This window comes from Pinus tabuliformis, chromosome Q (assembly GCF_031772625.1).
Source record: "Pinus tabuliformis cultivar Carrire ecotype Pingquan chromosome Q, CPIR1, whole genome shotgun sequence".
Lineage (NCBI taxonomy): Eukaryota > Viridiplantae > Streptophyta > Pinopsida > Pinales > Pinaceae > Pinus > Pinus tabuliformis.
The window spans coordinates 999927855-1000216212 of NC_142296.1; the positions used below are offsets into that span (position 1 = coordinate 999927855).

Genomic DNA, 288358 nt, shown 5'->3' on the forward strand with positions numbered 1-288358 from the left:
CCCGTGCTCAACCTCCCCCAGAGGAGTCTCGTCAGCACCTTCTGCAACAGGCAATTGGCCCATCCCCTCTTCAGCAGGGTAATCCTTTGCCTGCAAGGAATGGGAACCCCTTTACAACCCTAAAGAATCTAGAAGTCAAGGAACCAAAAGAAGAACAACCCAATCAATTGACTATCCAAGCAATGCATGTTGATAAACAATTCCATCCTCGACAAGACAAAGTGGCCCCCAAAAGGAAATCCCCAAAAGATCTTGAGGAGGATAGAAGAATAAAGGAGATTTGGATTAACACAAGAAATCTCTTGGAAGTGGAGGAGAAAAATAATCGTCTAGGATCCGATGAACGCAAAATGCTTGATTTCTTAAGGGTATGGATCAAAGAAGACATTAAATACATTCCTTCTAACCAACTCATCCACTTCAAAAACTTGTTTGGTCAGTGGAGTGCTCGAATGGCGAAACCAAACTGAGAGGCAAAAGCCCAAAACACCAGCAAGGAGGGAGGAGTTTTGACACTACGTTCCCAAATCAGGGAGCATTGGAGAAAGGTAAGAAGGGGCGAAAGATGACAAAGGAAGTAATTTGTGAAGTGGGTAAATGTTTGCTTAATTCCGGTCAGGTGGGGTCCCTGATGGACTATTTTCCCCATATTATATCCCATTCCCAATGAAAATAGTCTCATGGAACATGCAAGGCTTAAATAGTAAAGGTAAGCTCTGTTCACTGAAAAATCAAATTAACAAGGTGAAACCAGACATCGTCTTAGTGCAAGAAACAAATATGAATGCATGAAAACTTCAAGATGTAAGCCAGATTTGCTAGAGGGGAAGTGAATTCATGACGATATATGGAGATGGTGCATTGGGAGGAATCATTGTACTTTAGAATCCTAACCAAGTAGTCTCCCAGGATTGGGTCGGATCACGACACAATCTTACTGGAATATTCCAAGACATAGGCTTAAACAATTGGATTGCAATCACAATAATATATGGCTTGTTGACTCCTTATGAAAAATAACGATTCCTCCAAGAAATGGTAAGTCTTCGATCTAACCTCCCATACCCTACATGGATTGTTGGTGATGACTTCAATATTATTTGCAATCTTGATGAGAAATTGTTTGGGGGGGGGGGGTGGGGGGTTGCAGACTAGATTCCATATCAATGCCTTTCAACAAAAAATTGTTGAGCTCAAGTTCTTAGATCTAGAAACCAAAAATGTTTTGCATACTTTGAACAACAGAAGGGGTGGGCGCTTTCAGGTGCCTAGTCGTCTAGATAAATTCCTTGTATCAGAGGATCTTCTCCTTGGATATCCGTTCCTTGATGTTTCTATTGTGCCCTCCTTAGGATCAAATCACTAGCCGATCTATCTAGACTTGGCTCTTCTCTCCCCTCCTAAAAACCGATCGTTCTCGTTTGTATCTTTCTAGCTGCGTCACCTGAGGTTTGTGGAGAAATTAAAAGAGTGGTGGGAATATTTGGAGGTGCCAGATGACTCTAAAATGCAATATTTCCAATAAATATCAAGGCCCTTAAAATTAAAATCAAGATCTGGAAAAGGGAAGAATTTGGGTATATTTTTAAAGCAAAGTGTCAACTAGAGGAAGCAATGGAGCCAATCCAGCTCTGGATTATTCAAGAAGGTCGATCTAAAACACTGGTGAAGGAATAATGGTATTTAATTAATCAACTAGAAGAGTGACGATAGGAGGAGGAAAATCTGTGGCGTTAGAAATTTCACATTCAATGGCTGAGAGAGGGTGAATGAAATTAAAAGTTCTTCCATCGATCTACGGTCAATCATCATCAACACAATTGTATTACTTCTCTATCTTCCAGGAGTGGGGATCGTCTTGAAAGACACCAAGACATAGAGTAGGAATTGATCTCTTATTTCTCAAACTTACTCTTAAAATATGTTTTTGACCACTCTAAAGATATTGAAAGGGTCACCTAGTGTATTCCTCGGCTCATGACTGCATACCAGAATGAGGCTCTAATGCGCCCAATTTCAGATGATGAGGTGGAAGTAGTCGTCAAAGAGATGGTAGTTAATAATGCTCCAAGCCCAAGTGGATTTACTTCAAAATTATTCAAGGCGTGTTGGTCCTTTTTAGGCCCCGAAATCGTTAACTTGGTGGAGGAAGCCTGTCAACATCGCCAGGTATGGTCTAGATTGAATGCAACTTTTAGTACTCAAATTCCTAAGACCAATGTTTCTAATTATCCCAATGGTTTCTACCCCATCTCCCTTTGAAATTTTATTTACAATATCATTTCTTTTGTTCTAGTTCACTGCCTTAAGCCCATTCTACACCATATTATTATCCCTGAGCAATCTGGTTTTCTGGAGGGGAGACATATCTCAGATGGGATCGTATTCGCTCATGAAGTTATCCATTCCCTCGGGAGTAGTAAAATCCCTTGCATGTTGATGAAACTGGACCTCTCTAAAGATTATCACTGCCTTAATTGGCATTTCTTGCTTTCTATCTTAAGGGCATTTGGGTTTGCAGAGGAGTGGATTAGATGGATTCACTCCTTGATATCAACCCCTTTCATTTCTATTCTTCTTAATGGCACTCTTATGGTTACTTTCAGATCCTCTCATGGGCTTCATGAGGGTGAACCTATTTCCACCTTCATGTTGATTATTGTCGCAGAAGGATCGAGTCGTTTAATTAGACAAGCTAAGCGAGATAATGAGATAATTGGCCTCCATATCCCCGGAATTAATATCTCTATATCCCATCAATAGTTTGTAGGTGATAATTTTTTTTATGATGAACCTTCTATCCAATAATTAGTGGCCTTTGATGGGATCCTGACGGAATTTCAAGCAACTTGAAGTATGCTCCCCAATAAGGAAAAGGCTCACCTTTATTTTTTTAACACTCTGAAACCAGTGTAACATCACTTGGCTCGCATTCTAGGATTCTCTCTTGAATAAATCCCTTCCAAATACCTGGGGTTCCCTCTTGTTGAAAATACTCTCCACATTGCTTGCTGGAAGGGATTTTGTAAGAAATTTTTTAAGCGTTTGGCTAAGTGGACCTTTTGTGTCTTAAACATTTCTAGACGAGCCACTCTTCTGAAATAGGTATTGCAAGCCATTCTTATTTATCAACTCTCAATCCTCCCTTCTCCCAAAATAAAATATAAAGAGTTTGTTTTAATATGCCGCAAATTCTTATGGCAAGGCAATAAATTGGAAAAAACAAAAAAAATCCCTCGTGGTCTGGAATAAGCTCTACCTCCCAAAATCTCATGGTGGATTGGGGTTGAGGGACCCTGACCATTTGAACGTGGTCATGGGCATGAAGCTATGGTAGAGAGGGTCCAAGGTGGTAATTATCAATGCAAGAACATATGGAACAAAAAATACAGGCAATGTAGATCTCAAGCTTCCCTCCTACGTGACCCTTGTGCACCTATCGGTTCGGCCATCTAGAACTTAGCTTGTCATAATAGCTTTCTAATTCGAGACCACTTATTATGGGACATCAAGAATGGTTCCACTGCTCTCTTTTGGGAAGAATCCTGGCAGTAGTAGCCACATCTAGACTTAAATGTCTCTCTACAAAGTTTGAAAGAAAGCTTGATCCAACTGAAGAACATGACAGTTACAAAATTTTGGTCGAAGACTTCTTCTCAAACTGATTGGCATAATTGGAATTCAACTTGGGACTGGCAGATAGCTGATCCCCCGAATAGTTCGACGATCCTCACTAAGGCTTTGAGGGAGCGTTGTATTCCCATCTCTGTAGCTTCGGACAAGCTTCGATGGGGGTATAAACTGTGGGGCTCATTCTCTATCAAAGAGGCTTATCTTCTCAAGATCAATGCTCAAGAAATTTGAAGAGGGGGTATGTGGGAGAAAGTCTAGGGGTGGAAATTGTTGGGATGGGGTCCCTAGGGTCAATTTTGTTGAAGTTTTGTGTCGTTTTTGTAATATCTTTTTGTATCGAAGGTAAAGTCTTCGCGAAATGTTGAAAGCAGAGTGCGAAGCTAAGTAGAGTCAAATGGGCTTTAGTCCCTTAGTTGGGTAGGTGATAGAGTTGTTTTGAGACCCACCCATGGTCCGCAGACCGTGGTATTGTAAAGAAAATGCTATAAATAGATGATTCATAGCGAGTCTTAGGGATAAATTGAAGTGAAGAATAATTGTAAGGACAAGGTGGTAAGGTAGGAAAAGTCTCTTTCATGTACTTAGGCGAAAGGGGAAGGCTCCTGTAGCTGAGTGCGTGGAGACCTTGGTAAGTCCACAAGCTCAGTGCGTAGGCCCCTACAACTAAGTGCACAGGGAGGAGAAGTCTATAATTGAACACTTATTCATAACAAAGGTTGTTTGGGAAGCAATTTTGATGCATTTGTGCCTTGTTATTTACTTATGTTTAAGTTTAGGTATCTTCACTCTGTGATCTGTTTTATGTGAATTAATGCTTATTTATTGCACCGAACTGGTAGATATTTAATCTTTATGCATGATATGTATAATTAACCACCTTTGCGAAGATCTGAAATTCATTTAGATAAAGTTGCAGTAGTTGTCTATTAAAAGGGTTAGATCTGCGTGAAGGCATATCTAAGCCGCAAGGGTATCAAGAAACCATCACACAAGATTCTAGATGCAGAAACTTGGCTCTATTATCCCCAAATACTGCTTCAGGTGAGACTGCAGCCGGCGCTACACAGGTTGTTGCCGAAAGGGCCAGAAATTAGGGTTTTTTTGGTTGGCACAATTAAAGTTGAACCTGGGTCAAGCCCCATCAAGCCAACAAATGGTTCTATTGCTGGGACCAGGATCTATCTGAGGAATGTGTGATGTCTAATAAGTGGTTCCCTACTAAGAAAGAAATTGAGAAGTGGATCGATCGGAAGGAACACGAGTTTGCAGCTCAGGAGAACAAAAATTCATGATTATCCAAGGAATAATGGTTGAATATATACCTATACTTAAACGAAACTGAAGCCTTTTTATGTTTCTTCCCCTACGAATTGCATGAGTGGTTGTCTAAATTAGTGAACAGTCAGGGTACATGGAGACTTGACGGTCCTATTGTGTGGACACCAAAGCTGGTGAGGCGCCTGGAAGCTTCAGAAACTAACATCACACGGGTTATTGATCACTAGATTGATCGTATCATAAGAGGATTCGTCACTGAGCTTGCAGTTGATATGACCATTAGCTATAGCGAAGCAGAGCGCAGGCTCTTCAAGGGACTGCGAGGTAAGTATTTAAAATCTCTAAAAACTTGGATTAAGATGTTATTGTGCGAAAAACAAGTTATGCCATTACCTTGATGTTTGGGACTACGCGAAGTGGAAAACCCTTCAGAAGGAGTGGAGAATCGGGCTTTGAATATAGTCTGTTATTCGGATCCTCTTCAAGCAACGACGAAGGCACTATTCTGAGTACACTGTGAAGTGCGCTGCAGTTAGTATGTCAGGGTATCCAGTGGATACCTCATCCATCCACTCTGCCTCCACCTCCATCTCCACCATTCAACATGGAAAATGTGATGAATATGTCGATCTTTAAAGGGGTAGGGAGCGAAGACCCTGAGAAATTCGGGTTCGTTTCAAATGTTGTGTGGATAGCGCAACAAATCACTGATGATAATCTAAAGAAAGCACAGTTGGTCACAGCGCTGCAGGATAGGGCGCTGACTTGGTATATCAAGTATTGTCAAGACAAACCTAGTGCGACATTGGCAGAGACAAAGCAAGCGTTGAACAATGAGTTTAAGAAGCCTAAGTCTCAAGCACAAACTGTCACAGAGTTGAAGGAGATATAGAAAAGGGTAAATGAATCCTCGTGGGATTTCGATAAAAGACTAAAATCCCTGATCCAGCAGGCTAATATGAACATCACGGATGAACAACACAAATATTGATACATTGCTTTATTGTTGCCTCACCTAAGATTACCATTATCACAGTACAAGATAGCAACACAAGCAGAAGCTGTGGAGATCGCGATGAGGTTGGAAGCCTCACCAGTACAAGATACAAACATTGGGGAACAACAGAATCTCTTGTAGCTGGAAAGTCTGCTCCTGGAGTTGTAGAGCCTGAAGAAGGGAAAGGAAGCCTAGCCTAAAGTTCGTGCAGAACTTTGGTGCTTGAAATGCAAGGGTCACGGTCATGATAAGGACCATTTTCCGGTTTATCATAATTATCTTATTGGGGGGGCCTGTCCCCCTGAAGATAGAAAATACCGCGGGGCTGAGCACAGGAGCAGCAGTCGTAGTGCATTATTTGTCAGGTTATAAGACAACATGCGACAAACAATTGTCATCTACCACAGAAGTTTGTACAGACACTCTGCAGTTGTTTTGCAATTTCTGCAAATTTGTAGGTAATGATGAGCGTCATTGTTGAAGTTATGAATTAATGATGGATAGGACCCCTACCTATCGAATGTAGGCGGAAAATCAGCCTCCGGATCACGGCGCGGGTGCAACGCGAGGAGGATTCCAAGGTTGTGGATGAGGAAGAGGAGGAGGGGTTGGCAAAGTTCATGGACAAGTTATTTGTTATAACTGTGGTGAAGATGGACATTTTGCGCGCAACTGTCTGAGTCCAATGCATCCATCTTGTCAATATTGCAGACGGTTCGATCATGTGATAGAAGATTTCCCGATACTTATAGCAAAGATGTAATAAAAGAAGATGTAGACCCAACAACCTACAAAAGATACCCATATAATGAGGGCAAAGCCTCGCGAAGAAGATCATAGTGTTAATATCGTAACACGTTGTGGTATAGCCATAAAGGAAGATAAGGGAAACCAACAAAAAACCGAGGGATGGGTGCGCAACACTGCTAAAAAGGAAGTTGGGTTTGACCTCAACCGGGCTATAGAAAATTTCATGGAACCTAAGTAGAATTTCACTGAGGCTTCTATGTCCAAGAGTTAGGAGAAATCAATTGGGAATAGTGAAGTGAAAGAGGTGGATCCTTCGTTGTTAGCTACTTTTCTTAAAACCTTTATGAAGTTGTTGAGAGATCAGAAGCTAGTAGAAGGGCTCCAGGAGTTGATTGACAATTGCATAGGAAAAAATAAGATTCCTATAGAACAACGTGTTGTGAGGAAACTAGGTAAACATAAGAAGAGGATTGGGCGTAAAACCCTAGCCCTCATTTCATAACTATCTAGCCTAAAACCCTACATCAAGTAACCATCTTTATGATTATATGGGTTAGGATCCTTGTTTTCCAGAGTTATTTATTTTATGTATTTAAAGTGAATTCATGATTAAAACTAGGAAATTAACATGGTTTCATTTATTTATATGTATATGTATATATGTTATGAGTTTTGTGACATGTGTAGATCATTTGGAAGCTTCCAAGGCACCCTTATGTGGCCTCCCAAGATCAAATTCGAATTTCAACTCAAGAGGTGGACCATATTCCAAGGAGAGATATCATGGAGATCTTTATGAGTCATGGGATTTGTATCTAGTATTTAGGGATAAGTTGAGACAAGTATGGATCTAGTATATATTTAAGGGATCTACAAATTTTATTGAGTAGATATCCCTAATTCATGTATAAATAGGAGGAGCATCCTTCAAAGGAAGCTAATAGTTGTCATTTTATTCATTAGCATTAGATTTACGATTGTTCATTTAGCATGAATAATATCATTTTCTCCAAATCATGAGTTACGAGTGTTGTTTGATTCTTAAGATGTGATAGTTGTTCTTGTGTGCTCATTGAGGAATGGAAGGATCCCCATCAACCACAATCTGCGATCAAGTGTGCTTTACTTTCTATAAGTGTGATTTGCTTTCTGCAAGTTTGATTTACTTTCTTACATTTGATTTGATTGTCATTAAAATTGCTTTCTTACTAGCTATCTTAGTTTGCTTGCTTGACAACTAAATCACTAGTTGTTATTTACTACTTTCTGGATTAATTTACTTCTTTCTAGATTATCATAGTTTGCTTCTTATAGTTGTTCATAGATTTGTTTTCTTTTGAATAGTTTAGAAAGGCCATAGCGTTAATTCATTCATTCCAGCTTTAGAATTTAATTTAGTTTTCTTGCATGATATTTCTTTTGCAGTTTTCTTTAGTTGTATTTGTAATATGTATTTCCTTTATCTCTTTCCATCCAATACAAACTTTCTACAACAGTTTCATCTGAGGTCCCATATATTTTGGTTTGCTTCTCATTTTACGAAACCCTCGGGTTGATATATTAAAATGACAAGGGATTTAGCATATCATTAAATCGCCCTACATTTTTGGCGTCGTTGCCGGGGAAGCATACTTAGATGTAACTAGTTAGGAAGATTGTTTAGAAAACATTTTCATTAGGGTTATTTGCATTTATACATAAATTAGAAAAGATAAAACATTCATAAACCAAAACCCCCATTCACTAAAAAAAAAAAAAAACTATCCATATCATGATATCCTAGTTTTGCAGGTAGAAGAAATGGATGGATGGAGATGGTGAAAATGAGGAAGATCCTTTTGGATTTCCCATTCAAGAAACTGATATCAATGTTCATATGAAGAACATCTCTCCATTTGTACTTCCTATTTTCAATGGTATGAGATCAGAAGACCCAAAAACTTTTCTATTTGAATTTGAAATAATTTGTAGATCTTATGGCTACTTATTACACATTCAAAAGTTGAATTTGTTTCCGGCAACGTTGAAGGATAGAGCTCTTAAATGGTTCATGACTTTAAGAACAAATGCTATAAGGACACGGGATGATATGAAAAGAGTATTTTTGGAAAAATACAAAGATTATTGTATAAACCATGACCTTAGAAATCAGGTCTTTAAGATGAACTGAAAAGAGGATGAAAGCTTAGAAGATTTAGTGGAGAGATTTACATATCATGTCAAAAGAGATAAAATGCATAATTTAGTATCAGACATATTAAAAACTCTCCTACTAAATGCTATAAAGGATGAATGGATTGATCTTCTTAACCTGGTGGGAAAAGGAGATGTTTATCAATTGTCATTTCAAGAGATTTGTGAATTGTGTAAGAACATATCAAGAGGAAAAGCAAAGTATGCAAGATCCCCTCAGGATCCTGTTATGGAAAGAGTAGGTAAGTCGACATCAGTATTGGTAAGTCAAATTGAACTTAACAATTTGCTAGACATTTTTGGTAATTTAAAAGAACAAATTGATATGCTAAGAATGGAAAACAAGCAAATAGTTGAGAATGTTGCTTCATTTATGTTTTGCCCTAAATGAAAAAAGAAACATGCTTTGCATGAATGTCCACTTGATAACATTAAAATGTATGAAATTTGTGTAGGATCACATACTACTAAAGATTGTCCATCATTACCGCAGCTAAAGGCAGTTTATCAAGGAGAAAATCAAACGTTGCGACAATCTTGTTATGGGGCTCCAAAAAGATCATGGCAACCTCATCAACCTGGTATGATGCAAAATCTTACTTCTCAATTTCAAGGTTATGCACAACAATCTCAAAGTAATTGGAAAACACCCTTTCCTTGGCAACCTTGGCCATTTCAATCCCAACCTCAAAACCAATCTTGGAAACAAGGTTGGCAAGGGCATAACAAAAGAAATTCTCCATATCCTCAATCTTTTCCTCACTATCATCAATGCCAAGCTCAATTCTATTCATACTATTCACCTCCGCCACAACATCCATTTCATGCTCAATTGACCTCAATTCAACCATTACCATCTGCACAAGTACCCCAAAGATCCATTTCCACTCCACTACCTGCACAACCATCTGGAATCCCCAATAATAAAACACCTCAATCCACTCATAATGTTGAGGTACTGCAAAATAAAGCACCAATTTCCATTGAAGAACAACTATCAGAAGAGGAAAAATATTCAGGTAAATTCCAAGAATCATGGATGCATGTTAAAGAAGAGAAGTTGTTGAAACCTGAGTGTCATGCAGCTCTATCACCTGATTCTATGAATGAAGATCACATCTTTGAAGACTTGCATGGCATGATATCAGAAAACCAAGGAAGACAAGATTACATTGAATCTTGGTTTAAGACAGTTATCGGATCTCACGATTCCATTCTTCGGTATCTTCTAACATTATTCAAATCAAGGCAGGGGGTCTCTCATATACCGGTACTTATCAAAGAGTATACTTTAAACATGAATATGAGTTTACTCATGATCTTGTTACGTAAATGGATGCATTGGAAATTCTCTTATACTTAAGAGAACGTTTCATTTCTTTAGTAGAATAGGACTAACAAATAAAAACAAGTTTTTGTGATTTTTAGGATAAAATTGCAATTTTGTGGTGTAGTAAGAGCCACCAATTTATTAACCCTTGGCCGTAAAATTGTAATAAAACAAACGATTGTGAATAAGGAGCACAAGTGAAGACCAAGAGCGATAATTTCAGGTATGGGATCAATTCTTTTCATTTTATGTTTTGCATCCAAATTTTTAAAAGAGAGGAATCAACTAATAAAAACTTGAGTATGCTCTCCCCCTGCGCTTTGTGTGACCTGGAGGATCAAAAAAAAGAATTTTTATGTTAGTATATCTTTTGTTAAAAAAAATGGTTCTTCTCTTTCATTATTTGTTTCTTTTAAAATTAATATATATATATATATATATATATTAAATTTTAAAATGGAACATAAAAAATAAAAATAAAAATAAAAATGTTTCTTTTATATATATATATATTAAAAGTGAATAGAACACATGTAAAAAATAAAAATAAAAATAAAAAATAGATTTGTTTATTTAAACAAATTTAAAATTTAAAATTTAATTTAAAATACAGATCATAAAACAAAACATTTAAAACACACACACACAAATGAAAATAAAACAAATTTAAGCCAATAAAATGATTAACAAAACCCAATTAAAAAAAAAAAAAAATCAAGCGGTTCTTGAATTTGGAATTTTTTTCATTTCTCAGGCTTCGCCTCCCTTAAACCTGCAAATAAACCATTTATTCTAAATCTCGTCGACCTTTGAGCTCTGGCTGGATGGAAAAATAATGTTGCATTCATGTTTGCATGAAGAAATGACTTTGAAGCAGAGCCCTTCCTCCATATCCTGCAGATTAAATAGTTCCTACACAATACCCATCAACCTTGACACAATCCCCACTTATTTTAATTTCCCTCCTTTAAATTGTCCCCATATTATTTACCTCTTGCTCATAGCTTGCACATCATTAATCTTTAATAGCAAACGAACTTCAAGTTCGAGACGTTGGGCTTCTGAGGTTCGAATCTCTTCCGGTAGAGACTTCACATATGCAAACCAGAAGTGTTTGCAAAATTCCAAAACATGTTGAGTTCATGTTTTCTCCTTCTATTCGATAATTAAACCTCTATAATGGCACAGGGATCCTTCTTTGAAGAGATTAGAAATGAACTCTTTCAGTCCAGGTATGATTTTGCCCATTCTTCTTCCAAAACTTGAGCAATACTTTACATACGGTTGAAAATGAGCAAATTTAAGAACGCAAATGATGAACAATCTGGCTGGGAAGAGACAAGTGGTTACCAAAACCGCTCAGGGATAAGAAGGACCGTTAGATCCAACCCGTGTGAGATCAACATAACTCTGCATTCTCCTGATTTTGAAAAAAAAAAAACGAATTTCACTCAGCAGTTTCCTGAGCAGAGGCCAAATACGCAGAGGTTAAAAACGTCATTTTTAAAATGCATCTTATGACCAAATGAAAATGAATCTAAAAAATATAAAACATGGGTTTTTCTCAAAACGGCGTGAATTATGTTTATCGTGTGAGATTTCCTCAAAATTCGTAACCAATTGATGATTTTCAGGGTTCTTTGGAGCCTTATTTTCTAGATTTCGTGGAAAAAATGGGTTTTCAGATTTAATTAGAGTACGCTCTTTTGAAGTTTTGGTAGTTATGTGCGTGACTGAAATACCTTTAAAGCAGTGAGTTAGAGATTTGTTGCTATTTTGACTCTGCAATTGGGATCTGCTCTGGATGATGGAGAACGTGATTGTTATTATTATCTTATTTATGGGATTGAAACATGTTTCCAAAAACTGAATGTTAGAGGAAGAGAGTTCTAGCTATGTTAAGTGTAATTTGGGCAATCGCATTCTTTAAACTGTGCTCAGATAGTGAAGTGTGTAATTGGAATAATAAGTGGTAGTTGGATTGTGATCCCGTGATCGTGATATTTCGCAATAAGTAGGTGTCTTAATCTTTGAGAGATAAAAATTCATACTCAGGTCAATGCAAAGATGATAATGGGATGTTCACGAGGCAGTAGCCCGTGTGATTGACAGCTTGGGTCAATCTTCACACAACAAAACAATCTTCAATCTTCACTACAATTTGTTTGTCTATTTGTTTTAAAAAAAAACTTCTCATAATTGTACAAGCAATTCTTTCTATACATAATATCTCTTTGAGTCTTGCAGACAAAGTAACAAACAAGACTATGACATCAACATCTACAGGATTTTTAGCTACAGAAACTACGAAATTCTGCAGTTGAACGACAATCATGCAGCTGAGAAACCTCATGACAATCTTCATTGTTTCACCCAAATTTCAATTCAGCCTAACTTTCTCATACGACATCTGATTTCGACGATTCAAGCATCATTGGAAATATCCCGACGAGGTCTACATAATGAGAAATATATCATCAGAATTTGAAACAGAAAAAGAATCAATAATTTTCTAACAAGACACAACAGGTAACCTGAGGCACTAGTTTCGATATAGGTAAAAATTTATTTGGTTTTCTTTCGTGAATTTGTTTTATTAGTACTGATTCTCAGTTTTTTGTGTAAATTTCATTAATAAAGAGATTGATCACCTCGCTCTTTTGATAATATTACATTTCATTGCAGAAAAAGTACTAAGTTTTTGCAGGTTTCAGGAAGACAAACAAATGGACACAAACAAACAGTGTCTCTTAAGGACCACGTTTCTTTCAAGAGAAAATTATCAAAGCAGCAACAAATATGAAACATCAATGCATGAGCACATGATGTCAGATCAGATTCACCACTTGAAAGCTTTCATATGCCAATCTCACCATTGCATTCTTCCTTTTTCAGTAAATAAAACCTTCCTTTCATTCCCACTTCTTCAGTCAATAAAATTTTCATTCCATTTTCCTTTTCATGTTTTCAAATAAAACCATGATCCACTATTCATTTTCCTTCACATTGATTATACTTTCCTGCCTCTCTTTCACTAACCTATAACCCAACAAGAAAACATTCAACTCCTCTACAAAGCTGATTCATTACATTTGCTTTCCATTTTTCAAATAAACCTTGATCCACTGGAAAACTTTTTCATTGATAGTCCTTCAAAATCATTGTTTCATGCTCGCATTAGATCATGGAGGATTCCTTAAGGCCTCCCTTCTAACAAGTCTTGGCCTATCGACATCAGTATATTATCTAGGTTCAAGACTAGAGTCCTTAGTAGTACCTTGAGACTTGTATGCCTTGATGACAGACTCTCCTCGCCAGCAATAATGGGAATACACTAATGTTCCTTGATCGTTGGATCTTGAAAGTGGTTCGACATCAGCTCATCTATTCGCCCTTCGCAAGATGGAATGAGGGTAAGTGAAGGTATGTGGTTTTCTAATTTTTAGTCATGCAATTCCTTAAAATGGTAAAATTGTAATTTTGGAAAATTCCTCATTTACACTCCCTTTCTCATATTGTCATAAACTGAAAAACACCTTTAGTTGGGGGGAAGGGACATCAATTCATATTCACATTTCATACACCATCACACATTTTCATTTCATTCCAACTCGCATATTCTTTCCAATCAACTATTGTTGCAGTATGATTCCAAAAGATTATATGCTTTGCAAATTATCAATTCATTGATAGTTATTATAGGACTTGAAAAGAAAATTCTCAATGTTTTCATGAACTTTGATGCAGCAAAAAAATAAAAAGCATTGTTACACAAGAACCAATGCTCAAAATTTCGGTTGTCACACAAGAACCAACCATCAAAAATATATGTTGCAATCAAATGTATTACACTTTGCAAAATAAAAATAAAAAATGATGACGCAAAGTTTGCAGAGAATCCATACAAGAAAAAGCTCATAAAGAAGCAAAGCATTTCAAAAAAAAAAAAAACAACAACAACTTTTGGATAAATGAATCAATGCAATAGTTGCATGAGGACATGCAACAACTTCAGTTGGGGGGTATGTTGAGTCTCAAAATTGTCTTCCATATTCATCCATATTTCCATCCTTTCATAAACCATTTAGCCCTCATTTCATAACTATCTAGCCTAAAACCCTACATCAAGTAACCATCTTTATGATTATATGGGTTAGGATCCTTGTTTTCCAAAGTTATTTATTTTATGTATTTAAAGTGAATTCATGATTAAAAACTAGGAAATTAACATGGTTTCATTTGTGTGTGTGTGAGAGAGAGAGAGAGAGTTTTTTGACATGTGTAGATCATTTGGAAGCTTCCAAGGCACCCTTATGTGGCCTCCCAAGATCAAATTTGAATTTCAACTCAAGAGGTGGACCATATTCCAAGGAGAAATATCATGGAGATCTTTATGAGTCATGGGATTTTGTATCTAGTATTTAGGGATAAGTTGAGACAAGTATGGATCTAGTAGATATTTAAGGGATCTACATGTATTAAGTAGATTTGCCTAATTCATGTATAAATAGGAGGAGCATCCTTCAAAGGAAGCTAATAGTTGTCATTTTATTCATTAGCATCAGATTTATGATTGTTCATTCAGCATGAATAATATCATTTTCTCCAAATCATGAGTTATGAGTGTTGTTTGATTCTTAATATGTGATGGAAGGATCCCCATCAACCACAGTCTGCATACAATTGTAACATAGTTTGATTTATGTTATTTTCTTTCATGCAAATGTGCTTTACTTTCTATAAGTGTGATTTGCTTTCTGCAAGTTTGATTTACTTTCTTACATTTGATTTGTTTGTCATTAAAATTGCTTGCTTACTAGTTATCTTAGTTTGCTTTCTTGACAACTATATCACTAGTTGCTATTTACTGCTTTATGGATTAATTTATTGCTTTCTAGATTATCATAGTTTGCGTCTTATAGTTGTTCATAGATTTGTTTCCTTTTGAATAGTTTAGAAAGGCCATGGCATTAATCCATTCATTCCAGCTTTAGAATTTAATTTAGTTTTCTTACATGAGTTTTCTTTTGCAGTTTTATTTAGTTATATTTGTAATATGTATTTCCTTTCTCTCTCTCCATCCTAAACAAACTTTCTACAACATTTTGATCTGAGGTCCCATATATTTTGGTTTGCTTCTAAGTTTATGAAACCCACGGGTTGACATATTAAAATGACAAGGGATTTAGCATACCATTAAATCGCCCTACAATTAAAAAATTGGTTAAATCCTCTTAACATTAGCCTATTTCTAATGAACTAATTGTGTCAATTGGTGGAACCATTGGTTTCCATCTCAATCACTGAAAACATATAATTGCAATGAAACATAACTACCATTATAATTTTCGATTTTGATTTGGAAATTTTACAATACACAAAGCAAGTAAATAAGGGCCTATCCATTGCATTATTGCTAGAATATATATGAATATCCACTAAAAAATGATGTTTGGATTATGCATGAATTATAATATGTATGTCTAAAGAAATTTCTTACTAACATCATCTTTTTATGTTTATAGTTTTAATGAGCCTAACAAGTATATTCCCTTACCTTTTCTGGTAGTGGGTATGTTGCAATGGAGGAATTTGACCCCACTCAAGGCATTCATCATGTGCTAAGGTCATTGGAATGGCGTGTTTAATAAAGGAGGAAAAGGGACAACATTAAATTATATACTAGTCTAGATCCATCTTAACTTCGGATCTACCAAGCGTTGACAAGAATCAAATCTCTTTTCACTCTAAAAGAGGTTTGCATCTCAAGAGATTTGATCCCTCTCGATGCTTGGTAGATCCAAAGTAAAGATGGATCTAGGGTGGTTAATTAAAACCTAGCTATTATTTCAATTTTTTAAATATATTGTTATATATCTGCATGATGCAACAACAAAAAAATTGCGTCGAGAGGCGTTATACATTCCAGTATGGGAGAGATGTTGTCACATAACGTTACATTTAAAAATAGTAAAATAATACTTTAAATTAATGAATTAAAATAACAATAACAAAAGAAATTAATGTGAGCCATAATTAAAATACTTCAATTTTGCACCTCAGTTTTGCTTAACTTTATATAGAGATATAAAGTAATTGAAAGTGTGTGTGTGTGTGTGCGTGTACACATTTTAGTATGCTTCACTACTTAATACGAAGATGACAGGAAATAGTATTATTGATAATTACATGATGTCTAATTCATTTTATGTTTAGTTTACATGTGACATTTAAAACAAAAATTTATTACTGACACATAATATATATATATATATATATATATATATATACACTTTTTAGTATGCTTCACTACTTAATACGAAGATGACAAGAAATAGTATTATTGATATTACATGATGTGTAATTCATTTTATGTTTAGTTTACATGTGATATTTAAAACAAAAATATATTAATAACACAAAATATTTTATTGTCAACCATAAGCAAAATATTTCAATGTCCATATTAAATAACATAATTTTATATGTATTTATTTTTTAAATGAGGCAGATATTTTTATATTCAATACCTGGATTGCATGGCGAGAACCATTTTACATCAAAAAATCAAAATTGGTTTCAGCCTTTTCAGTGGCTTCCATATTCCAATACATCCAAAAATAAATTTTCTTCCCCCTGCGAGCCCTATGAACTATCACATTACGTTGATATCTCCCATAAAGTCGACAAAAATGACCTAAAATGAAAATATAACTACAATACATAACAAAGCGTTAACCAATATTTGGCAACCCGGTGTCCTTGTTGTTATATTGTTCCCTTTGCTCATTCCCACTCCATCATCACAAGCTCCCACATCTCCTTGCAACTGAGCAACGACTGAATTAGGAAGCCGAAGAATGATTTCCTTTACCTCAACGAACAAGCTATTATTGATCATGCATGAATTGGAGGAAAGCAGATTTGTTTCCATCTTGATCATCTTCCACTCCTGGGATGCCTCTACACTCTCAAACTTGGCATTGATATGATCTGCGTTTGAGGCACAATCTTTCTCCAGCAATTCCACCGTGCACATGAGGAGGTCGAGCCTGTCCATGAACAATTTGAACAGGAATTTGATGACCCTTTTCCACTGAGCCAAGTCATCATCCATAAGTTTCCATCCTTGCAATTCCATTCTCAGATCACTAAGAACGACCCAATTACTCAACGTATTCTTCGTGCTTGAGCTAAAGAATTTACCCAAACGAAGACAAAGTTTTCTTATCTAAGAATTCATCCTGATCTTCTCAGTTGCCTTCATCTCTCGCCATTAATGCATACAAGTTCTCAATATCCATGCCCATTAAGTATAGGTCCTACCCGAGAGACCTATTAAACCAACCATGCAGCCAATTTTTTGTGGCTTGAGGAAAGTTCTTGCACCATCTATTCGCCAATAAAGCTCTTGTGTGAATTGTAGACCTCCTAAACAAAAAAATTAACCACCTGTCTACAGAGCACCAATAATGACATTTGTATCTCGTTAAGGATCGTAATTCCTTACCTTGGGATTCCAAAGGATCACCAAGTCGTAATTTCTCTTGATCCTTCGCCCACTTATCTCGCATGCATTCCATTACACCGTTGATCATGCTTCTGATAGCATCATCATTGATGGCCATGCTCTCTGCCCACACCAACATTCCTTTATGGTATGGGGGATTGGCACATATTCCGACCATTTATTTCACATGTTCCCACTCCCAATAATGCTCCACGGTTTTCCATCTCATCTGCTTCTCAGTTAAGCTGGTAGAGAACGCGGAAGAGCGAGAGCTCATAAAACTTATTTATATAATAATTGATCCTTTTAACTATGGAGGAGCTTGTGAGATCAGGGTTTTTGCTTTGGGTTGAAAATTTTGAATGACCATAGAGAGTCCCCTACTACCCTTAATTTCTTGATTATGAGGCTTAGAGAAAGATCTAGGCCTTTCAATAGTGCAAGGAGCTCAACCTTATTATTAGTTGCTACTCCTATTCCCCGCAGAAATTTGTTTCTGAATGTTCACCGAGGCAAGAAATCACCCCTCCCACTCATGTCGTCCCTGATTTTATATCTACTTTATATAGAGAAAAATAATGTGATTTAAATTAAAATATATATATATATATATATATATATATTATATTTCCATTTTCCATTTCTAGGGAGATGTGTAATTTATTTTATTTTTAATATGGAGTTGATATATTAGATTTTAAAAATATCAATAATAATTTCAATGTCCATATTAAATAACATATATATATATATATATATATATATATATATATATCTACTTTATATAGAGAAAAATAATTGAATTTAAATTAAAAATATCTTATATTTCCACTTTCCATAACTAGGGGGTGTGTAATTTATTTCATTTTTAATATGGAGTTGATTTATTATATTTTTAAAATATCAATAACAAAGAAAAATTCAATGCGAGTTGTAAACAAATATTTCAATACGCATGTTGAGTACAAGATTTTTAGATGAAACATATATAGAGAGAGAAAAATTGAGAGAATTCTTATAAACTGCTTTGCAACTAGGTTTTTTTGAAGCGTCGAGTGTTTTGCTGGGTGTCCTTGGGTCGTCCCCGACCTCCAGGCCATTTTGCCGAAATCTCGTCCACAAAATAGTCATTGTGTTTCACAAGCAATGTTTAGTGGTGGCCTCTGAGTGGCCCCTCATAAGGGGGGGGGCCTCCCCATTCAGAAACGCGGTCAATTGGATCAGTGCAAGCTCCTCATAACCGGGATGTCTGAGTCATGGGATTCCTTCTTCTTCGCCCAACAATTCCCCTATGATGGGTTCTCAATGGCAAGTTGGGGGAAAGAATCGTTTCCTTCCTAAGCCAACTAAGAACCCGAAGTTTTCCATTCTGAATAATCGACTAGAAAAGTCTCGTCGATATATGAAAGATAACGCAATGATCTACAAATTTATGGGGATATAGCCAAAAGAAGAATAGATTATCCAATGGATCCAGTCAAAATGGAATCCCAGAGAGAATATCAAGCTTAGGTATAGAGGAAAAGGGTCTTTTATAGTTGTATTTGCATATATGGAGGATCAAAAGCGTATCTTCGAAAATGGTTCGTATTTTATGAACAACGCTAGACTATTCATTAAGTTCTGGGAGGAATGCTATAATCCTGAAAAGGAGCAATTCAAGCCAGCACCAGTTTGAGTCCACCTCTTCTCCCTTCCGGAAGATTTCTGGGAGCCAGACATCCTTGAAGGCATTGGCAATGCAATTGGATAATTTGTCAAAGTCTCAGAAATAAAAAAGCGAAGACGTCATGCCTCATATGCTCGAATCTCTGTCTACATGAATATTTCTGAGTTGCTTCCAGAATCTATAGATATGGAATAGCATGACATTATTTGGACTCAGTCGATCGATCATGAGCACGTTCCCTTCAAATGTAGCAGATGTCATGAGTATGGGCATCTCTTTGGGGATTTCCCTCTCATTATAGCGGAAGAAGCTCAAGTTTCCTCCAGATCTAAGGATGAAGATGGTTTCCAAGCAATGAGTGGTCAATGTTCCCATCAATCCCGTGCTCAACCTCCCCCAGAGGAGTCTCGTCAGCACCTTTTGCAACAGGCAATTGGCCCATCCCCTCTTCAGCAGGGTAATCCTTTGCCTGCAAGGAATGGGAACCCCTTTACAACCCTAAAGAATCTAGAAGTCAAGGAACCAAAAGAAGAACAACCCAATCAATTGACTATCCAAGCAATGCATGTTGATAAACAATTCCATCCTCGACAAGACAAAGTGGCCCCCAAAAGGAAATCCCCAAAAGATCTTGAGGAGGATAGAAGAATAAAGGAGATTTGGATTAACACAAGAAATCTCTTGGAAGTGGAGGAGAAAAATAATCGTCTAGGATCCGATGAACGCAAAATGCTTGATTTCTTAAGGGTATGGATCAAAGAAGACATTAAATACATTCCTTCTAACCAACTCATCCACTTCAAAAACTTGTTTGGTCAGTGGAGTGCTCGAATGGCGAAACCAAACTGAGAGGCAAAAGCCCAAAACACCAGCAAGGAGGGAGGAGTTTTGACACTACGTTCCCAAATCAGGGAGCATTGGAGAAAGGTAAGAAGGGGCGAAAGATGACAAAGGAAGTAATTTGTGAAGTGGGTAAATGTTTGCTTAATTCCGGTCAGGTGGGGTCCCTGATGGACTATTTTCCCCATATTATATCCCATTCCCAATGAAAATAGTCTCATGGAACATGCAAGGCTTAAATAGTAAAGGTAAGCTCTGTTCACTGAAAAATCAAATTAACAAGGTGAAACCAGACATCGTCTTAGTGCAAGAAACAAATATGAATGCATGAAAACTTCAAGATGTAAGCCAGATTTGCTAGAGGGGAAGTGAATTCATGACGATATATGGAGATGGTGCATTGGGAGGAATCATTGTACTTTAGAATCCTAACCAAGTAGTCTCCCAGGATTGGGTCGGATCACGACACAATCTTACTGGAATATTCCAAGACATAGGCTTAAACAATTGGATTGCAATCACAATAATATATGGCTTGTTGACTCCTTATGAAAAATAACGATTCCTCCAAGAAATGGTAAGTCTTCGATCTAACCTCCCATACCCTACATGGATTGTTGGTGATGACTTCAATATTATTTGCAATCTTGATGAGAAATTGTTTGGGGGGGGGGGTGGGGGGTTGCAGACTAGATTCCATATCAATGCCTTTCAACAAAAAATTGTTGAGCTCAAGTTCTTAGATCTAGAAACCAAAAATGTTTTGCATACTTCGAACAACAGAAGGGGTGGGCGCTTTCAGGTGCCTAGTCGTCTAGATAAATTCCTTGTATCAGAGGATCTTCTCCTTGGATATCCGTTCCTTGATGTTTCTATTGTGCCCTCCTTAGGATCAAATCACTAGCCGATCTATCTAGACTTGGCTCTTCTCTCCCCTCCTAAAAACCGATCGTTCTCGTTTGTATCTTTCTAGCTGCGTCACCTGAGGTTTGTGGAGAAATTAAAAGAGTGGTGGGAATATTTGGAGGTGCCAGATGACTCTAAAATGCAATATTTCCAATGGAATATCAAGGCCCTTAAAATTAAAATCAAGATCTGGAAAAGGGAAGAATTTGGGTATATTTTTAAAGCAAAGTGTCAACTAGAGGAAGCAATGGAGCCAATCCAGCTCTGGATTATTCAAGAAGGTCGATCTAAAACACTGGTGAAGGAATAATGGTATTTAATTAATCAACTAGAAGAGTGACGATAGGAGGAGGAAAATCTGTGGCGTTAGAAATTTCACATTCAATGGCTGAGAGAGGGTGAATGAAATTAAAAGTTCTTCCATCGATCTACGGTCAATCATCATCAACACAATTGTATTACTTCTCTATCTTCCAGGAGTGGGGATCGTCTTGAAAGACACCAAGACATAGAGTAGGAATTGATCTCTTATTTCTCAAACTTACTCTTAAAATATGTTTTTGACCACTCTAAAGATATTGAAAGGGTCACCTAGTGTATTCCTCGGCTCATGACTGCATACTAGAATGAGGCTCTAATGCGCCCAATTTCAGATGATGAGGTGGAAGTAGTCGTCAAAGAGATGGTAGTTAATAATGCTCCAAGCCCAAGTGGATTTACTTCAAAATTATTCAAGGCGTGTTGGTCCTTTTTAGGCCCCGAAATCGTTAACTTGGTGGAGGAAGCCTGTCAACATCGCCAGGTATGGTCTAGATTGAATGCAACTTTTATTACTCGAATTCCTAAGACCAATGTTTCTAATTATCCCAATGGTTTCTACCCCATCTCCCTTTGAAATTTTATTTACAATATCATTTCTTTTGTTCTAGTTCACTGCCTTAAGCCCATTCTACACCATATTATTATCCCTGAGCAATCTGGTTTTCTGGAGGGGAGACATATCTCAGATGGGATCGTATTCGCTCATGAAGTTATCCATTCCCTCGGGAGTAGTAAAATCCCTTGCATGTTGATGAAACTGGACCTCTCTAAAGATTATCACTGCCTTAATTGGCATTTCTTGCTTTCTATCTTAAGGGCATTTGGGTTTGCAGAGGAGTGGATTAGATGGATTCACTCCTTGATATCAACCCCTTTCATTTCTATTCTTCTTAATGGCACTCTTATGGTTACTTTCAGATCCTCTCATGGGCTTCATGAGGGTGAACCTATTTCCACCTTCATGTTGATTATTGTCGCAGAAGGATCGAGTCGTTTAATTAGACAAGCTAAGCGAGATAATGAGATAATTGGCCTCCATATCCCCGGAATTAATATCTCTATATCCCATCAATAGTTTGTAGGTGATAATTTTTTGTATGATGAACCTTCTATCCAATAATTAGTGGCCTTTGATGGGATCCTGACGGAATTTCAAGCAACTTGAAGTATGCTCCCCAATAAGGAAAAGGCTCACCTTTATTTTTTTAACACTCTGAAACCAGTGTAACATCACTTGGCTCGCATTCTAGGATTCTCTCTTGAATAAATCCCTTCCAAATACCTGGGGTTCCCTCTTGTTGAAAATACTCTCCACATTGCCTGTTGGAAGGGATTTTGTAAGAAATTTTTTAAGCGTTTGGCTAAGTGGACCTTTTGTGTCTTAAACATTTCTAGACGAGGCACTCTTCTGAAATAGGTATTGCAAGCCATTCCTATTTATCAGCTCTCAATCCTCCCTTCTCCCAAAATAAAATATAAAGAGTTTGTTTTAATATGCCGCAAATTCTTATGGCAAGGCAATAAATTGGAAAAAACAAAAAAAATCCCTCGTGGTCTGGAATAAGCTCTACCTCCCAAAATCTCATGGTGGATTGGGGTTGAGGGACCCTGACCATTTGAACGTGGTCATGGGCATGAAGCTATGGTAGAGAGGGTCCAAGGTGGTAATTATCAATGCAAGAACATATGGAACAAAAAATACAGGCAATGTAGATCTCAAGCTTCCCTCCTACGTGACCCTTGTGCACCTATCGGTTCGGCCATCTAGAACTTAGCTTGTCATAATAGCTTTCTAATTCGAGACCACTTATTATGGGACATCAAGAATGGTTCCACTACTCTCTTTTGGGAAGAATCCTGGCAGTAGTAGCCACATCTAGACTTAAATGTCTCTCTACAAAGTTTGAAAGAAAGCTTGATCCAACTGAAGAACATGACAGTTACAAAATTTTGGTCGAAGACTTCTTCTCAAACTGATTGGCATAATTGGAATTCAACTTGGGACTGGCAGATAGCTGATCCCCCGAATAGTTCGACGATCCTCACTAAGGCTTTGAGGGAGCGTTGTATTCCCATCTCTATAGCTTCGGACAAGCTTCGATGGGGGTATAAACTGTGGGGCTCATTCTCTATCAAAGAGGCTTATCTTCTCAAGATCAATGCTCAAGAAATTTGAAGAGGGGGTATGTGGGAGAAAGTCTAGGGGTGGAAATTGTTGGGATGGGGTCCCTAGGGTCAATTTTGTTGAAGTTTTGTGTCGTTTTTGTAATATCTTTTTGTATCGAAGGTAAAGTCTTCGCGAAATGTTGAAAGCAGAGTGCGAAGCTAAGTAGAGTCAAATGGGCTTTAGTCCCTTAGTTGGGTAGGTGATAGAGTTGTTTTGAGACCCACCCATGGTCCGCAGACCGTGGTATTGTAAAGAAAATGCTATAAATAGATGATTCATAGCGAGTCTTAGGGATAAATTGAAGTGAAGAATAATTGTAAGGACAAGGTGGTAAGGTAGGAAAAGTCTCTTTCATGTACTTAGGCGAAAGGGGAAGGCTCCTGTAGCTGAGTGCGTGGAGACCTTGGTAAGTCCACAAGCTGAGTGCGTAGGCCCCTACAGCTAAGTGCACAGGGAGGAGAAGTCTCTAATTGAACACTTATTCATAATAAAGGTTGTTTGGGAAGCAATTTTGATGCATTTGTGCCTTGTTATTTACTTCTGTTTAAGTTTATGTATCTTCACTCTGTGATCTGTTTTATGTGAATTAATGCTTATTTATTGCACCGAACTGGTAGATATTTAATCTTTATGCATGATAAGTATAATTAACCACCTTTGCGAAGATCTGAAATTCATTTAGATAAAGTTGCAGTAGTTGTCTATTAAAAGGGTTAGATCTGCGTGAAGGCATATCTAAGCCGCAAGGGTATCAAGAAACCATCACACAAGATTCTAGATGCAGAAACTTGGCTCTATTATCCCCAAATACTGCTTCAGGTGAGACTGCAGCCGGCGCTACACAGGTTGTTGCCGAAAGGGCCAGAAATTAGGGTTTTTTTGGTTGGCACAATTAAAGTTGAACCTGGGTCAAGCCCCATCAAGCCAACAAATGGTTCTATTGCTGGGACCAGGATCTATCTGAGGAATGTGTGATGTCGAATAAGTGGTTCCCTACTAAGAAAGAAATTGAGAAGTGGATCGATCGGAAGGAACACGCGTTTGCAGCTCAGGAGAACAAAAATTCATGATTATCCAAGGAATAATGGTTGAATATATACCTATACTTAAACGAAACTGAAGCCTTTTTATGTTTCTTCCCCTATGAATTGCATGAGTGGTTGTCTAAATTAGTGAACAGTCAGGGTACATGGAGACTTGACGATCCTATTGTGTGGACACCAAAGCTGGTGAGGCGCCTGGAAGCTTCAGAAACTAACATCACACGGGTTATTGATCACTAGATTGATCGTATCATAAGAGATTCGTCACTGAGCTTGCAGTTGATATGACCATTAGCTATAGCGAAGCAGAGCGCAGGCTCTTCAAGGGACTGCGAGGTAAGTATTTAAAATCTCTAAAAACTTGGATTAAGATGTTATTGTGCGAAAAACAAGTTATGCCATTACCTTGATGTTTGGGACTACGCGAAGTGGAAAACCCTTCAGAAGGAGTGGAGAATCGGGCTTTGAATATAGTCTGTTATTCGGATCCTCTTCAAGCAACGACGAAGACACTATTCTGAGTACACTGTGAAGTGCGCTGCAGTTAGTATGTCAGGGTATCCAGTGGATACCTCATCCATCCACTCTGCCTCCACCTCCATCTCCACCATTCAACATGGAAAATGTGATGAATATGTCGATCTTTAAAGGGGTAGGGAGCGAAGACCCTGAGAAATTCGGGTTCGTTTCAAATGTTGTGTGGATAGCGCAACAAATCACTGATGATAATCTAAGGAAAGCACAGTTGGTCACAGCGCTGCAGGATAGGGCGCTGGCTTGGTATATCAAGTATTGTCAAGACAAACCTAGTGCGACATTGGCAGAGACAAAGCAAGCGTTGAACAATGAGTTTAAGAAGCCTAAGTCTCAAGCACAAACTGTCACAGAGTTGAAGGAGATATAGAAAAGGGTAAATGAATCCTCGTGGGATTTCGATAAAAGACTAAAATCCCTGATCCAGCAAGCTAATATGAACATCACGGATGAACAACACAAATATTGATACATTGCTTTATTGTTGCCTCACCTAAGATTACCATTATCACAGTACAAGATAGCAACACAAGCAGAAGCTGTGGAGATCGCGATGAGGTTGGAAGCCTCACCAGTACAAGATACAAACATTGGGGAACAACAGAATCTCTTGTAGCTGGAAAGTCTGCTCCTGGAGTTGTAGAGCCTGAAGAAGGGAAAGGAAGCCTAGCCTAAAGTTCGTGCAGAACTTTGGTGCTTGAAATGCAAGGGTCACGGTCATGATAAGGACCATTTTCCGGTTTATCATAATTATCTTATTGGGGGGGCCTGTCCCCCTGAAGATAGAAAATACCGCGGGGCCGAGCACAGGAGCAGCAGTCGTAGTGCATTATTTGTCAGGTTATAAGACAACATGCGACAAACAATTGTCATCTACCACAGAAGTTTGTACAGACACTCTGCAGTTGTTTTGCAATTTCTGCAAATTTGTAGGTAATGATGAGCGTCATTGTTGAAGTTATGAATTAATGATGGATAGGACCCCTACCTATCGAATGTAGGCGGAAAATCAGCCTCCGGATCACGGCGCGGGTGCAACGCGAGGAGGATTCCAAGGTTGTGGATGAGGAAGAGGAGGAGGGGTTGGCAAAGTTCATGGACAAGTTATTTGTTATAACTGTGGTGAAGATGGACATTTTGCGCGCAACTGTCTGAGTCCAATGCATCCATCTTGTCAATATTGCAGACGGTTCGATCATGTGATAGAAGATTTCCCGATACTTATAGCAAAGATGTAATAAAAGAAGATGTAGACCCAACAACCTACAAAAGATACCCATATAATGAGGGCAAAGCCTCGCGAAGAAGATCATAGTGTTAATATCGTAACACGCTGTGGTATAGCCATAAAGGAAGATAAGGGAAACCAACCAAAAACCGAGGGATGGGTGCGCAACACTGCTAAAAAGGAAGTTGGGTTTGACCTCAACCGGGCTATAGAAAATTTCATGGAACCTAAGTAGAATTTCACTGAGGCTTCTATGTCCAAGAGTTAGGAGAAATCAATTGGGAATAGTGAAGTGAAAGAGGTGGATCCTTCGTTGTTAGCTACTTTTCTTAAAACCTTTATGAAGTTGTTGAGAGATCAGAAGCTAGTAGAAGGGCTCCAGGAGTTGATTGACAATTGCATAGGAAAAAATAAGATTCCTATAGAACAACGTGTTGTGAGGAAACTAGGTAAACATAAGAAGAGGATTGGGCGTAAGATGAGGTTAAGCACGCAGATTAGATAGTATGAAATGGACCAAGTCATCCTAGATTTAGGTTTTGATGCGAATGTACTACCTAATAAGACATGGGAGAGGATGGGGAGACCTGCGCTACAATGGTCTCCTATACAGCAACACATGGCCAATCAGTAGAAGATCATTCCTATGGGGCGCCTGTATGGGGTAACAGTGGACATTGAAGGAGTGAGTGCGTTGGTTGATTTTGAACTAATTGAAATAGTGGGTGACAACAATCCTTACCCTACATTACTAGGAATTCATTGGGCCTTCGACATGGACACAATGATTAATATAAAGAAGCGAAGGATGACATTTGAGAAGAAGGCACTTAGGGTTATTTTGCCATTGAACCCTACTGAAGGAGCGCGCTACATTGAACCAGTCCGCGACTATGAGGAGGATGATGATTTGGATAAAATCTACAAGATTATGGTGCACGATGAAGATAGGATCAATCCCACAACAGATGGAGAGATCATGTGCGATAGAGACAACTCTTGTACCTCAGACTCAGATGAAGAGCTCGAACACTGGAAAAACCAGTTGCATGAGGTCTCTACGCTATGTTGCAATATGATGACCAAATCACTGCATTGCGTATCTACAGAGGTAATAAAACTTTCACATTAATGGTTTTAATGATGTTAATCTCTTTTTGGATGAGTTTGAAAGGGAGGTGCCCGAGGAACATCGATTTCAGGCACTTGAATTAGAACTGTGCGTTACGTTTGCCCATTGGTGGGGTACGCATAAGGAAATCTTCGTTGACTGGAAGGAATACAAGAAAATCATGAAGCTCAAGTTTGGATATGCTAATACCAGGATGATTGAGAAATACAGCGAAAAGGATGATCTGTGCGAACACTTGACACGGTGGACCCAAGCAGGGGGTGACAAGCCACAACAGGAATGGGTGCACATCTTTTGTCACACCTTAGATACTATTCCAATGAATTGGTACTTGGAAACAAAGCTACACCATGGGACAGTCGAATGAGGCATTTTAAGGGAGAGATTCTTATTAACCTTCAATTTTGAGGATGGGTTTGAGTGCATTGATGAAGCGCTCCAGGAGATTAAGGGTGCTATATTTCAAACACCTGAAGAATTGGTAGAATGGGTTCTGTTAGAGTCGGTCTTGTTGCCCTCCATCAGCGATCAAAGCTCTTTGCATTTGCATTAGTAGGTGTCTCATCAGTGTCAATTTTTGCATCCCATTAGACATGCCATAACCCTGATGGAGGAGCTGGTGTCTTTGTCCCCCTCTTGGCATTGTTGGATCAGGTCATTTCAGTTCTTAGTCACTTTCAAGCTTGTCTTGTCTTGTCTTGAGGTCAAATTCCTAGGTCTAGGGTTTTGGTCAAAATGGTTTACAAGGTCATGTCTCTGAAGGTCAATAAGTGCTCAGCAAGCCAAAGGGATGATTTCAAAGGTGTTCCTTCGCAAATTTCAATCTTGTACAGTTAATGTTCACCTTAGATTTAAAAACTCTGTTTTTAAAGCCAAGGTCATTTTTCAAATTTTTGTAAAAAGTGATGAAATTTCAAAAAAGCTTCCAAGGACAGTATGAAACCCTGGCTCCCTTGCCAAGATCCCTCAGATGATGTCCCTACAAAAAATATCAAGCAAAAGCATTAAATGAGTCAATTTCAGGATAAAGGAAACCAAGAAAAGTCAATTTTATAAAATGTCAAAGAGAAACATTATAAAGTGGGTTTGGGCATGAAATTATTTCAAATCAAAGCTATAAAGGCCCAATCTCCCTCCATCGACCCTCATTGTGCATCCAAGTTGTTTGCAAGAGCGATTGAGTAAAAGATTGAGTGAATTTGGGAGCTTGACAAGCGCGCGACCCGTCAGCAGCGTTCCGGCAGTGCATTTTTTCAACGGGCGCGACCCGTTGGGTGAGGTGCGCGACCCGTCAGCGCCCTCCTTTCCAAACCGGCTGCAAATTCATCCAAGGAGCCAATAAATCGCTAAATTGCCTGAGGTAGGCCCTCCAAACTTATAAATTGCTGCTTGTTATGATTAAAGACATCATGAATTCATTTTTAAAGACCTCCATTGCAAGAGAAAAGCTCCTTGTTGCTGTAATTTGAAACTTGTAAAAATGCCCAGGGTTTTATGTTGTTTTAAGAGTATTCCCTTGTAATCATTTTTTCCCCATTCCCATTTCTTTCTCCTTGATATTCCATGTAAATTTCCCTTGCTAAATTGTAAAGAAAAGCCAAACCCTTCCCTTCTTCCCTAAAAAATGAAAAATTAAGCCCTACCCTACCTCTCATTACCCATGTAAACAATATATATAATGATGCATATGCAATGGTGTTTGCAATGTTTTTTCCCTTGGATCCCTGTTTTATATATTTATTCCCATTTTCCCTTTAAAAGTGTCCTTCCCCTAACATTCCCTTCATGCTCCTTATCCCCCTTGAAACAGCATTTTACAAAGCAGAAACAACAGTACATTTTGGCCACTCTGCTCCTTAAACAATGTCAGAAACCGAAACCTATGAGCAGAGTGATGACCAGGCATCAGCTTCAGAGATTGAGATACAGAGGAGGCCTCATAAGGGTGGTAAGGGTGGTCATCATAGGCGAGAGGAGCCCACCTCTTTGACAGATTTACAAGCTTGTCCTATGGCAGTCTCATGTTTCCAGTACATGTCTTGCTATGAGTTTTGTGAGAGGATCTCTCAGATTCAGCACCACAGAGAGTTGGCTCGCCTGTTTGTTTTACACCTGCATGATGGACATGTCAACCTTGCCGGGGTGGACTTCACATTGACTCCTGAGGTGATTGCACAGGCCACAGGGATACCTAATGTCGGGGAGGTATGGAATAAACGCAAGGTGTTGGACAATGTTCATTTTGAGCCTTTCGTTAGACCAGCACTCATGAGACACTTGACAGGAGTGTTTCCCTTCAGATTTCTCAGGAGCGAGTATGCTCCCATGATGAGGCTCATCATGCACTATTTTACCTGTGAGGGCAGATTTTCACAGGTATATTCTACCATATTCGCCTCTTGATGCACTTCACCCGAGTGCGGATGATGAACATCCCGGTTTTCTTCTATCAGAACATTGAGAAGATGGTGTCCATGATGGAGAGGAAGAGCCCGGCACAGCAGTACAGGAGCCTTTACCATTATGGTTTGATTCAGCTAGTGGTATTACATCAGTTGGCTCAACAGGGCATCTCATGGGAGGAGTTCATCTCTCGTGAGTTTTCCACAGCACCATCACCGCCACATCCTGAGGTTATTCATGAGGAGGGAGGACCATCACAGCAGCGTGACATCCCCGTCACTAGACATGTCAGCTCCTCACCTTTGGTTACTTATCAGAGAGGCCAGAGGGCCTTATTTGCAGCAGACAGGCGAGTATTATCTCCACAGCATGTGGAAGGGGTCTCGCCTTCTTCATCGGCTCAGCGAGTGTTATCTCCACATCAGGTGGAAGGGGCCTCACTTTCTTCAGCAGCACAGGTACCAGGGAGGGGCAAACATCCCAAGATTGGTGAGGGACCATCAGGTGTTCCGGATATAGAGCTTATTGATCCTGATGTCAGTTCTCCTAGCCGAGAGGCAAAGGAGATCATTCAGCACCTCAAAGCTAAAAATGATGCCTTGCAGAGGAGATTAGAGGGGGCACAATGGACCATCACATACCTCAAGCAGCGCAACAAACAGTTGGAGGATGAGCAAGCACTTGATGAGCTGTGGAGGATTCGTAGTGACCGCATTTTGAACCAGAGAAGACCCGGTGATCCATTGCCCGCTGACCGAGAGTCCATGCTCATCCGGGTAAATGCACACTTGGAGAGGCTGTTGGCTAAGGCCAACCAAGAGAAGAAATTGCTGAGGAACATGAAGAACCATTACTGGGCAAGAATGCATGTGTGCGAGGCAAAGATGAAAATGTTCCAAAGGCGGTTGGCCAAGGCACAAAAAAGGAGAAAGAGGCCCGATCCCCTCCATATCTTGGCTGAGGCCTCACTGAAGGACCAAGGCACTAAATAGCCCAGCCACAGCACAAATCCCAAGAAATTTTGAAAATTTTGGGTCAATTTTGATTTTTCAGGCAATTTACAGGTTTTTGCTCATTAACGGGTCTCACCCCCCGCGCGACCCTACATCATGGCAACTCCATTTTGAAAAAACTCAACATTTCCAGAATTGTCATGAGTAGTTACATATGCTCATCAATGGACTTGAGATTTTATGAAGTTTTGGGCCTCCAGAAAGTCAAAAAACAAGCAAAAATTGACTTTCTGCCACATTTTTGAGTTGCAGAAAGCAGTCTTGGGAGATTGCAATTTTGGAGAGGCAAATGACCACCAAATTCAGAAATTCCAGTTGGGTTGGAAAGTAGACTCACAGACCTTTCCAACAAGCCTACTCTTGCTCAGTTTGGACACCTGGAAGTGCCCCAAATGTGGTCCCAAAAGCGCGCGACCCGTTAGGCAGAGGCGCGCGACCCGTCAGGGAAACTTCTCCAGATTTCAGTGTATAGCCCAGAAAAACGCAGTTTGACCCTGTTTGACTTTTTGGGATGGATTATTAGGCTCTTTGATGTAATTATTGTACTTTTATGACACTTTTACTCTTATGTACCTCTTCTAGAAGATTCATTCATGAAAAGGGTGAAAATTAAATGAATGAATTGGTTTCCTAACTTATAGAGGCAAGTTGTTTTGACTGCCTAGTTTGTAGTGCTTAGTTTAGAAGTGGTTGAAACAGCTCCTAGGATAGTGAGCTCGACCCATGGAGGCAGGGAAAGAGGTTAGATGATCTATATTATGTACTTTCTTGCTCATTTTCATGGTTGGACTCTTGAGGGATAAACTATCATTGTATTATTCACTGTATCTCTACAATTTTTGGCTAAGGAAGACCAGGGTTTTGCAGTCTTTTTTGGGATTCTTGTGGTTACATGTATTGATGGTGTGTTTCTCTATGTACCTGTAAGTGTGTTATGTGAATCATTTCCTTTCTTTTCCTTCTGCACATTAAGCAAACGAAGTGTTAAAGTAAGAATTCATGACTGTCATGCTCTGCTTTTAAGTTTGTTTAATTTCAATGTTTTCTACTGTTTAAGGAGAATTCAAAGTTATTGTTTGCTCTCCTTAGCTCCTCACCTGTCATTCTTGACCATCCACCTCAATCAAAGGCATCAATACTGTCTCCTACCTCGCCCCAAAGAACCCCCTGCAAAAACTGTGTCCAATCCCCGCACCCAAAATTGCCATCCCCTCAATTTGCCACCAAAAACCCTAAAAACCCAAAATCAACCTTTTTGATCAGTTTACTAGCCTAAAATCAGTGTTACCCTATTGGTCATCTCATCCATTGAAGATTTCACCGAGATAGACCGGAGAGAGCCCTCTCCAGCCCCGTAGGGCTAGCTACGAGGCTAAGTGGTTTGATGTTGCCTTGAGGTTTACCTTTCTCAGCCTGAGGTGAAATTTCAAGCGCTAACATACTGGCGACCATACTGGGGAGAACAAATTAATCGTTTGCTCATTGTCGTGTTATTTCATAAGTCTTAGACGGAGCCTGAAGTTACGCCAGGTAGCCTTCGAAAACGCTCTTGTTTTACATCAGCATTAGTAGATAAACGCTGCTTCAGTCAATCTCCGTGAGCTTGTGAACGTAGCGCTTCATTGACACTTTCCCAGTATAATTGTTAACTCTGAGCCGTGGATGATAGGTTGAGAGTTTTCACAAGCTGAATGGTTTTTCTTTCCTAGTCTTTTTGAGAAAAACAAGCTGGCTACAGATCCTATTTTCAAATCTCATTCATGCCCAGCTATTTTTTATTATCTCGAAGATATTGATTTTGACGAAAGCTTTGAGTTGTCTCTGTTTAAAGCCAAGTCTGAAAGTGCGCTCGATTCTCTAGTCCTTGACCCTGATTTTGCAGCTACTATTGAATTTGAGAAACATAACAAATTGGTCGAAAATTTCATCTTGAGACATCTCCAGACACATATTCAAGCTACTACCCTTGCTGACTTTGTTGAGAATATCTCTGATCATATTGGATCCACTATCACGGCTCACGAAGAATCTTATCCTCCTTATGTTTCAGTTTCGCCTATAATCACCTATCCCGAATCCACAGTCGGTTATCCCTCCTACTTCTCCTACCCCTCCTACTTCTCCTACCCCTCCGACTCCCCCAACTCCACAAGCTACAGCTCCTCTTATTATAGTCCCTGCTATCACAGCTCCTCCTCCTCATACTCATCCTACTCCTCCTCCTAAACCAATGGCTGCCTGGTTTGCCCCACTGGCTCTGCCCGCGAATCTTCATGATATGCCAGTCGATTATCAAAGTAAAATCCCTATGTTTGATGGCACTCCACAAAGCATTTCTGCTCAGCAACATATTGATAAAATGACCACTTTCTTTGATCTATATGAGATAGATGAAGAAGATGTTACCATGCGGTTGTTCGTGCAAACATTTGGAGGAGAAGTTAGAAAGTGGTTTAGAGGGTTGACAGCTAACAGCATTGCCACCTTGGAAGCACTTCAGAATCAGTTTTTAGATCGATGGGAAATCAGAAAGGATCCGCTTCAGATTAATGCCGAATACAACAAACTCAAGCGTAATCCGGGTGAGTCCGTTCAAGATTACATAATCAGATTCAATCCAGTTTATAATGCTATTCCTGATGATTTGAGGCCATCTAGAAAATCAGCACTTCTTAAGTTCCCGGATGGTTTTGATCTGGAGATGGCCTACTCATTGAGAGACAGAGATCCACCTACCTTGGAGGATATGCAGAAAATTGCTGTTAGTGTTGAAGCGAATTTGAATGACAAAAGAGCAAGGATGAAGGCAGAAAAGCGAGTCACAATCAAAGAGGAAGCATCCACCTCAAATCAGCTACTTCGTGATGTTGAACAGATAAAGAGGGCACTTGAAAATGTTCGTCTTGACAAGCCGGAACCGCAGATCCGTAATCCTAATTTCAGAGGTGCACAACAGCCACAATATAGAATCAAGCAGCGGGAAACAAAGGCACAAGAGGTAGCAGTTCAGCAGCAAATGAAACCTCCTTTTCAGCAGAATTTTGTTAGCCAAGAATCAGAGGATGAAGGTGATAATGTTGGAGAGGAAAATCACTTCTTCACTCCTGATGATATGCCCACTTATATTACAGAAGAAGATGAGTTGGTGAGTAATTCCATCATTCCCCAAGATGAGCATTATATTTTGTCAAATGATGCAGCACTTCAAGAAGAATCCGAAGAGTATCAAAGAGGGTATTTGCATGCTTTATCAGCGCAGCAAGGTCAGCAAAGGCAATTGAGAAACCGAGCTGTTCCCATAAATCCCATCCAGAAGAGAACAGAAGCTTCGGCAAAGAATGGTTCTGCTGTCCCGCAGAAAAAAGGGAAAGAAATAATCGATCCTCCAGCAGGCCAATCATTATCAGCAAGCAAAATAGACCAGCCATCAAATGCACCAAGAGATAGAGGTGAAAAACGAGATAATCCGGCCAAAGAAGGTGAGAAGGTTTCAGCTTTCAGTTTGGAGAATGAGATTGCAAAGTTAAAGTTGTCTATTCCCTTGATGGAAGTCATGAAGAACAGCACTTACCGAGGTCAGATTTCCAAGATGTTGAATTTCGATCCAATGCTAGACACGGTGAATGTAGAAGATGATCGACCTGAGTTGATTTTTGGGCCTGCTTTAGATGGTGAGTCTCCCGAGAGTGATGTTCCTCCGTTCTATATCAGTTTGCGACTACATGAGTACGTGCTACACAATGCCATATTTGATTCGGGAGCTTCACATAATTTGATGCCCAAAGCGATTATGGAGAAGCTGGGACTTGACATCACAAGCAAGTATCATGATTTGTATTCGTTTGATTCCAGCCGGGTGAAATGTATTGGTTTGATCAAAGACTTGGTGGTGAGTCTAGATCAAATTCCAGCAAAGAATGTTTTGATGGACGTGGTAGTGGCGGATATTCCTCTGCGATTTGGCATGTTGCTTTCGAGGTCATGGGGAGCCAAGCTCAAAGGTACACTTCAGCTCGATTTTTCCTATGCTACAATTCCAGTTTTTGGTCAGATGAGGAAGTTATATCGGGAGCAAAAGATGAAATACATGATCACTAGTAAGGAAAAGCTCGTCAATCATCCTGTAAATTATGTACAAACAGATTTAGAATCTTTTGTTTTGTTTGCGGATAATTTTAATGAGATAGATAGTCAGCTTGATAGATAGTCAGCTAGTTCAAGCAGAAGATATACCAAACATTTCAGAAATTTCAAAGAAGTTTTGAGAAAGGAAAGTGAAGAAAGGTCTGTTGTCATAAAGCCAACAGCTGAAATAAATGGGCAGCAAACAGAGAATGCATCGACATCACATTTTCAGCACTTAGAAGATGATGAAGATGTTTGAGAAAGGAAAGTGAAGAAAGGTCTGTTGTCATAAAGCCAACAGCTGAAATAAATGGGCAGCAAACAGAGAATGCATCGACATCACATTTTCAGCACTTAGAAGATGATGAAGATGGTCTTTGGACCATGGATTTTGATGGTGCGGTGGGCAGCGATGGTGCTGGTATAGGTGTGTGGATTCGAAGCCCATTTTCAGTTCAAAACCAAGTTCCAAGCAAGGTATGGGTATGTTCATATAAATTGGCATTTGATTGTTCAAATAATGAGGCGGAATATGAGGCTCTTATTGCTGGTCTGAAAATCCTTCGGAAGTTGAAGGCAAAGAAGATAGCGGTGTATGGCGACTCCGAGTTGGTTATCAAGCAAGTGAAAGGTAAATTTCAGGCCAAACATCCTCGTATGCGAGCATATCGGAATGCTGTCCTAGATATCTTAAAACTGTTTTCAGAACATACTTTGACATGTGTACCCCGGATTCAAAATGGTGTTGCGGATGCATTGGCTAAGGCAGCAAGTAATCTGAAAATACCCATGAATTCCAGCAATAAATTTGAGATATATGTGAAGCATCGTCCTACAGTTCCAGATAATCAAAGGTGTTGGCAAGTTTTCCAAGATGACGAAGAAATCAAAGATTTCCTGCAAATTAAAGGTAAATTCGAAGACATCTCAATAGACACGGAAGTTGAAGGAGTAAATCAGATGGATGTGTTGCAGCTCAAGGACAATTACATTCCTAAAGGATTAATTCCTTTAGAAGAATTGTTCGATCAAGATGATGTGGCCCGCAAACCAACTTTGAGGCGAACGGAAGAAGGTGTTGAAGATGTGAATCTCGGGACAGCCGAAAATCCAAAGATGGTGAAGCTCTCGAAAGCATTGTCGCCCAAGGTAAAGAATGAATATATCAGATTGTTGTCTTTGTTTTCTAATGTTTTTGCATGGGACTATTCAGATTTGAAAACGTATGACACAAGTATCATTCAGCATACCATTCCCATAAAGCCAAATCAAAAGCCTTTCCGACAAAAGTTGAGAAGAATTAATCCTAAATTGCTGCCATTGATCGAGAAGGAAGTCAAAAGGTTATATAAGTCTGGAATCATAGTGCCAATCCAATTTTCTGATTGGATTTCCAACTTGGTGCCCGTGAGAAAGAAGACCGGTGAGATTCGCCTGTGTATAGACTTCAGAAATCTGAACAAGGTGTCATTAAAAGACAATTATCCGCTGCCCAAAATGGATCATATATTGCAGCAGGTAGTTGGGGCATCAAGGATGTCATTGCTTGATGGTTATTCCAGGTATAATCAGATTTTGGTACATGAAGATGACCGTGACAAGACAGCATTTACTACTCCATGGGGGACATTTCATTATGCCAAGATGTCGTTTGGATTGAAGAACGCAGGTGCCACATTTCAGCGGGCAATGGACATGGCCTTTGCTAATGAGAAAGATGTTTTTTTGGTTGTTTATCTTGATGATCTGACCGTGTTTTCTAAATCTGATGAAGAGCATTTGTTTCATTTGACTAAGGTGTTTCAAAAGTGCAGAAAGTATGGCATCTCATTGAATCCGAAGAAGATCCTTTTTGCTATGAGCGAAGGCAAGCTGCTGGGTCATATTATTTCTAAAGATGGCATTCGTATAGATCCTGCACGGGTGGAAGCAATTCAGCAATTAGAGCAGCCCCGAAGCAAGAAAGAGATTCAGTCTTTCAATGGCAAATTGAATTTTCTGCGTCGCTTCATTCCCAATCTTGCCGAACATCTTAGAGAGATAACCAACATGCTAAAAAAGGACAGCGAGCTCAAATGGACCGAAGAGGCGGTAAAGTCTTTCAACTTGATAAAGGTAATCTTATCTTCAGCCCCAACTTTGATCAGCCCAGATTATACACAGGATTTTATTTTATTTTCATTTGCTTCTGAGCATACGTTGGCAGCCGCGTTGATGCAAAAGAGAGATGGAGTTGAGAAGCCCATAGCCTTTTTCAGCCGTATCATAAGGGACAGAGCGCTGAATTATAATATCATTGAGAAGCAAGCATTGGCGCTGATAAAAGCTTTGAAAGATTTCCGCGTATACATATTGAATTCTCATATTTTGGCATATGTTCCTAACGCAGCTGTTAAGGATGTTTTAGTACAAACGGAACCGGAAGGAAGAAGGGGTAAGTGGATTGCTGCACTATTAGAATATGATGTGGAAATTAAGCCTACCAAGTTGATCAAGGGTCAAGGTCTTGCTAAGTTGATGGCTGAAACGAATCTCCATGTCCTAGACATCAACTTGATTGCTGCCTTATCCGATGAAGATGAAGAAAATTCAGCTCTACAGGTATCGGATATCTTTGTTTCTTCTCCTTGGTATGATGATATAGTATATGTGCTTCAAAATTTGTCTTCACCTCCTGGGATGCCTAGAAACAAAGCTAGAACATTGAAGCTAAAGGCTGCCAAATTTTGCATTATCAAATCTGCACTTTATTGGAAAGACCCCGGTGGCATATTGCTGAACTGTTTGGTCGAAGAAGAAGCTAAGACAGCAGTAGAGGATTTTCATAAAGGTGACTGTGGGGGTCACTTGTTTTGGAAGACCACGGCTAATAAGATCTTGAGAGCTGGTTTCTATTGGCCTTCTTTATTTTCTGATGTATATAAAGCAGTTAAGAGTTGTCATGAATGTCAAATTTTTCAAGGAAAGCAGAAATTACAGTCGTTACCTCTCAAGCCCATTGAAATCAACGCACCATTTCAGCAGTGGGGCTTGGATTTTATTGGCGAAATCCACCCAGCATCTTCCGGGCAGCATCGATGGATCTTGACCGCCACAGATTACTTCACGAAGTGGATTGAAGCCATTCCCACCCGGCAGGCCACGGACTCGGTAATTATTTCTTTTCTTGAGAATAACATATTGTCACGTTTTGGCTGTCCACATAAGTTGATTACAGATAATGCAGCAGCCTTTAAGTCGAATAAAATGGTTGATTTTTGCTACAAATATAACATCAGCTTGGGGCATTCGACCGCCTACCATCCGCAAGGTAATGGGCTGGCTGAATCTTCGAACAAATCTCTAGTGAACATCATAAAGAAATTGCTGGAAATAAATAAGAAGAGCTGGCACAAAAAGTTAGTAAATGCATTATGGGCTGATCGGGTAAGTCAAAAGAAGTCAATTGGTATGTCACCCTTTGAACTGGTTTATGGGGTAGATGCAGTGTTTCCCACTTCACTTAGTATTTCGGCAGCAAAGTTGCTGCAAGAAGCTGGTGGCGAGGAGGATCCTATGCAACGGCGAATCAGTCAAATGATTCATTTACAGCAGACACGAGAGGAGGTTCATCAAAATTCCCTTAAGTTGCAGGAGCGCATAAAGAAAATCTATGACAAAAAGGCCAAATCAGATGATTTTCAGATAGATGATGTTGTTTTGAGATGGGATGCCCGAAATGAAGACAAAGGGAAACATGGAAAATTCGAAAACTTGTGGAAAGGTCCCTACAAAATTGCAGCATACCGTGGTCCAAATGCCTTTCTTCTCAAAGAAATGAACGGTGATGAATGTCTCGGTGGGTCGGTGAATGGCCAGCTGCTCAAAAGGTATCATGCTTGAGCATTTTCTGCTCTAATCACTCTCATTGTAATTACCATTTTACTTTCATTCTGCAGCAAGTGTGAACTGATCTCCCATCTTCAGTCTGGGGCCCGCGGTGAAGGCTATAATTCTGAAAATGGTGATTGGTTGGTGTGAGTTTTTCAAGTTGTTTTAGTCAGTCTTTTTTCTGCATAAAGTGAGTCGGTTTGTGTCAAAGTTAATTTAAATTTCAGTCAATTGTCCAAGTTAATAAAGTTGTCCAAATTTGGTTCACATGTGTAAAAGTTGACTCCATTGCCCAATGATGATAAAGCACTGGTCTGCTCTCCCAGAGGTCTAAGGTTCTTGGTACCTCCAAGGAGCTACCATCCCCATTGGAGCCAATGTTAGAGTCGGTCTTGTTGCCCTCCATCAGCGATCAAAGCTCTTTGCATTTGCATTAGTAGGTGTCTCATCAGTGTCAATTTTTGCATCCCATTAGGCATGCCATAACCCTGATGGAGGAGCTGGTGTCTTTGTCCCCCTCTTGGCATTGCTGGATCAGGTCATTTCAGTTCTTAGTCACTTTCAAGCTTGTCTTGTCTTGTCTTGAGGTCAAATTCCTAGGTCTAGGGTTTTGGTCAAAATGGTTTACAAGGTCATGTCTCTGAAGGTCAATAAGTGCTCAGCAAGCCAAAGGGATGATTTCAAAGGTGTTTCTTCGCAAATTTCAATCTTGTACAGTTAATGTTCACCTTAGATTTAAAAACTTTGTTTTTAAAGCCAAGGTCATTTTTCATTTTTTAGTAAAAAGTGATGAAATTTCAAAAAAGCTTCCAAGGACAGTATGAAACCCTGGCTCCCTTGCCAAGATCCCTCAGATGATGTCCCTGCAAAAAATATCAAGCAAAAGCATTAAATGAGTCAATTTCAGGATAAAGGAAACCAAGAAAAGTCAATTTTATAAAGTGTCAAAGAGAAACATTATAAAGTGGGTTTGGGCATGAAATTATTTCAAATCAAAGCTATAAAGGCCCAATCTCCCTCCATCGACCCTCATTGTGCATCCAAGTTGTTTGCAAGAGCGATTGAGTAAAAGATTGAGTGAATTTGGGAGCTGGACAGGCGCGCGACCCGTCAGACCAGGTGTGCGACCCGTCACAGGCGCGCGACCCGTCAGCAGCGTTCCGGCAGTGCATTTTTTCAACGAGCGCGACCCGTTAGTGGCGCGCGACCCGTTGGGTGAGGTGCGCGACCCGTCAGCGCCCTCCTTTCCAAATCGACTGCAAATTGATCCAAGGAGCCAATAAATCACTAAATTGCCTGAGGTAGGCCCTCCAAACTTATAAATTGCTGCTTGTTATGATTAAAGACATCATGAATTCATTTTTAAAGACCTCCATTGCAAGAGAAAAGCTCCTTGTTGCTGTAATTTGAAACTTGTAAAAATGCCTAGGGTTTTATGTTGTTTTAAGAGTATTCCCTTGTAATCATTTTTTCCCCATTCCCATTTCTTTTTCCTTGATATTCCATGTAAATTTCCCTTGCTAAATTGTAAAGAAAAGCCAAACCCTTCCCTTCTTCCCTAAAAAATGAAAAATTAAGCCCTACCCTACCTCTCATTACCCATGTAAACAATATATATAATGATGCATATGCAATGATGTTTGCAATGTTTTTTCCCTTGGATCCCTGTTTTATATATTTATTCCCATTTTCCCTTTAAAAGTGTCCTTCCCCTAACATTCCCTTCATGCTCCTTTTCCCCCTTGAAACAGCATATAAATCAGCATTTTACAAAGCAGAAACAACAGTACATTTTGGCCACTCTGCTCCTTAAACAATGTCAGAAACCGAAACCTATGAGCAGAGTGATGACCAGGCATCAGCTTCAGAGATTGAGATACAGAGGAGGCCTCATAAGGGTGGTAAGGGTGGTCATCATAGGCGAGAGGAGCCCACCTCTTTGACAGATTTACAAGCTTGTCCTATGGCAGTCTCATGTTTCCAGTACATGTCTTGCTATGAGTTTTGTGAGAGTATCTCTCGGATTCAGCACCACAGAGAGTTGGCTCGCCTGTTTGTTTTACACCTGCATGATGGACATGTCAACCTTGCCGGGGTGGACTTCACATTGACACCTGAGGTGATTGCACAGGCCACAGGGATACCTAATGTCGGGGAGGTATGGAATAAACGCAAGGTGCTGGACAGTGTTCATTTTGAGCCTTTCGTTAGACCAGCACTCATGAGACACTTGACAGGAGTGTTTCCCTTCAGATTTCTCGGGAGCGAGTATGCCCCCATGATGAGGCTCATCATGCACTATTTTACCTGTGAGGGCAGATTTTCACAGGTATATTCATACCATATTCGCCTCTTGATGCACTTCACCCGAGTGCGGATGATGAACATCCCGGTTTTCTTCTATCAGAACATTGAGAAGATGGTGTCCATGATGCAGAGGGAGAGCCCGGCACAGCAGTACAGGAGCCTTTACCATTATGGTTTGATTCAGCTAGTGGTATTACATCAGTTGGCTCAGCAGGGCATCTCATGGGAGGAGTTCATCTCTCGTGAGTTTTTCACAGCACCATCACCGCCACATCCTGAGGTTATTCATGAGGAGGGAGGACCATCACAGCAGCATGACATCCCCGTCACTAGACATGTCATCTCCTCACCTTTGGTTACCTATCAGAGAGGCCAGAGGGCCTTATTTGCAGCAGACAGGCGAGTATTATCTCCACAGCATGTGGAAGGGGTCTCGCCTTCTTCATCGGCTCAGCGAGTGTTATCTCCACATCAGGTGGAAGGGGCCTCGCTTTCTTCAACAGCACAGGTACCAGGGAGGGGCAAACAGCCCAAGATTGATGAGGGACCATCAGGTGTTCCAGATATAGAGCTTATTGATCTTGATGTCAGTTCTCCTAGCCGAGAGACAAAGGAGATCATTCAGCACCTCAAAGCTGAAAATGATGCCTTGCAGAGGAGATTAGAGGGGGCACAATGGACCATCACATACCTCAAGCAGCGCAACAAACAGTTGGAGGATGAGCAAGCACTTGATGAGCTCTGGAGGATTCGTAGTGACCACATTTTGAACCGGAGAAGACCCGGTGATCCATTGCCCGCTGACCGAGAGTCCATGCTCATCCGGGTAAATGCACACTGGGAGAGGCTGTTGGCTAAGGCCAACCAAGAGAAGAAATTGCTGAGGAACATGAAGAACCATTACTGGGCAAGAATGCATGTGTGCGAGGCAAAGATGAAAATGTTCCTAAGGCGGTTGGCCAAGGCACAAAAAAGGAGAAAGAGGCCCGATCCCCTCCATATCTTGGCTGAGGCCTCACTAAAGGACCAAGGCACTAAATAGCCCAACCACAGCACAAATCCCAAGAAATTTTGAAAATTTTGGGTCAATTTTGATTTTTCAGGCAATTTACAGGTTTTTGCTCATTAACGGGTCTCACCCCCCGCGCGACCCTACATCATGGCAACTCCATTTTGCAAAAACTCAACATTTCTAGACTTGTCATGAGTAGTTACATATGCTCATCAATGGACTTGAGATTTTATGAAGTTTTGGGCCTCCAGAAAGTCAAAAAACAAGCAAAAATTAACTTTCTGCCACATTTTTGAGTTGTAGAAAGCAGTCTTGGGAGATTGCAATTTTGGAGAGGCAAATGACCACCAAATTCAGAAATTCTAGTTGGGTTGGAAAGTAGACTCATAGACCTTTCCAACAAGACTACTCTTGCTCAGTTTGGACACCTGGAAGTGCCCCAAATGTGGTCCCAAAGGCGCACGACCCGTCAGGCAAACTTCTCCAGATTTCAGTGTACAGCCCAGAAAAACGCAGTTTGACCCTGTTTGACTTTTTGGGATTGATTATTAGGCTCTTTGATGTAATTATTGTACTTTTATGACACTTTTACTCTTATGTACCTCTTCTAGAAGATTCATTCATGAAAAGGGTGAAAATTAAATGAATGAATTGGTTTCCTAACTTATAGAGGCAAGTTGTTTTGACTGCCTAGTTTGTAGTGCTTAGTTTAGAAGTGGTTGAAACAGCTCCTAGGATAGTGAGCTCGACCCATGGAGGCAGGGAAAGAGGTTAGATGATCTATATTATGTACTTTCTTGCTCATTTTCATGGTTGCACTCTTGAGGGATAAGCTATCATTGTATTATTCACTGTATCTCTGCAATTTTTGGCTAAGGAAGACCAGGGTTGTGCAGTCTTTTTTGGGATTCTTGTGGTTACATGTATTGATGGTGTGTTTCTCTATGTACCTGTAAGTGTGTTATGTGAATCATTTCCTTTCTTTTCCTTCTGCACATTAAGCAAACGAAGTGCTAAAGTAAGAATTCATGACTGTCATGCTCTGCTTTTAAGTTTGTTTAATTTCAATGTTGTCTATTGTTTAAGGAGAATTCAAAGTTATTGTTTGCTCTCCTTAGCTCCTCACCTGTCATTCCTGACCATCCACCTCAATCAAAGGCATCAATACTGTCTCCTACCTCGCCCCAAAGAACCCCCTGCAGAAACTGTGTCCAATCCCCGCACCCAAAATTTCCATCCCCTCAATTTGCCACCAAAAACCCTAAAAACCCAAAATCAACCTTTTTGATCAGTTTACTAGCCTAAAATCAGTGTTACCCTATTGGTCATCTCATCCATTGAAGATTTCACCGAGATATACCGGAGAGAGCCCTCTCCAGCCCCGTAGGGCTAGCTACGAGGTTAAGTGGTTTGATGTTGCCTTGAGGTTTACCTTTCTCAGCCTGAGGTGAAATTTCAAGCGCTAACAAGTTCAACTTGATTGGAGTACACAATTGCACCACGCACTAAAATGCTACAATGTGACTACAACAGAAGAAGAAGATGATCCACGAAAGATAAATATTATAGAAACTGAAGGACAACATGAGGTTGAAGGACCTAAAGCGGAGAACCCTGATATATTAGAACCTTTGAAGACTAGGCAAGTAAATATTGTGTTTGAGGCGCAGCCTAAGCTTGCAAAGATAGGCGATTACTGGGATGAAGATACAATTGATAAGGTTGTGGAGCTACTACGCGAGTACCAGGACTTGTTTCCTACTAAGTTTTCGAACCTGAAAGGAATAGTAGGGGATCTGGGTGTCATGAAGATCACATTAATGCCTAATGTGAAGCCTGTAAAATAGAGACCCTACTGACTAAATCTGAAGTATAAGGAAAAGGTGCGCAAAGAGATGCACAAAATGTTGGAAGCTAAAATCATTGAACCAGTAGAAGAATCTGATTGGGTGAGCCCTATGGTGTTTCAGGAAAAGAAGCAGCATGGTGAAATCAGAATATGCATAGATCTGAGAAAGTTGAACGATGCATGTGTGCATGATCCATTTCCAACACCATTTACAGATGAAGTTTTAGAGAATGTTGGAGGACAAGAGGCTTATTCATTCACTGATGGGTTCTCAGGGTACCATCAGATTAAGATCACGCCGGAGGATCATAGCAAGATGACCTTCGCAACAGAGTGGGGATGTTTCCAATACACAGTGATGTCATCCGGGTTGAAGAATGCACCAATGATTGTTTCAAGGGTCATAATTTCTGTGTTTAAAGAATTTATCCATAAATTTCTCGAAGTATATTTTGATGACTGGAATGTGTTCGAATTGGTAAAGTGTCATGATGCAAGTCTGCGCCTGAGACTGGATACTTGTTGCAGATATCAAATTGTGCTAAATTGAAGAAATGCATATTTTGTGTGGCATATGCAACTTTGTTGGGTCATGTGGTCTGCAAGCAGGGATTAATGGTAGTTCCTACAAAGATATCAATGATTGTCAATTTAGAAGCTCTGAATAATGTAAAGCAGCTATGCGCAATGTTGGGGCACACTAGTTACTATCGAAAGTTCATCAAAGCTTATGCACAGATAACTGCGCTAATGGAGAAATTACTGAAGAAGGACACGCAGTCTGGATGTGTTAAAGGAAAAGATGGTGATTACGCCTATCTTGGTGTTTCCCGACTGGAAGAAAGAATTTCATGTGCATGTGGATGCTTCTTGTATCGTTTTAAGTGTGATATTGACCCAATCGGGTGAAGGTGAGATAGATCACCCTATAGCCTTCATGAGTAGAAAATTGTCGAAGGCTGAGAAGAATTATTCAACTACAGAGCGCGAAGGATTGGCAATGGTCTACGTGATGTAGAAATTTCGACATTACTTATTGGGTGCACATTTCAAAATGTATACAATTCACTCCGCTCTCAAATACCTGGTCAATAAGCATGTGTTGGGGGGGAATCTGTAGGTGGTTACTATTGTTTCAAGAATATGATTTTGAAGTGATTGTGAAGCCTGAATGGTTGAATGTGGGACCAGATCATCTATCCAGGATTGAGACAGGTGAAGAGCCAACTAATTTAGATGAAGGATTACCAGATGAGCAACTATTTTCCGTACGAGTAACAGATGATCATTTTGTAGATATAATTCAGTTTCTAACTAAGGGAACAGCTCTGGAAGGGTATTCTACTCAGCAGAAGAAGAAACTGGCGGTTCGCGTTGCTGAATTTTCTGTGATAGCGGGACACTTGTATAAGATGGGTACTGATGAAATACTACGCAGATACATTCCGTAGTTTGAGCGTTGTAGTATCCTCGCCAAAGCACATGGAGGAGTGGTGGGAGGACACTGTGCAGGTAGAGAAACCGCGTAGAAGATTCTGCGCGCAGGGTTATGGTGGTCAACACTACATAAGGATTCTAAGGCATATTGCAAGGCATGTGATGCATGTCACAGGACAAGAAAGCCATCGTGAAGGGATGAATTGTCTTTGAATCCTCAGATTTCATTACAGGTGTTTGAAAAATGGGCTATTGACTTTGTGGGTCCGATACAGCCCCCAGGGAAGAAGACAGGTGCATGGTACATTATTATTGCAACGGACTATTTGAAAAGATGGGCATAAGCACAACCGGTGAAGGACTGTACCATTGCTACAACAGTGAATTTCCTGTTTGAGTATGTGTTGACAAGGTTTGGGTGTCTGAATATACTGATGAGCGATAAGGGTATGCACTTCCTCAATGAAACTATTGTCGTGATGCTCGAAGAATTTCAGGTGTACCATTAGAAGAGTACACCCTATCACCCTCAGGAAAACAAAACAATTCAAGCATTTAATAAGATCCTGAAGAACGCGTTGACTAAGGTCTACAACACATAGAGGAAATATTGGGATGTGCACATACCAATGGTCCTATGGGCATATAGGACAACATGTAAGAAGCCAACAGGAGAAACCCCATTAAGGCTGGTCTATGGGATAGAAGTAGCCATGTCGATGGAGTATATTGTTCCAAGTCTGCAGATTACAACATTGACTGAGATGGTTGATTGCAAGACTATGGACAAGCGCCTCGCGCAGTTAATAGATATTGAAGAAGACTGATTTCTAGCCGGATTTCACCAACAGGTGCAGAAGGAACGTGAGAAGGCCTGGCATGATAGGCATATTAAGTTGTGCACCTTCAAGGTGAATGATCCTGTGCTGCTATATGATAGCAAGTTCACAATTTTTTTCGGAAATTTTCAAATGCACTAGTTAGGGCCATATGTTGTTAAGGAAATCATGGATGATGGCACAGTTCAGCTCACGAAGCTGAATGGGGAAATATTTCCGGGAAGAGTCAATGGGAGTAGATTAAAGTTATATCAAGGGGATCCTGCCCCTGCACAATGACTATATGATGGTAGGACAATCTTAGTACTCCTGGTAGCTACGAGGGAGTATGGGACTATAAACTACATTGTCCGAAGACTAAGAAAATGAAGTAAGGGGGCTATGCGAGGAAAGCAAGCAGTGCGCTAGGAGGCTTGCGCCATAGAGGATGGTGTCACACAATTGGGTCCATAAATAGCCGTTAAGTGCATTGTAGCTGACTGGATGGTGAAAATACCGTTAGGAGGAGCGGTAGGCAACATTTATGAAGAAAAATCTTTTGAAATCTTCCACCAAAGATACATTTATGATTAGATATTGCAGGGAATAGTCGGATTTGAATTCAAAATTGCCTATAAATTTGGCATGTTGGGCTATAATCGAACACTTTGCCTTCCAATTTTTTTTTGTAAGCTCTATTGTCTTAAATTTATGAAACGAGGAGATTGGGAGGAACTTCTTTCATGACTTGAGTTAGTTGAGTTGCCTGAGTTGAGTCGAAAAGCCTTCTTAGACAGTATGTCTGGAACCAATCCCATAGACGCTGCCAGTTCTGAAGTCGTTGTATCTGACGTCACATCCCCTGAAATTGCGTCGATGGAAGCTACACCATTTGTACCTACTGCGCTGAGGCCGCCTAGGCCGAAGCCATTGCCGCTATGGAGAAACAAAAGAAACCCCAAGTTGTTTCATTGAGGCAGTCACCAAGAAAGAACCCTATGGAGGTTCGGCAGAAAGGGAATATGGATAAGGCTAAACAACCATTCGAACCCCTGGATCTGGATGAAGAGGAGCTTCACGACGGGTTGAAGAGTTGGATTTTGAGGAGGGCGAGCCTGTCACTAGGCTATCGGAGTATATCGCTCCACGAAAGGATAAAACAAAGGTACCCAAGGATCCAGATTCTGGAAAATTTATGGTTTCTACCCTGCTATTATTGGAGAAAGTTCCATTTGAAGGCGCATAGTTAGGATGTATCCCTGCATTGAAAATGGAGGATTGGGATCTCGCTAATCACGAGAAATTCCCGCATTTGGCCACAAACAAATACATGTCAAGAATCTACTATGAGGAGACTGGGCTCACGAGACTAGAGACAATGAAGTGGGTCGTGGCGGTTGAACAAGTTAGGTTGTTGAATATGTTATGGGTACCACACTTTAGCTACACCACTATCAACATGGTGTGTGTATCTTAACTTCTTGCGCTGGTGCGTGATGGGTGTCTCTGGCTGGGAGAGCCCATCCCATCACAGATATGTTTATCCACCGTATCACGAGGTTTCCATACGAAGGGATGGATCTCGCGAAGGAATTTGGAGGCAATAGTCAAAACAAACAAATCGGGGATAAAATGAAGCACGAGTATGGCTTAGTCAAGAAGTCGTGTCGATACTCTATCCGCTCCATCACTGACATGGCGATGCATTTTGCTGGCCAGATCTTGGCTTGCAAAATTATGAGAAGGTGTCATGCGGATGAGGTTTCGGCGCCAGTCATTTCATTGGCTTCACAGTGTGCGAAGGGGGTGCAGTATAATTGGGTGTAGTACCTGTGCAAAGAATTCCTATTGAATTGCCATGAAACACAGGACGATGGCAAGGCTTTTCACTATGCCTGGATTTTGCTATTGATTGTTCTCGTTGCATGGATACTTCTAGAGGATAGCCAGTTACCTCTGCAGGATGAAGATTTACCAGAAGCTGTGAAGTTCGCTTCGCTATGGGCAACGAAGGACCAAGAAAGGGTCTTGGAAACGAAGGTATTCTGGGTGCTGATGGAGATGGACCTTCGCACCTTGATTAATCAGAGGCCAAGGTTGTCACCAACATTGTTTGGAAAATTGGAGGCCTACGCAAAATTTAAAGCCAATTTTCATAACGTATCCATCTGCATGAGATGAGACCCTAAGAAAATATGGTACAAATTACCATACCTAGTAATGGATTCAGATGTGTAGGAAGTCATAGGAAAATGGCTAACTGAGTGGAGGCAGCCATCAAATCTCGACGCAGGAACAAGCACGGTTGGGGAAAGTTCCAGCACGCAGGCCACAACAGCATAAATGAAAAAAGAAGCCGCGTAGGCTGCTGCTCGCGAGAAGACAGAGCATAAAAAGAAAGAGGCTAAGCAGGCAGTAGCCTAAGAAAAAGCAGAACGAGAAAAGAAGGAAGCTGCTACTAAGGCAGCTGATGACAAGGAGTGTGCCGCAAAGGAGGCCACATAGGAAGTTGAGGAGTTTGCTTCTTAACCTATTGCGAACAGGGAGGGGTCTAAGGCAGAAGGAGGCAGTGGTGGGGAGAAAAGCACTCCCTTAAATTGCAGAAGCAGACCAAGGAGATGACTTCAGGACCTAGGAAGAAGCAAAAATCAGACAAGAAGGCACATGTGGATCCAATGGTCCTCACTAAGGGGGACTTGGATGAGATCAGGGATAAGGTCCGTGACACAACAACAAAACTATGGAAACAGTTCGAGCAACAGTACATGCAGACGTTGGGGAGCGTCCATAAGGATCTACGCGAGTTGCAGATTCAAACAGGTAGAATTCAGGCATGCGTGCGATAAGTGAGCGGGATTCAAGCGAGCCAGCAGTAAGCCATCACATCAGTACTAGACGCAGAAAGCACTCTGGACCTCAGAGTGATTCCATTACTAGAGGGATCACTGCACACAAACGCAGATGAAGCAAATGCCCATCTCGAACAAATCAAGGACATGGGTATCAACTTAGTTGTGCTACCCATTCAAACCCTCCATGAACTTCATAAGGGGGTATCAGATGAGCTCATGATCAGAGAGCAGTGCGCATTGTCAGTCATAAGTGAGGTCAAGATGAACAATGAACAAATCTTCCCAAAAAAGGCTCAAGTGCTAAAGAAAAAGGAAGCACTAGCCACACGAAGCTAGAGCTTGGAGGCAACAATTGCACAAGCATGCAAGACGCTGCCAGAACTTCACATTCCAGAGGATGCAGAAGCAACAATGAAGAATCAGAAGTTGGCTGCCACATTTATAGAATCGAAGGATGAGATCGATCGAGTAACCTTCGATTTTCAAATGAAGATCTCTGAGCTATAGTTGAAATTGCAGCCAACCACTCTGCCAGAGGTCTCGGAGCAACGCAAAGCATCCATTAGGGAAAGCATGGGAAATTTGGATGTAGCAATCACAAGTTGCACGTTGATATTCGAACAAGACATGGAGTTATGGACAACTCTGCAGGATGACCCAAACCTGTAGAAACTTAGCACAAACATCTGGGAGACACAACGATAGTTTGATGAAGTCAGGGTGAATGTGCATACGTTGGCGCCAATCCAACGCCTCGCTCTATTGAAGCAAGGAAAACAACTGCAATCCCACATTGAAGAGCTAAAGAGGAAACTGGTCGTTTTAAAAGCCAGAATTCAACCATGGACAGAGGAAGCATGTCAGCTTACTTTGTCAATCCAGGAATAGTTAAAGACACTTCAACAGACACAAAGAATAATGCACCTGGCAGTGGAAGGCCCGATGACAGAAATGTTAGCAGAGGAAGTGCAGCATGCCGCAGTAAAGGGTTCTGCTGACATAGTAGCATTGTCGGTCGAGTTCAGTGAACTCCGCAACAAGATCGAGGTGCCAGCTGAGTGACTCGAGGGCGAGTCACCATATTTGTGTTGGGGGCCTGTTGGGATGGGGTCCCTGTGGTCAATTTTGTTGAAGTTTTGAGTCATTTTTGTAATATCTTTTTGTAGCGAAGGTAAAGTCTTCGTGAAATGTGGAAAGTGAAGCGCGAAGCTAAGTAGAGTCAAAAGGGCTTTAGTCCCTTAGTTGGGTGGGTAATAGAGTTATTTTGAGACCCGCCCATGGTCCACGGACCATGGTATTGTAAATAAAATGTTATAAATAGATGAGTCATAGCGTGTCTTACGGATAACTTGAAGTGAAGAAACATTGTAAGGGCAAGGTGCTAAGGCAGGAAAAGCTTGTTTCCTGTACTTAGGCGAAAGGGGAAGGCTCTAGCAGTTGAGTGCGCGGGTCCCTACAACTGAGTGCATAGGGAGGAGAAGTCTGTAATTGAATGCTTATTCATAATAAAGATTGTTTGGGAAGCAATTCTGATGCATATGTGCCTTGTTATTTACTTCTGTTTAAGTTTATGTATCTTCGCTCTGTGATCTGTTTTATGTGAATTAATGCTTATTTACTGCGCGGAACTGGTAGATATGTAATCTTTATGCATGATAAGTATAATTAACCACCTTCGCGAAGATCTGAAAGTCATTTAGATAAAGTTGCAGTAGTTGTCTATTAGAAGGGTTAGATTTGCGCGAAGGTAGTTCCAATCCGCAAGGGTATCAGGAAACCAACACAAAGGCCTTTGGATGCAGAAACCTGGTTCTAGCATCCCCCAATACTGCTTCGGGTGAGACTGTAGCTTGCGCTACGCAGGTTGTTGCTGAAAGGGCCAACAATTAGGGTTTTGTTGGTTGGCGCAGTTAAAGTTGAACCTAGGTCAAGCCCCATCAAGCCAACATAAACTTTAGCCCAAAGTTTCTCACTTCCTATGGTTGTTGGGATATATGAAAATATTGACTTCAGACCAGTTTCTCAAGAAAGGCTTTATTGGTCCATCTCAATTTGCATTGTGTAAATAACACAAGGAGAACATGAACTATATATTAAACACATGCCAAATAGCCAATGAATTATGGATAGAGGTGTGTAACTTGTTTGTTCCATTGGATCAGAACTTTGAAGATTTGCTTTTAACAATCAATAACTGGAAGAGGGTGCACTTTAAAAACCTGATAGTAAACAGAGCCTGGATCCTAGTCTTAGCCTTTCTACTCTAGAATACTTAGAAAGAGTGGAACCATGCTATATTTCATATTCAAACCTCGTCAAGCTCTTCCATATGGTAGACCACTAGAGACAATATCAAGGAATCTATTTTGGCAGAAAAATGGGTTGACAAGGACTGGAAAGCGGACCCATTTGAAAATAGGATTCTTTCTTTGCTCAAATTGGATCCTGAATCGACCTTTGCGTTGTCTCATCCTCAGAGTTCCTTTGATTCCATCACCTTCAAAATTCACTCAGCCCCCTTTAGGTTTTGTTAAAATCAGTTTCAATGGCACCTTTGAAGGAAACCCAGGTCCGATAGGATTTGGGCCCGGGGTATTTCGTGATTCCAATGGCTCTACTCTAGGCATCTTTGTTGGCTACTGCGGAGTATCTACAAACAATGTAGCTGAGATAACATGCTGGAAAAAGGTATTCATCTAGTACTTAACCTTGGTTGCTCAAAGATTCAAATCTTAGGCGACTTGAAAATGGTTATTCGTATAGCTCAAAAATTCATGGATGGATCCCCTCCCTCAAAGCTAGTGCACAATTGACGTTTGGAATATCAAGTTGTTTTGACTCCAAGCCCTATTAAACAAATTTCTTATGTCACAACAAGTCACATATTAATATCTAGTAACAAAGTAATTGACTGGATCACAAATTGGGGAACAATGGAAGGTCATGGCGATTTCGGAGTTGAGTGGCATTTAGCTCTTAGTTCAGTTGACCTGGATCCAGGAGAAAGGATGACCTCTCAAAACTACTAAAAGCAGACAAGTCCTACCCCAATTGGGGTGTATTATCAACTAGCAAACTCTCCTCAGAGTGCATCTCACGAGGCATGCGATAGGTGTAATCATGTTGAAACATAAATTTCTTAACAGGTCGACGGTCGATCGAACCCTCCAAACCCGCGTTTTGTTGTTATATTCAGTGGTGGTGATAACATAACGATTTTTGTTTCTTGGGCGATGAACTTTGCGTGTAGGGTGGTGAACGAGAGTGTTAAAGGCTGAGAGTGCTTTCCAAGGCCATGGGGTAGCTAGACCTCTGCGAAGTTTTTGGACTTTGGCCCTGTGGCTTCTCCTTCAGACTTGTGTGTGTTCGCATGGGACCTTGGTTCGTTTGGTGGTTTTCTTCTCCTCTGGTGCGTTAAGGTCAGGTATGAAGGGTGGAACCCTGGGTGTCGATGCAGAAGGTTGTTTTTGCCTGGTAGGTACTCAACTGTCTCCAGTTCCTAGTTTTCATTCAGTTAAGGTCTTTCCCTCTAGTGCAGTTGTTGGTGGTGGCTTGGAATTTGGCATTGCCTATTGACTTGAGGAAGGAATGGATTTGTTGGTGGCCACGTTTTATTTCTGAAGATATCCTTCATACCGTCGATTAGGGTCTGTGGTCGCACTCTTTATGCCAAGGCTCTCTAGAAAATTCAACAAAGGAGGGTGTGTTTCTAGTCGCAGGACAATGTATAATTCCATAGTTACTTATTTCCTGGTTGTGTGTTCTGAAGAATTGAGTGAGTCACTGGTTGAGTGGGCGAATGGTTTTGGGCAAAGAATTGTGGTCAGTCCTCCCCTATTTCACATGTGGACTGATAGTAGCGTAGTGTTGTTCAGGAGATCTAGTGGAGGGGCTCTTATCCAACTACATTTGAAGGCTAAGTTTGGTTAATGTTGTAAGACTACAACAGGTTGTGTGTGGTATTGTCTGGGGGAGCTAGGGCGCATGTAATTGGTCCTATCCTCTTGGATGGTTGTTTCCTCTTTGATCATTCTGTTGGCGAATTTTGAGTGCGGCCAGTCATGCGTCAGCAGCCCCTTCGTGGAGGTGGGCATCAGGGACAGGATATACGACAACACAGTGATTTGAGCTCAGCTACAAAGGACACGGTCAGTGATGAACAAGAGGATGTGGTTGCTCCACCTTGAGAGCATTCGCCAGGTAGAGTGGAGGCGCCAACCTCATTGGAAACCATTGCAGATCAGCTAAGAGGCATCCAAGACAACCTGGTAATCATGAGAGATCATCGGTATGAAGACCACAACGGATTGGTGGCCTATTTTAATGACATCCAATTCTGCCTCAATGAGACTCTAGAGCTGCTTGAGAGAATTCGTCACAATCATAGGCGCCTTGATGATTGCTTAAGTGATTTGGAGGCCCGAGTGGAGCACAATGATTTCCATATGCATGAGCGGGTTGGCTTCCATGCAAGCCCTCCTAGACTTCTGCCTCACACCCTTCGTGACATGTTTATCTCAAATTCTAGGCCTTTTTTGTCATCTTTTTGTAGTGTAAGGCTAGTAAGCCTATTAGAAATAATGGTTATCTGGTTGCATCTTTTGTTTTTTCTAGCTCTCCCCTCTGTTTGTAGTGAGGCTAAGGTGGCCATGTAACCTATTTTTGTACCCTGGATTGCACTGATGATAATATAACGAAGCTCTTTTGACTGACAAAAAAATAAAAGTTAGTTGCTTTCTAATTCAATGTATGTGGGAGAATTGTAATTCTTTCAATGCTTAATATAGATTTGATATGTAATCTTTTAGAAAATATTAATAATAAAAATAATTATATATATGCATATGGGAAAAAAAATATTAGGGGACATCTTTTAACATTTTAATGTGGATAACATGAATTATAAATAAAATGTTTTCAATGTCAACTACATATATATTATACCATCCTAGATCCATCTTAACTCTGGATCTACCAAGCGCAAAGATGGATCAAATCTCTTTTCACTTTAAAAGAGGAGATTTGATCCCTCTCAGTGTTTGGTAGATTTGGAGTTAAAATGGATCTTTTTAAATATAGTTTGAACGTGGTTTAACTTGCAAGTTTTCAAATAATTTATAAATTATAGGTCACCAACAAACTAACATATTCAAAAATATACTATGCATGCACACAATGTTAAGCTTTTGTTAACAATTTATGTTGTTTGACTTTACATTAATTAAAAAGTTATTTTTTAATAGAAAAATATTTTTAGAATTAAATAAAACATATGTGGAAGTTAATTAAATATGTTGATGGTGATGGTTAAAATTATATGTAAATTTTATAAGTTAAAATTAAAAATACAAAAATATTTAAATTTTAAAATTATATTCTATAAAATTTATATACTTATTAAATTTAAATTATATTTAAATAAATGAAAATTGTATTCATTATTAAAGAAAGCAATTAAAATTTTTGTAAAACTAATTAGGAAAGGTGAACTTTTTTTTTGCTAATGCAAGAGACGTTCCTTCCCAATCAATTAATTGAAAAATAAATTACAAGACAAACATGAGTCCACGGGACAAAGAGTGGCTCACCACCAGAGTTAAGGCCCCCAACCAAAACCTAAGAACCACTAAACCAACTGAGAAACCTTACAGACCAGTCACTACTGGTCCCTTACATGGAAGAGAAAAGTAAACCTCGAAACCCCGGCCCCACATAACTGCGAGGACAACCCAGAAAGTCAAATTCAACGGTTACATCCGACGGTCATAAACGTGTCGAGAGACTCCGAAATCCTAAAAACTAGCCGACTAAACTTAGCATTAAAATTCCGCTCCCTTAAAAAGGTGAACTTTGACTATAACATACTAAAAATGATAACCTACTTTTAAGGGATAAAAGGATAAGCAACTAGAATCTATATTCTTTTGATTAAAAAAATTGAGTGTGATTTTTTTAATAATATATTTTTAATGAGGAAAAAATTAAATTAATAATAATATTATAATGAAGGAACCTTCCCATTTTTTATCAAGCTTTATTGAGTGTGGATTTGTTGTAAAAGGTATGGAGATTAAAAAAGGAAACAGAAAACTATATAGGCTGAAGACTATTTTCTCTCTAACACTTAAAGAGAAGAATACAAAGATAAAGAATTAAAATACTCAAAGAGGATAATATATAATTAAAAAAAAAAAAAAAAAACTTCAAATTTAAGATTAAAAGAAGCATAGGACAAAAACTTAATAATATTATTATTGAGATGAGATTAAGTTATTAAATTTACATTATTTATTATTAATATTATTATTTAAAGGGAAGTTTTGGGTTATTAAATGTTATTATTTAAAAGAGATAAAGGGCGATTGGGTTATTAAATATAATGTTAAATAATTAAAAAAATAAAACATAATTATTAGTTATAAAAGTTATAATATTTTTTTAAGATAAAATAGAAAGAATAATTTTAATGGTTTGTAGATTTCTGGGTGTGGTTTTTGAGAAACTGAATTCGGATATTCCACAGTGTTCATTTTTTATTCATTGAAGGAAAATAATTATATTATATTATTAAAAGTAAAAGGAAAATAATAATATTATTAAAAGATTAATTATATTAATAGAGAAAAAAAAATTAAAAGAAAATTAAAAGATAAAATTAAACAATTTGATTAAAATAGAGCCTACATTTAAAAAATATTGACATACAATCTTACGTTACGCCTACGCATCTCCCCCATACTCGGCTATAGAGCGCCTCTTGGCACAATAATGTTTTGTTTTCATCATATACATTTTTGTTGTTTATCGTATGTAACTACTAGATGGCTTAAGCCTTTTTACATAAAGTGATGTGATATGGTGGCTTTGTTGTTGAGTTTTGTAAATTAATAATCTAAATTTAAAAATATATATGGCAATAAGATATATTCTAAATATGCCTTTGGAGATAATTAGATAATGATTGTATAGTTTGTTGTTATTTTTTCCAAGGGAAAACCTGCAAGAAAATCCAATGGATGCTTTCCCACCTTCGTGGATGGCATCCCTCATAAATGTATTAATGTATACTAGTGCACCTAACCCAAGGTGATTCGAACTAGACATTGGTTGGCACACAACTAGTGAAATGCCCCCAATAACATTATTGATAATCGATTGAGTTAATCCCTCGGGCTTAAAAAATGTGTAGAGCATCTCATCCCACTCTTAATTACTGAGTGGAATTATTGGTACTTTGCCAACTCCAATTAGCCCATAAAGAGCAAACATAACATAAATATGATTTGCAGCTCAGTGGAAGCAAAATTACTTCACTTTTTTTCTTAACCAAAACTAGGAAAATTTATATTATAACAGTTATAGCAAAGTTGGACAACTAATACATAACATTATTGCCATGAGTTTCTAAACAAAATGGGCAACTCCTATATGTCAATAACAAATCTTGTGAAGGCTTACGGGGGGTAGCTCAATTAACGATCATTGTGTTATGAGTATTGTGTAAACCATGTGATTTAAGGTTAAAATTGCCCATGGGTCAAGCCAACAAAAAAAATAACAAATCCGGCAAATGTCCATAGTTAATACATCCCAAAATTGCTTATAGATATATAAGCTTAATAAAACACCTAGTACTGTAATTACTCTATTGAAAATAAAATTAATGAAAAACATGATCATTGTTGACTTCTTCCAACCTAATATTAGAAAGAAGAGAGTCATGATTTGTAAGATCCATATGTTCTATCATTTGGTGAATTGTGTCTTCATCCTTGAATTTCACCTTAATTGAATTTATTGACATCCTGTGATTGGAAGAAGTAAATTGAGATCCTTTAGTTAGATATATGATTGTATTTCTAACCACGCTGCATTCTACCTCCATAGTATTTATTTGTTATTTTTGTTGGACTATAATGTTCATAATTATGGTATTTGGAGAGGTCCATGAATGCTTATTTTCATGCACTTTTGTAGTTACACAAGAAAGAGAAGTTATGTTACATTGAATGACTTCTTCATGCATTTAAAGGACTCTTCGAACTTCCTTGGCTTCATTAAAGTCCATGGATACACCGTGTAAAGAGAAACAAAGTTGCTAGATCTTAACAAGAGTCTTAAGGGGCCCAAACTTCCACCCATAATGACCCTAAATCTAAGATACAATAAAAACCCCACTACAACATAGACCAAAAAGAATGGCCAGATTGTTAAGGATCCACATGTTTCGAAGCCAAATAAACTAGAATGACATGTGCCAAAAAAAATTAAAAGAAAACATTTTCCCATAAGAAAGTGCCCAGAAAACCAAAATACGATAACTCATTAAAAATATAACCCAGGTCCTGGGAGGACAAATGCTAGACATAAACCAAAGATGGAATCATACCAAAAAACCATAGATTTGATAGGTGGAATAGAGGAATTTCCATGCATAAAGCATGCTTTGAGACTATAACCATCAAAAATAAATTTTGAAATACCATCAAAAGTCTAAGGGAATTTCTTACTAAGCAATTTTTTAGCTAATTGGCTTTGCTCCAGATGGCGACACTCGCCTCTCTCTTGTATATTTCTATTATTCCACCATGCGAATGATAAAAGTCACTAGGTGGTTCAAGTGATAAACCGTTATTTATTTCAATTATGTGAGGAAGGGGTGGGCAAGTCCTTTTGTATCTAGGTGTCTCATTTGAAATCATGTGGAAATGGTATTGGCACTTGTGGTGATTTATTATGATGTTGTGTATCTTCACATGTAAGACCTATGAGAGTTTAGGTGTGATTTGATAGTAACAACCCATTTTTCCTTAGTACCCTCATTTTGAGACTGTTAGCGTCTTTGGTAGGAGAACTGACTTGATAGTCACACTCTCTTCAAATTTGAATAAATTAACACTTTTTCTAGATTGCAGACCTACTTTTGAGTATGGACTAATATATGCAAGTCTATTATTAGATGGGGTTGATTTTAAGAGCATCAATTTGATGATTGCATTTGAGAAAAAATAGCATACTCTTTAACTTGATTATTTGTAGACTTTCATAAACCCCAAATGTAAGTTGTTTTGGGTTTTCCACCGTGCCATTGATAAAACTCACTAGGTGGTTAAAGTGATAAACCATTCTTTATGTCAATTATGCGAGGAAGGGGTGGGCAAGTCCTTTTGTATCTAGGTGTCTTGTTTAAAATCGAGTGGAAATGGCACTGAGACTTGTGGTGATTTATTATGGTGTTATGTGTCTTCACATGTAAGACCTATGAGAGTTGAGGTGTGATTTGATAGTGTTAACCATTTTTTCCTTGGCACCCTCACTTTAAGAGTGTTAGCCTCTTTGGTAGGAGAACTGACTTGATAGTCGCACTCTCTTAAAATTTGAATAGATTAACACTTTTTCTAGATTGCAGACCTACTTTTGAGTATGGGCTAGGATATATGCAAGCTTGTTATTAGATGGGGTTGGTTTTAAGAGCATCAATTTCATGATTTCATTTGAGAAAAAATAGCATAATCTTCAACTTGATTATTTGTAGACTTTCATAAACCCCAAATGTAAGTTGTTTTGGGTTTTCTATTGAAATTCAAGATGATCCCCCTGCATCTACCATCCTTAACAATGATTTCTCTTCTTAACTACCCAAGTGTGAACAAATAGATAAATTAATCCAAGGAAAAGCTCACATGATCCCCACTCTTCCTCAAAATATCATAAAAAGGGTAGCTCTTTATCCACAATAGTGGCTAGTAACTCTAGATACTCGACCAAATTTGAATTTGTGACTTATGCCCTCTCATTAACAATATGCCTTGGACGGATGGTTGAACTAATTGTGATAGCCCTTGGAGCTTAGTTCATTGTCGTTTTATATCACTCGCTACAAAATTATTTAACATTTTGTTAATTAGTGAAATATCCAACTAAGGTAGATGTGTTACATCAATGACATTGATAAATCAAATTGAAAACATTGAATTTCATCAAAATGGAAAATAGAAAAATAGCTAACCACAAGATACTAGAGTAATTATAAAAGAAAGGTGACGGGACATTCTATATTTCGACCTTTCTTGGTATGCCATCATCGAAATCCAATTAGGAAATCTTTGTCAAAGCACAAATTTCAATTGAGAACTCACTATTTTTAATGAAAAAATGGTCTCAATACCCTAAAACATCCCTATTGCAACTAGATTGTGTAATTTTAACATTTGATGTTTATAATTCGATTAATCCAAAATGGTTCTTATAAGATTTCATGCCAAAAATGTCGGTTACCTTACCCATCATTTAATGTTGCCCGAAAAGAATTAATTCATAGCATGTTTAAATTGTGCCATCATAAAAATATACAATGAAATAAATAAGTGTGGATCCATCTTAACCCCATTTTTTTAACACATGTCCATTTATTTTGATCCCTCTTTGTGCTTACAAGTTCTAAGGTTTTTTTTTGTAAGTTGATATTCTATTCATTAATAAAAAAGAGAGTACATAGATACCAAAAAATGGATTGTCTCACCCCGACTAGATTTGTTGACCAATGCTAGCGGGGAATTACATACAAGCAAAAAAAGACTAAGGGAAGCAGTCTAGAGCCTGGAAGGCCAAAATATATGAAAAATATACAAAACACCTGTCACCATGCTAAATCATCTGAAGTAACAGAAGCTGGATTATCTGGCCCAATCCTTGGAGGGGGAGGAGGGTGATATGAACATCTAAGATGCTGCTCAAAATGAGCTAGCCAGGTTTCCAAATTGTCTACCTTTCAAACGAGAAGGTTCTGCCCCCGCCAAATAACCACCATTATTTCTCGGAGATGACATTGAAAGTATTGCAGCTGATTAAGAATCTCCATCACAACTTCATGCTCTTCCTTGCGAGTTCTATATTGTGCCTCTAGAAGATCATGTAGAGATTTTTCCAAATTCCACTGAGCATTGGAATGAATAGAAGGGCCACCTTGCCCACCCCCAATCGTGCCTCCACTACCACGCCCTGGTGTTGCCACCTCGTGAGGAACTTCCACCACCATGTCCACCAATCCCCAATACCTGCCCACTCTAGTCCCTCCCTCACTTAGGCGACGATGCCGGAAGGGGCACTTCAGCCATCGTGCATCTTGGAGCTAGCCTCAGTACACACCCACTAAGTGAAGCTATTAACCTCCAAACCAACCCACGGAACACGACTGTCTTATGGTGGCACCCCCTGCCCACACTAAAAAACAACAAAAAACCAACCTCGTGACAGCCACCGTACAAAATAAGCCAAAATCTATCAATTTGGCAGTTGAGCTAGCCTCAAACAAAATGGGCTTCTCCAGGGAAAAATCCTAGCACTAATACCCTTGACCTAGCAGAGAACTAAGCATTGTCCACCCCCACAAAACATTAACACCCAAATTCTAAACGTGCACATGCAAGCACAACCGCCTCAACTCGAACCTCCACTGAACCCCAACCAAGGATAGAAGAACCCTCGAAACACCAAGACTACCCAGCTCCCAAAAGAAAACCTCTCCATACTCAGCCAGAGATAGGACAAAATGCAGTAACAATCTTCATTATTCAAACCCAGCTAATAAGAACCAAAATGCAAATAAGAATGCACCCTCGAAAAACAAGAGTTGACCCAGGCAGAGACAAACCCAAAACACCAAGGCGGTACACAGAGCAGACACCACGTAAATTATCGCCCGCTCTAAAGAGGTTGCAAACCACTGTCCCTCGAGCAATAAGGGTAGGGCTATAGCCTACCCGCGCGACAAACAACCCAAAGCCAACGAAAAAGGATAAATAGCACGATCCAAACCAACTTACCTCCCCCAGACGACAAACTATTTTCCCAAAAATGCCATGCCACTCGGAATTTCCAGCGCCTTATCCTATGCCACCTCTTTGCCTCCTTCAAGATCCTGGCGCCCACCCATGAGAAAACAACACTCACCACTAAACATTCTATCGTCGCTCCTGCATTCTCACAATAACTTGGGCCTCTCACCACCTTCTACACTAAGTTTCCAATTTTCCACAGCCTTCCCCACATTTCCATATTGCACGCGAACACAATTAACATAATTGAATACACAACGTAGGAGGGAAGATCCTCTGCCTTCCCATCCTTTTGTTGTATGCCTATTGTCATAACCCACTTGTCAACGCTTGTACCTATGTTTCATCGGGATCTGGCACCCCCATCGAGGAGCTTACAAGATTTAAGGTTAAAATAAGTATATGTAACATTTTAATTTAAAATTTGATTTTCATTATTCATAAATAATAATAATAATATAATTTGAAGGTCACAACCAAGCCTAACACTAAATTGGTGTATGTAGTCCCCTTCTTTGTGAGACAAGGAACCCTTCTTCATGCATCAATTTAACTGCATAGTTGTTGGGATAATGATTTGTTATCCCCTCCACTCGATTTCAATTCTCATGAGGGACATGTTGCCCCATTGTGACGAGGCTTGAAGAGTAGGTGACTTCTGGGATAGATCTCCCTTGTGGGGTTTGGGACTTTTCGACTCTTGCTAAGTCATAATTTATTGGCTTGCAAGTTGTTGGATATAATCTCGGTGTTATAGTGACAACCAATAGGTCTGATCTTCGGCCTTGCCTACATTGCCCCAATGAATTACATACATACATACATACATACATACATACATATATATATATATATATATAGATATAGATATATATATATATGTATATTAAAAAAAAACAAAACAAAACTTGCTAGTCCCATTGGTAAGAGAATTAACTTGATGGTCATGCTCTCTTAAAATTTGAAAAAAATAACACTTTTTCTATATTCCTAGCCTCCTTTTGAGTAAGGATAGATGCGATAATTCTATTAGATGGGATTGATTTTGAGAGCATCAATTTGATGATTGTGTTTGAGAAGAAATAGCATAATCTTCAACTTTATTATTTTTAGACTTTAGTAAATCCTAAATGTAAGTTGTTTTGAGTTTTCCTTCGAAATTCAAGATGATCCCCCCTTGCACCTACCATCCTTTATATTTATTTCTCTTCTTAACTACCCAAGCGAGACCTAATTAATAATACATTCCAAGGAAAACCTCACATAATCCCCACTCTTCCTCAAAATATCTTAATTGAGGGTAGCTCATTAGCCACAATAGTGGCTAGTAACTCCAAAGACTCAACCAAATTTGAACTTATGACTTATGCCCTCTCATTGACAATATGCCTTGGATGGATGGTTGAATTAATTGTGATAACCCTTGGAACTTAGTTTGTTGTTATGTTATATTGCTCGCTTCAAAATTAATTAACATTTTGTTGATCGATGTAATATACAACTAAAGTGGATGTGTACATCTATAACATTGATAAATCAAACTGAAATATTGAATTTTATCAAAATGAAAAATGGAAAAATAGCTAACCACAATATACCATAATAATTATAAATGAAAGGTGATGGAACATTCTATATTTTCTACCTATTTGGTATGCCATCATTGAAATCCAACTAGGTAATATTTTTCATAGCACAATTTTGGATTGAGAACTCAATATTTAATGAAAAAATGGACCCAATATCCCGCAATATCCCTATTGCAACTAGATTGTGTAATGTTAACATTTGATATTTGTAATTCCATTAATCCAAAATGGTTCTTACAAGATTTCATGCCAAAAATGTGAGTTACCTTACCCATCATTTAAAATTGTCTAGAAAGAATTAATTCACAACATGTTTAAACAATGCAAATAAATCAATATAGATCCATCTTAACCTCGTTTTTCAAATACATATCCATTTATTTTGATCCCTCTTGATGTTTATTAGATCTAAAGTTAAAATAAATATATACTACATCTTAATTTAAAATTTCAATTTCATTACTCACAATAATAATAATAATAATAATCTAATTTGAAGGTCGCGACCAAGCCTGACACCAAATTGGTGTATGAGATCCCCTTGTTCGTGGGACAAGGAACCCTTCTTCGTGCATTGATTTAACTGCAAAGTGGTTGGGATCATGATTTTTTATCCCCTCCACCAGCTTTTAATTCTTGTGACACGCAGGTTTGATTTGGATTTGATCATTATATTGTTTTCCATCAATGTCAAAGCTATCAAAGTGGAAAAAGTGGAGGAATTAGCTCACAAGACCCCTTTTACTAATAAGACCAAGTTTGGAAAATTATGGTTTGAAACCTTTCAGAACTATTTTGAGGCATCAAATGATTTTTTTGGGGGTAAAATTTTGAAGCTTTACCATATCATCTTTTTTTCCTATATTACATAGAGAGACTTTTCCAATTGCGTAAGAATCATGTCAATCAGAGTCTGTATACGAAAATTATGCCACTCAGAAGTTGACCTTCCTGTTTTCACCACCGTAATTCGAGAATATGCCACGTCAGCCCCTGTAATTCATGGAAAAGGGGCTAGCAATGTGACTATAATGAAGAAGACCCTAGAAGAGTCTATATTTTAACTTTGGTTAAGAGTTGAGATAGCCAAACCTAACCACTAGTAGGCTATTGGGTTGTGTTGTAACTAAGCAACTAGGAGGAAAAGGGGTTACATTTGTTCGATGGCATTTGTTCCATAGCTGAGCAAAAATTAGCTGAAAAGGATAAGAGATAGAGCAGACAAAGGTGATTTGTTCATTGTAGTAACCCATAGGCCATAGGCCATACTTCTTTTTACTCACAACCATCATATATTTAGAGAAAGAGAGTAGGGAAGCCTCACCTTCTAGTTGGGTTTTTCTTTCGAAAAGGTTTCTTGGGTCATATCTTGTGTCAAATTTATTTGCAAGATTTTATTTCGTTGTTCTCTGATTTTTCCATAATTTTAATTTGCATGCATACACTATTAACAGTAATATACAGATCTAGAAATCTAAAAAGAAATAAAACTGTAATGTAGAATTTCATATTTTAAATATAATTTTATCATGTCTCTTGTGACGAACTATCTAGTGGAATATCCATGGTAGTTTACAGATCAATGTTGGTCCGTTGTGATAAGGCTCAAAGAGTAGGCAACATTTGAACATAGCTTCCTTGTGGGATTTGGGACGTCTCAGCTCTTGCTAAGTCCTAAGTTATCAGTATGTTTGGCTTGCAAGTTGTTGGATATACTCTTGGTGTTATAGAAGTGACCAATGGGTTTGATCTCGAGCCTGACCTACAGTAATCCAATGAGTTGTTGGAAAATGCAACTAGTTTCAATCTTCATAGTTGTCATTGTACTCATATTAATATGTATATCTTATGTTACAAAAAAAAAAGAATAACGAAAAATATTATTTTTAAGCATGGGTTTCATGCTCCATTTTGATGGTCATCTAGGTCAAGCACGTTCTTCATGCTTCTAGGGTTTTTCATGTCAAAATAATATTTTTCTTGAGTCAAGAAAGTCCTTGTAAATTGTATAAGACCCTATTGGGCAAGTTGTAACATATAAAAGATATTAATTATGAGTCTAGAAAGTCCTTTAAGCCTATAAGAACAAGTCAACCCTTCCAGTGATAAGTCGACCTAGAAGAGGTTATTCAACCTCATGGAAAGGCTATAAATACAAGCAAATTCGACCTCATTTGGCACTAATTTGATTATCTCAAGAAATAAGTTCGATCTGAAGATAGAAACATAAAAGAAGCTAGATTGAAGGTCAAGGAAGCAAGAAGAGGTCAAGAAGATCTATTTTTGGCTCTTATTCTCTCACACGTGTGAAGGTTAGGGTTTATGTTGCTGCTACAAAGGCCAAGATTTCAAATCTAATTGTAGGTCTGAAACTTCTTGAAAGGAGGTCAAGATTTGAAGCTACAAATTCTAGAAGCAAAGGAGGAAACCCTAGTGAAGGAAAGAGACTAAAATTTGGAATTTTATGCTCACACGTGTGAAGTGAACTAGGGTTTATGTGCTACTGCAAGGCCGAAGAGTTGCAGGTCAAGTTGCAAATCTGTGTTGCAGTTTTGAGGGATGGATTAGGCTTAGCTTGAAGGACATTGACTCTTGTTGTCTTTGGAAGACTTTGAATAATTGAAAGGGCTTTGTTGGATGAGTTACTTGGTGCTTGGAGGAGGACTTGATCTAGGGTTCTGGGTCTTGTTTTTCTCATTTGAAGCAGATTTTATAAGAAGAGAAGAGATTATTTATGGGTTTTCCCATTGGAGGGGTTTTGCCTTGACCTGGAGCCTACTTCTTGTGTCCATTGTCTTTATTGTTTTTTCTCTTGATAATTGTTTGATGAAAAGGTATAATAAAGAAACATAAGAAGATAAATAAAGTTCACAAGAAATTATTAAGGTCAAGGAGAAATTGAATTAATAGCCGCCTTGCTACATTGTCCAACATGGTATCAGAGATAAGGTGAACAAAAAGAAGGTTGCTGGAAGATCATCTTGGTGACATAAGAAGGGATTGCTTGTCAAAGGGAATCAATTAAAAAAGGAAACCAAGATGAAGAAAGACCTATTGACCTAGAAGGAAGGTCACTACATTAAGGATTTCATCATCTCAAGAAGGATCAAGCTCTCATTAAAGGAAGGAAGGTTATGCTATTATCGAAGGCTCTCTAATCTTGAAGAAATGTAAGAATTAAGGAATCTCACAATCATCATCCACTCTTTGAAGTTGATTGAAGACACTATTGTTGAAGGCATCCTAGAAGTCATCATTTTAGGGCACCGTTGAAATCTCCTTGAAGGTCTTGAAAGCATCAAGATAGTTGGAATTTCATCAAGAAAAATGACTTTTGGTTAACAAGTAAGTATCATATTGTTTTCTATGTCTCAATTTGTAGATCATATGGATACATTTTGCAAGGAAAGTAACAAGCTTGTTGGATCAACAAACTTCCTTGCATGGAAGAAGAGGATTGACTTAGCACTCACAAAAATGAAGTCATGGAATATGTCCTTGGTAAAGTAGTTATAACAAACAAAGAGAAGACTCAAGAGTTAGCAAAATACAATAAGGGAGAAGTAAGGGCACAAAGAATCATTATTGAATCTATACAATATCATCTTGTTCCCTTTGTTGATGATTTGAAGACATCAAGGCTATGTATGATAAGTTGGTAAAGAAAATTTTCCTTAAGGAATCAACTATATAGAATAAGGAAGTCAAAGGATGAAGACATGGGCACTTATCTCATGAATATCTCACAAATAAGGGATTAGTTGCAAGGGCTTGGGGTAGTTGTTTCCGATTTTGAAATTACTACGTGTGTATTAAATGCTCTACCGTCTTATTGGAGCAATTTTTCAACTAATATCTACTCTAAGAAGGATACCACACCTTTTGATGAGTTACAGGCTCGCTGTATCTAGGAAGAATCCAAGATCAGGGGAAAGGATGACATCAAATCAAATGAAAATTCTCAAGCCTTTATTGCAAGGTCCAAGAAGTTGAAGAAAGGGAAGTTTGGAAAGTCCAAAAGAAAGACATATATGTCCAAGATTCAATGATTTGGATGTAATGGGTATGGACACTTTTAGAGTGATTTTCCAAAAAAGAAAGATAACAAAATAGAGGAAAGAAGTGAAGCCCATATAGTCGAAGGAAAGGGAGAACCTGAAAAGAAGATGTCAGGAGAAGATCCCAAAGATCTTTACTATTGAAGGAAGCTCCATCTACATCAGGTTCTTTATAAAATTTATCTTTCTTTTATTAAGTAGAAAGTAGAGTAGCATGCATTGTTGCATTCTCTAGAAGAAGTCTTGATTTTTGTAAGAGAATGGAATCATAGATAGAAACATATGATAGTAGAGAAATTAGAATTTACTTGACTAATTGCTTTGGGATAGATCATATAGTTTAAAAAGAATGAAAATATTGGAAGCATATTTCATATTATTGTTCATCCAAGCATTTTCTAACATCATGTTAAAGGTAGTCATTTTGCAAAGAGGGATCATCAAGATCCTATAAGAACCATCATTTTGGAATGTTATTGGAAAGAGAATTATGACATGACTAGTATATATATTCTATCTAGTATGGAAACAATACTTCTGAAGGATGAAGGAATACAAGTGGTCAAATTGCAGTGTGAATGGCATAATGAAAGTCTTTCTACTCCCAGGAAAATAAACCTATTTCACAGGTATAAGAAGCAAGCTTGTTAAAGAAAGGATGGCTAAATGATTGTATGGAAGCAAAGGCATGCATATTCTAAGTAACTCTTCTCTAGGGTAAGGTTCATATCTACAAAAATATTGCAGAAAAAAGTTGGATATAAAAGTGTGCTTGGTAAATCTTCCATATCACTGCACGATGCTCAAAAGAAGAAATTTGGTATGGTTAGAAATGGATGGAGATCAAGACTCTCTCACAAAGACTACATTGCATCAATATAACAACGTTGATGAACATCAAGTATAGTCTCTGGAAGGAAGAGAGAGAGTTAACAATAACAACTCCAAGGAATTTTTGTAGCTTACAAAACAGTTTGATCTATGGGCACCTTGATTAAAAATGGATGCATGGAAAAGGATTCTTGTACAATGTGGAGATGGATCATACAAAAGGATGTTAATCTCGAAGGGTACTAATAAGCAAATACTTTGATGAAAGGGCCATCAAGATAAGGTAATTATGATATTTAATATTTTGGTTATCTAATTGACATATTTTTTTGCTACTTGTTGTTGTAGAAATACATAATGATAGTTGAGGCAAGTTAAATTGTTGGTGTTAAAACTTGATTCAAAGAACATATGGATTGAGTGTCTGTTTTCGATAATCCTTAAAATATTGTGAACTAAAGATTTTTATACCATCATCTTGGAATTGGAAGGTATGACTAGCTTGAAGTTTGATAAGGCTCAGTATAATGCCTTCATTAATGATGACTAGAGGAAAGTGATATGCAAGATCGATGCCCTGAATCCTGTCACAAGATTGAAAGGAGAAGATGGCTCTACAACATCCAGGAAGAAAGAAATCTCAATATGACGAGGTACAAAGGAAAGAAGGAGCCATGCAACTATCCCCATGAAGAACTAATAGCCGATACACTTATGGAAACAAGCTAGAGAGATTATGGTTATGACTTCCCAATTGAAAGGAAGTGAAAGAATCTCCTCTATACTTTATAGGGAGTATGAAGTCTCCTTAATATTTGTGAAGGAGCAAGGATATATTCCTTAAATCAAGTGGGAATAGGGATCTCCTCTCTGGTTGAGAGGGAGTGATGATAAACATCACATTTGTATTCTCTTCTTCATGTGTAATGCACTAGGCCAAGACTAACAACGTACGTCTAAGTGAAGGCCATGGAGAAAGAATGGTGGATGGAGGATTGGATAAGCACCTGTGATTTCCTTGAGGATAGAAAATCCAAGATAAGAAGTGGACTGACACTCTTTGAGGATTGGACAGGTATGCAAGACAAGGGTTGTCGAAGAGGACCAATATTCTTTTAGGATTTGGAATCCAAGATAAGAATAGTCCTAAAAGGACATACCTAATGAAAATTCAGATGGGGTATGTACCTTGAAGAGGTAGTGCAGTATCTCACGTAAAGCCTCCCATCATTATGCTCTTATATACGAAAGAGTTTTCAAGTAAGGTCTTACTATGTTGAAAATGTTGGTCATGATGTTGATACTCAAAGATGGCTTACTAATTTGACTCTTCTTATGAGAACTCTTCAGTTTGAGAATATCCTTGTACTGGGTGTACAATTATGAATACCTCCCTAGTTAAGAGGGAGCATTGGAAGATATAACTAGTTTCAGTCTTCATAATTGTCATTGTACTCGTATCAATATGTATATATTGTGTTACAAGAAAAAGAAGAAATACAAATATTATTTTTAAGCATGGATTTCATGCTCCATTTTGATGGTCATCTAGGTTAAGCATGTTCTTCATGCTTCTAGGGTTTTTCATGTCAATTTTTTTTTTCTTGAGTCAAGAAAGTCGTTGTCAATTATATAAGACTGTATTGGGCAAGTTGTAACTTGTAAGAGATATAAATTATGAGTCTAGAAAGCCCTTTAAGTCTCCAAGCACAAGTCATCCCTGTGAGTGACAGGTTGGCCTAGAAGAGGATATTCAACCTCATGGAAAGACTATAAATACAAGCAAATTCGACCTCATTTGGCACCAATTCGATTATCTCAAGAAAGAAGTTTGATCAGAAGGTAGAAACATAAAAGAAGCTAGAGTGAAGGTTAATGAAGCAAGAAGAAGCCAAGAAGATTTGTTTTTGGGTCTTATTCTCTCACACATGAGAAGGTTAGGGTTTATTTTTTTGCTTCAAACGCCGAAATTTTAGATCCAGTTGCAAGTTCGAAACTTTGTGCAAGAAGCTCAATATTTGAAGCCAAAAAGACTAGAAGCAGAGGAGGAAACCTTAGTGAAGGAAAGAGACTCAAATTTGGACTTTTTTGCTCACACGTGCGAAGTGAACTAGGTTTTTTTGCTATTGTAGGGCCGAAGAGTTGCAATTCAAGTTGTAGATCTGAGTCTCAGGGCCGAGAGATGGATTAAGATTAGTTTGAAGGATGTTGACTCTTGTTGTCTTTGGAAGACTTTGACTAATTGTAAGGGCTTTGTTGGAGGGTTGACTTGGTGCTTGGAGGAGGACTTGTTCTAGGGTTTTGGATCTTGGTTTTCTCATTTGAAGTAGCATCTATAAGAAGATAAGAGATTCTTCCTGTGTTTTCCCCTTGGAGGGGTTTTGCCCTAGATTGGAGCCTATTTCTTGTGTCCATTGCCTTTATTGTTTTTTTCTCTTGATAATTGTTTGATGAAAAGATCTAATAAAGAAACATAAGAAGACAACTAAAGTTCACAAGCAATTATCAAGGTTAAGGATAAATTGAATTAATAGTTGCCCTACTGCATTCTCCAACATGAGTCACTGATTAACCATGGTTAAAAAATAGAAAATGCTAGCCCCACTAGCAAGAGAATTGATTTGATAGTGGTGTTGTCTTAAATTGAAAAAATTAACACTTTTTCTATATTGCATGCCTTTTTTTTAGTATGAAATAGGAAAGATGCAAGACTGCTAGATGGGTTTGATTTTGAAAACATCAATTTGATGATTACATTTGAGAAAAAAATGCACAATCTTCAACTTGATTATTTGTAAACTTTCATAAACCCAAAATGTAAGTTGTTTTTGGGTTTTCATTTGAAATTCAAGATGATCTCCCCTGCACCTACCATCCTTGATAATGACTTCTCTTCTTAACTACCCAAGTGAGACCTAATTAAAAATTTATTCCAAGGAAAACCTCACATGATCCCCCACTCTTCCTAAAATAATCTATATAGAGGGTAACTCACTAGCCACAAGAGTGGCTACTAACACAAGAGACTCAACCAAATTTGAATTTGTGATTTATGCCCTCATTGACAATATGCCTAGGATGGATGGTAGAACTAATCATGATAAGCCTTGGTCATTGTTGTTTTATATCATTTGCTACAAAATTAATTAACATTTTGTTGATTGATATAATATACAACTAAGGTAGATGTGTCACATCCATAACATTAATAAATCAAATTAAAAATATTCAATTTCATCGGAATGAACAATGGAAAAATAACTAACCACAATATACCATAGTAATTATGAAAGAAAGGTGATTGAACATTTTATATTTTTGACCTTTTCTGGTAGGCCATCATCGAAATCCAGTGAGGAAATCCTTGTTAAAGCACAATTTTGGATTGAGAACTTTCTATTTTTAATGAAAAAATGGACTCTATACTGTGAAATATCCCTATTGTAACTATATTGTGTAATGATAACATTTGAGATTTGTAATTCCATTAAATCAAAATGGTTTTTACAAGATTTCATGCCAAAAATGTCACTTACCTTACCCATCATTTAAAATTTCCTAGCAAGAATTAATTCATAACATGTTTAAATTTTGCAATAATAAAAAGGAGTTGTCTTTAAGCGCGACATTTTGGAGTTTATGGTTGGAGAGAAAAATTGTGATGAAATCTTGATTTGTGTTGTTTAAACTGTTTTTTTGACTGCTTATATGGATTCAACACTATGAAAAACTCATAGGGCACTTCGATTGTGCAGAGTTCACCCATCAAACTTGTGATTTCAATGAATCCCTACCAGATTCTAGACAAATTAGATTGGATTATAAACCTAAAAACTTTTCAAAAAGTCACACATAAAGACAACTCGATAATAAAAATCCATAGTAAAATAAACAAGCGTAGATCCATCTTAACCTGATTTTTAAATACATATCCATTTATTTTGATCCCTCTTGATGCTTACTAGATCTAAGGTTTGAATAAATATATGCTACATCTTAGTTTAAAAATTATATTTCATTTTTCACAATAATAATAATAATATAATTTGAAGGTCATGACAAAGCCTAATACCAAATTGCTGTATGAGATCCCCTTGTTTGTGAGACAAGGAACCCTTCTTGGTTCATTAATTTAATTGTAGAGTGGTTGGGATAATGATTTGTTATCCCCTTTACCTGGTTTCAACTCTCATGAGGGACATGTTGGCTTGTTGTGATGAGACTTGACGAGTAGGTGACCTCTGGGATAGATCTCCCTTATGGGGTTTGGGACATCTCGACTCTTGTTAAGTCATAAGTTATTGGTATATTTGGCTTGCGAGTTGTTGGATATACTCTTTCTATTGTGGTGACATCCAATAGATTTGATCTGAGGCTTTGCCTCATTACTCTAATGAGTTACTGATTAACCATGGTAATAAAGGAAAATGCTAGCCCCACTAGCAAGAGAATTGACTTGAAAGTCACACTATCTTAAAATTTGAAAAAATCAACACCTTTTCTAGATTTTGGGCCTCCTTTTGAGTATGAACTAGGATAAATGCAAGATTGATAATAGATGGGGATGATTTTTGGAGCTTCAATTTGATGATTGCACTTGAGAAAAAAGAGCATAATCTTTAACTTAATTACTTGTAGACTTTTCTAAACATCAAATGTCAGTTGTTTGGGTTTTCATTTGAAATTCAAGATGATCGCCCCTGCACCTACCATTCTTGATAATGACTTATCTTCTTAACTACCTAAGTGGGACCTAATTAACAATTTATTCCAATGAAAACCTCACATGATCCCCCCCTCTTCCTCGAAATATCTATATAGAGGGTAGCTTGCTAGCCACAATAGTGGCTATAAATCCAAAGACTTGACCAAATTTGGACTTGTGACTTATGCCCTCTCATTGACAATATGCCTTGAATGGATGGTTGAACTAATCACAATAACCCTTGGAACATAATTCATTGCTATTTTATATCACTCACTACAAAATTAATTAATATTTTGTTAATCGATATAATATACAACTAAGGTAGGTGTGTCACATCTATACCATTAATAAATTAAATTTAAAATATTGAATTTCATCAAAATGAAAAATGGAAAAATAACTAACCACAAGATACCATAGTAACCATAGAAAAAAGGTGATGGAACATTCTAAATTTTCAACCTTTTTTGGTATGCTATCTTGGAAATCCAACTAGGCAATCTTTGTCAAATCAGAATTTTGGATTGAGAATTCACTATTTTTGAGGAAAAAATAGACTCAATACCCTAAAATATCCCGATTGCAACTAGATTGTGTAATGTTAACATTTGATATTTGTAATTTCATTTTAATCCAAAATCATTCTTATAAGATTTCATGCCAAAAATGTGAGCTACCTTACTCATCATTTAAAGTCACCTAAACAATTTTTTCCCTAGCATTTTTAAAGTGAGCCATCATAAGAATCTATAATAAAATAATTAAGTATAGATCCATCTTAACCCCATTTTTTAAACATATATTCATTATTTTGATTCCTCTTGATGCTTATTAGATCTAAAGTTAAAATAGATATATGCTACATTTAATTTAAAATTTCAATTTTTGAGCCGAGAGCTTCATTCTACAGCCGAGTATGATGTGTAACCCATTCCATCTGTCATTAAAGTTGAAATTTTGCTCATGTCGCCCAAAATAATTTAAAAAAAAATCTAAAAGTAAAAAAATTAAATAACTATACAAAACATTTAAATAATGTCAGCTCATAAAAAAAAATTACACGTGAAGAAATTGGATCCTTCTCGGCTCATGTTAGATCCGTTTTTAAGATGGATCTATGCTGATATTATTCACAATAATAACAATAATCTAATTTAAAGACAACGATCAATTTAAGACCAAATTGGTGTATGAATTCCCCTTGTCTGTGAGACAAGGAACCCTTATGCATCAATTTAACTTCATAGTGGTAGGGATAATGATTTGTTATCCCCCTGATTTCAATTCTTGTGAGGGACATGTTGGGTTGTTGTGACAAGGCTTAAAGAGAAGGTTAGCTCTGGGATATAGCACTTTGTGAGATTTGGGACGTCTTAACTCTGGATGAGTTATAAATTATTGTTATATTTAACTGAAGATGGTTAGATATAATTACATTACTCCAACAAATTACTAATTAACCATGATTATTTTTATTTTTTTGACAAAAGCTCTACCCATTCAGCGGCGGAGGCGGCTCGCTCCTCCTCGTGTGCATCTGTGAAGCCTAACGGTTACGAAAACGTCAGTCAACGAACTATATCTCAAAACATTAAACGTAACATATTTCACCGAGCGGGATGTCATGTGAACACAAGGTCCATTTCCCGGGACCATCCTTCCGGTGCTCCTGGTGACCGAAAACCGGCCACATCGCCGTACGTTTGCGAACTTCTGACACTCTGGTAAGGAGAAGTTCGTATTTGTAACACTCGAAAACCTCTCTTTCTTACCTACTTGCACCCCCGTAAATTCCTAACAGAAAATACAATGCTAGTAAATTCCCTGTCGATCAAGTCCGTCTCCCTGTAAAAGAATTTTGAGGACAACCTTTAGGGTTTGTACAGAGAATACAATTACACCAGTGGGTACTAACCCTTAGAGCCGTGCTGCAAGGGCCATTTTTACCGCCTATCGCACGATTTGTTTTCTTTCAACGGTACACCTTTACCGTTCTCAGAAATCTGGTGTCCAAGATTCTATTTCTTTATCGCTGTTTTTCTCTCGACGGGATCCTCACGAACCACTAAATTGTGAAGCAGTTGTACGGCTATTTTCTGTCAATATTTGGTCCAAAAGGCACGGCGGAGCAAATTGCGGCATTAATTAGGTAAGGCTTTCATGATTTCGTTACATGATTAAGCATTTTGTGGCTTTACTCTTGTTTTTTCAGCTTGCATGTGTTTAAGGTGAAATATCTGTTGTTGATTTATTTGTTTATGCCTGGAATTATGCTGTTCACTATTTTTTTTTTCTTTTGTTCTTCGGGGCAGGCAGATAATTATTTATAGTATTCAATGGTGTATAATTGGTAAACTGTTATCTTTTTTTTTAATCATGTCTTTTGTAAATGATAAATTGGTAACAACTAATATCGAATTTTTATTTTGTGGAGGGTTATGCATTTATTCATTTCGAAAAAATGATATTATTTAATAGTACTTGATGAAGATATTGAACAATTATCTGTAGATGTTCGTATCGATTATTGCAGTTTCAGCTGTAATTTTTGCTGGAAATAATGACAAATTCTCCGCTTTATATTTTGCAGATTTTGTCGGATGCTCTTTTTAAGTGAAATTCATGGTGGGGCTGACTAAAGTTAATTGTTTGGCTTCTGAGGATTTGCAATTTAGTTGTTCATTGTGACGTATCAATAAATACCTTAGCGTGTTTGTGCGATCTTTGTCAGATGCTTTGGACACTGTACAGCTTGGAAAGAGTGGAAATTTTTCTTTCATAAATGCGAGGCTTGAGAAATCATGTGCTCAGGTATTGATAACTGTATTGCCATGCTAATGCAATTTCCTTGCTTTTTTAGGTTGAGCTTAAGGTAAAAACTAAAACGAATGGTGTAGAGAATGTATGTGTTGTATGCTTATTTAAATTATAAATATTTCCTCGTGTCCTAATCCAAGGTGCATGTAAATATTTGTGTCATTTTGTGCAGGATTTACTGGGTGATTTTTAAGGACTGATTAAGGCAGGAAACGTGCTGGAGAGCATTTGATGTTCAATATTGAATAGCTTAGCCTTCTGAATTTCAAGTTGTTTAATTAGAAGGTACTCCAAATAGGTTACTATCTGAGTGTAGATTGTTGCCACTTGTACTAGATATTGCTTTGAGTATAATCTGAAGATAGAAAATGCGGACCCACTGGATTGTGTCAAGATGTAAATACATGACTCGCTATCTTTTAAAACTTAAACAGAAGCTGCAGGTGCAGTTAAGGATTGGATACAGTTGTTTCTGCTTGGCAAGTGGGGCATTTGAATCTTGTTGTACAATACTTAGATCTGTCCCGTAAATTTGCAAAACAATTTCTGTTAAACATTGTTTTTGCTATCAAGTTTGATGAGGTGATTTCACACTGGAAAGAATTTGGTGGCAATGCCTCAGCAATTGAGTTGGAACCATAAGCATGCTTTGGAAGAGTTTTTAATTTGCTTAGGGATTGAAAAGGGTATTAGTAAACATAATCATTAAAAAAAAAACTTCGAGACTTTTGTTTACATCCCTGTTGCCTGAGGTTGAAACCAGAAGCATTACAGGATAAGAAGCCAAACGTTGGAATGGTGGTGTAGAAAATCCTCCATTCCTTCTGAAATACAAATTTGAATTTTTTTATCAACTTTTCTGCCCACTATCTGCAACTGTTTACAGGATTTTCAAGAAGAACGGGCTATTTTTTGGACCCTTTGAAGGGAATTTGCCAAGACAGAGAAGCCTAGAAAGAGGTTACTTTATTCTTCAAAGAAGTTAGAAATGTTAGTGAACGCCATTGGAATTTATTCTGTGTACATTTTTATTGCTCCAATATTGAGATGCTTGTTATATAATATTTTTTTGTGTTATTTGTTCACTTCGAAAGAAATTATTACTTTTAAGTTTTTAATAATTATTTTTTTCGTATTGCTGGGAATTTAGAAATGATAATGAATTTGATCGATTTTCTGTTTGTGAGATATTAAGTTCCTCACAGGTTATGATATATTGTATTTTCTGTTATTCATTCAACATGCAGCGAAAGAAGCTTTTATCTTGTTGCTAGCATGGTTTCATAAAATTTTGTATGTATTAATTATTATCATGTTAACAACTACAAGTTAGGTGTTCATCTGTCCAGTCACCAGTGACTTGTAGTGATATGTACTTTGTTGCTTGGTTAGATGCTTGGATGATTTATTTCTGTAAATTACTTGGTGATTGTTGTGTGTGGTACTTGTTTTCATAAAGTTTTGCATGTACAAATGATCATCATGTTAAGAACTACAAGTTAAGAGTTCATCTGTCAACTCGTATTGGTATGTAATTTGTTGCTTGGGTATATGCTTGGATGGTTTATTTTTGTAAATTACTTGGTGATCCTTGTGTATTAGTTTTCCTCTGGACAGGGTGTTCTTCAGTAGATATTTTGTTTTATTTTCCATTTCTGATGCAGGTGTTCTTTAGTAGATATTTTATTACCATTTCTGATTGGTGATGTATTTGACCATAACCATGCAAATTGGAATTTATTTGCAGTTATGGGGCATGTGAGAGGTCATCAGTTGCCCATACAAAATGGCACCCATAATTTGAGGTTCTCATCCAGCTATGAAAATGTTCCTGCTTGGCCAGGGAATGAAGGTATTTTTCATAATAATGTTCACAACCTCACACGGAAATTTCAAGAAAGCTTCCATGCTACAGGGGGCTACACCAATGGGCCAGCTTCGAAGAGAAGAAGAGAAACTAACTTTAACAATGCATTTAACTTCAACAATGGGATTCCTTTTGCAAGAAGATTGGAAGATAGTGCTTGTAGTTCATGGGGCATTAACAACAACATAGCTTTCACTGGCAGAAGAGAAGAAAACTCTTGTAATATAGCAGGCTTTACCAGCAGTTCTGCTTTAGCAAGGAAAGCAGAAGACGACATTTGTAACTCATCTGGATTTGGCGATGAACCTGTCTTAAGAAGAGTAGAGGGATCTAATAGTGCAGTTGGCAGCAGCTCTGAAGGCTCAGATCATTATTTGTCAAGGGAAGAGATCGAGAGATGCTCTCCTTCAAGAAAAGATGGAATTGACTTGCAAAAAGAAACTTATTTTAGATATTCTTATTGCGCTTTTCTTCAAACACTGGGCATGCGACTGCAATTGTAAGTATGAATTACCATAGACCATCCATCTTTTCTGTATAACCAACAAATTTTGGTTTGAGTTCATGGACATTAGAAAATACTTTTATGAGGTTTCTCTAAATTTGTTGCTCTGTATACACTTATCTTGTTGGCATTCATTTTCTCGGACATTTATCCTGTAACAAATAGCCTACGATATGAGATTAAAATGTGATACAATCTTGCCAAGTATAGTGGATGAAAGACATTCTATTCTATAATTGAAGTTCATTGGAAAGAAAGACTGTATGTTGATGCCCATTAGTTGCTAAAGTATATCAAGTAACAACAGCAATGAGGGACTGCCTGGATCATGCCTAAAACAAGAAAAAAGAAAGATCAAAATGAAAAACCTAATAATGGTGGATCCAAAAGGGTAAACCCTAAACAATGTAGTAATACAAAAGCTCTAAAAAATAAACATTGTTGTAGTAGGGGAGGTCGACGGAGTCATGTGTAGTGAGAACCTAGCCAACATTCTAGGTAGAGGAGGTGCTAACAACTTGGTCAATCACTGAGAAATATCTAAGAGGGCTCGATTGTGCTACATTGGGGGCTATCTAGAACTCGTCCTTATGCGTCCAAGGTCTATGCGTCTCTTGAGAAATAAATAAATTCTTTTATGTTTAGTTGTCCATGGAGCCTGAGTTGGTTACATGGAATGGTAGATGTCCCTCTACCATTGTCTAGCTATTGTGATGTTTCTCTAGTTGTTGTTGTGATGATTCTCTATCTGTTCTTGATACATCCACTGTTGTTGCCAAATCCTCTCTAGCCACTGCTTGTTATCCATGACTGCTTAGCCTATCCATGATTGCATAGCCTATCCATGATTGCATAGCCTAGGTCCTCCCAATGTGACATGTTTCTAGTATATAACCCCTACCCAACGCCATGCCCTTCTATCTTGTGTTTATGCATTTCATAGTGTCTCTACATTCCTTGGTCCTACCTTGCATTCCTCGACACTCACTTATCAGTCTAATCCACTGACCTTGCTCTTCGCCCTGTTTTCTTCACCTTTCCCATTCACCTTCATCCCATGACTCCTTGTTTCTCCTTGCCTTCCCCACCACCCCTCATGCTCCACATTTTCATTTCACCCTTCCCTCACCCTTCCCTCCCCTATTGTTGGGTTCCTTCAATCTTGCACCTCTTTTCCCTTCTCCATCATTACGCCCTCTTAGACTTTGCTTGACCTTTGTAGGTTCTCTCAAACGCACACTTATTTGTGGGTTCTTCCAACCCTACAACATTTGATATGTAATGTGGATTGGACAACATAAAACTAACAATACATGGTCACGAGTTTGATGGTAGACCCTAATCAAAATTTAATATTGCAACACAGTGGAGACACATCTCGTGGATAGTCTCAAAATTGGTTGCAACAACCTGATAATTCTCTCTACAAAGTTGGTTTTGTTGGTAGCTTGATTTCGAAATATTGCTAAATTATTGGACAATTATAGGTAGATGTGTGCATTTTTCCAAATAGAGGTCTTGGAGGGTAGAATTTGAGAATCTAATTCTTTGACAATTATGGCCAAAAATAAGGTATGAAGCATTTTATCCACTAGGTGATGCTTTGCATGTGAAAATTTTAGACCTCAAGAAGAAGTAGGAGACATTCAACTTTTGTTAATTTTAGGAGCATGAGTTTTTCCTTCCACCCAAGTTCGATTCTCGTAGGGAGACATGTTGGCCTGTTGTGATAAGGCTTGAAGAGTATGCGCCGCCATTCTTCGGCGATGTCTCAGCTCTTGCTAAGTCATAAGTTATTGGTATATCTTGCTTGTGGGTGATTGGATATACTCTTGGTGTCATCGTGGTAGTCGAAAGATTTGATTTTGGGGTGTTAAAATTGGAAACTAGGTCCAAATTTCACCTTAGGACAACTCATATGATGGAGATGATTATTGCATTGGATTTCTCTTTTCGAGAGGTCCAATTTTGATATAAAGATCATCTCATTCTGATAAGAAAATGTGGAATTTTGAATTTATTCTCTCTCATGCACAAATTGTCAAGGTCGGCCTCAGTCAAATAAAGCCCAAGAGATGTGTCTCCACACCCTCAACGAATTGTATAAATAGGACTGATCTCTCTCCTCATTTGGACATCACTCATCTCAACACACATCTCTCTCTCCTCTCTTGATTGGTTCGTACAACTTAAGGACAACCTCTCTCTTCTTCGCACATGTGGCAGGAGGCCAAATTTTTGGGATTGTTTGTTGGCTGAAAATTTCAGGGTTACAAGGTAGTGTTGACCAACGTTGACCCTTGCTGTTTGACCAAATTTTGATTGTGCTTTGAAGGCATAATTTTGATCTTTGGAGGCCGCATTTATTGGCATAGAAATCGAGGAGTTTGGGACAGTTTGACCAGGGTTGACTTTAGATTTGACTGCAAAAATTATAGCAGTGTTTCTCTCTCCTTTGACTGGGTTTGACCAAACTATTTTGGGCTGACTTTGACTCTCCTGGAAGGCCGAAAGGCCGAATTGAATTGCAGTTGATCGAGCTGCTTGGAGGACATTTTGACGCTGCTTTGACCATTGTTGACTTTGTGGTTAGGGTTGCAGTTGACTGCTGATTTTGACAGGACTGTTTTGGGCAATTAAATTTGATATTTGTACTCTCTCTCTCTCTGCTAAACTATTGAATAATAATAAGAATATTTGATCAAAGGGTTTTCCCCACATTGGGATTTTTCCTTGGCATCCGCTAAATCTTATGTCCTCTTGTCTTGGCTTGTCTTCTGCACATGTTTTTATGTTCTATTTGCATTTACTATCAACGTGTTTAAGTTAATGTGATTGCTATTGGAAATTGTCATTGGACTGATAATGAACATTGAAGTAAATTATGCTAAAGCATAGAACATACATTGTTATCTAAAATTATCATGGTATCAAAGCTCAGGTGAAGACAAAACCCAAGCAAGAGTGAGGAAAAACAATCACGAAGTGAAGCTGTTGGACAAGAACTTGGAACTAATCCCAATGACGACTACATCTCACTTCAAATCCGAGGACAAGCTTAAGGACAAATCTGACTATCATGCATGGAAGATGACTTTGGATTTGACATTAGAAGAAAATGATGCCATGGACCATGTCAAAGGAAGAGTAGTGGAGCCTCCTTCAAATGCATTCGCAGCTGCACAAACAAAGTACAAGAAAGGTGACGTTAAAGCTAAGAAAATGACTGTTGATTCTATTCACAAGCCTCTAGTTGCCTATATTTTTGATTTGGAAACATCTAAGGAGATGTATGGCAAGCTGGTTGGGATGTTCAAAGTAAATAATACAAATCAAGTTCTCTTTCTGAAGAACAAGCTGAAAGACATCAAGATGGATAGAGGAGAATCCATCCAATCCTACTTCATGAGGATTACCGAGATCAAGAATGATTTCCTATCTATTGGAGAAGTCATTGGTGACAGGGTGCTCACTCTTATTGCACTTGGAGGCCTTACAAGAGAATGGGGTATGTTCAACACTACCATCCTCAACAATGTTAGGATTCCGGGGTTTGATGAATTATTGGCTAGATGCACTCAAGAAGAAATAAGGATGATGGATAGAGACAAGCCCTCCAATGGAAACAATCCTATCTCCTTCTCCACTCATGCTAAGAGGAAGAACAATGTTGGTCCAAGAAGACAAGGTCAAGTCGAGATTCAAAGAAGGAAGAAAAGGAAGATGCTTCAATTGTAACAGGTTTGGCCACTTCGCTAGAGAGTGTCCTCACAAGAAGGATACTCCAAGAGATGATGACAACCATAACAACAACTTCAAGGGAAATGGCAATCAAAGGAACAACAGGTTCAACAACAAAGGAAAGAGGAATGCTCCTGCTGCTCAAAATGGAAATGGTTGTCCTCCCAAGAAGTTGAGAAACTCCAGGTATGAAGAAGTTAATGTAGGTGAAAAGCAAAAGGAATTTTATCTTATTTCTGCCCTCACCACTGCCTCTCCTCCAGATACATTAGATCATTGGTTGATTGATAGTGGTGCCTCAAGGCACTTCACTGGGTACAAAGAGGCTCTCTCAAACTTGATTGAAAAGAAAACAAATATGGAGATTATACTTGGGGATAATGCCACTTATCCCATGAAAGGAATTGGGACTGTTACTCTTCACTTAAATCAAGGTCAAACCCTTCATTTACAAGAAGTACTGTATGTACCTGATCTGAAAAGGAATCTGGTCCCTATTTCTGTGATAAAAGATAGAGGTTTCAAGGTGACATTCATTGATGGGAAGGTTCGTGTTTGGCAAAGGAACCAAGAGATGCATTCACTCTTGGATTCAGGGTTGAAGGTCTCTATCAGGTTGGAGGATGTCCCTTGGGAGCAATGACTTGTGATACTTCTCTTCAATCTGAATTATGTCCTCGAAGATTTGTTCACCTTCATTTCAAAGGCTTACTTGATGTAAGGAAGATGGTCACAGGTATCCCTGAATTTAACTTAGATCATGAAGGTGTTTGTCAGGGTTGTGAAGCTGGAAAACATACAAGGGGACCATTCCCCTCAAGTGAAACTCAAACTTTCGATATTCTTCAATTGGTTCATTCTAATCTATTAGGTATGTTGCTCGTGAAATCTTTGGGTGGATATTTGTACTATGCTATTTTTGTGGATGGCTTCTCTCGCAAAACATGGATCTATTTCTTAAAGAAGGACAACGTGTTTAAATGGTTCCGCTCTTTCAAAGCTTTGGTTGAGAATCAAACTGGGAAGAAGATCAAAATATTGAGGACCAATAATGGGACAAATGACTATTGTAGAGAAGCTGGCATTAAGAGGGAGACCACCACTGCATATACTCCTAAACAAAATGATGTTTCCAAAAGGAAGAATTAGACTATCATAGAAGCCACCCATGCCACGCTTCATGACCAAGGTCTATCGAAGTTCTTATGGGGAGAAGCTGCCAACACCGCTGTGTATGTTCAAAATAGATGCCCACATCAAGCATTGGACTTCAAGACACCCGAAGAAGTTTTCATCGGTAAGAAACCTGATGTTTCTCATTTTATAATTTTTGGTTGTCTTGTATATTTTCATGTGCCGAAAGAGAAAAGAAACATTAGATGCATTTGGGAAGAAAGGAATGTTTGTGGGCTACAGTGAAACGTCGAAGGCATATAGAATCTATGTGCCCGGTAAAAGGGAACCGGAGATAAGTCACAATGTCACTTTTGATGAAGATTTTGCCCTTAGGAAAGTTTGAGATCTTCCTATCCCTAGGAAGGACAATAATGATGATGATGCAGGAAAGTAGGATGAGCCTCTGACTGATGATCCGATGCCCGATGTTGAAGGTCCGATGGATCCCATTGATCCACCTCCTAGTGAGCCCACTACTTCAAGAAAAAGACCTTTGTGGCTCAAAGATACTCTTGAAGATGCTGAGAAACATATTGCACCGAGGGGGACATTTTGTGAAAGCAAGAAGCCGAACAGGTACCAGGGGTACTTTGTTGCGATGAGTACCATTGTACAATTTGAGCCTTGTACATTCGAAGAAGCCATGAAACACCAAGTTTGCAAGGATGCGATGAGCGAGGTGTATGAGTCGATCACGAAGAATGATGTGTGGGATGTGGTTCCTAGACCCAAGGACAAGTCAGTGGTCACTTCAAAATGACTTTACAAGATCAAACATGGAGCTGATGGGAGCGCTGCAAAGTTCAAGGCCAGATTTGTTGCTTGAGGCTTCTCTAAAAAAGGAGTAGACTGTGATGAGATATTTGCACCAGTTGTCCGATATACCACCATCCGTTCGATCATAGCCCTTGTTGCCTCACAAGAATGGAGCCTTCACCAAATTGATGTCAACACTGCCTTCTTGCATGGCTCGATTAAGGAGGAAGTCTATGTAGAACAACCCGAGGGGTTTGAAGTCCATGATCGAAAGACACATGTATCTAGGTTGAGGAAAGCCCTTTATGGGTTGAAGCAAGCCCCTAGGGCTTGGTATGAGAGGATTGATAGCTATCTTATGAAGCTAGGATTTACTAGGAGCGATGCTGTCTTGAACCTATATTTCAAGATTGAAAAGGACAAGCCTCTCATTCTGGTCCTTTATGTGGATGTTCTCTTTTTGACAAGTGATGGCCCTCTCATTCATCGATGCAAAAGGGAGTTGGCTTCCAAATTCGAGATGAAGGACCTAGGACTGATGCACTACTTCCTAGGGTTAGAGGTCTGGCAAAAGCCAAGTGAGATTTTCCTTTCTCAAGGAAGATACACTGTGAAGCTACTTGAGAGATGTGGGATGGTGGACTGCAAGTTTGTATATACTCTGATGGAACTCAACTTCAAGAAGCTATGTGGAAGTGCTGCTGGGCCCGAATTAGCGAACCCTTCCGAGTATCGTCAACTTGTGGGGGCATTAATGTTCTTGGTCAACTCCTGTCCTAACATATGCTTTGCTGTGAACACGTTGAGTCAATTTATGGTCGAGCCTCATCACATTCATTGGATTGCTGCTAAGAATCTCTTGAGACAACGCTCTGGGGCACAATCCAATATGGATTGAAATACACTGCCGGGAACTTGAGGCTACATGGATATTCAGATGCTGACTGGGCTGGCAATGTGGTGGATCGTAAGAGCACGTTCGGGTGTTGCTTCTCTTTGGGGTCTGCTTTAATATCTTGGATGAGCAGGAAGCGGAAATCGGGTATTTAAGCATCACCGAGGCCGAATACATTGCTATGAGTACGGCCTGTTGTGAAGCTGTTTGGTTGAGGAAGCTCTTCAGTGAGCTATTTGAGCACGTACTGGATACCACTGTGATCTTATGCGACAACCAGAGTGGGATTCGCCTATCAGAAAATCTTGTTTTCCACGATCACTCCAAGCACATTGATATCAGGTACCACTTTATCTGGGATATGGTACAATGGGGAGAAATAAGGCTCCAACACATTAGAACAAATGAGCAAGTCGCAGACATTCTCACGAAGCCTTTGGGGAAGGTCAAATTCTTAACCTTCCGAGAGAGACTTGGAGTCATGGAACAACCCTCCTATGAGGGTCCCGTATGAGTTGGACACTGAGCTCTGGGAGATACTGGGGGCTTGGAGTACTTCTTGGAGCTATGAGCAACCATAGGGTGAGTGGTTCACCTTCCCCTAGTGGTGCGCTAGATATAGGGTGAGTGGTTCACCTTCCCCTACCATTGCGGACACATGTATGTAGGGTGAGTGGTTCACCCTTCCCTACGATTGACATATGCATAGGATGAGTGGTTCACCTTCTCTTGCCGATGCCCCAGCACACATCCTACCCATGGAGTCCGAGACTCATGGGAAGTACCTCTCATCTGGCTAATGAGTTGGGAAAAGATGGTTAGGGACCATAGCACTATCGATGGACGCATCGTGTATTGTCATACTTCCTATGACTAGGATGCATGGTGTTTAACAAACTTGATCTGGGATCAAGGACTGACTTTTGTCAATGGAGAGTGGTATGATCTTATGACTCACTCTGGTTCACTTCTTCATTATTACTTCATGGTTCAACAGAGTAGAGTAGAACATAGCAGTGATGACAGAGATGGTACATGATGATAGGATGGCATGATGATGACAGATGGATTGGCAAGTGGAATTCTCCATAGTTGAGAGGGAGTGTTAAAATCGACAACCAGGGCCAAATTCCACCTTATGAAAACTCATATGATGGAGATGATTATTGCATTGGATTCCTCTTTTTGAGAGGTCCAATTTTGATATAAAGGTCATCTCATTCAGCAAAAGTGGAATTTTGAATTTATTCTCTCTCATGCACAAATTGTCAAGGTCGGCCTCAGTCAAATGAAGCCCAAGAGATGTCTCTCCACACCCTCAACGAATTGTATAAATAGGAGTGACCTCTCTCCTCATTTGGACATCACTCATCTCAACACACGTCTCTCTCTCCTCTCTTGTTTGGTTCGTACAGCTTAAGGACAACCTCTCTCTTCTTCGCATGTGTGGCAGGAGGCCGATTTTTTAGCATTGTTTGTTGGTCGAAAATTTTAGGGTTATGGGGCAGTGTTGACCCTTGCTGTTTGATCGAATTTTGACTGTGTTTTGAAGGCAAAATATTGATCTTTGGAGGCCACATTTATTGGCACAAAAATCAAGGAGTTTGGGACAGTTTGACTAGGGTTGACTTCAGATTTGACCGCAAAAATTACAACATGGTTTCTCTCTTCTTTGATTGGGTTTGACCGAACTGTTTTGGGTTGACTTTGACTCTCATGGAGGGCTGAATTGGACTGCTATTGACTGAGTTGCTTGGAGGACATATTGATGCTGCTTTGGCCATCTTTGACTTTCTGGTTAGGGTTGCAGTTGATTGTTGTTGATTGCTGATTTTGAGAGGACTGTTTTGGGCAAGTAAATTTGATATTTGTACTCTCTCTCTCTGCTAAACTATTGAATAATAATAAGAAGATTTGATCAAAGGGTTTTCCCCACATTGTGGTTTTTCCCTGGCATCTGCCAAATCTTATGTCCTCTTGTCTTGGCTTGTCTTCTGCACATGTTTTTATGTTCTATCCATGTTTACTATCAATGTGTTTAAGTTAATGTGATTGCTACTGGAAATAATTGGAAATTGTCATTGGGCTGATAAGGAACATTGAAGTAAATTGTGCTAAAGCATAGAACATACCATTATTATCTAAAATTAACATGGGGCCTTAACCAGATTGCTCCAACGTGTTACCGATTCACCATGGTTAAAACAAAGTTATTCCATTGTTTGGTAATTAGGAGGAAAATCTTGTAATAATTTATTGAACATTTCATCAAAGTCCTTAACTAGTTCATTATCCTTCTTCATCTCATGAAATTGTGTGAGCATTAATATTACATCTTTCCTAAACCACTATCCTTCTTCTTCATCTCATGAAGTTGTGTGAGCATTAATATTACATCTTTTTTAAACCATTTCATGTAGGCATCATGGAAGTCATCCCAATTCTTGATACTATTGGTCAGTGAGCCATTATACCATGTTTTGGCATTCTCTTCTAGGGACAAGGCAAACAACTTCATGACAACATATTCACTTTCTTGGGAAATGGAATGTTCACTGACAACATAATAGAGATTTGAGAGGTGTTCCTTCATTGACATAACTTTGTTACTTGAGAACTTAGGCAACCCTTTAACATATTCATTGAGCATAGCATGAGGAAACCCATTTATCCTAGTCATATTAAGTGGTTTGTAGACATTTTGAACCCATGGTTTGTCACCCATATTGATTGTTCTTTCTTGAGTAACAAAAGGGATATTTATTGAGCATAGCATGAGGAAACCTATTTATCCTAGTCATATTCACTTTCTTGGGAAATGGAATGTTCACTGACAACATAATAGAGATTTGAGAGGTGTTCCTTCATTGACATAACTTTGTTACTTGAGAACTTAGGCAACCCTTTAACATATTCATTGAGCATAGCATGAGGAAACCCATTTATCCTAGTCATATTAAGTGGTTTGTAGACATTTTGAACCCATGGTTTGTCACCCATATTGATTGTTCTTTCTTGAGTAACAAAAGGGATATTTATTGAGCATAGCATGAGGAAACCTATTTATCCTAGTCATATTAAGTGGTTTGTAGACATTTTCAACCCAAGGTTTATCACCCTTATTCATTGTTCTTGATTAAGTTACAAAAGGGGTTGGATATATAGGAATATTACTAGAATAAGCTTGAAAATCCTCTTTCCTCGTATAAGCTTATTCAGGGATAGAAAGGCTTCGATAGAGTGTTGTGTGGGCACTTCTTGTTGGGTTCCCTTTACTAGATTCTTCTCCTTGTTGAGTCGCCCTATAGTAAATTAGAGGAAGAATTGAAATCCCACCCACTAGAAGAAAAATGAAGCTTATGCTTCAAATGAACCATTGGATAGACTTTTTACACTATTGTCAAGAACAAAGTCCATTGCCTCATTCATATGAAGTATAAGCTATGCACAATAAATATAGTTAATGGTTACCTAAGTGTAGGTAACAATATAATTTAAGTATGGGGGATTTACGCAGTGCATTATATTAGATATCATTTTTGGGATTCAACTGCGTTAAGTAAGTCATTCAAACGTATGACCATTTCCATGAGAGGTAGTCGTAACTGACTAATTTCTCATGATTTTTGAATAGTTCACTTAGCACTCATTGCATCGGGTGATGCTCACAGGGGTGAAGAAGTGGGATTGAAACTAGTGAAATGTGGAGAACGAATCACATAGCATCAATCATCACTTCCGGGGCTTGCACCCGGTAACCAGGACTTCCCAGGAGGTCACCCATCCCAGAACTCCTCTGGCTCAAGCGCGCTTAACTGTGGAGTTTTTCCCCACAATCAAGCCCACTTAGCTTGCTACCCCATTTGCAAAACCTTAGCAAGTATTGTGCCTCATGAACCATTCAAGTAGAGATCCCTTGACTCTTTTTGAATTTAAGTATGGGGGATTTACGCAGTGCATTATATTAGATATCATTTTTGGGATTCAACTGCGTTAAGTAAGTCATTCAAACGTATGACCATTTCCATGAGAGGTAGTCGTAACTGACTAATTTCTCATGATTTTTGAATAGTTCACTTAGCACTCATTGCATCGGGTGATGCTCACAGGGGTGAAGAAGTGGGATTGAAACTAGTGAAATGTGGAGAACGAATCACATAGCATCAATCATCACTTCCGGGGCTTGCACCCGGTAACCAGGACTTCCCAGGAGGTCACCCATCCCAGAACTCCTCTGGCTCAAATTCCTATTCTATTTTCAGTGAACATTCGATTCTCAATGAAGGCGAAGATGTTGTCATGAAGTTGTTTGCTTGGTCTCTATAAGAGAATGCTAAAACATGGTATAATAGCTTACCATCCAATAGTTTCACAAATTGGGATACCTTCCATAATGCTTTCATGAAAAGGTAGCCTATTAGGAAAGATGCGATATTAATGCTCATACAACTTCATGAGATGAATAAGGATAGTGAAATGGTCAAGGACTTTAATGAAATGTTTGATAAATTATTAAGGGATTTCCTTCTTAATTTGAAACCAAATGATGGAATAATTCTATTACATGATATAATGCCTTCGAAGGGCAAGTTGGTTTTTTATTCAAAGTTAAGTCCCCCACTATTTTAGAGACAAAAAAGGAGTATGCAAGTAAAATTGAGGAAAAAATGATCTTTTCTAAAGCAAAACCATCTAATGCTCTATAGCTTCATCATCTAAATTTGAAACCATTAAAAGGAACTGTTAATACTGTAGAATCATCCACCAATATGATGTAGTACTTTAGTTGATGTAATGAAAAGAATGGAGGCAAAATTTTCAAAACAAAATGAAGCGCTTCAACAACAAAATCAGTCCACGCAGAATAAAATCATCCAACTAGAGAGGCAAAACAAGTTTCAACCTAAGGGGAATTTCAATTGGGATAAATCAAGACAAAATCAACGAAATCAAGGACCCCCAACCACTATTAGTAGAAATAATATCGTGGACTAAGAAGATCTCCCTTGGTGTGGTCCTTGCAACTTACCTGATTGGCAAGACACTTACTTATATGCCAAGGAAATTACTCAACTAGCAAGTGAATAACAAGGATGGCCTAAGCGCTCTCAACAACTATGTGGAGGAAAGTTCATGAGTGGTCAACAATTACCATATTGTTGCTAATGATTAAGTACTTGACCAAGAAGCCATTGAGATAGCCCTAACCCCCAAAACATCTCATGAATAAAACCGAAGGAGAATTAGAGACATATTGGCTAACTTACCAAAAAAGGGGGAAACAAGTACAACAACAAAATCAACCTCAAGAATCTCAAGAGCAAAGTCAACCTAAGTAGATTTTTAAGAGAAAAGGTCAATCAACAAGAATCCAAAATGGAGGTTCAACGTCTAATATATCAAGTGAAGAAAAATCAGGGATTAGTATTGCTTTGGATATGAACTTATGTCAATCTCATATAACGTGAGCTCATGAGGATTCCATCACTTAGAAGGAAAATTGAGAAAGCCATGGGATTTATTAATCATGATCCTTCCCCAAGATGAACTTATAGTACTGTAAACTGCAGATGGAGGGGGGTCAAATGGTAAGTATGATCCATTTTTTATTTCATTGGGAGTTAACGGTTTGAATTTACATAATTGTTGCTAGATATTGGTGTTTAGAACCACTAGACCTTACATAAATGTGTGTGCTATTGATGTTAGGGAAGTAAAGGTCTATGGTGTTATCGAGAACTTGCTTGTGCATTTGGCTGTTGATCCAGACAATAGACTCTTGATAGATATTGTGGTCATTGATGTGCCTGTTTCTTGGGGCATACTTTTGTCTACAAAATTTGTACATGATCTTGGTGGAACTTTGCAAATGGATTTGTCTTATGCTACAATCCCTTCTGACGAGGGGACATTTGTCACATTCCGTAAAGAACCACTTAGTACCATGTGGAGTACCCTTGCGAGTCCATGAATTACTTTGTTTATCTTGTAGATGATCACATGGGGAACTATGCCATGCTCTCATTCTTTAGTTCCTATGCCTATTGAAGAAGAAAATAATGATCAAATCTGGATAGTGTATTTCGATGGGGCCTAATCTCAACTTGGAAATGGAATTGGCATTGCCTTCAATTCACGCAAAGGAGAAACTTTGAGTTTTTCATACATGTTAGAATTTGAGGCCATACTAGGAGTTGAATTTAGCTAAAGGCATGGGGATCATCAAGTAGTTGGAAGTATTTGGAGATTTAAAACCTATAATTACTTCTAATTAAAGTGTTTAATCAACCCATGATGAAAGGTTGAGACACTATAGAGAGGCCATAATTGACTCCATTAATGTATTGAGGCCTCTTCCCAGTAAATCAAAATGACATAGTTGATGCCTTAGCTTTCCATGCCTCATCTAGCCAAGCATTTGAAACTGTTACATTTGGGAAAATCAAAAGAGATGCCTTTTATAGGCAGCCATCAATCTAGGATAATCTTGAGCATTGGCAAGTTTTCAAGGACAATAAACATATGGAGGAATTCTTAACTAGTGAGGGTGAGCTCACAAATAGAAAAATTGATTGGGATGGCTTGGATGGAATGTTTGAAATTGTTGACTTGGGAGATAAGGATAAAATTCCAATTTGCTTCCTTTCAATCAAATTTTCAATAGACATGACATGTATAAATGAAAGATAAAACTCAGCAAACCTGAGAAATATATACAAGTCAACATTGGATTTGAGAGTGGTCCTAAGTTTGTAAAGATTGGAAAGGGCACCTCTAAAATAGAAAGGCAGGAAATTGAATTGTTGATAAGGGAATATAGGGATGGATGTATTCACTTGTTTATATGATGACCTTAAAGCCTACAAAGAGAACATTATATAGCATATAATCATGTGAAAAGGAGGAGGTATGCCTTCTCAAGAAAAGCTAAGGAAGATGAACCCCAAACTTCTACTCTTAGTTAAAAAGGAGTAGGAAAAATTGTTAATTGATAGAATTATTGCTCTTACCAGACACTCGTCTTGTTAGCTAACTTGGTAAACAAAAAAATATGGCCATATTTAGACTATGTGTAGATTTCAAGAACCTTAACAAATTGTCTTTGAAAGATAATTACCCCTTGGCCAATGTTTCATATTTTCTAAAGGAGATTGATTTGGCTTTAGTATCTTGAAGTGGTCAAGGTTGTGGCAAGGGTGGAAATGCTCAAGTGGTATGGATTCTTCTATATCTTTGTATTTCTATGTTTTCTTGAGATAAACTTGTGATAGTATTTAGGAGGAATATCATTTAGATTTTGTTGTATGAACCCTTGCTCGACTTTTGTTAGCTTTTAGCCTTTGGTACTTTCATGTTTGATCCTTTTCTTTCAACTCTAAGTGGGAGAAAACTTCAACACATCAATAACGAAACATTTTTAAGGAAAGAAAGAGACTCCACGGTCCAATTGTAGGTTAATTCTATCTATTTTTTTCAATCAATTTAATTTTTCCTCAATAATTTTGTTAAAGCAAGTTTGTGCTTTTTAAAGCTTAATCTAAAACAACCTGATTTCCTAACAAGTTAATATACCCAATATTGTGAATCTTTTCATATAACTTAAAGATTTTAAAGAAATCAACTTAGGGTTTTGAATTATCTAAATTTTAAGATCGATCTTAAACTGGGTGTTAAGCGTTTAGTTTTCATGGTTCAATTTATATGCTTGTTGGCACTTAACATTTTCATTTAACTCCATAAAAGATCAGTAATGATGGATCTAAATGTTTGGTGCAAGTCTCAAAGTTGAGGTAAAGTCAAAATGTCCTTTCACATTTGCTCTTAACTCTCATTATTACTGGAGCAATCTGGCTTTTATATATCTTGGAATGGCATTTAAAATGGATCAATGTGATTATGGAACATCCTTCATATTAAGCAAAACGTTACACTTATTCACAATGGTCTAGTTTCCTTTTAGTTTTGAATGATAACACATGGATATAATGGATGCATAGTGCAAATTTAAACACTTGGTTTAATCTGGTATTGTTCTTATATTGGTTTGTCTTTTGGGAACAAGTTGATGCTATTTTATTCCTAAGATAATACTAAACCTATGTTGCAGGAAATGTGGTCCCCCCTGTGTACTGCTGAAACATGACTAAAATTCACTTGAAACACATTTTTGTTCGTATGAAATGTGTTACAAGTGGGGAATGCGTTTCAACCTATGTACATTGCATTTTCAAATGAAATTTGTTTGATCTTGCCTTGATTTAATTGTTGGGACCTACATTTTTGTTTTTAATGCCTAATTAGAGGCTAATTATGAATTAGTAAGATTTGTAGAAACCTCTAAGATCAGATTTTTTTTTTTTTGAATAAGAGGGTTTCACTCTCAGTTGGAACCAAAATCATGGTACTAAAAGTAACATTTCCTTTATCTTTCCTTTCCATCCTTTGATTGAAATTTGAACGTTACCATAAATTGTTTTAGGATGTTCGAGAGTGGTTCCAACTTCATCAGACTTAATATGTAGAAAATAGAATTTCAAATCCCTTTCAAATTTCATCAGAATTTACATTTTCCATTTCAGGATTGGTAGGATTTCATCATTTTAATTAGATTCTATAATGTATAAGGGTATGAAATTGGCAATTATTCAAGAGCACCAAGCCCTTTATGTACCTCAATGTTAGTGATATTGCTTGTTGGACTCCTCTATCATGGCCTTAGCAAAAATGCACCTTTCACTCAAGCCAAATCATTGATTAGGCATGCTAAGCTTTTCATACCTTATTTTAAAGCTTGGAGTAGGGAGTTTCATCAAAATTGGGTGGTGTTGGCTGATGCCTAGAGGATTGAGGTAGAGGCAACGGGTGATACTAATGATGAGGATCCCAATATAAGTGATGGTTGAACATTGCTTGTTATATATGTTTGTCATTTAAATGTTCTTGTTCATTTATTCATAATGATTTCTTTCCAAGTTTGAATATATATAATCTCATGTTTCCTTGTTTCCAATTTTTTTTGCAGGTCACGTTTCCAGTGTGTTTTTGTTTCGAAAATGCATACTCGTTTCCTGCATCATGCAACTTAGTACTAAACAGTTTCTAAATCTAGTGTGACAATTCACTAATTCTGGTTTGAACTAAAAATATGAGCATTATAAGTTATAACTCATTTGGAGGCATATCTTTATATGACTGCTTTGATTAAGGGCAATTTTTTTAAGATTCGAATGATGACATGATTCATTGGATAAGTTGAGAATTGGCATTGTTTAGAATTTGTTCAAAACTGGAGCAATGTAGATAAGTTTTGGTAATCTTTTCCATGTAAAGAGACAATTCACTTGGGCATCTTTAATTCCAAATTTGACTCGTGAAAAGATTACTAGTACTTGTGTAGATTGCTCAAGCTTTGAACAAATTCTAAATAGTCCCAATGAATCATGTCATCTTTTGAATATAAAAAAAGGTCCTGAAATGAACGAATCATAGAAATATATGCCTCCATATGAGTTATAAGTTATAATGCTCATATTTTTAGTTCAAACCAGACTTAGTGAATTATCACACTATGTTTATGAACTGTTAAGTATTATCTTAGGAATAAAATAACATCAGTTTGTTCCAAAAAGACGTATCCACATAAGAAGAATGCTATTAGATTAAACTAAATGTTTAAATTTGCACTATGCATCCATTATATCCATGTGATGTCATTTAGAGCGAAAAGGGAACTAGATTACTGTAAATAAATGTAACGCTTTGCTTAATATGAAGGACATTACATACTCAAACACATTGATCCATTTTGAATTCCATTCCGAAATACATAAGAGCCACAACGCTTCAATAATAATGAGAGTTACGAGTAACAATGAAAGAATGTTTTGACTAGCACTAGACATTTAGATCCATCATTACGAATTTGTTGTTTGGTTAAATGTAAATTTCAAGTGCCAACAAGAATATATAATCAAACCATGAACATTAAACCCTAAGCATCCATATTTAAATTAGATCTTGCTCAAAATTTAGAAAATTTAGAACCTTGGATTGACTTCTTTAAAATCTCAATTTTTTTTTGTCAATCAAACAGTTGCATTAATTCTTCAAAAAGAGCCTGATTATAATCCAGATGATCCTTGCTCTCCCGGCTTCCCTCCAATTGGATTTGTTAGCCAGGAGAGCAATACCAAGACAAAGGAGGAGTTGCCACTTTTTACATGTATGCCATAGACAAAATAGCCAAACGAACCAAAACACTAAAAAGCAACCAGCAAAAAGCCTATCAATTAGGGGAAGGAGGAACACGTACAATTGCTGGAGCCCTTGGGGGGCCATTCGCTTTGTGAATATGAAAATCGATATGAGCCAATCTAGCTTCAATGGCGTCCAACTGCTCGCTAGACCTGTGTTGGATGCAACATATGGAGATTAACTGGTCTATGATGTCGTCTCGGCTGAATTGGATGTCACTAATGAAGGCACTTGTTTCATTACGATGCTCATAGAGTTGTTGCCGCATAATATCAAGGGTCTTTGAGATGCCTCGCAACTTATCTGCAATAGAGTCTAGGGTGGCCTGGATGGTCCACCTGGCCCGACAACTAGGCACGGGCTTGGGCGACTTCACCCTCCACACCTGCCCCTTGGGCTACGTCCTCGTTCATGCTTGCCGCACGATCTACTCTCCCCCCGGGGTGGCCCCAAGGGCCCACCCCTCTGTGCACCCTCCTGCGATGTCGTTGCATAGCCAACTCGAAACCAAACCATCAGAGTTTCCAGGAGTGACCCACCCTTGAATTGTAGTTACTATGCCTGACGCCTCTAATCGTTTGAGAAAATTCACCAGGGTGAAAGTCGCAATGACCCTCCCCACACCCACCGCATTGAGCCTGAAACAAGAAGCTGTCTTCTTTCATAGAGGGGGAACGCGGCTAGATACCTGAAAGATGAACCAATACAAAGCTATCACTCCAATCCTCGAAAACTAGATATTGCACAAGTGCAACACCCTTTGCCCCATTGACCAGAGCCCAAAGGAATCAAGGCCTAAGCAGGTAAGAGCCTGCGCACAGTAAGGACTGAATAACCAAACCGTGAACACAAGAAAGAAACTCCACTGGATTATACCTGACGGGCCAACGTGCGCTAGCCGAATTCATATCACTGGTGTGGAGCCGCCATCCCCAACTGCTCTCAACCTTATCTTCCCTCCGACGCAAAACCTCTTCTCTCTCCCTAGGGTCCCAAACCGCCCAAGACTTACGCATGCAGGAGACTCTCAACCAGCATGCCCACCCTTGCCACTACCTCGCAGGTTTGCACTGACGAGCTCAACGAGCATGCACAAGTGACACACCTACACATACTCGGACCAAGTAATGCCGCTCACCTTCCCTCCCATACCATAATGTCGAATGAATCCGCAAGCACCATCCTGTTGGAATATATCATGAGGTTTCTTCTCAAAGGGTCTGTCCTAACGGTGCCACTTGGCGAGGCCGTCTGATCGCCCATCTAATCGCATCATCTGTCTCAAATTCACATGCATTGAAATACCTATCGTACCCTGCGCTCACCCACCCCCATCAAGGTCTTTGAAGTCTCAAGTTATATGAAAAGATTCATCAGATTAGGTTTATTAACTTGAGAGGAAAGCACCCTGTTTAAGATTTAAAGAAAATAAACTTGCTCTAAAAAAATTATTGAGAGAAGAAAAATAAAATTGATTGAAAAAAATAGGTAGAATTGGTCTACCGTTGGGCCATGGAGACCCTTTCTCTCCTTGAAGAAGTTCTCTTATTGATGTGCTAAAGTTTTCTCCCACTTAGAGTTGGGAGAAAATCAAACTTGAAAATACCAAAGGCTAAAAACTAAAGTCAAGCAAGTGTTTCTTAAGTCAATTATGAAGCAAGCTTCTTTTCTTTATTCTCCAACAAGCTCAAATGAGTGGGACAACCTCTTTTATAGGAGAAGAGGTTTCTAAAAACCATCACACAATACCATGTGTTTTGATAGTATCACGTGCGCAAACAAGTGGTCTTTCAATCAACTACTAGACATATGAAGTGTGCTCCTAGAAATTATCCACTTGTCAAGGTTTAATTTGGTCAAATAAGTGGAGCACTCCACTATAGTGGTCAATAAACCCCATGCATGAGGGTAAAAAAAGGTCAAAGCACCATAGATTTCATAAATTCATACTGATCCATCCACACGTGTGGGAGATAAGAGAGAAATGTTATGAAGTGAAATGACAAAATCTAAATGATATTCCTCCTAAATACGATCACAAAGTTTGATTTCAAGAAGAAAACCTAGAAATGTAGAGAAATAGATGGATCCATACCTCTTGGGCATTTCCTCCCTTGCCATAACCTTGACCAGTTCAAGATATTAAAGCCAAATTGATCTCCTTTAGAAAATATGAAAGGTTCCACAAGTAAAAGAGAGTACTATAGGAAAATAGTAGGCAAGCTTCTTTTCTTTATTATGCAACAAGCTCAAATGAGTGGGACAACCTCTTTTATAAGAGAAGAGGTGTCTAAAATCATCATACAGTACCATGTGTTTTGATAGTATCATGTGCTCAAACAAGTGGTCTTTCAACCAACTCTTAACTTCCTACTACTAGACATATGAAGTGTGCTCCTAGAAATTATCCACTTGTTAAGGCTTGATTTGGTCAAAGAATGTAGCTTTTGACTATAGTGGTCAATAAACCCCATGCATGAGGGTTAAAAAGGTCAAACCACCATAGATCTCATAAATTCATACTAATCCATCCACACGTGGGAGGTAAGAGAGAGATGTGCATCCTCTTCTAGAAGGATTTAGATCTAATATGTGTTGACTAGGTCAATCAAGTCATAGAACTCCTAGAAGCATATGGAAATATGTGATGAAAGAGGAAGTGGAGTCTAGTAGTGTTCACACATGTGCGTTTTACATACTAGCTCAATAATATATCATAAGGCCCCAAGTATAAAAATAGGCTCGAGAAAGGGGGACACACCTCACATATGCTAGATAAGCAAAGTAGAATATCATGAATGTGATGCCAAATGTTGATGCAGACACCCTAATGATGTGTCACCCATGTTGTCACGTATTTCAAGGCACAATGCATGAACTCCAATGTGAAGCGCACAACCGGTGATGATGAATCAAGACTCCAATAAGTTGTTAGGAACCAAGCCATGGATAATCCCCTTTGACATTGATAACATAAGCTAATTTTTCCAACTTGCCCAAGTAAACCATGGTAGTACAACTTCATCCTTACTACATCTCTTTTAACTAGGACATAAGGTATTTTCTAAGTTTCTTGGTTAGATGATGTAATTCATGGAAGAGGCTAGGGAATTCATATAAGATAATTTTCAAAGTCATAAAATGATTTGTTAAGTTTGTTTCTGTCCAGCTAGCCCTTTTTTGGGTTGGAATATTCAATTTCATTTGTTACAAACTTTTGAGAGGGAGCTTTTTTTGTTGGTTTTGCTACATTGGCACCCTTTTCTTCTTTTTTGTTATTTTCTTTAATTTCTAGTTGTTTTTCTTGAGATAGACATTCATCTTGAGGATATTTATGGACGGGTATTTTAATTGTAGTACAACTTTTTTCTTTATTTTTTCTTTGCTTTTTATCTCTTAGCCTTTGCTTTTGGCTTTTATAACTTAGGTTTGCTTGATTTTGTCTTTGAGTTCTTCATCAAACCTTTTTGGTGACATTTGATAGGCTATTCACAAGTGGGGATTATAATTTTTTGTGGATGAAATGATAATGTAATGGAATTTATGGAAAGTGTTAAGTATGGGTATGATATTGTGATGCTATCTACCTTGATTCCTAGTAGTACCTACTAGCCTAGGTTAAGACACTTGTCCATGGAGAATTATGCCCCCCACGGTTGAATGAGGTAAAGAGGTAACATCTTTACTTTGTTATAAATGTTAAAAATTCATATCTAATGTCCTAACACACTCACAAACAAGTCAGAGCTATTAGCACCACTTCTAAGCTACAAAATGACATGGAATCATGCCAAGTGAAGAAAGTCATCATGAAGTAATATTTGAAGGCACATATGAGATGAAATGTATAGGGCGTGTGAGCTGATATACCATTGTAGGATCAATTTGAAAAGCACAAGTGTATGATGGATATGTAGTAAAGAAGCAAGCCTGGCTCTGAGAAGATGAAGTAGGGACTTCCTTAGTGTAGCAACATCACACTTGAAAGAGTGTGTCTCCAAGGTAGTTACCCTAAAGGCAACAGGTTGTTTGTTTGGTATCCTTTTTATTGCACCTTAATGATGGGCAGGGTAGATAAACATCAATTAAAATTGCTAAATGAAAAGTTGGTTAGCAGCAACATTACCATTGTTTTATGCAGGAACTGCTGGGCATAAATGTTAGCAACATCACCCCAGAAGAGTACATTATGTGTGATATACATAATTACTCTTATTTCATTTAATGCTTTTTTGTTATTTTGATTGAATCTTCTGGTCAATATGAGCAAGCGACAACTGCTTTATAGTAGATTTAACAGTGGGACAAAAACATCCTGCCATGTGTGGAAGTTTTCTTCCTTCTTCTTTGGTTAAGTAGCTATGGGTTGGGGCTTAATTACTCTTTGCATTTAATTTTTTTGTTATTTTGATTGAAGCTTCTGGTCAATATGAGCAAGCAGCAGCTGCTTTATTTTAGATTTAACAGTGGGACCGAAACATCCTGCCATGCTATGGAAGTCTTCTTTGTTCTTCTTTGGTTAAGTAGCCATGGGTGAGGGGTTATCTATTCTTTCAAAGTCATCGAGGGCTTGCACTGCCCCTCTCTCCCCTCTTCCTTCCCCTGGATTTTGCAAGTACATGTACAGATAAGCACGAGCACAAGTGTGTCATTGAGAAGACTTGAAACCTGGTTGTGGTGATAACAACACTCCTCTTTCACTGACTTGAATAAGCACCAGTTGAGTATGGCACTTAATGATTATTATATTACGCCGTAGTCTAACGATTATGCTTTTTTGCCCTGAAAGTTATGGAAATTCCGGTCATATTTTGAAAAAATCCGGTAGGGATTTTTGTAAATCCAAGTAAAAGTTGTCAAACTTCATAATTTTAGGTGCCCTAGAGGTTTTTGATGGTGCTGAATCCATTTCCACCATCAAAAACATGATTCAAACACGCATCTACAAGATTTTTGAAATATTTTTTCCCGGATTCCGGCCACTTTTGGCCGTCTGGGCAATTCCTCCGCCTCTGTAGACGACTCCATTATATTACAATGTCCTTGACACATATCACCATATCTTGTGAACTTTACTTTTAATATATTTTTACTTATTCTTTTGGACTAAATGGTCATCTGCCTTTTCTTATGAATGCCTATGGTATATTGTGACTACTGCAAGGTATGTCACAAGCGCTATCAAAACCTTTGGCTCATGTTGTTTGTGCCCACCTTAACTCTGACTTATAGTGGTTGGAAAATCTTTGTGAAGAACTATGGCCATTAAACCTCATGACTGACAGACATAGAGACTCTGTGCATAGAATAAATTATTCTCTATTAGATTTGCAACAAATTTTAATTTAGTAACAAATATTGTGCATCGAATATTAACAACAAAATTTGATATCAGAAGTTATAGGAAAAGTTTAACGACATCTATTTCCATTGAAGAAAAAGGATCTATAGGAAAGCTTTAATTGATAATAACAACAAATTTAAATACTAGAAGTTGAAAGATTGCACATCAAACAAGATGATATCTTCCTTCCTCCGGATTTTGCAAGTACATGTATAGGTAAGCACGAGCACAAGTGTAACTGAGGGGACTTGAAACCTGGTCGTGGTGATAACAACACTCCGCTTTCACTGACCTGAATAAGCTCCAGTTGAGTATGGCAGTTAATGATTATTATATTACAATGTCCTTGACACATATCACCATCTCTTATGAAGTTTACTTTTAATATATTTTTACTTGGTTCTTTTGGACTAAATGGTCATCTGCTTTTTCTTATGAATGCCTATGGCATATTGTGACTACTGCAAGGTATTTCACAAATGCTATCAAAACCTTTGGCTCATGTTGTTTGTTCCCACCTTAACTCTGACTTATAGTGGTGGGGAAATCTTTGTGAAAAACTATGGCCGTTAAACCTCATGACTGGCAGACATAGAGACTCTGTGCATGGAATAAATTATTGTCTATTAGATTTGCAACAGATATTAATTAAGTAACAAAGATTGTGCATCGAATATTAACAACAAAATTTGATATAGCAAAAGCTTTAATTGATATTAACAATAAATTTTAATAGTAGAAGTTGAAAGATTGCACATCAAACAAGATAATATCTATAGAAGCTAATGCATATTTAAGAGTGAATACAAACGATGGAAGTGTCTTCATTAATAGGGATTTTTGTTAGGAACTTCATAATGCGAGATTGAAGTTGATATCTTTGAGCTAATGCTAATGATCTCATGTACCTAACGATGATTGGACCTCTTCTCAGTACATTCTTAATCTGTTGTTTGTAATTTAGGTAGGCATGTGACCTTCAAACTTTATAGAAGAGCTAAGGTCTAAGTTAGGAGTGAAATCATAAGCAACCTTACTATGAAATGCTTTATCACATGAGATAACTCATGTTGCTTGTGGTTGGTTAATTCTACTTCCTCCTTATGTCAAGGAATTGGATTGTAACACTATACCCTCTTCTGTAAGCTATCTTTTTTTTGCTAAGGCAAGATCGGATCCTTCTTATTCAATTAAAAAGAGAAATAGTGTACAATTAGCAACCTTGGCGGTGGTGCACACCAAAAGGACAGGCCCACCCCAATCCCCGATCGCTAGACGACAAAATGAACCCAGGGACGTGGTCAAAACAAACCAGCAGTCCAAAACTGACCGTTGGATCTTAAGCTAAAGATCTAGCAGATGAAAAACATATTGGGTGGCTAACATGCTCACCTTTTAACCAACACATCGGACCCGATGCATCCTGTAAACCATAATTTATAATCATATCGGGTCCATTTTTGGCATAACCAGCGATCACTTTTACCGCCCGAAATCCACCATTTGCGCGCGATTCTCATGAGGTCATGCAAACAGCTCGAAACATAACCGTTGTATTGGTCCCACCAACATGCACGTTCAATCCTGGCCGTTGAATGCCCTCGCTTGATCCAACGGTTTGGGATCATATCGTGCAGACTAAAAGCACCAATAGTTAGCGTGCGATGAGGGCGGTATTTCCTCCCCACCCAAAGCCATGTGTCGCGTGGTGAGTGGAATCACTCCCGATTGTGAAAAACCGCTTCCAGCCTAAAGAGCTTGCGATAAACCGGAAACCGCCCAGAGGGTAGTAAAGCGATCACTAGAAAACAAATGGGGGTTTTGCGCTTGCCGAGAAAGTTTGGATTTCTGCGTAGGGGCCAAAGGAAGATGAAGATCCCTCCTTCCGGCCATCCCTCTGAGACTGCTGGTTTGCTGTTACCTGGGTTAAGGAGATCGACATAGACCTGCATTCTAAAAAGGACCTCACATATGTCATAACATTTCATAATGAATCCAAATCGACGAGACCCCTTCCGTGTGGCTCTGCTTCGGAAATTCTGTCTCTTGATTTTTCTTGATGCTGCTGTCGGTCGCTGATGGCCCTGGATGAGCATCCCTCCTTCAACCTGTCATCCATAATCTCCGCCCACCAGCAGCACAAGTCAGTATGCTTGTTTCGTACTCCCTCATTTGCAAGCCAGTCCGCAACTTTGTTGGCTTCCCTGCGAACATGCACCAACCTAAGAGTTCTCAGCCTTCGTAGGTGCACTTGGATTCTTTGGTAGACTTGCAGAAGCCGCCAGTGTTCTGAGATTTTCTCAGGAGTAGCGCCAACATTTATCCTCTTCACTGAGTTGATGACTAATTCCGAGTCAGCTTCAATGATGACATTGTGAATGTTGTGCTTGAGCAGTATTTCCAGGCATGATTCCATCGCCATGAGCTCAGCCATATTGTTGGTTGCTTCTCCTAGATAACTGTGGAAGATGATTTGTATGTTTCCTTCTTCATCTCTCAAGACCCCTCCATAACCAGCTTCTCCCAGATTCCCTTTTGAAGCCCTGTCTATGTTGAATTTTAAAAAGCCATGAGAAGGGGGTTGCCAAGAAGACTTGTTTGTTGAGGTCTTCTTGTTAATCTGCATAGAACCCTGAGGGGGATGAACCTTGAGCTCTAACTTCTCCAAAATTCTGGCCTCTCTTTGACCGATGGGTTTGCTAGTAGCTGCACCTCCCATGATATGAACAGTCTCTTTAAGTTGTTTAAGGATTAGCTTTAGGATGCTGCTCACCGGACTCGTTTTCTCCTTGAAAATCCTGTTGTTGCGCTCCTTCCAGACATTCCAGATTATGAATCCTGGGGTCAGCATCCAGGTGGAGTTAATGATCTCATTGTTCGAAAATTTTTTCTGCCAATTCTTCAACATAGTAGTGATATCATTAACATCTCTGTTCGTCTGCTCAAAGATATCTCCAACCCAATTCCAAAGTATTGTGGTGAAAGTGCATCTATTCAGTAGATGATTTGTAGTTTCTTCTTGTTGTCTGCATAAATGACATCTTGAGGGGCCAACAAAGCCTCTTTTTCTTAGGTTATCCCATGTCAGAATCTTGCCCTGTTGAACTAGCCACTTGAACAATTTTACTTTCATCCAATGAGGATTTTCCCAGATTTCTTTCCACGTCTTATCAGTGTTTGGAAGGTTTAGCCCTGCATCTATTCTTTTGGCTTCCTTAAGGTTGAAGAGACATGTCTTGTTTTTTCCCCATCTTAGATGATCGCTCAAGTTTGAGTGCAAGATTTGTCTCTTGTCTAAAAGATCTTGAAGGGCTGTAGCTTGAGTATGCAACATGCCCATTCCACTATAATCTGGAAGTTTCCAAGTTCTCCATTTCTTATCATTCCTTGCTTGGTCCCAATAGTCACTTACCCACCTTAGTCCTTTGTTGATGGTATCGGTGTGAATGTCTGCTAATTCTTCACTACGGAGATTGTCCTCCTGCTGCCAATTGTCCTCCCAGAACCAAGCCAGGTTCCCATTTATGATCTCCCAGAAACTATGGTTTTGGACTAAGGTCCTGTTCTCCCATGCCCTATTCCAAATAGCAGAACCTTTTACCTGTCTTGTCATTCTGATTAGATTTTCCTCCTGCCATTCGCTAGCATATTTGTGCTTCTAGAGTTTTGCCCAAGGGGCCTGAATTTCTTTCAGCCATCTCCACTAGATTTTGGCACTAAGAACTCTATTTAGAATTCCTGGGTCATGAAGACCCAAGCCTCCATGGGACTTAGGTTTGCATACTCTATCCCATGCCACAAGGGCCCATTTCTTCTTTTCTTCACCTTTCCCCCAGAGAAAGTCTCTCTGAATGTTTCTTATATTGGTCATTACATCGGCTGGTGCTGGAATGGCAGATAGCATATAGATAGGGATACTTTGTAGGACAACCTTAGTGAGAACTAGTCTCCCTGCTAGATTTAGTGCTCTGTTTGTCCATTTGCTGATCTTATCTTTTAGCTTATTAAGAATAGGCTCCCAGATATCCTTGTGAAGCGGTTTGTCAGTGAGAGGAACTCCCAGGTACTTCACAGGCAGTGTCTCCCTTTGAAAGCCCAAAATTCTGGAAAGATTTCTTTGAATTGAAATATCTGTATTGAAAAAGAAGATCTTTGATTTAGTGAGACTTACCTCAGTGCCTGCTGCCCTAGCAAACTCACTCAGAATCTGTTTGAATGCTTTGGCTTCCTTAACAGTGGGAGCGCCTTGAAGCATAGTGTCATCCACAAATTGCTGATGTGTCATTGTGTCCCCACCATGAGTGAGTCTCAGACCCTGAATTCTCCCTTCCTCCTTAGCAGCTCTGATAGCTCTTCCTAACCCTTCCATCATTAGAATGAAGAGAAAAGGAGAAAGAGGATCTCCTTGCCTGAGACCTCTAGAAGGCTTGAAGGTTTTGGAAGGAGTGCCATTGAGAAGAATTGAACAGCTGGCTATGGTAACTAGCGCCATAACCCATTTAATCCAATTGTAATCAAAGCCATAGGCTTTTAAAATTTCTCTTATGTACGACCAACTAAGTTTGTCATAGGCCTTTGCTATGCCCAGCTGCATTATCATTCCTGCCTGTTTGTTGGTAATGAGTGAATGAACCGTTTCATGTGCCTGAATTATATTATCTAGAATTTGTCTTTCTTCCACATAGCCTATTTGTTCCTCTGACACTAGGGTTGGGAGGAGAGGTTTGAGACAATTTGTAATGACTTTGGATATAATTTTGTAGATCACATTGCATAATGCTATAGGTCGAAATCTGTCTGGAGATGTGGCCTTCTCCTGTTTGGGGATTAAGGCTATGAAAGATTCATTGAGCGCCTTTAAGACTTTCTAAAATTTTCGAGAGTCTTCCACTACCTCCAGGATGTCCTGTTTCACTATCCTCTAACAAGCTTTGAAAAAGTCCACATTAAAGCCATCAGAGCCTTGTGCTTTCCTATTTTGCATCTCTTTCACGGCTTCCTCAATTTCTTCCTCTGTCACTGGTCTATTGAGATTGAAATTATCTTCTCTGGTGACCAATTTAGGGATGTACTGAGTGAATTTTTCCGTAAACTGGTATCTATCTTCCGAGGTTTCCTCAACAATTTTCTGAAAATGTTGGAGTAGAACCTTCTCCATCTCTTCATGAGTGTTTCTCTCTATACCATGCTAATATGTAAGTTTCACAATTCTATTGTTGTTTCGGTGAGCTATGGTGGATCTGTGAAAGAATTTGGTGTTTCTCTCCCCTTCTTTAATCCATTGTACTCTGGATTTCTGTCTCCAGAGTATTTCCTCTTGAAGGCATCTGTTGTCCCACTCCTGCTGGAGTGACTCTGCCATCTCTTTCCTTTCATCTGTGTAGCCTTCTGTGATAAGAATCTGGTTTATTTCCTTAAGTTTCTTTTCCACCTCTCCTTTAGCTTTGAAGATGTTACCAAATTCCTTTTTGTTCCACTCTTTGAGTCTGCCTTTAATGTGTTTGAGCCTGCAGTGAAGCAGGAACATCTTTGTACCTTGGAGGTGAAGATCTTCCTTCCACCATTGTTCAATATTTGTGAGGAAATCTGAATGTGTGAGCCAAGCATTCTCAAACCTGAAGGGGGTGTTCCTTGGTTTGCCAAAAAGGGAAGCTTCCAATTGGATAGGCCAGTGATCTGAACCCCCAAAAGGTAGTATGAGTGTCGTAATGCTGCTTCCCCTGAGAAGAAGTTCCTCTGAAACCATAAATCTGTCCAATTTTGAGGCCACTTGGGTAGGACCTCCTCTTTTGTTATTCCAAGTGAAGATTCCATTGCTTGTTTCCATATCAACCAATTTCATATTGGTGATGAAGTTCTGGAAGGCAATTGAGTCTCTCCCAAGTATTCTAGTTCCTCCTTTCTTCTCCATGAGTGATTTTGTTATGTTAAAATCTCCTCCAAGAATCCATGGTAGAGCTGGGTATCTCTTTTTCATATCCTCCAGTGTTGTGAGGAGTCGAAGTTTGTCCTCCATTGGTTGTGGACCATAGACATTGGTGATCATGTAACATTGCCTGTCACCCACCGGTTGGAAAATCAGAGAAAGGTGATGTCTGGATGCCTCCGCATCAATCACACCAAATTTCTGTGGATCCCAGAGAGTGAGAATACCACCAACAGATTTATTTGCCTTAACTTCAAGGTATTCATATCTATTTACCCATTTGCTATGTTTTTCGCGGATTCTATCCATTGAGCATTTTGTTTCCTGTATGAATACTATGTCAGGTTTTTCCTCTAATCCTTTTACTGAGATTCCTCTATTTTCTTCTACTTGTAACATTGCCTGTCACCCACTGGTTGGAAAATCAGAGAAAGGTGATGTCTGGATGCCTCCGCATCATTCACACAAAATTTCTGCGGATCCCAGAGAGTGAGAATACCACCAACAGATTTATTTGCCTTAACTTCAAGGTATTCATATCTATTTACCCATTTGCTATGTTTTTCGCGGATTCTATCCATTGAGCATTTTGTTTCCTGTATGAATACTATGTCAGGTTTTTCCTCTAATCCTTTTACTGAGATTCCTCTATTTTCTTCTACTCCCTAGTCCTCTAATCTTCCAGGTTGTGATTTTCATTGAGGTTGGGTTATAAAGGAGTAGCTAGAAAGGTCTTTCATCCTTCTTGAATCAATCATGAGCTTGCCACACTCAAGTAGTAATTCTTTCTGTCTTTTTCTTCCCCTCCTTTTGCCTGGATTCTTTGTTAGTTTTCCTGTTATTAATCCTATTGAGGAAGTCCCTTTGTTTTCCTGGTTGTCATGTCCTCTTTTGACTCAAGCTGTTTGATGAGCCTTGTTAAGGAGTATCTGTTGGACTTTGTCCACGTCCTCCTGAGGGATGGAGTTTACTCCCAGGTTTCGTCCCTGTTCTAGAACTTTTCTAGCTCTAGGTTCTCCCTTTCCAGGATCTCCTGTAAATCTTGATCCTCTGTACCACTTTCACTTTGAGTTATTTCGTGGTCTTTTTCTACTTCCATGGTACTCAAAGGGTCCCTTGTGTGTTCATTCTGTTCCTGAATGTACTTCATGTTGGTCTCTTTTTCTTATCCCCTTGCTGTCTGATTCTCTGTACTTTCTTTATCCCCTTCCTCAGCTTCTTTTTCTTCTAAGATCTCAAAACTGTTGTAACTTTTTGTTTTATCATTTACACTAGGGTTCTTTTGTGTCTTCCTTCCTCCTCCTTTTCCTTTTCCTCCTACTTTGGTGAAACCTGTCTGGTCTTTTCCTTTGTTGGTATTTAGGTTTTCCTCCCTTCGATTGAGAGGACAGTCTCTGGATAGATGCCCATGCTCATGACATTTGTGACATTTGAACGGGATATGTTCATAGTCAATTGCTTGAACCCATTCCTCATCATAGACTTCTAGAATGACCTCATCTGGAAGGGCTCCTGATAGGTCCATCTCCACACATATTTGGGCATAGGATGTGTATTTTCCCCTTAGAGTTGCCTCTGAAATTTTTAAGAAATGACCTAATTTATTGCCTATAGCTTTTAAAGACTCTGGCATCCAGTAATCTAAAGGTAAGGAGTATAGTCGAATCCATACCGGTACCGAAGTGAAGGTTTCTCGTTCTGGTACAAAGTTCATCGTCCATGGTCTCATATAGAGTCCAGTAGTTGCAAAGAAGTATGGTCCTCCTTCAAAGATTCTGTCCCTGTTTTCCATGTTCGTAAACACCACAGTGAAAAAACCTTTGGATCCAAGATGAATATTTAACTCCCCCTTTGGTTTCCAGTTGTATTTTATCCAGGTGTACAATGCTTTCTTTGATGGCCAGATTCCCATAAATTTACATATGATGGCATAGTTAGCCATGTGATCCCTGTGCGCTTGCAGAGCTGGATCGTTTAGAATAACCCGAGGTTTAGTTGTGGTCTTGGGTTTACAGGGCCCCATCTTAGCTTTGTTCTCTGACCCTTGACCTCTGTCTTCCTCTTTCTCCCCCCGACAGTCTTCTTCGTGGGCCCCTTGATTTGCATTGGTTTTGATACCTTCTGCCTTTTGAGTTTCTGTGTCTTTTGTCTTGACCTCCAAGGGTTGTGGAGGTTTGTTCTTTTTCCTTCCTCTTCCTCTGTTTGCTAAAATATAATCGTAGGAGGGAGTGGAGCTCCCTCCTCCTTGTGTCTCCATGGATGCTTGGTACTCTCTGCCCCTTGTTTCGTTAAACCGTAGAACCAGAGCTATCGTGTTCAGTCAACTACTATCTATATAACATAAGGAACATAATCCATCCCCTCTTCTGTAAGCTATCAATTGAAGAATATTACATGAATATTTTTTTAATGCATAGGGAAACCTTGCAAGGAAACATAGTGGATGCTTCCTCACATTTGTGGATGTCCTCCCTAGTGAACCCGTTGGCTTCGCTTATTGTGCCACATCTAGGGGGATTTGAAGTGGACACTTGCTGGCATGGGTCTAGCCAAATGGCCAACAACATTGGCAACAACCAGTTGAGCTAACTCCTTGGTGCTGCAATTTTGAAGTGGGACATATCTAGGCCTGGATAGACATAGTTACTGTATAGAGAATATGGACAGTTCTGTTGGTATCAGGTACTGAGATAGTGGATCTGCATAAGAGTTGTATATCTGGCTCATGCTCTTAGCTGAATTCTTCTCTAGCCTATCTCAGATGTTCATGATTGCTGTGCAATTTCAGTTCTCCCCAGAGCAAGTAACAAATGTCACAAGCCCTGTCCAATGGGATTTTAACCTTAAATTGGAATAAGAAATTGAAATAGGCTTGTGTGATAGCAAGTCTGGTTCTGTCTTAATAGTTAATTGATTTTAGCCTCATTCAAGGAAGGATTGCATGAATAGTATTATAGATAACACACATAATTACATGCTTTGACAAACTTACTTTGCATTATCTGTTATTTAAAATTTTACAACATATAGGTAGATTGTAACGAACAAGGTTCGTTATAGCAGGTTAGACACTCCAAAAGACTTGGAATATGTAGATCTGCATTGAGAATACAAGAATATATATTAAAATGTATGAATGAGAATGATGTTACAAATGAGAGTGAGGGCTTGCTTATATACCCTAGGCAGGTGTGTCTTTATGAACAGTCATTTCCTTAGGGACATACCTCTTTATTAACTAATTACTAATTAATCATTATTTATGATGTGTTATTATTATATATATTCACATTATTTCTATCTATATTTTATTCATAACATAGATCATAGCTATTGGGTTCAACTAAACTTGGTTGAGGTATGGTTGGACCCTGAACGTTTCAGACTGTCTGAACTAGTCTGAACTGAATCTTTGAACCTTTTCTTAAAAACACAAGTTAAAATCCTAAAATAAATCAATTTAATGGTGAGAAAAAACTGCTTTTAAGCTCTGTGGCCCCATCAATTCATATGACCACTTTCAATATTACACCAAGTTTTTGGGATGTGGGAATAGTTAAACGTAATTGGGGGAAGCACCCCCCAATTTCTAGAGACATGTGGAAACACCTCCCAAATTCTAGGGAATGTGAGAATGTCTTAAGCTAGGTTGGGGTCTTTGACATAGGGTACCTTGTTGGAAATTCTAAAAAATAAAAATAAAAATTTCTAAAAAGTGAAACATAATCAATGAAAACTTTAAATTATTAATATTAGTCATAATTGATAAATCATTAATCATGATTCACAAATCAATAATCATCTATACACTATCACCATTGTGTTTCTCATTATATTTAAAAATTGAAAATTCAGAATATATAGATCTCACTTGAAGTCTTAAGATAATTAATACTAGTTTACATACATCAAGCGCAAACAAAAAGCAACGATATTGAAATTAATAAATTATACTTGTCTATCAGTCCATGGTCTCACAGCTCACACTAGTGGCAATGTATATACTATGATGTTTGACATGTCTCAGTCCATGGTCTTATCGCTCACACTAGTGGCAAAGTTGTGACATCTCATAGTAATGGTAAGGTCTTGTGCCTCAGTCCAAGGTCTCATGTGTAACACTAGTGGCAAGATCTCATGCCTATTCTAAGGTCACGTGGTTTACATACCTCATAGCTTACACGTCTCATGGCTCAGATGGTCTCATGGTTCAGTGCTAAGTGCTAACATTCTTTCCCTCTTGATGTTGGGTGTCGCAAACAGTCCACAAGCTCAAATGGTACCACCTACGACCTTGAGTGGTAGAATCAACAGTGGCCTTGACCAGCAAAATTGTTAAAATTGGCAACTAGGGCCAAACTCCATGTGGGTCATCTTATTTATGGCAGCTGATATTTTTCTTGGATCCCTCTCATTGAGAGGTGTAAGATTGATCTAAAGATCATCCGATTCCGATAAGTATTTATGAAGATATGGATTTATTTTGATTAATGGACAAATTGTCAAGTCAACCAGCAACTTATGTAGGCTCAGAAGCCCAACCGTCATGTCTATTCAACCTCTACGTTCTTAGTATAAATAGAAGAGGACTTGAAGTCATTTGTCACACATATACTCCTCATGTGATCTCCTCCTCTCCACGTCTTTGGGTTTTGGTGAATGAGAGACACTAAGAGCATACGCTGGCCTAAAGGTGATGCCCTAGCTGCAAGCTTATGAGGAGATCTACATGCAGAAAAGAGGAGACTTATGTGCAGCATGAATAAGCCCCTATACGCTGTCTCAAGAGGCTCAATCCGCAGATGAGAGGAGGGCTAATATAGGCCCTAAATGAAGGCCTGAATCCGCTGTCTATTGACCCTATACACAGCAAGAAAGAGAATCCTTATCCACAGTCATAATCTGCCTTAGTTGCAGTCAAAGAAGGAGGTTCCAGCCATAGCAAATGGAGGTCTTAAGCAGCTGTCTAGTAGTGCCCTTAGCCGCAGTAAGGGAAGCTCTTATACGCGTCTCAAAGAGACCCATTTGTAGTCACCTAAGCCGCTGTCATAATGCCACATTGCTGTAGGTGATAGTGTGGCCTATTTCAGGATTGTTTGGGCATGATCAAGCTATTTTTGATCTCGGTATGCTAGGCAGAAGAATCCACAAAAAGGAGGAGCTAGGGACAATTGTTTAAGGGGCTATTTGGATCACTGTTTGAAGGGACTAAAGCTACAGTCCACTACTGGGGCCATAGCCAACAGTTGGAGGCCTTCTTAGTAGCTACGTTCAGAAGGTAAGCAGCCCTATAAGGCAGCGTATCATTGGAGGATTGTATGAAGGCTAGCCGTAGTAATCAAGTGAACTGTGGGGTATGTTTAAGGTGTTGTGGCTCTCAGAGTTTGTGTCCTAACCAATGACCAGGTCTGCCATGAAATGCACCAGTCCTTGCTGCATATGAAAGGTACCAGATTAGCAGCCTTGACATGATCAGTGAAGCAGCAAAGGAAGGAGAGTCTTATGGAAGGAAAGCTTCAGTAATCTGGGTAATTGACTGAGCTGTTCATCTGTTGCATATCTTCAGTCCTTGGTATCAGATCTGCAACCTCATTGTGTCATCTTCATGGTGAAGATCTTTGATGTTTGATCTCCTATTTGGCAAGTCAAGTATTGACTTAAAATCATTGTACTCTATCTCTCTCTGTGCTGAACTATTGAAGAACATAGAAGAAGAATTTATCAAGGGTTTCCCTACATTGGGGTTTGTCCCTAGCTAGCACCACATTTTGTGTCCTCTTGTCTTGGCTTGTCTTCTGCGATTTATGTTTATGTTCTATTTGCAGTTTACTTTAATGTTGATGTGATTGCTAATCTGGAAAAGATATGGAGCTAACTGTGAAAATTGAAATAAATTGCTCTAAGCATAGAACATAAAATTAACTTGGTATCAGAGCTGAGGTGAAGACAATGCCCAAGTTAGAGTGAAAGAGCAATCACCGAAGACGGTTGGGAAAGGACAAAAGGATCAGTGGATTCCTCATCCCTCTTCAAATTCACCGAGGGTGAAGTCGAAGCAGAGTATATTATCAAAATGGCGTAGAGTTTCTGATGGCCTACCTAAAGATCACTTCTTTGGGAAGTTCGGAAGGAAAGGTGGATGCGTTGGTTGAAATAAGTTCGACCATTATGCGAAGGAGTGTCCGAATGGCAGAGACACATCTCTTGATGAAGATAACAATCATTCCAGGGACATCTTCTATGATCAAAGGAATGACGGGTAATGCAGGTCATCAAGGAAATGGTCGACTCTTCAAAGAAAGCAAGGAACCCCAGGTATGAAGAATCAAATGTTGTTTCTGATAAGATAAAGTAGAATTATCTTGTATTGGCCCTCTCCTTCAGATTCTTTGGGAATGTGGCTTATTGATTGTAGTGCTTCAAGGCACTTCATTGGACAGATGGGTGCACTATCTAATTTGGTAGAGATGGAAACAATCGTGGGATTATACTTGGAGCCGATGCCACCTATCTTGAAAAGGGTGTAGGGAATGTTACCCCTCAATTGAATGAGGGTAACTCGGTTCATTTACAAAATCTCTTTTATGTACCTGATCGCAAGAAGAACCTGGTGTCCATTTCAGCAATGGATGTAAAGGGTTATGAGGTGGCACTCATCGATGGAAAGGTACGTGTTTGAAAATAGAATTTTCAAAGATGTTTTTGAGTTCAAGGTTGTATCAAGTTGTAGGAAGTCCACTGGGGACCGTGACCATTGACACATAGCACCGAAGGTCTGTGAGTCAGATGGTGACAGGGATGCCTAAATTCAAAAAGAGCATGAAAGTACGTGTCTGAGATGTACCAAAGGAAAATCTTACAAGGGGACCATTCCCCTCATATAGCAGGTCCACAGGTTTGGAACAACCCGAGGGGTTTGAGATTGATGATGAGGAATCTCACATATGCAGGTGGAAGAAAGCCCTCTATGGCTTGAAGCAAAACGCCCTGGGTGTAGTATGAGAGGATTGAAAGCTATCTGATGAAGCTGAGATTCACTAGGAGTGAAACCGATCCAAACCTTCCCTCGACGGTTGTGGATAATAAACCTCTCATACTGGCACCTTATGAGGACGACCTATTTTTAACAGGTGCAGACCCTCATTTGCAGAAGAAAGAGGGAGTTGGGTTCCGGACATGGAATGATAAACTGCAAGCCTGTGACTACCTCAAGGATCTTAACTTTCAGAAGTTATATGGTAGTGATGTCGGACCAGATTTTGGAAATGCCTTTGAGTTTCGTAAACTCATTCGCGTTGATGTCCTTGGCGAAATTTCGTCCGGACATATGTTTTGCAGTTAGCATGGTGAGCTCATATTTGGTTGAGCCTCACTGGATTGGTGCCAAGAATCTTCTGAGATATCTTCGGGGCACAATCTCTCATGGATTAAGATACATTGTTGGAAATATGAAACTGCATGATTATTCAAATGATGATTGGGCAGGCAGTGTGGAGGAACACTAGAGCACTTCTCAGTGTTGGGATGTGGGAGTGTAGATTTGAGGGGGGAAAGTTTCATCTTTCCAAGGGGATGTCCCCTTGTGCATTTCCATATATTCCCCTCAAAAGGGGACGTGGGAACATCCCCCTTGGATCTAAGTTGCATGAAGCACCGAATTTCGGAGTTCCCGAAATGGGTACGTTTAGAAAAGTCACCTCCCAAAATGGAAATGTTGGGCGAAACATCACACACACACACACACACACACATATATATATATAGATATATATATAAGTGAATAACACATTATCTTGCAAGAAAAAAGGGAATAAGACCCATAGATGACAATTTAGAAGGAAAACCAAGTCTATATTAACTCTTATAGATGATTACATGATGGCCGAGTTTCGGTTGAGTTTCGGAGTTTCGAGTATGGGTATGGCCTGAAATGTTGGGTTCCTAGAAGTTTCATGCAACATAGCCTTGGAGTATTCCCGTCATGGGAGTATGATCCCTACCCTTAGGAATGCATTCGTGTAACACTGGTTATATCATCATCATTGTGTCTTGATTGCATAACAGATGGCATCGATGTTACTGTTGTAGCAGATGTTTCAGTGTAGACCCCTCATTCCAGCCAAAATCATTGCAAACTCTTTTTTTGAGTTATTATTTTTTGTGAATGTTTATATATTTTCTGTGTTATTTGAATTTCTGAGTAATATGTACAATTTCTGGTATGATGTTATGTCCCATATTTCTGGACCTTTTTCTTAAAATCTGTAACCTTCCTTTCTTTCGAACATACTGAACTTCTGAACATAGTCAGGGACATACTTGACGAGATTGTATGTTACTACAGGGTTCAACCCTCCTAACTACTGTTATGTGGGCAGCCCCTATAGTAACAGGTAAATATGCATTTTATTATGGGGGTGAACACCTCGATGACAAGATGGGAACCTTTCCTGTTATAGAAGATGGATCCTCAATTTTTTTTTGACAGGCACACAATGCATCCCCCAACTCATTGGAGTGCATCTTCCCTCTTCAATTTGCTGGACTGGTACTGCACCTGTTGCAGGATGGATGTACCCAAGGAGTGGGTGTGTGCACCCTGGTTACTTAGCCCTTAACTATGCATTCAAATGTTAAAACAGACACAAAACAACAACTAGAATGTACAGGCGAAAAATATTTTTTTGTATTACTTCAAAGTTGTGGTGCACTCTATATTCTACTGTCAAGATCTAGACATGTTAAAAATTGTCATTTTTTATAAGCCTTATTCTTTCAAAATTTCATAATTCATTCTAACCCAATGCCTCAATGCCTCAGAACTTCGTCATTCCTATTGGAAATTCAACTTTTGTTCAGAAATTTTATTTTAGAGTAGTGTTGTCTACATTCTACCATCAGTATTTAGTGTTGTCTACATTTTATTCCAGTCACCTGAAGTGTTCTTTTAATCCATCCCTGGAAAACCTTTCGTTTCCAAATTCAGAGTAAATTTTGTCTCAAAATCTTGAAAAAGGCAGAGATTAATGAAGATCATCTGTGGATAGTGAACATGAAGAATGAAGATGATAGAGAGATTGCATAGGATTATCTTTTTTTTTGAAATAAAAATAAAGTTGCTAGTAAATGTTAAGTGCTTGCAAGTTGGAAGTTGCAAATATTGTAGAGATATAATTTTGATAAAGCTGTCAATCTTCTGTGAATTTACCTCGGGTTTTGAATTTATCTTACTTTTGAATGGAAGACCTCTTTCATAGTATGATCTGCTTGTGAAATAAAAATAAATGTGTTAGTAAATGGTAAGCACTTGCAAGTTGCAAATATTAGAAATATATAATTTTTAAAAAGCTGTCCTTCTATGAATTCTCTATCCTTGATTTAATCTCATTTTTGAATTGAAGACCTCTTTTATTTTCATTAGGGTTTTCTATATTTTTGGGTTGGCGTTTTGTTAAAGACATTGAAATCATGTTGAATTTAGGTGCAAAAAAAATGTGGGTGAATTTAATTAACTTGTTGATTAAGACATAAAGTGGATTTACAACTAAAAATTGATCAGATTACACACTGTTTCTAACCTTTTTAAAAATAATGAATTTTAACTTTGCCTGTCAATGCCTTTTTTCCTCAGTTAAAAAAGATTATATAATTGTGGGAATTTGATATATTTGTGGATATCCAAGTACTTCAAGATTCATGCACATTTTAAGTGAATCCTTTAATATAATAGTGAGAATTACATAAATGTGTGAATGTTAAAAATGTTCAAGAATTATGCAGATACCAGTAATAATTTCCCTTTTCTCATTTTTTGGAAATGTAAGGATGCTGGTAGGGTCAACTGCTGTGCCTCAGTTGGTCTTGATTGGCTACAATGTTTGTGTTAGTTCATTTATGTCAGTTGTGTTCACTATTTTGTGATTTTCAAAATTCTTTGGAATCTTCTTTGACAGAGTTGTTGTATGCAGGCCACAGACAACAATTGCAACTGCAATGGTTTATTGCCACCGTTTTTTCCTTCGGCGATCCCATGCTTCTCATGACAGATTTGTGAGTCATTGTTCTTTGAAGTTTATTTTTTTTCTTGCCAATGAGAATGATTCTGTTGTGCTATCTCTTGTTTGGAAGTTAGAGTCAGTCATGTTCACACATTAACATCTTTATTTGCACATTATGTTGCCATTTCCATCTTCAAATTGCATGTGCTAATGTATATTCATTGCAAAAGAAATTGAACTTTTTCAATTTAATGAACCTGTTGCCCCTTGGAAATGAATCATGATGGTTTCTTTTGCATTTTCATCATGGGGAATGAGGGGGTGTTAGAGGGTCCTCGCATAGGGGGCCCCATCTCTAAAATTATAAAATTAAAAATAAAAATCCCAACAATAATGATTGAATCCATGCAAGTTTATCATTGTGCAATGTAAATACTAAATTCAAATTTGTAGATGATATAAACATGATTTATATTCAGTTTTAGAAATGAAATATATTGATTCAGATTCATCATTTATCGTTCTGAATAGAATTACACAAAGTAGTAGATACTGTTCTGAATAGAATTACGCAAAGTAGTAGATACTGAAGCTCGAAATAGTAAATGAAATTTCTCGAAAATAGTAAAGTGTGATGAGTCAAAGACTTGGTCTAAGGTCATCAGTATTTAGAGTCAAGACTCAAAGTTAAAATTGAAAATTAGCAATGGACAATATCACTTTGAAAATGAAATATGAGATAGAGGATTAGGTATCAAAAGTTTTTTTTTGTTTTTTGTTTTTTGGTTTCTTTTATTTTATTTTTTGTTTTTGTTTTATCTTTTCGTTTTTAGAGCTTATTCTCAAATAGTCAAGTAGGGGTGGGGGATGGATGCCCAGGGTGTCCTCTTTTATGGGTGTCATCCAGGCATCTTGTTTTTCGAGGGTGGGCATGCCTAGAAGCGCCCCCTCTTGAGAAACACATTTCACACACAAGTGGAACGTTTTGGCATGCGTTTTCCACATTTTGCAAAATGGGGGACACAACGCATCATTTCGCTAGGCACCTCCTAGTCCTAGGAGCATGGGAAGTGTGGGGGCACACCCTTGAACCTAGGGTGTGTCCTTTTGAACAATGCACAAAAGCAATGTATGGATTCATTAGCCCTATCCACGGCATCGAAAAAGTAGCTCATTGCGGGTTTATCTCCATCAACCAACAAAAGAACCTTTACCAAAGGTTTCCTAATGGCGCACACCTCCTCCACTCCCACCCAAAAATGCTCCTGGTATGACAGTAACCTGTATAGGGCCTCCCCCTTCAGTTTAGTGCTAAATTATAAAGTATGCCACTCATCTGAAAGGAGTATTCTCTTCACCTCCCACATATTAAGCTAGTGGCAAAATGTGTGATCGTAGGACACACCAACTTTGTGTTATTTTTCAATCTTTTCATCAATCTAAGCATAGATTCATGATTATATATAAGTTTGTTATGCTTCTATCCAATTCAAGAGTATCCTTGCTATAAGCAATTTTGTCCATATCCTCTTAAATCAAATCAATGCAATGTGTATCACAAGGAGTCCAAAACAAGGTCAGATACATCAACATGAGAAACTTGCTAGTAGTGACATAATTAACAACGATATCTGTTATGATTTGGACAACATTCAATGGACCTATCTCTTGAATGAACCTATGCAATAACTCATAATAATATTTCATCTTTAACATGTTGATATGCATGAACAGATTTAATAAACATTGTCCTGCCAGGACAATCAAACAAATAAATTAAGAGGGTTCCTGTCCTTTGACATCAGGGTGCATCCCTTGATTTCTCATGATTCCTTCAGCTCTTGTAATCTACAAGTGCAGTCCCACTTTTCATTCAGAAGGTTAGGTCCTTTCAACTCGTCATGGGTACCTTGTACCTCAGGTCAACAACAATAACAACAACATCAAACATAAACTGGTAGATTGGGTTGTTCTTGGCAATGCTGAAAGGAATGTCACTCCATAGAAAACATCGACTTGCTTGTTAGCTTCTTTCTTTTGCTTTACTTTAACCACTGACCTAATAGAAGGTTGTGCGCCACTTGTGATTCTTGGAGCAAAAAAAGATGAGGTCATTGAGGGCATTGTGGAAGGTGAGGCTGAGGAAAAACTGGCCCTTTTCGCCCCTTTAAAATTTTGTAACTCCTCTTGCTACAGGCTCAGTTCTGACAGCTTCCCTGTCATCTGTATTTTTACCCATATCTTGAAGTAATTTATTGGCAATATGTATGATTTTTGGGGTTGTGACTGAAAAATTTCTACTTTATGCACGGAATATTTTTTAAGGTGGTATTTCAATTGATTGATTCCCACATTGTTTCCTTCCCAGACAAATTGCAACTCAACTTTTGTCCATTATGCTCATCAGTGGGCTCGACATATTCCCACTTAAGGTTCAAAGTTTTCGGAATTTTCAAAAGGTAGTGATTAAACACAAGGGAAGAAAATGAAAATCAATATTCAAGAACCAAAATATAAAATTTCTGCAGATAAAAAATAGCTCTAGATTCTAAATAAGTGGTAGATATCTTTCAGTCCACTAAAAACTGGCAAGAAGAGGGAAAACTGATGGGCATTGTAAGACCTATAAAAAATCTCAAAAACAAAACAAAAACACGTTGAAATTGTTACAGATATCTATAAATTTAGAAACTGCTGACAGAATCAATCCCACTCCACATTAAAGTGTTGATGGCAAATGAAAACACTGTTATGGCCCTTAGCTCAAAGAAAAATGGTGAAGACCTTCTTTGCTCCCCAATCCCTACATTTTTTTGAAAATGATTGAGAAAAAGCTATGTTGCATGGGGACCTCCACCCTCCATTTATCCATTTCTCAATCCTATAGTTCTAGTTGAGCTTGTGATGAATATTGATGCTGAGATATTTGTAGGAGTGCATTTTCTTCAAGCTGTCATATACAAAAATATCATAAGTGGTAAGTTTGGATTTAATTATCATAATGTTCATTTTGTTAGTGCTCATAGTCATACCCATAGTAGAGCTGAAATAGTTGGGGATTCTTAGTTGCCTGCTGAGATCATAAGGACTCCTCGCCATAAGAACAATATTATTAGTGTAAAGAAGAGGGTTGATTTTGAGATTGTACTAGGTATAGATTTGCAGATCACAAGTTTGGTGGAGTTGCAAAGGGAGTTGACAAGTGTTGATGAAAACAATTTTCTTGTAAAGAGGGAGTGTTAGCTATCGAGGCTTACTTTGAAAGTGTTTACACCATGTTTGGTGTGCTTCATGAGATTTGCACATTAGAGATGGCTTACCTAGTGATTGCTTGACCTCTTAGTTGGGTGGTTGCATGACAATCTTGGTGGCGTTCTACATACTAGCCATATTGAAGAAGTTTCTTTCTTGGAGAATGTCCTCCATTGAAGGAAGAGTGTTTGGTATTTTGAAGGAGAGAATTGAGCCCCAAACAACCTGGGGTAGCTTGGATGCTTGCATGGAGGAAAGGAGTTGAATTTGGGATGCCTGGCTTGCAATAGTTTTCATGCAGGAGTGGATCTAGTAAAGTACATGGTTTATGAGTGTTGGAGTCCTTGAATTCTTCAAGGAGGGTTGAAACATTTTGTGGAGCATCTTTGCATTGGAAGTTGGAACCTTGCTTGTGTACAACATCACTTTGGAGCTTGACATGTGTGAGCTGACATGTGGCTTTGTAGGTTTCTTGTAAGGGTTTAGGCCCACATATGCCTTGTTGGCCTTCCTTGCATCTCATATATTTAGAGGAAAGAGAGTTCTTCCTCTTTCTTGTACATCTTCATATGTACTCTCTCTTTCTTGTCTTGGAGGAACTAGGGTTTCTTGGATCTGTTGGAGCATTTTGAATAATAGGGTCAAGGTTTCATTCCTTGGTAACTTGGAGATTAGGGTTTTGTTATGACATCCTAGGTTGTACTTGTTGATGTGAAGAAGAAAAGGAGATGTTTTGCCTTGGAGGACATGATAGCATGACACTTGCTTGCTGGATCTCTTTGGCGTGAGCTAGGATTTTCATGGGTTTTCCTAGCCAGGGTTTTGGAGAGCTAGAGGATTGTACTAGACTTAGGAGGCGAGAGCTAGAGGATTGTACTAGACTTAGAATGAGGCGAGACCCAGAGGATTGTACTAAACTTAGAATGAGGTTGTGGTATATACGTGAACATCTTTATACAAATATATGAGATTCTAGCAGGCCAAGATTGTTTTTATTGCAGATTTGATTTTCAGCCATACGTTTCTTCATGTTTTGGTAATTTCCAAGACTTCTTGCTGATTTGATCATTTGAAATAAATTAAGGCTGAAATTTTTAAGTGATTTAACATTAATGTTGAAGAAGGTAGGGCAGATTTATTCCTATACCTACATATGTCATAATGTGATTTTCAGATTTGTTTTATGCATGATAAGATCGCCTCAGAGGGCTGAAACTTGTTGGCTTACTTTGGTATCTTCTCTTTTTATTTGCCCAGTGGATTGGGGTTATGGAGAGGTGAAATATTGTCCACCATTGCTGTTTTTTTTATTTGTATTTCATAACAGCCATAAGGCTGAAAATTCACATGGTTAAGATATGAGAAATCTCTAAGAAAGAGGTGAGGTTTTCCGAGTTGCATTAATAGCACTAGTGGGGAAAATTTCTACAACCTAATGGTTGTTTGAGAGGACAAATATAGAAACATGAAAAATAATGTTTGAAAGAGTCAGGTACATTACATACTATGTGAACAGTAATTTTGAGGTATATTATAAATTCTTGAGGATTGAGGAGTATTTAATCCATAGTTAGGTTACATGATTTGTAGACACACAATTATCCCGAGACTTGAAAAGGATGGTGATAAGCATGTTGAACCTTTAAGTTAAAAGATACAAAGACTTATCTCGTCATTAACTTGAAAGCTTTGGTTAGTATGCATTGATCCTCATGAATAGACTACATGTGAAAAAGTTGGTATCCCAAATAAAATAATCTTGGACTCCATTGGTATATAAAGTCTCATTGAAAAAATGATTTTTAACTGCATTGCCATTTTAATACACACCTTGAATGAAGCTACAAGGAAAGTGCAGTCAACCCCATAAGGTACCTTGTGAAAATTCTATATGTCCTACTTGTTAGATGTAATGTGCATAATGAATCCATTACTTGTAATGGATTAGAACTCGTTTAGTGACTATAACCCTATTCATGTATACTACAAAGACCTTTGGAGAATTAGACATGCCCCTTATTATACAAAGGCATGCAACAAATGCCTTGCTCCCTTGTATGAGTTTCTCTTTGATGAAGAATGTCCTTGATTTTTAGATGAAACTTTGAGAGTCTTGGAGATGATGGGGATTGGTATACATGTAAGGACAACAACTACATCAAGATATATGGGGCTACCAAAGCTCTTCACCCTCTACTGTATATTGTTTTGGATAGACTATTGTCGAGTGAGATCATGCTTCAGACCATTGAATTAAGGTTTAAGCATTAGCCCATAAGCAAAAAAGGGTTTCCTAATTTACTTGATCTCTAAAGGAGAATATGGTTTGTTAAATATTGTGTTTGCACATATGGAAGCAAAAGAGATAGGTGTAGGCTTAGAAATGAACACGTCGAGATGCAGAACTCGCTCAAGTGATTGAGAATCATCAATTGCAATTGCTAGATAGGATGACCTTAATCCAATGAAGAATACCTTAAAGAGGAGAATAAAAGTAGAGTCCTAATCTACGAACAAGCTTTGGAGAGCCATAAGACATCTGAAGTTAAGCAGTGAAATTGCCTTCAAACATTACTCTTGTTGAGGCTATATATGCTAATAAGAATAAGGCCTCGTCCTCATGCTTGGTTGAAGTGAACATGCTATCTAGACAAATTGAAGACATCTAGGTCCAAGACAAAGATGAATTGGCACAACCATGGAGATACTATAATTAACCTTTCGGGGAAGCTAAGAAAGAATTGGATGCCCCATAAACATCCAATTAACTTGCTAAGAATCAACAAGAAATAAGTCTTGACCTCAAGGAGACTTTTGAAAATTCGATATGTCCTACTTGTTAGATGTAATGTGCACAATGATTCCATTCCCTATAATGGGTTGGAATTGGTTTAGTTAATGCACCCCCATTCATGTATACTACAAAGACTTTTGGAGAATTTGATATGCCCCCTTGTTATACAAAGATATGTGACAAATGAGGAGTTGCTCTTGGAAGAAGAATGTCCTTGATTTTTAGATAAAACATTGAGAGTCTTGGATATGATGGTAGATTGGTATACATATAAAAAAATTTACATCAAGATATATGGGGCTACTAAAGCTCTTCACACTCTATTGTAGAATATTTTAGATAAACTATTGTCAAGGGAGAACATGTGACAAACCACCAAATTCGTGCTTAATGAAGCATTAGCCCATAAGCAAAAAAGGGTTTCCTAATGTACTCCATCTCTAAAGGAGTATATGGCTTGTTTAATATTGTGTTTGCACAGATGGAAGCAAAGGAGATAAATATATATAGGCTTAGAAAAGAACATGTCAAAATGCATATCTCACTCCAAGTGATTGAGAATCATCAAGTTGTAGTTGCAAGATAAGATGACCTTAATCCAACGAAGAATGCATTAAAGAGAAGTGTAAAAGGAGAGTCCTAATCTATGAACATCCTATGGAGAGCCATAAGACATCTAAAGTTAAGCAGTGGAGTGCCTTCAAACATTATTCTAGTTGAGGCTACAAACATTGATAAGAATAAAGCCTTGATCTCATGCTTGGTTGAAGTCAACATGCTATCTAGACAAATTGAAGACAAAGATGAATTTACTCACCATGGAGATACTGTAATTAACCTTTTGGGGCAACTAAGAATCAATTTGGTGTCCCATAATTGTCCAATTGACATTCCAGGGATCAATAAGAAATAAGCCTCGACATCGAGTACACTTTTGAAACAGCCACTGCTGTAGAGCAATAGAAGGATTCTTTACTCTTATCAACACAATTCTTGCTTTTAGCAATATCCTATTGATGTTGACGAAGAAGTAGCCTGTCCAGAGTTGCTCACCTTCGATAAAGATAAGGTGGTCAAGTCTTCATACATGAACAAAAAGCCTAGCCTCAATCAAGTGATAATTGAGATCCACGACTTTGGGTCCAAAACCCACTGACTTGGGTACTTTGCCCACAAAGTGGGTTTTCTCCTCATAATTCAAGCACGCAGGATTTGTGGGAGTACCTCCCAAGCTACACGATTTTCAACACTCCCTCTTAATGAGGGAGGTACTTCCATTCCTCGGAAGCAACTCGTTCGGAACACAATCCCAATCTTTGGCATCCATCACTGTAGCATACCCTATAGAAGGAACAATATTGTCCTCGGAAGTGTCCTTGCCACCAAAAGCCTCTCGCTTCTTCTTCTCTTGATAAGCCTTTAGGCCATTCCAAGGTTTCTTTTCTTTCAACTGTAGAAGTCTCCTTAATTCCACTGACCATGCACTCTTCTTGAGTTGTGGATTCTCCCTTTGAACCTACAAACTCTCACTGGAACTCGATTTCCTCTGAGTCTCAGAAACCTTCTTCTTCCCTTGATATATAGGTTGCCCTTCAACTTGTATAGACCACTCTCCTTAACTCCAATAACTACTCCTGTGGAGATATAGCCTTTGGGCTTGAGCATCACCTTTCCATCCTAGAAAAATACTTCAAACCCCTTAGCTTCGGTCACTGAGACAAACAACACGCTGCACTTGAGCTTCGGTACCCACAGTACATCCTGGACTCGTAGTAGCCCTCCTGACTCCATCTTGAATGGCACAACACCTGACCCTCTAACAACCTTCTAACATTTTATCCCCAACTTCCATGTGCAATTTAGAGTCCCATTCGGTTAGAGTCTCAAATACTTCTTATGATCTTGTCATATGCTTCGACGCTCTGTTGTCAATAAACCATGTGTGAAAAATCTGTGACTCGATTCCTACTGCAGCAAACTGATAATATTTCTCCTACTTGTAAATTACTTGAACAAGTTACTTGCAGTTTTCTATGGCAAATATTGAAATGCATACACTGCAGCCTACACAAAATAAAATATCGTGGAAACTAAATACGGCACAGGAGAGAAATAATCACACACATCTACACAGTTGTTTTTGGACAATGTCCCCGGAAGACCCAATGTGGGAAAAGTGGTGCAACAACCGAGTGTTTTATTATTATGCAGTAGTAATCTGAGTACAACTCGTTAGATGCTCAAACTGGCAATCTGATATAGAGAAATACTGGCAAAGAGTTAGTGAGAAAAAAATCTCACACTGATTCGGGAGATCCGACACTGATCAGAGATAGGCTGGCTGGCCCCACGCTGCCTCTGCGTAGCTTCTGCGTCAATCCTACGCAGCTCTGCGTCACACTCGCTGGGCTTTGTGTTACCTCCTCTTCTGATCTCTTGTTGTCTGGAAATTGGACCCTTCGACCCTCTGGTCTCACACCCCGTCTTCTAGCACAGGACCTCGACTCTCCCAGCTGAATTTCGAACTCCCTCTGAAGCTCTATGCTGCCTTTGCGTGGCACTGCGCTGCCTCATTGAACTGCTCTATGCCTTCTCTGCCTTGCACTATCCGGACCTAGAAAACTCTCCCCCGAACTACTATCGCTGCCCCTCATTGCAAGAAGATCACTTGATCTTACTTTGTCAACTCAACGCTGCTACTCTTGAGAATTTCGATCTCTGATCTCTCTCAATCGATGTGTTCTCTAAGTGCCCATCAAGCTCCTTATAATCTCTCGTTGGAGCTCCAACGATGAAGATTAAAACATAATCAATGATTAAGATTAATCGGTAGTTGATCCTCGTCTTCTTCTAGAAGATTCACACCTGATTTAATTAATACCCTTTAATTAACCAGAATTCCTAAGTTTAGACTTAGGGAACCATTTAAAAAAAGTTAATTATTTTAATTAAATCATCTCTAGGTGGAATTTTACCAAATGATTTCTGGGTATTGAAGAATGCATGTGTCTTAGCCTCTTTGCAAAATATCGAGGCAAGGGCACATCCGATGCTACAAAAATCAACACACCCTCTTAGCGAGGAATGTGCTCTAGTGCTGCAATCTGTTGAAGCATCACTCTGTCTCTGCAACATCTCTTGTTGTGCTGCTGCTGTCTGGCTCTACTGCCCACCAACTACGGCACAACTCTTATATGAGTTGCATCTGTGCTACTGTTGACCCTTATGAACTGCTGTCAACTACTGCATCTGCATTGCAACCCTCTCTCCATCTGCTGCTGCTGCAACTGCAACATTTGCAACGGAAAAACATCCAAAATACTGAACCAAATGTGTTCAGTATGATGCATCCGTCATCCGAGTTTTGATTGCTGCTAGTCTCTGCACTGTTGCTGACTCTGCTTTGTGCCACCTGCACTGCTGCTGACTCTGCTTTGTGCCAACTGCACTGTTGCTGACTCTGCTTTGTGCCAACTGCACTACTGCTGACTCTGCTTTGTGCCAACTGCACTGCTGCCAACTCCGCTATGCGTTGCTCATAATCCGACCGCTACTAGCAACTGCATCTTTCACTCTGGCACCTGACTGCACCAACTGACCCTGGTCCATCCTGCTATTGCTGACTATGGGCTCCCATAGCAAGGTCTTGATTCATGGGGTGGACCTCCTCAAGAATCCTTCCCATCTTGTTGCTCTCTGGGACTACAATTCCAAATCACCCAATGTTCCACCAAGTCTCCAGGACGGGGAGACGCGGGTGCGGGGAGACGCACAAAGGGGACGTGTGGGAGAACCCTGAAATTTTAGGGAAATTTAGGGGAGACGGGGGGACGTTGAGGTATATATAATATAATTTTTAATTATATATATGTATATAATTTTGAAATTTTCATGTTCGTATTCATTGTTCAATAATGCTAATTCATCAAGATTCAATACCATAAGATTCAATAATAAAATTCAATATGAAATATTCAAATACAATGTACATTGATCCATATCATTCATCATTCATCAATCATCATTCTATAATTTACATTGAATCATTGATTTAAAAATTAAATTGAAAATTGAAAATTCTGAATTCATCATTCATCATTCTAGTCTTCTAGATTCTAAATTGAACACTAAATTAAAATTTTCAATTTATATAACTCAAAGTTTCAAACTCAAAAATAGTTAAGAGTGAAGAGTCGGTCATCAATATCTAGTGTCACAACTCAAATGTTAAAACTTAAAAGTAAAAATGGAAAATGAACACTGAAAATAAAATCAACTTCAAGGACTCAATCTCAATGATTGGTCCTCTACATCCATCTGCTGCATGAAGTCATCAGGAACATCAATGGGAATGTCATTATCTGAGTCAGAGTCACTCTCTTGAGTAACCAATGGAACTCCAACCAAACCATGCTGCAACTCATCTGGTCCATCCTCATCATCTATCTGTGCACTATCCTCTGGATCCACATCCCATCGTGTTGCTGGTCCCCTCCGATACTCTGGTGTCTTCCTATGTGCAAGACATAGAGAACTATGCACTGCAACTAGCTTCTCTGCTCTCCTAGAGGAAAGTCTATTCCTCTTGATAGAGTGGATGAAGCTATATGTGGACCAATTCCTCTCTGCTGCAGAGGAACTAGCAATCTGAGACAATAAGCGAATAGCAAGATGTTGGATCTCTGGAGCCTCATCCCCATGCATGGTCCACCAACCAATGGGGTCAGTCTGGCCTAAATCATTGCGATCTTCCCTTGCATCCGGCTTGTTGAAGGGACCACTGAGACTTGCAAATTGCATCCACTGTCTCCTAATGGATCTCCCTTCTTCTGAACTATACATCTTTGTAATGGCTGCTCGAAATCCCTTTTTGACCTCTGGATCTTCAATGGGAAGAATTCTACCACTTCTTGCCACATACCATTTTGGGTTGAGTGCATATGCCGCCATGTGCAAAGGTGTATTCATTCGATCCCACCTACGCTGAATAATGGGTCGAATCTGAGTCGTATAGAACTCTAAGGAAGGATCTTTCTCACGAATGGCCACCCTTACTTGATCGAACATACTATCAAAAGTCTCATAGATTTCTCCGAGAGTAGGAGAATCTGTGTCAGTGTAGCGAATGACCTCAACTACAGGACGTAAGAGTGACACCAAATAACCACAATCTGTCCACCAATCATTATCCAATATCTGAATCCTGATTTTCTTCCCTTCTTCTGTCTTGGATTTTGCCCATCTGTACCAATCTGGAGTCACAACCATGGCCTGCGATGCTGACTGCACCTCCAACATCCTCTCTAATAAAAGAAAATAACTAGCATATCTGGTATCGGTAGGCTTGAGGAATTCCTTCCTCGCATGAGACTTGTACATGGCTAAGGAGGTGTGGTGATTGCAAATAAACATTTGCACATTTCTTGCAGCTGTCACCAAGTTAGATACCCACTCAATTTTGCCAATGTTTTTCAATGCATTATTGAGTGCATGCACACAACAAGGGTTCCAGAAAATATGTCTGTATTTACTCTGAATCATTAATCCTGCTGATCTACACACTGCCGCTGCATCTGTCACAACCTGTACAACATTTGTAGAGCCAACCTCCTCTATAGCATCACGAAGAAGATCAAATTGGAAAGCTGCATCTTTGCGCTTTCCAGAACAATCAATAGCTCTAAGAAAGAAAGGCCCCTCTCGGCAAGTGACTATGATGTTGATAAGTGGATGTTTGGCAATGTCTGTCCACCCATCCATAACAATAGAACAACCTTCCCTAACCAATGTTTGCCTCAAAGTTTACTTTTGCACATTAATATTGGCCACTTGTCTTTCTAATATCACTGTCCTCAACTTATGTTCACCTGGGGGCACATATGAGGGTCCTGCTGTTGCAATTGCCTTGACCATCTCCTTGTAGTAAGGAGAACGACTAACATGGAAAGGAATTCCGTTGGCAAAAAGAAATTTGCCAATGGCATCATCTGTATCATCACGGTTCAACTTACTGTACATCCCTGCAAGAGTTGGTCCCACTGCACAAGAGCGGGAACCCTTAGTCCCAATATGAGATGGTGGAGGCATATCTTTCTTTGATTTTCTTCTTGAGCTTGTGGCTTCATTAAAATTTTCTTGAGGTTGGGCCATGACATTTTTGCTTGAGAACATGCCCTTTGCATCTGCTGCCATTTGCATTCTCAAGAGCTCTGATTTTTGCAGCAGTGTTAAATGTGAACATATGCTAACCCCTTTGCCACCTACACCCAAAAGATGCATCCTGAGACGACTATAACTCCTAGCCCAAGAATGGGCACAAATGTTGCATTTCCAATGGCGTGTCCCACCTCTTGTGCTTCCCGATTTTGGTTGGGTTAAAGAGCCAGTGATTTTGCTAGCATATAGCAAAAGAGGTTTGCTTGGATTGAATGTCCCCTTTGCTTATTCTGCCAATGACTTTGATGGGGTTGGAGTCGTTGAAATGACATCAGCACTAGCTGTGCTACTGACATGGGTTTCATTCCTTGTTGATGGCGTTTCAGTTTGAAGAGGACTCCTTGTTTCAGTTTGAGAATCATATTCATTTTCAGTTTGACTGTCACTGCCACTTTGGTTGCTGTCACTCATTTTGCAAATAGTTTATTTTGCAGATTTTGTATTATTTAATGCCCTGCAAGAAGGGTTTGCTTAAAAAAAAATTAAAATTTAAACGATGAATTTAACAAACAATTTAAATTTTACAGTTCTGAGTTTTTAAAAAATAAAAATTAACAGTGAATTTGACAAACAATTGAATTTACAGTTCTGAGTTTTTTAATTTTTAATGCCATGTAAATGAGAAAACTTCAAAACATTACCACTGAAACAGTGAAACATGAAAAAAAATTTAAAAAAAATTGCAGTCAAACTCACTGTGTACAGTCTGGAGCAGCTGCGTGGAAGTTTGGAATAGCGTTACACTTTACAGGCTTACAGTTACAGCAAAGATGCCGGCTGCGTGGAGGGCGATGGTATAGCAGCAATGCTGCCTGCGTGGAGGGTTTGGTAAAAGTTAAAACAATTTAATAATAACATTAAATAATACATGGCCTGAACAGTGAAGGCTGAATCGAATTAAAATTTTTAAATTTAGACAAAACAAAAATTACCAGCGGCAGCACGCTGTTTCAGTTTCAGTTTTGAGATCTGCCTTTGTCACAGGTCTGTATCGGTCCTTTTCCCAGGGCTGAGACTGAGGTCCAATAAGAGTATTACAGCAGTTCCAAAGTGAAAATAGTAAAATACTGCTCCAAAAAACAAACCAGAAATTATGACCAGAAAAGCCCAAGACTTGTGAGCAGAGAAGCCCAACGAAACCACCTCAGAGACAACAAAAAATCCACGAAATTACTTCACAAAATCACCTCAGAAACGAGTTTTTCTTGTTTGAATTCGGTAGTCAAATGAAGAGGCCCAGCTTCAATATATTCAAGATTACGCTGAATAGTTCATACGCTACCGCTTGCGTGGGAGGATGCCACTGCAAGTTTGCTGAATCGTTGATATGTTGCTGCCTGCCGCCTGCGTGGAGCAAGAGGGAGGATGCCACTGCAAGTTTTCAACGTGTTACGTAACTGCTAAGTGTTGAACCTAACAGCAACTGCTAAGTGCTGAACCTAACAGCAAGCTGCTGCGTGGAGAAGAGGGAGGATGCGCTGAAGCTTTGAGGAGCAGATGGAAGAAAAAAATTCATTGAGGTAAGAGCATAATGAATGGCGGCAGAGTGAAAACTTGAAAAGTAGAGTTAACCCTAACTTTTCAATGTTAATGTAATTTTTTATTTGTAATTGTTAATTTAGTTTATTTTTATTTTTTATGTTTTTTTAATAAATTAATTTTCATTTTTTTAAATTTTTTTTTTGGTTTATAAAGGGTAATTAGACAAAAATGAAGGGGGATGCCCAGAAGAACCCCATTTTCAGGGGGACGCCCAGAAGTACCCCTTTTGGGGAGTCGAGTCTCCCACACTGGGGAAACGCACCCCCTTGCGTCTCCTCGAGTCTCCCCAAAAGGGGACGTGGGGAAACGCACCCTCGAGAGTCTCCCCATCCCGGGTGCGTGGGGTGCGCGCACCCCACCCTTGGGGACGCGTCCCCGTGGAACACTGAAATCACCCCACCTCACCCCTGGAGGCATCTCGACAATCATGGCAAACTCTTCCTCCAGTCTGGAGGACAACCTATCGATATCTGTGGATGCAGCTTGCTAATCCTGCTTCTCCTCCTTGTCCTTCTTTCTGAGAGGACACTGAGTGCTATAGTGGCCCAGCTTGCCACACCTGAAGCACTTGATCTTCAAAATATCCTTCTTTCGTCTGCGCTGCTCCTACTGCCCCTTTGATGCAAGGGCCATGTCCTCCTCTTCCTTCTCCTGCTTTGTCCCACTGTTGCTATTGCCACTGATGGTGGCCTTGACCAGATCATGCCTCATTTCCTCCTGCTGCAGATCAACCCATACACGTTCCCAATCTAGTGGGTTTTCTCTGCCCAGGATGCTCTGGACGAAAACTTGCCAATCTTCAGAAACACTATTCAGCGCTAATCGTACAAACTCTGAGGGTTGCGGCGTTGACCCTACTGAAGCCAGTTGGTCGTGGACATCTTGAAGCTTTGTAAGGAAGGGGTCTACGTGCTCCCCTTTCTACATCCAAGTGCATCTCAACTTCTCCTCTAAGTACATCTTCCGATGCTCGGAAGATCCTTCGTATAACGTAGCTAAGGCTTCCTACATTTGCTGGGCAGTATCCTTGCTAACTATATGGGATACTACATGATCTTGAACCCCGTCGAGAATGGTCCTCTTAGTCTTCGCCATCTCAACCTTGTACTTCTTGAGCAGATCTACATCGGTAGTTATAGCTACCTGTCATGTCCCTTCTCACAAAGATTAGTCACAGGGTGCAGCTACACATTTTTGGCACAATTTTGACTTAGGAGGAGGACCCCACACCTAGACTTAGGAACTTTGGGGCAAATTCAACTTTATTTAGTAGCTAGTGCGATGTGGGGGCCAACCACATGGGGAATTCAAACTTGGCCATTCGATATGCTTGGGGGGAAATCAAATGGGTGGATGCAGGGGCCCACATGAGGCTAAGGAGGCCCAAGGGAATATAGGGGATTGACTTCTGGAGTGAGAAATCTTGCACACAGCTGCTGCTACTTTGCTAAGAAAATTTGAACTTCTGCCTAGAAGCCATTTGAGGAAGGAATTCCCTCAGTATGTGCTCTTCTCTCCCTCTGACTCTATTCTCTCAACAACTGCTGGAAAATATCTACGTCCTAGCTGAAGATCTGCTCTGCAATGAAAATACGCTGCTCCCCTTTGCCTCTGGAAAGCTTCAATCTTGAAATCGAATTTCTCTATCGACTCACTAAGAGAAATCAATTTCTCCTCAAAACTTTGACCTCCTTGGCTCAAGGACTGCGCTGCCTCTGCAGTGATTCTGAATTCCCTCTTCCTTCTGCAGCTGTGCTCTTCTGCTCGTGATCTGTGCTTCGATACCATGTGAAAAATCGGTGATCCGATTCCTACTGCAACAAGCTGATAATATTTCTCCTAATTGTTAAATTACTTGAACAAGTTACTTGCAGCTTTCTACGACAAATATTGAAATTCATACACTGTAGCCTACACAAAATAAAATACCACGGAAACTAAATATGACACAAGAGAGAAATAAACACACACACACATCTACACAATTATTTTTGGACAATGTCCCTGGAAAAACCCAATGTGGGAAAACCGGTGCAACAATTGAGGGTTTTATTATTATGCAATAGTAATTTGAGTACAAGTCGTTAGATGCCCAAACTGGCAATATGATATAGAGAAATATTGGCAAAGAGTTAGTGAGAAAAAAATCTCACAATGATTCGGGAGATCTGACATTGATCAGAGACGGGCTGGCTGGCCCCACGCTGCCTCTGCGTAGCTTCTGCGTCAATCCTACGCAACTCTGCGTCACATTTGCTAGGCTCTGCGTTACCTCCTCTTCTGATCTCTTGCTGTCTGGAAATTCGACCCTCTGGCCCTTCGGTCTCACACGCCGGCTTCTAGCACTAGATCTCAACTCTACCAGTTGAATTTCGGCTTTGTGATGCCTCTGCGTGGCACTGCGCTGCCTCACTGAACTGCTCTATGCCTTCTTTGCCTTGCACTCTCCAGATTTGGAAAACTCTCCTCCGAATTACTATCCCTGCCCCTCACTACAAGAAGATCACTTGATCTTACTCTGGCAACTCAACGCTGCTACTCTTGATAAATTCGATCTCTAATCTCTCTCAATCGATGTGTTCTCCAAGTGCCCATCAAGCTCCTTATAATCTCTCGTTGGAGCTCCAACGACCAAGATTAAAACATAATCAATGGCTAAGATTAACTAGGAGTTGATCCTCGTCTTCTTCTAAAAGATTCACACCTGATTTAATTAATACCCTTTAATTAACTAGATTTCCTAAGTTTAGACTTAGGAAACCATTTAGAAAAAGTTAATTATTTTAATTAAATCATCTCTAGGTGGAATTTTCCCAAACAATTTCTGGGTATGGGAGAATGCATGTGTCTTAGCCTCTCCGCAAAATCTCGAGGCAAGAGCACATTCGATGCTACAGAAATCAACACCATGCACCCTCCTCAATGGTGCCCTCAGAGAAATGAGAGACTAGAGCAAAATCCTCTTCGAACCTTCTTGCGAAGTCATCCTGCTTGGCTATGGATGTAGTAGCCATTGCTATCTCTTTCTTCTTCTCATTATCTCCTTTCTTCCGATGCAGACACTTACTCACATAATGACCTTGCTTGCCACATCTGAAACACTTCGCCTTACTCAAGTCCTTATTAGCTTGGCCCTTCATCTTACTTGCGAGAGCCACATTCTCTACATTAGAGTTCTGCTTATGAAGATCCTCATTCCGTAGTTCCTCTTGGATGAAGTCATCCATAACCTATTCCAATCTGGAAATTTGTCTCGAGCAACTATTCCTTTGATAAATGGCTTCCATTCCTCGGTGAAGCCCTTTAAGATAGTCCTCCCTAATTTAGATTCTGGAAGGTTATCACTAATGGCAACAAACTCGTCACGAACTTGAGAAAACCTCGTCAAATATGAAGCCACATTCTCACCATCCATCATCTTGGTGTTCTTGAGATTTTTTCTCAATACCATCAATCAATTCTCGTTCTTATTTTGGAACAAGTCCTGAAGAGCCTTCCACATATCATGTGCAGTGTTCTTCTCGGTAAGATGAGGAATCAATTTATCCTTTACTCCATCTAGGATGATCAACTTGGCCTTTGCATCTAACTCTTCAAACTCAACCAACTCTTTAGGAGTTGTTGGCTTAGCAATCTCCTTGTCCGCGAACTCCCATATTTTGTTCACCAATAAGACTAGCCTGATCCTTTCCTTCCAAGGACTATCGTTGAACAACCCATCCAACCTGTCCTCATACCTCAGACTAGCAATCAACTTTGCCATGCTGTTAGTTCTTCAACAACAAATCAACCAACTCCCCTCTTAGGCTGCTTCCTGTGCACACTCTGATTTAACTGTCCCTTCAAAACTGGCTCTGATACCATGTTGAATTTTCCTTACACACTAGGTCTGGTTTATGGCTAGACTAGCACACAAACACACTAGGAGTGTTCAACCAAAACAACTTTGCATAGCGGAAATATAACAACAGTGAAACAATAAAGTACACAGGTTTATAAGTGGCCCCAAACTTGTTATTATTTGTCCTTCAATAAAACAAACACAGGGCTCCCATACCAGGGATCATGGCCCTTTATGAAACCTGATACAAGACAAGTATACAACAATATACAACTAGGGCTTGAGGCCAGCTCCCTTTGACCCTCAATCTGTGCAACAAAATGAAAGACAAATCAATCGACTTACTTGCTGGTTGAAGTCCTTTTCTTCCAGCCCTTTTAGTTCTGTTGTTGACAGAGAGTTAGCTCCATTTGACCTCTATCCCTCCATTTGGCTCCTTTCAGTGCCCTGCACTCCCAGTTCCTCACTGGGTACATCAGCCTTTAACGTTGCTGTTGAAGCCTCCTTTCATGAACAAACTTCATTAATAGCTCAACAGACTTCCTTATTACAGAAGAGTAGCCTCCTGTCCACACTAGATAGCCTCCTTCCTGGCCTGATTCACTTCAGCCTTCCTTTTATCTTTGGTCTGAGGCTTTCGTCCTCTTTATTTCCCACCTGAGGCCTCTCGGCCCTATTGCAGGACAGGGATGAGGCCCTTTCAGACCTCTCTGTGCACTACCTGAGACCTTTCAGCCTTATTGTAACAGACCTGAGTCCCTTTCAGACCTTATGTTGTAGACTTAGGGCTTCCGCCCTCCTTCAAGGTACCAAACAAACTTTTGGCCAACAGTAAGAAACTTTTCTACTCAACACAAAACCACACAAAAGTGCTTCCTTGATGACTCGACCTTCCTTGGATAGTTATTTTCTTTTCAAACAGACACATCCTCTCAAGCTCAACTTCTTGGAATTCAGTGGCTCACTTTATGTTAATTTTAGGCAACAATGGTATGTAGAGCAATTTTACTTCAATTTCTTTATTAGCCCAATATCGATATCCAGTTTAGCAATCACATCAACATGATAGTAAAATGCAGATAGAACATAAACATAAACAGTAGAAGACAAGCCAAGATAAGAGGACACAAGATGTGGCACCAGCCAGGGACAAATCCCAATGTGGGGAAACCCTTGATCAATTCTTCTTATAGTCATCAATAGTTCAGCAGAGAGAGAGATAGTACAATTTACAAATCTGATAATTTAAAATAGCAGCAAAAGAGCCCTAACCAGAAAAGTCAACACTGGTCAACAGGGCAGATTTGACCCTCAACAAATTGGTCAACTTCAGTCAACTTCGGAATCCAAACAGCAAGATGAATCAGCCCTCAAAATAGTCCAAAATCAGCCCAGTCAAAATCTGGACAAACAGTCAACTTGCGGTCAGCCATGCTGGTCAAAGTCAACGTTTAGCCTCAATTTCTGTGCCCAGAAATGCGGCCTGCTGGGACAGAGCTCCTCCACCAAAAATCACAGTCAAAGATGGTCAACACAGCCCAAAAACAGTTTCTGAAATTCGGTCAAACTTGGTCAACGCCCAAAACAGAAAATTTGCCTTCCTTTCCTTCGCACGTGTGGAGAGAGAGACTGCCCAGAAATCCATACCCAATCAATGAGGAGAGAGAGAAATGTGTGAAGATGAGTGTGTCCAAATGAGGCAAAGTCATCTTCTATTTATATGCAACGTTGAGGATGAATAGACGTGACTGTTGAGCTTTTGACGCTACATAAGTTTGCTGGCTGACCTTGACAATTTGTCCATAATCAAAATAAATTCATAACTTCATTTGTACATGTCATAATCGGATGATCTCTGGATCAATCCTACACCTCTCGGAGAGAGGAATCCAAGAAAAAAATATCAGCTGCCATAAATGAGATGACCCATGTGGAGTTTGGCCCTAGTTGCCAATTTTAACACTTTATGAGATCTTGTTCTCTCAAGGATGGATTGCTATAATGAAATGACCCCCAAGGTATGCCAAATACATAGGCTCTCTAATGTTGCATTAGGAGCCCCTTTTGTCCATCAAAGGTGTCCTTCACAACAATTAGGATAAAAAAATAATAAATTTGGGTTCCAAGCCCACGACTTTGGGTCCAAAACCCATTGGCTCGGTTACTTTGTCCAGAAAGTGGGTTTCCTCCTCACAAGTCAAGCACCCAGAACTTGTGGGACTACCTCCCAAGCTACCCGATTTTCAACAATGACGTGCGATTTTGGAGGCAATGAATGATTTCAAATTCAAGCAACTACTACTTGTTAAAGTTTGCCAAATTTTCAAGGATGACACAAACATAGTTTCTATCTCTACATCCATGCTAAAAGAGGATTTCTACATTTACTATTGTCAAAACTCCTTAGCTTTGCCTCATATTTGGTTGAGTCCATTAATTGGGTCAAATCAAATTTGCATAGGAACATTGAGTTATGACAATGTTGTTGGGAGTTTCACAACGCATTTTTATTGGGTTCATTGCTTATGCCTTTTGGGTCATTATGTTGGAGGATTTATCTTTAAGGATGCTGCCCAATTTGACCTAAAAGGAGCTCATAACCCCTATGAACCTCTTAATGAATCTTGTACACTACATTGCAGTTGGTGAACACTGTGATGAATTTGTGGAATAGGCTGTGGTGGGTGTCTAGAGGATGTTTAGGTTGTTTTCTTTCATAGGCACTCATTGTGTATTGGAAGAAGTCCTTGAAATTTTACATCTAAGTATGCTTTTGCATGGGAAGCCATTTATGAATTAGATTTCCAATATTGGTGTACGCAAAAACAGGTGCACGAATCCAAGTGAGGTCACAAGTTTATGTTTGATGTGGAATTACAAGGAGGGATTTGGCTTATATGTAAATTTTGCAAAAGTGGTATTTGTGACTATGCCATTAGAGAAATAGCATTGGGTTGAGTTAGTAATAGATAAATATCACCATGGGGAAAGGGATGTGCACAAACCTCCCATGGTCAATCTGAAGAGTCACTTTGTTAATTTTCCCGCAAACCTAGCTTTCGACAATCCATTGACCTAGCAGATTACATATCTACGAAATGAATGCACAACTAGGTTATTAACATTAAATTTGTAGAAGAAAAAATATAATCAGTCTCATAAAAATGACACAATAGATTCTGCCCAATCAAATGAGTTCATCATTAAAATATTTAGAACCTACTTGGGCTCCCGTCTTGGGATAATGGCCCAATTGAGGAAATACATGTACAACAACTGGATCTGATCTAGCTAATCAAGCCCTCCTTGGCTGATTTGGATCTCCTTGCTGCCCCCTTTCCTTAGACCCAATACACTAGAGTATTACATTCCTCACTAAGATGCTTGTCTCAATCTTGTGCTATTGTATGGTGTCTCTTCTCCCTCTCCTTAGCTTGCTTTTATAACTTTTCGTTGAGCTAAATCCCTAACCCTAATCTTTGAAGTGATTGACGGTCGAGCTTAGGTCTCGCCTCACTCGACATCGAGGGCTGAAATTAAACGTGATTACTAAAGTAAATACTTCACTTTTCTAATGTTTCTTTCGCTTAGTTAGCCAACATAACAATTATGTGCTTTTTCTAAGTTAAAACTTAGGCCAAGTTACAAATGCAACTTGCTCGCACTAGAGCAAGTGTCTAAGGATATCTCTTTTGCACGCCTAGACACTTGGGCTTGTGTAAAAGTACCTACTTGAGCTACAAATATTAACACACTTTAGGTAGAAGAGGTTGCCAAGGTGGGCTATAGAGGATTAAAGTACCCATATGAGGAGTTACTAAGGATTTGAAGAAGGCCTTAAACCAATGCCTATGTTACAAGAAGTTGGTTGGTTATCAACAATAACTTGTACATCATTGTTAATGCCTTCACCCAGGGGAGCAATTCAAATAGGTCAGAGGTGAGCAACCAATTGGAAAATAGAAAAGGAAATCACATGCCCTAAATAGAAAATAAGATTGAGCAAATGATGAGGATGTAGGCACATCTTAGCCTTGAAAAGGATAGGGAAAAAAAAATAGTGGCAAGGAAAAATGCCCTTACAAAAAGGAGGCCTACCAAAATTACTTTGACATTTGACCATGTAAGAATTTAGTAGATGACAACCTTGTTTAGAATGTGCGCATAATAGGAAGAGGAAGCACGAATCAATCAATGTGATTGAATACCATCTATACCTAATTCCACAATATTGGCATCAATGTTATTAGAATTGATCGGTTAAGTCAAAAAACAGATGAGGTTTGTGGAAAGACTTGAACCAAGATTGCTTTGGACCATTTTTGTTTGAACCCGATGGTTTGGAGCCCGAACTAATTGGTTCTAACAAGAATTGATGAAACTCGCCAGTTTTGACTTATGCCCCCCAAGATGCATAAAAAGTGAAGGTGGAGGAAAACATGAAAAAGCCCCACCACCATCTGCCCTCCTTCCCCAAAAGGAAACCCTAATTCAACTCTATATAATGATGCTCCCTCTCTATTAATTTTGTCAATGTTGACTATGGACGTCAACTTGCATGGAAATCTAGTTAGACAAGCAAATCTTTCCCTAATGATTTTCTTTTTAACTTTTGCTATTAACTTTTCAAAATTGAATAAAGTATCCATTAATTTAAATTTTTAACATTGAATGTTAAAGTGGAAATCCATTTCAGGGCGTTTGTTAATGGTCTTAGACTCATAGGACCTCACATGGATAAAGTAGAAATTGAGATGTTTTTTCCAAATTTAACAAAGTATTGAAAGTTGAAATGAAACTACATTTCAAGGTGTTTGGTTATGGTCTTAGACTCCTAGGACCTCACATGGAGAAAGTAGACATTGTGGTGTTTATCCAGTTTTAACAAAGTCAACAATTTTTCTGCATTTCAATATTTCAACACTATGTGAAGTAAAACAATGTAATCTTTGTCTTCTACATCTTGATGGTTGGGGGATTGTAGGATTGGAAGGCCAAAACAAGGGAATTGAATTCTTGCATGCAAGCAAGAAGAAAATGCCCCTAGGGAACAGGAGTTGTTAATAAGATTGTCCACCTCATTACTATACAAGTTTCAACATACGAGGTACATTGTTTGAATTGGCTATTTAGCACTCTATGTTGAATGGTTCAATAGAAAACAATGTCCCTTGGAAGCAATTTATGTATGTAGATGGATCTTATTAAAGTGTAATAGGAACTTGTGTATTCCCTTAAAAAACTATTCTGGAATTTCTGCATAACATAGGCTACTAGAATCTATAGGCCATTTAGTGCCTCAATGTTTATGTATTTTGGTTCAGATAATTATTGCAATTAGTGCAATTTTTCTATGTCGAATATTGCATCCTATATGCATGATCAAACTTTGCATATTTGGCATCTAATGGTTGGATTGACATGGATATATAATTATTTTATTAAATTCCAACATTTTATGTATCTTTTATATGATCTAATTATTTTTTTCTAGGTTTTTTTTTTTTTTGTGTGGTTTTGGTCCAAATTTTGGACCATTTTGAGATTTTAGCTTCTTAGCTTGCACTGATGATAACTTTATTTGCTATCATGCCCAACATTGCACCACTCACCACAAAGAAGGTGCAAAGTGATAAGGGAGTCTCTTTTGTACTATGCATAGAACTAGATGGCAACAACTTGAGGATCAACAATTGGAAAATCAATTTATACTCTTCAAATTTAAACAACGCCTTGGATCTTCATGCAAAACAGGCTCGGTCCCCTTTTTGGATGACAACCTCGATATCCGAGGGAGCACTATTGAGAGCAAGCTCACTTCACATCTACAACCCACTTGATGTTTGAGTCAAAATCCACTTGATTTTTGACTGGAAATACAACAATCTTCTCAGAACGAAGACCTGTAATTACAAATTTTCTTGTAGAAGATTTTGAAAGAAACAATTGAAATTTTACTTACAGGGGATTGCTTCAGTTACAGATAGTGTTTAAGCCCTAAAGACTTGAGGAATTTGGACTCTATGGGACGTTAATGGAATTGCACTTTTTTAGTGTGTCGCCCCCAACCCCTCCATGTTCACTTTGCCCAAAAATGAAAAAGAGAAAATAACAAAAAAAGGGTTTAGTGGTCAATAAATATTCAAAAAGATTAATTAATTTGGGAAAACTGCAATATACCATCTTGTTATGATGGCCAGATCATTGGGGTTTTCATCACAACTGTAAGCGTCTTGTATCCAGCAAAATGAGACTATTGGATATCATTGGCACAATGTGCTTAAAACCCATTGCAAGAATGCTGTGGCTGATCCATTGATTGAATATATAGTATATGCTGGTCTTGATATCTTTGAAGCTAAGTCACTTGACACGGGGATTCGTGACACGTAGGATTCGAGATTCGTGGTGTCGGATTCGGACACGTTGACCCCCCGGAACAGGACACGTAGGATTGGTTATATATTATTTTATATATATATATATATATATATATATATATTAAAAATTAGATATTTCTTACACAAATTTTAATTAACAATACAAATTTATTGATTTCAAACATAGATCTTCATCTATAGCTATTAGCATGCATCGTACATACAAAATTCAAATAAATGTCAGTGGTACTAGTCACATAAATGATAAATCTATTAAAAAGTTAAATCATGATTCATAATTCATAACTGAAAGACAACTTGCAACTACAAGATAGTAACACTAACAACTGTAGTTTTCTCATTAAGTCATCAAATCAAAACGTGTTACATAGGTAGTGCTGGTGCAATGCCAATGGCAAATAGAAATAGAAAATATAAAACAACTACAGGTATACAAGCCTCAAGGCATCAATCAGCATCACTGTCCTCATCATCATGGTCCCCACTGCTCTCCTCTGCATCCTCCTCCTCCCTTGTATCCATAGTCGCCTCTGCATCTGCTGGTGTGGAGGATGACCCCTCTAAGTGATCAAATCTAACAGGCTCTAGCACTGGATAATTGAGATCCATGCTGGTCAATGCCAACTCAACACTGGTGTCCAGACCCATATCATCAGGAACAGTGTTACTTGGGAGTGGGAGTGAAAACGGGAGTGGGAGCGACATTTTCAAAAGCTCCTGGTTTGGTGCTCTTGATTAAATACGAATTCCATACCCTAATACATGACAAAATTCAATGGAAACATTGCAATCCCCCAATCCTAAAATCCTGAAAAACTGATAAGTCTGCTGGATTTTGAATGAAATCTAAAATTCTACTTTCTCCATATGAAATCCAATGAGGTCGGAACCACTCTCAAACATCCTAAGTCATTTCATGGTAATGTTAAAAATTTAAGTAAAAGTGAAAAAGGATGAAAATGAAGATTAAGGAGAATGTCACTTTTACTTTAAGAATTTGACATTACCATGAATAGCTTATCAATACTAGGGCCTAGACTTGATCATGAAGCTGCCAAAACGCTTGCCAAATGAAAATATGCGTGGCTATAATGACCAAATGCTGCCTTTTCATACCCGCACAGGTCACTTTTTGAGCCTAGCGAGTCCTGGAAAATAGGACATGATTCCCAAAATCGTGACACGCAGATGAAAATCGGGACACGACCTCGGATTCGACGAGTCAGGAAAGGGCACGGTGTGTCATTGGATTTGGACACGAATCAGGGCAGAATCGCGTCGGACACACTGGATTCGGGATTCGAGGGGCCTCTAGGACGAATCCGGTTATCTAGCTTTGAAGTCATTGTGAAATGTATCCTATTCTATGAACCTGGGGTGGGCTGACCCAAGGCCAAATTCTAAATGCTATCTCAAAACCATTTCTCACCATGGTGCTAGCTGACTAGTTTCAGTCCTTAGCTAAAACCATTGAGTCGATGACATTTCAGTTAAGGGGTGAATTGTTGTAAGCTCCTTAATACACATGATAATGATTTGCAAGTCTTTTATGGTCTTGGCAATAATGCCTGGCTTAAATATGCATGCAAATCACCTGTAACTTGAAAGGTATTGATGTTCTTCCTTGTTTGAATATTGGTTGGATGTGTGTTGCCAAATAATATGTAGGCCCCTGAATGTTCTGAAGCCACTAATGTGTGCTGCTTGATGCCAATCCCCTTCATTGGAACCATGTGCCCAAGGCCACAATGTGTATCTGTAGAGTTCTTTATTCAATGGGAGAAAGGAGGTTGTGGCCATGTTCAGTTTTCCTTAATGTTATAAGGCTACTGTAATGGCTTTCCATAGTATTATGAAGCAGGGTAGACATTAGGAGATTTCAAAGTTTCTTAGCTTGGCATTTGTAAAGTTTGATATAAGGGAGGAATCTCTGGTATAGTCCAAGCTGGTACTGTGGTTCTGGAGATATTCATTGTTCCAGCCTATCCAGTTGCATATGTTAATAATTTTGATAAAATGGTTGCATAGATGGTTTGATTTCAATCAATGAGTGCAGGTCAACATAATGTTGAATGTACTATGCAGGTTAAGATGGTTGCCATGAAGGTACAAAGATTATTATGCTATTTAGCAGAGATATAGATTGCGCGCTTGCTAAAAGAATATATCTCTTGCAGCTATTGTTGATCTGTATTTAGTCTCCTTGAGTAGCTATTATTTTTATCTATTTCTTTTCAAGATTAAATAAAGTAATTAAATTCGCTTCATACAACAGGTATATAAAAGTTTAAATGGGACCTAAATTTGCTCTAATGTAAGAGTTTCTAATATATTCTGTTTCATTGGTTTCCATGGTGGCCAGGAAATATATTTCTATTCTAAGATTCAAAAGATCCTTAATGTGTATATGCATCCAAGTACAATCAACTAAGCTTTAGCCTTTTCCAAAAAACTGCTCTACAGAACCATTACAAACTGCTAAGAAACTTTGGTGAAGAGGCTTCTGTCCATTTTAATCATCATAGCGTCTACTGCTAACAACCCAGAACAGATCTCTCTCAGCCTTATAATACTAAAAATTGAAACTGTAAATTACACATACACGCACACTATTGCTAAACTTAAAGAAACCAAAGCCATTAGGCATTGTTGACCACTAAAGTTTCAATTGAAGATTTGTCGGAGTCCATGATCAAAGCAAAATTCAGAGCATTCCTGGAGCTTCAGATCAGTCGTAAATCCAGACTTCATCAGGGCTTTCAAAGCCTCTTTCTTTTCTGTCTCATCAATCTGTTGTTGAGATTCGCAACCCTGTGGGGACATTGTAAACATGATTCTAGTATGATGAGAAAGGGTCATGTATCAGGCGTAGGTAGCTTTAGGACTTGACTAGCAAGTGAGTTCACTCTAGGGCGTTTTTTTTCCTTGGTTGATTATTTGTGTTTTTTAACACTTATAAATAGTTAAGCTTTTCTCCCAGATATACCCTAAAGCTGAAGTGTGGTTTGATGGTAAGGTCTTAGGTGAGTCCTAGTGTCTAAAGTCAATGTATATAACTATACTAGATCATCTCTAAAGTTTCGCGGAATTTGGTTAAGTCTAAGTGTCAGTTTTTAATTGTTAAAAATTTCCCGTTGGATGCAATTTTTAATAAAATTCTGATGTATGGTGTAATAAGTGTTGTCTAGAGAAGTTGTAGGGGGTATGAGTACTCAAAATTAGACCTCTACGCCTCAAGTTTCTATTTAGACACACTTTGAGGGTCACAAAGTGATTATTCACACCTCAAAACCCAATATTTTAAAGTTTTGGCAAAAACTAGCAAATAATTAGCTGAAAAGTAATAATTGGGAGAAAATAAAAATGATCTCCTAGTGGAAAATACTGAAAAAAGAAGTGGAAAGTCACATGGGTAAAAGTCAAGTCAAAAAGTGATGGAAATTTTACTTACCAAGGAAGATATTCACCAAGAAAATTTTGATGGTCCTCAAGCACAACTAATATCCCAAGAAATTCACATTTTTTAGAGAGGTGGTCCAAGCTAGTTCATTTGATGGTTCAAGTTACGTGATTGGAATGGGACATGATCAAGATGGACCAAGAGAGCGTTGCTAAAGTGGTCCAAACCACTCCACCCATTATTCAAGTGCAAACGACTATCTTCCTCAAGGATTGCATAGGGGTTTCAAGAAGGGATCGAATTTATTGATGAGATCTAGATGTTTTTTCCTTGGGATCATCACTTGACACTTGGAGATGGATTTATGATTGAGAGCTCTCCCATTTTTTCTATAAATTGAGCCATAGGCTCCTCATTTGAAGCACATTGTAACACTTGGATGAATTTTTGGGCTAGCAGCTCTGCCATATTTTGTACTCAATTTTTTCAGATCTAATAAAGCAAGAACTTTGGGGTTTAGTCTATATGGTGTTATTCTTCTTTTGAGGTATAACTGTTTTATTTGTGATTAATGCTCTACTTGTGCTAATTGATTATTATTTCCATCTGCCAGACATTGGATTAATTGATTTATGCAATGACCCATTTCGATTTATAGGCAAAAATGTATTAGTATGTATATGATGTATGCATATGATAGTTACATATGCATACATTATTACATTGCATACCTTGCGCTAATATACTTATTAAATAATTATGAAAAATGTTTAAATAAATAATAAAAGGTTTGAGTACCTAAAATAATTAAGAAATGAGATAATACCTAAAAATTGACACTTAGAATATGCATAATTAATATTTCATAAGTATAAGATTAATGAATGAAATTAATATTCTCCACCATAATAATATTAAAGTTATAAATTAATAATTATAAAATATATATAAATATTATTTTATTCAAATATTATAATTAAAATTTATAAAGTTAATTTATATAATGAACATTACAAACATATTAATGTAAGTGTATGTATAATTAAAATTAAAAGTAAAAATCAAACATGATAATATCTATGGTTATTAAATATTCGTACACTTCCAGAAACACATAACACTACGACTCCCTAAATCTAATCTGTCAAGAGCGGTGGAAGAAGGCGGTGACTGCCTAAAAAAGCAATTTATGCAAGTACGTGGAGAATTGGAAGGGGAGAAAAAAAGGGAACAAAAGACTGAAATTCTGAACTGAAGATTGGAATTTGAATTTGAAGGATTGGAATTCAGAACTGGAGGTTTGAGCAATTATTTCTGAAGATTTTGGGCATGGGGGCCAAATTACTTCAAATTGGAAGTATTTTGGAGGTGGGTACGCAGAGTGTGTCCAGTTTGGCTTGGAGGTTTTGGTCTTTTGGTAGCAGGAGCAAATTGGGAAACGCCAAACCATAAATTTCTTCAAATTAACTTCCAGGTATTCTTCTGAATTTTAATTTTCAAATTCACTATCGGATTAATGATAAATCTAGGTCAATATTATGAATTCTGGTTAAATCTTTAAAGCAGGTTTCATATTCTGTTTAGAGTAAATATCTGAGCAAATTATTAAGAGCTCTACAATGCAAGCTATTTTGTGTTAGTTTTTGAGCTAGAGGACCACTCTAGAGGGAGAAGGACTAGTGGGTTTTTGGTTGAACCCCTAGCCTTCTTTTTCATTGTGTAATCTATCTCCTTGTGGAGCTAATAATTTTTTGTGAAGTGTGTATAGATCTTTATTATCTGAAGCAGATCTTGAGCGTGGGGTAAGTTTTTGGTTGAACGAACCCACTACCAAGTTGAAAGGAGCAAGAGCCCACATTGATCTACTTCTCTCAAGGGCTGATCTAAATATTGAAGAGGGAGTCTCTACCCTAGTTCTCTGAAAACAATTTGTTTCGAAATCTAAATCTAGATCTACTTATTTTATGTGTTTTCAATTACAGATCTAGCTTTTCAGAGCTTATTAGAGGGTTAATTCCTTATTACTTGCCCAAGAGCGGAGGTGTCCTCATACTCTTGTGGCTAGCAATTGTATTTTTATGTGTATATTCTCATTATTTTCTGATCTACTTTTTCTTGCTTCAAATCTGATCTTCCTCTCCATGCTTGTGCAGATCTGTGGGGTTTTGAAGGCATTTTGAGGAGATCTACAGGTGAAGGCTTGAAGGATTAACATATCTATATTTTTGAGATCTCCTCACACCCTGATCTGTGGAGAACAAGCCTTCTATCCCTCTCCTTTGCGCAGATCTGGATTTTTCTCTTGAAAATTTGGAAGTTGATGCATCAAAGCTAGACCTGATGAAGGAAAAGTTAGATCTATTATATCTATTGGAGGAAAATCGAGTTCCTCATGTAGGAACTCTTGCATTGAGATTTTGCAAAAAGTATTGTAAATAATTCTCTCCTTTTTCTTGTATTTTGAGGAAGGGGTTTCTCTCTTTGAAACCCTCTATTTGTAAACCCTCCTCATGATTAAAACCCTCACTTCTCTATAAGAGGGTTTTTTGTATATTAAGAAAATATTTTTTCTTCTTGAGGGAGCTTGGCGTTTTCCCCTTGGGGTCCCTATCTCCTCATTTGGAAGGAGGATTTTTTGATAGTTAGTGACTGACTTTTTTCATTTTCTTTGCTAAATTAGTTATTTGCTCATTTAATCATATAATTGCTCATCTAATTGCTAGATCTAGTCTCTAAGTTGCATTTTTCATTAGGCCATTTAGCATATTGAATTCCACTCATTTTCATAGCTGATTTATGAGCTTAGATTTGATCCATCCTTTGCTGATATAATAAATCTTATATATGGTATATCGCATATTTCATTGTAAGTTTTTCATTGTCTAACTTGTTTGCATCTTAGATCTAACAATTTTATGCAAGTGTGATTTTTAATTGAGCTATAATTGACAATATCAATTCTTAAGCAATCTTGTCATTTAAGCACTTGTTCTAACTTTAGATCTCTCTTACATTTTATATTTTGTTTTTTTAAAATTTACCTCCAAGCATAAGCTTGGTTGATAGACCTTTAGGAAACTTTCTCAATTGTCATTCAATTTCCAAAATTTGAGTTTGGAGGAAAGGTAAAATGCATGACCTCGGTGTTCTCTTGCATGGCTAAATCTCTTGTAGGAACGAAGGCATGCAGGTTGTCTTGAAGAACTAGGTGGGTATCGTTAATGAAGCCTTAGCTTCCTCATCCTAGCCTTCTTGCAACCAACTCGAATCCTTACCAAGTTGAAGGAATTGAGGGGAAGTAACACCTTAGACTAGGCATAAATAAAACTTACCAAGACCTCGTATTTCACACACTCACTTATAACTTTTATTCACCTTGTATTTAATTGGTTATCATACAATTTGGATTGTGAGCATCTCATTTACTTGCAAGCATTTCACTTAATGTTCTTGTACTTGTGTTTTTCATTTACATGTTCATGCTAATTGTCCTTTAATGCCATTTTATAACATTTGAACATTTCTCTTTTAAGTACAAGTTCTATTCTCTTGCAAGTTCTATTTCATTTTGTTGCTCATATCTCAAATTTGCATATAATCTTTTATCTTGATCTACTAACGCTTGTCTTGCAGCTTATCTATTCTTGCAACTTATTGTAACTTGAAAATTATATCCCATTGCAAGTATTGTGATGTCTTCTTGAGCATATATTTCTTGCAAGTATATTATTCCCATCTATTTTATTGTCAATGTTTATATGCTCATAAACATTTATACTTGCTAATTAATTTCAATTCAAGTTATATTTCAAGTCTGCCTTATTAATCTGCTGACTATCTCCTAGAATTTGTTAGATTTAACAAGCCTTCAATAGATATCTTCTTTAGGGATCACTCGCCTTGGTTTAGCTAGTAGAGAACCTAAACGGAGAGAGTTGGGATCAGGTGACAGCCCCTTCTCTGAGCATTGCCACAAAGAACACACCTTGTGGGGTTGAGGATTTTTACCACTTGCCTTGGGTGTGCAAATCTGTGGACAACAGGCCTTCCAAACCCGTCAAAGCTCCAGTAGGTTATCCATTTTGGGTATATATAGCAACTTTCTACTTATGGGGCTGCATATTCCCTGGGGCTTCAGGCTCCACTACTTTTCAATTAAAAATACCCAATCAGAAAGTTCAGGCAAGCAGGCCCTCTCAAGTGATCTCTGTCAAAGATTTATGGTCATCTTGTAACTGTGCTAGCATTTCGCCTATTTGCTATATTGTCAGCTACCTTGTGTGTTTCTCTCACATTCCTGACCCTACCTTCAGTCTGGTTGCTTTTGGCCAAATGAATTGTGTAGAATATTTTTTTTTGTTTTTGTGATTTTCCTCCATTTTTTCCAGGTACTAATTGATGTCTGCTAAATACTCTTATGCTCTCGTCCCCAGATCTTGGATTTAGACATTTTGCCACATTTCTCAATGTTCATGCATCGGGAATCTGGCTTTCTTGTTTTATAATTTTAACTCGCTTCGCTTATTTTTTCACAAATGTTCCAACCTACCTAGTTAAGGCCCCTCAAACTCTTATATAAACACTCCTCATCTCATCTTCTTGACTAGTCTCCAGAGTCCAATACTGTGTTAAATCAATCATGCTTTCTTCTTTTTATTGTCTTGCTCGGCATCCTTCTTTATAAACACATCCCCTCTCTTGTGGGATGGAGCTTCTCCTTGCCCTACCTGCTTGATAATATTGGTTTGATGTCATGGCTGTTGCCTTGATCTTGCCATTGTTACCAAGTCACCAGGTTTGCTGCGTCACAAGCTTCAAATTTGAATTTAGGCAGATCTTAGAACTTGGGTTAAAGTTCTTTTGTATGAATTCTGTATGTGTTCAAAGGGTTAACAGAAAGAGGAAATCACCACTTGCTATTACTTTCAAATCGGGGAGGGGTCTGTGACAGAATATGGAGATCCAACCTAATTTTGTCCCCGTGCTAGCTCTGTCAGAGAATTTTGACACTCTTTCGACACCCTAATGTGGCGATATGTGTTCCTACGTGGCTATGGGTCTGTAGGTTACAACAAATACCAATTAGATTTTACACACTAAAGTGTTGATGTGAATAATAGCGTAAACGGGGGGCACTGGCTGTCACTGGTTTTTTTTCTTTTTCTTTTTTTCATGCTCAAATGTGATGATATTTGGGCAGGTTCTTAGGCAGCTAGTTTTGCAGGTCACAACAAATACCATTTATATCACGCTGGAGCATTACTGCAAACAAGGTCGGCTGTCATTGACTGGTTTTACCTTTAAATAATATGTAATGGATTTAAAATTTTATATATGCATTATTCGTGAAAAACTTAATATTATATATATATATATAATTTTTTGTGATAAACTTATAACTTTACTGTGTGTGTGTGGATATCGAATTTAAAAAGAAACTTTATCGAACTTCTTTGTGCTTAGACAAACTTTTATTGAATTATATTGTAGTTGAATTCGAACATGAGCAGGAAGTTTCCTATAACCCCAGCCAATTAAGTCCATATTTCTAATCACTCATCCAGCTTTCCCTGCATAGCTTTTTAGGCCCGTCAAAATTTAGCTGGAGAATATCTTGTGGAGGCAGGCTCCAGTCTGTTTCATCTTTGGCTGCGGGTTATATTCCTATTCTTTAATGGAGGATTACTGACTTTGTTTATCTGTGGGTTATATTTGGTTTTTTGTTTTTACCCTCATATGGTCTCTTAAACATTGTTTTGGTTGCTAATTTGAAAATATCCTTTGACTGGCAGGTAATAGCAACTGCTGCAATGTTCTTGGCAGCAAAGTCAGAGGAGAGTCCCCGTCCGCTGAACAGTGTACTTATAGTGTCATATGAGATTTGCCATAAGAACGAGTTGGCAAATTTTCATTATTTACTTCCTGTTGTAAGTCTTTTATCCCCCTATGAAATCCATTATTTTTATGCATGCTTTATAATTTTTTCCATTGCAAATCAAGCTGAATTATTTTTGGCTTGGCAATTCTAAAAGAATTCCAAGTTCGAGTCCATGTTAGGCAGGATTACAAGCCCTCTCTGATGTGCAATGTGGTTAAAACAAGAACAATGTCACTTTGCATTGAAATGAGGATTGGTTATCTTCATTTGAGATCCAACACTTATGTTGACTTTGTTGACATATGAATTTTACATGTCGTTTTGTTATTTAATTTCAAAATTTTCCAGCAGAAGGGTTACCTCAGAGTTATACACGGTTGTGACATAATGTACATGTTAACTGAGAAGAAATCAATTCTTTTCATGAAACTTATGTCATTTTTCAATTGGTTGAGATTTCCACTTCTCTTGCAGGATTGGTTTGAGCAGTATAAACAAGAAGTTCTCCAGGCCGAACAATTATTACTCACCACTTTAGATTTTGAACTTACTGTTCAGCATCCATACAATCCTCTAATGTCGGTCTTCAACAAGATAGGACTTACCCAAACTGTTCTTGTAAACGTGGCGTGGAACTTGGTCAGTGAAGGGTAAGCTCATTAAATCAGGATTTCTGGTAGGTTATTAAAGGATCAAGTGCACTAGTGTTCTTTTTTTGATTGAGATTTGAGTTGCAAAGATGATGATGTTTATAACTTTATCAATATAATGGTTGAACATAGAAGAGTGATATAAACATTCCATCTCTTTAAATAAAGAACTGTTAAGGATGTGATTATATACAATGTGATATGCTTTTCAATTTTGAGAAAATCAAGGTGAATCAAAAGGGGGTAAAAATTATTAAATTGGAACATTGCAAGATGCCATTTAGTTTTTTGTTTTTCAGAATTCATGCTCTTATTTATGCATTGCTTTCTCTATTTTTCTGTATGTTCATGTTCTGCATGGTTCTCTGCTTGATTCTTTTTGTTATGCTGCTTTCTTTCTTAGGCCCCTTGTTCCTGGCAATATACAGAACACTTGATATGGACATATACACCAGATATTATTTTTGAGTCCCATTGACCTATTATTATGGTTTTACATTAGACATGAATTGAGTTAAATTATCTCATCGTTTAATGCCATGGCTGTGTAACAAACGAAGTTTGTATACGCAACAGAGAGATTCAGAATATCTGAAATATAAAAGTATCCATCATAGGATATATATATATATATATATATATATATATATATGTTTGAATACAAAAGAGATATGAGACGATTGATTGTTATAAATGAGGTCCTGCTTATATACCTAGGTAGGTGCCCCTTCATGAATGGTCATGTCCTTAGAGACATGCCTCTTCATAAACTAATTATTAATTAATTAACTATTACTATGATTATTTATTTATTTGTATTATTTTTATATAAGTTATATTCATAACATTGCCTTCACCTTTAGAAAAACTTTGTCCTCAAAGATTATTGATGAGAAAGCTTAATATCTTTTTTTGTCTCGCAATGTCTCTTCGTCTCCTTAACTTGTGTAACTACCATTTATGATGATACTATTATGTAAAAATTGTTTAGTGTAATTTTAGGTTGATTAGACGAAAGGGAATGATCATAAGATCATGCCCTTTCTCGAAAGGTTGCCCATGGTGGTATATAGGCCAGGGACCCTCATTGTAAACAATCATAATTCAAGTTATTAATAAAAAATATATGTTTTTTTTTTATGTCAATTAATGGGCTCTTCGCTCCATCTAGTATCAGAGCCATTTTGACTCTCTGGACAATTCTCGCTACACAGGTCACTGTTTCGCTTGCATCTATCGTTTCACGTCTCTCCTCTTTCACCATTTGTCCTCCCTACTCCCCAACTCGCCTGCGGTTATCGTCTCCATTATTCCCACTCACTGTTTAGTCTACAAACCTCCACATGCCCTATGTTGAACGCCTCTATCGAACCACTACTCCCCCCACTTTTTCTTCTGCCTGGTGTTTTCACCCGGTTCCAGGTGTCTACCTGTTTGCTCCGACCGCTGTTCCCCCTGTCGTCATTGACCAATGCCGTTCTCCATTTCTTTGTTCCTGACCATCGTGTATGTGTGTTGTGACTTGTCCCCCGTTCATGCCCCCTGTTAGTGGTAGATACTAATAAATTCGTATATTATATGGTAATTCAAACTATTTATTATATAGTTGAATTTATCATATAATTAAATTATAATATAGTCCAATAAATATATAATTATTTAAGAAAAATAAAAAAATAAAATATATTTTTATTATTGAAAAAGACAAAAAAAGGGCCAAGTTAAAACAAGAAGGTTAAGCTGGATAAATATATACCACCACATACCCGATCGATGTCACCATTAATGACGATGAACGATTTTAATAAAAAAATGATAGATTTGGAGAATAAGGTCACAGAACATTCTAATGAAATCAAGGAGCTCTAGGACACAACGAAGAGAGTAGAGAATCAACTTGAGCAGAATCATAATGAATTTAAAAAGGATCATGCAATCCTTTCAAATAAGGTGGATCGTTATCATAATGCAACGCCAATAGCTCATAATCAAGCAATGACGATGCTGAGTTGTATTTGTGAAAAGTTGAAAATTACTCTTGACTAAATATTAAATACCCCAGAATAACGAAGCTACTCAACATCTAGATTCTTCAAATACATCAAATTCATCATACTCACATCAGAACCCTGAGTCTTCAAAAGCATCCTCCATGCCCAATCAACAAAATAGTAACACGAATTTTAAAAATATGCAGAGCTGGAATCAATACTCAAATATGCAACTCTCGAATCAATACCCCTTCTTCACCGCACCAGTTGCTACATATCAACGAAGGGAAAAGCTTGAGCTCTCCAAATTTGACGGTGACGAGAAATACAGTGTTGCATGGTTCAATAAAGCAGAAGAATTTTTCGAGATTTACGGTATTGACAATGATGATAAAATGATCAGGGATGCATCCATGCAAATGGAAGGCGAAGCATATAATTGGTATATGTGGTGGAAGAAGATGACACTTGTTATTAGTTGGAAGAAATTTAAAAATGTATTCTTTAAGAGGTTACAAGGTGTCAAAGAAGAGTTCTTCTCAGCACTCACCAGGCTACAACAAAAAGGAGATGTGGACGGATACACTAGAGAATGGGAAACTCTAGCCACAAGACTACCTGGATTATCAGAGACTTGTCTCATTCAATCATATACCACAAGACTTAAACCACATCTCTAGGCTGATCTTGAGCTTCATGACATCACTTCTATAGAAGAAGCAAGACAGAAAGCAAAAGCTACAGAAAAGAATTTCGAAAGGATGCAGTGGCCGAAAGTTGAAAGAGTATATTTGAGACGAAGATTTCCTCACATTGCTAACACGGATAATACAAAATATGTTCCACCACATCTTTGTTAAGGAGAAAAAACTAATTTGGAAATGCAAAGAATGAGGGAAGGTAAGTGCAAATGCTGTGGCGAAAAATGGGATCCTAAACATAAATGTGCTAAGGGAAAAGAGACCAAGAACCTGTGTACATGCAAAGCAACCAATGATTCAGACAGTGAAGAATCAAACATAGAAGAAGTTGAAGATTCTCCACAATTTTCTCCAGAACCAGATAACGAAATATTCCGCAAGTATCATGATCGGCCATGACAGGTATATATCTCAGCCCCAGACATTAAAGTTAAAGGGACATATCAAAAAGAGCAATGTAATGGTTCTAATAGATACCGACAACACCCATAACTTTTTGGACTCAAATATGGCGAAAAGGCTCAACATTTTCGCATATCCCATGCCCAACATGAAATTGATGGTAGCTGATGGAAAGAAAATTGAAAAAGTAGGGAAATGCCATAAAGTCAAATTATAGATTCATGACTACAATCTATAATCTCCATTCTTCACTGTACCATTAGGAGGAGTGGATGTGGTCCTAGGTATCCAATGGCTACGAACCCTTGGTACTTGCTCTGCCAACCATTAAAAGCAATTTATAAAGTTTAGATGGGAAGGGCATAAATGCAAGTTATTTGGGTTCCAACCCCTCAGAATCAAATTATATCGTCATCCCAGATGATGAAGTTGATCCGGAAGGGAGCACCAACATATGTAGTGCAATGTCATCAGATGGAGATGTTAGCTCCAAGATTGGTGAGCGAAGAACCAGCTGAAGTTCAAAAATTGATTCAAAAACACAAAAAGGTGTTCCAAGATCTTCCTATGAAGATGTCGCTTGAAAGAGAAAATGAGCATATCATCGAAGTCAAATCAGGGTCAAACCCTGTCAATATCAAACTGTATAGATATCCACATCATCAAAAAACTGAAATCGAAATATTAGTCCAAGATCTTTTGAAATGTGGAATAATCTCAAAAAGTAAAAGTCCTTATGTTGCTCCAGTGGTTTTAGTCCAAAAGGATGGATCCTTTAGACTATGTGTAGATTATGGAGGACTGAACAAGGTAACGATTAATAATAAGTTTCTGATTCCCTTTATAGATGAAATGTTAGATGAACTTCATGGTGCCCAATACTTTTCAAAATTGGACTTGAGATCGGGATACTACGAGATTAGAATAAGGCTAGACGACGTAGCAAAAATTGCTTTTCGAACGCATGAAGGTCATTATGAATTTAAGGTAATGCCCTTCAGATTAACAAATGCTCTGACAACCTTCCAAGCCACCATGAATGAGGTATTTTGTTCGTATCTAAGGAAGTTTGTGTTAGTGTTCTTTGACGTTATTTTAATCTATAGTAAAACATGGAAAGAACATCTACAACATTTGGAGCAAGTTTTCACCATATCAAAAGAACACTACTTCTATGCAAAGATGTTCAAGTGCATCTTCAGAAAAGAAGCAGAGTACCTTAGATACATAATATCCAAGAAAGGAGTAAAAGAAGATCCTAATAAGATCAAGGCTATTAAAGAATGGCTTAAACCAGTTAACATCTTCAAGTTAAGAGGATTCTTAGGGTTGATTGGGTACTATCAAAGGTTTATTAAGAACTATGCCCATGTAACCACACCCATGATGAATCGTCTAAAGAAGAACTCATTTCGTTGGGATGATGAAGCAGAAAAGTGTTTTGAAGACTTGAAGAGAATTATGTCTAATGCACCTGTATTGGCAACTCCAAACCTTTGAAAACCATTTGTAATTGAATGTGACGCTTCAGGTCTTGGCATAAGAGCAGTATTAATGTAGGATGGTCACCCAATCACGTTTGAAAGCAAGAAGCTCAACAAGAAAGAATGTCTTAAGTCCACATATAACAAGGAAATGCTTGCCATTATGCACACATTATGTAATATCCCAAATTTTATAAGCCAATCGAAATATTACACATTTTGACAATTTTTGGAATTAGCCACAATTTTGGGTATTTTGGCTTAGGAGAGGAAAAAAATAGATTTCTTAGTGGGTTGTGGGAGCCACGCACCAAAGGAATATGGACTCCCTTAGGGAAACACACTTGTGGAGAGAGAAGGAAGGCATGCTAGTGGAGAATGGGGCCCATGAGGAAAGGAAGAGGGCAACAAGCATAAATAGAAGAGGAGGGACCATCATTTGGAAGCTTTTATCAATCTGAAAATTATACTATTGTTTGTTTGTGCTGTTGAGCCAAGTCAACATTGTGCTGCTCAGTGCACGAGGTTTCCGAGGGGAAACCTCAACTCCTTCAGTGGACTCCGAGTGCCACCCTAGGGGAGCCATAGCTACACTTGTGAGCTGATCCGGGAGAATTCTACAAGTGATATCGAACTGTTCTTGGGGCATTCTGGACGCAGAAGGGAAATACGCACACCTTGGGAGAGGGAGCTAAAGAACCGTTTTGGCACTGAGTTTTGGGGACACACTACTTTGGTATTTTGTAGCCATTTTGTGGGAGTTAGGTGGGCTGAACCAATGGCTATTCCTTAGGCCAAAATTCTTCTTCTAGTGCACACGCAGAGGCAGTGGGTTTGCACAGTTCCTTGGGGAGAGACTTAGTTGTGGGAGGATTGGCTAGGGGTTTGAAGTTGAGATTTTCCAGGAGGCATAAGGGGAATTTTGGGGAACATTCCTCAGCATTTGGGGGCTCATTTGTAGTAGATTTCTTGGTGGTACAATTTTCCAGCGGATGGAAGGGCTCACTCTAATTGGGGGCAAATTTGGAAGGTTGGAACTAGGCCCAACCCTTTCTGGGTTTATTGAGGAGAGGCCAAGATTAATTTTGCAGAATTTTCTGAGCACTTATGAGGGCAGAATTCCTAGTTCCACTCAGCAGCCAACAACATAAATTGATAGAGGAGGGTGCAGTTTATTCCAGAACCATTTCCACCACTTGGGTTCATGAGACATTTCTGTGTTTGGTTGAGTAGGTGGAGTAGCGCACGTGGCTAATTTCTCAAAACTTTTGGAGCAGTCGAGGGTCCAACCAACATCTTCCTTCGCCAACAGTTGCAATTATCCAAGGCCAGCGTAGAAATAGAATGGGAAGTACTTCCTAGCAGTTGGGCAACATACTTTCTCACTTGGGGTTGTTAAGCTTGCTTTAGCAAGCCCAGGTGCACACACTCCATTTAAATTTTTACTTTCCACTTGCACATATATAGTAGAATGGCTCAGTTCTGCACATTTCTTGGCTGAATTCATGGGTCACTGCATGTTGGATTTTATGTGTTGCATGTGTATTATTTTTTGTTTATTGTCGTATTCCTAAAGGAATTTTACAGTGGTACCAGAGCCATAATCTTTGCTTAGCTTGTGGGAAACCCTTCATTCTATGACAAGACCAGAATAAAAAGCTAAGAAATCATGGGATCCAAAGAAAGATTAAAATCAAACAACATGGCAGTAACCTTGAATGAGGTGATTAGGATGCAACAAATGATGATTGATGTTGGGGAGTAGTTGATTCATTCCGCAACTGGGAATCAGGACCATTCTCAATTATACAACTAACCCAATACGCCCCAATTATTGGGTCATGGCATTCAGGCATCCCTCTCTTTTTGGGATTTATGTAAACTAAGAGGCATGCACAAATCAGTGGGGATTCAGTGGAATTATGTAGGGATGATAAGGATTAGGGCAAAAGATGAGAGAGTAGTTGAAGGGACCATGGTTGGCAAGGAGACAGTGGAGCATACACCGTTCATGAGACACCATCCCTTGTGGAGGTATCCATTGATGAGGTATCCCGGGTTGTGATCAAGTTCTCAGGTGATAGTAGCGCACCACATGTTGATGAGGTTTCGGGGGACATCTCCACTGATGATGAGGCACTGATAGGTATAGAGGCATCCAAATCTATGATAGAGTTTCCGAACCATAGTCACCTACAACTGACTAGTGAGCATGTCTTGCGTGTTGGGTTGTCTATGGAGGTATCCATTGATGAGGTATCCTGGGTTGTGATCAAGTTCTCAGGTGATAGTAGCGCACCACATGTTGATGAGATGTCGGGGGACATCTCCAGTGTTGCCAGGGGGACACATATGCGTCCCCTAATTTTTATGTCTAATATTTTTTTTTAAACATTAAAAATTAAAAAAAATACAAATTTAAATATATGAAAAAATGAAACTATATTAAAACTTAATTTAAAAAATATATATATTATATTAAAATTTAGAACTTAAAAAAAATTAAAAACAATAACAAAAAAAAGTATATTAAAACTTAAAACTTAATATTTATTAATATTATTTAGTACTTTTTGAGAAATTTACTAGTATTTCATTGCTCAGTGCTTTCTATGTTTACTTTTAGTTTAGTATTCTATGGCTATTTTAGACTTCAACATAATGTCATTGTCATTGTCATATGATGAATTTACTTTTTATCGTTTTTGAAAATTTGATGTGCATTGCATAATTTCAATTGTCAAATGATGAATTTAGATGGAACATTGCATAATGTCAAATGATGGATTCAATTTAGTAATTTACTTTTAGATTTACAATGCAGAAATGTCAAATGATCATTGGTAGTTCATAAATTATAATTATTAAGATTTTCTATTTAGTTATTGACATATTTTTGGGATTTTATTTTTATATATTAAATTTTTAATAATTTATAATTTTATAATCTATATGACTTTGACGTCTCCCCGTTTCCCGAAAATTCCCTAAATTTTGGGGTTGCTTATATACGTCCCCCTTGTGCATATCCTTGCTCCTGTGTTTCCCTATCTCAGAAACTCAGTGGAACATTGAGTTTTCAGTATGTGTTTGCGCTCCAAACATTGTATTGGCACATTATCGAGAGGGCGGATGGCAGACCCAGTGGTGATAGTTGGCAGGACCAGGAGGGACCCACATACATAGAGTCGATTGCGAGTATTAGATACCCATCTATTGCTTGCATTCAGGGGGTAGCTATTTGGCACATGTGGCTTCCAGCGGTTATTGGTACTATCTGGGGAAGCTCATGCAGGACGGACTACATCCCCATAGGGATTGGGTTGTATTTTCAGGAGTTTACTCTTGGAGTGCATGGGATGGACTACTCGGTAGGGCAACTTCTTGGGGAGTTGGACAGAGCCCTGCATTATCATGATGCTCTACTTCTTGAAAGAACGTAGAGGGTTCTTGGTACCTACACCTGGCTGGATAGTGGGTGGAGCAAGGGGTGCTCCACATTGAGCAGGGTGGCTCAGGATCTTGGTATTGAGGGATTCCTTTGTGACAGGATAGTGCATGGGACAAGGATAACTCAGCAACACATTTGGGACCCCAGTATTATTTGCAGTGACTGTTTGGGCTATCAGATAGTGGGGACGCTTGTTCAGGCATTGCTTGGGGACAAGCAATTTTTGGCGGGGAGGACTGTAATATCCCCAATTTTCCTAAGCCACTTAGGAAATATTACACTTTTTGACAATTTTGGAATTAGCCACAATTTTGGGTATTTTGACTTAGGAGAGGAAAAAAATCGAATTCTTGGTGGGTTGTGGGGGCCACACACCAAAGGAATACACACTCCCTTAGGGAAACACACTTGTGGAGAGAGAAGGAAGGAGAAGGAAGGTGTGCTAGTGGAGAATGGGGCCCACGAGGAAAGGAAGAGGGCAACAAGCATAAATAGAAGAGGAGGGACCATCATTTGGGAGCTTTTATCAATCTGAAAATTATACTATTGTTTGCTTGAGCTGTTGAGCCAAGTCAACATTGTGTTGTTCAACACACGAGGTTTTCAAGGGGAAATTTCAACTCCTTCTTTGTTGGACTCCGAATGCCATGTTAGGGGAGCCATATCTACACTTGTGAGCTGATTTGGGAGAATTCTACAAGTGATATCGAACTGTTCTTGGGGCATTTTGGACGCAGAAGGGAAATATGCACACCTTGGGAGAGGGAGCTACAAAACCGTTTTGGCACTGAGCTTTTGGGGTCACATTACTTTGGTATTTTGTAGTTGTTTTGTGGGAGTTTGGTGGGCTGAACCAATGGCTATTTCTAGGCTGAAATTCTTCTTCTAGTGCACACGCAGAGGCAGTCTCATTGGGTCTCCGCAGTTCCTTGAGGAGAGACTTAGTTGTGGGAGGATTGGCTGGGGGTTTTGAGCTGAGATTTTCCAAGAGGCATAAGGGGAATTTTGGGGAACAAATTTCAACATTGGCGGGCTCATTTGTAGCAGATTTCTGTGTGGTACGAATTTTCCAGCAGGGGGAAGGGCTCACTCTAACTGGGGGTAAATTGGAAGGTTGGAACTAGGACCAACCCTTTTTGGGTTTTTCTGGGTTTATTGAGGAGAGGACAAGATTAATTTTTCAGAATTTTCTGAGCACTTATGAGGGAAAAATTCATAGTTCCACTCAACAGCCAGCGACATAAATTGATAGATGAGGGCACAATTTATTCCAGGGCCATTTCCATCACTTGGGTTCGTGAGACATTCCTGGGTTTGGTTGAGCATGTGGAGTAACGCATGTGGCTAATTTCTTGGAATTTTTGGAGAACTTTAGAGGGTCCAAACAACATCTTTCTTCCTGCTAGCAGTTGCATTTTTCTAGGGTCAACCCAAAAATAGAAGGGGAAGTACTTTCTCACTTGGGGTTGTTAAACTTGATCAACCCTTTCTGGGTTTATTGATGATAAGCCAAGATTAATTTTGTAGAATTTTCTGAGCACTTATGAGGGAAAAATTCCTAGTTCCACTCAACAGCCAACAACATAAATTGATAGATGAGGGCGCAGTTTATTCCAGGGCCATTTCCACCACTTGTGTTCGTGAGACATTTCTGGGTTGGGTTGAGCAGGTGGAGTAACGTATGTGGCTAATTCTCAGAATTTTTGGAGCACTCTAGAGGGTCCAAACAACATCTTCCTTCCAGCTAGCAATTGCATTTTTCCATGGCCAGTCCAAAAATACAAGGGGAAGTACTTCCTAGTAGTTGGGCAACATACTTTCTCACCTGGGGTTGTCAAACTTGCTTTAGCAAGCCCAGGTGCACACATTCCTTTTAGATTTGTACTTTCCACTTGCATATATATAATAAAATGGCTCAATTCTGTGCATTTCTTGGCTAAATTCGTGGGTCACTTACTTCATGTTGAATTTTATGAGTTGCATGTGTATTTTGGTTTGTTTATCATCATATTTCCTAAGTAGGAATATTACACATTAGCTAAGTGGAGACAATATCTCTTGGGAAGTAAGTTCTTAATTTGAACAGACCATAATAGTCTTCAACACCCCTTCCAGCAGAAAACGCTATCTATAGAACAACAAAAGTGGATTGAAAAAATTGCCGCCTTCAACATGGATATATTACATAAGGAAGGGAAAGACAACATAGTAGCTGATGCTTTGTCTAGGAATGACGAAGAATCGTCATTACGTGCAATCTCTGTTGCTATTCTAGAATGGCTTAATGAAATTCAAAGTGAGTATGCAAAAGATCCAGAAACAAGTGCTATAATCAATAACCCTCCTCAGAATTCAAGATTTGAATGGAAAAACGATATTCTGTGGTACAAGGGGAGAATTTACCTAAGTCCAAATTCTAAATTTAAAGCCAAAGTTCTCAAAGAGTCCCATGACTCACTGTCAGCTGGACATGTAGGTTTCTTTAAAACCTACTATAACGCATGCCAGTGTTTTTTCTAGAAAGGAATGAGTAATGACATTCAAAAATATGTAGTAGAATGTGATCATTTGGAAAGGAATAGAAGTGAAAGCATCAAGACCCCTGGCCTACTCCATCCCTTGAATATTCCTAATCAAAAGTGGGAAGAAGTATCAATGGATTTTATTGAGGGATTACCCATGTCAGAGGAGAAGGACAAAATTCTCGTAGTAGTCGATAGACTCACAAAATATGCATACTTTATGGGAATCAAACAATCAGATTTAGCCAAAGAGATTGCTGAGATGTTTTGTTAAAATGTCTACAAATTACATGGTTTTCCCAAAGTTATTGTTAGTGATAGAGACGCCAAATTTAAGGGAATTTATGGAAGGAACTCTTCAAACATGTTGGGACATACCTCAACATGAGTTCAGCATATCATCCTCAAACAGATGGACAAACCGAGACCGTTAATAAATGCTTAGAAGCTTACCTTTGTTGTTATGCAATAGATAAGCAAAATAAGTGGGCTTAGTGGTTACACCTCACTGAGTGGTGGTACAATTCAATGTATCACACTTTCGCAAAAATGACCCCATTTCAAGCTTTGTACGGCTATGAACCTCCTAAATGGAAGGACTTGGCCTTCACCGAAACTAGAGTTCTGACAGTTAAAGACCAGTTGGAAGAGACCCAAAAAATCCTTCAAGCATTGAAAGAAAATCTAAGTATTGCAAGGAATCACATGAAACAACAAGCTGACCAACATAGATCGGAAAGAGAATTTGAAGTTGGAGAGTGGGTATTTGTTAAGCTTCAACCCTACAAACAAGCATCCCTAAAGCAGAAGGGAAAAAACAAGTTGGCACCGAAATTATATGGACTGTACTAGATCAATAAAAAGATCATCCAGGTAGCATATAGTTTAAGACTTCTTGATAATAGTCGAGTTCACAATGTTTTTCATGTATCTTATCTCAAAAAAGCGTTGGGCAAACACCAATTGACACAAACTAACCTGCCAATGTTAGATGATGAAGGCAAGCTCATTCTAGAATCGAAGGGAATCATCACCACCAAGAAGAAGAAGTTACGTTCATGAGTATTTAAAGAATACCTTATCATGTGGAAGAATGTACCAGAAGAAGAAGCCTCTTGGGAAACAAAATCATTTCACCAAAAACACTCGTCGCTACGTGTGCTTTGAGGACAAAGCATCTTTTCAAGAGGGAGGCAATGTTATGAAAAAATTATTTAGTGTAATTTTAGGTTGCTTAGACAAAAGGGCACGATCATAAGATCATGCCCTTTCCCGAAAGGGTACCCATGGCGGTATATAAGCCAGGGACCCTCATTGTAAATAATCATCATTCAATTTATTAATAAAAAATACATGTTTTTCTGTTAATTAATGGGCTGTTTGCTCCAGATACAAGACGATATGAACTCTTGAGTGTGGTACAAAATTTTTCGTAATGTAAAACTAATTAACCATCCAAAATAAATCTTTCGCTGAATCTTGCGATTACTGAAAACTTGGGATGAATTGTTATCACAAGACTGGATTATGGTGATATTGATGTTCTTGGGAACATAAGTCACTTGTTCCTGGTTTGGGAATACAAACTGGTTGAGATGATTGCTTTTATAATATGGACGATGATAAGGGGTTCTTGTGCTTTGATCTACTCTTAATCTGTTTGTGGTGATTTCTTGGTTTATTGGAGGTATCCGATTTCTTTCAAATACAGAGGTCGCTTGATTAATTGCGAGATCTTCATTTACAATTTCCATTGTTAGAATTGCAACTTCTGAGTACGTCTTCATTTCAACTGGTTTATCCTCTTCTTGAGTTGTGATATTGACTAGATTGGTATTTGTTCGTTTATCTTCAACTTTGACTGTTATGGTTGGAGACTTCAATACTTCTTCTTTAGTAAGTTGTTCTAACTTGTCTTTCAACAACTTCTTGTCACTTTTAAGCTTCTTTATTTGTATAAGAATGTTTTGATTATGGTTCCTTAGACACGAAAGTTGTTCATTTTTTGAACTGTTGACTTTATTCTTAGTGTCCTCTTCATCTTTTAAACTTTGGATTTGTTCTAATAATTTTTTATTAAGGTTCTTTAAATGTAAATTTTCCTCTTCTTGGTTTGATAAGTGCTTCTTGAGTTCCTTATTTGTAACCTTAATCTTCTTTACTTGTGATATTCCCACTTAGCATTTTGCTAAGTGAAATACCAATTTTGATCATTTTTGCTATATTGCACGATTACACTTAGGACATGTGGGTTTAGAGGTCCCACACATGATTTTTGGCTTAGAACACAACCAAATAGTAGAGTTGGAGGAAATATTGCAGCCTCAGTGGAGCGTGGGGGCCACCTCATGAGTATTTCGGCCCACATGGGAAGTACGCTTTTATTGGAGCGGATTTGGTGTGGGAAGTTCAAGCTGGGCCCACATGGGAATTTTGGAGGCATCTTGACAAAAGGAGGAAGAGACAATCATTTGCTCATTCATTCATCATTTGCAATACTGTCTTTTGACAAGAGCACGCTTGAGTTGAAGCCAAGCCTGCAAGTGCTGTTTAGCACATGAGTGTCTCCGAGTGGAGATCTCAACCCTTGGAGATCGGTGGACTTCGAGTGCTAGCCCAAGGAGGGAGTTTCATCTTGTCATTTCGTACCAGCAGCAGGAGGACCGATTTCAGGGAGAGGATTCAACTACAACAGTTCATGGTGGAGGCACTTCGGGAGTTGGAGGAGTGAGGTGTGGTTGAGGCTGAAACTTGGAGAGAAGGTCGAGGAAATATTTTTGTGAGGATTGCAGCTATTTTGGAGGCCATTTACAACATGATTTACAGGTGGGTTGAATCACCCAACAGCTGAGCCATTGAGGGGAAATAGGGCCGAATTTTCGAAGTCAATCATTGGCCAAATTCTTCATGGGTTATTTTGGGCATTTGGTGGAGAGGTCAAGATTAATTTCACAAAATTTTCTGAGCACCGAAAAGGGCCCTAGCAACAATTTTATTCAACCAACAACGTATTTTTGGGCACCTTCAGTGCAGAGCTAGAGCATCGTAATAACATATTGGAGAGGGGTGACTTATTTATCATTTGGGGCTTGCTAGCTTGCCTTGAGCAAGCCCAGGTGCATTCCTTCCATCACCACATTGTACACCCTTTATTTATCAATAAAAGAGCTCAGCAACACAGTTTTTGGTGCATGTTCATGATCTGATTGTGTGTTCACTATTTTATGGATGTTTGTCTATGTTTGCTTTGTATATTTACTGTAAATCTTCCTTAGGAATATTACATGACTTGTGCAAGGAATTTTTCATTGTGGTCCTCGAGGCGAGAAATTTCTTCATCCTTTTCCATTACGTCCTTGTAATTCATATTAGCAAGAACTTTATATTGCTGTTGTAATGCTTTCTTTGTAAGGTCCCCAATTTACATAATTTAATGGAACTGCTACTCAGAAAAAGCCCTAATTTTCTGTTAATAGAATTTAACAAAATTTGTTATTCAGATTAAACAGAGAATTCAAATTCAAATTATTCATTTGATAGTACTTAATTCTATATGATGGTGTTTTTGGCGGTTGCTATGGCGTTCTATGGCTGAAGATTTGCCCTGTTGCGGCTCTTGCTCCCGCTACGTTACCAAAACAACTGAAACCTCCCTGCCAAACTGGGCACACCTTCGGTACCCAGCTACAAATATTTCAAATTCGTGGTACTCTGGCCCCTGTGCCCAAAACTTCAAGAACAATTGAGCTTAGGATGCCTTCTATCAATAACACTGTGAGAATTTCCTACTGTCTCTCTATCAATTACCCAAAATTTCTCCTCCGTCTTCCTCTGTATCAGAATCCCCCCCACCTTCTACAATGCTTTACCTCCTCTTATACTGGGAAGTTACTCCACCGCTTCGAATTGGATAACTTCAAAAGTTTGTGGAAGCGGTTGCCGACTCCATAACATTACTTCCTTTCCTATCCTTTTTATTACGTTACGTGGCTTTTGCATATTTTAAGTTATACTTTTTTCTATAATGTTATGGCCCTATTTTAACTCATACTTTAATACATAGACATACTTTCTTTATATGTTAATTTCTTTTTATTTTATATAGAGTTTCTTTTGTTAGAATATTAATATATATGTAATAATTGCTTTGTATTTAGTTTAATATTTATTTTTTAAATTTTATGTAACAGAATTATATGCATATATTATGGTCAAGTACCCCATTATGTTTGTAAGTTGGTATTTAATTTACTAGTTAATTCGTTATCCTAAATATAGACACATTTTAATGATATTATCAATATGTATACTAGTACAGTACAGGCGATGCATGCATATGTAGCTATCATATGCATGCCTCGCATGCATGCTAATATCACTATGCTTCTTTTAATTCGAGATGGGTTGTTACATTCTTGTTTTGTCGAAGTTTGGCTATTTTGTCTTTCTCTTGATCTTTCAACTTTAATTTATCGGTACAATGCATTACATCGTTTTGTAGGAGTGATGATGGGCTTTTAACTTGCAATTTGGATTCCATTTTCTTCATTTCCTTATTAAAATCTGCATGTTGTTTCTCAGGTGTTGCCATTATCTGTTTTATCATTTCACAAATCTTCATATCTATTTCTGACAATTGTTTTTGTGTGTCACTTTGATTTTCAACTAAAGTAAAAGTTTGTAACATTTTATACAGACGACATTTTGATTTCTAAGTGACTCTGGACAATTAGGATATTTTTTTGAACAAAAAGGACATTTTCAAAAGAATCCACGGTCCTTTGCAACATGCATCTTTTTGCTTTTTCTTGACTTCTTTTTAACTCTTTAAGTTCTTTTAACATCTTTTAGTTCTATAATAATGAAATATATTTCAATCTATTTATTTATAACCTTTGCCTTTCTTAAATCACCTATTTAATATTTTTTTCTTCCCTTTTTTTCAAAGCACCAAATATTATACCTCATAAATAAATACTTGGTCAAACCCTCACTTTAGTATCGGTTAAGATAAAAAAATTCATTAATGCCTCGCTCCAATTAATATTGTGTATCCCTTTATTACCATGTGCTTGTATTTCGGATGGTGTGATGGTTAACCAATATGACTGAGTGATACACTCTTATTTTTTTGATTTGGAAATATTTTTAAAAATGAAACGACGTCTGGAACACTCTAATCGGTATGGACTATTAAAAGTGTGAGTAACTTTGAATAACTTTTTTTTGAATCTTTTTTATCCTTTTTGAATTAAAGTTAAAAATGGTCTCTGTTACAGTTTTTTTTCCTTTTTCCTTTTAATTATGTCCTTTATTCTTTTTTGATATTTTAGTTTTTAATTAATATTTTTTCCTTCATAAAATCACCTTTTATGGTTTCACGTCAACCTCTTTTCCTTTTGGTATAATGAAGAGCTTTAATTCCCTTGAGTAAGATAACTCCAAACCTAAAACTTCAACCTTACGTGAATTTGATTTAATTATTAAATGACAGATTTGATTTAATTACTAAATGACGGATGGTATAATTTATCGAAGGTTGCACTGTTTTGAATTTTGGTTGCATCCTCACGTCCTTTCCTTGATCCCAGAATTATGGACTTGGGAAGTTGATTGGGAAAGATGTAATTACTGCCACGAGCAGTCCGACATTTCTTGCAGCCTAGCTTTAAAACTAATGAACGTTGTATGGATGAATCAATATGGAAAGTTATAGTGGCAGCAAAGCGGGACTTGGCGGTGGCTACAACGACACTGGGCTCGACGACAGCTAGAACAACGCTGTTTAACTGAACTGTGGATGGGGTGTAGAATGGTGTGGAACGATGGTTTAGGCAGCTGATTGGCAGTGCGGGCAGACGATGGACCAGGGATCCGGCAGGGGCGTGTACAATGTGTTTGGCAGGCGTCGTTGGCTTGTAGGCAAGGTAAGTTTTGTTTCGTATTTTTTTAATATATATATATACAACTTTTATTTTGCCAACTCTTTTTTTTTTATAGCTTTATGATTTTGTCAACTTTCCCCTTTCCTCACATTTATTTATTTTATATAATCTTTTTTTCCATAATTTTTTTATCCCTTATATATATACTTTTTTTTTGTCTGACTCTTTTTTGTCTCTTTTTATCTTTTTATTTTTTTTTATATGGCCAAGGGCCTGAATGATGAAACTGTTGAAAATGGAGAAACTCCAAACTCTTGTAACGAAATGCTTCAACGACAACAAGGTTGATGAATTTCGACAACCAAAGACCTGGATCGGAGAACACAACTCTGATACCAATGTAACGAACAAAATTCGTATACATAGTGGAGAGATTCAAAATATCTGAAATATAAAAGTATCCATCATAGAATAATATATATATATATATATATGTTTGAATACAAAAGAGGTATGAGACGATTGATTGTTAGAAATGAGTGCCCACTTATGTACCTAGGCAGGTGGCCCTTCATGAATGGTCATGTCCTTAGAGAAATGCCTTTTCATAAACTAATTATTAATTAATTAAGTATTACTATGATTATTTATTTATTTATATTATTTTTATATAAATTATATTCACAACGCTTTGGAATTCAGACTATGAATATGACTACATATGAGAATGGGTTGTTAATGTATTTTCAGCACTAGGAATGAGAGAAAGGTACCCTAAAAGGTAGTCATTTAATTCAGGAATAAAATAACCATTAAATATTTATATTCATTGGTAAAAGAAGTATTACCTCTTGAAGCAGGGAAGTGATTGACCCATGAGCAAAGGGGAGAGAAGAAATGATGACTATGAAGTTATGAACTTATCAAGAGTCCATTCTTATAGATATTTTTCTCAATACCACCGAAAAGCAATTAAGGAATCCTGAAGAAAGCAATTTCAATGGACTGGAATCAGATTCAACTAAGTGTTTTGTTGTATATTCTTTGCCCACCATATTTTACGAAAGTACTTTTACCAGCATAGTTATTTAAATCCTGGTAAGGCTTCAAGATGCAGCACAAGACACAAAAGAATTTGAACTAATAACAGTGTAACATAGCATTTATAGTTTAGTTAAAGAACACATTCTTGCATATTTTTTCAATATGCTTTGTTGTTGAATACAACCCAGCCTTTAATTGCTAGAAAAACTATTGCGTGTCCACAACATAAGTCAGTTTGTTACAGAACAGTATTAAAGCTGGTCTGAAGCAAACACAAGTAGCAAGTCCCTTTACCAACAAGTTATGATATGTTAGTGGTTTCTTCTGTGTCTGCCTAATCCAGTTCTATAAACTTCCATAAGGCTGAACAAAATTGAGTTGTACTGTTTTATGCATGAACCATTCCGTTTCCTGTAGGAGGAAACAGTTCCTGATATTAGTGATCTATTTATCCGTTTACTGCTGTTGGAAATAACTCATGCAGGGTTTCTGTTGCGGGAAACAGATTCAGCAGCAAAAGATGTCGGATTCCACATAATCTGGTGCAGATTGACAATCTGGATTCCAGTCTGTACCAGAAACCGGGGCACCGCCTTAGGATGGAAAAACTAGTAAATCTGATGTTTAGTCTAGTGGTTTCTTTTTTTTGCTAGCACTCTTTGAAATTCTAAATACTTCTCTACTTCTTTACTCTAAGCTCCACTGGTGCTTATTACCAATTGCTCTGTTTTGTTCAAGTTCTTTATGTCCGATTATAATTATTCTGCATATTACATTGTAGATTGATTTCTTGATTTCTTTAAGTTGGAGGATCACTGAGGCTTCCATTGGGTGTATGCCACTCCATGCAGGGTTTCAAGAGAGTACTCTATTCAAGTTTCAAACTGTATTACATAGCTGGCGTATGGATCTACTCTTGAATCTGGAAACATATAGTTCCATATACTGATTTTGCAAATATTTCACAGTTCCAGTTTATCAGATTGGGTTATAAAATATGACTTTTCATTCGGCCTTAGAGGTTGCAAAGAACGTATTGAACTGGAGTAGGTCAGTAGGAATGATTCTATAGTTTGTACCCTCCAGTTGTGATTTGTATGGTGATTGGGGATTGCTAGCTACACCAACAATGTGTCTGAGATGTTTCTTTGTTGGTTGTACAAACCTTCTCTTCACAGTTAGTATACTATGGAAAATAACTGCACAGAGAAGTGGGAAGCAGAGTTGAAAGGGTTTTTGTTGTTTTCCCTGTTTCTTAGACAGGGTGTTTATCATGTTAATTATAAGTGAGTTTTCGCGTCAAAGTGACATCTTGAAGAAGGCCAACACTTGAACCTTGTAACTGAAGCCTTTCCATAATGAGAAATGCTTCTTGAGGCAAGACTTGAGGAAAGAAGACTAGGAGAATCTGCCAATTGAAACTTAGGGTTTACATGGATGACCTGAACCAGTCATTGAACCTTTCTGGGATCAGTTGGATCTAATTCCTTCATTGTGGTGAGATTTAGCACTGACCTGCTGTCTATTTTCATTAAAACATATCTGGTTAAAAAGAAACATGCTTCCCTGAAAATACACTTGAATTAACTTTCAAAATCGACCAAAACCATGTTGGAAAAGTAAAAATTGAAAAACCTATCATACATGTCCCTTGTTCTCAAAATTTTTATGCACTATTATGGTCGAAGTTTGTTCTGGTTATGATTAAAATTTTGACATCTACTCTGATGATATAGTAGAAATTCTGGGTTTCATATTGGTGACCTAGTTCCAGTAGGGGCATGACACTTATCATTTCATTGGAGCTTTTATACGCATTGACATTGGGTGTAAAAGGTGCACGTTATTCCTTATTTACATGATGGAATGAATACAGAAAGCGGATGTGAAAGGAGATCCTTAACTGTGAACATATTCATTTTCTGATTGACTTGGATCTGGCTATGATTGCAATGCCCTAATTAAGCAGAATGTAAGAGCCAAATACAAGCACATTCGTTAATAGTCATTCATATTGTTAAGGGTCTATGATATAAGAACTCAGAATTATAAAGTTGTTATAACCTGCGTTAAATGATATAAGCTAACAAGAACCAGATATTTCTACTTTTGCATGAAACAGTTAAGCATTAGAGGAACATAAACTGTTTTAAAAGATGGTTGCTGGCTAAGCAATATGGCACTGTTGCGAGTGCAAATGTTCAATATCTTTACAAGGTACACTGCAAGTTTCTGGTCTCAGATCTTAGAGATCGAGGGAAGCAAATAAAGGTTGATCAGTGTGAGGGGACAAAATATTCCGTGAAAACTAAAGGAGAGTCATTTCCATATCAATATGGTGGCAGCAATGTTTTCAATTTTTATGTAATGTTCCAAAAAAGGAAATAACAATGATAAACACAGTAAAATACCATACAACACCAAAATATTTAAACAACAATCAAACACCCACAATTTACACCAGAACTGCACCAAAATTAAGCCATTTTATTATATATGGAGAAGAGTACAATGCATGAAATGTGTGCACCTGGGCTTGCCAAAGCAAGCTAAACAATCCTAGGTGAGGAAGATGCTGCCCGGATGCAAGGAAAGGCTTCTCCTCAATGTCGCACTGGCCCTGGAAATTCTGCAACTGCTGGCTGGAAGAAACCCTGTTTAAGCCTGCAAAAGTGCTCAGGAAATTCTGCCAAGCGAATCATGAGGTCTCCACCAAAAACCAGAAAGGCCCAGAAAGAGTTTGGCCTATCTCCAAGCCAAAGTCGAACCCACAAAATGGTGCAAATTCCTTAGTTAACTAGCAATTCGCCCTGCTATAAGAATTAGGATTTCAGGCCCGAATATTGCCTAGAAATTTTTGTAAAATTAGTTAGACTCCTCTCAATAAACCCATAAAAACCCATATAGGGTTTGGGCTGAATCCATTGACCCCCGGTCACCCCCTAACAAGTGCAAATTGCCCAACTTGGACAGAAAACGCCCCACGAAACTGATACTGCTGAATTTAAGTCACATCCACCACTGGAAATCTCTCCCAACTGTGGCTAAATTCTCCCCTGAGGAATACCTCCAATCTTTGACCCGTATCTCTCCTCAACCTCTATTCCTCTTGTCCCTGTGCACTTCCAGAAATGTAGAGTTTTGGCCCTAAAGAATTCTCTCAACTCAGCCCTGCTAATCCCCACAAAATCTCCAGCTAAATTAGGGGAAAAACTCCTGCAAATCCTTCAGTGTTTTGCTCCATAATTGATCTCCCCACAAGCAATTTGAACTACTTTTGCGCCCTGCAAGAAAAATGTACCAGCTGAAATAACTTGCAAATATGCCCAATGGAAACTCTGAATTGAGCTCCCCAAATTGCCTCACTGGGGAGACGCTTGAAGTTCTCTGAAATGAGGGTGGAATTCCCACTTAGAAATTCCTTGTGCTGAACAACACGGTTGTCTTGGTTAAGCAGCTCAAGAGAGCCATTGTTGAATTGTCAAATGATCAAAGATACCAAATGGAGGCCTCCAAGCTTTATTTATAATTGCTAACCTTCTCCCTTAGTGGTCTCCACCTTGCACTAATAAAATATTACTTTGCCGCCATTCTTCATTAAAATAATATTTTTCAATTTCTCCTTTTATTTAATATCGCCAAAAATTGGCAAAACTCTTCAGTGAATTTTGCACTCACAAAAAGAATTGGGAAAATTGCATTTTACCATAATTTTTTTATGAGATGCTATCTTTATCTCTGGCTCAAGTGAATTAATTTCATGAAAAACTTTCAACAATGGTGTATATCTGACCTTAAAACACCATAGGCTTTGCTAACTCTAAATATTCACTATTAGATGAGTTGAGAAAACAGGTTGAGATACATGAATTATTTGCAGAATAGAAAGGGCATTGCCAAGCATCACAAGAAAATATTTTTGTGTGTAAAGGCAAGACTCATATTCTCTGTCAACTAGGAGTTGTGTTCTAAGTTGTCAGCAGAAGTATAAAAACATTAAAGATGGTAGCAATCAAGTAAGTATTATGTAAGTATTTGCTTGATGATTTATATCAGTTGGAACCATCATGTAAAAACAGTGGTAGACTTGTGATGAAAGGTGGAATTATGGTTTGTCTTCTAGAAAAACCAGCTATCTCAAAAATGTTCATTCTGTGAAGCACTCCAGATTCTAGGTGCTCCTCTATTACAAGTAAAACTGGTATGTTTGGAGAATCCCCTTGGGAACATTCCTGTTCATGGCATTTCCTATAATATGCATCAAAGAAGTCAACGGATGCACTATATAAAGTAGTCTTTGGATTGATATTGGTTAGTTGGCAAGAACTTTCAAGAATTCGTTTTTAGTACTGTATAACTGGGAAACACTCTATTATCCTACTCTGCTACATTTATCTTCCTTCTAAGTAGCATGCTTTTGTGCATGTATGGTGGGTTATGACTTTTCTTCAAGTCCACTGAAAAATTACTATGTATAGTGCAGAGCTTCCACGTGAACATGGGTTCATTGTGGAGACAATGTTAAGTAGTTTGTTGGCATGTCTTACAACATCTGTAAGTGGACAAATGTGGCCAGCTCTGATTTAAAAATGGATTTTGATCCCAAATGGAACAGATTAGTCACCTCATGAAAGGTTGCTCAATATCAGTTTTCCATAAGAAGTATGTGTCTGTTAGTCGAAACACAACCCACACACTCCTTTCTGGTTAAATTATCCATTTGTTCTAAAAGATTCTATTCCCATGCAGAGGTGCAACAATGAGAGTATTGTAATCAGCAGCAATCCATGCCCTAAAAGTTCTGGTAACCTTACAGTTCTGGCTAGCATACTTAACCACTTCAGGCTTGTGGCATACGATGCAGTATCAGTTTGTAAAGCAAGTACGATGTAGCTTATTCTTAATTGCTGATCTCTTATGAAGGATCAGTCACTTAAGTATCTCTAGACTTAAAAGGAGAGTGGTGCTTTCAGATACCTTGATGCTTCCTGATCCATCTTGTTTAATTATCTTGAATGGTCCACTTCCTGTTAAGATGGTCTGTAATGCTATATGTTGGTTGGATCTTAGAATAAAGCTTTATGGTTTTGTAATCCATTAATGCTTCCCACAGTGCTTCAAAAATCTTTTCAAATAGGTGTATGAGCATCCAAATTAACAAACCTGGGAGCAAAAGTGCAGTGAATGTGGGTCTCTCCATAACTTGGAGCCTTTGGACCGGTTGAGAGTTTTTGAAGATAGGTATTACTCAATAGGTTGTACCTTTTTTCTTCAGGACTTCAGCTTTCTCTTTCATTATTATGATGCTATTGAAGAGATCCCTATATAGAAGCCTGAATATCATTTGCATTTGACAGCAATAGCAATAAATGATGTCTCTTGATTGGGCACAACTGATTCCTTTTGGACTTGAATGACATAATTATAGGTGTCTTTTTATATACCATTAGTAAACTTATCAGAGGAATCTTGATTCTTGACACATGTTCCAGTATTTGTAGTTCCTATTCTTTTATCCCATTGCAAATAATAGATTCTTAAAATGGAAATTGTTACTTCATGCTTTGCTTTTCACCAGCACCATGCCCAACATATTGGCAGACAATTTAACCATAGAAGCCTCCTGTGTCAGTATTACAGCTCTTTCTAGTCAACCAGTCCATGGTAGTAAATACAAGGAACAAGACATTTTGATGGCAAAATTGAGTTTTGAGTGATTTTGACTAAAACACAAGGTACACAAATATAGATTGCTGTCTTTGTATTGTGGGTCATTATATTGGTCTGGCTTAGGAATAAACTGAATTTAAGTGCTCTGTTTCTAAGGATACATCAACAAACATCAAATTTGCGAGGTCCAACTAATGGAACCAACATTTATACCACTTTTGAAACAAACCGACTTTGACTGTACCATATATGATATGATCTGCGAACCTTTAGAAAACACTAATCTTAATATGTTGGGAGTTTTAAGGATGGATACCAAACCTTAACGTACAGGTACTAAAAGCAGACTAGTTCACAGATGTATCTGTAGATTCCAATAAAGTTTGCATGGATGATAAAAAACAGAAAGTTGGAATAACATCCAGTTGGATATGAGATACAGAGAATTTGATTTGTTGTGCACTAAAAGCATCCCCAATAATTTATTGTGCACTAAAAGCATTCCCAATAAGAAATTACATGAATTATACGCAAGACATTGGAGTTCTATGCAATTTAAACAAAAAAATTCTTTTACTTATAACTCAGTGAAAGAGAATTCTGTTAATTATACCGAGATGATTATAATTAGTTTAGCAGGAAGTAACAAATGGAATGAAAGAGGGCACAAGAGTTTTGTAGAAGGGCATGTTTTCAAAGGCATCTGAAATGGATGGGATTTGATTCAAATTTATTGAAGAGGAAGAATGGCGAAATAGTGAGTGCATCTGTTGGGAAATTTCTGGACAGTGGAAGGTAAGTTCAAAGATAGCAAATCAGTTGGAAGGCTATGAGAGGTTGGTTCAAGAGACTTGTGAGTGTATGGGCATGGCAGCAATTTAGTGGTATTTCAAACAGCATAGATGTTGAATGTTAATTCAAGGATAACAAAGGGGCAGAATGTTTGCCAAATATGATTGCGGATATTGCAATGATTGGAACAAAACTGTCAATTGTGCACGACTTCAGAGATGTTTATTCAAGCTTGGGTTTCAAGCTCAGGTTTTAAAAATGGTTGTGATTAATTATATAATCTTATGGTCAGCAGAAATATTTGTGAATGCATCGGCATGGCAGCAACTTATTGGTATTTCAAACAGTGCAGATGTTGAACATTCGTTCGAGGATAACAGGGGCAGAAAGTTCTGACAAAGATGACTCCGGATATTGGAAAGATTGGTACAAAACTGTCATCAGTTCACAAATTCAGAGATTTATTCAGGTTCAGGCTTCAAGATCATGTTTTAAATATGGCTGCGATTTATTATACAATATTATGGTCAGTAGAAATATTTGTTGTCAAAATAGGTCCTCTGTAATTTTGTTTTTGATCTTTCCTTTAACTTGCTAAATTCTTAAATAAATAGCCAGAAGTCTTACATGGAAAAGAATAATTGTGCTAGCACAGAACAGAATGTTAACTGGGGTTCATTGGCTTATGAGTCATAACAGGTGCAGCATTATGCTTGATTTGAATAGAAGCAATACAAAATACCTCATTGAGAGTGTACAAAGATGAATACTACGATGCTTATCAAAGACAACAGTTCACAAAGGATAATCTGACATTTATTTCTTGCTATGGTGTTGAGAGCAGTTTGGCCTGATGTCATGAGTTAATTAAACATGTGAAATTGAACAATTTGACATGCAGAAAAGGTGAAATTGGACACTTCAACAGGTTCCATTATTTCTCTAAGGAGGATTTCATCTTCATGACACACTTTTTCACCAAATATTGTTGTAGGGAGTTTGGATGAGGCTATGCAGATTTGTTTCCACTCTAGAGGCCATTGCTTCGATCATAGGGCTAGGAAATCTAAGAGACTGAACAAGTGGTTCAGCTAGATTTTGTGAATAGCTTTTTGGGCCTATATTGATGGGAAAAAATTATTTTATAAGGAACATGATTGTACAGCTTGCAGTAGAATGTAGCATGCCCAAATCATGGTAACTTTGTTTGGAAAATGAATGGCTTGGAAGCTTTTTGGTTAAAAGGGTTCATTGGTGTGACAAACCTAGCAAGTTGGATATGGGTCATCTTGGTCAGGACCAAGAAATATAGGGATGTACTGTAGGATCAATTACATAATAGAGTTTTCTGTTTTAACAGAAATGTCATTGACTTATTTGCATAAAAGTATCCTTCTATGTAGAATCTAGATAACAGAGATAAGATAATTTTATTGATGCCCATGAATGACCAAAAACATAGGTCAAAGGGACTCAAAAGTACAATATATAGTGACAAACTGTGAGAGTTCCAAAGCAACTCGAAGAAGATAAAAGGTCAAATAAAATAAACTAAACCACCGAGTAAACCACTACTAAATAAGAGAAAGCATAATCATAGATACAACATGATAAAGGGTTACAGATTATCATAAGCATAAAATGAGAGAGGGGAAGAGGAAACCTTACTGTACATATCATAAGCGAAGGTGGAAGAGGAAGGCTTAGTGAACATGTAAGCAGCAGAGCTAGAAGTAGAGTTGGAAGATGAAGACATCCTTGCTGTACCACCAACCAAAGTGAACACGCTAATACACAACATGATGTTGTACACAAGGGAGACTCTAGGGTTGGGAGGACATGATTATATACCTGTGGGAGGAAGTTAGGAACAATCTGCCGAGGCTCAACTAAAATTTGAGGGGTCCCAATAAGAATTCGATAATGTAACACCGAGATCTTGAAGGCCGGTGGGCCATTGATCTGTGTTGAAAATAATATCCTATGAAATGACTCGAGTGGGCAAGTCTGTCAACCAAAGATTGAGAGGAGGTGCATGGTCTCATCATTCTGGTTTTGAATCGTTTGAAATATTTGCATGCTGCTATTTGGCACCAATAGACGATACAACAGAAATGTAAGTCATTTACCTGGTGAACTATGTCTTGGTAGGCCCTAATAGTCTCAGCCTCATGTATCTGAACACTTCTTATAAAAAGAGCTAGGCATATTTGCTCTAGATAAAATAGAAGGGATCTACGATGGCAATCTGCTGTGATAGACAAAGAACAAGGTGTATGTGTATCTCCTTAAGGTTGAATCTCTTAGAGTTTGAATCATATGGTGGAAGAAGACAAGTTTGAAAATATTCTTGAGGTGAAAGGAATGGGTGACAAAATCTTCCCCGATTGATGGCTTGTAGGACTATCTTTTTGTATCAAATCAAACATTGGAACCTAAAAGTTTAGACTTGCTCAAGCATTACCTGGTCAAGTTAAGGTAAGTTAGGCCTTCGGATCCCTAATTAGTAGGTGTGATAAAAGAGTTGAAGAGATGCATCTTGGAAGAGATATCTTGAAAATACACATGAAAGCATTAATACTCGATTACGAAGGATGACCCATATACCTTGTTGAGTGAGGACAAAGATCGTTTGTTTGAACAAAACCTCGACTTGTGAATTGAACCCCCTTTGAAGGAAAAATATTATTTCACAAAGAGCTCTTGGACAATAGTGAACATTGTAACCTTAGTTTTGCTAAGGTTCAACACCTTTTCCCCAAGGTCATGGAATTTGAGAAGGGTATCAGTCTATCTTTGATGCTCTTTCACTGATGAGGCAATAAGGATTATGCTGTCAAAATATAAGAGTATGATATAAGAGTACACTATTGGGATCTTTCACTTGGATGTGTTCCTTGAGGAAAATTTCAAGCTTATTCATGTAAATTGCCAATAATGTTAGGGAGAGATGACAATCTTAAACTATATGATGGTTCAAGTAAGACCAAAGAAAATTAGGATTTTCATTGGAATGAAAAAGAGAAAATATGTTTATTGTTTTACTGTGAACATTTCTCCGATTGCCTTGTTTTGCTGAACATTTCAGGATAGAAAATAACAATCAATTTACTAAATAGGTCTTTTGGAAAGATTGCTTGCACATTACTCTAGTAGTAGACACATACACCTCAAACTTTGGCATTTTCTCTCAACCAAGACTACGAGTGACAAATTCATTTAACTTGTAGGCCTTCTTGAAGGATCATCACAAGCATTTACCAGAGAGTCCCTTAGCAATTTGTAAATTGCATGGGAGGAATATACATGTTTGATATATGGGAGCTATCTTTTAAAGAGATGATATTAGATTAGCTGGTACTGTGCATTAAGATCCATAATAATTGGTTGAGCCCTATTTCGACCTATGGTAGGCACCTTCCCAAGCTAAAGTATATTATGATATAAGGGAGCTAATGTCCTTGATTATGTCCTAACCAACTAGAATCTACTTTTGTATATTTGATAGCTCTCATTCATTCAAATTTCCTTAGAAGACAACGCTATTCTAAATTTCTATCCTTTCCAGTCTAGACTAACCTCCCTTGCCCCCCTTTCGAGCCCCCCCACAAACTACCATCCTTTTCCATGAGGGAGACATCTACGTCTATCTTACCAATCTCCACCAGGTACCCTCTTTAATTTTTTGTCACTTGAGTCAATGTCCTCCAAATATGTCCTCCTCTCTTTTGCTATTTACGAAGCCACACTTACTCACTACACACAGACACAGACACTACTAAAGCCCTCTCTTGTTCCCCAAAACCAAGATCCAACCAAATGAATCAATGGCATGATTGAAGAATTTAAGGCATATCATACTTGGCTCCACCACGTTCTCTTACATGATCTTGAGTCCCATACTTCATAAATGTTATTGTTATTTGCTTTGGTGCAAAAAAATCTCTTTTGTTGTTCAATAGGGATGGGCTTTGTGTATATTCTTTCGTTGTTATCCCAAAACATTTTGGTGCCCCCTTTTTCCTTGCCATTTTAGTCTATCCCTCGACCTTGACCGTCAGGTCATGTTCACCCATATGACCATCCTTTATGTTGTCCACAGAAAACCCCATATCTAGGTCGCTTCTCCCTTCTGGTTACATGTTTTGGGACTGGGATATACGATATGTGATAAGGAACATGAACACCATCACAATAGCAATGAGGAGGGTTTAGGTAGAGTTTCTCATCCATGAAATTCGATCATTGGTCCAATACATCATTGATGTATTGAACCATGTTGCTTACTCTAGATTTCTACTTGTTTGGTCCCACTATACTCTCCTCTTGACCCACAAATCAGGGCCTAGAGTTGATTTGAATAAATATTGACTATCATGGTGGGTCACACTTTCTCCAAGCTATATGCCATTATCCTCTAGTGGATACAGTTAGTGATTCTTGAGGAGGGAATTCTTTGAGCCGAGGTCTAGGTAGGTTCTTGACCTTGGTACTGTTGAATTTTGTAGCTATGGTCGGTCATCATAATGTTCATTTGCACTTGTAATAATGAAATATAAATCGTATTTGATAAAAGAAAAAATATTTTAAGCATGTTCTTCATGCTTGTAAGAAAAGAAAAATATTTATTTTTATATTCAAAAGAAAATTTCATAAGGCATGTTCTTCATGACCTTATCAAGAGTGGGAAAATGAAAATTTAAATTTGTATTCTAAACAACACAAGAATCCCAAGTCGACCTCCCAAGTGATGAAGTCGGCCTAGCCTAAGAGGCACCTATTCGCCCCTTTCTAGCATGTATATATAGAGACCACTTGATCTCCACTCCAAGGAAATTCACATCTCATCTCATCAAGTATATTTTTGATCTAGCATAGCAAAGGAGGGCGAGGAAGAAGAAGGCCAAGTTGAAGAAGAAGAAGAAGCCAAGTTCAAAGAGAAGTTTCCTCACACTTGTCATATTGAAGGTTTGAAATTTTTGTGGTAATGTTTGGTCACAGGTCCAAAATTCAGAGATAAAGGAGAGGCCGAAATTCAGCCCTAGTGCAGACCTAGAGCGAGTTTGTGAAGAGGCTCCTTGAAGTGATTTGGTGAAGCTTGAATTGGCATCTTGAGGCATCTTGTGTTTTCTCTAAGGAAAAGCTGGTTGGGTTTTTCCCCCTAGTGGGTTTTCCCAGGGTAAAATCTTGTTGTCTCTATGTATTGCAATCTCTATTTCTCTATTGTCTCTATGGTTGAATTTTTGAATGTGTAATTGCTTCATGATACATTGAAAGTGAAAAATGATCATCTACATCATTGGAAGTAATTATCAAGTTTCAAAAAGAAGTGCTTGTTTAATTTGTACTAGAAAATCAACATGGTATTAGAGCTTTGGTGAAGGAAAGAGCACAAAGATCATTCTTGAAGAAGACTTACCTTGAGATCACTTTGAAGAAACCCTAGATCTACAATCAAGTTGCATCCATGGCTTCTATGAAATCAGAGAACAAGTTAGAAGGGGTTGCTAACTTTAGAGCTTGGAAGACAAGAATCAACCTAATTCTCGCAAGGGAAGATCTTTTGGAAATTGTGCAAGGCAAGGTGACTAAACCTACAGATGATGCAGGAAAGAAGAAGTACAAGAAAGATGACATTACTGCCATGAGCATCATTGTGGACTCCATCAAGGATCATCTAATTCCATACATCTCAAAGCTTGACACTTCAAAGAAGATGTATGATGCCCTAACTAGTTTGTATACCATCAACAATATTGGCCAAGTCATGAGTTTGAGAAATGAGCTTCGTGATATTAGAATGACAAAGAACGATATAGTGGCTTCATACTTTGTGAGGATCTCTCAACTGAGAGATCAACTACAAGCTATTGATGAAATTGTGTCTGACAAAGAACTTGTGATTTCAGCACTCAATGGACTACCATAGTCATGGGATTTGTTTGCATCAGGTATAAGTCGCTGAAGGAAGCTCCAAGTTTGGAAGAATTATGGGCAACTTGTTCTCAGGAAGAATCGAGATTTTTGTCTAGAGCATTGTTACTTGGGAGCCGAAGCGGAAGCAGGGAGCGGGAGCGATATTTTCAAAAGCTCCTGGTTTGGGAGCGAATCCCGGAGCGTTTTATATATATATATATTTATATATATTTTTTATATTTTTTATATTTTGATACATATATGTCAACAAAAACATGTAGAATGATGAATTAGATATAAAAAACATAAAAAAACATAGATTGATCATTGAACCACATAACAACAATCATCTAGAAGTTATAATCTTCATCAACCACGCCCACAAGTTAGTAACATACAACATATTGAGTCTCATGAATCATGATTCATCAATCTTAAAGTTTCAACTTCAAGCTTTCAAAATTGAAAATTCAATATATAACATTTTTCATCATTGATCACCAAAGTTGTACTTGTAAGCTAAGTTTTACCATTACAACAGATAATATCCAACATGAAATGAAATGTTATAAAATGAAATGAAATGAAACAACTTTCACGAAGCATCATATTCATAATTCATTACCAATGAGTTATAATTGCCAACTTCAAACTTCAAACTTAAATTGTCATATACTGTTTACAGAAAATATCATAATAAATATGAAAGAGTCAACAATTATGAAAACTACTAGAAACTAGAAAAGACAAGTAAATCTATTATCTACTACTTCATGTGGCCCTTGCCACGAGAAATGTCTGATGTATAAGCAGGTCGTGGTGGTCTTCTAGGAGTCTCCTCCCACATAGACCGATGACTAGAACCAGAAGGCACATGCCCTCCATGTGAGTGTGTAGATGGAGGCGGCGACAACAAAGGAACAAGACTCGAAACTTGGGCACTGCTACTGGATGGTGGAGGTGGCATGGTTGTTGCTTCATCTTCCTCTCTCATAAGTTTTGCTTCCAGTTCTTCAAGATGTATAGTGCCATCCTCCAAATTATCATCCTCTGGGTGGTTGTTCGAAATTTTATATGTTGGATCCTCATAAGCCCGATCACAGTAATGACTCAACAACCTCAAGTTGTAGTGCACATAAACCAAGCTTTCTGCCCAGTTTTCATTGAGTCTATTTCTTTTCACATTATGTATGAAGTTGTAGGTGCTCCAACACCTCTCTGCAGAAGATGTATTTACAACCTGTGAGAGAACTTTTTTTGCCAATTTTGGCAAAAGTCCTTGGCCGCCATATGCTTCCCACCATGTGAGAGCATCAAATCTGTCTCTATCTTCCATTGCATGGAAGGTACCAAACAAACTAGTGCAACTGAAGTATCTGCCTAATTCAAGACGCATACTACACATTCCTCTCTGTCAGGTATCAAGTTGTCTAATGCTTGCAAATATCCTGTAGATACCTCTTGATCTATATGGGGTTTGACCCTAACCCCACCCCCTAGTGCAAGTCGGCCCAACCAAGATGTAGAGTAGTATTTTGGTGTAAGGATATACGCCAAGGCATGTAGTGGAACATTAAGTTTATCCCACCATGTACACACACAATTGTGAATTAGTGTATACAAGTTGGGATCATTTTTATGAACAATATCTTTTATTTGCCCCAACATGGTATCCATCTGCTCATGCACCTCCCCAATCACTGGTTTATTTGTATCTGCAAACCGAATCATGTGATAAACGGGCTTGGTGAAATCCAACACTTTGCCTCACACGTGCCCAAAACATACCATCAAGAGCGGTCTCCTCCACCTGTTCAAAACCTTGCCTGTCAACTGCATTTGTAGCTCTTTCGTTTAATACCTGCCAGTGTGGACTTGATACCATGCTAGCTAATGACTCTCTTACCTTCAAAAGGCACCTGAAGGTGAGGTAATAACTACCAAATCTAGTCCTCGCAATCTTCAACAACTCCAATCTTGAGTGACTGTGGAAAAGGCCATGGGTATTGCTATGATTTGTAATAAATTTTATCATTTATTTGCCTCTCTTGTACAAATCACCAATCCATTTGTATTGTTGGTTTTTGTTCTTAACAATATCATGCATCAAAAGGTTCATTGTGTGAACCAAACACCCATACCAAAATATGTTGGGGTATTTATCCTCAATAATTTCTCCCGCTGCCTTACAATTGGGAGCATTATTAGTGATGACTTGGATGACATTGTATGGCCCAATACGGTCAATTGTTTCAAGTAATGGTTTTGCAATGTTGATGCCGGTGTTAAACTTGTCTGAGTAATCATATGCGGAAAGAAAGATAGTACCACTAACAGACACAACAAGAACACTTATCAATGGCTTGCCTTTTACATTTGTCCATCCATCAGATACAATGGACACCCCATGGTCAGTCCAAGAACTTGTCATTCTACTCAAAGAATGTGATATTTTTGCTTTTTCATGATCAAGTCCAACGGTTCTAGCGTTGTCATAGCTACGGCTCTTTTATCCTTTAGGGGCATCATTTATGGCAGAAACCATTTCATGCCAATAAGGTGAGAGAAGAACATTGAATGGTACCCACATGCATAGAGAAACCTGTAAAATTATGAATCCACATCATTCCTACACCCTTCATCAAGGAAATATGATATGCTTCTACGCCTTAAACTTGGTGACCCTGTGCCTCCATATCCACTGCCATGGGAGGATGCTGAAGGAGTTCTTTGTGCATGTGATTGTGAGCTTGGTTCAAAGAAAATATTTGATTTTTTAGATTTGTATTGGGCTTCCTTCTCTTCCCTTATGTATTTGGCTCTATTTTCTACTGACACACCTGTACAAGTTTTGATTCCTATTTGTTTATTTCCATCTCATGGCCTTTTCCCGCAGAGGTGCTTTCTGGCACGGGTGTATGAACCTGTGTAATTATTGTTGCAATGGGGGCAATGAAATCTAGTGGTTTCACCCCCTTTCCCTGCTTCAGGCCTATTAACATATTTCCACAATGGGGTTTGCTCTGTTTAGTTTTGTGAGCTGACTCACGTTCACTCTCCTTCAGCTCCTCACCAAGGTACTCCTCTCCGGGGTTTTCATCAAATCCACTATGACCCACTTCTTCATCCCCTTCATTTTCAACCCTCCTTTTTCTACTCTCCAACACCATAATAACCAAAAAAGGAACTAAGAAGAAGAAAATGCTAGGAAATATAACCATGATGTTCGAAATTTGAAGTTTTGAATCTGCAAAAAAATGTAATGGGAATGGAAATGGGAAGTAGAGAAAAAAATTTATTTATTTATTTAGGAATGAACATTAAAAAAAAATTGCTAGAATAGAGTGTAGAGCCTACCTCTTTGGCCTCCAATCTCTCCTTGCAAGCTCTTCAATCTCCCCTTGCTCCTTGCTTTCTCTTGCTCTCTCACTCTCCTGCTCTCTTGCCTCTTGCTCCTTACTCTCTCTTGCTCTCACCTTGCTCCTTGCTCCTTGCTCTCTCTTGCTCTCTCACTCTCACTCTCACTCTCTCAAATAATGAAATGAATATGAGGGAGGGTTTATTTATATTCCCTCCCTCCCTCCTTTTTCCGGCGTTTTTTTTTTTCCGCTTGTTTTATTTTTTTTGGTTCTTTTTCTTTTCCTCCGAGTGTCGCTCATTGCCGCCCGGAGCAATTTTTATAACCTGGGAGCGGTCGGGAGCGATCGCTCCTCGACCACTCCCGGGTTGTAAAAATCCCTCCCTAAGTTGAATCGGAAAAAGGCAGGGAGTGTAATTTTTTTTTAGGGAGCGTGCTCTCGAAAACGCTCCCTTTTCGGGAGCGCGCTCCCGACCCGCTCCTGAGTTGCTCCCACCCAAAGCACGGATTGGGAGCGGGATCGCGGGGGGTGGGGGGGGGGGCGCTCCCTCGCAACACTGGTCTAGAGGAAGAAATTCAAAGGAAGAAGAAGATTCCCAAGTGTATGCAACTCATTCCAAGAAAGCTAGAGGAAGAAAGGAGTCCGGTTTTTAGAAGAAGAAGAGGGATTTTGATAGAATACCTAATCCTCAAAAGAAGAGAGACATGTCATAGATTCAATGTTTATGTTGCAATAAATTTGGAAACTTCAAAGACCAATGTCCTGAAAGATTCAATGATAGGAAGAAAAGAGGGAAGCAACATGCTACCATGACAGAATTTGATGAACATTCCAAGAGACCAAAAGTTGAAGGAGATAAAGACCACTTCTACTATTCTGCACTTGCAGGATTTCTCATAGATGACAACAACATATGGCTAATAGACAGTGGAGCTCAAGACATATGATAGGGGATCATGATCATCTTACAAGTTTGATGGAAAAGAAATTGACTCAAAAGGTGGAGCTTGGAGACAATAACAACTATGTAGTCAAAGGAATTGGGACAACATCCCTTGATCTGGAAACAAGTGAAAGCGTTCATTTGAGCAACATACTCTATGTTCCAGGTTTCAGAAAAATTTGGTTTCAATTTCATGTTTAGAAGATAAAGGAAAGTCCTTATGTGGGCCAATGGCTCTAGTATAAATTTTGCTAGGGTTATTGGGTGAAGGAAGGTTGTATAAACTCCTGGGGTAACCTTCCCAAGATTTAGTATATCATTCCATGTGAGCTATGGCATAGAAGATATGCTCACCTTCATTATAGAGCCTTGCTAACTTTGAAGCAAATTGTTTCAGGTGTACTAGATTTTCAAACAAATCATGAAGGTGTGTGTGTTAGGATGCGCTCTTGGAAAGAATGTCAAGAAACCCTTTCCAAGTAGTGAACATAGGGCCAAAGAGATTTTGGATTTAGTCCACTCTGATGTGTGTGGTCCTATGCCAATGAAATCTCTTGGAGGTGCTCCCTACTGTGTATGCTTTATTGATGATTAAAGTCAAAAGGTGAAGTTTTAAAAATATTCTAGGAATTCAAGGTTGAAGTGGAGAATCTGACAAGGAAGAAGATCAAGACTCTAAGATCAGATAATGGAGGAGAATACACCTCCAAGGAACTCATTTCCTTCTGTAAGGAAGTTGGGATTAAGAGGGAGTTGATAGTTCCCTATAATCCTCAACAGAATTGAGTGGTTGAGAGAAAGAACAAATCTATTGAAGAATCTGTGAAGGCAATGATACATGATCAAGATGTATCGATGATTTTGTGGGGAGAAGAGGCCAGGACAACCTTCTACATCCTAATTAGAAGTCCTCATCGAATTCTGGAAGATAAGACTCCTGAAGAAGTGTTCACTAGTCAAAAACCACAGGTTTAACATATGAGAATCATTGGTTGTCCAATGTTCATACATGTACCCAAGGATAAAAGAAATAAGTTAGAGCCATCTAGAAAGAAGCAGATATTTGTTTGGTAAGTGAGTCATCAAAAGCCTATAGGATCTATATTCCAGGGCAACGACAAGTTGAAGTAAGCAGGGGACATGACTTTTGATGAAGATGCTGCTTATTAGAAATCAAGAGACTAACACATGGACACTAATGATGAAGAGGAGCATGTGACTCCCAAAGAAGAAGTTCCCACATCCTCAATCCATCCTGAAGATCATGAAGAAATGCCCGAAGGACCTTGTAAACCATTGGATCTTGTGGTTGTTCCAGAAACTAGAAAAAGACCAGCCTGGCTCAAATCTACCTTGCAGGAACCAGAAGGACATGCAGCTTCACAGGGCATCTTTAGGGAATCTAAGAGACCTAAGGGGTATTTTGGTTATGTAGCATTAATGACTAAGTTGATTGACTCCGAAACTTCAAACTTTGAGGAAGAAACCACCTAGCAAGTTTGGAAGGATGCAATGATGGAAGAATACCAATCTATTATGAAGAATGATGTTTGGAAGATTGTTCCAAAACCTAAAGGAAAGTCTTTGGTAACCTCAAAATGGATATATAAGATCAAGCATGCAACAGGTGGGAGCATTGATGCGAGATTCGTGGTTAGAGGGTTCTCCCAGAAATAGGGAGAAGATTATGATGAGTCCTTTGCACTAGTTGCCAGTTACACCATGGTTAGATCTCTTGTTTTTCTTGCTTCGTTTATGGGATGGAAGTTACATTAGATGGATGTAAAGACCACCTTCCTCAATGATGTGATTGAGGAAGAGGTGTCCATAGAGCAAACTCAAGGTTTTGAGGTTCATGGAAGAGAATATCACATGTGCAGATTGAAGAAGGTTTTGTATGGACTCAAGCAAGCATCGAGAGCTTGGTATTCTAAAATTGATGGATATCTGACGAGGCTTGGTTCTTCTAAGAGTGCTGTGTTAGTTTGTGTAGCATCAAATAGGTGTTCTAGTCTCAAATAATGCTTAGAGGCTAAGGAACACGAGATCTCCAAAACCTAGAAAAGGTTTCACGAGATAAGCTTGGGAAACACCTTAATTAAATTAATTTGCCATAACTTAGGAAAAGTGGTAAATTAAAGTTAGTTAATTAAGGATGTTCGAGATTGCTCTAGAGACTTCTATTGATGAAGTCTAATTGATTTTAGTTGTTGATGGATATTAAATCGTGGCCATTGAAGACTCAACGAGAGATTATAAGAGTAGGTTGAAGGGCTTGGAGATAGCATCAGGAAGATCAGTGTGATCGAGTTCTAAAAGGTAGATTGAGCTACCCAGTGCACAATATTCAACGAGGGTAGAGTTCGAGCCAGGGAAGGAGAGTAGCAGGGTTTTGCAATAGGGAGAATATTTGGAGAAATTCTTAGGGGGTTTCCTAGTTTCGAGATCCAGGAAGGGGAGGCCGAAAAATCTACAGTGCGAGTTGCCTAGAAAGTGCGAGTGCAGGATCTAGAGCGAAGTGCAAGATCTCGAATCTTCATCGTAGAGGCAGAGTGAGTCGGATCCAAGAGCGGAGAAGGGCAAGACGACTCATCTGGAATTGATCTAGAGGCAGATTGATTTTTCTCTAGAAGACAGTGTGCGCATTTCCAGCCTAGTTGTGCGAATACGTTGGGAAGTGCGAATTTGCAAGAGGGATAGATTCAGTTGCTGTGAGGGAAAAGTATTTCCTAGATTATTTTCTAGTTGAGATAGATTGTCGGAGGATTTCCAGTTAGGCAATTAGATTGTAATTTTCCATATTTGCTGCCTAATAAAATAGACCCTCATTTGTTGCACTGGTTTTCCCTTAGGTTTTTTTTTTTTTAATTGTCTTTGGGGACTTTTAGTCTAAAATAATTGTGTCATTTTTATGTGTGTGCATCTATTTCTTAGTTCTTGATTTTACTTCCACAATATAATTTTATTGTGAAGAATTGCAATGTGATTTATTCGTTATTTGCCATATAACAAATAAACTGCTACTCAGTTAGAAGAATAAATTCTAGTTGCTGCAATTTCAAGAAATTTCACATGGTATCAGAGCCAAGTTGACCAAATTTGAAGCTCAAAGGTGAAAGGAAGTGAGATCATGCAGTTTCAGAGGGAGATTTGAAGCACAAGATTCAAATTTGTGCAGGCCAAGCCAAGGGTTTGATTTGAAAAGGAGCTGAACATTGATTTCGAGATCCAGGAGGAGGAAAAGTTTGATTTTTCTCTAGATTTGTGGATGCAAGTAGTGGTAATGCCAAGAAGTAATTCCGGTGAGAAGATCAGTTAGTTCGGAGGGAAGATTTTGGTGCAAAAGATTTGCAGCAGGGGTTTGCAGTTGCAGATCTGTGCCGGGAAGGAAGGGAGAAGCACATTAAGGAGATTTCCAGAATTTCAGAGAGGGTTTCCAGTTTTTCTAGATAAGGAGAGGAGATCGAAATTTCAATGACAGAAGGTCTTATAGACTAGCTAGTCCAACTAGTGCGAGGCTTGGGGTCAGTAGTGCGAGCTGCCCAGAAGGAATAACAAACAGTGCTAGTTCCAGGAGCACACCAGAGGCGAGTGTAGGAACAAATCTGCCAGTATAGGATCAAATCTGTGCATTCCAGGAGGAGTGCGAATAACATAGTTGGTCAGATTCAGTTGTCGGAAGGAGAAAGGAAGTTTCAGATTATTGACCTCTAGCATATTTGAGTTTCATAGAGATGGCCACAATAGGGCTTAGGGATTAGGAAAAACTTGACGAAGCCTCTAACTTTGGTGTATGGAAGGCTAGGATGACATTCTTGTTGGATGAGTATGGACTGAAGGAGTATGCAAAGAACACCATTGACCTACTGACAAATCCACAACAACAAGCGACCTACAAGAAGGAGATTGCCAAAGGCAAGAGGATGATCCTAGTCGGGGTTCAAGATCGCATTGTCCCGTATGTTGCAGCATTGAACACTACAAAGGAAATGTGGGATGTTGTTGTAAAGTTGTATGAGTATCCATAAGAGAATAGGAAAATGATTCTCAAGGAGAAGCTGAGGACCACAAAGATGCAAAAGGGAGAAAGTGTTGCATCCTATCTCACTAGGATTCAGCCAGTGAGAGATGAACTTGCAATAGCGGGAGAGAAGCCACAAGAATTAAGGGAGAAGGTCAATGGGAGAAGAAAAAAAGAAAAGTGAGATTTCCCAGTGGGAGATCGAGCTTCAAAGGGAGTCTAGCTTCAAAGGGAGCATCCCTATGGAAGCTAAACTATTCAGATTCTGAGAGGTTAGTACATTAGAACGCACAGTTGCAGCAACATAGTGGTAGTGCAGAAGCATCAACAATGTGAGATGAGGTCAGTAGTTTAGTTCACAGTTGCAGTGATAACAGCAATGAAGATGCAATACAATGTAAGGGCAACGCAAAAACAACAATGTAGAGGCTTGAACATTGTGAGATCTGAGATTGGTTCAGCTACAATTTAGTGGTAGGTAAATCAAAGTTTGCACAATAGCCTAGGGCCAGTTGTATCACAGATGTCAGACACCAGCAACGTTGGTTAGTCCTGTTATGGGATGTTCTCAGAGAGTTGCTCAGTTTATAGATGGATATAGTGAAAAACACATTCCTCGCTAAGAGGGAGTGTTAGTTTGTGTAGCATCAAACAAGTGTTTTAGTCTCAGATGATGCTAAGAGGTTAAGGGACACGATATCTACAAAACCCATAAAAGGTTTTGCGAGATAAGTTTGAGAAACGCCTTAATTAAATTAATTTTCCATAATTAAAATATTTCCTAAGTCTAACTTAGGCAAAGTGGTAAATTAAAGTTAATTAATTAAGGATGTTCGAGATTGCTCTAGAGACTTCGATTGATGAAGTCTAATTGATCTTAGCTGTCGATGGAGATTAAATCATGGCCGTTAAAGACTCAACGAGAGATTATAAGAGCAGGTTGAAGGACTTGGAGATAGCATCAGGAAGATCAACGTGATCAAGTTTTGAGAGTCAGATCTAGCTACCCAGTGCGCAACATTCAACTAGGGTAGAGTTCGAGCTAGGGAAGGAGAGTAGTAGGGGTTTGCAGCGGGGAGAATTTTCGGAGGAGTTCTCAAGTCGTTTTCCACTTTCTATATCCAGGAAAAGGAAACTGAATTATCGAGCAAGGAGGCCAAAAAATCTGTAGTGCGAGTTGCCTAGTTGCCCAGAAAGTGCGAGTGTGGGTTTTAGAGCGAAGTGTAGGATCTCGTATCTTCATCTCGGAGGCAGAGCGAGTTGGATCCAGGAGTAGAGAAGGGCAGGACGACTCATCTGGAAGTGATCCAGAGGCAGATTTATTTTTCTGTAGCAGATAGTGCACATTTCCAGTCCAATTGTGCGAATAAGCTGGGGAGCGCGAATTTTCTAGAGAGGGCCCGATCCAGTTGTTGTGAGGGAAAAGTATTTTCCAGATTATTTTCTAGTTGAGATAGATTGTCGGAGGATTGCCAGTTAGGCATCCAAATTGTAGTTCTACATGTTCACTGCATAATAAAATAAGGCCCTCATATGTTGCACCACATTTCCCTTTGGGGTTTTTTCCCGAGGACTTTTTAGTCCAAAATAATTGCGTCATTTTTTTGTGTGCATCTATTTCTCATTTCTTGATTTTACTTTCGCAACATAATTTTATTGTGAAGTATTGCTGTGTGATTTATTCATTATTTGCCGTATCACAAATAAATTGCTAATTAGTTAGAAGAATAAATTCTAGTTGTTGCAATTTCAAGGAAATTTCACATGCTACTGATCCAAACTTATATATCAAGGTTGTGAAGGGTGAGCCTGGTGATACTACTATTATATGATGATCTAGGTTTTAACCCCGTTTAGAACTTACCTACATAAGAATTCTAAAAACAGAAAATAAACAAAGGCGAGAGCGTAACACATAAAACGAATATACTCAGAGATTTTCCACTGGATCCCAAAATTGGGACTACTAGATTGATTTTTCATTATGTTCCTTTCAATGTTACAATACATATATATACATGCCGAAGCATCCAATACCATGGACTGAAAACCATTGCACCCAAATCCATGTGCGAAAATCGTGGGTCCTAAAAAAGAATTTCCCCGGGCCGCTGCCCTGGACCCCGTAGAGGGGGGCTAACTGCCCCCCTCAAACCCCCCATACAAGGGGGGCTGCCGCCCTCCTTGTGACCCCCTCGCTAGTCATGGAGATAATATAACACAAGCCAACAGATGATTTGTTCCTAACAGTTTTAGAGCATCTTATTATTCAGAGTAAGAGGGAGTTGGCCTCTGAGTTTGACATGAAGGATCTTGCCTTAATACACTATTATTTGGAATTGGAAGTCTGGTAGAAGCCTGGTGAAATCCTTCTCGGGCAAGGAAACTGTGTCATCAAGATCCTTTAGAAGTTTTGAATGATTGAATGCAAGTCGATGACAACTCCTATGGTGACAAATCTGAGTCTGACCTAGTAGATCTAGGGATTTTGACTCTGACCTAGTAGATCCATCCATGTATCGACAATTGATTGGATCATTAATGTATTTGGTTAATACTAGGTCATGCATTTGCTTTGCAGTAAACACATTGAGCCAGTTCCAGGAATAGAGACATGAGCATTGGATTGCAACAAAGCATATATTGAGATATTTACGAGGTACTGTTGACAATTGTTTGAGATATGCCTCAAATGGTGAGATACAACTGCAGGGATATACAGATTCTGACTGGGTAGGGAGTGTGGATGATAGGAAGAGTACATCTGGTGTATGTTTTAGTTTTGGGCTCTACTATGATAACTTGGATGAGTAGGAAGCAAACATCTCTCACACTCAGTATTGTAGAAGCATAGTATATTGCAACTTGTTTGGCATGTTGTGAGGGAGTATGGATTTGTAAATTACTCTCTGGATTGTTTGGATTGTTGATGTATTTGGCTAATTCCAAACCAGACATTTGCTTTGCAATAAACACCTTGAGCCACTTCTAGATGGAGCTGAGACATGAGCATTAGATTGCAACAAAGCCTATATTGAGATATTTACAAGGTACTATTGACTATTGTTTGAGATATGCCTCAAATGGTGAGATACAAATGCATATTCTGGATGAGCAGGAAGCAAACATTTGTTGCACTCAGTACTGCAAAAGTAGAGTATATTGCAACTTGTTTGGGGTTTGGCATGTTGTGAGGGGGTATGGCTTTGTAAACTACTCTTTGGATTGTTCGATCAGAGGCTGGAACAAATTGTGCTATTCTATGACATTCAAAGCTGTGTGAAGTTGACAGACAATCCAATGCTTCATGTTAAGACGAAGCATATTGATATCAAATACTGCTACATTTGTGATATCGTACAAAAGGGAGCAGTGAGGCTCTAATATATTCCCACTAATGACTAGACAACTGATATTCTTACAAAGTCTGTTCTGGGCGAAGTTTGCGTACTTCAGGGACAAGTTTGGACTTGTGGAGAATCCCTCTATTAGTGAGAGGGAGTACTGACGTGACATCAGCAGGGGCATGGCTTAAACTATTAGTGACAACAGGAGCATGGCCCAGAGTGTTGTTGAATGGAAAACAGGGGTAGGGGAATTGCCCAGACTGTTGGTGAGATAACACGAGGGATGAACATTCTCGAGAGGAATGGTCCTTGAGGCCTGGACACTCAAACGAGTGGGTTCCTTTTAAGCATCATGGCCTAGAGTGAGGCCTTTGGAGTCGGGACATTGGTGTCCCTAGGGTTTGACCATGGTTGATGGCAACCCTGGACTAATCGGAGTACCATGAGGTGAGGCGCCCATCGGATCATGGTGCCTAGTTGAGTGAGTACCATTGGTTAGGAGTGTTAACCTGGGTTGTGGTACCTATTGGTTGGTGATGATGTTGATGTGAGTCAAGAGTGTTGACCAAGATGATGATGCTATCAATGAATTGTACATTTCCTTAGAGAAATCATGTATACAGAGAGCATATGGATAGTCATTATGAATACCTCCCTAGCTAAGAGGGAGTGTTGAATTTTGTAGCTATGGTCAGTCTTCATAATTTTCATTTGTACTTGTAATAATAAAATATAAATTGTATTTGATAAAAGAAAAATTATTTGAAGCATGTTCTTCATGCTTGCAAGAAAAGAAAAATGTTTACTTTTATATTCAAAAGAAAATTTTATAAGGCATGTTCTTTATGAGCTTATCAAAAGCGGGAAAATGAAAATTTAAATTTATACTCTAGACACTAGAAGATAAGTCGGCCTCCCAAGCGATGAAGTCGGTCCAACCCAGGAGGCACATATTCAACCCCTTCTAGCATGTATAGATAGTGACCACTTGATCTCCACTCTAAGGCAATTCACATCTCATCTCATCAAGTATATTTCTGATCTAGCATAGCAAAGGAGGATGAGGAAGAAGAAGGCAGAGTTGAAGAAGAAGAAGAAGCTGAGGTCAAAGAGAAGTCTCCTTGCATGTGTGTTCTTTTGCTGCCCTCGCACATGTGATATTGAAGGTCTGAAATTTCTGTGGTAAAGTCTGGACTCTGGTCACATGTTCGAAATTCTGAGATAAAGGAGAGGTTTAAATTCGGCCCTAGTGTAGACCTAGAGTGAATTTGTGGAGAGGCTCCTTGAAGTGATTTGGTGAAGTTTGACTTGGCATCTTGAGGCATCTTGTGGTTGTCATCTTGCTGGTTAGTTTGACTTTGATGTATCTCTTGTTGCATTGATTCTCTAAGGAAAATGTTGGCTAGGTTTTTCCCCGTATTAGGTTTTCTTAGTGTAGAATCTTGTTGTCTCCTTGTGCATTGTGATATCTATTGCTCTATTGTCTCTATGGTTGAATATCTGAATGTGTAATTTCTTAGTGATACATTGAAAGTGCAAAATAATCATTCACATCATTGGAAGTAATTATCAAGTTTGAGAAATAAGTGCTTGTATAATTTGCACTAGAAAATCAACAGGTACTAGACCTTGGTATCAATTTCTCACCCTTTGAGCAATCACAAAGGCATGACACCTCTCTTTCAAAGTCTTTTGCTATTTTTCGACTCTAAGGAGTTTAACTTTGTTTTGAGGGAGGCCTTGTTTTAGAGGCTTAGAGACATTGACATCCTAGAGACCCTCCTCATTGTTTTTATGCATCTCTAGGAGTCTGTAATATGTATTAGGTCGGCTCCACAAGCATTTGGTTTGTTAGATTCTATTAGGAGTACCATCAAGGTGAAGCAAGAATGTCCTTTCTCACTCACTTTATTTGGGATGTACATAGATGAGATAGAATCCTTTTTGTGGGAGCATATATAGCTTGAAAACATGGTTTCCTCCTTCATCATGTCTTGATATCCACCCTACTCTTGACCAATGTTATGGTTCTCCTAGCTTCTACCCTAGAGGGTCTTGAGAAGCAACTAGATGGCTTTGCCAACTTTTGAGGTCTTCAATAGTTGATAGTTAACCTTAGTAAAGCCAAACTCATGATCTTGAATATCTCATATAGTATGTTGTTGGATTTACACTTATACTTTCACGGTGAGGAGATCAAGATCACTATAATTTACACTTATTTGGTGATTTAGTTTTCTAGGCCATATTTTAGTTTGAGATTGTCTCTCCAGTGTTAGATCAACAAGGGGGATGGTTCCCTCACCCTTTTGGAGTGACAATGTTTTCAACACCAATTTTAGGATGTTTATTCTAAGATGGAGTTTTTGGACAACACTATTAGGCCCATGGTTTTATACAACTTTTAGGTTTGGGGTTTGGCTTTGTTAGAGGAGGGTTGGGTTAGGAAAGAGAAGGTTCAAGGTCTATTTCTCCATTGGGTCATTCGATGTATGAGCACCGTTCCCCAATATATCATCTAGGTTAAGTTTGCAACTCACTTTTTTGGGGTCAAGTCTGGAGCCTCACCGATTCAACTGCTGGTAGAGATTGAGATTCAATATGCTTAGCTTGCATGCTCTGCTACTTGGAGACCTTGGCCATTGCTTTCACTGGGTTTTCTCAATGAGTCCATTTTTGGTTTGTTGAGGTTACATACCCATTATAATCAGCAGGCATCTTGATGAGTAGGCTCTCCCCCTTAGATACTCCTTGGATGCCCCTGGCCATCTCTTGTTGAACAACTAAGAGTTGAATAGGATCACTAGGGAGGACATTTATACAATACATTCAAGTCACATGGGTGGATCAACCTTGTGGGCTAAATCCCAAGAGGCCTTTTATTTAGAGTATTACATGGAAATGACATATGGCCTCATTATCAAATTGGCCTATACTCTCCACCACTATGCACACACTCAGGACCCTTATCAACTAATTCTCAGTTGGTTCTCATCGGCTTTAGGTGGAAGTTGATGACCATTTTTCATGAGTGGACAAGACTTGTTGCCTTTGCCACCTACATGAGACCAATAAAGAGGAACATTTTATTGGTTGTTTCCCTATTATAGGATCTAATGTAATGACCCGACTATAATTACAAACAGAATGTGAATATTAGCATGCATACAAGGCATGCATATGATAGCTACATATGCATGCATCGCATGCACTGCACTAGTGTAAGTGTTAACTAATTATGAAAAGTCTAATGAATGAATTATTGGGATGTAGAGTAAATACCAAACTCGACAGAATATAATGTAGACATTAAGATGAGTTACTTACTATGTAAACCACCATTAACATATTATCCTTAATAAAAGTAAATAGAAAGTATTATTCAAAATAAAAGGTAACTATAATATTATGAACTATATTAACTAAATAAGCACTATAACATAATATTATACTAATTATTGTTAATTATTAAGTATAATAATGAAATTATACTTTTGTATTAATTATAATATAAAGGAAATTAAGGAAATATAAAAATATAACTATGTCAACAAAAGGAACCAAAGAAATATAATTAAAGGGACATATATAACATAAACATATGTATATGGAAATATACCATATATTATTAAAAAGGGAATTGAATATAAATATTAATTTGGTATTTAAAAGAAGTCATAATTAAAAGTAATGAAATACAAAACAAATTAAAATAACCCATAAGACATTTCATAAAGTCGCGTTGTCAAAAGGGAGAGGTGACCTCACACAAATGAACCCACCGTGTCAAGAGAAGATAGTGACCGCCTCTACAAATTTGGAAAGATACCTAAATGAAGCTGACAAAGAGATGGGGCGGGAATTGGACCCGGGGAGAAGGGACTTGATCTTATGAGTTTTACCGAGACTGAAATTTCTAACAGAGCCACAGACAAAGAAGGAGAGGGAGCTTAATTGTTCTTGGAGTTTTGGGCACGGGGGCCAAAGTACTTCAATTTTGAAGTATTTTGGAGCTGGGTACCGAGATTGTGCCTAGTTTGGCGGGGAGGTTTTGGTCATTTGGTAATGGGAGAGGGAGCGAGAGCCACGACAAATCAAAAACATCTTCAAACACATAATCCTATGTAGGTTCTCAATAGTAAATTGATAAATTTCTGTTTTTCTAAGCATTAATCTTGTTAGAATTAGGGCTCCACAACTATTCTGAGTATAATTTTGTTAAACACTGTAAAATTCCTAATTTAGGGCTTCACATCTAAGGTCATTTACATTCTCTTTTCAAGGAGTCTCAAAGCTACCTCATCATCTTCTTCAAATACCTTGGCTAATGTTGCTTGGCTTTATGCATGAGGGAGTCTTCTAGGTTTTGATCATGTATTCTCACACCATTCACACAATGTGACATTACTAGGATGATCACCTCATTTTGCTAGTCCTTTTATACATAGGCACCAAGAAGTAGGGAGAGATTAGTTTCACCACTTGAAATTTAAGATTCATGAGAGGTCGGGGATATCCCTAACCTCCACCTAGGAGAGCTTTGTGATAGTGTGGGGTTCATGTGCGAGACAACTCTTTCGTTCACAACAAAGTCCCTCCTTCACACTTAGTTTGATCTCAATAGGGAGTGGCCTCCTCAAGTAGTATGTTGTATCCAAATGTTGTAGTACTTCTAGATTGTTTAGATCACCGGGACACTTGTCCATCAAGGGCTTCTTTACTTGAACCTTGGATGATTGGTGAGATTCACCGACTTTTAGTATAAATTTAGAAGTTAGCACCTTTCCCTCCTCTTTCTCATTAGCAACTGATAGTTCCTCCAACTACCTCCAACCACCTCTAGTCGAGACATTTCTTTCGGGTTCTAGAGAGGGTTCCCTTCTTCTATACAAATTCTAGTTTTGTATCCCGTTCTCTTTGATGATGGATTCTAGGTTCTAGGTCTTTGACCATAGAGGATAGATATGCTTTTACAGGAACTGCACTCACACTTCCACTATGTAGTGTTTATGTCTATGATGTACTTAGTAGTACTTTTGACCTATTTATGGTCACTTGTTGGATATTAATAAAAGTATCTTATCTTATTTCATCTCATTACATGGTACAAAAAATCAATGTTATATTTAACGTTTTCAACAATTTATCACCATGGGTCTGAAATTTAAATTATCAACTATATCAGAGAAAATATCAGAAATTATCAAGAATCTTAAAAATTCAAAAAGAATCATTTTTTTTTCTCTTGTCTTTCTGTTTTCTTAACTTATAAAGCAACATCAACATCAGACAAACACATTGCTATGTAAATATGAAAATAAAATTGATATATATGATGTCAAGTGATACATCATATATTGATATTGAAATATGATATTTTTTTCTGAATCATAAGATTTGACAAGATATAAAATCACATCAAAACTAAAATAAATGTATCTCTTGAAATGAATCATGTCAGTGAAAACAACAGATTTTATCACTTGACATTTTATTTGTCAATTTTGTTTTCATATTTATGTAGCAATGTGTTTGTTTGATGTTGATGTCGCTTTAGAAGTTAAGAAAATGGAAAGACAAGGAAAAAATGTTTTTCTTGTATTTTTTTAAGCTTCTCAATAATTTTCTATATGTTCCCCATTATTGTCGATAATTTAAATATTGGACCCATGGTGAATGGGTTTCCCCTTGTTTGCTTGATGGAAAATGGTCACAACAGCCTCAACAATGTTATTAGAACTAGACCAAAAGATTGGTTGACCAAAAAATACATTATTCGAATTCTAAAAAGAACATATAATTCATGTGCATCCTATGAATCCAAACCATCATACACAAATATGCAAGGCTTCCCATTTATATACTAAGGCTGCATATAACCAAAATATCACTTAGTGCAATCCATCTTTGAATCAAAATACATCAAACGAAGAGGGTTCTAAATGGCTTCTAGAGCCCAAAAATCCATGCTACAATAAATAGCTACATAACATCAAGATCATTACATACATTTGGATCCCCCTCATAAATATCACCCTCTAAGCATTCAAATAAGATAGAAAAAGTTTAACATGCCTAATCAGTGATTTTGCTTGAGTGAAGGGTACATTATTACTAGGGTTGTGATAAAGGAGTTGAACAATCAATGCCATCAACATCGAGGTACATAGAGGGCTTGGTGCTCTTGATTAAATGTGCAATCTTGGGTGTGTAGACAAGTTGGCAATAGAGTGTAATGTTAAGGCATTTCTTGCAACGTCGCTGGTTCAAATCCCTGATTAGCCATATTTTCCGTGCAAGGGGCTGCGTTGGTATGCTTGGAAGTTATAGTTGTATTGGTCGGAATGGACCCCATGTCACATGAGTATGAGGAAAGGGAAAGTTAGTGTGATATATACTAGAGATATTATCATCGAGGTTAGTTTTGGAGATATTATCACGATAATTTTGATAATATCGTGATAAGTGCAACACTGCAGGAAATAATCCCACAAAATCCATTGATATACTTTTATGGGAATTGCACTCACACTCCTATGTAGTGTTTCTGATTTATCTGGTAGTCTTTTTAATCTATTAATGGTCATTTGTTGGACATTAATAAAGTTAACTTATCTTATTTTATCTTATTGCATGCAACATGAAATAACCCCATGAAAGTCATTGAAACATAATAAAGAGGATACTCTAGTATATCTGAGGTGTGGTTCAATTTTGTATATAGTTCGTGGGGATCTCCTATGTTGGTAGGGTTTACAGATTTCGATTGGGCTGATTACCCTGGTTATTGAATGTCTGCTACAGGTTATGTTTTCAACCTTGGTTTCAGACCTGTCACTTGGGCTTGCGAGAAATAAAATGCCCTTTCTCTTTCTTTAGTAGAAGCGAAATATGTAGCAGTAGTTTGTGCAAGTTAAGAAGCTCTCTGGCTTAGACAGATGTTTTCAAAGTTTTGACTCTAGTGGTAGCATCTGACCTCTCTCTCATGTGATTCATTTTGTCAAATAGCTAGTTCAACATCCAACACAACAAACATGTTGAGTTACACATGTACTTCATTCAGAAGCTTCTTTAGGAAAACTGCTGGAAGCGGTCTGTTGCTGTACAAATTATCAAGTGATCAAGTTTTTGAAGTCAAGTTTTTAAAGTGTTGGTCTCTGCTAGGAGTTTAGGGAGTCATTAAGTCAGGATAGGCTCTAACGATGCCTCCTTTTGTCAAATTGTAAATACTTCAATTTTTTCCTAAGTTGTTTTTAAAGGGATATTAGGATATTTTGGCACTAGGAGCTAGTATAAGTTCAACTTGGTCTAATATCCTTTGAGGTTAAAGTGTTCTTTTGTACTTACTAATCTGATGGTCACAATCATGCCTTACACATGAATTATCTGACAGTTCAAACATGTCTTTGATTTCACTGGCACTTGATTTGTCGTGTTGTCATGTAACACCCAATTGGTCCATCATCTCTATTTAGTGAGCGAGGGTTGTTTTTTAATGATTTCATCGAGTGCTGAATTTTATGATGGTTACAAGTTAAAACAACATAACTCTTGGTGTATTAGTATTTGATCTGTGTGTCAGCATTTGACATATGGTGTTTCTTCTTGTAAATATACCTTGTTTTCTGAACACTTGATAGCTCAAGACCTGCTTCCTTACAACTTGACCTGACCTTATGTGGCAAAAGCATTGGTGTTTTAGTAAGTAAACAAGTAACTAAAGATACTGTACCTCATTATTAAAAAATGTATCTTAGCTCATGTTTACTTGGTCATTCAGATCCACTCATTTCCAGTTTGAGTTGGTACTCACTTCTTTCAACTCCTTTAATCCACATGCTTGCTTCAAACTTCTGTTACAAAATCCATATCTTGTGCGCATTTTATGCATTCACTTTGCTTCAGTGATCAGATCATTCTCATCTGAGTATATTAATTAGTCAAGCAGTCTGTTTTCTTGTTACTTACTGGGGTGCTTGATATTATACCACTTGAACATTATTGAGTCTTGACCAATAGATTCTGAATCAGCTTACATATGAAATCCACAAGTCTTTATTGAGACAGAAGCTACTAGGTTATTTCCAGTCCTACATACGTTGAATAAACAGTCTCTGTTACTTGTGGTTAGACTCAAACTAACTTGTGTGTTTTATAATTGAATCAGATTTAAAATTCTGTTTCCTTTTGTTATGGTATGTACTTAAAAAGCTATACATTGGACATGTGGTCAGTGCTTCGTATGTTGTGCACAACATTACCAAGCCCTTTTCTTTTCTAGGTTTTTCCTCTTGTGAGATGCTTGGAAGAAAGGAAAAATACAACTGATGTCTAGTTTTCTCACGTAGTTCTACAGTTATTTAGGCCATTCATTATTTTGAATTGTATGATGACTAAAATAAGCCTTTATGTTGTATAATTCAAAAGAATATAAAATTCTGTTTCCTTTTGTCATGGTATGTCCTAAAAAAGACATACCTGGCTCATGTGGAAAGTGCTTTGTATGTTGTGCAAACCTTTACCAGTCTCTTTTCTTTACTGGGTTTTTCCGATGTGATGTTTGGAAGAAAGGAAAAATGCAAGCACTGTCTAGTTTTCTTATGTAATTCTACAGTTATTTAGGCCATTCATTGTTTTGAATTTTTTTGATGGATAGTGTTGATGCAGCTGTATGCATTTAAGCTGTTATCAATTTATCAGTTCTTGATTGCGTTTTTTCCATTATCAATGGTATTATGGTAAATATTTTCAGATTGTTAAAATTACTAATTTACTGTTTAACTTAGTTTTTCCAAGGAAGGATGCAGTTCTCTTACAAGTTTTCAGGATTATTTGAATGGCTAACTCACAAACCTTAGTTTTCTTTAGAAAAATGTGAAGTTCTTTTTTAGGAAGAATGGATTTCTCTTTGGCTCTTCAGATTGTTCATATGATTGGCTCACAGTAAACCTTAGTTTCCTGCAAGAATGCAGTTCTTCCTTGCAGATATCTCATGATTAACTGAGAGGATTATGAACATACATAAACATAACTCTACTTTTCGTTTTCAATATTCATCCAATCGAGAATAAATTCTGCAACAAACTTATGGTTCTAGTTGTTACCAAAATACTGGGATAAACATGCGATGTTTGTCACATTAGTTGCGTACTGTATTCTTAATTTATTTTTGGCCGATGTAGATATACCTTGACCACACTACATAACACCACTTACGTTTGTACACCACTGTTGCCTATATATATTTTCCTTATGTCAATCTGGACCATATGTTATTATAAGAGGATTTTTATGTTGTATTAGTGTGGTGGAATTGCTGTTCGATTGCTCAAATTCTGTATAAAGATGGAGCAATGTCATATGTGGGATTGGGACGTGTGATGTAAGTACTGGGAGGATACGATGCAGTGGTGATTCTTGATTTTGCTTATTTTGAGAATGATAATGCTATCGAGGCATATGACATATGCAAATTTGCGTAGTAGTACCCCAGTGTGGTGTGGCAATTGGAATTCTGGTAGAAGCTTTAGATGGGATGTGAACTGTGTATGGTACATGTTTATTAAATAGACAACATTCAGAAGAATGAACAGAGAAGAGATTACTATGATGCTATTCAGTGTGTGTGGTAGAAGGTATTACTACTTACATAACTGCATTAAAAGTAACTTGTGACTAGTTTACTTCAAGTCACTTTGTTTTTTTAACAGTTTTATAACATAAGATTATAAAGTATCTAGGCATTATCTAAAGTTCTATGTTACCACATGACTATTGTTAAATACTTTAATATCCTGCTGTAATGGTCAAACTATAAATTTCCCTAAACTTAACCTGAAATATTACAAACTTGTTTGGACTAAGAGGCTTGATAAGAATACCTACAGTTATCTCTAAGTTGTACAATACTGCTGCTTTATTTCTTCATCCTCCAGTGGTTGTCAAATGAAGTGACATTGTGCCTCTACATATTTTGTTTTCTTACGAAATACATGATTGTTGTTAAACTTAATTTATATAATTGTCACAATAAAGTGTAATAGATTTTGTCAATTGGGTTTGGCTTGGGTGGTTGGCAGAAATGTTGTGATGCTCTCTTCCTAGATTCAATTCTGCATGTGACATGTTGAGCTCATAATGAGTATTTCTTGTAATGGCTTTGAGCCTTGTTGTCTGAGTAGTCCCTTGAAGACCAAAACAGTTATATTCCTCGTATGGAATATAAAGATATTTTCTCATGGAAAAAATCTGTAATAAATTTTGTTTGTTCAACTTGCAAATCAAGTATATTTCAACCAAAATGCTTCATAAGTTGTATCACTGCTGCTCTATTCTATGCTTCTGGAGATTAAAGTGTTACTTCACGCTGCTTTTTACTTAACCAAGATATTGGACCCCTGTAATCAGGTCAAGAGCATGTCCTGTAGTAGATTTCGTATCATCAACTAAACTTGCTTAATCTTAATTTGTAATACCTGTTAACTGGAAATACTCATCTTTTCTGTATAAAATACAATAATCTAGAGTCTAAACACTCTTAGTTGTTGTCCAATGTTTACCTAAGGAGCTGTCATAAATCTGGAGAAGCTGGCCACAAAAGTCAATTCCAGCGCGATGGGGATAGAACATTAGTCTGCCCATAGGTGCAGAAGTTGATTGACTCATTGGCCAGCTTAGAGTCAGTTTTGACATTGTTACTGCTCAAGCTAACAGGGTTGGTAAGGTTCAACCAAGCCTGCTGACCTTTAACTTTTGTAATTCTGAAGATTACACTAGGACAACAAACAAGACACTTCAGGGGCCTGGAATTGGCTCTTGGTGGACTTGAAGCTCAAGGAAATTGATTGGAAGTGTTAGTACTATGAAAATCCTTTCCAATGAGCACAGGATTTGGATGAAAAGTTACAAAGATATTCAATCTGCAAATCAACTACCCAGAAAGTAGCCCTAACTGTGAGGGCCGAAATTGACTTCGCCCGAAAATTGACTTAGCCCAAAAGAGTGATCAGCCCTGCAAACTTTTTTGGGCAGCCAATATATGATCTAAAACAATAAATATTCAATAGAAAACCCCTTTAGATCAACTATAAAGGATACAAGAGAGTTAAGCTTGAATTTGATGTATCCCAAGACGAGAGGGTTTGCCTCTAATCACTTCCAATTGCTGTAGATAATTTTCAAAACTTGCAATCGGATTTAAAACACTTGGAAACAATGTTAGCACATCAATATAGAGAAAAATGATGGGGGTCTTTCAAAAACCTTAGGGCTTCCCCAAAATAGAATTTGTGGTGATTTGTCCAATGAAATAATCAATGAATGCAATTTAAGCCACAAGTTAGTGAAGAAATTCACTTATTTTTGGGATTTTTATAATATGTATTTTGGATTTTTTTTTGAAATATATATATATCTATACATATTTTTTTTTAGGGTTTTTTAAATATTTAATGCTAAACACAAATTTACAAAAAATACAATAAATTTTGAGAAATAATTTTATAAAGAGTTTGATTGTAAATTGTTAAAATAAGGATATGATCCCTTTTCCGCAAGAGTAAAGGACATGGAATTATTTTCACTCTTTGTTTTGGTATCACAATGCTTGAGGTTTTGATTACTAGGTGGAACACCAATGATACGACACTAGTGTCAAAGCAAGACAAGAAATGGAATCAAAATCCTACTAGGAGGGCTTCCCATTGAACAAAACCTCCAAACAAGAAATCAACAACTATAGAAGATAAGTTTATTTACCCTAAAAGGAAGTCTGAAACTTGTTCCAAAAGAGAACAACGATACATTGTACGAACTAAGAGATAGGTGTGAGATAAACCTGAGATATCCTCTTCCAAGTCGCCTTGGATCGATTTCCTTAGTCTTGTAGTAACTTTCTGCTGCTCCGAAAATTGCTTTTGAATAAATTTGATCAACCAAACAGGAGAAGAGAATTCACGTGTAAACCCTTTTTGTCTCATGAAAAAATTCACATTGTACTAGATAGCTCAACAAGTTCACAATGATTTGCCAAGGAGGAGAAGGCCTTTATTTATAGATGAGGCTCTTAAAAAATTCCTCGTGGTCTCCTGCATATAAGTGACTTGCCAGTGATAAAATCCTTGGGGCTAACTCAATTTTTTTCTTTCAAAATTACATCGAGTAAAACCCCAATAGAGGAAAAAATGCTACATCGATGTGGCCAAGAGTGGTTGTTTTGACCCTAGATGACAAAATGTTCCACTCGTGATTGCATGGAAATGTTCCTTGAATTCTTCTCCATCAATTGGGTGCTCCAATGACTTGAATTGAGCATGTAGAGGACTCAAACAATTAGGGAAAAGGTGGACGACTTCTCAAAAATTAGCTCCAATAAAACTCAAATAATGCTTATCATCCTTCAAGATATGCCTTAAATGAAGGCTCATGCCTAGACTATAAGTCAAGTCATTTCCATGAGGCATGGGAATGACTTTCCAAGTTCAAAAATTGGTCATAAAACCCTCAATAAATAAAGTGACGTCAAACATAGAAGAAGTAAATTTTCCTTAAGGATACAATATTCCCTTTGATTCTCTCTTGATTTGACTTGAAATAATTTTAGGAATGCTTGGAATCATGAACGACCTCGTTGACCTTGCTTATTTTCCTCGAATGATGGATCAAGATCTCTCCAGTGCAAACGACTAGCTGCTTTGGTGAAGAATACTTGAAAATTGGCTTGAATTTGACTGGAAAACACTTTGAAATAACCCTTGGGGGCTTTGATTCATCAATAAGTCTCCTTAAGTTTGCTTGAGAGAGGCTTAATGTTGCTCAATGAGAGCTCAACTTCCTTCCTTGGTCCTTAATCTTCCCAATGACTACCTTAATTGAGTGAAAATGGTTTGCTTTGACCTTTGAATTGAAATTCCTTGGCTTAATTTAGCCCTTGGAGGCATGCTTCTTTAATTCTTTCTTTAACGTGTTTCTTGGAGATGCCTCTTTTTCTTGCTTGGAGGTCTTGGCCTCCCTTTCTTCTCTTGGGATGTTAGTGGCTAGGCTATTGGGAGTGCACTATGACCCTTTCTTTGAGTAATTTTGAGTTGAGACTTGGATGATTATCCTTTGGGCTTCAATTTGCACAATAAAACTTCAACGCTCAAACATTTGCCTTTATCTTTGCTCTTTAATCCATCCAACAACCAAAAGAGAATGGCGTCATCCCCCCATATGTGGTACAAATGCTTGAAAGGCTTGATTTGAAGTCACTTTGCTTGAGTGTTGAGCTGATTTGGCATGGAGATGATGCTTGACCTTTCTTCTTTGTCCACCTCATCATTTGTTTTCAAACATGGTTGCTTGCAATGCCGACATGGAAAGCCCTCTCGCCCCAAAAGTGGGTCCACTATTGTAACTATAGTTTGTGAAGGCGTTTTGACTTGTTCGAAAGACAAGTGGTTCGTCTTGGCATAAAGGATCGAATAGACAACCTCTTTGCCTCAAAAGACGTAGCATGATACCTCGATTGATGCAAATGCATTGAGAATTGTGAGACTATCAGGATGCAGAGCCAAGGCCAAAGGGGAGTGCAAAATACATAAAGGTAGATGAGCACATGTGGGGTAGGGGGGTGCATTGGGATCAAAAGGGATATTGTCATGGAAAAGTACATATGGTGATCACCCTTACAAGGCTTTATGATACAAGTGCTCCCTTAAACCATGAGTCCTAGTAGTGTCTAATCCATGATGCCCACAACACCATCTCTGGGTATAAGAATACCCATCATGTGAGGGAGTTACCGCCCACTATGGGGAAGTCAACAATGCCACAACGTCAAACATACCATGAAATAAACAAAACCGGGAGTAGCCATGGCTGTCCACAACAACAAGGATCTAAGAGTCACCTTCACAAAATAGCATAAACCCACATGACTTTACAAGGCTATAAGGCACTTCCTTTGGGCTTATATGGTGTGGCCAAAACTTTTTTGGATTACCTTGCTGAAAGAAGGGTAATAAACCAATAATCTCAGCCCAACCTCCATAGATGCAAAAGTTGCTTTACAGTTCTCCATCATAAACCTTTACAACAAATTCTTAGCATACTTAGTTTATGATATGAACAAACAACTATCAGTTTGCTAGAATTTTACACCTAAGTAATAACATGTGAGGCCTAACTGAATCATAATCACCAAATTATCACTTATACCTTTGACGTGTATGTTTGAACAAGGACTCCTAAATCCCTAGGTTGCTTGGGAGAAGCATTTGTACTATAGAAAGGGTAGAACATTTTGTGCACTTTGATACTTGTTCAGGGTGACCCTTGGTCTTATAGAGGGTGTGATAGGTTGGACGAAGCTTCTAAATTTGGAAGATCAGGGTTTAGATGCTTATGGAGGTCGCTGATATTTGGAAGCATGTTGAGAAGGAGATTCCAAAACTTGTTGATTTAGCACCTTTGGTCGCTTCTCGAAAAATGAAGCTAGAGTGAAGAGAATGATTGTTGATTCTGTGAAGGATTACTTCATCTCACACATTTTAGATAAGACAACATATTAGAAGAAGTTTAATTTTTTGGTTGAGTTATTTTAGAACTCTTGTGTTTCTTGACATAAGCTTTTGCAAAACCTATTGTCACTTATTCGTTTAAGTGAGATAGATACTATGGTTAGCTACTCGACTATGATCATAATTTGAAGGATTAGTTGGCAAGCATTGGAACTAAGGTCGAGGATTAGGAGTTAGTGTCCATTGCTCAAAGAGAGCTTACTCTTTGTTAGGGTGCTTTTGCTTAAGAAAATATACCAATATTTTCCAATATTTGGGTTAATCTTATGTAGCAAGAAATCATATTGCAATCTTGTTCATAACAACAAGGGGAAGTAGAAGCTATTAATCTTCCTGGGAAGAAGAAGAAGAATAGCAAGAATAGCTCCAAGAAGAAGGATGGGACATATTTAGGAAATAAATACTTAAGGCTATCTACCTTTGATGTTGCGAGATGGGACATTATGTAGGCCAATGTCCATTGAAGAATGGAAAGAGTGCGAGACAGGTTTAGAGAGTAGAGTTAATGAACTCTCATTTTGAGATTGTCTTTTTCATGACTTCTTATTTATCTTGGAGCACTGTGTCTAGCGTGGGATGGTGTGTGGGTAGTGGAGTTTCTAGAGATGACATATGGTAGGTCTGTATACAGTAGGATTCAAGAGTAAGAGGTAGGCATGACTGTGCCACTTACGTTGTAGTTGGATTTTTCTCGTTTTAGATGCCTTTAGGGGATGGTCTTGAGTTGGATCACATTTTATTGCTTCATGGTTTGAGGAATAACCTCCTTTCAATTTTTTGTATGACAGTTATGCATTAGAGAATTGCCTTTGAGGGACAACAATGCACCATTAGTGATTGTAGTCTAGCTAGTATGAGGACTTTCGATAGAGCGATGAGAGGTTGCAACATTTCCAAGTTACTTGTTCATATCATCTAGTGGGAGGGCTAGAAGAGCCTTATAGCTTTGAGGAGGCACATGCATGATAAGAGGTCATAGAGCCAGGTTCAACATCGATTGCAAATGCTTTGCTACTGTCTTCTGCGGATGAATATGTGAGAACCTTTAGTTCATATGATTCTCCTTCAATGATTGAGGAGATCGTGGAGGTTGTTGTTTTAGATTTAGAGGTTCGAGAGCATGAAAGAGTGCCTAGATCAAGAGTAAGGGTAGGTGTACCTTGTAGGAGAGTTGTCCTGTTACATTCATTTCTTCCATTCATGAGAGTTCTAGTTGTAGAGAGGAGAGGTGTGATGATGGGATTGACCTCATACATGAGCCTTAAAGTTCAACGGAGGAGAGGTGTGATGCCTAGATGAAGAATGATGGGGAGACAAATTCCAAAGTTGTTGGAGTATTATATAGTACAAAGCCAAGGATCATGGATTCTCTCAGAGAAAGGGAGTTTACATTGATGATATTCTTGCTAGGGATCATGGATTATCTTAGATAAAGAGGGTTTGACTAATGCTACTCTTACTTCAAGTTTTTCTCAAGATGAGAGAGTTGACCTAGTTCAGGTTGGTTCATTTTGAGGTGCATGAGAAGGAATCCCATATTAGAAGGATGATGATGACCTTACATGGATTGTTGCCTATATAATGAGCTTTGTATTCTAGCATCAAGGAGTTGATTTGTATGGAGATTTTTGTGACTTTGATAGATGTGATACACTTGTCTCGATCTTGTATGGAAATGTGATGTCTTGGATAGCTCATGAAGTGGTGTTTGATGATTTTGGCTTATGATGTTGACTTGGAGGATGATGAAGATTGGCATGTTGCTTTTATTCCAAAGATATATTCCTTCATATTGACAGTATTTCATCGTTCATTCATTGGAGTGTCAAGATGATGTGATAGCATGGGTGATATGTTCGTTACAGATGATAGTCATTGAATTTGTAATTGCAGTAGGTGCAAATTTGTAGATAGGTTGGTGTAGTTGTAGAGGGATTTGATAGGGGTTGGCATAAACACTTTCCTCGTAAAGGGGGGGTGTTAAGTTTTTTGGGGTTTCTAAGTTACTCCAAAAGTGTTTACACTATGCTTGGGATGCTTCATGAAACTTAGAATTGGTATATGTTTATCCTCCCATTGGTCTAAAGATGGATTAGCACATGAGAGATAGTCGTTGATGGATTTGCATAAGTGAGATATCTTGCTTGTTGCTTGAACTTAAATGGTTGTCGGCTAAGTGTTATTTTGTTAGGTGTTGGAGTTCTCTTGATAGTTTGGTGTACTCCCTTCATTGGGGCCCCATAAAGAATCCACTTGCTTGGAGAGTGCCCAACATGGGATGAGGAGCATTGTGTAACTTAGAGGAGGGCATTAGGTCCTAGTTGGCATGTGGCAACTTGGATTCCTATTTGGAGGATTAGAGAAGGCTTGTGAATGCTCAGGTAGTCAACTTTATTCTTGAAGGGGCAACTGACCTAGTAGAGGACATTGCTTAGGAGGATTGGAGTCCATGGAGGCTTTTGATGGAGGGATGTGGATTTGCGTTGCATAACCACATCACCTTGGAGCCATTATCTTATGAACATAAATATATCTAAAAGAATATAAATAATAAATAATAATAATCAATTAATACTTAATGAAGAGCCATGTGAAAAGACATGTTGCAATGAAAAGACGCGAGTTCTTATGAAAGGGCACTCCTACCTAGTATTTATAATAGGGCGCTCATTCATAATTCTCATATATCATATTCATATACATTATTCACTATATTATTATTCCTAAATGGATTTATTTATTACACTCCAAGTCTTTTGGATAATCAATTTGTGAGCCAAGTTTGGTTGTCACACATTATTGTGCACAACATCACCTTGGAGCATAACGCATGTACTAGCATCTCACTTGTGTTGGCCTATAGTTCCTCTTGTAAATTTCTTGTAAGGGCTAAGGCCCACATTGTATTGTTGGCCTCCCTTACCTCACTTGTTATTAAAGGAAGGAGAGTGTCTTTCCATTCATATATTTTCACTTGCTCATTTGGATTCACTCTCATGATGAGATGTGACCTACAAAAGAGTGCACACTACCATCTCTCTCTCACTCTCTAGAGTCTTTGCTCGTTCTTGACCTCTCTCTCTCTCTTGAGCCACTAGGGTTTCCTGGTGTTCTTGTAATATCTTGGAGCATCTTGGATGTCTAGGTTTAGGGTTTATCTATTGGAGATCGAAGATTTGGGTTTTGTGATAAAAACCCTGGGGTGGAATTTGAATAAGAGGAGGAGAAGATTTCTTGCCTTGGAGGATGCGTTGGAGTGATTCTTGCTTATTGAATCTTCTTGGTTGCTAGGGTTTTGTTAGTTTTTCTTAGCTAGGGTTTGGAGAGTTGGGAGGATATGAATTAGCCTTGAGAGAAAGTTATGATATGTACATGTACCTCATCTTCAGCTTATTGACAAAGTTTTCAGCTGTCCAAAACTTGAGCAATTTCCAAATTTGCTTTTTCAGCTATATATGGTCTTTATGCATTGTTAGTTATAGCCGTATATGTTTTGCTGATTTGACATAAATAAAAGGACAATTGTTAATTGATTAAACATCTAAGTAAAAAATATAAAGGGTTGATTTTACTGCTGTAATATTACTGTTGTGCTGCTGTCATTACTACTAAAAGACTATTTTCAGATCTGGTCATTGGCTGATAAGTTACCCCTAAAAGGGGTGTTTTGCCACAAAATATCTCACCAACAAATGTGTAATAGTCCCAAGCACCTAGGTGAAGACTCGTGTAAGTTTGTAACTAAGAGCTTGTCTATTGTCACTTCACCAACTTTCTTCTGCACTTTGGCTAGCAAAAATGGAATCCTAGCCAAGGGGGGCTTCCCTATGGGTTACTAGGCTCACTTCTTGTCATGTGCAGTGGGAATAAAATATAGCTTAGCAATTTTAAATAAAGAAAAGAAAAGATGGATTGAATTTTTATGGTTGGGGCTTGTAGATGTAAGGGAATGACCAATGTGTATATTTGCTTGGGATATGGGGTCTTGCATGCAAATTTAGATGGTGATTCTAATGAAGGATCAAGGGCTGTAATCAGCCAAAGTGACATGCTCTATAGCAGCTTTAATTTGGCAAACAAGAAATCATGGGTTGTACGAAGGGAAGAAACTCTCTATGGGGGAACTGCACAACCAAATTAATCTAGAAGTGGCCTTGTTTAAGGAACTTTGCTTTCATTCACTAAGGATGTCTAGCGCATATAATTTCTTTTCCTTTAGACAAAGTAACAAGAAAGCTTCAATTACGTCCTCCATTGAAGCAAGGCTGCTCCTGTATGATTCCCAGATTTTGCCAATCCAATTTTGCAAGATAAAGTCATGAATGGTGCACCTAGAACAATTTCGGATTTCCACACATGAAAAAATTGTACATAGAATATAACATAATTTAGACAGATAAAATATCACCTTCGCTTCCTGAGCTTGGAGCTATCATGGTTGCAAGTTCTTCCATTCACTGAATTCCCAAGTTGCGAATGGGAAGAGCAAGCCCTTATATAGGTTTAAGCTCCATCTCCCTCATACAAGAAAATAATCTTTTTATTTTCATAGATGCGCTTTTCTCTCCAAGGAATGCAATTAAATATTACTCCTAACAACTTGCTTACTAAACGTGGCAAGAAGTACTCTCAACAATATTACTGCATCTTCGAGTGCATTTTCAATAGGAAGCGTGATCATAGTTGTCCATGAGAATCACATTATTTGTATGGGACAGAGTATAATCCCATAGAACAGAGAATGCATTTATGATTTTAGTATCTTACATTGTCTCTATAACTGGCATGTGCTGGTCAAATCCTTCAACTTTGAAGTCAGCCCATTTTTGATTGATGGATTGATGGAGATTCAAGTGAATTCAGATGTTAAATGTGAAGTACTTTAGTAAATGGAGAGGCAGCCAATTGACCGGGTGCCCTGTAGCAGACTTTTAATCAGAACAATTCTGAGATTCTTCCAGCTCTAGAAATCCAGTGGTGAGTCCAGTGGTTTATTCTCTCCTTGACCCTGTCAATAATCCAAGTCCAGTCTTGGATCTGTAGCCAGAGTGGTCAACTAACTGAATGAATTACTTTCTGAAAAGTCCATTGATTCTGTTGTCTAAGAGAACTAAGTTCGATAATCTAGTGGCACATATTGTTGTGAATTGCCATGCCCTCTCTGATTTTCTAGAAGAGTAGAAAGAAATCTTATTGCTTTTCTCATATCACGGTGAAAATGGTCAATATGAATGGTAGGGGACAAGTCTGTTGAGTCATTTTTTAGAAAAGGAAGGAAACAACTTGTTTATTTGATGACTTGTAGGAAACCTTTGAATCTGCAGAATAATTTTTCTTTGAATTGATGGTTGGTATGGAAGGCAGTTTTCAATTATTGTATACAGGTCTGGCTTTTATATGCTTTGTATGAAGAAGTTTATTCTGAATGTCATTACAATCATGGCATTTTTAAAAGGTACGAGTCTTTAATGGATTTATTTGAAGTATTTTTCTAGGATGCATGCAATCATATTTCTTCATGGCAAGGTTTGGTGCTTCATTTCAAATTCATTCAATATGCTCTGCTCCTGACCATTTGCATATTGCAAATTATTTCGAATCACTTTGTGCCTGAATGTGCAGAGGAATTATAGATAAATGATTTTGTTTTCCTACTGGTCAATTTAGTTTCCTTCTGGTCTTGCGATGTAGTGGTGTGCCAAAAGGATGATCTGCCAGCCATATTCCTCTACCGTATGGCATATTCGTGCATGCAAATATTTATAGATCATGTTTGTGTGTGGTTTGTATTCTGGGTTTTGGACTCCAATTAAAGTGATTTGAAAGCTTTGCAGGCTTCGGAGCTCTCTGTGTCTTCAGTTTAAGCCTCAACATATTGCAGCCGGAGCGGCATTCCTTGCTGCCAAATTTCTTAATGTTGATCTCTCTTCTAATCAAACCATGTGGCAGGAATTCCAGACGACTCCGACTATACTTCAAGGTTAGGAATGTTTTCTTAAAATATGGTATGGTATTTTACATCATATATGTTATGAGCCAGGACATGTTTGTAGTTTTACATAATTCCAGATATTCTTGTGCATTTAGTAACTTGCATGGAAGATTTCATATACGTGTTTATAAATTGGGTATTGCCTTAGTTACATTCAATTTTTCTTTTCTTATAGAGTTTTCTCTGAGAAGAAACTTTTTCGTACATACCTGGACATGCTAACGTGTTTACCTACATTGCAGATGTTGTACAGCAGTTGAGAGAGATCACGTTCAGGTTGTGGTCAGAAGCATTTCATCCATTTACTCACCACAATGTAAACGTTCAAGCATTCATATAAAATCGTTGCTTACCGAGATCTTTGTGTCTGGTTAAACATTAATCATTGTTAGTATGCATTGGTATGGGGTCCTGATATGGAGATTATTTTCATTTTACTAATATTGTGGTGTTCAAAGAAATCAAAGGTTAATGCATATTCGTGCATTCAATTGGACTGCAAAAGTAATGAACTCCATTCCCGTCGTCCCATGTTTCACAGAGTAATGTTCTGGTATATGTCAATAGCACACTACATTACTTGAACAGGGTGAAGTCCTATTGGCTTCTTGGACAGATCAACATAGTAATACTAATCATATCGTGCTGTTGTCAATTTCATTTCATAGTTTGCATAGTCAATCTCCAGGATTTTCCACTCTTCTAGGAGTTTGTTGGCATTGGATGTTAGGAGAACTTCTGTGCAGAACTCTTGGCTGACTCCCTTATCCCAGCCAGATCCTCATTCCAAGCCACCCTCTAGAGAATACACCAGGCTTTGTATTGATGGCTTGACGGTGATTAATCGGCGTACAGGCTACACCACTGGTTCAGATTGACTGAACACAGCTTTGTCTTCAGCTTTCCACTTGTGGTTTGATTGACTTATTATTTCTGTTGTGGCATCATCTTTTCTTTTCTCTTTAGGGATGTACTTTATTCCATTGTTGGGTGCTTACCCACTCTTGGGTTAACCCCACTTCTATTTGTTACTGCCATTTTCTTTTTTTCTTTTTTCTTTTAGGGAGACAATGACCTATAAACTCTTATTGTCTAATATTACATATGTTCGAGTCCTATTGACCTATTTTGGTCATCGGTGGACATTAAGATAATCTCATTTCACTTTTGTGTTAGGTGGTTGTGCTCTTTGCAGCTCTAGTACAAAGTAATTTACAGATAATGTCCAGGTTGTTGCGAGAGGTATTTCATCAATGATTTTATTCATATAAAATCATTGGTTACTGAACTCTTACTGTCTAAATAAAACTAACCATTTTTAGAATACATTATTGTGTAGTCTTGCAATAGCTTTTTAATTTTACTAAGTTTGTGCTATTCAAATAATATAAGGGTAAATGCATATTTGTGCATTCAGTTAGATTACAAAGGTAATGAGAATCCTTTCTGCATAGTCCCATGTTTCATAGAATAACGTTCTAGTATTCAATTTCAAATGCTATCGCTCAAATTGGGGGGAGTCCTACTCGATCCTTGAACAGATCAACATAGCAATCATATCTTGCTGTTGTCAATCTCATTTGATAGTTTGTGTAGTCAATCTCCAGGTTTTTCGCCTCTTCTAGGAGTTTGTCAACCTTGGATATTAGGAGAGCTCCTATGTTATTTATAAAATTAAATATGTATTGCGATGTTATGTATAAAATTAAATCATGTTTTACGAAACTTCTAGGAACCTGACGTTTCAGGACATACCCATACCCGAAACTCTAAAACTCAGCCGAAAATTAACTGAAACTCCGACCATTATGTAATCATATATGAGCGTTAATATAAACTTGGTTTTCTTTCTAAATTGTCATCTATGGGTCTTATTCCCTTTTCTCTTGCAAGATAATGTGTTATTCACTTAGTTATAAATTTATTTATATATATAAACATATATGACGTTTCAGCCAACGTTTTGGCCGATGTTTCCATTTTTTTGGGGGGGTGATGTTTCTAAAAGTACCCGTTTCGGAAACTCCGAAGCGTTTTGGTGCTTCTTGCAACTTAGAATTAAATATGTATTAATGTTTAATTTAGGAAGTAGGGGCATGATCTTTCATGTAAAAACACCCGAGGATGAATTTAAGCCAGGGGCCCCCATTGTCAAAATCATAATTCATATACATTCATATATATATATATATATATATATATATTTTATTTTGTAATACTGTGCTTCATTTGATATCAGAGCAATCGACCTTTGGTAAGCTCATCCGCTACACAATCCACTGTCTGCATTGTCTCTCGCTGTTCGTTGACCATCGTGTTATTGTCACACTATCGTAAACTGTTTCTGTTGCAGTCTCGATCACTGCCTCCTTGCTGCTTTGTCCCTTCGCTGTCCATCCACTTTCCCACCACCCTGCTTATTCTGTCGTTGTCGTCTGTGTACTGGTCTGCGATAGACCTTTGAGCTCTTGTTGCCAACTGAAAATCACCAACAATGTTGGTCTTCCCTGATTGTTCTCCTGTACGTCGTGTTCCCATCATTCCGCTGCAGTGCTTTATGTGTAGTTCTATCTCTCGTCATTCCGCCGCAGTGCTTTCTGTGTAGTTCTCTCTTGTCATTCCAACATAGCACCTCATCCGAACGCATAGCTTCCACGTCACGCTTGTCCGGACGTCACCATTTCTTGTCTCCCCACCCATTCATAACATTTGTAACTTTCAAACTTTGGTATCTAGTTAAATTATTAATTATTATATATTAATTATAACTATTAGTATTTAGTTAATTGTTAATAATATTTATTTATTAATTATTATATAATTAATACATTAATTAGCTATTAATTATAATTATTATATAGTTATTAATTAATTATTAATTATATATATAATAAAAGTATATAATCAATAAATAATTAATAAGAAGAAGAAGAAGAAGAAGAAGAAGAGAAGCGAATCAAGCTGGAACGTCATACACCACCATTCACTAGGACAATGACGATGAACGAATTTAGTAAAAAACTAGAAGACTTCAAGAAAAGGCTCAATGAGAGTGACATGAACCATATGAAGCTTCACGATAAAACATAGAATATAGAGAATCAACTCCAGCAAAATTATAATGCCCCTCAAAAGGACCACGAAGACCTATGAAAACAGGTTGATCATAATCACACTCAAGTGATGGGGGTGTTGAACCTTCTTGTTGCAAAGAATAATATGACCACTCCACAACAAGATTCTTCTAATATGTTAGAGTTGTCGGATTCACATCAAAATCCCGAATCTCCATATCCATCTACCGCACTCGATTCACAAAACAATAGACCGAGTTTTCAAAATATGTTGATTTCAAATGAAATTCCTTCATCCAATCCGTCAATTGTTACATACCAACGAAGAGCTAAACTCGAGTTGTTGAAAGTTGATAGTAATGAGAAACAAATGTAGATGAATATACTAGAGAATGGGAAACTCTAGTTACACGAGCTCCATTATTATTAGAAGAACACCTTATTCAATCATACCTCTCTGGGATTAAACCATATCACTAGAATGAACCTAAGCTTCATGATGTTACATCTTTAGAAGAAGCGACAAAAAGAAAAAGCTGTAGAAAAGAAATTCGAAACAATACCACTGCCAAAAGTTGAAAGAGTATATTCAAATCGAAGGTTTCTCCAAACTTCTGACATGGAGAATACAAAATATATTTCACCACATCTATGAGGAGGAAAATCTAATATTGGAGGTACAAAGAATAAAAGAGGGTAAATTCAAACTTTGTGGTAAAAAGTGGGACCCTAGACACCAATGTTTTAAGGGAAAGTATACCAAGAAATTATATAAATGTGAAGCAACCAATGATTCAGATAGTGAAGAATTAGACATAGAAGAAGTTGAGGATTCTCAACAATTTTCCCTAGAATCAGATGGTGAAAAATGTTCCGCAAGTATCACTATCAACAATGACAGTAATAGCTCAGTCCTAGACCTTGAAGTTAAAAGGGAATATAAAAAAGAATAATTTAATGGTTCTAATTGATACAGGAAGCACTTACAATTTGCATTCACAATTTTTTAGATTCAAATCTTGCAAAAAGGCTCAACATTTTCACATATCCAATGCCTAACATGAAAGTGATGGTAGCATATGGGAAGAAAATCAAAGGAGTGGGAAAATGCCATAAGGTTAAATTGTAGATTCAAGACTACAATTTAAAATCTCTATTTTACACCATACTGCTCGGAGGGGGGGATGTGGGCCTAGGTGTCCAATGGCTACAAACCTTAGGCACTTACTCTGCCAACCATCAAAAACAATTTATAAAGTTTAGATGGGAAGGACAAAAATATAAGTTATATGGTTTTCAACCACCTCAAAATCAGATTGTGTCATCCTATCAAATGGTGAAGTTGATCCGAAAAGGAGCTCCAATGTATATGGTACAATTCCATCAGATGGAAATGATGGCTTCAAAATTAATTGACGAAGAACCCCCGAGATTCAGGAGTTAATTCAAAAACACTAGAAAGTATTCCAATATCTTCAGCTGCATGTGCCTCTTGAAAGAGAAATTGAGCACATAATCGAAGTCAAGTTAGGATCGAACTCTGTCAACATCAAGCCATATAATCCACATCATCAAAAAATTAAAATCAAAAGAATAGTCTAGGATCTCTTAACAAGTTGTATCATCACAAAAAGTAGAAGCTTGTACGATGTTCCGACGATTCTAGTCCGACATGATGGATCGTTTAGACTATGCATAGATTATTGAGGATTAAACAAGATAATGATTAAGAACAATTTCCCTATTCCCTTCATAGGCAAAATGTTAGATGAACTTCATGGAGCCAAATATTTTTCAAAATTGGACTTGAGATCCGAATACTACCAAATCAGAATATCCCTTCATAGACGAAATGCTAGATGAACTTCATGGAGCCAAATATTTTTTAGAATTGGGCTTGAGATCCGAATGCTACCAAATCAGAATAAGATTAGAGGACATCACAAACACTTTATTTCGAACTCATAAAGGTCATTATGAGTTTAAAGTAATACCTTTTGGGTTATAATTAATGCCCCAACGACCTTCCAAGCTACCGTGAATGAGGTTTTCTGACCATAGGTAAGGAAGTTTGTGCTAGTTTTCTTTGATGATATTCTTCTCTATAGTAAAACATGGAAGGAGCATCAACAACACTCGCAACAAGTTCTCCTGTACTAGAAGAAAATCAATTTTATGCAAAGATGTTCAAATGCACTTTTGGAAAAGAAGAAGTAGAGTACCTTGGACATGTGATATCAGAAGGAGTGAAAGTAGATCCAAACAAGATTAAAGCTATCACACAATGGCCCAGGCCAACTAACATTTCTAAATTAAGAGGATTTATGGGTTTAACATGATACTATTGAAGGTTTATTCGAAGCTATGCTTATATCACTGCTCCCCTAACAAACCTTTTAAAGAAGAACTCATTCCAATGGGATGATAAGGAAAAAAAGTGTTTTGAAACCTTAAAGGAAATTATGTCCACTACACCTGTATTGTCAACTCCAGACTTTTCAAAACCTTTTGTAATCAAATGTGATGCCTCAAGTTTTGGAATAGGAGCAGTGTTGATGCAGGATGACCATCCAATATGATATATCATTTGAAAGTAGAAAGCTCAATAAAGGAGAACGTCTAAAATCTACATATGATAAGGAAGAGCTCGTCAATCTGCACACATTAATCAAATGGAGACAATATCTTCTGGGAAGTAAGTTTTTGACACAGACAGATCATAATAGTCTTCAACATTTTCTCCAACATAAAACACTTTCTACAAAATAACATAAATGGATTGAAAAAATTACCACGTTTGATATGGAGATACTACATAAGAAAGGGAAAGACAACATAGTAGCAAATGCTTTATCCCGAAAAGATGAAGAGTTATCATTGCTTGCAGTTTCAGTTGTAGTTCCAGAATGGCATGAAATTCGATGTGAGTATGCAAAAGATCTAGAAACATGTGCTGCAATCAATAATCCTGCTCGAAATTCAAAATTCAAATGGAAAAAACATATTTTTTGGTACAAAGGAAGAATTTAACTAAACCCAAATTCAAAATTTAAGTCCAAAGTTCTTAAGGAAGCCCATGATTAGCTAGTAGCAGGACATGTGGGTTTCTTTAAAACCTATTATAATGCACGACAATTTTTTTTTGGAAGGGGATGAATAATGATATTCAAAAATATGTAGCAAAGTGTGATCAATGCCAAAGAAATAAAAATGAGAACATTATGACCCCTGGATTGCTCCATCCCCTAAATATTCCAAACCAAAAGTGGGAAGAAATATCAATGGACTTTATTGAAGGGATACCTGTCTCAGATGGAAAAGAAAAAGCACTCATAGTAGTCGACATGCTCACCAAGTATGCATACTTCACGGGAATAAAGAAATCAGACTTGACAAAGCAAATCGTTGACACTTTTTGCAAAAATGTCTACAAATTACATGGATAGCCAAAAGTCATTGTTAGCGATAGAGACGCCAAATTTAAGGGGAATTTCTGGAGGGAATTCATCGAATAAATCAGAACATATCTCAACATGAGTTCAACTTATCATCCTCAAATAGACGGTCAAACAAAAATTGTCAATAAGTGTTTAGAAGCTTTCGTTCGTTGTTATGCAACATATATGCAAAATAAGTGGGTTCAATGGTTACTCCTCGCTGAATGGTGGTATAATTCCACTTACCACACTCAACAAAAATGACCCCATTTCAAGCTCTTTACGGTTATGAGCCTCCTAAGTGGAAGGGATTCGCCATTATCGAAACAAAGTTTCCAACAACAAAAAATCAATTAGAAGAAACTCAAAACGTCCTTCAAGCAATAAAAGAAAATCTAAATGTTGTAAGAAATCGTATGAAACAAGAAGCTGACCAACGTAGATTAGAAAGAAAATTTGAGGTTGGAGAATGGGTTTCTGTTAAGCTTCAACTGTACAAGCAATTATCCCTTAAACAATAAGGAAAATACAAACTAGCACCAAAGTTCTATGGACTATCAAATTAACAAAAAGATCAGCCAAGTAGCATACAACTTGAACCTTCCTAATACAAGCCACATTTACAATGTTTCCATGTATCTTGTCTTAAAAAGGCACTAAGCAGCACAAACGACACTTCTGACATTAGATGATGTAGGGAAGATCATTTTAGAACTAGAAGGAATCATCACCACCAAGGAATGAAATTGCGATCACGAATTATGAAAGAATATCTTAAGTGGAAGAACCTACTAGAAGAAGCCTCTTGGGAGAAAGAAGATTTTCGTCAACAACACCCTTCGTTACCTATGCTTTGAGGACAAAGCATTTTTCTCGGGAGGAAGGCAATGCTATGTATAAAATTAAATATGTATTGCAATGTTCTGTATAAAATTATTTATATTAATGTTTAATTTAGGAAGAAGGGGCATGATCAAACGATCATGCCCTCTCATGTAAAGGCACCCAAGGCTGTATTTAAGCCAGTGACCCCCATTGTAAAAATCATCATTTCTTATACATTCATATATATATATATATATATATATATATATAAAATACTGTGCTTCATCCTCCATTAATTCAGCCATATCCTCTAATTCCGAGTTGCTCGTTAAATGAATTATAACATATCAGGTTTTGTATTGATGACTTGGCAGTGATTGATGGGCAAACAGGCTCCCCCACTGGTTCAGGCTGACTAAACACTGCGTTGTTTTCAACTTTTGCGCTTATGGTTTGTTTGTGTTGGTCTTTCTGTTGTGGCATCATATTTGACTTGCTCTCTACCAGTGTTATGGGAAGTGGACCTGAACTGGTGGAACTGGCCAGTTTGACTATTTTGATGCCTAAACCGGTCTGCTCTGTGGTACAGAACTAGAAAAGGCTGGTTCCGTACCGAACTGGCCTTTTTTCATCTAACTGTACAATTCTACTTTTGCTTTGTTTGGCCCTATGATGAGTATTGCATGTGGTGTTGTTCTTTTGACTTCAAGGTCTACTATTCTTGCAATGGTGGTGTTCTGCACTGAGATTGTCCACTCTAACTGTTGCTCCTTAGATTGCAATCTCAATTATTTGCTCATGAGGGTCTGATTGTTCATCAATTGACATATTCTTTGCAGTAAGTGCCATCTCATTGGTGTCTACTTGTGCTTTGATTGGCACTTTTACGACTTGCACATGCAGTGCCTTTGTCGGTCATTTCTCTGAATACATAACATAACAATTCTTTTCTTTGTGACAAGCCTTTTTACTATGCATATACTTGGGCATTTTCTTCTCTGGCATGTCATTAGGTTTTCTTGTTGATTTGTCAGGGTTGGCGAATCTTTGGAGCTTAGGCATTACCTTTCATGTTACTGATGCCTTAATTAACCAATTGAGGTGGTCTTCTTTCCTTAGGTGCTCTTGGCCTTGATGGCCACAGCCTTCGTGTGATCCACAACGTCTAAGTCTTGCAGGTCTCAAGTTCCCTCTGGGTTTCACTGTACAGTCTACTGTACTTGAGAAAAATATTGACTGTGCAGTCTTGTTAACAAATTTCCATTACGTGATAATTACTTGTGACACTGTTACCAATTTTATTATTATTATTTCTTCATCCATCAAGTAATTACCATAAAACTAAAAGATCACAGAAAACAATAAAACACAAGATATAGGCTCCAAGCTAGGGCAAAACCCCTCCAATGGGAAAACCCATAAAATCTCTTCTTATAGAATCAGATCAAATGAGATATCCAAGACCCATAACCACAAAAATTTCACGTCTAGATGCCAAGCCAAAACTTCCTTCCTTGAGTAGATTCATTAGCAAGAGACTAGCAACAAGAGATATATATTAAGGCAGATCATCCACAAACCCTAAATTCAAGAAGAAACCCTTGCTTTCAGATTTTGGCCTTCCTCATCTTCTCTATCTTCTTTGCGATATTTCAGAGCAAGAACATCCAAGTGTGTGTGTCCAAATGAGCTCCATCTAACCTCTATTTATATATATTAAAGGGGGTGCGAATAGACATGTCCACTAGGGCAAAGACCGACTTGACATATAGGCGGACTAGGCATCTAGAGGGGTTTTTGTCCCAAAATTTACATTTAAAATTCCTTTTTCTTTTTCTTTTACAATAGGTCCATAACAGGACCTTGACTCTTTGACTTGAAAACCTAAAAGCACGAAGAACATATTTATCTAGAAAATAATATTAATTTTGTTTTTCTTTTCTCTTGCTTTTTACATAAAATATATAATGGTACAAATTACAAAGACCAAAACTAGTTAATAAGATGAAAACATAGTCTCTTAATCAAAATTACAGCGGCAATTGAATCGAAAAATAGAAAAGAATATGTGCCCTATGTGAAAGAAAAATTCAAAATAAATGCATAACAATCAGGCAAGATCCCTGCAACATGATTGCACAAATAAGACAACTGCACAAATTCTAAGAGCTGGAAACAAAATATAGTTGAATCCATTTGATATGATCTTTGAAGGGGAAAAGAATAAATCATAGACATCAATATATCATGGGCTTCGTTGTCAATATCTGGCATGCGGTAGTGGTAGATTCTGTCATGCCTGGAATGGACAAAGAATGATATCGATGAGCTGATGTAACCTGTGTGAAAATGTCTCACCTTGAAAGCACTGAACACTCTGTTTTATAGAATCCACAAGAGAGACAGAAGAAACAGGGAGGCAGGATAGAGCTAACTGCTTGCATGTAGGCCCGGCCAAAATAAGACTGCTAATCATAAAACATAGACTGCTAGGACCAACCCCAGACTGAATGCCCTTTAACCATGCGTGTAATTACTTGCCTCTAACAATAGTCACAACATGTTGGAAACAGGTCAAACGGTGCTAACCTTTGAGGAAGATCGTGATGTTTACTAATTGTGAGGACAGTGCTGCTAGAAGTAGTCTTGTTTACCAATAACAAACACAAGATACAGCTGTATGCTCTCGCACTAAAGTGATCAACTTCTAAAACTTGCAGTTTTCCAATTATATCATCCTAATGTGCTGGAAACAGCCACAATTGTGCAATCTTCACTGATCACACACCTGTTTTCATGGTTGAGTTACTGTCTATTGTCTGTCACATTCAAAATCTGCTAGAAATAGCACACAAAGCTCCTCTGAGACTGTACCTGGTGTTTACAAGGTATATTGGAAGAAACCTGCTGGGAATAGGTCAAACAGATTGCACCCCCTTTCCTTATTGCTGTGAATTATCAAAAGTAGATAATGGGCTGTAACAACCTTTTAGGGTGCACTACATTTAACAAATCAACGCTCTTGAGCATGCTTTCTCTAGATCATGTGGCAGTTCACTAATTCTAACATTCAATTTTCAGGAAAAAGATAGTTACATCACTGTCTATGAGGAATATACTGCTGCTTGACAGGAACAAATAGATGAATACACTGCTGTTAAATCTGCCACTAGGGTGCACTGACTCTGCCAATGCTGCACTCCTAACTTCAATTTCCCCACCAACTGAACATACCCCTCATTCAGGTGTACCTGCATAAGGAACTGGCTGTTTTAGACTGAAATATTCTGGGAATTGCTAATTAGAGCACTGATTTTTGAGATATGCTGTCTCTCCAAACTAACAGAGCTCTGCTATTTAGAATAGTGCTGTTTCTTCCTCAAATTGTGCTAAAACAGGTCCCTTTCCTCAGAGAAATCACTGTTTCTAATAAGAAATGCTGTTCACAGGTTGACAACAGGCTCGTACCAAGAAAAAGTCTATAAAGTTGCTATAAGCTCCTGGAGCACTTACCATTACCACAAATATGACTTTTGTTTATAATAAGGTGCCCATCCTCCAAACAACACGTGATTTTCACCTCCCAAAGAATTCTTGGACAAAGGAGTAATTGGATGCATGGTGATTTAGGCCAAAAGAGCGAACAAATTGGGATAGGACACATTCAAACATATCATTGTGAGGCATCTAATGGCACATGTGCTACCTAGAATTGAAAGGGTGAGTTTGAGGTTTTAAGATATCATGGGATAGGTATGATGGAAATAACGAAGGCCTCCCACAATAAAGGGTACCCTCTCTATGATAAAACAAGGGATGCATGACAAGGTCTCTCTAGGAAAGCACTATACCTCTCAAGTCAACACAACTCAAAAGTAGCAGATCACAACATCAAAGAAAGTTTGAAGAGGCCGAAGTAGGCTATGCATACATACACCACATAAAATGCATACATAGGCAGGCTAAAAATATATGTGCGAAAATTCGCATCACAACTCCTAAAAGGCAGGGATTTCAGACTATGAAGATAATTGATATGGGGACAATTGCTAAATACACCATGTCTAAATATAGACGACATTGCTAAAAATAAAAATAATAGTCTGACTTGTCAATGAAAACAATGTCATTGGACTTGTCTACCTGGAAGGAACACAATTGTGTGCTTGGATACGACATGAAAGCCTTGAAACCCCAGCTGTTAACAATATTAGTTTTTTGAAACAACGTGCATGTCATTGGAATGAAGCTCATTGGGATCGTGAGTTAGTTTTGAAGGATCAATAATATGTTGCTAACTTTGACATACGAGCCTTTGAATTATTATGCCACCGAGAAAGTAGAACTGCTAAAAATACAATTTGCTCAAATCTAATGAAATTGACTCCAGCAAGCTTTGATCAATGTAGAACCCTGGATGTATCCGTAGATGGATCAATGTGATGAAATCAAACTTGAACTTGACCCTGCAATGCAATCCCGGGTTTAACAATGGCGACTCACTAGTTTGGTCTTTGCAAATTTGGCCTGTAGATCATTAGTTCCTTTCCACTAGGGAATGAAATCTACTGTGTAGTGCCTTCATTGATCCAATAAATCAAGGAACAAGGCCACACTTTTCCATCTGCAACCACAATCTGTAACCCAACTAAATTGTACAGTTCTCCCGCTGGGAAAAGAGTTGAAATTGATACAATGGGAGAAACCACTTAGAGATCAATGGTCAAGACTCAAAATACTTGCTAGGTGCAAGGAAACCCACCAATGAAACTAACGGGGCCCAAGGTACAATCATAACCCATCAGTGTGAAAGGTATGTTGAAACACTATTGAAGTACATCCAATCCGGGCTCCATAATAGGTTTTGTTGGATGTGAGATGGTCCTCGATGAGGCTAGCAACCAGCAAGGTGCCTTGCTTATGGACCAATCCTCATAATGAACTAGTCAATGAGGAAGGGTTCTCATAGAAGAAAGGAAATGATGCGTGTGAAGTGAAACAATGGAATATAACAAATTGATGCCATGTCCCTACGACTAGATGAGATATTGAGCAATAGGGATTGATTTGGGCTTGACTCAATGAAATAGATGAGATGGAACATGTACATGATCGAAGACTCTCCTACCTTCTCAGCAATGCTAAGTACCATGCTTACCCAACTTAACACCTGACAAAGGTAACGTGCTAATGGAATGATGATCTCATCTAGGGTTGCCGTAGACCCAAAATTATGAAGATTCATTGGTGTATACTGATATCATGTTTGGGAATGTGACTTGAAACAGAAACTTTTGCAAGAAAAAGGGCAAAACATAGTACCGTAAGTCCTATCATTGCTCATGCACATGCAATGCAATTTTCTGAGATCAAAATTGAAAGGACTAGAATAATTTATTTTTGTCTGTACTATCCATAGTCAACCTCCTTATAACCATTACCAAATTATGGTTTGGATTAATCTTTCAATTTGTAAATTTATTGAAAACTTTCAGATTTATTAAAAAAACAAATTGAAAACTTATCTGAAACTTTCAAATAGATTATCTCGTCAATCTATGTAGAGGTTAACAATACCTTTGTTGAGTGCCTTCATTTGCATTTAAATTTCCATTTGGCCTTTTTATGTGATCTAATATTTGACGATACCTCTTTTATGCGCCCGTTATGTTTTAATCCTTACTGTGATTCTTAAAATGCAGGGTTTGGCTTTGACTCCCCTAGATGCGAACATTATAATTAGCCTTGATCTAGATAAAATTTTGATATAACATTGACAAAACACAAATTGTGAATATGATCAAACTTGAATTCTTATTTGTTATCGTGTTAAAGAGATTTGAGGTCATAGGTGGCAACCACCCTCCATTGACTAGAAATTTTGTATGCCTAACTTAACTTAATCACTTTATTTAGAAATTTTATATGCCTAACTTAGCTTAATCTCTTTATTTAACACCTAACATAAGCTCTAAGTTAAAGTTATTATATTCCGAACCACTTTTGAATGTCAAAAGTTGTGTGCATATATTGATATTAATACTTTAACATATAATTGTTTTAAACATTCCGAGGGTTCAAAATCATTGAATCAACTTGAATGAGGGGATTTTTTTTATTTTTATTTATTTATTTATTCCGAACCACTTTTGAATGTCAAAAGTTGTGTGCATATATTGATTTTAATCACTTTAACATATAATTGTTTTAAACATTCCGAGGGTTCAAAATCATTTCTTCCTTTTTAATGATAAAGGTAATTCATTAAAAGGTAATTATTAGCTGAATATATTAAATTATAATATCATCATTGTTATATCTACTTGTGTAAAGTATTTATAATTAATAAATGCATTTATTTATTATTAATAGTCATGAAGTGTTGTCTTCTTTTTTAATGATGAAGCTAATGTTATTAGCTGAATATATTTAAATTATAATATCACCATTGTTATATCTACTTGTTATTAATCATCATGTAAAGTATTTATAATTAATGAATGCATTTAATAAGATTTATTCAGCTAATATCTAGTTGTTTTCCTTTTTAATGATGAAACTAATGTTATTAGCTGAATATATTTAAATTATAATATCACCATTGTTATATCTACTTGTTATTAATCATCATGTAAAGTATTTATAATTAATGAATGCATTTAATAAGATTTATTAATCATCATGGTTGAATTTTATGTTATAATTAATGAATGCATTTAATAAGATTTATTAATCATCATGTAAAGTGTTTATACTTATTCATAATTAATGAATACATTTAATAAAGTTTATTTATTGTTGAATTTTGTGTTATAATTAATGAATGCATTTAATAAGATTTATTAATCATCATGTAAATTAATAAATGTATTTAATAAAATTTAATCTAGTTGAATTTTGTGTTATAATTAATAAATGCATTTAATAAGATTTATTAATCATCACTTAAAGTATTCATATTTATTCATAATTAATAAATGCATTTAATAAAATTTATTCATGGTTGATTTTTTTGTTATCCTCGCTGTAATGACAAAATTAATATTATTATCTTTTGAGGAGGTTTATTTATATTTTTTTAACATATTATTTTTTTGAGTTATTTATTTATTTTTTAAATACTAATTTTTAAATGTGATAGATTTATCATTAACCAAGTGATATTAATATTATTATTATTGAGGGATTTTATTTAATATATTATTGATTTTTAGATTTATTTATTTTTTAAATATTAATTTTATATGTGATAGATCAATATTTGATTTCATGATGGCATTAAGAGTAATGTTTTTGGTTTGTCTATTTATATTTGTATATTCATTCACAATACTAATACTAATATAAGTATTATCATAATTATCATCATCCATCTTAGTTTTTAAAAACAACACAAAGTTATACATTTTCCCTATTTTCTATTTTTATTTCATTCCATGACGAGGCTAACCTATACGGGTATATCTAAAGGAATTGTTTTCATGCAACGAAAGTTTGAGGACCAAAGGTCTAAGTTTAGGCATGGTTTCTAGAAACTATGAAGTATGAAAATCCCATTTATTTTGATATTATATTATTATCAGGTATGTTTGTTTGATCATATACCTTTATCCTTAAATCTAAACTTTGATATGCACACTAGCCACATGTAGGATAATTATGATAGACGAAGGCACCTACTCTAACAAAAGTAAAATGGATCTCTTCTTAGATGATATAAAAAGGAATTTGTACCTTTTAACTTGTAAGGAAAAGTTTGAGCACCTCTATTATAATTTTACTAGAACACTTTCCACTACCATCGACAAGTTCTCTATTGAGGTAACATATAAAAAGAATAATAGAACTACCAACTCTTGGTATGATTGTAAAATTTGCTAGAAAGTCGAACAAGAATGCTCCTAGGGTAACTTTAAAACTTGATAGGGTAAAATTGTATAAAGTTCTTATTAAAACAAAGAAAACATGCTATATTAATAAGGAGCAAGAGCAACTACCTTACCTTTCTAAAGTTGATCCTAAAAGGTTTTGGAGAAAAATTCTAATTCGTAAATCTAAAGAAAATAATGTGATTCCCTTAAAGAATTGGAATATCTACCTCAAAAACCTTTGAGTCCCCTAATTCCAAGGGCATCATTTTGAATGCTCCTATAGAGGAAGATATATCTTCTTTGGAAGACATTGGATTTGGGGTTAAACAACTTGCTAATGGAAAAGCTAAGGATATCGAAAGTTATCAAGTTGAAATTTTTAAAATGGGAGGGTTTTTTGTCATCCCTCGCATACACAAGCTCTTGGCAGTGAAGCAATGATTTTCCTAAACCTTGGATGCAAATCCTTATTGTGCTTATTTTTAAAAGCGGGGATAAAAGAATTCTCTATAATTATAGAATTATTATGATTAGTCACATTTTAGTCGAGTTGTATGGACTTATTTTGGAAAAGAAGATTATCTAATGGTTTGAAAGCCATGGTAAAAGAGCTAAAGACCAAGCTAGGTTTAGGAGACATCATTAAACTATTGACCATCTTGTTACTCTTAGGATTATTGCAGAGGAATACCACAATAATGAGATTGATCTTTTTTGTTGTTTTGTAGACTTTAAAAAAGATTTTGATGTTGTTCCTAGAACAAAGCTATGGAAAAGGTTGGAGAAGCTAATGGTTCCTTTCGAGTTGAGGTTTGTCATGACAAGGCTATATGATAATGTTATTTCCAAGTTTAAGACCACTGAGGGTTGGTAAGAAGAAATTAGTTGTGATATCAGAGTCAAGCAAGGGTGTCTTTTATCCCTTACCCTCTTTGACATTTACATTGATAAGCTCAAAGAGTGCTTAGATGACCAGGGATGTGTTGGCTCCACACTCACTAGTATTGTCATAACTCTTCTCCATCATGTTGACAATATTGTTCTTTTGGCAAGGAGCCATGAAGATCTCGACAATCAACTAAGAATCTTGCAACGTGTTTGCTCCATGATGGGTATGATTGTTAACATTGACAAGACTAAAGTCGTGATAATTAACTCCAAAAAGATTGCCTATGACTTTTTCATTTATGATAATAACTACTTGGAGGAAGTTTCATCATATAAATATATGTGAATCAACATTAATCATTAGCTCAATTGGAATTATAACATTGAGAAAAGGATAAGTGGAGGATGAAAAACTTAATATGGGGTTGAAAACAATTGTAAGTTAGCAGATCTTTGGATTTGGGATAAAAAAAAGGTTCCTCTTTGAGACTCTACTCATCTTTGTTATTTCATATGGATGCAATGTTTGGGGTTGTTGCATATCTAGAGAATCATGGAGGGAGATTGAGCAGTTCCAAAAGCATTTTATAACCTATAACCTCAAGATTAAAGGATGTTTCTTACCCTATCCTCTTGATTGAAGATAACCTTTCCATTGTTGAAAGCATAGCTATACTTGGGTATATGATGTATAAGAAGTTATGCAACATGAAAGCCAAGAGGTTTCACAAAATTGCTTTTAACTCTAACCAAAACCCCTATTTTCAACTCAAGAGAGGATGGCATTAGGATACCCAATCTTGGCTAGACCATTGAGGGATAAAACCAAAACCCTTATCTTCAACTCAAGAGGATGGCATTAGGATACCCAATCTTGGCTAGACCATTGAGGGATAAAACCAAAACCCTTATCTTCAACTCAAGAGGATGGCATTAGGATACCCAATCTTGGCTAGACCATTGAGGGACAAATGAGGAGATCATCTCGTAGAATTAGGATAATATTAAAATATTATTCCAAATTTATGGAGAAATTATGGAGTGATAAAGAGTTAGAGGGAAAAAGGATACTAAAGCACTATAAGGAGGTGATCAACCAATCTTGAAAACCAAAATTATTTGTTTGTCTTGACTAGTGTTAGGAAGAAAATTAATAGTGCTAGTTAATAACTAGTTCTCATGAGCTTCATAGTGAAACTGGGCGTTGGTCTACTTCCAAAACGTCATGTGAAGAAAGAGTTTGTCACCTATGCGATTCTAAGAGGGTTGAAGATAAAAAAACACTTTATCTTAGATTGCCCATTTTATAGTCAAATCCATTATAATTTTCAAAATATCTATCACACTAATAACCTTCTTGACCTATTAAGGCAACAAAACTATGGTGATCTGGGAATGCTTCTCTCACCGTTCTCCAAACATAGAAATAATATGTTAAAGAATTTTGGTTAATTTATTACGTTTTTAAGGTTCGATAGGCGATATCTGTCTTAGTGGATGTTAATCATCACCACCATCAAATATTAAATTCTTGCCGTTTTAATATTTTGATAATATTCAATTTGGTTATTACAAATATCTTATGAAGAGATGAATGAAAATAAACAAATGCAAGGTATATCAAAAATAATTTTTCTTTTCAACTATAAGCATGCCAATGGTCTATAATCCCATTATGCAGAAACATTAAATAATGAAAACATACATAATCAACATTTTTTGTGGTCGAATATATTTTGATGAATATCACGAAGTGACAACTATTGAATGTGAGATATTACAATGTGATAGGGGCATCTCACAAGCTACAAAATCACGCTTTAGATAAGCAACCATGTCTATGGGGTATCTATTTCACCCAAAATATGGAAACCTTCACATCTAGCCGCATCCACACTAAGAAACCCTATTATAGAGGTTCATTGAACCCAAACAAGTTATTGTTGACTATGATAATATTTTTGGAGATATACAAAATGATAGACTTTAATATGTTGAAATATGTTGGAAACATATTCCTCTTAGATTATGTAAATTTGATAAGTGAACATTTTTGGAGATATACAAAATGATAAAGACAGACTTTAATATGTTGAAATTTATTGGAAACATAATTCTCTTAGCTTAAAGAAAGGCACAAAAAAATAATAAAAAAATTCAAGATACCAAATGTCAAAAAAATATTTGTATTTATATGTACATCATATCTTAAATTCAATAGACCAAGGGTTAAAAATATTTGAATTTATATGTACATCATATCTTAAATCTATGTTTCCTACATTGGTGTTAGAGCTAGGCGTTCTCTGAAGCCCGTTAGATTTGCACCTTGCGCTACTTGACCATTTCTTTTGTCTCGGTTTTATTTCTCTAGAAACCCTACATTCTTGGTGCAATGTCTTCTTGTGGTACCTTGGTATAATGCTCCCATTCCTAGTTCCATGCACCTTGGTATAAGACTCCCTCTGCTAGCGTCGTGCTCAATACATGCATGCCCACTTGCCGATATAAATTATTCCTTCATGGGTGATGTTATGTTGCCATTTTCATGCTTAAAGGGTTGGTTTTGAAGGAGGCTATTGATTTTCATTTCTAGACGGCCACCGATTCAGGGTTTTAAGAAAATATGTTGCAATTTTAACCACTTTGATTTTCAATCTTTGGGGATTATTTTTAACGGGACATTGCTAGTTTGAGTATTTGAGTGGCCAAAGATTTCGGATTTGACCTTGTAAAGTGAGTATTTACTACAAAATTGGAATTAGACTCAATATTCTTTGTCGCCGACTTTAGATTACATGATTTTTTCACCTTCCAAATTCACAGGTGGTTGCGAGTTTGAAGACGACGAAGAATTAGTTGCAAAGAAATTGAATGGTCATATAATGGGAATGGGAAAGACTAGTGTGGTTGCCCTGATTTTCACAATTTCTAGAAGTTCTTCATGGTTGGTCTTCACCTTCTTCAACCCCCCTTTGAAATCTAAATATTTCAAAGAGTGTAGAGGATTATAAAATTCTTTGGGCAACTTTTGGATCTCGATAGCTTTGGAGCATTGAAATATTTGTCTCTTTATTGTGTTCAATATGAGTATGTCATGAATGCCTCCAATGAGAGTAGAGGAATCATCAAGTTAGTTATCAATGGACTCAAAACATCTATGAAGCATTAAATTTTGAAGACCAATTAAACTCTAGAATAAAGAATGATAGTAACTTCAAAACAATATTTTTGTAAGTTTATTAGTTAACTTGCATTGTGAATGGGTGCATTTTCAGTTGAAGCTGACACCCTTCGTTTACTTAGTTTCAATTGTTGAAAAATGCCTCAAATTAGTGAAGTATTAGAGTTATTGAATACTTTGATGCTCTCTATTGTTGATGGTATAGTCGAAATCAATAAAGCCACTCATAGATATTCAAACTTTTTTACAATATTCACATGACAAAATTGAGTTTCTCTAGCTTGAATCACAACTTCAATGGGATGAACTACAACAAAGGAATGAACATTCTGAACTGGTTCTTGTTTAGAACAATTCATTGTTTGATACTGATTCCCATCAACAACCATCTCATGGTCAGATACGTGACACCACTTCAGGGGAAAATTCACATGAAGATGCAAAGGTTCCTCTTGCACCTCCCAAATCCATCATCTGACCTTGGGAAGAAGACTTCAATAACAAGCATAGAATTGGTCTTGGGTATGAAACGAATATGACCTTTCACATTCCATACTACTTTAAACCAATCCAATTTTAGAGAGTTGGGTTTCTTTAGGACAATTCATCTTCTCCTACCCCACATTCAATTTAGATTTTCAAACGCGAACATTGTGATCGATTTGGCCACATGAAAGATCAATGTTTTGATCTTCAACCTTGTGAACATTGTGGGAAACATGCTCTCATCTAAACAAATGTTCCTAACACAAGACTCCTACAAGAGAAAAGATTCACCTTGGATGGATCCCTTCTTGGAAATTGTCTTTAATGACCAACAAGATATATTAGTCATATCGTAGAGTTCATTCTTAAGTTTTGACATGTCTTGTAGTGGAGATATTTTCTTCTTTTGACCTTGTATTTGACCAAGAAGAGGGGGGAAGGGGTAGTAATTGATAGTTAGCTACTAGTATCGAACTCATATTAAGCAAGCTTGAGCCACATCCTGAACCAGAGCCTGCAATTAGAGCCTAGAGCTATAGTCAGCTAGAGCCAAAGTTTGAGCTATAGACAAAGACAAACTCATGTTCCATCAAGGTGATTTAAATGGTGTCCAACGTTAAACCACCACCAATAAAATACTTCAACTTCTGCTACCCATTTCATCAATTTGTGGTTAACTTTAAATCATCATCAGGGAGCACTTCAATTTCATAAAAGACACAAGCTTTTAACAAGATTCAAAATTCTTTCGGGAACTGCTTTGAGCCAAGTTCTATTGTTGGTGGTCAGTCTTAAACCACCATCAGTGGAAGACTTTGGCTTCTACTACCTCATTTGGTTTGTGGTCTTCCTTAAACCACCAAATTCAAAGATCACACTTAGTCATTGGTTGCTATCCACCTTTATTTTTCAGTTATCTTCGTAGACTCACATACAACTCTTTGGTTTAAAGGGGGAAATGTTCGAAACATAATCCTCTTGGGTTATGTAAATTTGGCTTATTCACTTGAGGGGGAAAACGAAAAGCCTCTAATGAACGCCAACAATCATGAGAAGTTTAGGAGACGAAGGGTCATAAAATATTTGTATTTATATACATATTGTGAATAATAAGTATCTCATGCTTGTGACTTTGTTACTTATTTTTGTGAGTGTTTCCTACAAAATCCATCGAAATTAATTCATATATAGAGCTGATTTTATTGAGTATTATTCCTTCAAATCTTAGGGACATCATTTATGTATCAATTGCATGGCACACTTAATCTAAAACCACATTTTTTTCCCACTATTTCTCATTTTCATCCCACAAACAATAAAATTAAGCTTATTTATGAGCATGTAGCCCATGCCTTTACTAGCATGCCTACATAAGCATCCATTTCTTTATGAATGATAAATTTATCATCAAATTTATGCTCTAGCCATTGAATTGCCTAGTGTATGCATTCTATACTTTAATTCTTATGTTTAAACACAGTTTAGATACAAGAAACTACAAGTATGCTCATAAAAGCAAGAAGTACAAAATGTCAATGTCGATTTATAGATTCCTCCATCATCTCTTTGCAAAACCTAACCACATGACTAATCTTGATCAGTTCTATAAGATATTGTCACAACCTCTTTCCAATGCATTGCCAATTAGTTTGGGGGATGGATCTTCTCCAAGCCTAATCAACAATGAAATGTGTTGGGTTATTGTAAATTATAAGATGAAATTAGAACATTATTAAGTACATCAATTAAAAAACCACACATTTTAAACATTTGTGATAAGGAATTTTCTACTTAGTTGCCTATTCTTATGTTCTGCACACATTTACTTATAGGTTATCTTTGGGAAAACTACAACAATGCAAAACTCAATGTTCTAGTTTATAGTTTCTTTTGCATCAATAAGTTTTTATTTAATCATTGAAAAACCAATTCATGGATTACACACACACATGCACAAGTACTTGTCCATCAATTGCTTGTATATTAAACATTCCAAATGAGAAAGTTGAAAAATTTCCAACAAACTGTGAATTTCCCCTTATAGATGTTTTTAAGTCCAACATACAATTTTGAATTATTAAATCATTATCAATAATGACATATAAAAATGACGATGTTTGTTAGATGTGTTCATGCATATATATACCTATGGGTTATCATGCAATCAACTCACATACAATTAATTGGTTGAGCCTTTGAAGTTGAAGAACTTGTTGCAAAACCTATAACTACATGGCTACTCTTGATTAGTACCATAAGATATTGTCACAACCTCTTTCCAATGCACTGCCATTTAGTTGGGGGGATGGATCTTCTCCAAGTTTAATCAACAATGGAATGTGCATGGGTTATTGTAAATTATAATATGCAACTAGAACATCATTAAGTACATAAGTTAGAAAAGCACACATTTTAAATATACTTTGTGATAAGGCATTTTCTACCTCATTACCCATTCTTATGTTTTGCACACATTCATTGTTAGGTTATTTTTGGGAAAATTAGAACAATGCAAAACTCAATGTTTTAGTTTATAGTTTCTTAGCATCAGTAAGGTTTTATTTCATCGTTGAAATAACTATTCATGGATTACACACACACACAAGTAAATTCCCATCAATTGCTTGTATTTTAAACACCTCGTAAAATCCCCCTTATAGAAGTTTTCGAGTCAAGAATATAATTTTGAATTATTATATCATTAATTAATAATTAAATGTAAAAAGTATGATGTTTTTTAGATGTGTTCATGCATATATATATATATATATATATATATATATATATATATATATATATATGTGGGTTATCACATAGTTGACGCACATGTAAGAAAATAAGAGTAGGAAAAGGAAAACAAAGAATACAGAGTGCTTGATGAGATCATAGAAAAAGTAAAGGTGCCTGAAAATCATAATGGTCAGCAGCGACAATAGCAACAACAACCACAACAAAAACAACCACCTCAAACACCTGAAAGTGGTGTTAGAAGATCTACCAGGATAAGTAGACCCCCTGAACGATACTCTCCTTCATTGTATTATGTATTGTTAGCTGATTTTGGTGAACTGAAAAGATTTGAAGAAGCAATGCAGGTAGAAACCATGAAAACTTGGGAGCAATCCATGGAAGAAGAGATGAACTCCTCGATGCAAAACCAGACTTGGGACTTTGTCAAGTTGCCTGCAGGTAAAACAACATTTCAAAATAAATGGGTTTATAGGTTGAAGGAAGAAGATGGAGGTAAACAGAGGTATAAGACTAGACTTGTGGTGAAGGGTTTTGCAAAAAAGAAAGGTATAAATTGTGATGAAATTTTTTCTCATGTTAGACTTCAATCATAACTATTTTAAGTCTAGTGGCAGCAAACAATTTGCATCTTGAGCAGTTAGATGTAAAGACAACCTTTCTCTATGGGGATTTGGAGGAATAAATATATATGCAACAACCACAAGGGTATGAGGTCAAAGGGAAAGAGAAATTAGTGTGCAGGTTGAAGAAGAGTTTGTATGGCCTAAAACAGGATCCAAGGCAATGGTATTTAAAATTTGACAAGTTTACGTTTGAATAAGATTATACTAAATGTCATTTTGATCACTATGTATATCTTAAGAAACAAAATGATGGAAAATCTACTATATTTCTATTGTATGTAGATGACATGCTTGTTGCAAGGTTTAACACGCAGGAAATAAATGTGTTGAAAGGAAAATTGGCAAATTCATTTGCAATGAAGGATTTGGGTGCTGCAAAACAAATCCTTGGTATGAGAATAACTAGAGAGAGGAAAAATAGCAAATTGACATTGTGTAGAAGGAGTACATAGAAGGTGTTGGAAATATTTAATATGCAGAATGAAAAACCAATTAGTACACCTTTGGCTATCCATTTCAAAATAAGTAAGGAGATGTGTCTCAAGACTCAGGAAGAGATGGATTATATGTGTAAAGTTCCATATGCATCAATAGTTGGAAGCTTAATTTATGTAATGGTCTGCACAAGGCTTGATATTGCACATGCAGTGGGAGTTGTAAGCAGGTATATGAACAATCCAGGAAAAGAGCATTGGATAGCAGTGAAGTGGATTCTTAGGTATTTGAGAGGTACCACAAATCAAGGATTTTGCTTTGGTGGTTCAAACATTGCTCTACAACGATATGTTGATGCAGATACAACAGGTGATAGAGATAACATGAGGAGCATCATAAGGTATGTGTTTGATGTAGGTGAAACAACTATTAATTGGGTTTCAAAATTGAAAAACATTGTTGCACTTTCAACAATGGAAGCAAATTATGATGTTGCTATAGAGTCTAGTAAATAAATGATTTGGTTACAAAGGTTTATGGATGAATTTGGTAAGAAGCAGAAGATGGGTAGGGTATATATTGACAACCAGAGTGTCATTCATCTTGAAAAGAACTCAACATTTCATTCCAAGACTAAACATATACAACTCAAGTACCATTTCATACGGCTAGTGTTGGAAGATGGACAGTTGAAGTTGGAAAAGAGACACACTAGCCAAAATCCTACAGATATGTTAACAAAATTTGTAACTAGGGAGAAACTGAGATCCTTCTCAGTTTCAATTGGTCTTCAAGTATGATGATGAAGAAGAGAAATAGTTAGGTCCAAAGTGGAAGTATTGTCTAGCAAGTGAAGCAACGGTGGAGTTTCTATAATCTGTCTCCAAGTGGGACACTGTTGGGTGTAGAGCCTGATTATCTTCCTGATTGTTCAGACGTTTTTTGTTTCAACCATGTTGGATCCCTATTCCTAATAGGGCGACAATGCCGCCCATTAAATCGCCACCAGGGAGGTACAGGGGAGGCGAAGACGAATTTTATGAGCCCCCCACTAGTAGGGGTTCAAGGGCAACGCCCTCAAAGCTAAAAATAGATGAAAAATTACATTGTAAAATATTGTAATTTCATAGTCAATTTGGGTCATTCATCAAGCGGATGATCTGACGATAAAAGTTATGTTAATTTATGGTTTTTCCCTAGAAGGCAACCCTCGATTTATATGAGGGAATTGTATTGCAGCTGTGTATTATTATTTTGAGCGCAAAAGAGAGGAGAATGTGTGAGAGCGAAGAGGAAATTACAATAGATCTGTCGTAGGTTGTATCTCTTCATTTTGTTGGATAATATAAAAGTAAGAGTTAGATGTTTCTCCGTGGACATAGCCCAAATTGGGTGAACCATGTATATCTATGTCTCTCTTGTTTTATGTGTTTCTTCAATATTTTGCGTATTTCATTGCTCCATTAATTAATTTCTAACATCAATAGTGTTCTATTCCCAAAAATAAGTTCAAAAACAAGCTTTGTAATACACAACTAATTTTACATTTATTTACATAGTAAACAAAAAAGGGTAGGATACTCTCATCCGATCAGCCATTTCCAAAGTGGCTTCATTTGGTCCAAAGTGCCTCCACTGCACCCTGACCTACTTGATTACTCGATTCTAGAGCGCGATCTGCCTCCAATCCAAAATACACATTAGCTTAGACTTGAATTCTCCCTTGGATTCCACTCATATCATGGACCAATCAAAAACATGATTAACATCATGCACATACTTTTTAAGCAAAGAAACATGGAAAAAAACATGTGCTTTTACTGTGGGTGGAAATGATAATCTGTAAGCCACTAGCCCCACTCTTTGTAAGATCTGAAATGGTCCACAAAATCTTGGTGCTAACTTAGCACAAGACCTAGTCTTAGTGAACTTTTCCTTGGTTTGATATGGAGGTAAACATGTGCCCCCACTTGAAATTCCTTATGCATTCACTACTCATCTACATAGCTCTTTTATCTATATTGTGCCACCTTTAATTCTTGTATGATAGCAACTACTTCCTATTTCATTTCTATCAACATATTAGGTCCAAGTAGCACCCTATTCATTGGGTCATTCCAACTTATAGGTGTATTACATTTTCTTCCATATAGAGGCTCAAATGGACTCATCTTCAATGATTCGTTGTACCCATTATTGTAAGAAATTTTACCATGGGTATAAACTCTTCCCATCTGTTGGATTGATGCATGACATACATTCTTAGCATTTCTTCCAACACCATAATTTACTTTTCAGCTTTTCCATCTATTTGAAGATGATTTTTGGTACTAAATGCTAACTTAGTTCTCAAGCTAGTAAACATTTTTTTCCAAAACATTGAGGTGAACTTGGCATCCCAATCCAAGATTATCTTCTTGGGTAGACCATGCAATCTAAATACATCTTTCATGAAAATTTTACCAATATCAACTGCATTGTGGGTATACTTCACAGTTATAAAGTGAGCTACCTTAATTAACTTGTCCACCATTGCCATTACGACATCATGTTATCTAGGTGTCTTTGGTAATCCTATGATGAATTCCATAGAAATGACTTCCCACTTCCACTCAAGAATGGGGATTAGTTGTAACAATCCCGATGGATGTCTACACTCCACTTTCACTTATTGGCACTCCCAACACATGGCAATATACTCGACAACATCCTTTTTCATGTCTGGCCAATAATGCATTCTTTTCAGAGATGTTATCAGTTTTTGATAACCATTATGATCTGAATAAGGTCTTTTATGAAACTAGTCAGAGATGAGATTCTCAAGTCATCATGGAAGGTATATACCATCTACTTTTGAACTTCAAAAAACTATCATCTATGATCGAGTAATTCTTACTCAATGTCCCTTCTAGGTTGTGTTGTAAGCGTTCCTTCGCTTGATGGTAATTCTCATCCTAATGCATTCCCTCTTTGATCCTTCCCTTTATATCAACTTCATAAGTTCTTATGGTTACCACATGAGCCCCAGTGTAGCCTCCTTCTAAGAGCATCTTTTACCTTGTTTTTACTTGCCTTTCATGTATTTTATTTCGAAATAAAATTCACTAATAAAGGTTAGCCACCTTTTCTGTCTTTCATTCAACTTAGTTTAGTCAAATAGATACATCAACCCTCTGTGATTTGACAGAAAAAAAAAGTTCCTTCCAACAAATAGTGCCTCCACATTTTCAATGCATGCACTATCGTTTCTAACTCCAAATCATGAGTGACATAATTTCACTTATGTCCATTCAACTTGCTTAATTCATAACAGACAACCTATCCTTCTTGCATTAGGAATTCGTCAATCCCCTCCTTGCAGGCATATGTGCAAACCACAAACTCCTTTTTTAGATATGTATTCTCAATATTGGTGCATGGGCGAGCATATGTTTCAATTTCTCAAAACTGGTTGTACACTCTGGTGTCCGTTAGAAATTAATTCCCTTTCTTTCCATTGTGATTGGATGCCTAATATTTGAAAAATTATGAATGAACCTCTGGTACTACCTATTCAATCCCATAAAGGCTCTAACTTTTGGAAAAATGTGAGGAGTAGGCCACTCCATAATGGCTTTAATCTTCTTAGTGTCTAGCACTACTGCTTCCTTGGAAATAATATGTCCTAAGTAATAAACTTATGATTAAAAGAAATCACATTTGCTAAGCTTGGAATAAAGCTTATGCGATATCAACATTGCAAAAATAATGTCGAATGTTCTTCATGTTCCTCCTTAGTTCTAGAATAAACCAAAATGTCATCTACAAAGACCAATACAGTTTTTTTCAAATATGGACTAAGAACATTATTCATTAAATTCATAAACATTGCTAGAGCATTGGTGAGTCCAAATGGCACCACCACAAATTCATAATGCCCATACTTATTTCTGAAGGTTGTCTTATGAATATCTTCATCCTTAATTCACACCTAATGGTACTCAGACCTTAAGTCTATCTTTAAAAATACTACATCTCCTCTCATCTGATCAAACAAGTAATCAATCCTTAAAAATCATACTTTTTTTTACTGTGGTCTTGTTTAGATGCCTATATTCGATGCACAATCTCAATGTGCCATCTTTCTTCTTCTCAAATAACCTAGGAACTCCGCGAGGTTATACACTAGGCCTGATGTATCCCTTGTCCAACATTTCCTTAAACTACAATTTCAATTCCAGAAACTCTGGTATGCTCATGTGATATGGAGCTTTCGACACTGATGTCGGTCCTGGAAATAATTTAATTGAGAAATCAACTTCTTTCCTTAATGGAAATCCTTGATTCTCCTCAGGAAATGCATCCCTGAATTGTTTCAAAATTGGGTATTCTTCCATCATATCAATGTTAATCTCTAACTCGTTGGTTACTTGGACTGCATACAACTCACACTCCTTTTGGTAGTGTCACTTCATCAACAACATTGATATTTGTCAAATAGTAATGAACTTCTTTACTCTTTATAACATTACTCTCTTTCCTTCATTGTTGAGACATTTTATCGATTTTTTATAACAATTGATTTTAGTCTCATTAGGGGAATTTTGAGGTCTAAAATGGGCCTCATAAGGAAATTATAAAATAATAGTGGAAACAATAAAATAAGATTAGTTTACATCATCAAATTTTAAAGGGAAAAAATAAAAACTATTTTTTCAACTCGTATTTTCAACTTATCTCCCTATGGGTTTATTCCAATTTCAAGCTAAAACACTCATTGGATGTAGAGTTTGATTTGTCATCCAAGGAGTACCCATTTTCGATACTTTCAATGGACCAAGCTACATGAAAAATGAGAAATACATGAAAAATGTGATTGCAATCACGTTTTTCCATGTATTTCTCATTTTCCGTGTAGTAGGGTACATTGAAAGTATGCAACATGGGTACTCCTTGGATGAGGAATTAAAATTTTCATCCAACGAGTACTTCCGCTCGATATTTGGGTAAAATCTTAGGGAGATAAATTGAAAATACGAGTTGAAAAAGTAGTTTTATTATTTTATTATTTTTTAATCTTTTTACTTTTTGACTCCAAAATTGTGAATCATCCCCATGGTTGACATCATCATCTTGAATCCTATTGGTTCTTATAAAGTTTAATTTGGTTGTACATTTTTCTTAGGAGGCCCATTTTAGACCTCAAAATTCCCCTAATGTGTGGTTCGCCATCATAAGAACCCAATGGTAACAAATTTAAATCCATTGATAAAGGCATGTCCTTTATTATCACTGGGAATGATCTCACCATGTCTTCATGTTTCCTCTTAGTTCCCATCGCTAGTTGAACTAATGATGACTTTTCATGGGCTATCTTCTACAGTGCACACTCCTCTATGACTTGTGGACTAACATAACTGTAATTAGAACCTGGGTCAATCAAAATTGAATCAATTTTAAAATTGACCATTCCTTCCATCTCGATCACTGAGGCTTGGTGATCGACCTTCCTGTTATCCAAAACAACGTAGATTCATGACACATTCTGAGCCACATCATTTGTTGTCTCTATTTCGTGCACATTATGCAAACCTGTACTGTTCCAGTTTCACCATGGAAAATATTTCTACCTATGGTTTTCTCCATAAATCTAACACTTTATTGGTTTTTTGTTGAATCCCTCAACCTCCTCTCCCGCGGGATTAGGGAACCAACCCCTGCCAACATTAGTGTATTTTTGTTGAGACTCTCCCCTAACATGAGTGGAAAACTTCACATTCCTTCCTCATCTTTGATATTATGCAAAATTTTTCCCTTTTCCTCAAAAGCTAGGCTTAACTTTTTTTCTCCAATTAGTTTAGAACTTAGTCTTATGCCTAGATTGTTCATAGAAATACCTCATTTTCAGATGGTGTCCTCCAGGATTTTTGGCTCATCAAATTCAATTATGTATTGAATGCTTGTGGCAAAGCTCTGAGATACCTTTGAATCTTTACATTCTCATCCTTGATGTAAGACACATACCTCAATGACTCCAAGAATCTATTGATGTATTCATGAAATTTCAATTTGCCTAATTTTTGCTCATAAAACTCCTTGATCTTGTTGCCATACTACCTCTGAGACAGGTACTCCTAGAAATATCCCTCAAATCTCCTCCAAGATAGTTCCTTTCCTCTAATTTTTTTGACATTCCTTAGGTCTTCCCACCAGAAATCAACTTTAACCATTCAAGTTAAAACTACCTACTATTCCCTTCATACTCTCAGAGTAATCATGTACTCTAAAGTACTTATTCATTCCTAGTAACCATTCTTCTGCATGAATGACCTCCTTCACTTCTCCATCAAAAGTAGGAGGCTTTTCCTTCTTAAATTCTTCTAGCATCAATTTAATATTTACTTCTTTTTTTGTTGATAGTGCTTCTTAGTTTCAACACTAGACATTTGCTCATGACTACCTTTTATTTTCTCTAGAGTACTTAATGGAGTTCCACGTCTCATTGTATTTTCACTTGTCTGCCTATGTCTTTTCTTATATTTGTTTTCTTTTGCACCATCAGTCCTCAATTCATGCTTCCCAAGTTCTGATGGACTTTGCTTATACTTATGCTTTCGTAGGAAGTTGGCACCTAGATCATGTTGTTTCTATCATTGCAAATCATATAGGCTTTGTAGTTTTATTGCATTTACTTCTATCTACTTTTCCTAAGCTCTGACAATTTCTCATTGTCAGCGTTGCAACGTCTTAGCTCAACCCTCAAACTTCTAAGTGCGCTCATCCAACCAGGGGATTCTTCCTCCCTCCTGTTTTCCACTAACTCTTCTTCATGACCATGTTGATATCTATTAGTGTTGTACTGCACCATTCTACTACTCATCCCTTTACTATGTTGTTATTCCTTGGTGTCTTGTTATGTGTTGTTATACACACACAATTACTAGCCACTCAAAAATAAAAATAACACATTTACCCATAACCTTGACTTATCTGCAATAAGCATGTTGATGTGAGGCTATCAGAAAATATAATTTTCAAGTTAGTATGTTATTTAGAAATAAAATTAATCATATCAGAGTATACCATTCTTATCTCTTCACAATGTATACAACACACAATCATCAATCCAAATGCTACAACCAGCACACATTTTCACATATCAAACAATCATCCTTAAATATCACATTGTAATGGAGGTTCAATTTTGTCCTCCCTAGGGTCCAATATTGAACAAAGCTCCAATTCCATTCTCCTAGGTCAATTTATCTCGAGTGTTGAACCTGGGTGTTTTGATACTACACTATAGTGCTCCCTCCCAACCTCTTGGACTTCTCAGGCTTATGGAAGGTGTTACTTTCAACTAATCTAACCTCCAAGATCTCTTTATGGTGACAATATTACAAAATTTCCTTCTCCTCCAAAGTTTGTGGAATTAAGTTTGGACAACACCATCACATTCATATCATCAATAGCTTTTCAACAATATAAATTTTGCCTTAACCTGATCTCTGGATTGAAATTTATGCCCTTTCAAAGATTTACCAATGGACTCTTGCCACACCAACAAGTCTTTACCACGTGGCAACCATATGTGGCCCACCAAGTCACCCACAACAGCCAAATGGCATCCCTGCAATTGTAGTCATTCATTTGTGGCACTTGCCATCTCATCTCATCACGTGATGCCTATGAAATTCTGAACCCTTTGAACAATGCAAATAATTCTTTTATATTTGGCTACAAGAGATATCCAAATGTGCACAAAGTTTGCACTTAGAAAACCTCCTGGACTCTTGGATCCTTGGACACACCTAGATCACTGCATCTCCTCGACCTTATCTGGCCCTGGCCCAGGCCCACATCTGAGGGTCTCCGCATTCGCGCCATGTCCTCATCCCCAAATTTTCGAGATTCCTGGATACATTTGCCTCTTGCAATGACATTTGACTTTGTGCCAAACATTTATGAAACAACCCCACTTCAAACTTCACATGAAATGCAACTACCGGAAAATCTGGCTCCAAGCTTCAAATCCCAAATGGGTCCCACCCTATATTTAACCTTTTCCCTTGATTCCTTGCAAGTCATCTACTCTAATTCAAATCCGATGCACTAATAAAAAAACACAAGTGCAAATGGCTTAGATGTCTAGACTCCTAGACTCATCCACCAAACCTGAAAAGCATATTTGGTCCGGATTCTAAATCTTGTGAGAGACTCATCCTATCCTAGACACAAGTTTGATGCTTCACGACACTCATAATTATAACTATGAGGATTTTAGGGTTTTTGCCCCAGCTTTCCTTGAAGCCTAGTGTTGATAAAAAATGCTAACATTCACATGAATGAAACCACCATTCCACACTAGCATTCTAGGCATTAATCTTAACCATAATACATCATTACAACTATCAACATGCCCACTAATCGACACAAAAACAAACCAAATCATGGCTTCCACTACTATGTAATTCAAATACAATAACAACAACATTTCCTACCCAAAATTGGTTATTTCACTTTACTAATAGGGCTACTGATAAATCATACATTGTAGTATAAAGACAATCAACACTGTTAATCATTCAAGTATACATGACCATGCCAAACATTGAAATCCATTCATTATAACAGCTAATTGAACATATCCAGTATTCATACTAGACCATGTAAATAGATTTTCATTTTAGGAACATATCAACAGCACAGGCTCTGTAAGCCCTTCAAAACAATGAGAACATTCATATAGGTATCTCATTGTAAATAACGAGTAACATACTCCTCCAATAACAATGTTGATATATTTCTTGTCATAAAAATAACAACATCATGCATTATCCACATGGGATTCATTGGGGGAGCAATACCATACCACGTGCGTTCATATTGGAGGATATATATTGAGGATAAACTGACACAATATATTGAGCATATAATAGGGGGTAAAGGGTTTTGATATGTTGTGTATAAAAAATGGAGGTCAAAGTTAATGAAAAATACAAAGGGGTATAAAAAATGTTAATGAAAAAATGGATACCTACAATATCTAGTGAAAGTAGGGGTAAATTGGGAAGGTGTATTGTGTTCATATTGGTAGGGGGTTAAATAAAGTGATTTTTAGAGGTATTTTCCAATATGTAGTCAAATTAAGGGTATTGTTTAGTATGCCACAAACACACATGTTATGTCAGAGGTTCATTGAGTGTAGCCCCCATGACATTATCCATAGTGCACATAAGTACAAGTAAATACACCTATCTGTAAAGCTTGAATGACTGGAAACTGAGGGAGGAAATTCAACTCTCCACCCAACCATAGACTAGCTACACTGCAATATTTCTTGTAGTTTACCACCCCTGAGTTGGATTCAAAGTCTAAGGAGTTAAGTGCTTAAGGGATATACACACCAATTTAGTTAACCAAATCACATGGGATTCCAAAGCACATAGTGTCTCCACCTGGCAACCAAAAGTACAAAGCACACTATGTTTCACCCACAAGGCCTTGTAGGAGTCTAAAACACAATGTATCCACCAATCAAACACTACAGGAGTATAAGTCCCATGGTGTCCCCACCTAATTCACACTACATGAATCCAGAGCCCACAATGCCTCCACCTGCTCACCCATAGGACTCCAGAGCACACCATGCCTCTACTTGTTAGTTTTCACGAGAATGCATAGTGCACCCTCAAGGTCTACACCTATGAAAACACCAAAATAAGTCACATAATACACAACATCTCCACCTACTAAGTAGGAGTCTAGAGTCCACCATGACCTCACCTTCTCGACACAACGAGCTTCTGTTTACACCACGCTCCTCAATGTGCTTCCAAATTTGTGAATACGCTATGTCTTCTTTCCACTTCTTCAACAAATATTCTTGCTCTATTAGTGCACTATCTATCTGCAATTCTCATACCATTGTTGTGTCTACATGCCTCTACATAATCGAGCATTATCCATCCACTTTGTATCTCCTTGTCTCTCGTCAGGAACCTTTTCTTCACATCCATCTCTTGCGTGTTTACCACACTAACACAATTCATGAGGATAGGGACTATGTGGGCTCATCCTTCACTCAGGTAGCCCATACTTTTCTTCAATGCTTGCACCAACAATGCCACTAATTCATTAGGGAGATAGGTGGTGAAATAAATATAATGGCTTGGGTTCACAATCAACTCCTACTCCTCGGACCTATGAATCCATGTCCACTCCTTCAGCCCAATCAATGTTTACATTTCCACGTTATTTACATGAATTACAATTTATAATGACATTTACAAAAGGGGTAGCAAAAAGGGTTGTCACATAAACAAACTCCCTTGGATTTGAACCCATTACCTCTTCTTAGCAACATGTCTTTGAACAACCTTTTCAAACAAATTAAGTTAATCCATGTCAATTGAGCTACCCCACTTGGGATATATACGCAGACCCACACACCCACACACAAAACAATAGAGAATAATACACCATTCTTAAAAATTGCTTTGAACCACATTCTAGAAGTAGTGCAATCGCTGTTGGAAAAGACACATTGAATTACATGAATATTTTGTTTAAAAATAGCATTTTAATGCGCCATATTAATATGGATTCATTAATGCACATGAATTATTAGAAATATAATAGAGTAAGGAACCATTTTTTTTAATTACTAAGATTGATAGAATGACACTTAATCTTGTAAGGAGTTTTTAAGATCCCATAATATTTGGCTACACACTATAAAGAATTTTCAAATAGAAAAATTTCATGATGATGATGATTAACGTCCACTAAGACCAATGCGGTCTATCAGACCTTAAGAAGAAGAAGAATCTAATTGTAATTCTTTAGTATCTTATTTCTATGCTAAAAAATAAGGGAAAGAAGCACACCAAGATCACTATAGTTGGGTTGAATTAACAAGTCAAGAAGATTGGAAGTGTGACAGATGTTAGGGAAATGAGAGCGAATGTGAGTAAGGGTTGGACAGTCTAAAAGAAAGTGCTTTTCATCCTCCACCCTCTTAGTATCGCAAAGTTGACAAATTCTATCGTCCCAGGGAGTCTTGGGAGTAGACCACCACCCGATTTCACTTCGAAGCTCATGAGAATTAGTTCTAATCTTAGCGATGTTCATCTTTTTCTTCGAGCTGGTCAAAATAGAAAGATAATTTTGGTTCTCAAGGGTGGGGTTGATCACCTCCTTATAATATCTTATCTTCCTTTTACCCTCCAACTCCTTATCATCCCATAGCTTATACTTAAATTTGGAGGTAATAATATCTTTGATACTATCCTTGCTTCCCAAGATGGTCTCCTCATTTATCCCCCAATGATCGAGCCAAGATTGGGCATCCTTATGCCACCCAGACTTGAGATGAAGGTGGGGGTTTTTGACTAAAGTTAGAAGAAATTTTAGGAAGCCTCTTGGTTTCCATGTTGAAAATATTCTTCTTATACATTAGATACTTAAACATAGCTCTGGGTTCAATATGGGAGAGGCCATCTTCGATCATGAGGATAAGGTAGGGGGTATTTCCCTTGATCTTGAGATTGTAGGTTATGAATTTCTTTTGAATCATCTCAATCTTTCTCCAAGACACTCTGGATGTACTACAACCCCAGAATTCACAACCATATAGGACAACAGGGGTGACGAGGGTCTCAAAGAGGAATCACTTTTTACTCCAAATACAAAGATCGACAACCTTACAATTATTTTTAAGCTCATAATAAGCTTTCCATCCTCCAATAATCCTTTTCTCAATGTTGTAATTCCAGTTGAGCTGATAAGGAATTTCAATACCCAAATATTTATAAGAAGAGACAAGTTCCAAGCAATTGTTATCATAAACGAAATTTCCATGGGCGATCTTTTTGGATTTAATTATCATGATTTTAGTCTTTTGGTATTAACCGTCATACCCATCTTGGAGCAATAGTCATGAAGAGTCTTAAGCTGCTTTTCCAGGTCCTCATGGCTTCTAGCAAGAAGAACAATATCATCGGCATAGAGGAGAAGAGTAATGATAATACCAACAAGCTCGGTCCCCTTGCACCCTACGATTTCCAAACACTCCTCTAGCTTATCAATGTAAATACCAAAAAGGGTAGGGGAAAGGGGACACCCTTGCTTAACCCCGATATTGCATTTAATATCTTTAGACCACCCTTCGTTGGTCTTAAGCTTGGAAACAACCGTCTCGTAGAGGTGAATCACAACAATCTTCAACTCAGGAGGAATCATTATCTCATCAAGTCTTTTCCAAAGCTTATCCCGAGGAACAATATCAAAGGCTTTTCTAAAGTCCACAAAGCAACAAAAGAGATCAACTTTACTATTGCGACATTCCTCGGCAATGATCCTGAGAGTGACAAGATGGTCGATAGTCAAGTGGTATCTCCTAAAACCAACTTTCCCTTTAGCTCTTTTACCATGGCTTTCAAGCCAATGGCTAATCTTCTTTTCCAAAATGAGACCATAAAGCTTGGCTAAGATGTGGCTAATCATAATGGTCCTATAGTTAGAGGGAACAAATTTGTCCCCATTTTTAAAGATAGGCACAATAAGGCTTTGCGTCCAAGGCTTAGGGAAGCCATGCTTTACAACCAAATTGAGAAGCTTGTGGAGATGAGGAATGAGGATAGATCTTCCTATCTTTAAGATTTCAGCTTGGTAACCTTCAATATATTTAGCTTTCCCACTAGCGAGCTTATTAATCCCAGACTCAACGTCCTCAAGAGAAAAAATATCTTCCTTAATAAGAGTGCTAACGATGTTGTCCATGGTTTCCGGGGAGTCATACAACTTCTTAAGATAGATGTCCCACTTTTCTAGGGGATCGAGTGATTATCTTTAAATTTACGAACAAACGCATGCCACCAAAACTTTCTAGATGCAACTTATTAAAAATAAACAACAAAATAGTGTTGATTCTAATTTTATTTATTTCTAAACAAATTCTCTATATTTTTTATTTAAATGGAAAATTTCGAAAACTCAAGAGAAATAAAAAAAAATAAAATTTTAAACATTTTCTTTTAAGAAATTGAGATTTTTTTTTTTTTAATAAATTGGGAAAAAAAATTATGCAACTAATTTCTTTTTAATGAATCGTATTCTTCCTCCCTTGGATCCCCTCTTTGAAAACTACATCTCCGAATACAATATTCAAAATATATTTTCCTGAAATCCCCTTATGTAAAAGAATATATCTGCAATTTCTATAAACCTTTTTGGAATCTTTTTCCTAAGTTCCCTCTCAAATTAGAGAAAATATACAAAGATCCTATTCAGAATATTTTACATAAAATTTTGGAAAAAATATTTTTAAAACATGTTAATCATGTGTTTGAACATTTGTGTGAAAAATATAGAAATGAGTATCGGTGCAGTTACACAAAAACTAATTATTAATAATGGAAAATACATACAACTTCATTATTTGTTTGGGATTAAAATTAAAAATTACTTTAATATGAGGCGTCTACATTTCATTTTATTATTTTAAATATGTAATATGTATTTATTGAATTAGAGGAGAAGATAATTTATGTGTTGGTATTAAATAATTTTAAATATTATTTTTTTTAAGTGTTTTTGTTTAAATAAATATTGTATTGTTTTCTAAATCAGATATATATATATAAGAGTATTGGAGATTTTAGATAGGTCTATTATTAGGGAAGCTTCATCATATTCAAAAATGAATTTGTTTTTACGAAGAAGAAGACAAAAGGTTGTCTAGAGAGTCAAAATACAAAATACATACGGTGAAAATTAGGGTTTCAAGGCCTTAAGAAAAAAACAAAGAAACCAATAACTAATAAACTAAAAACATAATAAGAGGAATTACGCTGAGAGAATGGATCCAAATTTGTTGTTGCGACCTGCATTGGTTCCTTGTTGCTGCCTGGTGAGCAACTAGTAGCAGGAGTGATGTCAAGATGCTTCTTGATGGACTCTAGTCTATGATCCAAGTTTGTCATGTGTCGATGCAGGTGTTCCATAGAGAGGATGAGGTCCTTATAGTTTTCATGTCTGCCTAGTAAGAATTTTCCCATCAAATACTTCATCTTTCAATAAAGTTTCAATGTGTACATATATTGATTATATCACCCATGTGTATGACCTGCATCGAGCACCCGATTAGCAATTTTTGCTAGTAGCTCCATATCTACGAGAAGGCGTCATTGATTGGTTATTTCCCTATGGGCCTGTGAAATTTCTGCCTAAATAGGTGGTGGGGTGAGATCCTGAAAATGCGTTTTCGAGCCTTCAACTATGATATGAGCATGTGTTGCCCTAATTGCCATGCTCCTAATAATACATTTATGCTCAATGAACATGAGCTCTTTAACAAGGGATTTTCGCTGCACAAGGGGGAAGACTATCCCGTTTGGCGAGAAGGGTGGGTTCAAGAATGGGAGAGGGGTGGATAGGAGGTGAGTGTCTGAAGGAGATCATTTCTGATGCAATGCCCAGTGCAGAGTGTCAAAATTAGGAGATATCCTGACAAGAAGCAAGGTTGCCAAAAAAAGATGAGACAAAATAGAGGATACACCCTAGATGCTCAAGTGCCATGAGAGTGTGAGGAGCCAACAAGGTTGTAAATGAAATGTAGTGGACGAGGAAGAAACAAAGCCCAAAAATTTAATATAAGTGGAGGTCGAAACTGAGCCACACAAATTCCTTGTATAAGTATTAATGAGTTTCGATTACATGATTTATTTAATGAAATGAATATTTAATAATTGCATTTATTGAATCATAGGAGATAATACATTAATGTGTTGATGCCAAATAATTTTAAATATTCTTCATATAAATATTAGTAAGATTCAATTACCCGAGTTATCCAACGAAACAAAGAAGGTTCATATCTTGAATATGCCATAAACAACTTGGTTTGGAAATGAAATATAAAAAATAAATGGGATAAAATATAAAATCCATATGGATGAAAATATTACATTGAATAAAATATAATAAATTATTATTTGCAATGATGAGTAGTATTGATATTTATTGATCTCAAATTGATATTTCACATAATGGCACATCTTTATGTGATGCACCTTTTGATAATTAATATCTCAAATTTTGTACTTTATATATTATTTTCTCTTTCAAAAATGCTTTGTCCACAAGACATATTTACTATTTAGTTAGTAATATGTTCTCATGATTCTTTATTCTTAAAGTTTTGATGATTGATAATACAAAGTGATACGATCTTCTAAGCATTGCATAGAATTCTCAAACTATCAAAGGGTCAAATCACCCTAATTCATTTTTTCACATAAGTGTGTGTAACAACTTTTGTGATTTACAAATTGAGTTGATTCTACACACTAGCTTATTTTTAATTTAATTGGATCTTCACTTATTTTCCTATATTGATTCTATCTTTTGCTATGATAACTCTTGTGATTTGGATGACTATAAAGCACCCTTATACTTTGTAGTGCTTTCTTGTTTTACATTTGGTAGCATGCCTTCACTTCATACTTGTGTTTTATTTGTTTATTGTTAAATGTTTATTGGTAAGGATACTTGCATTTTCCATCAGTTGTACTTCAACATCTAAAGATATCCCTACTTCAATTAGATTAATGGTTGTTTCTTTAACAACTAATGATTCTTTGTTGATATGTTTGTCTAACTTTAATTTTATTTTTTTCATCATTTAATTTCTTGATGTGCACAAACAAAATTTGATTATGGTTCCTTAAAAAGAAAAGTTCTTCATCGCTTTTTCAATTACCAATTTTATATTTTTGACTCTTGAGCTTCTTATCCTTTAACCTTTTGATTAGTTTAATCAAATTTAATTAAGTTTTATTAGCAAAGAATTTTCTTCATTCTTCTCTAATAATTTATTCTTGAGATCTTGATTCTACTATTCAAAATTTTAATTCTACTACATTTTATCCTTGTTTTTATGAATTGTGCAAGTAATTTTTGACTATGCTCTTTTACCCAATAACTTTTTTCATCTTTATTAATCAAAACCTTGTCAAATTCATTCTAGGATCACTCTTGATACATTCTTTAGGACTTCTAATGAGGGTGTCACTAAGCATAATCTCATTATACTATCTTGCAATGTTATCTTCTTCTTTCTAAAGGAAAATGTTAGTGTTTTATTCTTTATGTTTAAGGTGAAGGCACCAATGCTTCTTGCCATGTTGAACTAAAAATTACATGAATTTGTTTATCAAACATAAACCTAACACTGAATTTGGATACAAATTTATAGTAATCAATTCTTACTTATGAGTCTTAATTTCATATATATTTTTAATTATACGACACCATAATTGATTTGGGAGACCAACATTAATGTAATTTTTCTTATAGTTTGCACCAATAATAATATTAATTTTTTTCTTAAATATTAATAATTCAAAGCATAAGGTTAGAAAACCTTTATAAAAAAATCTTCCTTTCCTCTTCTTATTAAAATATATTTTTAGTTTTAGTTTTAATATTTTTTTTTAAATAATTAAATCACTCCAAAAATGTATACTTTATATCTTCATTTATATATCTTTCCTTATGACAACTTTTATTCATTAATTTATATTTCTACCTTATTGCTTTTATTTTTCGTTTTCATAGCATTAGGCATATGAATAGAATATTTCCCTTAAATGTAGCATATAACAATTTTTTTATTTTTATTTTTAAATTAAATATAAGATGTTTATTATTTTGAAAAATCATGATTATTGATTTCACCACTATAACACTGGCCCATTCAACCTCCTTTTTATGAAAAGTATATTAGCATGCAAATTATTTGAATCATACAATGGAAAGGTATGAGATCATAGATGTATGATGGAAGTAAAATTACGCAGTGTATGAACAAATAAAATGAAACCGAGCAAAAGACCTTATGTATAACAAATTTTTCAATGGCAAGGGCATATATCTTGTCGTTTGAAAACCGGTGTCTAAAGATGATAGATGTATGGTCAACTACTCAAATTTATATAGAACAATACATAGAATGTGTGATGATAAATTCACTCTCCCTTTATTATTTCTCTAGTTAATGATTTCCAATAGACTTTACTTCATCAGTTTCCTTGATTCTTCATTTCATTGTAAACTTTTGTGATATTAATGTATTGCAACAAAATTCATCAATTTTAGTAAATTTTCTAAGGCCAAAAATTTAATGTAGTCAAAGGTTTTGAAATCAAATAAACTTTGAAAAAAATGATTATGACCAAGAGACAAATTCAAATCTAGCTTTTATTTCCTGAATATAATACGAAAGATTGGTTCTTAAATTGAATATCCAAAGTAAAATGGATAATATACTAGAATTCATATCGACTGAATAAAATATGAGATATGATTATTTCCAATAATTAATAGTCATGATATTTATAAGCCTCATCGTGCCCTTTCACATAAAGCCATGTCTTTATGCACCTTTTAATAATCGATATCCTAAGATATATATATATATATATATATATATATATATATATATATATATATATATATATATAATCAAGTCCATTGATTTCAATTATCCCTCTTATAATAAGTTTCACTTGTAAATATTGTTCATTTGTTTGATATGATTTTAATTATTTTGGTACTTGCAATGTTTGACATCTTTTGTATTGACTTTTACAAAACTTTTAGATGAGATTTTGCTTATATGAAGGGATGTTCCAGAGACCATAATAAGCACTTCAAGCTTAAATCTAAAGAAACGTTTAATAAACAATTCATAAATGAATATCAAGAACCATTTTATTTGGTCAATTATAGCATGGTATAATTAAGCCACCATGCTAGGCCATGAGTAATTCAAATTGCACTAAATATATTTTATGATAGTTTATTAGTGCATGGTTGTTCAAAATATAAATGGTTAAAGTTGAACCTTGTATGTGATATTACTTTGTTATCTATCAAGGTGAACAACTTCAATATACCATCGTTATTGTTAATGATCCAATATGATATATAGAAAAAATACATTGGATTATTTGATTTTTCTTGTTTTAACAAAAATGAAAATAAAATAAAATAAAATAACCTTACTAATCTTACTTTTTAATCATCTACATTATTTCCTAGGTCCAATGATAGTTATGATGACTAAGAGGATGGGATGGATACTACAAAATGATTTCTGCAAGATGAGATTAGAAGAATAATGCAAATATAAATCACAATAAAGTTAATTATTAAAACTTCTCAATTATTGAAAGAGTGTGGAATGACGTGTGAAGGAGTTTTTGACCCAACGTTTCAAACTTCAACGTGAGTCCATCATCAGGGAACACTTAATATCTTGAGAAGATTTAATGTGTAAGAGCTAATGATTTATATGTGTTAACGTGAAATTCTTTTGTAATTTTTTTTATAGTCGGCTAAATATTTGTATTAATTAATTTAATCTGTAATAATTATTGATTTAACTTATTAATTTAATATATTACTTTATTAAACAAAATTCCTACATACACTAATAAAGTAATATATTAAATTAATAAGTTAAATCAATAATTATTACAAATTAAATTAATTAATACAAATATTTAGCCGACTAAAAAAAATTAAAAAAAATTCCAAAAGATTTTCACGTTAACACATTCAAATCATTAGCTCTTCCACATTAAATTTTCTCAAGATATTAAGTGTTCCCCCTAATGATGGAATCACGTTGAAGTCCAAACATTGGGTAAAAAACTCCTTCACAAGTCATTCCACACTCTTTCAATATACTCCACCTGTATGGACTCATTATTCAAAAAAATTCTCAATTATTTTTAAATAGACAATATCAAACTTTTATGGTCACATTGTGTATGGTCCTTGAGCATATTAATATGTAGGGGTTAATTATTCATAATGTGGTGCTATTTACATGATGGTCGAGTATAAAATAAAATGTTTAAATTTTACTATTAAAAAAAAAGATTTAATTAATGTTTTATGAAAAAAATTATTATTAACATATGAAAATTTTAAATATAAATATATATAATTTATTTGTATATAATTATGAAAATGATTTTGTAAATATTCTTGTCCATTAAGAAAATGTTTTTGTACATTGGTATGCTACTAGTATTGCAACACCGAGTAGCCTTAATTATTCTTAAATGGTGAACCAAAATTCATACGAAGAACCAATGTTCCAATATGGATATGAAACATCAATGATCTGAACATAATTCAAATAAATGAATCTCCTTTATTATTTGGTTCACCATGATAAAATAATACTTCATCACTATTTGGTTCGCCATGGCATTATAGTACTTCATCACTAGATAAGAAGACATTATTGGACCAAGGTATGGACCAAGTTGGAGACATTATTTGGCAAGCTAGATTAGTTGAGAGGAAATTAGCCGAAGAATGAGATTATATAATTCAGCCTAAGTGACTTGATACCTTGTAATACTTCTTCCCTAGGATTAGGACTTTGCTTCAAAAAGTAACAACTTGTGGCATTGATAGAAAGGAATAGTAGTTAATTCTTTTAGTTACATAAAAGTTAGGACTTCAATATTTTGTATTTGTTTCTTCTTTTCATACTGTTAAACCTTCCATGGGTAAGGATGGAAGATGCCTTTTCTAGATAGATTTATGGAATAATTGATTCAAGATAAAAACTAGTTGCTTCATATGGGAGCTTTAAATTCATCAAAGGCCCATGTGCTTGCAACATAGAAAATTGTAAGAATAACAAGTCAAAAAACAAGGGTCAAAAGAAACCAAAACATAAGAAGGAAGGAACGAAAAATACCATGAAGGAGAGTTCAAATTCCAAAGCATAGAAGTCCAAGAAGGATAAAACTAAGTGCACTTATTGTAGCAAAGCATTCCATCTTGAGAGTGCATGCTTGAAGAAGAAAATTGACCTCAAGGCACAATCTCTTCAACAACATAATCTTGAGGGCTACATTATAGAAAATGCCAAGAATAAGTAGGGGAACAAGCTACCAGAAAATGAAGGTAAGGGTAGTACCTTGATTGCTCTCATTTATTCTCCTAAAACTTGGATTCTTGATTCAAGAGTCAGCCATTGACCATCTAGCTTCTTCATCTCATACTTTTTCATACTTGGAGACTTGTGATGGACCTTCCATTTCAATGGGGGATGATTCTCCTATTAACATGTGTGGAGAAGGAAGAGACGATATAGATGATGGGAGCTTTCACAATGTGCTTCATGTACCTATGCTCCCCATAAATCTTCTATCCATTTACCAAATTACATATTAAAGTTCAAGGAAATGAGTTAAGTTCGCTCCAGATGCAATGGTGATTTCTGACATGGAAAATGGCTCTAGGATAGTATTTCGAAAGGTTGACTACCATTTTAGGTTATATTCTTTCTCACACTTCATTCCAAAATCGTATTTTGTCTTTCTTCTTACTCTTGCATATGAGGAGATTAGGTAACAACATGAGAGTTTTGGTCATATAAACTATAGGTATTTGGATCATCCAAGTAAAGAAGGAATGGTTGAAGGCATACCAAACATTCAATACATAGATGGAGTTTTCCAGGGTTGCATACATGGCATAGATATACTCCACTTCTAGAGTCGGTGCCCAATGACATGGAGTTCCTTTCCCTTATCCATCCACGAGAAAAGAAAGGTATGTACTTACATTTCTTAATGATTGGTCAAGGCATATATGGGTGTAGTTTTTGAAGCTTAGATCTAAATTATTTGAAATACTTAAGGCTTTTAAGTGGCCTGTTGAGAACTAAATAGGGAAAAGCATTGGCAAGATTTATATAGATAATTGAGGAGAGTATTTCAATAAATATGTTGAAAATATTTGTTCACAAGTAGGTATAGAGCTACAACATGCAATACTATACACTCCACAACCAAATGATGTAGTAGAGAGAAATAAATACGTCAATAAAAGAGAGGGGAAACAATATGTTGTGGGCTAAAGAAATTCCTCCTAATTTGTATGAGAAAACTATCAACTATGAAGCCTATATTCAAAATAGAACTCCACATAAAATACTAAATGTAATCACTCATTATGAAGCTTTGACAGGGAAGAAACTAGATGTTAAACATTTCATAATTTTTGGTGTCTATGCATGTGTTAGGATCCCTTCTAATAGGAACAAGGCTATGGAAACTTAGAGTAATGAGTATAAATTTGTAGGACATATAGAGGGAGTGAAGGGATACATATTATTATATTAAACCATAGATACTTTTTTCATACAACAAAGTGCCAATTTTTAAGGAGGTCCCTTGCAACAATTTTAAGAGCATTCTGCTTCACCATCTCTATCACTTCCAGTCATTGATCTCAGAGAGACTTATTCAAATCAAATTTATGATCATATTTCAAAATATAATGTTTCTTATTAGTACCATGATATTTCAGATATAGAGCATAGACCAAAATGGGTACAAAAGACACTTTAGGCAACTATTGAACTAGTGGATGATTTTATCAATCCATAGAGAATGAAATCATAGTTTGTGGGCCTTCTACAAGATTTTTCAACTGTGGAGCCTCTATTACCTATTCACTATTATACAATGCTCATATTAGACCGTCAAAATTATGTATAGGTCGAAGGTAACCCTTTATGGGAGGCAATGATGAGGGAGGAGTAGAATTCCCTAATAGAGAACAACACATGGGAATCGATTCCTCTTCCACCAAACAAAAAATTTCTTAGATGTAAGTGGATTGATAGTACCAAGAGGGATGCTAATGATATGATTACAAATTATAAATATCTTTTGATAGCTAAGGTATTCTCACAGGTATAGGGCATCGACTATGAGGAGACTTTTGCACTAGTAGCTAAGTGTAACACCATTCAATTAGCTCTAGCCAATGCAGCAACTAGAAAGTGGGAAGTACACCACATGGATGTTAAGAATGATTTTTTACATGGATAAGTATATGAGGAGATAAATATGGAGTAGCCACAAGGGTATGTGAAATATCTTGTGCAATGTGCATATTGTAGAAATTTTTATATGGTCTTAAGTAGGCACCTCGAACATCATATGTAAATATGGATTCTTACCTTATTTCCTAGGATTTCATTCGATGCAAGTCAAATCCTAATGTGTATATGTTGAGGCATACTAATTTACTCTTCCTAGTAGTACTTTACATAGATTACCTACTCATTATAGGGGTTTTGAACTCATCCATTACTGCAGTGAAGTCCACTTTGCATATTAGGTTTTTTATGAAAAATATAGGACTGGTGCATTATTTCCTTGGTCTTGAAATTAGCCAAGATAATACAAGAATTAGGATGTCTTCATACAAGTATGTTAAATATATCATTGATAGATCTCATATGGTGGGTTACAAGATAGCTCCAACCCCCTTACTCTTTAAAGTTAAGCTAGAAGGTGGTGGTACTATACCTTTGGTACCTTGCTCTCAATTTGACATCTATGTAGTTGGATAAATTTCCATTTATATGTAGGAACCACGTGAGTTACATTATAAGGCAACAAAGTGGATTCTTGATATATCAAAGGGGATATTAGTTTGGTTTAGACTATGTAGTAGGGTCTTACTTAGATCTTGTTGGATATAAATACTCAGATTAGGCTGAGATGTCATGGATCACAAGTCCATATTATGATATTTTCTCTACCTTGGATCTAGTCTAATATGTTGGTCAATTAAGAAGTAGTTATCTATTATGTTAACATTGGAAAAGGTGGAGTGGAGGGGTGTTGTAAACACTAATACTCAGGTTGTATGGTTGCAACGCTTTCTCATAGAGTTGGATGTTTAGTTTCATTGTCCTGTAGTTATATGGTATGATAATCAGAGTACACTCACAAGTTATGTAGAGACCTAGCATGGAGGTAGTGGACTAAGAACATTGAGGTTCACATGCACTTTATCATAGTATATATTTATGATGGAGACATTGATATGTAGTACTGCACTTCAATTGAGCAAATTATAGACATCTTCACCAATATTTTTACCAAGCATAGGTTCACAGCTTTGAGATAGCTCTTAGGAGTGAAGAACATAGCTTTCCAACAATTGATCATGATAGAATTAACATTCTCATTTATTTATTTTTTGTGAGGGAGTGGGCGATTGGGGGTGGGGGCGAGGGAGTGCTATGTAGAATTATTCTCGAATGTACGAAAAGAAACTACTTCACGATGTGGATGAAAAATAACCCTAACAATACAAATCACTGTTAAACAATGTAGATCTGTAGCAAATGATAGAAACAAAACCTGCCAAATCCCTGATCTATTCCACAGTCATAGTTAAACAACAAAATGGAATAGTAAAATAAGTGAAAGTAACTCCATTAATCCAATGGAAACCAAATATATAAAGAATATATTTTATTAAACAACACCTGTGAAAGGAACAAATAATGTTATCGGTGCCCCTCTGTGGGATGGGTTCTTGGCTATCCTCAAATGTCTTCATATTTTGTAGAGTCTCTCTCCTCTATAATGTGTAAAACTCAACAAACAAAATGTTTGAGCTCAATGAGAACTCAAATGAAAAATAAGACAATGAGTGCAACAATGAAAATAATCAAAAGTGAAGAATGAATTGAAAACCCTTCTATTTATAACAAAATATTAGGTTATGCTCAAATAATGGGTAATAATAAAATATTATTAACCCCATTCTAGAATTAACCATTTGGAATATTTTATTATAGTTGCTTAGAGGGAAAAAGTATTTAAACTTTTATTTAGAAATAATAAATAAATAAATGATTTATTTATCATCTCAAGAAATATGGTTAAGGAATAATAAACAAATAATGATTTATTTAAGTATTCCTAGGGGATTTAGTCAAACTCGACAAGGAATAATAAATAATTAGTGATTAATTAATTATTCCTAGAGAAAAATAAGATAATTAACGACTTATCTATTTATTTCTCATAATTGGGTCAAATGTGACAAGGAATATTAATTAAACAATGATTTAATTAATTAAATTCGTAGAAGATAATTATATAAATAGTGATTTATTTAATTATTCTTCATGGATTTAATTATAAATGACTTACTAAATGTGGTTGATTAAGTAATTTCTCACAGTGAAAGCAATTTTTCTATGGTAAAATTGGCCCTACATGGTGTACTTCAATCCATCTAGTACATTATGGCTAGATGATCAATTTTTGTGATAACAGATTGCCCCCCAATGTATGAGTGTTAGGAGAAAAACGTATGACTGAAGTACGTTGTAAGGACACAATCACTAGACAACGAAGTGGAGTCAAAGAGAGAAAGAGAGAGACCATGGAGTCGAAGCGAAAGAGGATAGTGACAGAGGAGGTGAGATCAATGCAAGTCTCCTTTTATGTTGTGGTACCGAATCTCAGTGAGGCGGGGGAGGCATACCTATACCCACCAAGATAATTTAGTACAAAATTAATGCAGCACCCAGAAACATGAAACTGAGCAATAAAATACATGCTGAATGGTACATGACGTGCTCGCATAAATGAGCCAGAAAATAATACAATGTGTCCTATATACATAATGCGCTTGGAAAAAACATGAGCCAATTATGAATACAATAACATTTGAGTACATGAGATTTAATGGCCCTTCCCTCAAAAATGGGTGGGAGGAAGGATAGAACAACCAAAGAAGCTCTATTGAACAGTAAAGGGCTCTGCAAAACACAGGAACCAAACCCATCAAATTCGTGGAACTGTATCTGAGGCTGTAGCATAATATGAAGGCATCCGAGCATGTGGGGGGGCTACATGAAGGGCCACCCCGTCATGAGGTCTAAAACATCTCACACACACCCAGGAATCACTGGTACAATCTATTGCATCACTGGACCATCAAGTGTATGAATCACGAGCATGAAACAATCAAGTCAAAGGGAAATGATGATTCCCTTTGCTTGATTCAAGGCACCGAACAAGAGTGGAAGCTGGAACCAAGATACACCGCTCTCTAGGTCTTTCTTCTGGAATAGATGTGATGATGTTGACAGAATAGTGCTCGCCATACATAAGGCAATGAGGATCCTCAACTAAGGCACGAGGGGAAATAGTAATGTGACTGATGGACTAACACCAGGGACAATGGGAAAAATGGGACTAAGGGACAAACATACGACTTCCCTTGTTAGAGCATAAAGTGCGTGGTTGATCTAACATCGACTGACTCGACTTCGGAGGGGATGGTGGACAGTATGACTGAAGGCCAAAATGGGCAACGCGAGATGAATGGTATGAAAAAATGGATGGAATACTATGACATGATATAATGGGATGTGAAACAGACTCCATGGATGAAAAGGTGACTCATCACGGATGATCTGAACAAGGGTGACTCGATGACACTACCACACAGAATAGGCTCGGTGTGGACCATGAAAACATGAGCAAACGATGGTTTCTTAAGACAAAAATCGACACGTGAGATGAAAAGTGCTAAGGGAAGGTGGAACCCAAAGTACAAGTGTTGCTTATGAAGAAATTCAATTTTAGGAGGCGATGAAGTGACCTTTCTTGGAAAAATGGTTTCCTGGTGAAGTGTGAATTCATCAAATGAAATAATGCAACCTACCTAGATGCACAACATAAATAAATACACACAAATCAATGTGATATCCTATGGGTAAAATTTCTTAAGGTAGAGTGCATTACGAGGATTAGGGAGAAGTTGGCCCTCAAAATCCTCCAGGAGATATGCCCCATGCCTAAGTCCTTATGAATGATGTAAGGTCCTAGCCATAATGATTCAAACTTCCCATGTCTAAGGGTATCATGTGTTTGGTCATACACCAGAACAAGATCGCTTTCGTGGAAGGCATGGGGGTTGACTTTTTGGTCATACTGGGCTTTGGTGCACTTTTTGGCTGCTTCAATGGTTTGCAAAGCAACACAACGGTCTTTAGAGGCATGCTCAAGCATGACAAGTCTTTTTTCTAATGGTTGGGTGTTAGAGATAAATTCGATAGCTAGGTGAAGGGAAGGGATCTCACACTCGATTGGTAAGACTGCCTCCTCGCCAAAAACAAGGTGGAAAGGAGTGAACCTGGTGACGGTTTTGACATAAGTTCTATAGGCCCATAAGGCTGGGAAGAGCCTAAGGAAACTTGTGCTTATGCACTGCTCACTGAAGCATCGTTTTTAGAAACTTGTTGACTGATTCAACCTGTCCATTGCCTTGGGGGTAATAAGACGATGAATACTGGTGCTCGAAGCCTAAGAGTGAGGATAACTCATGCCATACCTCATCTTCAAAATATCGGCCATGGTCAGAGACCAATTGTTTCGGAACCCTAAATCAAGCGATAACATGGTTAAAAAGGAAAAGGATCTCGATAACTGTCGTGTTGTTGAACGTTGGCATGGCCTCGGCCCATTTGGAAAAATAGTCAACTGCCATGATAATATACTTATGGTTATTAACAGATGGTGGTCGACACTCCATAAAATCGATGGCTCATTTATAGAAAAGACCAGCTATGATGACAGGATGAAGGGGAGCCGGTGGGGATCTTTCCTTTGGGGAACAATGTTGGCAATTGGGGCAGTGATTGACTGCTTCAATGTAATCGCTGAAGAGAGAAGGCCAAAAGTAACTAGCGCACATGACTTTCTGGGCATTGGCCATACTGGAGAGGTGACCGCCACAAGTGCCATTGTGATAGGCATTTAGAACTTGCTCTTCTTCAGGATGGGTGAGGTAATGACGAAGGATAGAATCCACACCGCGACGATAAAGATCGTCACTGATGAGAAGGTAGCAAGGGGCCTGGTATCAAATTTGTCGTCGATCATCACGAGTGATATGGGGGGGAAATTTTTGGGTTCACAAATATGTGAGAATATCTCCGTACCAAGGATCGTCCAAAGTGATGATGAACAAGTGTTCATCAGGGAGCTCGTCATTAACTATCGGATCACGTGCACCAGTGGGTAGTTCATAAATGGGTTTGGTGAGGGCCAAATCTTTCTTACCCTTAGGTGTAATAAACTCAAGATCGAACTCCTGGAGGATGACGATCCAACGTGCATACTTCCCATTGATGATCCGTCGACTCAATAGGAAGGTCATGGGGCTGGAGTTTATTGTGACCCTGGTGGTACGCGTAAGGATATAGTGACAGAGCTTTTGGACGGAGAACACAACAACCAACGCCGACTTCTCTTTGTGGGAGTAGTTCATAGGGGGACCTACGAGGTTCTTACTGACATATTAAATAACATGCTCATTCCAATCATCATCTTCCCGAATAAGGACCCCAGTGACCAAATGGGCAGAAGTTGAGACATACAGGATAAAATCCTTTGTGAAGTCAGGGGGACTGATCAAGGGAACAAAAGTGAGAGCATGTTTCAGGGCATCAAAATAATATTGAGTGTGATCATCCCAAACAAATGAAATGGTTGAGTGAAGGAGTCTAAGAAACCGATGCGTAGTGGTCACATAGTCAGGCATAAAACTTGAAGGAAGTTGGCCTTGCCTTGAAGGCTTTGTAATTGGCGCAAGGTACGAGGAGGTGGAAGCTCAAGAATGGATTGAACTTTCAGGGGGTTAAGAGTCATACCATCTTTCGACACAATGAATCCTAATAGACGGCCAATAGGAACACAAAAGACACATTTCAATGGATTAAGGTAAATGTTATACTTGCAACATCCGAGGAAAATGGTGCGCAAATCATGAATACGTTGCGCCTGAGACCTAGAGTGAGCGGTGAGATCCTCAAGGTAAGCAAGGATAAGGTATGCCAAGTCATGAAAACAGTATGACATGGTCCGTTGAAATGTGGCTCCGACATTCTTTAAGCCGAATGGAATGACCCTATACGCAAAGGTTCCCCACGAAGTAATGAACGCAGTCTTTAACTAATTGACACGACAAATACTGATCTGGTTGTACCCAGAGAATCCATCCATAAAGGATAGAATCTCGTGCCCTGCACACTCATCAATGATCTGATCAATAAAGAGTGTGGGGAAGTTGTCTTTGGGACAAGCTTTATTCAGGTTGCAAAAATCCATGCAGACACGAATGGTAACTTGCTTCTTGAGTACAAGAACCAGGTTGGATACCCATGTGGTAGACTCAATGGAATAGATGAAATCAACTTGCTTGAGCTTGTTGATCTCAGATTTTATGGCCTCACGATGAGAAGGGTGAATGGGTCTCAACTTCTGATGGACAGGAGTGGCATCATGCCATGTGTCGATATGGTGTTCAACAATGGTAGCATCAAGTCTAGGCACCTCTGAGTAAGACCAGACGAAAACATCACATAATTCTTTGAAGAACTTGGTGTAAGCTTCAATTTCTTCCTGGGTACACTGTGCCCCAAAGGTAATGTTTTATTTGATCCCTGGTTTATCGGAAATGTTGATTTTGATAGTAGGATAGATGTTGGCCATATTCCCTTCTTTGAAAGCATCTGAGGCAGGGATGGGATGTCAAAACCAATCGACTTCACCATGGATGAAGTCTTTTGATTCCGCAACATATTGGTCATGAGACTATTGTGGTAGGGAGTACACACGATGGTGCATATCATCCCAAGGGTAATCAGGGGTAGACATAGCTTTCATGATGTCTTCATAAAAATGGAAGATGGGAGGACGAGAGGAAGACTGACTACATGATGCGTTGGTGGTACTTAGTGCATCATCATGAGAAATAAGGTTCACATACACATCATATGAAATGGTAGACGATGAGTTACTAGATGGAAGATCTACGGATGTTGAGACCTGGGTTTCCAATGAAGGAGGTTCAATAGAAGTGCGCGCAAAAACCTCATAAAGGTTATCCGGCGAGGAACTCAAGGATGATGATGGAGGTAATGGAGGATGTTCTGACATATCAACAGGAAATACAATCAAACGATCGTCTGAAGGATCTACTGCACCCAAAGCAGTTAGTAGAGCTTTCTTTTGAGATGGGCACGACTAGAACACCTCCAGCGTCGACATGGAAGCAGGTGATTGTGCCAAGTCATATACTATATTGTATGTATGTGCAACTCAATTAGAAGCCACATTACGACGTAATGGTCCCTTTGGGATATTAGGAATTGACTCAACTTTAGGTTGAGGGATATATAACGGACCATTTGGTGTCGTAAGAGGCTCAGTAGATGCTTTAGTTTTAGACTCAGTGGCAGATGAAGTCGATGGCTTGTCATATTGACACGATCGAGTTTGCAAGTTGATATAAGAGGTATCGACCTCGTCACAATTCATCATGAGGATCTGGTAGTCACCATGACAAGAAGGTTGGAGAAGGTGGTATGCTTGACCTTACTGAGGTTGCGCAGCAACAAATCCTTGCTGAGGGAAAGGATTTGTGAGCACGACCAATTGATATGGCGCGAGATTATGAGGTGATGGTTGCATGGGTGGTTGACCTCTAGAAGTTTCTTTAGCTTCTCACAATTGGCGCATCTGGGGTAAGAGGGTACACTCATGAGTATAATGACCATGTACACCATAACATGAACAAGGCTTTTTCATACGAATATCCTTGTTCTTCTTGGATTGGTCACCCTGTTCCTGGTTTTTGGTGTTAGGCTGGTTCTCTTGGGGTTCATTAGGTTGATTACCTTGGTTGCCCTTGTTACCTTTCACCTTATTCCTTTTATTCGAATTTTGGGGATGGGTCACACTCCGCTGTGCAAAAAATTTACCTTGAGGGGGTGGTGGCTGCTGCGGCCAAGGATGCATGAGAGGTTGTAGTGCTAATGCTTGAGGGGCTGGAGCGCTCCACGGTCGCATAAGTATAAGATGGTGAAGGGGAAAGGTCTGGTAGACAGGTTGAGCACTAGATGGGCTTGACATCTGTTGATGTGGTTAGGTAAATGCGTAAGAGGTGCTTGGTCCTGAATACATGTTGTTGGTAGGAGGGGCATAAGTGTTGGAGGAATTGGTGTCCCCCTGTGGATAACCATAAATCTATTGAGTACATGGTGAAGGATGTGAAATAGCTCCAACGATACCATCGGTAGTGTGAGATGCCTCGGATGCATTGGCACCACTAGGACGGGGGAGGTCTAGTATAACGGTGTAGACATAACTGAATTGAGCGTAAATCAAGTCATATCTTAGAGCAGTTTGGAGAGCCTCTTCCTCTCTCTAAGGAAAGTGAGACTCGACATCTTTGGCAATATGCGCTAAAAGAGTTCTACAAAACCAATTGAGGTAGACACGATCTTCGAAGGGTGGAGCACAACACATTTTCCTCCTTCTACGCCATTCCTGAACACGATTGGAAAGACGGGTGGCAGAGGACTGACGAAATGCGGTCAAGAGATCCATACCAGTGTCGTATCGGAGAGCTAACTGAAAATATGAAAGGAACACTTTAGCAAGCGTCGTGAAAGTGGAATGAAAGGCAACGACTGGCCAACATACCACTTCAAAACATCTCCAGTGAGCGTGCTAAAGTGAAGACGAATGGAATCATCAATGATGGAGTTGGATGGACACCACATATTGAAGGAGCGGACGTGATTGGTGGGGTCTTCTCCAAAAGTACCCTCAACCTTGGGAATGTCGGAGGGGAGTTTGGTCAGCATAGCTGACGAACCAACATCATGGTGTATAGGGTTGTTAATAAACTGGATAAAATCCAGGAGGCTTCACCCATCCATGAAAGGTAGCATGGCAGCTACCGGAATGGTTCCTAAGATAGTTCCACTAGATGTGACCACCGAGGTAGAACTGGAGCCAACACTAGGTTGGTTTCCTACACTTGCAGTGGGTCCTAACATGATGATGGTATGCAGTGAAGGAGGCCCATAATAAGATGAACCAGAAGAGGAGTTAATATGGGGACTTGGGGGATTATCAATTCGAACCCTGTGGGAGGAGTAATATGCCCAAGTGGAAACTGTGGATGAAGGCCTAAGTGTTTCCGTGACAAACACTTTGGTGGCACAATGGTTTCAAGACACAAGTGACATAGAACTGGTGAAGGGAGATGAACAAGATGTTTTTGTCTCTGTGTGGGGAGATAAATTAATTAAGTTAAGTCTTGGCTTGGTGGTGTAAACCAAGCGCCCTTCACTTAAGGTGTGCTTGTGTGTGTAAGTGTGTTTATTAATTAAGCCTAGATCGTGTTTGAAAAAAGAAAAATATTGCTAAAATAAACTGAAATTAAAAACAAAAAATGAACAACAAATCAACTCTCTAAACCCCACCCAAACTGGGTTTGCAAACACTATGCTGGTTGGTGATGAAATCAACTAAAAACACATGAAAAAGGCCAAGAGATCTAAGCGTCAATGTGACTGGGATCAAATGACACTATGTTGCTGGAAAGTGGTGCAACAACAACAAAAAACTAGGGAGGAAAATCGTTGCAAAAAGATAGGGATATGGGTGTGAAACCTAGGGAAAACAATGGGACCCTAAGGCAAATGACCAAACAAGGTTTAAGATGAAACTTTGGATGGAAACAATCTATCTTTTAAGATCTAAAATAGGAACGTATAGATCTGGAAAATATTGCTGAAAGCTCTGCAAAAACTCAGAATTCTTACTCAGTTAAACTCTTCCTATAAAGGTGGAAGCGTACTAGAAGCCCTAAGGGGATAAATTCCACTTCGACGAGTGAAACATAGTAGATCAAGGCCTAAGCGGTCTTAAAATAGTGGTCAACCAACCCAACAGACAACTCTCAACAAAACTTAGAAATAGATTAGAAAAAAATCCGTGAAAACCTAAAATCGCAGATACTGACCTGTTTAGGGGGATATCACACTTTTTGGGTCGGAAAGTGCACTCTGGATCTCAAGATTGCACTTTTGGGGCAGAAAAGTGCGATTTCTGCTCCTTATTTCTCGGGCGACAAGTCTCAGAAAAAATTGCCATCTCTGTCGCTGTTGGTTCCTGTGACCTGCAAAAATGACCAGGAAAACTTACGGAAGTTAAAAATTTGACTGATCTAGGGTTAGAATTCTAGTAAACAACATTAAGAGATTGAAAAAAGAAAAATTCTAAGCTAAAAACTGAAGGTCGCCAAGGTTTTCAGATCAGAATTAAAAATGCAGTGGATTCACCAATTTTTTATGTAGAATTCTTCTTGAATGTGTACGAAACTACTTTAGGTTGTGGATGAAAAACATCCCTAACAATAAAAATGGTTGTTAAACAATGTAGATCTACAACAAATGATAGAATCAAAACTTGCCAAGCCCTGATCTATGCCACAATCATAGTTAAACAACAAAATGGAATAGTAAGATAAGTGCAAGAAACTCCAATAATCTAATGGAAACCAGATATATAAAGAATATATTTTAATTTAACAACACCTGTGAAAGGAAAAAATAATGTTACCAGTCCCCCTCTATGGGATGGCTTCTTGGCTATCCTCAAATGTCTTCATATTTTGTATAGACTCTCTCCTCTATAATGTGTAAAACCCACCAAACAAAATATTTGAGCTCAATGAGAACTCAAATGAAAAAGAAGACAGTGAGTGCAACAATGAAAATAATCAAAAGTGAAGAATGAATGGAAAAACCTTCTATTTATAACAAAATATTAGGTTATCCTTGAATAATGAGCAATAATAAAATATTATTAACCCCGTTCTAGAATTAACCATTTGGAATATTTTATTATATTTGGTTAGAGGGAAAAAATATTTAAACTTTTATTTATAAATAATAAATAAATAAATAATTTATTTATCATCTCAAGAAATATCGTTAACGAATAATAAACAAATAATGATTTATTTAAGTATTCCTAGGGGATTTAGTCAAACTTGACAATGAATAATAACTAATTAGTGATTAATTAATTATTACTAGAGAAATATAAAATAATTAATGATTTATCTATTTATTTCTCATAACTGGGTCAAATGTGACAAGGAATATTAATTAATCAATGATTTAATTAACTATTCCTAGAAGATAATTAAATAAATAGTGATTTATTGAATTATTCTTCATGGGTTTAATTATAAATGACTTAATAAATGTGGTTTATTAAGTAATTTCTCACAGTAAAAACAATTTTACTATGGTAAAATTGGCCCTACATGGTGTACTTCAACCCATTTAGTACATTATGGCTTGATGATCAATTTTTTGTGATAACAAGGAGGGGGGTATTCCCCATTGGGTCTTTCCTCTTTACCTCACTTTTACATACTTGGTTTGTACATGAGTATCCAACATGGTTGAAAATTAATGGGACTCATTCATTATGCACATTCCTTGATTGTGATTTAAGGGAGTGTTGGGGTGAATGCACAAGTAGGACCTCTTCCGCACATAATTAAGTCCACATATGACCATTCTTTTTCATCTACTATACCTTCCCTACTAGTTGGGATCATATTCTATATTTAGTTTTTTTTCTCTTTTTAATAATTCTATTTTTAGCAAGGAATGCCATATAAGATAACATATGGTAGTGATTGGGCACTAACTGGCCAATGACATGATTATTTCAAATCCACTAATGTGCATTACCTTATCCATAGGGTCCTATTGATGGTTGGAAAAAATCCTACAAACAACAACAAGGAATACCACTAAATCAAGGTCTCAATTTAACCTCTACTTATTTGATATGGTGATATTCACCAATATGTGGGCCTAGTTACAACTAAAGAGTTTAGAATTAATTATAAGCTAATCCAAGAGTACAAAATAATTAATATTTTTATTATTATAAATAATCTAAAATAATTAAGAGTCATATATATAGTTGATATATAAGATATTTGAGCCCCACGGGGGTAGGCGAGTTGGTAATCACACTGCGGTGAAGTTCGTTAGAAAGGCGGGCTCCATACTGAAGGTCACGAGTTCAATTCCCCCAGACTAACCCAGCGTTGTGGAGAGGGGCGGGCGCAGCTCCCAGTGGTTATAGAGGTAGCGGTCAGAATCGACCCCGTGTAACGCGAGTCGCGAGGCTGCCCCTGTTGCCGATTCCATTGTATACAAAAAAAAGATATATAAGATATTTGATATTATTTTTCTCCCAATCAAGATATATATATATATATATATATATATATATATATATGGAAAAATATTAAATAATATCAAATAAGAGGTAAATGATTTTACATTGAATAAATAAGTAATTCATTTATTAAATAACATATTACACATCATATGTGTTTGTGTGTGTTTTGTTATTGTTTCGATATGATAAATATGATCGAATTTAGGCTTCTATGACCCATATCTTGTTTCTCATAATTTTTTTCAGTGATAATCACATCAAAATTCATTTATCGACGCGTTTCGAACTAACCAGTATGGTTAATCGTCAAGACAAGATGAATAATCAGATCATGGAAATTGGTTAAATAGAGAGATTGAAATGAGAGACAGATCATTCCAATGGCTAGAATGTAACGGTTACTTTTGGTCAAACCAAAAGTTAAGAGAATTTATTTATTTATTTTTTTAAAATTAAAAATATAAATAAATAACCAATTGTGTGTATATATATATATATATATATATTTATATTATTATTATTTTTTATATATAATCTTGGAATTATGATAAAAAATTTACCCACAAATCGCTCTTGGAACAATTGCTCTATATATAAAGTCTATTAGCACTGTTGGCACCTTTAGCTACAAACTCATTAAGAGTAGCCCTATCACTCCCAAGATCTATGGGCTTCCAAAGATCCATAAGGATGGGCGTCCCCTGAGACCCATTGTCAACACCATAAGAGGACCAACCTATCTTCTAGCTAAATATTTAGCCCTGAAGCTAAAACCCTTTGTTGGCCTTACAGAGTCATTTGTCAAAGACTTTTCATCATTTGTCAATGAGTTGAAGGACATGAAGTTTGATCCTAGAGACAATATTGTTAGTTTCGACGTGGTTTCCCTTTACACTAACATCCCTATTAAGGAGGTCATTGAGGTCATCAATCACCTCACTGATCTCAATACTACAAAATTAGTTGAGATTTGTCTTACTTCTACTTTTTTCTGCTTTGAAGGGGAATTCTATGAATAGACATGTGGTGTTGCCATGGGTTCCCCCTTGTCCCCTATTGTAGCTAATATTTTTATGGAAGAATTTGAATCCAAAGCTTTGGCCTTGGCTCGATTCAAGCCCAAGCTATGGAAAATATTTGTGGATGACACTTGCGTCATCGAGCCTCATGGTCAGGAAAAGTTGGATCTTTTTTTCCAGCATCTCAAGAGTCAATCTAACTCCATAAAATTTACTATGGAGCAGGAAGTTGATGGTTTCCTACCTTTCCTTGATGTCCTTATTTCGAAGAAGGACGATGGTTCTTTCTCACACCAGGTATTTCGAAAGAAAACTCATACTGAGCAATATCTTCATGCCAAGTCACATCATTTCCCTACTCAAAAGCTAGGTGTTCTCAACACGTTAGCTACTTGTGCATTGAGAATTTCTGACAAAAACCACCTTTCTAAAGAGAAAACCCATCTCCTTAATGTTTTCATTAATAATGGATATAGTAGGCACCAAGGTCTTAAAGATTTCCTTAAAGCTAGCAAAGGTCATAAGGTTAAAAAAGACCCCAAATATCAAACTTTTGGGTTGCATCTCCCTTTCATCCAAGGGACCACAGACAAGATTACGAGAATCCTGAGGAAGCATAGGGTTCCCTCAACCTTTAAACCCATTAACACCATTCAGAGCTCCTTAAAATATGTAAAAGACCCAGTGGACCCCAAGGATATGAAAGGTGTTTATGTTATGCCCTGTTCTTGTGAAACCCCCTACATCGGTGAAAATGGTCGCTCAATAAATCAGAGGATTCATGAGCACACAACCGACATCAAGCATGGGAGGACCCGCTCTTCAACTTTGGCAAAACATGTGACAAAGACAAAGTATCACATATGCATTGAGGAGATCCGGGTCATTGCAAGGATTAACCAATTTCATCACCATAAGTTTAGGGAGGCCATAGAAATTTAAAGGAGGCCAAGTAATCTAAACAGGGATGATGGTTGGAAAATTAACAATTGTTGGATCCCTCCCTTTCCTCTTAGCATTTTTATTTCCTTTGTGATTTCATTTGGTTGTATCGATTTCTATTCTATTATTTGTATTTGTATTTGTATTTGTATTTTTAATTTAATTTATTTTTATTTATCCCCTTGATTCCTAAAATATTTTTTATTCTTGAAATTGGTCTGTTTTGGTTCCCCTTGTTTTTTCCCTCCTCATTTGCCCCCTTAACTAATTGTTAGCTAATTTTGACGATTTTGTTGATTCCCTCTTATTCTTATTTATTTAATTTAATTTATTCTATTTTTTATATTTATATTCATCCATTGGTAATTTATAATATATTTTATGAATTCTTATTAATTAAACTATGTAACAAAAATAATATTTCAACATTATCCATAACATTTTTAGTACTATTCCTCATATATTTGATCATAAAAAAAAAATCCAAAGCACTCTTATTATGGATCGGTTAAATTTTTTATCATAGTTCCAAGATAATATATAAAAAATAATATTAATATAAATATATATACAATTGCTTATTTATTTATATTTTTAATTTAAAAAGAAAATAATTATTTTTTGGTCAAAATTAATTGTTACATTCTAGTTATTAGAATGATCTGTCTTTCTGTCCAATCTCTCTATTTAACGTGTTGCCATGATGTGATTCTTCATATTGTACTGACAATGAACCACATTGATTGGTTCGAAATGCGTTGACAAATGAATTTTGATGTGATTATCACTGATAAAATTTCTGAAAAATATAATAATATCAATTAAAACATATCATTTCATTATTAAATATTATACATGAATATAATAAAAAATTAATGGATAAATAATTAAAACAATGCAAAATTGTCATTCATCATTCATTCCCCTATTAATGTGATACATAACTTCATAATTTAATTAAAATTTATATAAAAATACAAAATCCAAAATTAAAAGCAAAGTATGAAGAAGGAAAAATTTAGTTCCAAGAGAGAAATTCACTTTGGTGCGCAATGACACGGATATTTCCTATACATTGGTATGTATTACCTTATTCATAGGGTCCTATTGATGACTAGAAAAATTCCTACAAACGACAAGAAGGATTATGTCTTGGTCAAGGTCCTAATTAAATTAAACCTATGCTAATTTGGTATAATAATATTTACTAATATAGAAATCCGGTTGTCATTAAAAACAAATATAAAATTAGTTATAAATCCATCCAAAAACATAAAAAATAAAAAATTAATAATAAAAAAACTATAACTAATTTAAAATAATCTTTCTCATATATATATATAGGGAAACGATTTTACCTGGAATAAAAAAGTAATTCATCTGTACAAATGATATTTTTTCAGAGAAAAAAAGGGTTTTAAGAAAATATACAATATCGTTTACTTGTATTTTAGTAAATACATCAATTAAAATATATTATAATAAATACATCAATTAAAATATATTATATCGTGATAAAAATTATACATGAAAATGGTAAAATATTAATGGATAAAAAATTCAGGGGAATGCAAATTTTTCATTCATTAATTTTTAAAAGATGCATAACTTCATGCTTCAATTAAAACTTATATAAGAATATAAAAGTCCAAATTAAAGGCATAAAGTACTGAAAAGAATTCAATTCCAAACGAAAGAAGTCTGGTTTTTCTTTCAATATTACAATCTTCAATACAGAGCTTTAAACAATAACACAGAAAAATCTAGTCCTCCCACTCCCAAGTATCCAACTCCTAATTTCTCTTCTGTATTCCTTTATGTAGATTTCTTCTCTATTCCCTTATGTAGATTTCTTCTTGGGCATTTTTACTTGTGGTTTGCATTTACAAGTAATGTCCAGGAATAATTCTTTACTTGGAAGAAGTTTGTTTCTCATTGCTCATTCCTTTTAGATAGTTTTCCCATTCATTATATATCTTGGTTATTAAAGTAACATGTGGATGGTTTAAATTAGCCAAAGCAATTTCACAATGGTAAATTTTAGTTTCGCACACAAGGTATATTATAATACTCTATAATATTTTGGCCTCTAGAGTTTTGGTGTTTGGAATTGATTTGTAGTAGTTTCGCCCGTGTTCTATCAAAGTGACTTCTCCACTCGTACTCCGTACTTAGTGAAAAATCAGTTGTTTTCTCCTTTTCAAGCTAATTGAAAGCCCATTAAGGAAGTTGACCTACAAGGTGAAAAGGCATTGATATTGTACTAAGTGAATTATCCGCTAGTACACTAATTAAGATATATAATGGGATATTAACTTCTCGTTACCATTCTCGCATGGCCCAATGAAGGTGGTATGCGATGAAGGGATGCATTCGTAAATGCTACCATAAATCAATATTTATATAGCTAAGAGCTTTATAAAGCCTCATTGATCTATCACATATATCTAATTGCATTGAACAAATATGCAATATGGTGAGTAAAAGAAAGAAGGATGTTATTTATAGAGATATGTAACCAATTCACTTACACAACAAAATAGGAACTTCCATTGGTCGGCCTTCTATCAGTGGTATTTGAATTTGAGTCCGAAGGAGAAATAAAATAACAGAATTTGGAATATTGGGTTGGCTAATGCTGCATGTGTTCTATAGGTCTTTAATTTTAAGCAAATCATTTGTTGGTGCACCTATCAATTTGAACCCAAGACTAGAACTATTAAACTTGCTTTGTAGAAGAAGAACCATGTTATGATAGAACTTGAGGTTTTCATAAAGATGTTGAAGTTTCTAGAGTTGAACAGACAACTTAAATTTCCCAAAGCTAATGCATTCCTTGATTCTCAAGATGGAAAACGAGTACCATTTGGGACTTCATTCTCCATCATGCACACATTCCAGCTAGCCTTTCTTATATTGATATTCCATTATTAATAGAGCCTTATAGAGATTTCCCATGGTTGTTCTCCTAGGTCACAGGGCACGAATCAACTTCTCATGTACCCAAGTCAGTTTTGTATATAATATACTTATTTAAAAAAAGGATTTTATCATTGACTGGGTGAAGGTTATCTCCAATGAGATTTCATTCCAAATGGCTAATTTCCACAGGACCCAAATATTTTTCATGATAACATACCTAGTGATGGTCATTGCTTTTTGTAATTTATTCAATGGCCTATCCCTTACGAGCAATATGAACATGTTAATAGAAATGTACAACTTTGGTACCCTATTATATGGAGACACAAGGTTCCATTTCATTTTTTCCTTATCAAGGATCAGTTCATTAGAGAATTCAAACACATGCTAACAAGAACTAAGCCCCATAAGATATCTTTAGGAGCTCAAGAATTTCTTAGAGGAAGAGGAGTGCATTTGGAAGAGGAAAATTATACATACATTACACTTTACGGGTATGAGTATAGACCATTGTTTCTTCCCATGTTTTTTTTAGACAAGCATTTTCTTGTAGAAGTTTCTAGAGAATACCATTCCTTGTCAATTATGTTTAATAGGAAATAGAAGAAAAATTTATTTCATTAACATTTACTAATGGAGATGTAAAATGAATAATTTTACACATCTTGCATAATTTTTTGAAGTACTAAATTCTTTTAATTCAACTGAAGCTGAACCCACCAAAGGATTTGATCCTAAGGGCATATTATCAAGGCATTTGGTGATTGTACAATATGACAATTTATTCACAAATATTACTAAAGGAAGTGGAGAAAATTAAGTAGAAACATCGAAGGAAAAGGAAATAGCAATACCTAATGATGATGTAATAACTGAAGGAATGGTGAATGAAAATTTGTGCCCTTTGGATGCAAGCATGTGAAGACAACACAAAGTTATTTCATAGAGTGGAAAATCATAATAAATCTGTTAATACAATCTGGGGGCATTAAAAACTCTAATCGCTCCTTAGTTGCCTCCTTGGATATTGCTACAGATGGTTGCTTGTATTTCAAAGATATATTCCGCCAAGAAAATAGAGTCAACATAGAAAAAAAAGTGGTTGTAGCAAGGTTGTTCCCTATGTTCATTTATCAAGAAGAAAACAACAATCTAATGGCTGAGGTTTCAAGGAAAGAGCTTGAAAATTTCCTTCACAGTTTTCAAAAGGTCAAGAGTCCTAGTCTGGATGGATTCTCAAATGAATTTTACACCAGTTGCTTGGATTTTATTTGTGATGATCTCCTCTTACTTGTTGAATACTTGAGGATCACTGGTCAGATTCTTGCCCTTTTCAAATCCACATTCATTTACCCTACCACAAAAGCTTAATTTTCCAATTCTTTTGATTTATATAGGTCCATCTTCCTCTACAATTCCATCTATAAAATCATCTCAAAGATCATACGCCGTAGATTAAAGGATGTCCTATCCGCAAACATTTTCCTTGAATAATTAGGTTTCTTATCTAATAGCCAAATCCATGAAGCTATTGGGCTTTCCTAGGAAGCTCTACACTCCATCCATTCCAAGTGCCAGAAAGATTTAATCTTCAAACTAGACCTTTCTAATAATTTTGATAGCCTGGTGAGTTGGCTATACCTTAGAAATCTATTGATCCATCTGGGGTTTTGTCACTCTTTTGTCTCTTGGGTTATGAATAGTACTAGTACGTTCTCCTTCACTATTTTGATCAATGGGGCAGACTCCCCCTTTATTCATGGTGAGAAAGGACTGAGACACGGTTGTCCTCTCTCCCCTCTACTCTTCCTCTTGGTAGAAGAAGTCTTAAGCAAGCTCATTTCGGAAGTTGTTCAAAGAGGCAATTTTAAGGGGTTCATCATTACCCCCCATTGTTTCCTTACCCACCTCTTTGTGGATGATGTCCTTATTTTCTTTGATGGCCTCTATTTACATCTGTATACTTTAAAGGATATATTGGACATTTTTTGTAAGGCTACAGGAACATTAATAAAATCAATGAAATCTTCTATCATCAGTTGGGGAATTTCAAGAAATGAGAAAAGAACAACTAAAACAATTTTCTCTTCCTTTGTCTCAGAAATAAGCCAAGGAATAAAATATTTGGGATTTACATTAGAATCATGCATCTATAAAATTTCAAATTGGTCTTGGTTATTAGAAAATTTTGAAAAAAGAATCACACTCTAGAAAAAAAATTGGCTCTCAAGAGCATGGAGATTAGTTATTTGTAAATTGGTAGTTAATGTCATTCCTATTTATTATGCTACCTTGGCATGGATTCTCATGGGAATCCTCCAACAAATAAAACAATTTTCTATTTGCTTCTTCTGGTCTAGGACAAATGAAAAAATAGCATTTGCCCTGATCGTGTGGAATTAGATCACCCTTCCAAAATATCAAGGTGGATGGGGAATAAAATGCTGGCCTCATTTTTCCAAGGCCCTTGAAGCTAAGGGTGGGTGGAAAATCATTCAAGGAGAAGTCCTTTGGTCTAATGTGGCGCAGTAGAAATACATTAGGCCATTATCAACTCTTTAATGGATCATATCACATCAAAAATCCCACAAACATAGATCCATCATCTAGAAAGGGATCATAAAGGCTTTCTCTATCATCAGTAACCACATTTACTAGAAAATTGGGAAAGGATCAAATATTATTTTAGGTAAATATCCCTGGATTGGAAATCAACACTAATATTGTCTTCTAAATCCGCTTATTGAACAAGTATCTAAAGCAGGGTTTACCACTCTCAATCAAGTTTCCCTAAATCAGGTTCTAAATGGAACCCAAGCTTGGATGTCCTCCACTGACATTATCTTGATAGGAGAAGTAGCAGAAGCATGGGATCACTACATCCGAGCTCTCAAATTTTCAAATGTTACTCTCTCAGACTTAGATGATCAGATAATTTGGACCCTCATCTTTCGAGAATGTTATGCTCTAAAATATGGATATCTCTCACAAAATCAACCTCTAGATGACCCCCCATGGTGGGGGAAAAACTCTCAAAGCTCAATTTCCCTCCAAAATCCAAGTTATTCATATAGCTTATGCTTAGGAACAAACTCCCTACCTAGGATAATATACAAAAAAAATCATTTCAGGGTCCTAGCATATGTCGCATGTGTTGGAAGGACTCAATATCGGTCTCCCACCTCTTCATTTCTTGCCCATTTTCTCAATTATTATGGACTCATACTAGAAATCTTGGAAATTTTTCGATCCATTGGGAAATAGATGACATAAATCATTGTTTTCAACCCCTAGGTCTCTCACCCTCTCCTAGAAAATCATAAGGCACTCTTGTTGTGCATTTGTTGGGGTATTTGGTTAGAGAGAAATGCAACCATATTTGAAAATCGACTTCTAAACTATACGAAAGTGGTCACAACTTGCCTGGCCATTGCAAATTCCTTTATACATATCTCCTCCAATGGACCTACAACTTCTACTCCTAAAATTAAAATTCCAATATATAAATCATGGGATTTCTTTGACAAAGAAAGCCAAGATACCGCCTCTATGGGGGGGGGGGGGGTTTCATATTTTAGATTCTCACGATCTCTTCTTCTATGCCAACATTAGACATGCTTCAAAAAACTATGTAGAACTTTTTGCATTATATGTCACTTTTCTTTTGGCACATAAATCTGATGTTCATTCTATTCACAAATACGACTCTTTAAATTTCATAAATTGGATGAAGGGATATACAACTATTAGAAATTTCACTTTGCTCCCTCTTTTTCAAAAATTACATAAAAGTAAACATTTTTCACTTGTGTTTCCTTCGATCATATCTATAGGAACAAGAACAAAGAAGTTGACCAGTTGCCAAAAAATGGATTGGATTTGGATTAAAGCTCATGCATGGTCCTTGAAGTTAAAGAATGCCAATAGCAAAAAATTTATTTTTCACCTTTGGGTCTGATTGATTCTCATATAGATTTACATTTCAAAACAACTTTTATTATGTTTATATCTACTCACATCATAGTGATTTTTGGATTGTCTATTTTTTTGTTTGGATAATTTGTTAGAAAAACATATCAGAGGATAATGAGACTGGTATATTTTGTTATGGTCTTTAGGAGAAGTAAATTTTGATTGTTTTTAGATTTTCTATTGAAAAGTCTTAGGCCATCAAAATGCTTACAACATATACTTATTTAACCATTGTTTATTACTCATAAATAGAAGTTACACAAATTTTCTTCTCAGAATATATATAATGGAATAGAAAATAAAACTTGCAAAAAAATAATATATTAATTACAACAATTATATATGTTTCGAAAAAGAAATATAATCTATCCCTCCTCTAATTAATGTTACATGCATCAAGAGTTATGTTTATCAAAGTTCTCCATGTACACTTACATATCCCTTTAAAAATATAATCTGTCCCTCCTCTAATTAATGTTACATGGATCAAGAGTTATGTTTATCAAAGTTCTCAATGTACACTTACATATCTCTTTAAAAGTTTTAAATTCCTATATGTGTTGATCCTAACTACCACATTTGTCAATATTAAGAGATAATAATATTTTATCTACTCTTTATCATTGATTTAATGATTATGAAAGGACTCTTCGAATGAGTTCATCATAGAATGTTCAGGAACAGAGAGGCACATAATTATGTCCATCAATAACTTCAAAAGTACAAGAATATTAATAGGCCACACTCCATGCATCACTTCCTCTCTAATCATCTATTTGTACTGAAAAAATGATTTCTTTCTAATGAAGAGAGGTTACTTTTTTCAATTATATTTTTATTGGCCTATAAAAAAAAGTTAAAAGACACATAAATTTGTAATGAATGTTGAGCATAGATTAGGCGTTAAAATTAATGGGCACAAAAACACTCATTATGCATAAATGTTACCTATTGGGCTCAAACGAAAGTAGTGGTGGGTATAAACTTGGACTTAAAAATTGTAAATGAGACATTTGACTATAATAAATGGAATTTGGAACAATGTATAACATCCTTGGCCATGCATAGATGACAGGGCCATTAGGTCATAGAGCAGGCCATGTATAGTCAATGTAAAGAAATGGGAGTTCTATGAAATGAAATGTGTAAACGCAAATGATTTTGCACCAAAAGGCAGTCGATAGTTTGACATGGAAGAGATGTTAGAGTGGCACATTAGATGAAGGATTAAATTCAAAAATAATAATAATATAATATAATGTTGTTTTATTAAAAAGAAATAGAAGTAATAAAAAAATAATTTAATGAAATTTGTGATTTTTTTTTAAAATCAATTCAATTTTTTATATTGTACTTTTATTTTTATTAATAAAATTACAAGGAATTTTTTCAAGAAAAATCTATAATGTATTTTTCGCATTAAAATAAATTTAAATAATAATGATTCATATTAGTAAGCATGATCTAATTAATAAATATCTAAAAATTTCATCAATTTAATTTATAAACATATAATTAGAAATTATATATATATAGAGATATCTCTTACCATATAAGTTAAAATAATGATTCATATTCATAACTATTTTTTTAAGAACTTTATATTTAAAATTATTTAATAAACATATACAAATTTAATATTTGCAATTACACTGATTTTCTTTTCTAAGTGTGTTCTCTCTCTCCACACACACAATGCATTTCACAACAAAAAATTAAATAAATAATAATAATAATAACAATAATAATCTCTCAAAAAAAATATCATATATATGATTTTAATGAAATTAAAATTAGAATATTTCTATGAAATTTACATCAATATAAATAAAATTATTAAGAACTAGTGTAAATCCATCTTAATTCTAGATCTACCAAACATTGAGAGGAATTAAATCTCTGGAAGTGCTTTCCTCAAGTTTTGCACTCAAAAAGAGGTTTGCATCTTGAGACATTTGATCTTTCTTAGTGTTTAATAGTTCCAATGGATCTATGTTGTTTAACAATTGTTAACATAGAAAAAGAGCAAGCGACTCAATCATGTAGGTTGGCCTACCCTAGTGGAAATAACTTATTTTGGGCATGTAATGTAGGTTGGCATACCCTAGTGGAAATAACTTATTTTGGACATGCAATGGTGATATCAAGCCTTTAAAATTAATGACTCATGAAGAACATAAATATTGGTTTTTTTGGATGCATAAATGGATTTAGTGCTCTGAAAAAGCTCTGTAACATTTAGCTTATGCAAATCTCATAACTCAAACTTCTCATTCGAATGAATCCTTGTCAAATTTCAGACAAAATTGACTACAAAATATACCCGAAAAAGAGCTAAAAATGGAAGATTTAGACTACATCCTTATATAATATATTATTTTAAAAACATTGAGGATAAATTTAAAAAAATTATTGTTTTTTAAGAGATGTATATATTTATAAATTTAAATATTTGAATAATAATATATAATCATATAATCATATTTTCTTGAGAGAAGAGGAATTTTTAAGGTTTTGGACTAGGGTTTCTTCTAAATAGCCATCCATGGCAAGTTCCGCGGGGATCAACCCCCTCCTTAAGTCAGATTGTCTTAGGAGTTTGTAGGAATGTTGGATTGATTGGAAATCCCTTCCAAACTCTTCATCATTAGTGTCCCTTTTAGAGTCTAGCTGGAGGTAATGGAGATTTTGGTCACTCATAGAAACCAATGCTTGGAAATTCAAGGGAATTTCCTCCGAAAAGTAGTGGAAGATCCAAAGTATAAGGTTAGATCTGACAAGATTGCAGAATACATCCAATATATGAAAGATCATGCTATGATCTGCAAGTTCATTAGATTATGGTCCTCTGAAAAGTCTCTAATCAGTTGGATAAATGAAACCTCAATGTACAAATAAATATGGAGCTAGGAGCAAAAGGGTTCTTCGCGACAATTTTTTCCATCTTGGAATATAGAATGAGGGTTTTTGAAGGAAGGCCTTACTTTTTTAATAATGATGGTCTCTTCATGCGATTTTGGAAAGGGTGATACAATCCTACGAAGCAAAATTTCCTTGTTGCCCTATTATGGGTTCAACTCTTTTCTCTTCCAAAGGAATATTGGGAGGAAGAAATACTTAAAGGCATTGGGAATTTCATTGGTAGATTTTTCAAGGTTTATGACAAAACTAAGAGAAGGAGATACACATCTTGTGCCAAGATCTATGTTTGTATGGATATTTCACATCCTCTTACAATTTCAATAGACATTTATTATCAAGATAATCTTTGGAAATAGACACTAGATTATGAAATTGTCTCATCTAGATGTATACGTTGTCATGAATATCGGCATATTTTTAGAGATTGTCTTGTGATTGCAAAAGATTTACCAACATATCGATTAACTCATAAAGGGCAAGAGGCTTTTGGAAAATTCCCCCAGGAGACCTCAAGGAGCCACAAAATCTGGTAAAAACCCTAAACCTAGAAACAATTTTGTGTCTCTCTCCTCTTCGAATGAGACCCCGATGCAAGAAGTTAATCATCAATCCCCCAACCAGTTGTTGGAGGTATTCCCAAGTCTTTGTCACCCCCAACAAAGCTCGAGAAAAAGAATCCATAAGGTAATTTGTAAAATTCTCTGCCAAAGGAGCCAATTATCTCAGTCATGGAAGAGGATGATATTGAAGACCTCCTAGAAGACATGGATCTAGATTTTCCATGCATGATTGGTTTGGGAAAGGCATGCCTCAATAAAGATCCACAATCCATGCCAATTCATCAAACAAATAATGCTTAATCTGGTTTGATTTCTTCAAATCCCCATTTAGGAGTTCATACATAATCTTTCAAAGACCCCCACAAGATGTTCAAGGAGGAGAGAAAAAGGGGCATGAGAGCATTAAGTCCTTGGTCCCATAAGATGGATAAAAGTTAGTCTACTTAGAGAAAGTCATTCTAATATGAGAGGAATTTCCTACTCAACCGAAAAAACACTAAAGCTCAACCCAAAAAACACTAAAACTTTCATTCTGAATCTTTAGAGAATAAATATGTTCTTTTTTGTAATTATTGTTATTTTAAAGTCTCTAAAAATTGCTATAAATTAATAGATTTCCTAACATCTTTGATTGCTAAATCAAAATTAGTAATCATTTTATGATAAATGACAATTGATCATTGGCAGGCGGAATGGAGCTCGCATTGAAAAAGCAACAGCTAGCGATGAAGAAACCCTTCCCTGGGGCTTCCTTTGTCAAATCCAGAGGCCCCTGGCTCGAATCGCCTCGAAAGGAGTTCAATGGCGGCAACATGGTAAAGATGAGGGAGCAGGCATCCAAGATCAGACATGAAAGACGACTGCAAAATAGCCTCGGCGTCTGCTACGAGGCGATCACTATTGCGGACTCTATGCAAGCGAAGGGAAGAAGATACGCAGGACGAGATCAAAGCTTTAATGCTGTTTGGGAAATAGATCTCGGGATTGCAGTGCTAGGGTTTGAATCTGGAATAAATTCTAACCTTTTTGTAGCGGTGTTTTCTTTCCACAGGTCAGAAGGGGCGCGGATCCTCAAGATATGGCTGATCCACAACTTTGCTCATAAGATCAAGGCACGATCGGTTGCCTCAGGCTTTCGACGACCAGGAGCAAGTGCCCAACCATCGGGGAGGCGGGAAACTTCTCAATTCCCGCACCTTGGTGGAAGGAAATCTGGCACCGCGACCAGATCTTGCTCCACAAACCTGATGCAGATTTGATCGAGTCGGATCTGGCAAGCAGGGCAGACCTGGAATTAATTGAACAAAATATGTTAAGGGTCGACGGGACCGTCATAGCTGACCTGGAGAGGCCAGACAAGGTTTTGTCAGATGCACGGGAGCGGCATGGGCTGAAGGAGCCCGCGAAGAGAATCGAGCGTGTATCCAGGGAGCAGAGGACGTTCAGTGCAAAGATCACTCCTGATCTGTGTAAGGCAAGGGGGCAGGAGCAATCGAAGCCTTTTTAGTGGAAAGAAAGGATCACCAGATTGATGTCCGGTCTCAAAGCGCCAATCCTAGCGGTGCTGAGATAACTCCTAATTGTTTCCAGATCTTCGTTAGAACGCCCAAGGGGAACTCAACATTAATCTGGGTTTCTGCTTCAGACAACGTAAGTGATCTGAAAAACACCATTGCCAATCAGATTGGCTACCCGGTTGGCAAGCAACACCTTTTAGCAGGGGGCAGATCGCTACAGGACCCCAGATCCATAAAAGATTACAACATTAAGCCAGGATCTACAATCATTCTTAATTTGAGACTACGAGGGGGTGCAGCAACTGGCAAACCAACAGAAAGAGGCAACGGATCTAAATCAAATCACATTCCAGATCCTCTCCAGTAGCACAGAAGTGAAGGAACATCTTACAAGCATATTTTACAAGGGGGAAAAGCTTCTCCAACAGATCCAAAATAGGCTGGAACAGAACCAAGCCCATATATAGTGGAGCAATTGCAGCACATTCCAGAACTAACAATCGATACAACAGAAGCAGAGAAGGTATGTAACAGCTATGAAAAGCAAGCCATCATATGTCATTTTAACGGATTTTGGCCTAAACCTTTTGATCTGTTTCATTGGATCCTCACAAAATGGTCTCTGGATTGTGAGATTCATCTTTGTTCCAAAGGGTTTTTTATAGTCAAATTCCAATCACCAGAAGTCAGAGATCTTGTGATTCAGGAAGGACCCTGGTTTTGGGGATCTTCGGGTCTTTTTATAACTCCATGGTTCCCAGAATTTGATGCAAACACCTTTGTTGTTTCAAAGATGCCTGTATGGGTTCGCCTTCATAACCTCCCTCTCCATTTCTGGGACCAAAAGGTTCTGGCAAGCATAGGGAACTCCATAGGTAGATACATCAAAATGGATACACAGAGAATAGAAGAAAGAATCTTTACTTTCGCACGCATATGCGTGGAAGTAGATCTCAGTAAAGGATTACTGGGTAGCATTAAACTGAAACACAAAGATCGTAGCTGGATGCAGTCATTAGATTATGAAAATACAGCTTTTAGATGCAGAATATGTCGGCAAACTGGTCATCTCCAAAATGCATGTCTAGAATACAAAAAGAACAGTCACAGAAAGAAGAAAACTGGCAGCCAACAAAAGGGATGGAAATTCAACCATTCAGATTCGAAGAGGAGGAAGAGGAAGTACCTGGACCAAACGAAAGTAGTCAAACAGAAATCCAAACGGAAACACAGAAGACTACTACTCAAGAACCCATGGAATTACAATCTGGAAAGAGCTCAAATACAGTGGAATCAGTGGAACCAAAAGGCAACATTCTTCAGATTCCTCAGACTCAAACAAGGAAAACCCCAGACCTGGCGAAGAAAATTCACTTCAACTTGTTCCCATAACCCCGTCCCAAGGACAGTGGCGAAAGGTCGAGAAGAAAAAGGGGAGGAAGACATGACCTCTCAAGTCTAGCTCCTCTGTTCTCACTTTTCACATGAAGTTTTGGTTTCTATTTTTTTGGCTTTTATTGTTGCTGCTAAACATCTCTGACAAGCACTGGGCTGATATTTTCCTCATATGAGGAGGCCATGCATATGCTCAGGGGTGCTCTCTACTTGCTTTTAGCTGGACTGAATTCTCAGCCAGTGAGCTCTATGATCCACAGATTATAGAGCAAAATGAATGCTTCGGCATATACTATGTAACTTTTTATCCCAGTAATAAAAAGTTTGATTTTTTCTTTGGAAAAAAAACCGATAAATGACAATTTTTAAACTTTAAAAAATTATGATACATGTAATTTTTCTTTAATTAATGAAAACTCTTGAAAAAAAATATAATCTTAATAAAATGTAATTGTAAAAATAATTTTTGTTTTAATTTTTAATTTTTAATTTAATTTATTAAATAATAAATTTTAATAAAAATCAAATTTATTTTTTATTTTTTAATTAAATGACATATATATATATATATATATATATATATAAACTTTTACCAATTTATATATTTTTATATAAATTGTTGTTTATTGTTTTAAACTTTTACCATAATCAAGTGTACATTATTTCGGGGGAATGACCAAGAAACGAAAACGATACAGAGATTATTTATGGGATAACGAGATTATTATATATAGTGTACATTTTTCGGGCGAATGAACAAGGAACAAAAACGATACATAGATTATGCGCTACCGATGTTGCGGTGATCCAAACAGAGCTGGGAGGTCTTCGCGCTAAGATCTCCGCACCTGCAGAGTGACTCGAGGGCGAGTCACGAAGTTTGTGTTGGGGACCTGTTGGGCATGGGATCCCCCAAGGGCAGTTTTTGGGCTTAAAGCCCATATTTTGGTCCAACTTTTGTAAAGACTTCACATTTTGTAGTCGCGGAGCGCGTAGATGTTAAAGAGTCATAGGGTTGTCCGCCCTTATTTTGATAATGTAATGTCGGTTGTAAAAGATCTACCCATGGTCCGTGGACCATGGGATTGTATAAATAGAGCTAAGCTCTAAGTAGATAGAAATCTCGACACAACATGAAGAATGATATGATGTATGAGAGATAGCTATGAGTAGAAGTCTAAGTTTTGGGTTGTAGCATAGGTAGAGGCTCTGCAGCTGAGTGCGCAGAGGCCTAGAAGTCCGCAGCTGAGTGCGTATGGCGAGTCGAGTCTGTAAGCATATGGAATTATCAATAAAGAAGAGTATTCTATAATTTCTGTGTCTTTATTTCATGTTTATGCATCTATTATACTGGGTATGAATTTCACTTCTAATGCTTATATGATACGCGAATGTGTATAACTGTATTGGTTAAGTGAACGCAAGTAAGACCATATATTTACGTGAAGCTAACTAAGATCTGTTAATAAGATAAGTAAGATACTTAGCATAGTTTGGGAAATATCACAGTTCGTTGCCTTAGCAGTGCGAAAGCATATCAGCCCCTGGTTAGGGCTGCGTGGAGGCCGATTGTAACATTTCGCGAAGGTACTAAAGGTTAGAGCAAAGGGATAAGAAACATGCGCGAAGGTAGGTATAGTTGTAATAAACCAACATCACATCCATCTCAAGGGTGCGAAACTTGGTTCCAGCATCCCCCCATACTGCTTTGGGTGAGCTTCAGTCCGCGCTCTGCGGGCTGATGCCGAAAGGGCTAGTAGTGTAGGGATTTGTTTGGCTGACTAACGTTGAACTTGGGTCAGGGCCTCGTAAGCCAACAATTATGGATTCTTTATTATTGGTTTAATGATTATGAAAGGAATCTTCGAATGAGTTCATCATAGAATGTTCTTAAACAGGGAGGCACATAATTATATCCATCAATAACTCCAAAAGTACAAGAATATTAATAGGCCACACTCCATGCATCACTTCCTCTCTAATCATCTATTTGTACTGAAAAAAAGGATCTCTTTCCAATGAAGAGAGGTTACTTTTGTCAATTATATTTTTATTGGCCTATAAAAAAAGTTAAAAGACACATAAATTTGTAATGAATGTTGATCATAGATTAGGCGTTAAAATTAATGGGCACAAAAACAACCACTATGCATAAATGTTACCTATTGGGCTCAAACGAAACTAGTGGTGGGTATAAACTTGGACTTAAAAATTGTAAATTAGACTTTTTTCTATAATAAATGCAATTCGGAACAATGTATCACATCCTTGGCCATGGACAGATGACATGGCCATTAGGTCATAAAGCATGACATGTATAGTCAATGTAAAGAAATGGGAGTTCTAGGAAATGAAATATGCAAACGTAAATGCTTTTGCACTGAAAGGCAGATTATAGCCTACCATGGGAGAGATGTTATAGTGGAATATTAGATGAAGTATTGGATTCAAAAATAGTAATAAGGTTGTTCTATTAAAAAAAATAGTAGAAATAATAAAAAAAATGATTCAATTAAATTTGTGATTTTTTTTCCAAAGTCAATTCAATTTGTTATATTGTACTTTTATTAATAAAATTACAAAGAATTTTTTCGTGAAAAATCTATAATATATTTTTCACATTAACATAAATTTAAATAATAATGATTCATATTAGTAAGCATGATCTAATTAATAAATATTTAAAAATTTCATCAATTTAATTTATAAACATATAATTAGAAATAATAATGTTTATATACATGGAGATATCTTTTACCATATAAGTTAAAATAATTATTCATATTCATAACTATTTTTTCAAGAACTTTATATTTAAATTTATTTAATAAACATATACAAATTTAATATTTGCAATTACACTCATTTTCTTTTCTAAGTGTGTTCTCTCTCTCCACACACACACACACAATGCATTTCACAACAAAAAATTAAACTAAAAATAATAATAATAACAATAACAATCTGTCAAAAAAAATATCAAGTATATATATATATATATATATATATATATATATATATAATCATGATTTTAATGAAATTAAAAATAAGAATATTTCTATGAAATTTACATCAATATAAATAAAATTATTAAGAACTAGTGTAAATCCATCTTAATTCTAGATCTACCAAACACTGAGAGGAATTAAATCTCTGGAGGTGCTTTCCTCAAGTTTTGCACTCAAAAAGAGGTTTGCATCTTGAGACATTTGATCTTTCTTAGTGTTTAATAGTTCCAATGGATCTATGTTGTTTAACAATTGTTAACATAGAAAAGGAGCAAGCGACTCAATAATGTAGGTTGGCCTACCCAAGTGGAAATAACTTATTTTGGGTATGCAATGTAGGTTGGCATACCCTAGTGGAAATAACTTATTTTGGACATGTAATGGTGATATCAAGCCTTTAAAATTAATGACTCATGAAGAACATAAATATTGGTTTTTTTGGATGCATAAATGAATTCAGTGCTCTGAAAAAGCTCTATAACATTTAGCTTATGCAAATCTCATAACTTAAACTTCTCGTTTGAATGAATCCTTGTCAAATTTCAGACAAAATTGAAGACAAAATATACCCAAAAAAGAGTTAAAATAGAATATTTAGACTACATCCTTATATAATATATTCTTTTAAAAACATTGAAGATAAATTCAAAAAAAATATTGTTTTTTAAGAGATGTATACATTTATAAATTTAACTATTTGAATAATAAGATATAATCATACAATCATATTTTCTTAAGAGAAGAGGAATTTTCAAGGTTTTGGACTAGGGTTTCTTCTAAATAGCCATCCATGGCAAGTTCCGCGGGGATCAACCCCCTCCTTAAGTTAGATTGTCTTAGGATTTTGTAGGAATGTTGGATTGATTGGCAATCCCTTCCAAACTCTTCATCATTAGTGTCCTTTTCAGAGTCCAGCTAGAGGTAATGGAGATTTTGGTCACTCATAGAAACCAGTGCTTGGAAATTCAAGGGAATTGCCTACCAAAAG

The 288358-nt window shown here is 37.3% G+C and overlaps 1 protein-coding gene across 7 annotated transcripts; it reads left to right on the top strand.

The window, feature by feature from the left end:
• The first annotated feature begins 73971 nt into the window (after positions 1 to 73971).
• Positions 73972 to 212231, top strand: LOC149222850 (putative cyclin-T1-1). 7 transcript variants are annotated; one of them, XM_089385648.1, is made up of 11 exons: positions 73973 to 74218; positions 74322 to 74389; positions 74831 to 74865; positions 74949 to 75051; positions 75230 to 75342; positions 76805 to 77423; positions 115490 to 115571; positions 148758 to 148892; positions 149318 to 149493; positions 211414 to 211559; positions 211814 to 212231. In XM_089385648.1, the coding sequence occupies exons 6-11, from the start codon at positions 76807 to 76809 to the stop codon at positions 211909 to 211911; spliced, it is 1254 nt and encodes a 417-aa protein (XP_089241774.1). In that variant the 5' UTR covers positions 73973 to 74218; positions 74322 to 74389; positions 74831 to 74865; positions 74949 to 75051; positions 75230 to 75342; positions 76805 to 76806; the 3' UTR covers positions 211912 to 212231. The 7 variants fall into 7 exon arrangements, 6 of the variants coding, with proteins under 6 accessions (XP_089241777.1, XP_089241776.1, XP_089241774.1 ...); XM_089385647.1 differs by having other exon boundaries at positions 73973 to 74389; XM_089385649.1 differs by lacking the exon at positions 74831 to 74865 and having other exon boundaries at positions 74972 to 75051.
• Positions 212232 to 288358: the final 76127 nt, after the last annotated feature.

Coding starts and splice junctions, on each gene's coding strand:
- LOC149222850 (XM_089385646.1), top strand. CDS start 76,807: ATGGGGCATGTGAGAGGTCATCAGTTGCCCATACAAAATGGCACCCAT. Junction 77,424..115,489: donor CTGGGCATGCGACTGCAATT/GTAAGTATGAAT, acceptor TGTTGTATGCAG/GCCACAGACAACAATTGCAA. Junction 148,893..149,317: donor TTCATTATTTACTTCCTGTT/GTAAGTCTTTTA, acceptor CTTCTCTTGCAG/GATTGGTTTGAGCAGTATAA.